We start from the raw sequence: 288,358 nt of genomic DNA on the forward strand, positions 1-288,358 counted from the left end.
GACAGCCTCTGGTGCCAAGCGCATCGTCCGCCTCAGACAGCCTCTGGTGCCAAGCGCATCGTCCGCCTCAGACAGCCTCTGGTGCCAAGCGCATCGTCCGCCTCAGACAGCCTCTGGTGCCAAGCGCATCGTCCGCGTCAGACAGCCTCTGGTGCCAAGCGCATCGTCCGCCTCAGACAGCCTCTGGTGCCAAGCGCATCGTCCGCCTCAGACAGCCTCTGGTGCCAAGCGCATCGTCCGCCTCAGACAGCCTCTGGTGCCAAGCGCATCGTCCGCGTCAGACAGCCTCTGGTGCCAAGCGCATCGTCCGCCTCAGACAGCCTCTGGTGCCAAGCGCATCGTCCGCGTCTCAGGCATGACTAAGGGCCGTGTTCCCACCAGCTGTGCTGGAGCGGCAGCACTCCAGAAGGGCACTCCACCAGCTGGCCGGCCTCCTTTCCGTCCTGCAACATAGACACGGGGGCACACTAGAACAGCAGCAAGTAGGACATTGGTCCCACTCCAGTCACCTTCCTGCCCAGACTGAGTGCTGAGGGTCTAGTGGAACAGGGGCTGGGGCCGGGACTGGGGGCATCTGATGTCTCCAGAGCACTGCTCATATCTTACAGGCCTCCTAGCTCTGACAGTTCCCACAATTTCTTATCTCACCTTCCTAGCAACCACCACCTGCCCAGTGTGTGCTTTATGTGCATCAACTCTTTAATATCATTGCAACCCAGAGGAGAGTGCTATTATTACCCGCATGTTACAGATGGGGAAGCTGAGGCCCAGAGAGGGTAAGTAACTTACTCACAAACACACAGCTTGTAAGTGGCTGTGCTTGGGATTTATATACAGCCAAGCTGATGTCAAAGGCTAGGTTTTTTGTTTTTGTTTTTTTGCTTTGTAAAAAATTTTAAATTTACAGAAGAAAATGAAAGAATATTACAAAGAATATCTAAATACCTATTATTAACATTTTGCTCTATTTTTACTTACCATTCTTTCTCCCTCTCTCAGCTATTTAAATATTTGAGAGTACGTTACTGATGTGTACTTACTCCCCTAAATACCTGAACATGAAAATCCTAAGAACAATAACATCCACTTACTTACCTGAAATATAATTATCAGAATCAGGAAATCTAACATTGCTACCACAGTATCTTCTATGCTTCAGACCTTATTACAATTTCACCAATTTCTTAATAATGTTCTTCTTGGCTACTCTTTTGTTCTGAAGAGGAAATTTCATGTCTTTAATCTCCCTTAATATAAAATGATTCCTTGGCCTTTGTCTATTGTCACATCGGCCCTTTTTAATAGTGCAAAGTCCCCACCCAGAACCTCCTCATTTGGGTTTTCCAGTGTTTTCTCATGACTAACTTCAGATTATACATCTTTGGCAGGAGTTCCTAGAGGTAATGTGTTCTCAGTGATATTGATGTGCCTCCTTTCTGGTGATGTGAACTTTGATCACTGGTGAGGGTGATATCTGCCAGGTTTCTCCACAACCAAGTTGCTGTTTTTTCTTTGTAGTTAGTAAAATATTTGTGGGAGATGTTTTGAAAGTATGTAAATGGCAGTTGTCATCAAACTTTCACCCATCACTTTAGCTTTCACAGTCCACAGGTGCTCCTTACCTGCATCAGATGGTACTCCGCAGTGGGGGGGGGTGGCCTGCCAACTCTATCACCACTCTTTCTCTGATGATCTGCTGATTTTCTCTTCTCCCCCATTTAATAATTTATTATCAGTAAGACTCATGGATTCTTTTCTTTTTCCATGTCTGATAATCCATTACTATCATTGTTTATTTTGGTGCTCAAATTATACATGTGACCAGTGGGCCCTGCTCCAGCTGGCTCTGGTCCCTCAATGTGCCCTGTTGACCTTCACACACTCTCTCCAGCACAAGACACTCAGGCTCATCTTGTTTTCTGTGACATCTGAGGACAAGCGGTGCAGGCCACCAGCCATGAAAACTGAGTACATCCAGTACATGGCTGGAGAAAAAAAAAAGATGAACAACCGTTAGAAATGTAGCAATATTTTCCACAGAACTCTATGTACCCAACGTCAAGGAAGCCCTACCCTAGAGACTTAGCTAAGAACAAGGTCAGCTAATCACACCTCTCCCACCCTTGTAAACGTTGCTTGCTTGCTCAGCCTAGATAGCCACCCTATAAAAAGGAGCCATTTTAGAAGCTCGGGGCTGCAGTGTTCCCTTGCGTGGGTTGCCTGCAGTCCCTGCGCAGGTTTGCAATAAAACTTATAAAATTCACTTTGGGTTTGCTGTGGTCTGTCTCTTGGGATGTAACATTTTCCCTTGTCCAGCCATCCCACACAGCATCCCCAGTTCTACAAGGACTGCTGGCTTCTCTTAGTGGAGAACAGCATACAGAAATCAAGGTCAGAGTACAGATGTGCTCATGGTACTGGTTCAAAGTCCATGTGCCCAATGTTTTAAAAGGCCCGAACTCAAAACATGAGACTTTGGAATAAGGAAAGGTAGATTGATCAAGAAGGTAGCACTTTAGAAGATAGGAGCCCTGGAGGCACCTCAAGTCCATCTTCCTATCACACAGAGTTCAGTCTCCTTTTATGTTAAGCGAAGGGGAAATGGGAGTGTGGACAGAAAAGCGACCACAAACGAAACCTGACAAGCTCAGGGGAGGCCCGCATGGTGCCTTGTAAACTCAGAGACCTAAAGTAACCACATGTGATGGTCTGAAATTAGAACTGTCTAACTAAAAGCAGTTCATGGTGGTTAGTCATGTCCTTGGCTGGTGTTTTTCCCTAACAAAGGTCAATCTTTACCTGAACTGAGCCTATCTGTACTTTGCATCTACGATGAGATACTTGATAACATATCTTTGAAATACCAAAGTAGTTTTCTTTTTCTGGACCCCCTCAAAGTACTACCAGAGCAGAGACCACAAATCCTCTCATTGTTATTGTTATCATGTTAATTGTTAGCTGTAACTACCCTACATCACCTGCTTAAAAGAAGCATGTGTCTATTTTACTCTCTTTATCCAATCCCAGAAATTTCTCCCGCCTCCACCTTCCTAATGTATCACCAATGGCTTGCGTGTAACCCCCTTACATTTTTCCCTTTTGATTCTGATGTTCAAAATAGTAGTAAAACTGCCATTTTTCAGACCATTTTCTCAATTCATTAAGATTTTGCTTCCCAACAATTGTCAGTTTGGCTCAGATAAACTCATAGAAATTCTTGCAGGTTTGGATGCCCTTGCAGGAAGGACAAGAGGTGATTGGCAGCCACACAGCAAGGCTCCAATGGGGGTCTGAGGAAGACTCTGAAGCCTCTTTGTTCCCAGTCTTTGACCCCAAGTGATTTGAGTCCAGTACCAAGCTCCTGTACCTCTTAGATAAACAATTACTATTTTTGAACTTATTTCTCTCATCTCCTCTGGAGAAGCACCTTATACCAAAGGGCTGTGTAAAGCCAGTGGCCACGGTCACCATCACAGTCGTCTGGCCCATGCAGCTTTGCATTTGATTCGGACAGACGGTAATGAAACCATGGAGCCAAGAACTGGTGGGCCATTAGCTTTAATCCTAGCTTGCACCCAGCAGGCAAGTAAAAACATTCACTGGGCTCCAAAACCCATTTATTCAGTGCCCACAAAGCCACTGACTTATCCAAGTTTCCTAGAATCAAAGGTTTCTAGCTCACCAGCCTAATTCACTTATGTTCCCCATCTCCTTCTCTCTGCACAAACTGGTTTCTCCTTCAACACTCTGCCATCTTGGCTGCTTCTCCTGGCCTCCTCCACGTGGCCTCTCTCTGCTCTTCTCTCTGCTCTCTCCTCTAATGCTAATCCAGGATCTGAGAGAGAGCAAGCTCCTGGTCTGCCCCCATTTTATAGTGTAGAAATCAAAACCTTTTGTCCAATATACAAATAAGGAAGTCTCTGATACAAAGTCACTTATCTGAGGCATAATGGGATTGTACCACCCCACATCAAAAAGGGTGGGAAAGGCTTAGTCCTAAAACTAAGCCTTAGGCTATAAGAATTCTGCCTTCTTACAGCCTGTCCCCACACCCAATGCAAACTATAAGCAAGCAAACATATATATCATATTTACAAACTTATTTGACCAACAGGCTGTTTTTGTAAAAACTCAAGCAGAACTCCTCTACTGATTAGCACGTCTGTGTGCAAGAACAAAGCAGGCTTGACAAGGTGAAGTTGGAGGGGCCAAGCATTTCTCTCTGCTACACTCACTGGTACTGTGGGACATCGGTTCCATGCTAGAGACTATGCTTCTAACCACCATCCTATCCTATCCCTGGTGCTTTGCAGCTGCCCAGATTCCCCTCTCACAGGGACACCTAGACTGCAGGTGGTCAAACCTGACAAACAACCACAGTGTGTCCATTGCCGTGGCTTCCATTGCAGGTCCTAGTCATGGCTAGTCTTTCCTGGCCCTTGACTCCCTTCCTTGAGCCTCTTTCAACACAGGCTATTCTGTTAGTTTAGCCAACCTGCCACCCCATCCCAGAGGTAGCCAACGCCATGCTCAAAGCTCCCATTGGCCTTGCTGTGGCCAACCAAGAGATCATCAAGAAAGATCAGGTCATTAGGGAAACAGAATCCCATCCCCCCAGCAGGATCTGCTCTGCAGTGCATGGTGTGAATGAACTGAAGGCTCGAGGCCAGCTCCAGGGAGGGCACAGCTGTAGGCTGAAATCTCTGAAAATTAACGTTTGTTCCAGAGGGCCAAGGGATCCAAAGTTTCGCCACCGTAAAGTTGTCTTTCAGGGTTTTTATTTTTAGCTGGTTATTATAAAACAAAAGACTCAGAAAGAATCTTTGACCTTCCTCCTCTTTCAGAAGGAAAAACCTGCTTCAGGAAGGGAGCCATGTGGTAATCGCCTTAGCATTGAACAGGAGGGCTGCAAGCCTGCTGACTAGGTTTCTCTTGTGCCCCATTGTTTTCTGAGTTGCCTCACAAAACATTTACCTGCCATGTGCAGTCTGCTTTTCTTTGATTACCTGCAAATAGTTCACTTCACTTTTAAAATCTAAGACCCTGTTCCCTCCTTTTCTCCTTTGTCCAAAGTGACATATATACGCAATTTTACTTCACTGTCTTTGAAAGTTCCGTGCTTATGTAAATTCCCTGTGCATACATATTAAACTCTTATCTTCTGCTGTTAATCTCTCTGTTCATTTGAGTATTAACCCAGCTAGAAGAATCTAGAAGCTGAGAGGGAACATTTGTTCTTTAATCCCCACAAGGGAGTGTGTGTGAGAGAGAGAGAGAAAGAGAGAGAGAGAGAGACCCAGGAGTTAGACACTCAGAAGACTGTCTTCTGGTGAGCAGCCCTTCACAGAGCTGAGACATGGAGTTGCAAACCTCACCTGGACAAGCACACCAGAGCTCCACCCCATGCCTCCCGGGGTGTTGCTCCTGACCAGCACGGTCCAATAGAGTAGCCACTAGCCTATTGTGGTTAATTACATTTTAAGTCATTAAACTTAAGTTGGACTAAAAGTTTAGATTCTCAATTATACTAGGCACATTTCCGGCACTGCACAGACATACAACCTACCTTTCATCACAGAATATCCAACTGGACCGTGAGTAGTGTTTAGACTGAATAACTCAGAGGGCTTGGGGAACTGTGTCCAGAGGACCACTTGGTGGGCCCTGAGCAGGATTAAGCTCCATGGGTCAAAAAGGATTTTTCTAATGGTGTGGGGAATGTTGTGAAGATTTGAAGAAGGATGCCTTTCCGTACTGGTCATGAACCTGAGACCAAGAGAAGCCAGAGCTTCAGACAATGACTAAAAGCTAGACAGCCTAGCAAGCTAAAAAACCCCTCACTGCCCTTTCCTCAGTAAGGTTTGTCACAGGCAGGAAAAAGTCTGCAGTGCTACAGTATGGTCTCTTGGAATTGGAGCCAATTTCATTTGCATGTCAAAGGACAAAGGAGGGTGGCACCCACCTGACAGGTCATTTCTTTCAATTCTGGACACCAGTGTCACCAAGGGGGAGGGCAGAGTACCTGACCACCTTGTTCAAAGGAGCGGCCCCAGCCTCCCTCACCTCTTCCACCCTCCTCCCTGCTTTGTTCTGCTTCTTAGCACTTGTCATTTTCTGATGCAGCGCAGAAGTTACTAACTCACATTGTTTGCGTCTGTGCCTATGAAATGTCGGCACACAAGGCAGGGATTTGCATGCGCTCTGTTCTTTTCTGTACATTTACCCCCTCAAGCAATGCCTTGCACATGGTCACCCGATGACAGCTGTGTGCTTAGTGATGAGTGCACTGTGGTTGGTCCACATTTGTAAGCCTCGGGCATTTCTTCCTTCTAGAACCAGGTGGGGATAAGTAAATGGGTACTCTTTGAGAGTAAGATATTTTACACACCATAATCCAACAACATTTAACTGGCCCTACATCTACAGATGGGCCATTTCCTCTCCTCCACCTCCTCTGTGTGGTCATACACACCCGTGCATGCATACACAGGCATACACACACACCTTCTGATCTACCCTGTGCTGTTCCCTCTTTCTAGATGTCCTCCACTAGCAAACTCTTACATCCCCCATCAGCTCCCAACTCAGATGCTGCCATTGCTGGGATATCAGCCCTGACACCCACAGGCTGACTCAGGGTTCTATGATGCTGAGACACAGTGCCTGTCCTTACAGCTGACTGACCATTCAGACCTTCCTGTTAATATCTCTGTCTCCTATCCTGTCTGAGCTCCTGTTGACCAAGGGTTGTTTTTTATTCATGAAGTGTTTGTTAAACCTATTCTAATTCTGTGTAACTTTTGTATTTCTCAGTAGTCTCACCCCTACACACACACACCCAATACCTTACGAATGCTATTTGATATATACAGTGCTAGTTCATATATAGTAGAGGCTTCGTGCCTGAGTGACTATGATACATACAAGAAGCTCTTATCTGTCCATCCACACACCTTTTTTTTGGTGCTGGGATCTTAAAACGTTATATGGCTCACTTTGAGCAAAGCCAAACTGCTTACTTTCCACATCTCAATATAATGCTTTCTTTATACATTCAACTGATAGTGGTTGTGTATTTGTAAAGGACTCTTGCCATATAATAGCAATGTGGTTTATTCCTGACAAAAGCAGTAAATATGCCTATGTCTGCTTGCTTGTTCCTGAGCTAATTGTTAGATTCAACTGAAGTATGTAACAGTTAGAATATTGTACAGAATACTAAGACCTGAGACTTTATTCATTCACTCACTCATGCATTATTGAACATATATAAGCTCTCTATTTATTAGTAGTCATAATCATATGAGTAATACAAAGACAAATGAATCATGAATCCTAGCCAGACAGCTTGCAGTCTGTCTGGAGAAACAGAGCACACAAACAAAATAATGTAAATACAATGCAGAATGAGATCATGGAGTGAGACAGAAGTAAGGTGTTTGAGGAAAGACTGTCTAATTGAGATCTATCTGCTAAGAGGCCCTGGAAGGAAAGCTAGCAGCATGAATAAGAGTTTGAACCTAAAGGGAACAGTAAGATTTTATTTTAATTATGGGGAATTAAAGAGAAAAACAAGATAACCAGAGAGGTTCACTGATCCACCTTCTTTCACTTGAGCTCTCCTCATCTGCTGCCTGGGTCACATCGGCACATCTGCTGAGTCTCCTAGGACAGTGGTCCCCAACCCCTGGGCCGCGGACTACTACCGGTCCGTGAGCCATTTGGTACCGGTCCGCAGAGAAAGAATAAATAACTTACATTATTTCCGTTTTATTTATATTTAAGTCTGAATGATGTTTTATTTTTTAAAAATGACCAGATTCTCTCTGTTACATCTGTCTAAAACTCACTCTTGACGCTTGTCTCGGTCACAAGATACATTTATCTGTCCCACCCTAAAGGCCGGTCCGTGAAAATATTTTCTGACATTAAGCCGGTCCGTGGCCCAAAAAAGGTTGGGGACCACTGTCCTAGGGTGTGTACATGTGAGTGGGAGTGAAGCCAAAGCAAGGAGGTAGCGTTTGAAAACAGACCCTTTCCTCAATATTCTAAAAAGTCTCTTTACTGAAATGATCCCAGAAACAAGTACTCTGCCTTTTTTAAATTCAGAAATAAGAATATTATAATGAACCCTGGCCGGTTGGCTCAATGGTAGAGCATTGGCCTGGCATATGGAAGTCCCAGGTTCAATTCCAGTCAGGGCACACAGGAGAAGCACCCATCTGCTTTTCCACCATTCCTCTTCTCCTTCCTCTCTGTCTCTCTCTTCCCCTTCCGCAGCCAAGGCTCCGTTGGAGCAAAGTTGGCCCAGGAGCTGAGGACGGTGCCATGGCCTCCACCCCAGGCAGTAGAATTACTCCAGCCACAATGGAGCAACACCCCAGATGGGCAGAGCATCGCCCCCGGTGGACATGCTGGGTGGATCTTGGTCAGGCACATGTGGGAGTCTGTCTGACTGCCTCCCCACTTCTAACTTCAGAAAAATACAAAAAAAAAAAAAAAAAGAGAGAGAGAGAGAGAGAATATTATAATGCCCCCAAACTATGGTGCCTGCAACTGTGATATAACTTTTTTAGTTTTTTTTCTTTCTTTTTTGCATTATTGCAAAATAAATTTATTTGAAGATAAACTTTTTTTTAGGTGAGAGGAGAGGAGATAGTGAGGCAGACTCCCACATGTGCCCTGACTGGGATCCACCCTGCAACCCCATCTGGGGCCAATGCTCAAGTACTGAGCTATTTTTAGCACCTGAGGCTGATGTGCTCCAACAGAACTATCCTCAGCACCCAGGACCATGCTCAAACCAATTGAGCCACTGGCTGCAGGAGGGAAAGAGGGAGAGAAGTGAAAGAGAAGCAGATGGTCGCTTCTTCTGTGTGCCCTGACCAGAAATCAAACCTGGGATGTCCATACGCCAGGCTGACACTATCAGCTGAACCACCTGCCAGAGCTGAATATAAACTTTTATAAAAAGTCTGAAGCAATCTGAGATCCCAGACTAAGCTTGTCTCATTGAAAAGTTCAACTTTAAGTAGCACAATTTCATGCCTGATTTTAATCTTGAACATTCTTGGATGATGAAACAGCCAGCTGTGTACACAACACACTATTTTACTCCAGCACCTGTGAATCCATAGCATCAGGCTTGGGGGCCAGGACGCTGTGACCCTCAGGTTCAGGATGTCCCAGATTGGGCCACTGTAGCCACTGGCTCCAACAGCACAAACAAGTCTCAGCATCCTGGCCCTGCCCTCCCCTGGCACCCTCCAAATCATAAGATACAAACCATGACTGGCCTACCACTGAGGCTAGAGTATCTTCCCAGCCCCAGGAGGAAACCAGATGGACTCCTGCCTGACCGTGCACTAAAACGGTGGGGTGGACTGTCCTTGTGACCCCTGGCAGGCCAAGCAACTAACTATGACATAACTTTTGAAATAAATATTAACTTTTAAAATAAATATTAAAAAAACTTCATAAGAAAAATGCATTTTGCCTGACCCGGTGGTGGCACAGTGGATAGAGCGTCAGACTGGGATGCAGAAGGACCCAGGTTCGATACCCCGAGGTCGCCAGCTTGAGTGCGGGTTCATCTGGTTTGAGCGAGGCTCACCAGCTTGGACCCAAGGTCGCTGGCTCCAGCAAGGGGTTGTTTGGTCTGCTGAAGGCCCGTGGTCAAGGCACATATGAGAAAGCAATCAATGGACAACTAAGGTGTTGCAACGCGCAATGAAAAACTAATGATTGATGCTTCTCATCTCTCTCCATTCCTGTCTGTCTGTCCCTGTCTATCCCTCTCTCTGACTCACTCTCTGTCTCTGTAAAAAATAAATAAATAAATAAAAAAGAAAAAGAAAAATGCATTTTATAAGTTTAATTCCTGGGAAAGCACAAAATAAAACTACATTTTTGTGAAATAATGTTCAACATATAACATTAAAAATAACAATAAATCGGCCCTGGCCAGTTGGCTCAGTGGTAGAGCATCAGCCTGGCATGCAGGAGTCCAGGGATCGATTCCCAGCCAGGGCACACAGGAGATGCACCCATCTGCTTCTCCACCCCTCCCCCTCTCCTTCCTCTCTGTCTCTCTCTTCCCCTCCCACAGCCGAGGCTCCATTGGAGCAAAGATGGCCCAGGCGCTGAGGATCGCTCTGTGGCCTCTGCCTCAGGCACTAGGATGGCTCTGGATGCAACAGAGTGACGCCCCAGAGGGGCAGAGCATCGCACCCTGGTGGGCATGCCAGGTGGATCCCGGTCGGGCGCATGCGGGAGTCTGTCTGACTGCCTCCCCATTTCCAGCTTCGGAAAAATGAAAAAAAAATAATAACAATAAGTCTCTAAAAACAAACAAATAAATACATGTGTTACATGACCAACCCCTAATGAGGACAGATAGGTAGATAAATCAGTTAGACTAACAAAAGTAGTAGGAAAAACATGCATTGTTCTTTCATTTCTTGTTAGATATGACTGGTTAAAACTATGTAGCTTGTATTGCAAATGTTCTTGTTTCTGCACTAAGTCTATGCTTCTCGGTACTATGGAGTCTCTTTGCTCCCTTCCACATACTTGGGCTAAGGTGAACTCTTCCACATATTTGTTTACCTGTCTAGACCTGTTGAATAATTCACTGCTCTATGCAGAAATGTCCAGGGGTTTCAGAGCAGAGCTGGGAGCTGGTGGAAGTGGTAAAACTCAGAAGTACCAACTTTGTGCCTTTATGAAAGTTCCTGCCCAGTACTGATCCCACACTCCAGCAGGAGAGCAGCCCCTTCCCAATGTTCCACATGAACATGAACAGCTTGACAAGCCTCTGAGCTGGCCTCCCCTCTCCAACTCCCATGCTCCCGCCAGGCTTAGGCAGTGTGAACCATCTTATATATTAGAATAGTTGCTCAGGAATCATGTTGACAGACAGCAAAGGCTGTCAAAAAACAACAATAACAAAATCACACAGGGGACAATAGCATCACTGACTGGATATGCAGAATAGAGAAAGTTTTAAGTGAAATTTGAGAATGCTCCTTTTATGTCTATTTAAACCCATGAGTGTACACTGGAATGTCCACACCTCTCACCTGGACAGATCAGCCAGAGAGGAGTCACATGGATTTTTCAGACACTTCCAGCACCAGAGTTCAAAGTCACACTTCCATCGTTCTTAGCATGCTGGCTCAGTGCCAAGCCTGCACTATAAGGATGCAGTGATGAGTCACACACAGCCCTCTCCTCAAGAAACTCACACATTACTAGGGAAGAGACAGGAAAACAGGCAAGCACCAAACACTGGGGTGAAGTGTAAGGTCAGCAAAATGTAGGGGAGGTCTGGGAGCTACTGTAGATTTGTAGAGATGGTGACCAGAGGGAACAGCATTAATGAGGGCCCAGAGGTGAGGAATGGCCTCACTGGGGAGGAGGGTAGGGCACATACACTTCGGTGTTGTTGGGGCCCGGAGTTCAAGACCAAGAAAGGGGAGCACTGAAAAGGAAGGGGAGCCAGATTGTGGCAGCCTCTGATACCAGGCTCCATTCCCAGTGAGAGCTGAGAGCCAAAGCAGCAGTCAGAAGAGCCACACTCACAGGACCTTTGATGTTAGCTAGTTGATCATGTTGTCTCTAGAAAAGAACTAGATGGGCTCTGACTTGATCCGTGTAAGTGTAGGAGCTCTAGGTGTCAGGAACAAAGTCTGACAAATTAGCAAAACAGATAGTCTTTGCAATCAACCAATTCTCAGACAAGCCAAGTGACGGAGCCAGAACCCCTTGAATGAAGGGGAGGCTGGGTCCCGTAAAGAATGACTTCACTTTACTGCCAGAATTGTTGCTATTAATTTTTCGCCCACCTTCCTTGAAGAAACCTATGGCCATTTTCTAGGGTGATTGTGATCTGGGAAAGGGAAATAGTCAATACTTTGGGGGGATGACTGGATACTGGCCCTGACATGCCACTAATTCTAGGAGGTCCAAAGTGTCACTGTGACTCAACTTACAGATGTCAGGTGATTCGTGGAGTTTTACCTCAGGTCCATCTCACAGTGGTCATCTCACCAGAATTGTTGCTATTAATTTTTCGCCCACCTTCCTTGAAGAAATCTATGGCCATTTTCTAGGGTGATTGTGATCTGGGAAAGGGAAATAGTCAATACTTTGGGGGGATGACTGGATACTGGCCCTGACATGCCACTAATTCTAGGAGGTCCAAAGTGTCACTGTGACTCAACTTACAGATGTCAGGTGATTCGTGGAGTTTTACCTCAGGTCCATCTCACAGTGGTCATCTCACCAGTTCCAGAATGCATCATTGGGATAGGCATACCCAAGATGTGACAGCATCCCCTCAAGTGGTGATCTGACCTGTGGAATGAGAGCTATTATGGTAGAAAAGGCCAAATGGAAGTCATTAGAACTGTTTATACCTGGGAAAGTACCGCATTCCTGGCAGGATTGCGAAGTTAAGTCACCATTGACTTAAAGGATGCTGGATTCCCACCACATTCCCTTTCAACTCTCCTACGTGGCAGGGGGGTCTTGGAGAATGACAGTGGATTATCACAAGTTAACCAAGTGGTGACTCCAACTGTAGTCTCTGTATCAGACATGGTTTCATTTCTCGAGCAAATTAATACACCTCCAGGTGCCTGGTGCGCAGTTATTGACCTGGCAAATGCCTTTACTCAAACCCTGTTAACAAAGACCACCAGAAGCAGATTGCTGTCAGCTGGTAAGGCCAACAAGGCACTTTCCCTGTTCTGTCTCAGGGGTACATCAACCCTAGCCCTGTGCAATAGTGTAGTCACAAGGATCTTGATCACATTTCTCTTCCTTGGGACATCCTACTGGCCCATTATGTTGATGACATGGTGCTCATTGGACCTGAGGATCAAAAAGTAGCAATGACTCTAGACACATTGGTAAAACATTTATGTGCTAGGGAGTGAGAAATCCCACAAAAATTTAGAGTCCTTCTACTTCAATAAAAGTTGTAGATATCCAGTACTCTAGGGGTGGAGAGCCAGCCATTCTAATGTGAAGGGACACATTGCTACTTCTGGTGCTCCTACTACCAAAGAGGAATTGTCACACCTATTGAAGACACCTTGAATTTTGGAGACAACATACTCTTCATTTGGATGTGTAGTTTATTTACTGAGTGACCTGAAAAGCCTCTAGTTTTCAGTGGACCTCTGAACAAGAAGGCTCTGCTCCAGGTTCAGGTTGATGTACAAGCTGTTCTGCCCCTTGGGCCACATCACCAGCAGCTCACTGGTGCATGGAGTGTCAGTGGCACGAAGAAATGCTGTCTGGAGCCTTTGGCAGGGCCTGATTAGTGAATCACAGCACAGACCCTTAAGTCCTGCCTTCCTCTGTGGATAATTACTTTTGAGAACTGTTTTATGGCTTGCTACTGGGTCTTAATGGAGATTTAATGCTTAACCATTGGCCACCATGCTACCGTGCAGCTTAGCCACACATCATGAACCAGGTGTCTTCTGACCCACCAAACCATTAGGTTAGGGTGAACAGCAGGATTCCTTATCAAATGGAAGTGGTGTGTACAAGTTTAGAACTTCACCAGCCTCAGCCTGACCCAGCCCTGATCAAACCCTTCCCCAGCCTGGGTATATAATAAAGTTGTTTTTTTTTTTAATGCTTCCTGATGTCAATGGCCAAGGCCACAGGCATATGAGTCAAGCTGAACAGTAACATTCCTGCACCAAAGCAACCACCAGGTGATGAACACGGGAGGCTTGGCACCCATCTGGAAGCTTTGTGGAGTAGGTAGCTGAGCAGAAGCCAAGGGTACAGTGGGCTAGATTTATACTCGGCAAAGCACCCTTGCTCATGGTCACACGTATAAACAATGGGATGTGAGGGATCCTTTCATCACAGGTGAATACAGTGAGACTGAAATGCTTGAGCTTCCAGGAGTTTGCCCTGTTCTGTGTGCACTCCCTGCAAAGTGGATTAATGCCATGGGCAGCAGCCCTCAGCGTGATATATTAATGCATTGGCATTTAGATTAATAGGCTTTAAGACATGCTAACTGAATATAGTTAAAATTAGCCAACCTGTCCCTTTCTGTCCTCAAGCCTGTAAAACAGTTGAGAGAATTTATATTTCTCTGCAATCACAGAATGCTTTAGAATCAACCAAGTGTCAGGGCCACCGTTTTGCTTCACTGGGGGAGGGGGAACAGAAGAGCATATATTAGCCACATTTCAAAGCCCTCATTCAAGTTCAGAGGCACTTTCTTGGCTTGCTCCATAGATTTGATAATGTAATAGTCTTTTAAAGACTGCCGAGGAGGTAGTAACAAAAAAAAAAGAAAAAGATTAATCAAAAAGCATTTAGTTGAGTTTCCAGTGATTTGGCTGATAGAAACTGCACCACAGAACCACCCTGCCCAAGATCCAATCACACAAGCAAAAATAATGGAAGTATCCATTAAAGGCCCAGCTCCCCTGAAAAAGAAAAAAAAGTTTTGCCAACAGCAACTCAAGGAGAAGAGGGGCCTAAACCAGAGCACTGTGTGCCCCAAGTGGGGAGCCAAGGCCAGCGGTGGAAACGGGGAGCACCCCCCACCCCCCAAGAACACACTGTGGAGTCTGGAGAGCCCCAGGCGCCTCATCTACCCCTCCACCCAGAGTGAAGCAGAGCAAAAGTGGAAGGGGAGTGGGGGAACATGAGGTGGAGGCCCTGAGGACAACCAAGATGCTTGCCAGGAGGAGGAGCTGAAGGCATCCTCCAAGAATGCAGATTCCACTCCAGCATCAAACAGCTCAGCAACCTGAGCAGAGGCTGGCCATGTCTCTCTAGGAGGCTGCAGAACCCAGTAAAACAAGGAATACAGAGAACCCCAATGATGGAGAAAGGTCAGCACAGCGCTGAGCAGAGCAGGCTGGGGCTCAGGACACACTGCTCGTGCAGGGGGCGAGGTGAAAAGATTCCATCACACAAGCAGATGGGCAGACAGCAAACATGTGCATCCCTCACACAAAGCCATCTGCAGAAAGGGCATGCAACACACTGGAACAGACAATGAGCCCTGCCCCAAAGAAGACATCACTCAAGGAATGCCAGTAATTGTCCCTCAATTGCTCTAAATTAAGGAGCAACTTGGAAGGATCTAAAGGATCTAAGAGAACTCAGACAGAATGATAAAAGAGAAAAAAAATGGGAAAATAGATTAGAGACACATGGGAGCAAGTTAATAACAAAACAATATTATTACAGAACTAATAACACTATAGAAATAGCAAGAAGCAAAAAATAATCCCTTACCTGCAGGAAAGGCTTGAGGGTATTTATTTAACAACAAAGACAGCACTTATGATGTGCCAGCACAGTCTTAAGCAAATTGCTATTACCCAACTATTAGTTCTCATAATAATTTTGAGAGGTCGGAATCATTATTAGCTCCATGATATAAATGAGAAAAGTAAAGCATAGAGAGATTAAGTATCTTTCCCAAGCTCACACAGCTCAATATGTGGTAGTCTGGTTCTAGAATCCTTGAAATTAACCAATTCACTAAAACTAATAATGATGAATATAAAAATATATTACAAAAAGAATAAGCACTACCACCTCTATGTACATGGCTTGCTCTGGTATGAGTATTCTTTGAAGAGTTTTATAGATATTAACTCTGTTAATCTTGGAAACCACTCTGTGAGATAGGAATGTTATTCTGACTTTATAGTGAAAAATAATGAGGTTCAGTGAGGTTCAGTGACTGGATAATGGGAAGAAAAAGAGAAAGATAGAAGGAGAAACAGGAAGGAAAAATAAACAAAGCAATTAAAATGTAGAAAAGATAAAAACTGAAAAAAATAGCTAAAATTAAGGAGAGAAGCAATCCATAGATTTAAAAAAAAAAAAAAACACATTTTAGTTAAGGAAGTTTTTATAAGGCACATATGTTGAAATATTTTATATCCTAGTTAATTATTACAGTTAAAAGATAAAGAATTCATTCCCGGCCAGGGCACACAGGAGAAGCGCCCATTTGCTTCTCCACCCCTCTGCCGCGCCTTCCTCTCTGTCTCTCTCTTCCCCTCCCGCAGCCAAGGCTCCATTGGAGCAAAGATGGCCTGGGCACTGGGGATGGCTCTGTGGCCTCTGCCTCAGGCGCTAGAGTGGCTCTGGTAGCAACATGGCGACGCCCAGAATGGGCAGAGCATTGCCCCCTGGTGGGCAGAGCATCGCCCCATGGTGGGTGTGCCGGGTGGATCCCGGTCAGGCGCATGTGGGAGTCTGTCTGACTGTCTCTCCCTGTTTCCAGCTTCAGAAAAATGCAAAAAAAAATTAAAAAAAAAAAAAGATAAAGAATTCTTCCGACATCCTGACAATCAATAACCTAAAAGGGTAAAAAATATATATATTAATCTGACTTCAAATTTCTCTACAGCACCAATAATGTCAAAGGACAACAGAACAGAGGATTTTGGTCAAAATGGTAGCAAAGGTAAACATGGTACTCAAATCCTTCCACAACTACATCAAAATCACATTTAAACTACAGAACACCATCATTCAGAACTGCCTGCAAACTAGCAGAATGGAAGTCTGACAACTAAGGACATAAAGAAGCAGCCACATGGAGACTGACAGGAGGGGTGGAGATGCAGACAGGCTGGTCCCACACTCACATGTGTCAGTTTAAATTGGGAGGGATATCTCAGCTACAGAGGTCTCCCCTGAGGAGTGAAGGGTCCAGCCCCACACCAGGCCCCCCAGCCTAGGGTTCCAGTGCCAGGAAGAGAACTCTGGCTGTAAAAATCAACAGAGAGTGTGGCTGAGGACTGCTGGAGTCCCAGGCATTCTTCTTAAAAGGCTAGTGCACGGATTAACTGGGACTCACTTTGTCAAGTTCCAGTGCTGAGACAGCAGCTCAAAAGGCACCATATGTGGGAGTAACTGAGTAGTCTAGCATTAGATGAGAGCTGCAGGGGCAGCTTTCTCCCAAACAGAACTGCTGGCAGAGGCACTGTTCCTTTTCTGAGCCCACCCCCAATAGAACCGGCAGGTAGGTGCCATAACTTGAAAGAGGGCAGTAAGAAGCTAGGGAAATTCCCTGGAATAAAGAAAAATGAGACAAAATAATTAAACAAGGCCAAACAGTTTGAACAATTGATAGCCAGCTAATGAATCATAAGGTTTTATCTTCCCCAACCAAAGACACTTAGGAGCAAATGGCTTACACATTATAGACCAGCCTAGATCCTGGTCCCTCTTTGATAACATTCTTTAAAAAGAAAAGTGAAACTAACCAGGAAATAACTCTGACACCTCTTTAAATACACTTTCATATGTCAACATATTGAAAGACACATCTGGAAAGCTAATGAATATTCTGCTAAGACTCTCCCTTGAGACCTCACCTAAGATTCCAGGCAGCTAAAGAAAGATAAAAATCCATAAGATAAAGGATCCAGAGGCATGCTCTCTCTAGAGCACACCCATACCTTTCTATCTTACTCTAGGAGTCCTCATGAGATTTGCTACCAGGGGAGCAGTGAGCAGTAACAGATTGTCCTACCTACACTTATTCCTAAACTCCCCTAAACCTGTTTCCAAGGCTCTCTTTTACTCTGATGTTCCAGTGAGACAAAGCAACCCTACTTAGGCTCTCTACTGTTGCTTTTTCTACCTTAAGCCTGTCCTTCATTGTACTGTCCCCAACTGTAATAAATATACTCTCTAAATCACCTGGACTCATGTTGTGAGATCTTTCCTGCACAAAGTCAAGAACCCACACACTACCAGCTGACCCTAGGCAGACCTGGTAACAATCTGAGCTTCCATCAACCTGGCTGTTAACGTTCACATCACCCTGTGATAACCTGAGACCCTACCCAACCCAACTGTGGGCCCAATCCAAGTGGCTTTTCCATACAAATGGCCTGTCTTGGCTCATGCTTTGGACTTTCTTAAAATCTCTCAAATAAGCAACATCTGGCCTCAGCATGCCAGATACCTCTCACTAAGTGGGCCAAAGTCCGGCACTAGGAGCAGCTGACTTTGGTTCACAGCTGGGCACCTCCAAACCTAGCTCAAGTAGCAGACACCTGCAGATCTCTTTGTAGCCCATGCTGGGTAGCCCGAGGAAGAGGGGAGGTGGCAGTCAACCTTGGCCAGCACCTTTAGGAGGTACCCAGAGCCACCACACCCAGTGAATAGCTTCAGACAATGTCAAAGCACTACCCAACCTTGTCCACAAAGAACACACTAAAGGGGCAGACTCACCAGGCACCAGAATCCTGATAAAGTAAGTCCTGGTCCATAAATTCAGCCCCCACGCAGCTGATCCTCCAGTGGTCACAGCTGGTTCTCCAATAGCAGTCAAGGTCCAACTACAACAGGAGGGTGCACACAGCCCACATGGGGGGCACACATGGAATGTTCAGCTTGGGTGATCAGAGAAGCAGTGTCACTGGGCCTACAGGACACCAACTACATGAGACAACTCTACAAAACCCAAGAGACATAGAAGTTCTACCTAATACATAGAAACAAACACAAGGAGTCAGTCCAAATAAAAAGAAGGATACAAAGAAACATGTCCCAAATAAAAAAAAAAAAAACAAAAAAAAACAAAAAAAAAAAAACAAAACTCCAGGAAAAGAACTAAATAAAATAGAGACAAGCAACCTACTAGGTGCAGAGTTCAAAACACTGGTTATCAGGATGCTCAATGAACTTAGGGAAAGAGTAGAGTAGATGAACAGGGGACTAGATGAAGCAGAGGATCAAATCAGAGGTGTGGAAAATAAGGAAGCAGAAAACACTCAATCAGAACAGCAAAAGAAAAAAAAAAAGAATCCAAAAAAGTGAGGATAGTATAAGGAACTTCTGGGACAACTTCAAGCATAGCAACATTCACATGATGGGGGTCCCAGAAGGAGAGGAGAGAGAGCAAGAAATTGAAAACCTGTGTAAAAAAAAAAAATGATGAGAAACTTCCCTAACCTTGTGAAGGAACTAGACAAAAAAGCCCAGGAAGCATAGAGAGTCCCAAACAAGATGAATCTAAAAAGGCCCACACCACAACACATCATAATCAAAATGCCAAAGGTTAAAGACAAAGAGAGAATCTTAAAAGCAGCAAGAAAAAAGCAGTTAGTTACCTACAAGGAAGCTCCTATAAAAATGTCAGCTCATTTCTCAACAGAAACTGTGCAGGCCAGAAGGAAGTGGCAAGAAATATTCAAAGTAATGACTAGCAAGGACCTACAACCAAGATTACTCTACCTAGCAAAGCTATCATTTACAATGGAAGGACAGATAAAGAGTTTCCCAGACAAGAAAAAGCTAAAGGAGCTCATCACCACCAAACCAATGTCACAAGAAATGTTAAAAGATCTCCTTTTGGGGAAGAAGGAGAAAAAAATCAAAAATATGAATAGTGAAATTACATTAAATACATATCTATCAATAATACTTTAAATGCAAATAGATAAAATACTCCAATCAAAAAACAAATAGAGGCTGAATGGGTGATAAAACAAAATCCTTACATATGCTGTCTACAAGAGACTCACTTCATAGCTAAAGACACACACAAACTGAAAGTAAAGAGATGGAAAAGATATTTCATGAAAACGAAAACAAACAAAAAGCTAGGGTAGTAATACTTGTCCCAGACAAAGTAGACTTTAAAACAAAAACTATATAACTGAGACAAAAAGGACCCAGAAATCCCATTTCTACATATTTATCCAAAGAAACCCAAAACACTAAATCAAAAAGACATACATATTTATATGTTTATTGCAGCATTATTTACTATAGCCAAGAAATGGAAGCAACCTAGGTATCCATCAGTAGATGAATGGTAAATGAGAAGTGGTGTACACATACAATGGACTATGACTCAGCCATAAATAAGAATGAAATCTTGCCATCTGCAACAACATATATGACGTAGAGGGTACTGTGCTTAGTGAAATAAGTCAGATAGAGAAAGACAAATGCCGTGTGATTTCACATATGGGTGTAATCTAAAAAACAAAATAAATGAACAAGCAGGACAGAAGCAGACTAAAAGATACAGAGAATATTTCGACAGTTGCCAGATGCAAGGGGGGTTGGAAGGATGGTTAAAAAATGTGAAGCAATTGAGAAGTACAAATTGGTAGTCCATAGCATTGGTATGCTATGTAAAGCATAGCACAGAGAATATAGTCAGTAATACTGTCATATCTATACATGGTGCCAGGTAGGTTCTAGATTTATCGGAGTGATCGCTTAGTAAGTGATATAATGTCTAATCACTGCGGTGTACACCTGAAACAAATATAATATTATATGTCAACTGTAATTAAAAAATCAAAAAATTGGCCCTGGCCAGTTGGCTCAGTGGTGGAGCATCGGCCTGGCATGCAGGAGTCCCAGGTTCAATTCCCGGCCAGGGCACACAGGAGAAGCACCCATCTGCTTCTCCACCCCTCCCCCTCTCCTTTCTCTCTGTCTCTCTCTTCCCCTCCCGCAGCCAAGGCTCCATTGGAGCAAAGTTGGCCCGGGCGCTGAGGATGGCTCCTCAGCTTCTGCCTCAGGTGCTAGAGTGGCTCTGGTTGCAGCAGTGCAACGCCCCAGATGGGCAGAGCATCGCCCCCTGGTGGGCATGCCGGGTGGATCCCAGTCGGGCGCATGTGGGAGTCTGACTGTCTCCTCATTTCCAACTTCAGAAAAATACAAAAAAAAAAATCAAAAAATTATCTAATGTAAAACAAAAAAGACAAAGGAGAAATATCTGTTAAGTCTGACAGAAAAAATAAAGTAGAGTACCCAGCCAAGATATCTTTTAAGTATAAAAGCCCAGATGTCTTTAAAAAATCACGTAGGCAGTAGGTAAACATGTTCAAATGGAAGAACTCAAAAATTACCCAAGCTATAAGTTTCTCCTTTAAAAATATTTTTTTAATCTAGATAATTAATAGAGGAATTAAAATAAAGAATTTGGAGATAAAGAAAAGATTAAAAACTAGCAGTGAGCACAGAATCTGTTTACATCTGTAACTAATACTAAAGAACTACAGGAATTCTGCTTATAAGCAGAATTTACTAAGTACAGATGTTGTCTATCCAGATAAAATATAAAAAGATAACAATGAGATGATATCAAGAGGGTATACAGCAAAAATGTGAATAGCAATGGCATTGTCATCATTCGTGGCAGGGAGCCCACTAAATTTATTTCAACCTCTTGATGATTTTCATAATTATTTTTCTTTCAAACTTGAAGAAAGGGTGCTTATTTTGTTTTCTCTGACAGCCTACCTTTATTCTCAGGTAATAAATAAAAATAAAACCAGCCACCGTTTGTGGAGCACTTGTTCTGCACCGCATTCACACAGCTAGCCTCTGAGATGGACGGTGGGTTGTAGAGGAGGGGCCAGCGGCTGAGTGTGGTGATGGGACTGGTGCAGGTGCAGACCTGGGATGACTAATTGCTCGGAGATCAGAACTCAGCTTCCAAGCATGGTGCCCTCTAGTGTCCTAACTGAACCAACTCGCTGACAGCAACAAGCAGTGCCACCCAAGAGCCCGCCTCATGGGACAGGGGGTAGTGGCCATGACATGGAAGAAAATGTCAGGCTCGCTAGGTCAGTTTTGTTATTGCACTGGGAAGAACACAATGCATTTTAAATATTAAGTGTCCGTCAGAGGAGGAGTGGATTAAAAAGCTTTGGTACATATATACTATGGAATACTACTCAGCCATAAGAAATGATGACATCGGATCATTTACAACAACATGGATGGACCTTGATAACATTATACTGAGCGAAATAAGTAAATCAGAAAAAACTAAGAACTATATGAATCCATACATAGATGGGACATAAAAATGAAACTCAAAGACATGGACAAGAATGTGATGGTAAGAAGGGGAGGGGGCAAGGAAAGAGAGAGGGTTGGGGGAGGGGAGGGGCACAAAGAAAACCAGATAGAAGGTGACGGAAGACAATTTGACTTTAGGTGAGGGGTATGCAACATAATCAAATGTCAAAATAATCTGGAGATATTTTCTCTGAACATATGTACCCTGATTTATCAATGTCACTGTATTAAAATTAATAAAAATAAGATTTAAAAATAATAATAAAAATTTAAAAAAATATTTCCATATAAAAGCAGAGGTGGATTAAGGTTGGTTGATGCCTCAGGCACAGAAGAAAATATTGGCCCCTTAAAAAAAAAGAGGGAATCCCCAGCCAGTTGGCTCAGTGATAGAGCATCGGCCTGGCATGCAGGAGTCCCAGATTTGATTCCTGGCCAGGGCACACAGGAGAAGCGCGTATCTGCTTCTCCACCCCTCCCCCTCTCCTTCCTCTCTGTCTCTCTCTTCCCCTCCCACAGCCAAGGCTCTTTTGGAGCAAAGTTGGCCCGGGCACTGAGGATGGCTCCATGGTCTCTGCCTCAGGTGCTAGAATGGCCCTGGTTGCAATAGAGCAACATCCCAGATGGGCAGAGCATCACCCCCTGGTGGGCGGGCCGGGTGGATCCCAGTCGGGCGCATGAGAGAGTCTGACTGCCTTCCCGTTTCCAACTTCAGAAAAATACAAAAAAAAAAAAAAAAGAGGGAAAATAAAAATACATGTTAACCATATTTTTAAATAAATAAAAAATATTATGTACTATTAATGTTAAAATTGCACATATGAAACCAAACTTGGTGTCCCTAAAAAAAGTATAAAGTTGGGATTTTGTGGGGACCTTCGGAAGTCGGGGCCCAGGGTGTACACCTCGTGCTCCCACCATTAAATCTGCCTCTGTGTAAAAGTATTACATGATGTGAGACAATAGGTATATAAAACAAGGTAGAACTGTATTCCAAAAATTTCTAATAACAATTATGTTTGTATTTAAAGAAAAACTTCAATATTTCCTTAGGGTGCAGGCTAAAGCTCAAACAGCTGGTGAAGCTCAAACAGTGTTCACTGAGCTGCTAGGCTGTGGAATTCAGGACAGGAGGGGGAAGGTAGGGTTAAAGCCAAGTTTACCTTGATCTCTTGGGGTCACAGAGACCCTACGGATATCTGGAATGCAGCTCCAAAAATGTAGAAGGTACCTTTTTGGGGGGGTGGTTAAATGTGTAAAAATGTCTATGTTTTCGAATCTTTTCTAGAATTGAATGTAATTTCTATCTCAAGTCCCCATTCTGCTGATCCCAGAAAATTAATCCCATGCATGCATTTTACATGCATGAGGCTTTTCCCCCAGCCCATTCAAAACTTCCCTCCTCCATTCTCACCAGGATGGTATCTGAGCTCTGAAGGGCTGTAATGCCATCCAGGCCTGAGTGGCAGGGGTGTCCAGTCCAGGCTTTGGCCCTCAGGAGCCCTTGGGAAGCTGATGTGATGCCCGGTGCTCAGCCATCTCTGCTGTGCACTCTGCGCCAGCTGAGAGGGTGACCTGTCCTGGACTGCTGGCTCACCTGTCCATTGGCCCCGACTACAGGCTCACCGTCCAGCAGTGTCTTCCTTCTCTCCAGTGAGTGGCCCTCTATGACTCCCACAACCTGTGACATCCTTCCACTCCGTTCCAGAACATTTAGGGGTTAGACCCAGGTCTACTGTACTGTATCAGTGGACAGGGGGCTCAAGAAAATTGCTGCCTCCCTCTGACTCCCCCAGCCCAGCCCCTGGACGGAGGATCAGCCCTTCTCCACCCTGGGAGCCAACAGCCCTCTGCAGCGGCGCTGCTCCTCAGTACTCAGGAGCTGGGAGCCAAACCTTGCTTCTGCTGGCCTGCTCCCCAGGGAGTGAGCTGGCATGCTTCAGCTTCAAGGCCTAGTTTCAATGGGATGAGGGTAGTATGCTAAACTTGAAAGCAATACCGTTAGAATGACCAAGAATGAAAACTACACTTTTACTGTGTAAACTATATCATCAGCTCCTTTTATACAATGCAGACAGATAACTGCAGATAGTCACTGGCATGAGCACACACAGAGGTAGAGACATCTCTGTGCTTAGAAGGACACGCTGAGGTTTCTGGGTAATCCCCTCACACTGCCTTCCACATTTCTCCTCACTGTGGGATACACAAGGTTTCAATGTCCTCCTGACACTGACCATCCAACTCTGTGGGCTCAGCTCCCTGCAGCTCCGGGTCCCATGAGGCATCTTCAGAGAAAGTCTAGACACTGAGTGCCCAGCTCCAAGCTAAGCATCAGGGATCCTATCCCTACTCCTGTTCTCGAGGGGAGACAACAGGTCAATGTGTGTCCAGTGAGGACCAGGAGACTGCTGTGTGATAAGCCTTGGAAACGGGATCTTCCGTGTTGGGGACTGAAAGTCAACAGGGTCTTTGCAGTTTAGATTTTGGGGGGACAGAGGTGTGGGAAACTGGCAGTAAGCTGACAATCTGCCCAGCCCCCCAACCCCCTACCTCACTTGTTCTGTGAAGTTGCTAAAGGCCGTTAAGCTGTGGTGCTGGACTGTTTATACTCAGCCTATCCCCCATGTCCTCTGGAAAGACTGGAGGCAAGTTTCTTTTATCCTTTGTCTTGTGAAGTTAAGATGTTATGTATGGTGGGGGTTTTCTGCACTTGGTAGAATTCTTGGGGTGCCTTGGAAATGTGATCAGAGATCTCTTTGATTTGCTAATGGCCTTACTTCACCCTATAAATAAAGCAAGAAGCGGATGTTAAGCATGCTCTGTTCTTGCCATCAGCATTGCAGAGGCCTCCCGAGCCCACCCTTTTTCTCTAAGCCTATTTTCTTAATTCCATGCTGTTCCCCCTCAGGACCTGAAATTACTAGCCGCGCTGGTTCACGGCACTTCCGCACCAGTGGAGTCAGCTGGACCCTGAAGACTAAAATTACATTTGAATCAAATGGTCAGGGTGTAGGACATCTTCAATTAAGAGACAGTGGGCCCTATAATTCCACAACCGTCCGGGACCTTTGTTTGGAGTGATTGCCCACCTTCTATGGTATCATCTCTGCATGGCAAATGACTGTTCTGTAGAAAATTAAATGAAAACATTTCTCTTCCCTCGCATCAGTTGTCCCTCCTGCATTATTCCCTTTCTCAGCTGGCTCTCACCAATCAGTGCCTTCCCCTTGTAAAAAGGAGTAGCAGCAGTCCTGTGGCTGGAGAGCTCCTGCCTAGAAGTGAAGCCCCTCTCCAGGGACAACAGCCAGACAGAGATGCTCAGAGGGTCCTGCTTCTGGAGCACCCCAACCCTGGCACCTTTCCCCCTCCTCCCCGAGAACAGCCGCCCATGGTAGCATTAGGGGAAAGTGCACAGGCTCGGTGTCAGCCACGGCCCTGCTAGCAATTGCCTCTGTCTCCTTAGGGAGCTGCGCTCGATGAAGCCCCAGCCTGCACTGACCGTATCCTCCTTGTGGGGCCACCAGGGTCAGATACAGAACCAGCACAGCCCTGCCTCAGAGCCGCAGCTGACAGATGGGCACCCACCCTGCCTCCCCCTTCTCTTTCACCCAGACCTATGCTCTGGAAGTTTCTTTGAACACCCACCCCAAGCTTAGCTCCCCCAAGACATGGGATGTGGCCACACACACCCTCCGGCATCTTCTTCCAGCCCCTCCATCCCCTCCACGCCTTCTCAGGCAAGGAGAGCCTGGCTCAGCCCTGCCCTCTGCATCTTTATTCCACCATGCCTCCACAGGTGTGGGATTTGAAAAGCATGATTATTTCTGGAACAATCCTTATTCTATGTTGAAAACTCAGATAAATTCAAAAAATGAATTAAATTAATTTCTTTGAAAAATTCCTCCACTGCCATTTCAGAGCTGGGCCATTGGCCTGTCATGAGCAGGTGTCTGTCAGGGGCAGCAGCGTCTGGAGGGGGTGAGGTCAGAGCTGGGCCATTGGCCTGTCATGAGCAGGTGTCTGTCAGGGGAAGCAGTGTCTGCAGGGGGTGAGGTCAGAGCTGGGCCATTGGCCTGTCATGAGCAGGTGTCTGTCAGGGGCAGCAGTGTCTGGAGGGGGTGAGGTCAGAGCTGGGCCATTGGCCTGTCATGAGCAGGTGTCTGTCAGGGGCAGCAGTGTCTGGAGGGGGGAGGGGCCGCTCAGGGCTGAACAGCTGTGCATGGTCTACTTCCTCACACTCACGAACAACAAAGTTCCCGAGTGGGATGCCTAGGGAGTGGCATGACTCATCATACTTTATTTAATCCCTGCACAGATACTTAAGATGTTTACAGATAGAGAACTGAGGTCAGAGGGTACAGAAACATGCCCAAGGTCCCTGGGAAATGAAGTAGAAGAGACAGGACCAGGAGGTGGGGCGGCCTGTCCCAAAGCCCCTGAGCTCTGTGGGTGTCACCATCCTGCAGACCTTTCACTTCCTGAGACACATTCTCTGAGGACCAGGTCAGGGAAGGGGTGATCCCAGGCATGGAGGCAAGTGCTTCTCGCATCATCTTCAGCCGCCCTCCCAGCGCCTTCTGTCAGCGGTGGGAAGCCACACCCCAGCTCCTGTAGGAGGAGGAGGAGACCAGCTTAGTGAGGTGACAAAGCAGGAGGCACTCAGGTAAGATCCTTGAGCCTGTCCCAGACATAAGACGACTGGCTGACAGTGAAATGCGTAATAGGGTTCTGTGCTAAGAGCTTGATGGTCCAGGCAGAACCAAGAGCTCTGGATCCCGGAGACCACAGGGTCCAAACCGTAATAAAGGGGTCAGTCAGCAATCCCCACCTGTTGGTTGTTTCAGGACTAAAGGAGACCCTGTTTGTAAAGACCTAGCATTCTGAGAGCCCGTGGATGGGATGCTGTTCCCCTGACTTCCGGAAGGACAGGAGTGTTCTCCACTGCAGTGCTCAGAGGCAGTGGAATGTGAAGGCCCCTGGCCTCAATGAGGACAAACTACAGATGTACAGTGAAGCAGAAGTAGGGTACAGTGCCACTGGAGAAGGGACTTATCTGGCAGGGGATGGGGCACCAGTCTCAGAAGCTGGAGCCCAGAGAAGGGCAGGCTTGGGAAAGAGAGATGGCAGTGGGATCCAGCTCTCTCTTGGATTCAACAGAACCCCCAGAGGCACACAGAACCTGAATCCAGAGCCACACGGCCCAGCCGCACCCAAGCCTGCTCTGAGCTTCCAGAAGACAGTACAGTGGCGTGTAGACCCCAATCCCCACGTTTGGTCACCCTATTTTCACTAGACTCTGAACATCACCAGCAAGGGTAGAAAGGGCGGCATGTCCATCCTACGTCTTAGTGGAAAAAATGCCACAGACATTCCCCCACAAAGGCAGCCACCTGTAAAGCCAGTATCCACGGCCACTATCACAGCTGCCTGGCCCATGCAGGTTCGCATTGGATTCGGACAGTCGGTAATGAAACAACAGAGCCAAAAACTGGTGGGCTATCATCTTTAATCCTAGCTTGCACCCGGCGGGCAAGTCAAAACACACACTGGGCTCCAAAACCCACTGATTCAGTGCTCACAAAGCCACTGACTTATCCGAGTTTCCTAGAATCAAAGGTTTCTAGCTCACCAGACTTATTCACCTCTGTTCCCCATCTCCTTCCTTCTCCCTGCACAAACTCTGCACTAATTGACTTCTCCTTCAACACTCTGCCATCCTGGCTGCTTCTCTGGCCTCCTCTATGTGGCCTTTCTTTGCTCTCCTTTCTAATGATAATCTCAGAAACCGAGAGAGCAAGCTCCTGGTCTGCCCCACTTTATAGTACAGAAATCAAAACCCTTAATCCAATATACAAAATAGGAAAGTCTCTAATATAAAGTCACTTATCTGAGGCATAATGGGATTGCACCACCCCACATCAAAAAGGGTGGGAAAGGCTTAGTCCTAAAACCAAGCCCCAGGCTACAAGGATCCTGCCTGCCCACAGCCCGCCCCCAACACACATTAATATCACCTGGGCGAGAGGCTTCCACCTGGGCAGCACCATCTTTAACAAAGTGAGCATAATATATTTTATCTACCCAACACCAGCCCTCCTATATCAACCAGCTTAGGGACCTCCAGAAGGGCAATCCTTGGGGAGACTCACAGTCCTCACTGCTCTAGGTCATTGCACCCCGAAAACCTGGCCCTGGCCCAGGGGAGCAGTGACCTGCAGTGGAGACCCTTCAGAGTAGGGCCCATCTCCAGCCGCCCCCAGCCGAGTTCTGCTCACGTGGCACAGTAAGTTAGGCCACTCACTGCCTTCCTGCTATACAGCCTGAGGCGGGCCAGCTTCTTCTGTCCCCAGTCCCTCCACCGCACCGGTCCCTGGCTCTTCAGCAGCACGCTGGCTCTTCACCCTGGGTGGTGGGGGTGGGAGGTGCAGAGTGCATACTGGGTGGACCTGAGCCCCGCATCGCCAGCCCCAGGGTCTGCGTGGAGGGCGGAGCCGTGCCCAGGAGGGCCCGATTCCCGAAGCTTACCAGAAGGTCCAGCCTCTGACGCGTCCACGCAGATGCCTCCGGGCTAGCTTGTTTGTGGGGAGGTCCGGCCGCTCCCACTCTGGTGGCCCACACCCCTCAGCTATGTCTCCCTCCCTACCCGGCTCTTCCTCTCGCTAGGTGACCTTGAACAAGCCAGCCCGTTCTCCGGGCCTCAGTTTCCCCATCCGTGCAGCAGGAGGGGAAGAGCGAAAATCTGGACACGCCAGGTTTTCTCTCCAGCCCGCCGAGTCCGGAGCAACCCCCAATGCGCGTGCGGCGCGCGCCCTCTCGTGTCCAGTCCCGCCGCTGCACTGCTCTCGGTGCGGACTCCTGCCCCTTTTCGGAACTGGTTAAAAGACGCCATGGAGAAGGGAGTGGGATAAATCAACCTCAGTTTGCATATATAGTGGGGGAGTGATTGTGACAGAGAGAAAAATGGAATTGATGGACACCAAAATAAATGCATACACAAAGTGAGCAAGTGAGCAGTGAAACTGAGTCAAGTAATGGCCTTACCTTGTCTGTGACTATTCTCTAACATGTCACTTAGAATACCAGATTGATCATCCTGTCCACAAGGCCTTGCGCATGTGTGAAATTTTGTCACTGTCGCCCTTATGCTACCTGGCTCCATCACCCCAAGTCCTTCCCCTTAAGACTTCTGTCTGCCTTTTCCTCTGAAGGAACTTCATCTGGAGCTCTCTGTGTGACTGCCATTCCTCATCCTTGGGTCCAAATGTTTCAGTCCCTTCCTGCCTTCCCCTACTGGGAAGCTTTCCTCTCAGCGCCGACAGGCACTTCCAGTATCTGTTTCTCTTTGCAGGCCTTACAGACTGTCCCCACTGGACATGCCTACAGGCATGTCCCCAGGGTCTGCTGAATGCCCCATGCACAGTAAGTGCTCAGGACAAATGAAGGAAGGTATGATGGGATTTTATATTAGAGACTTCCCTATTTTGTATATTGCTGGTGACCGGACTCCACACAGAAGCTTCCAGGAGTGAGCACTCTCTGGCCCCATTTACCTGGCCTGGAGCTGATAGGATGAGGAAGGAGGAGTGGGGGAAGCCAGGAGTGGAGGAAGCCAGGAGTGGAGGAAGCCAGGGATCTAGGATCCAAGCCCGAGAGTCCATCCTGAAGCTTGTGTAACCTGCCAGCTTTGCCTACCTACATCTGGGGGGGAGGCATGGAGATGGAGGGGAGCAGGGGGAGGCAGCAGGTTATTAACGTCAGACCATTCCTCCTGTGGGCTCTCCCTGCAGGCTGGACCTCTCCGGAGACGGTGGTTCAAGGAGCTGTGTTAATTAACTTTGACAATAATCACCAAGCAGCAGCACAGGGTGGTTTTGGTCAGGCTCCACCGATAACAGCACAACCTGCTGCCTTCCCAAGTCCCCACGATCAACCTCTGCTTCCTCCCTTGATTCCAGGGAGCCTCCAGATTTCAGTTCAGCTCAATTAAAGGGGTTCCAACAGATGAAAATTGTGTCTGATTCCAGAAGAGCTCCTTCCCCTGAGCCAAGTAGCATCCCCGCTGATCGCAGCAGGCGAAGGGGCCCTGCAGCTCATTTTCTCCTCCCTGTCTGTGCAGTCAGACCTGCTTCATCTCCGCTGGCCAGTGAGCACCGCAGCTCACCCTAATTTTCCGGGTAGTTTGTTCTCTGAATCTGCAAACAACAGAGGAAGGGTATACTGCACCGGCTTGTTCCCCTTTTTTCGCCAAAGGAGGTAGGATCTTGGGGAGGGCCCCCAGGATTCTGGCCTAAGGGGAAGCAGAAGGGCTGGCTGACAGGTGAGAGACCTGGATCCTCCCCCAGGTCCGGTGCTCAGAATAAGACCCACCAATCGCAAGGAGGTCCCAAGAGTGAAGCCCCAGCATCAGGGCGGGACCCAGAGTGCCCACAGAAGAGGACAGTGCAGGACTCAGCACCAGGTCCTCAGTAGAGCTTCCTCACTGCTGCAGCTGCCCCTCCACTCTCGCTCACTGAACACCTTGCAGGTCCCAGGCCCAGGATAGCTGAGTCCTGAGAAGGTTTAGTTCTCCCTTTAAATATCTAAGAGTCTACAGCTGGACTAGGACTTGGACCCAAGACTGCCTGATCCCAGTGCCTTTAGAGCAGGGGTCGGGAAACTTTTTGGCTGAGAGAGCCATGAACGCCACATATTTTAAAATGTAATTCTGTGAGAGCCATACAACAACCCGTGTACGTTACGCATTATCCAATAAAAATTTGGTGCTGTCCCAGAGGACAGCTGTGATTGGCTCCAGCCACCCGGAACCATAAACATGAGTGGTAGGAAATGAATGGATTGTAATACATGAGAATGTTTTATATTTTTAATGGGGTTTTTTTATTAAAGATTTGTCTGTGAGCCAGATGGCAGCCATCAAAAGAGCCACATCTGGCTCGCGAGCCAGAGGTTCCCGACCCCTGCTTTATAGTTAGTGCATGCATTTCCACCTGTTCCTGCCCTATGCTGCTGACAAGAGTCCTGTAAACTGTCATTGAAATCGCTCCAGTGATATGGGTGGGATGGGGAAGCACTGGCTTCCAATGATGGTTGATGGACAAGACTCCTTAGCGAATGCTTCTTTATGTGGAGCTGAGAACTGTGCTGTAGCATCACCTCAGAGAGCTCATATCCCCCTGGAAACCCACGCATGACCGCTCCTAGCGCACAGGTGACACTGAGTAGTAGATGCCCCTCCATCTCCCCTTCCCACTCTCCTGCTCCTCAAGGTGAAGTTCCCCTTCCTCTGCACCCACTTTATCCCACAATATTGATTTTTTTTTTCCAAGCAGGCAGTCAGCGTGGGTGGCCGCACTCTGGGAAAGCCATCTCCCCAAGGAAGGCAGTTACAAATCCCTGTTCTGCCTCTTTAGCTTCACCTGGACTCCGTGCCTGGTCTGGGGACCAGGGGGCGGTATGGGCAGTTCACCCACAACATTTGAACCCTCCCAGCCGCTCTCCTCTCTGAGCTGTCTCCCCTCACTTCCTACAGCTGTAGTTCACTAAATCTGTCTTCTTGTTCTCTGGCCCAGAGGCACTCTGGTTTCCTGTCCCACTTTCACATCCTAGTGGCTTGGGCTGCTGCCCAGCTCCAGCTAATGCAGGGAAAGCCCACTCCTCCCACCCCCTGGCACTCCCGCAGCACCTCCTGCTTCTGCTCACCCTCCCATGCCTTCCCTGGCTATTTCAGGACCGTGTTCAGAGCTTACAGTGCTGCTGGTGGCAGAGTTGATTTCACATAGCTGCTCTGCCCTCGCCATGCAGAGGGCTGCACCCATCTTCTGTTGTCCGTTTTCTTCTATAATCTGTTTTTAGGTTTGAACCATTCAACTGGGTCTGCACACAGGTTACATCAACTCTCTAGGTGTTTGGTTCCAAGGAACAATGACCGCCCTCCCTTCCACTCCCATGTCTAAAATAAGGACCAAGCACTTTTCCCATCATTTTATTTCAAAAGGTAATTAATGAAAACTCCACGGTAGCACCTATCCCAGACAAGTGTCCCAACCTGTGAGGTCCCGAGTGTCTACACAAATCTGTGCCCTCTTCCCCGACCAACAGAGAAGTCGGGAATTCCTGCTCTCCTGTCCAACCCCACCACCTCGCACCCTGTTGCAGGCCGGGGGTCTGGGAAGCAGTCAAGCCTTCTTCCCAATGAGCTCTTGTCCCTCCTGGAGCAGAAACTCTACAGTGGGGTGTAGCCCCTGAGGCCCCCATTCCTCCCTCTGGGCAGCCCAGGGCTTCAAGCCACCATGCTCCTGCTAGCCTCTCCTCCACAAGGAGGTCATCTTCAGAACCTTCTGGGGCCCGGGAAGGGAATATGGGACAGGGGTGCTTCCTCTCTTTGTGGCCAACAAAACTCAGTTCTTTTTGTGGGAGAAAGAGATGCACAACTCATACCCGCTCCAGGAAGACCCCGTGTCAGAGGTGGGGTTCGCTAGCCACCCTTCCACTTCTCCTTTCTGCCTGCTCCACTTCCAAAGCAACCACTCTCTGCTGCTCCCAGCCACTACTGGGTGCGGTGTGGGCCAGGCCACTCCGCCACAGCTTACTGAGGGCAGGTAGGGACCCCAGACAGGCAGCCGCTGCTCTGGAACCGCCCCCTCCCATGGGCTAGCAGAGATTGGGGCAGACCCTACCAGCCCCCTCTGCTCTTTTCCTTTCCGGGTCTACCCCTGATGAATCCTCTCCACACGCTCGGGGACCCCGGCCTGACTGCGGGCTTCTATCTGCTCTGGCCAGTCACCGAATACCTGCAGGAGCGGATGGAGCTTTCGTGGGTCTGCGGGGCGGCGCCGGCTCAGAGCCCCGGGATGCTCTCTGCCCACACTTGTGGGATAAGTGCAGAGCAAGCGGCCAGGAGAGCCCCGCAGAGGGGCAGAGCAGCCCTGCAGTGCGCTCCGTGAGGACAGGAGCCTGAGGGCAGCACCGACACCCCCTCTGAGGCCTCCGGGAACCGCACTGCCTTTAATCTTGATGAGAGAGGGCAGCTGCCACTGAAGGAGTGACAGGCTTTCATTTGTAATGCTTTCTACCCCAATTTCCTGCTTCTGCTCCACCAACAGGCTCCCCACACTTAAACCAGCTTTGTCCTTTCCTCCCAAGGAGACACATGGACACCCAGGAGCCGCTGGGTAATTTGTGTGGAAGGTGTGGAAAGCCAGCACAGGAAATAGTGGAGGTGGGTAATGGACACAGGGCTGGGCTCCTGAGGGCTGAAGTAACCCAGACGCTAGACAGAGGGGCTCCATTCTCAGCGACAATAGCTGCCAAACTGCTGTGAATTAGGGCACTGCACCTCACTCCGCTCAGGACTTCCTTGCACTCCGGGGCCACTCTGTGAGGAAGGTCTGATTGTGTCCATTTTTTAAGGTGGCGAAAATGAGGCATGAGGAAGTTGAATAACTTGCATGAAGCCATACAGCTAGCGGGTGCTGGAGGCAGCACCCACACACCCCAGGCTGGATCCTATTTGCTGAAACCTGATCCCACCCCCCTCACCTGCTGAGAGCCACCTGCAATCCCGCTTCAGCGCTGGGGACTGGCAGGTCACTAACTCAGACAAACTTGTATGAGCACCTACTCTGTGGCCCCTGGTGGACTTGGGAAGTATGCAGCTGCTCCTTCCTGTAGACACCTGGTGGGACATGATGGCCAGGTGGCTCAGACAAGGGACTCATAATATTAACCCTGACACTCCCTACATGCAGGCTTCCCAACTGCACCTATCATGAGAAAGTTCTTAGAAGGTAGAGCACTGCTTGTTTGTCAACCTCTCTGTGGCCTGTTTCTGTCCCTCAGGCTCTGTCCTATGACAGCATGCACTCTTCCTGTCTCACTGATGCTGACCCTTAGGGCCTAAAACAGGGCCCGCACACAGTAGGTACTTGGAAAGTGTTGTTGCGGGAGTCAATGGATGAAGGGGCCAGGGTGCTGGGACCCTGGGTTCTTTTTGAAAATGTTCTACTCAGTATTTTTCTGTGTTTTCTAAAATGTTTTAAATAGGTTGTATCTTACCTATAATTTTTTTAAATGTTAATTAATGATACCATTTTAATTTTCTCAATGCCGATTTGTGAGAACCTCTGAGTTCCTTTCCTGCCAGTGTTTCTCAAGCCTGGGACCAACAAAGGTCATCTTTCTTTGCCAGCTTCCTGGTCATCTTTCCGAGTAGTTAGGGCTCACTGTTAGGGGAAAACGAAGTCTCTTTCCTATGAACCAAACATGGCGGCATCTCTTCTCTCTCTAATCCTCACAACAATGTGTGAGCAACGCAGGTTGGCCACACTTTACACAAGGGGAAACTGAGGCTGGAAGCATTCGCTGTCCTTGCTCAACGCAGTGAGCTGTGATTCCAGAGTGGGCCACAAGAGTGCATCAGACTCAGAGGTGTTGGGGGCGGGGTGGGGTGGGGTGGGGTGGGTATCACTAGTCCTGCTTTCTGCCAAAAGTCCCCTTTAGAACTCTTTCCCTATCGTGCCTGTGTTCCTGAAGAGTGTATGCAAGTGAGCACATTTGTGTGTTAGCTTCTGGTAGATAGCATGCACACTTAGACTTGTCAGTGCATTCAGACATGTATGGCAACTGTGTGGTTGTGTTTACATGTACACTGTCTGTATGTCTAGTGTATATCTGCTGGGTGGCTCTTTGAGTTTTTGTAGTGTGTGTCAGTGTGTCAGTGTTCTGTGTGTCTGTGTGTGTCTGTGTGTGTGCCTGTTTTATACTTGAGAGAGGGCACAAGAGAAAACACGTGGTATCTGCTCCCAAGAAACATCTCTTGTCATTAGGGAGGAAAGCCAAGCATGCCGAAGTGTTCTGGTAAAATGTGGCCTTTCAGAGTAAAGTCATGACTTAGCCGGACCGGGTGCTGACTGGGACCAGACAGGCTATGGGACTCATCAGCTTCATAACGTATAGCTTAGGGGAAGTGCGGCCACACCCAATAGACAGGACCACAGTGACCTTGTCTCTGCTAGGGGACCAGCAGTCAGCTCCCAGGAGGACAACCTGAAAGCAGGGTTAGAGGGTCTGCCCCAGTCCGCTCCTGGGAGATGGGGATGACTGTGAGTGGTGCCCAGGGAAGGCCTCCTGAACAAGCCGGGATGAGCTAAGCCCTGGAGGGTACAGTGAAAGCAGGATCGGCCCCTGGAAAGAAAGAGGCCAACCAGATTTTTTCCCCATCAAACCAAGTCCCATTGCTTCAAACCCAGTGAGGATTCATTCACCCTCTCGGAACTAGCAGGGAGCATCCCACAGAGTCTCCAGGAACCTACAGCCAATGCAGCCCCATCTGCTCCCAGCAAAAGCTCAGCCCACCCTGCCCACCATATGGCTGGGTGCCCCTGGGCTGCCTACTTCATCCTTCTGGTGCTCACACTTTCACCACCCTAATCCTAACCCCCTCTCAGGCTGCAGGGGCAGGACTGAGGGAGCCTAGAACATGTCCTTCTCTCAATGAGAGGGAAAATAAATGTCATAATAAAAAGAAAAAAAGTCATGCTCTCATTTGTCTGTGAAGTCTTGTGTACAGGGAGTTTTATCAGCCATGAAATTAGCCCTGCATGTTCCCCGACGTGGCAGCAGGGTGAGGGCTGGATGCACGCCTCACTGCTTCTGTGAGCCTAGGGGACCCACTCCCAACCCAGCCCTCCCTCTGCCCCTGGATGATTTAAAACGTGGTCTGTTTCACAGCAGGACACATGCAGCCACTAGGGCACATGGTGGAGCAGAGACACAAAGCTCGTCCCTGCAGAGCACACCTCAGCAGATACTGTCCACCGCCACCTCTGAGGGTTCCGATGTTACATGATAAACATTGAGTCCTGAGTTGTTCATCTCAGGATGAGGGGTAGGAAACATGCAGGCTTTACAGAAAAATCTGGGCTCAAACCCTGGCTGCCGACCTAATAAATATAACCCTGGGTAAATTCTTTACTTCTGAGCCTGGGTTTCTTCATCTCACAAGTAGGAATCCCATGCCAGCTCTGCAGGTGAAGGAGAGTGTCAGATGAAGCTGGTGCAGGGACAGGCAGTCCATCTGGGCATAGGGTGCCTGCAGCACTTGTCGTCTGAGCCTTGGTGTAGGGCCAGTAGCCACGGCCACCATCACAGCCGCCTGGCCCATGCAGGTTTGCATTTGATTCGGACAGACAGTAATGAAACAACAGAGCCAAGAACTGGTGGGCCATTAGCTTTAATCCTAGCTTGCACCCAGCAGGCAAGAAATACACACAATGGGAAAATACTTTCCTTTCCATTCAGGGCTCCCAAAACCACTGACTTATCTGAGTTTCCTAGAATCAAAGGTTTCTACCTCACCAGACTTATTCACCTCTGTTCCCCATCTCCTTCTCTCTGCACAAACTCTCCACAAACTGGCTTCTCCTTCAGCATTCCACCATCTTGGCTGCTTCTCTTCTCCTCCATGTGGCCTTTCTCTGCTCTCCCTTTCTCTGCTCTCCTCCAGCATGGGCTCCTCTGCCCCATTTTATAGTGTAGAAATCAAAACCTTTAATCCAATATACAAACAAAGAAGTCTCTGATACAAAGGCACTTATCTAAGGCATAATGGGTTTCCTTATAAGAGTGCATCACCCCCTACCATGCAACAGTCAAGGGTGTGAGGAAAAGCTTAGTCTTAAAACTAAACCACCCTGCCGGCTTACAGCCTGTCCCCCACACCCAATGCAAACTATAAGCGAGCAAACATATATCATATTTACAAACTTATTTGACCCACACTTGGGAAGTCAGGGGACATGCTTGACCCAGGGCTGTGGTGTTGCCCATGGGATTCTCAGGCACACACACATGCACACAAGTGCAGGAGCCCTGATCCGTGGAGTGCACATTTCCTGAAGGCTCTGCTCAGTCTGTGCCTGCCTCTCTTTCAGATGAATTCCAGCAGCATGCACAGAGTCAACCATCTGACCCAGGTCTTTCAGGATGAAGAAGCATCAGAAATGTTTTCCTCCGTTCCTGCCCTCACCTGGTCCAAGTTATTGCCACTTCAAGGGAAGAAAAAGGATTCATTTTCATTCTTCTGCTTTTTCCCACCCTCCGTCCCTCTTCTGAGAGTCACCAGCCCAGGATGGGGATGGTGCCAACCAGAGAGCTCCAACTCACAGGACCTTCTGCAGTGACCAGAGAGACTGCAATTCAGGAGCTGGACAGCCCCCAGCATGGGGCTGGGACCTACAGCCCCGTAGGACCCTAAACCTTCCTAACTCAGTCTGTTATGCAGTTTGACAAGATGTGTCCCCAGCTCAGCTGGCCATGAGCCCCACCCTGCTTGCTTCTACAGAGCCAAAACTTATCTCCATTAAATGACAATGGCTGAAAACAAGGTTTAACCTCATGTTCTGCAGGTACCCTAAGTCCCCTGGTCCGCAGTCCCATCCAGGCATGGTGGCTGGGGTCGCTGGGCTCTCCCCACGCCTCTCAAAGACCAGGGAACATTTCCTGGGCCATCTGCCACTGTCCAGTCCCCACCTTCCCCTTGCTGGCTGTTCCTGAGATGATCTCAGTTCACCAGGACCTTTCTCTAATGCAAGGTCTTCAGAAACCCACCCTCCCCCCAGGGCCTCATCCCCACCTTCTATCAGCAGGTTCCATTGCTCTGGTGGGCAGGGTCTGCCACCTGCCCTTCCAACAGGGTGATCACAGGTTAGCAAAGCTGCCCAGGTTTCTCTCACCTCCTGCTAACCCCCAGCTACACCTGCACCCAATGCCTGCAGCCAGGTGCACCTTCCCTGCTCTGGAATGCCCCAAACTTACCTGGTTTCTACCTACCCTGCTCTCCTGAGTTCTCAGCCTGTCACCTTTCATCTTTGTACCGGGAAAGGAACTTTAATGCCATTCTGTATTATTCCCACCTTATCACCTCCTACACTTTGTATGGTCAGCATGGTGGAGGCTGTTACCCCTTGGCATTCTCTTGAGATAGTCAGAAGCCAGGAGCCACACAAAGCTTTTCTTCCTCAAAATGCCAAGCACTTGTGCAGCCCAAGTGCTTTGTCCAGAAAGAGGATGATTTTTATGAAAGTAAAAGCATCTTATTTTGGATAAGAGAAATAGATGAAGAAAAGTAGACATACTTGACAAATGTTAAGAAAGTTCTAGAAGGGGGGGGGGGTCCTGATCAGCCCTGCATGCTAAAGGAAAAGGTGGGGCCAGGAGCCAGACCCAGGCTCTGGCTTTGTCAGCCTCGTCCCATGCAGCCATGGACTGAGACAGTGCTGGAGAAGGAGCATGTGGGGAAGCTAGTGAGCTGGGTACTGGTGGGTTAAGATCAGAATCCAGATTCATCAGTAGATATTTGCATGGTCAAGTGTGGAATTTAGGAGAAGGCAGTCAGTAATCATAAAAAATAGCACTTCATTTGTGCTTATGTGATGCCAGATAGTATTGTAATAACTTCCATGTACACTATTACTGTCCCCTTTTTACAGATGAAAAAACAGGTATAGTGAGGTTGTGACCCCAAGCTCTTAACCACTATGCTATACCCCTCATGAGGGACAAAGGCTAAGGTGGAGGAATAAGAATGGCTTGTTCAAAACCGGGAGGCCACTGGGCCCATGGCCAGAGAAGTTTCAACAGAGATGCCAGGTGTCACCTTCAATGTATGTAGGAAAAGATGGAAAAAACAGAAATCCCACAGCTGTAAATGGAGACCAGGTACAGGGCATTAGCCGAAGAACACTGAGTCAGAGTGGGGTTTTCTTAATATTAGTGGGCTTGAGTGGGTTTAAATGTTGAGAAGGAACCAACACAAATAGGTCTGAGGGTCCAGGATAGAGAAGGTATGGAGTCAATGGAGTCGAATCCCCAGGGAAGGCGGGAAGGGCTGGAATTTAGAACAAGGCAGAGGAGTTGGCCCTGAGCCACAGGTGGTCCCTACTGAGGAAGAAAAGAGGAAGTGAGCGAGGGAGGAGGGAAGGGTACGGAAGCAGGATATAAGTCACTTTGTTAACTTGCCGTGGAAGCAGAGAACTTCTGTCTGATGAAGTCTGCCAATTACTGCATGAGCTGAGATGAGAGGAGAGGAGTGGTGTATGGCTGGAGAAAATATTAAATGGTCGCCATGGTAATGTAACCACACAGATATCCAGTTTCTTTTTTTTTTTTTTCTTTTTTTTTTCTGAAGCTGGAAACGGGGAGAGACAGTCAGACAGACTCCCGCATGCGCCCGACCGGGATCCACCTGACTGGGATCCACCCGGCACGCCCACCAGGGGTGATGCTCTGCCCACCAGGGGGCAATGCTCTGCCCCTCTGGGGCATCGCTCTGCCGAGACCAGAGCCACTCTAGCGCCTGGGGAGAGGCCAAGGAGCCATCCCCAGCGCCCGGGCCATCTTTGCTCCAATGGAGCCTCGGCTGTGGGAGGGGAAGAGAGAGACAGAGAGGAAGGGGGGGGTGGAGAAGCAAATGGGCGCTTCTCCTATGTGCCCTGGCCGGGAATCGAACCCAGGTCCCCCGCACGCCAGGCCGACGCTCTACCGCTGAGCCAACCCGCCAGGGCCGTTATCCAGTTTCTTGAACATGACACTTCCTCCTCTTTGTCCATCCACTCCCTCGCTTAGTCATTAAGCCCTTAGGACATCAGGTTCTGGGCAGCGTCAACCAGGGCCTTAGACCTGTTGACCACAAAAACAAAGTTTTAGTCAAGCTAAAGATAACACGTTGACTTAAGACAGGATGACCTTACAGATCACACCCTCATGAGACCAGACAGAACAAGACAATGGCTGACATCAGGACCTCACACAGTGACCAACTACTCCCTACCTCCGGCCTCTGCCAATGAGGAGAACTCACGACCCCGACTCCTTTAGCCACCATTTTTATAATTAATGATTTTTCCATTTTATAACCCATCTTCTGGGAGCTATCAGACAGCAAGGTCTTTGAGCATTAGCTTACCTGTGACTCTGACCTTGGTGCCATCTCTTTGACTAAAAATCCTTGACTATCTCGCCTGGCCTGTGGTGGCGCAGTGGATAAAGCGACGACCTGGAGCTCCTCCCTCCCTCCCTTCTCTCTCTCTCTCACCCTCTCTCTCTCTCTCCTCTCTAAAATGAATAAAGTCTTAAAAAATTAAAATTAAAACCTCCAGGTTCAATTACTAGTTAGGACACACAGGATAAGTGACCATCTGTTTCTCCCCCTTCCTCTCCCCCTTCACTCCCTTTTCCCCTCCCACAGCTCGGTGGGTTTGAGCATGACCCTGGGCACTGCGGAGAGCTCCACTGGAGCACATCAGCCTTCTGTGCTAAAAATAGCTGGGTACTAGAGCATCTGCCCCAGATGGGGTTGCCAGGTGGATCCTGGTGAGGGCACATGTGGGAGGCTGCCTCACTATCTCCCCTCTTCTCACCTAAAAAAACATTTTAAATAAAAAAGAAAAATGTTTAATAAATAAATAACCTTGATTTCTTATATATAATGTAAACTCCTGTTTGCACTTGTAAATGAAACTTTTAGTCTGGTAACAGTAACAGAAGGAGAGTTTGTGGTGGGAGACTTGCCCTACCCCTTAGGTGGAAGAATCTGGGGCTTGTGGGTGTGGGAGTATGACCACAGAAAGTCTTTTCTTTCCTGCTGGCAGCAAGGTGGGATCCTGTGGTGGAGGTGGGGGTGGGGCTGTGGTGCAGGCGCAGCCTCCTGACCTGGACTCAAAAGATAAGTTTCTTTTAGAGCTAAAAATTAATAATTAAACTATGTAACAAAATTACAATTAATTGTAATGTGGCAAGAAATGAAACAGTATATTGGCCTCCCTCTGCCTGACCACTACGTCTATCTCTTGGGGAAGGAAGGGGCTAGAATGGTGAGATAAAAGATGAGAACCCCCAAACTGTCACCCTTTCAGGCAGGGGCCTCCTGTGTGGAAGCGGCCCCCTCAGGTCAGTGTCCACCTCTGCAAGGTGCCAATGTAGACGCCTACATTACCCTGCCCAACACCGGAGCCAGCACCCACAGAAATCTCCACACTGCTAATTACAGGCAGAGCAGTGATATTCCGTCATTAAATTAATTCAATACCACCCATAAAACAGAACTAGCATGACCACTCATCAGGATCCCACACAAGGTCGTGGTTGCCTCATTTTGTATTTATTCATTCCGAATCCCTGGCACTTGCCAGCAATAGGGACTGTTAGTTACTATAATTTAGGTCTTTTTTTTTCCTCTTTCCTAGGAAAATACATTACCTCAACAAATTGAATAGAATAAACAGCTTGAATTGCAAATTATAAAGTTGCCTAGTCCAGCAGTACAGGAGGCTGTTATTCACAATACGTCACTCTGAGATAAGTTAATAAAGAAATATAGACGAGAATCCATTTCTGGTCATCATTAGCATATGCAGTACAAAGAGCTACAGGGCATTCAATTAATTCTCAACTGTGCATATAAATCAACTTCCTTTTTTTTTTTTTTTTTTTTTTTTTTTTTTTTTTTGCCTTTCATGTAATGGGAAACGCCATTTCCAACCAGAGTTTAGAAGGAGAGTACCAGGCTGCAGCCCAGCCACAGGGCCCAGAGGCGCCATGAACTTGTGTGGCAGTTTCAACCCTGGAAGTAGTTGATAAACGCCTCACACTCAGAAAATCATAGTTACCATCTCTGCAATCATCTCCCATTTTCTTCCCAGCTGCTATCTGTCGATAGGTACTGTCCACCTAAACCGCCTGTGACTCCTGTGTCACTAATTAATCCCAAAGGATAGCACAAGCTAAGTGGAAGTGCATTCTTTTTAAAAAGGTGGAAGGAAACCAGGCGCCATAAGGAGGGCAACTCCCCGTATCACTGGAAAAGCAAAATGACAGAGGATGTGACTTGCAAAACACAAGCCTGGGCTTGACATGAAGTGCTGGAATTGGCAGTTCAGACTGCGAAGTTTTGACTGCGGTCTGGAGATAGCTAGATTCTAGGAACATCCCTCAGGGTGGCAGGGGGAGTTTGTTACTCAGAGTTTGCTTCTGGGTGTGTTTGGAAAATCTGGCTTTCCTGTTTCTAACTCAGTTTTCTCCTCTTCTATCTCTTAGTATTGTTATATAAGGACACCTCTACTGATCAGATTTCTCTCTGATTTTAAACATGTTTCTCGAGTATTGAACCTATAGAACTGTCCCCAAGTCACAAGGATGGTGGTTGTGAGGTCTCAGTCCCAGAGTGTGGAGCCCACCTGCCATTTCTGTATTGCTGACAGTACCTCCTCTCTTGACCTCTGAGCACTGCTCCTTCCCCACTGCCTTCCCTGCCTGTGCAGCAGACAAGTGACCCCGGCTAGCCAATCAGAGTGACTGCCCCTGGGGTCAATAAGAACATGCTGAGAGGATCTCTATGGATGGCTGTGGGCCCATCTGTGCCACCTGCCTGAGAAAAGTGTATGCAGAGCAAGGCAAAGCCAGCAAGTGCGACATCCTCTGAGTTTCCTGGTGACATTCTCTGAGCCTCTGGACCTGACCATGCCTGATCCACCTTGCCTTAGATTCCAGTTTTAGGATCTGGAATACAAATACATGCATTCTTTGTTGTTGTGAAGACAATTTGAGTGGGTTTCTGTCCATTTCAAATTAAAAGGTCCATTTCAAATTAAAAGGTCCTGTCTGGACAGTTTGCCTGAGCCTTCACTGCCTATCCTCTGGACCTTGGACCCCACTGCCCTCTCTCTGCCCAGAGACCAGCTGGAGCCTGGCAGGAAAGTTGGTCTTTAAGGAAAATCCTGGTCCCTCTCTGCAGAAGGGGCTCTCTTCTCCTGGGAGGGCTTGCAGATGAGCAGGGCCATGGGCAGAGGCAGAGTGGCTTCTGAGAGAGTGGGGTCTCACTCCATGCCCCCACCACAGACAATGGAGGGGGTTTTCTAAAACTAATTCAAGTCTAGAAAAAAACCTGGTCCTCTCATTTATCCAACAGACATGGTTGAGCATGCTGGGTACAGGGGACATGTCCAAAAACAAGACAGCCATGGCCCCTGTCTACCAGTCCTGGCCCCTACCCACTGCTGGAGACTGCACGCTTGCCAATTCTTCCTCCCATTACAAGACCTCACTTTCACACATATATGCACATACACTTATACGCACACATATGCACACACGTGCGCACACAAGCTCACTTCATTCATGCTGCACTCACACTCAGCAGCTCCATGTCCAGAAAAGATTCCATTCCTGTCAGATGGCTCCTTCTCACTTCTCCTGGCCCTCCTTGACCTCCTTGGCTGATCCTCCTGAAACCTTTATGAGGATGCATGCTGAGCCCCTCCACCAGGCAGCATGCGTGCTGAGCCCCTCCACCAGGCAGCATGCGTGCTGAGCCCCTCCACCAGGCAGCATGCGTGCTGAGCCCCTCCACCAGGCAGCATGCGTGCTGAGCCCCTTCTCCAGGCAGCATGCGTGCTGAGCCCCTCCACCAGGCAGCATGCGTGCTGAGCCCCTTCTCCAGGCAGCATGCGTGCTGAGCCCCTTCTCCAGGCAGCATGCATGCTGAGCCTCTCCCCAGGCCCCCGCAGCCACTTAACCTCTGGCAATCCTATATGATCACAAGATGGAGCGACCCCATCTGGCATCTGGGTTACATCAGCCATTACACCATGTTCTGTAGGCGGACATGGGAGGTATAAAAATTGGACCTTGGTTTTCAACAGACATGTATTCACATCCTGAGATGGTCTCTTGTGGGAATGAGAGTAGCCAAACTCACATTAGAATATGATTGCCAAGCAACTAGCCATAGGCTTTCTGTCGTGATGATGTCACCTTTCACCTGAAGGCCCAGACTCTTACACTCAGGAAGAAGGAAAAAGAACCCTGAGACTTTGTGGGGCATGTGAGTGAGACATACACACTTCCTTCATGTTTGTGACAACATGTGAGGTAAGTACTACTATCCCCATTTTATGGTGGATAATCAGAAGTTCAGAGACACTGAGTGATTCACTAAAACCAATGATGGCACACAGGCTATGTAATTCCAGAGTCCAATTTTTTCTACTATATTTTCCTGTTTCAGAAGCCCAACAACTATCACTACAACTTCCACCACCAACGATAACAACAGTAATATCACCACCATCATTACCACCCACATTCTCATGATCACCAACAATACCACCACCTACCACCACCATCATAAATATCTTCACCACAACTGCCAGTATCATGACCGTGATTACCACCATCACCACCAACATCACTATAACCATCATCACAACCACAACGACCAATGGCAGTATCACCATCACCACCACCACCATCATAACCATCTTAACCACCACAATTACCAACAACAATATCACCACCAATAATATCACCATTATCACCACCACTGTAATAACCATCTCCATCATCACAACCACCAACAGCAATATTACCACCCTCATGACCACCAATATCACAACTAGCATGATCTCTGCTAACAAAAATATCATCACTATCACCTCTACCATCACCGGCATTACTAAACCAACACACATACAACAACCCTAAAAACAATGACCTCCTGCACCAACACCAACACCAGAAGCACAGCTACCCTTTTGCCACCTCTACCAATAATAGCACAGCACCAGCATTAAAATCATAATTAGCATCAAAAAAGACCAAGAATTGCATCAAACAGCAGCACCACTTTATTCTTTTACATAATTTTATTTTTTCAATTTACTTTCTATTAAACTTATTGCTTAATAAATTAAGCAATAAATGTGCCATTGGTTAATAAAATTATATAAATTTCAGATATACAATTCCATAATACTTTATCTGTATATGTTATTGTGTGTTCACTACCCAAAGTAAAGTCTTATCCTATCACCATTTATCCCCCCTTACCCTCTCCTACCTCCCTCGACTCCCCCTGGCCCTCTGGCAATCACCACACTGAGACCAGACTGACAGCTGTCAGAGGGGAGGGAGTGGGTGGTGGGTGAGAAGTATAAAAGGATTAAGCAAAGGAAAAGGAGGGAAGGAAAGAAAGAAAGGAGGGAGGGAGGGAGGGAGGGAGGGAGGAAGGAAGGAAGGAAGGAAGGAAGGAAGGAAGGAAGGAAGGAAGGAAGGAAGGAAGGAAGGAAGGAAGAAAGGAAGGAAGGAAGGAAGGAACTAGAACCACTTTAAAGAAAACGGTAATGGAGTCTAAGAGAAGAAAGGGTAATCAAAACAGATAAAGGAGGATGATAATAACACCCCAGGCTTAAACCAGTGGCTGTGTCAGGAGTGATCACAGTCCGTCCAAGCCCAATAGGGGTCAGGCTGAGGAATGTAGTTCCCTCTGACCAGTAGGGGACTCTGAGTAGCTCTAGAACTGCATATAGAGACCCGAGCTTACTTTCTCCTCCACCCAGTAAGATCAACATGGCCCACCTCTTGTTCCCTCAACCCCCTTCTCTTCTGGGCCTGAACCCACCCACCGTGGGCCTAGCTTAGCCCAACCAGTTTGAAACCATGTTGGGTTGGTTGAGCCCCACACCTGTCTTGTGTCACAAACTGAGTCTCATATGAGGACTCAGAGATCCATGTTCTAGCCACAGGATTCTGACATGAACATAGAAGACCCAGCCATGAGTCAGCACTGTGCCAAACCAGGATCACAAAAGCAAGAGAGGTGAAGGGCAGCTCCGCACACAGGGCTGGGAATACCCATGGACACACTAGGAAGTGAGTTCCAAGGGGCAGCAGGTACCTCTTGTACCAGCTAAAGACCGTCCACCGAACCAACGATGGTGTGCCAGAGGAAGGTAGGCCAAGAGGGTAAAGATGACCTTAGAGAGGAATGAACCCAGCTTCTTACTCCTCCACTGGCTCCCCCAGCCATTAGCTACATGAGCTTAGGCATGCCACTGAAGCCTAACAAGCCTCATTCAGCCTCTCCATCTGTGAGATGGAGGGAACACCCACTCATAGGGTATGAAACTATGAATGTCAAAAACTCACCTTGCACACAGTGGATTCAACACCAATAACTGTGGTGCAATGAACGAGTGAATGATTGCATGCACAACTGGGACAGGCTCTCCCCTCACTCCGTGGTCTGCTGCCTCAAACATTCAACCCTGGGAATCCCCAGGATGCCATCCCTCATGGCTGTCACAGTTGGTGTAGTTGGCCCCTGCAGCCTGCCTGAAGACTCAAGGGGACAGTCTGGAGGTTGGAGCTATGCTTCTAGCCACCCGGAGGATTCTCCCATAGACAGAAGCTTCTATTCACTTCAACCAGACTTGTGCTGCCAGACTTCATTAGGGCCCAGGTTTGCCGGGACCATTAAAGGTGGGGAGTAAAGGAGAGGATGCTTTGGAAATGGAGTGTGAAATAAGATAAATAAAAAGTTTAATGGGGCTAGAATCAAGTCAGCAAAATACCTTATTAATAGTTCTTTTATTCATTGTCATGCTGCTTTTAAATGCCTCCTAACTCTGATGCATCCGAGCCCCTGCCTGCAGCCTGGTGCTCCTGCCCTGCAGTGAGGACCCTGTTGACAGGTGCATGCTCATTCTGAGGCTGCTAATGGAACTTCTCCTTTGATCTGGGAGCTCTGGTTCCCCAAGAAAGGTGAGGATGGTGAGCTCCTAACCCAGTCATCACCACAATGAGTGACACAGGACTCCACCGAGCATGCAAGACATAGTTCTGTGGGGAAAAAAGAAATTCAAAAAGCAAAATTTGTTCCCAAACTGCCACCCTGGAGGTGAGGTTAAGAATGGTAAAGTGAACTGTCAGTCAGGTGTTCACAGAGGCACCAGTATCCTGATGGAGCCGGTGAAATGGGGGTGTAGGGAAATGCCTGGTTTCCCTCCAGGAGAGTCCTGGGGTCCCAGGCACACAACATTTGTCTTCTCGTAGGTTAGGTTTGCCAGGTCTGTCCTGGTGTGTGTGTGTGTGTGTGTGTGTGTGTGTGTGTGTGCGTGTGTGTGTGTGCGCGCGTGTGTGTGTGTCTGCAGACGAGCAGGACCATGGCCACCACAGCCAGATGCAGTGCTAGCAACCACACCACCACATCCCCACACTCAGCAGATGTTTATTGAACCCCAATGTTCTGGTCTCCACTGGATTCAGACACTCCCTTGCCCAAAAGGGGATGTTCACAAAGATCCATCCCAGCCCTCCAGCCACCCCCATTTACAAGGCCCACGTGAGAGTTCTGTTCTGTGGTGGGGAGTTGGCAACCCAGCTGATGTCTATAACCTGGAGGTTTGGTTAGTGGGGGCCAGCCCCCTCAAGTGTGGCCCCATAGCCATTCTCACTGAATAGAGCTAAACAAAAGCATGCAAGTTGAAGACCAGATGGAGCTCTACTTCAGTCCAGGCTCTCTGTCCACGGAAAAAACCGACTAAGGTGGCAGCTGCCCTTCTGGCTCTGGGCTGCTCAAAGAGATGTCATGAGTCAATTGAATTTCCAACTGAGTTGACAAGTACCATGAGATACAGGAGGAAAGAACATGGGGGCTGGAAAGCAGGTATCCTAGCAGGGGTGACAGACGGACAAGAAAATCCCAAAGACCCTAGGATTATAGGCAGCATAGAGGTACAGAGCCCTCTTCCACCAGAGCTCCCAGTGGCCCGGCTTAGCCACTGAGCTGCCTGAGCCAGTCAGTGCCTCCCCACCCTGCCCTGTGCCGAGCTTGTGAGCCCACTCGGGATGGGGCAGCAGGAGCACCAGGAACCTGGCAGTGTCGGTAACCCTCAGGCCAGCCTGGAGGGATGAGAGCGGTTGCAGATCTGTGGGCCAGCACTGGTTTATCACTTATCAGCCAGTCCCCTCAGGCACTGAGTGCTTTGTGAGCACCGCCCACAACTGGTGAGCAAGTGAAGAGATGTCAGGCCCTATTGCAGAATGATGGGTCTGAAAGTCTTAAAGAGCCCGGGGCCAGGAGTGCTGTTCTCCTAACCACCCCTGCCCTGGCACTAATAATTATACTGAGCACTTACCATGTTTCCCTTTATATATAAGACAATGACAATCCCATGTATAAGATGCACCTTAATTTGGGAGCCTGAAATTTGAACAAAAAGTATTACATAAAGTTATTGAACTCAAGTTTTATTCATCATCAAATTCATATAACTCCTCATCACTGTCAAAACTCCCATCCATTAGCTTGTCCTCATCTGTGTTTGATGACAAATCACTGTCTTCAACAATGAGCACAAAAACAAGTGCAAAAAGGCAGGAAATACAAGTAAAAAAATCTACAACCACTGTGTAAGTCGCACCCAGTTTTTAGACCCCAGATTTTTCGGAAAAAGGTGCGTCTTCTACCTGGAGAAACACGGTACATTGTTGTGTCCCATGTTTTACATGCCTCACTTACTCCACCGAGGAGGTTGTATTGTTGAGCCCACATTACAGATGAAGAAATCCAGTACAAAGACGTAGAGTAACTCACCCAGTGTCGCAGAGCTATGAAATGGCAGAGCTGAGATTTGAACTCAGGTGGAATGGCTGAGTCCACTCTCAAGCCCAGGCCACCCCACTCTTTCTATTTTGGCTGACAGCTGGCTACCCATAGCGCTTCAGGACTCCCAGGGAGCAGAGTGGAGCTGGGCCAGCTGCTGTGGAGGGTGGAGTACAGGAACACCCAAGATAAATGTCTTTGAGGACCCTGTCTGCCTGGTGGCTGTGGGCGGCAATCTCAGTTCACAGACTTTATGTGGACACCCCTCTGCTGGAGACACAATGGCTATTGCTGCACTACAGCCCACAGTCCCGCTGGTGACCACCCAGCTAAAGGACTCTCAGTTCTCCAGGCGGAAGACGCACATTCTTTCTAAAACCTAGGAAAAACTTAACATTGCTGCCAGCAGACGTACATTCTTATCTTAATATGACCCGTTGCTAGCTATTTCATGTCATAAAATGGCAATTGTTGTGTATAGGACCCCTGCAAGGGACAGCTGTGCTTTACACACCACCGTTCACTTGGACACCGTTCACAGAAACCTGTGACTCAGCCTCACCTCACACTGGGGCTGGAAACAAATGACAAGCCTGCACTTTGGCACCTGACACAGGAAAAGCTAAGGCTGGAAACGAGGCCAGCATGACTGCACAGCCTGTCTCCTTTCAGTCCCACAAGGTTGTGTTCATGCTGTGTCAGAGTCACTATCGTATTTTGCTTAACAAATGTAACTTTCCAGAATAGTCTCACATTCATACACCTGTTGGCTCTGCTACTTGCCCTGAGTTACGCACCCTCTCAAATCATAGTCTTATTAAGACTAAGACAATGAGATCCAATATCAGCATCCCTTGGTCCAGGGGTCCCCAAACTACGGCCCGCGGGCCACATGCGGCCCCCTGAGGCCATTTATCCGGCCCCCGCTGCACTTCCGGAAGGGGCACCTCTTTCATTGGTGGTAAATGAAAGGAGCACATTGACCATCTCATTAGCCAAAAGCAGGCCCATAGTTCCCATTGAAATACTGGTCAGTTTCTTGATTTAAATTTACTTGTTTTTTATTTTAAATATTGTATTTGTTCCCATTTTGGTTTTTTACTTTAAAATAAGATATGTGCAGTGTGCATAGGGATTTGTTCATAGTTTTTTTTATAGTCCGGCCCTCCAACGGTCTGAGGGACAGTGAACTGGCCCTCTGTGTAAAAAGTTTGGGGACCCCTGCCTTGGTCTGTCATTTTCCAATCATTGTAACAACCAGAGAGGGAGGCGAGCCAGCCATTGAGTCTCCACTGTACAAAGAAAGAAGGTGAAGACTGGAGAGTTCATTCTTTCCATCAGCCAACATCTTGTGGTGACCAACAAGGAATAGACAATACCAGTAAAAAATAATAACAGCAGCAGCAATAACAGCAAGAGTTTGAATCATTGAAGCATTATCGCATGCCAGGTACTATGTCCTATATTATCTCATTTAACCCTCATAGCATTCCTGTAAAGTAACAATTACTGCTACCCTCCGTTCATGGAAAAGGAAACTCAGGCCAAGACTTAAATCAGACTCCTAATCACTATATGAAGGTATCAGTTCAGTTACTTTTGCTCCATCCTGTGTTAATTCATTTATTTGTTCATCCCACACCTCTGAGAGCCTACTGGATGCTGGAAGCAGCCCTCAGACCTGCAACACAGTGGGAAGAGAGAGAAGGACCTGCCCCAAAAGCAGTTTATAGACCAGTTGTCATGCACTAGGGTCATCCCTAAAAATCTACAATCCTGAGATCAGGGCTAGCCTGAGAATGGGTGGAATCCAAGTGCACCAGCACCTGGCTTTGTCCGGGTCCCCTGCAGGACGTGTTCCATAGCAAGGCTCACTGAAAGATCCACCCGACTGCATAACAGGAACTTCTTGTTTCCTTGACTATCTTTTTCTTTTTTTTTTTCATTCACAACCAGCCTTATTTTAATCTATACCCAAAGACAGAGGAAAAATGGCACACTTCTAATGAAGAAGAAAAAGATGAGGACAAAAACAGGCAAAGTAGCTTACTAAATTTCAGGCTGGTATTTAAACCTATTCATGTGATTCAAGCTCATTTACTTCTCTTGAAGTTTGGGTGACAAGAAACATATATTTCCTTGGAAATGTAGCACACTAAAGCTATTACAAGCAAGGGCCTGAAAAACTGCACTCTTATCAGTGTGATGATTTATGAGATGCCTCATTTTCTCCAGTTGACTGAACCCAAGATTCTAGACAGGGTTGGTCATGTTGACGTTCCAAACTCTAATTGTGTGATGTAAATTCTAAAATTCATGTCTCTGAAATCCAGCGCCAGGAATCCATCTGCCCTCTGGACCTCCAAGACTAGTTGGGCTTCTGCATCCAGTTCAATATCATTTCTTAGTCCTGTTGGACCTGCATTTTTGGTGCTAACAACCTCTGAGGCCCCACACAGAGGCCCAGGTCTCATCCAAGACATTTTGTTATCACGCACCCTTATCCTCACATATCAGGCATCTGATCCTTAAATCACACTTCTCAGATTCCCTCAAGTGCATTCTTTCCCTCCAGCCCAGGACCAGAGTCCCTCCAACATACCTCCTCACCAACCTCCCTGTTTCCAGCTGGCCCATACCAATTCTTTCTATTGTGTCCACCATGATTTTTTTAAAGTCACAATCTGATTATAAAGGTCAAGTTCCTCAGCCCACTTCTTCAGTCTCAAATATTCTCCCACATTCTCCACTCACATTTGTGCATGGCCCCCAAACTCCTTTTATTTCTTGCTTCTGTGTAATGTACGTACCACTCTGTCTTTGCAGAACACATGTCCCCATCTTTTTTTTTACCTACTAATACCTTGTTATGGACTCAATGTTTGTGTCCCTCAAAATTTATATGTTGAAACACTAACTTTTGGTGGAATGGTATTAGGTATTAGATGAGGTCTCGGCATGTGGGGAGACAGAACAGTAAGATGGCTGTTGGCAAAACAGAGCCCTCACCAGACACTGAATATGCTGACATCCTGATCTCAGACTTCCCAACCTCCAAACTGTGAGGAACACACTTCTGTTGTTTAAGCCATTCAGTCTACCATATCTTTCTATAGCAGCCCAAACTGACTCAGACACACCTACTCAACTTTCAAGACTTAGTGTAGGGATCACCTCTTTCTAGAAGTCTTCCAAGATGCCCATCCAGGATTAGCTAGGAACTTTTGAATTGTGACTACAACACAACTACCATAGAATTCATCACACTGTAATGCCAAAAATCTGTCTATGTGGGTCTCTGCATCTGAACTGAATTTCCTGAGAAAAGGACTCATTTTTTTCGTTCCTTTTTTTGTACTTTTAAATGCTAACAATGTGATTGATCAATGATAGAACTCAATACTTGCTTATCAAATAGGTCAATAGATGGATGAATGAGGAAATGCATACATAGATTGCTCATGCCCATCCTCCCTCTCCACACTCCTCCCATCTGTTCCAGAGATCACCACCATATTACAATATCAACAGACTTCAGTCTCCAATCATCTTGGTTTGCTCCTAATCATTCCATGATCTGGAAAGCCCCGTAGTTCTACAACATAGTATAGTGTTTTTCAGACTTTAATCAATCAACCCAAGAAATACTTTTTTAAGTCATAGTCCAAAACATACACACACACACACACACACACACACACACACACACATACACATATACCCTAAAACAAATAAAAGGACCACAACACAATATTTACCTTTGTGCATGCAAAGCATCTAGTATTTTCTATTGTTTTCTGTTGTATACGATTCTATAGCACCTTTTTATCTGCTGGTCACAGTCCACTAAATTGATTTTATCACTCACTGTTTATGAACCACACTTTGTAAAACGTTGCTGGAGTTGAGTTTTAAAAATGTTGATCTCAGACTTCTTTGAAGTAAAGGTTAAAATTATCCATTCAAGCTTTGGTAACATTTCAAATAAACTTACAATATGTGTGAATTTGGGAAGCACCACTTTTTAGTGAATTTCAAGAAACAAATTACTTGCAGAATGTACCATAAATAATTAAATGAGTTTTTTTCACTCAATAAAGTAGTTAAATATAAGCTAATTACAATTCCGAGGGCAGCTACCAAAAATTATTATTGTGAGCATCAATCTCTTACACTTTTACTTCACAAAGATTTTATTTTCTATTATTTGCATGCTATTTCTTTAGATCTTAGGTTAAATATCAATGCAAAAAAAACCCTGTTGTTGTGAGTCGGGGGCACAGAGAGAGAGAGATCAGCAGACGAAATCATCAAGGACTAGCAAAGGACCACTGCTTGCTCAGGCAAATGGCCCCGAGTTTGCGCTGTGTCCTAATTTTATTCACAAGACTTCAAAAAGCTTGTTTACTGAGAAATTGGCATAACATCAAGTGTAACTTTTACTTAAAGATACATGGAGTGCACCTGCAAGATAGCTTAGTAACAACATAATATCAGAAGGCATTAATTGCTATTGCTTCTATGGATCCCATAACATTCCTCTCCTTATCTTAAGGGATAACCTTGGAAAGTACAGAAATCTTATGAGAATGTTTTACTGAGAAAAGCCCAGCAACTGCCTTCATTCACATAGATCTGTTTCAGTGACTCACCTTCAAGTCACAAAACAATTCTCTAGGCAAAACATTCTTTTCTTGTTGACTGTGTTCCCATCCAAGGCCATGCAGTGGGTTATTCCACTACAAAACCCAAAACCTTGTCTAATCATATTATTTCTACTCCAAAATTCTTATTCCTAGCTACCTCTAGAATAATGCAGTGGAAACTAATAATTGAAATCACTGTACACTCTTTGACTAGGGAAGAAAACATACTTCAGATACCCTCTAGTGTGTCATCACAATGTCCAGTATGCAGTCAAATTACTAAACACATGAGAAAACAGGTCAAAAAATCCATAATCGAGAAAAATAAGTCTATAGAAAAAAAAAATCCCAAGATGACCCAGATGATAGACTTTGCAGACAGACTTTAAAACAGCTAATATAGTTTACTTCAGAGCACAAAAGAAATGCTCACAATGATCCCTGGTGGTTGAGAAGCAGGAAATCACATGCCTGGCAGGTTTGCAAAAGCCAAATCCTCCACCCTTAAGCTAATGTCAGAAAAGCCAAAGGCAGGAGATAGAAAAGATCTGGTGACAAGACTGGCCCAGAAACAGCACAAGAACTGCGATGGGCTGATTTTCGGGTCCTTGCACCCACTTGCAGCCTACTACCCCAACCCAGCCCAGCTCCTACTGACCCTACGGTGGAGAGCCAGCCAGGGGAGTGAGCCCTGCGATTCAGAAACAAGTCCACCTGGCCCAACATTTTGAAAGAAAAGCCAACAAGAAGCAATAATTTGGGGACCAAGGGGCTGGACACAGTATCACAGTGTAACCTTAAGAGATAACAGCACTAAGTCTGAGTCCACGTCCAAGGACCATGGCAAACAAGACTCTCTGTGTTGGTTACCAGGCCCTGAGTTCGCAGAAGTGTCCAGTGTGCACTGCTAAGATACATGGTCTGCACATTGCACTGCGTACCCACCACTCCAGTCAAACTACCTTCTGTCACCATATATTGATCCCTGTTCCCCATCCACTACCCCACCACCCGCTTTCCCCTCCACCACTCCACGACCCTCTTCCCTCTGGCTCCCTTCTGTTGTCACCCAAAGTTTTTAAATCAGAGCCACAGGCACTCAAGGCCAGTGATTAAGCACAGAATCTTCAATAAATCACTTATTAAAATAATTTTTAAGTGCAGAGAACATTCCAAAAGCACATCACCTGACCTTTGCAGACCCAGCCCTAATCTCACTGTGAGTGCTCTTCCGATAGCACCTGAGTTCAAGTGTCCCCCGCAGACACAGTAAAAGCTCTGAGAAAACGCTGGGAGCACAGGGACTCAGTGCCCGCCCTGCCACCCCTCACTGTGCAGCTGCTGGCAGCACCCTTGCCCTCTCTGGGCCTCGGGCCTGCCAGGTACCCTCCACATGCTGACTGGGCTACATTCCGCAGTGGTGTCTCTGGTGATCTCTTCACGTCTATAGAATTCATCTCTGCATCGTTCAAGGTGGGGATGAGGGGAATCTAATGACACATACAAATAAAAGAGCTTGGGCAAGCAGATGAGCTCTGATCAGAAGCCATTGCTTTGTTAAAGAAAGGAGACAGGAGGGGACAGTTTGGAGTCACCCCTTCTCGATGACTAGCAGTGGTGAGCAAGGACAAGTAAAAAAGCATCTTCGCTTTGGTTGGTCCAGATGGAAGCACTAGAGACTACAGCATGCCAGCAGGCAAGTACCCTTACTAAGGAAGCAAGAATGGGTGTGGCTGTGTCATGGGCACCAGCTGGGACAGGCTCTGCCCACGCATCAGAGTCACTTGAAGGGCTTTTAACACTACAGACTGCTGAGTCCCATCCCTAGAGTTTCTGAATCATCCCAGTAGGTCTGAGATGCACTTTTAACAGGTTCCAGGGGCATGACAAGACTTTTGTCCACACTTCAAGAACCACTGCCCTGGATACTCCCGGCCATCTAGCCAGCAGCTCGTAGGCACCTGTGAAGTGTCAGTTCTATGAAAGCAGGGTCAAAGCACCAATTCATTGTGTGGCTCTGGGGTTCCAATTCCCTCATCTGTAAAATGGGTACATAAGAGGCTTGTATGAAAAAAAATCTCAAAGCATCATGCAGGGGTCGTGCTCAACTTTATGTGAGCTTTGTATTGCTTTCCCTGCAATGGGGCCTTCAGAATCGACACTAACTTAAACTGTGACAACAAAAGAAAAAAAAGGGGAGAAAGGATGAAGATTAACAGTAGCAAAGGACGATGAAGCGCAGAAATACTCATAAGAAAGGGTACTACAATGAATATGGTAGGTACCCTTTTCATTACTTAATGGTAACCACCCTTGAAAAAACCAGCACAAAAACACTTGACTTAAAAAAGGTAGCAAGAGAGGAAAGAAGTATGGAATACAAACAAACAAAAACAAATGTTAGAAAAACAAAAGAGAAGAATCAAACAAGATACAAAACTAACAGAAAGCAATTTATAAAATGGCAATAGGGAACCCACAAGTGTCAATAATTACACTAAATGTAAATGGATTAAACTTACCAATAAAAAGACACAGAGTAGCAGAATGGATTAAAAAAGAAAATCCAACTGTATGCTGCCTACAAGAAACTCATCTAAGCAACAAGGATAAAAACAAATTCAAAGTGAAAGGCTGGAAAACAATACTCCAAGCAAACAACACCCAAAAAAAAGCAGGTGTAGCAATACTCATATCTGATAATGCTGACTACAAGACAGAAAAAGTACTCAGAGACAAAAATGGTCATTTCATAATGATTAAGGGGACACTGAATCAAGAAGACATAACAATCCTTAATATATATGCACCAAACCAAGGAGCACCAAAATATATAAGACAGCTACTTATTGACCTTAAAACAAAAACTGACAAAAATACAATCATACTTGGAGACCTCAATACACCGCTGACGGCTCTAGATCGGTCATCCAAACAGAGAATCAATAAAGATATTGTGGCCTTAAACGAAATATTACAACACCTGGATATGATAGACATCTACAGGACACTTCATCCCAAAGCGACAGAGTATACATTTTTCTCTAGTGTACATGGAACATTCTCAAGAATTGACCATATGTTGGGCCACAAAGACAATATCAGCAAATTTAGAAAAATTGAAATTGTACCAAGCATATTCTCTGATCATAAAGCCTTGAAACTAGAATTCAACTGTAAAAAAGAGGGGGAAAACCCCACAAAATTATGGAAACTAAACAACATACTTCTAAAAAATGAATGGGTCAAAGAAGAAATAAGCGCAGAGATCAAAAGATATATACAGACAAATGAAAATGAAAATACGACATATCAGAATCTCTGGGATGCAGCAAAAGCAGTAATAAGAGGAAAGTTCATATCACTTCAGGTCTATATGAACAAACAAGAGAGAGCCGAAGTAAACCACTTAACTTCACACCTTAAGGAGCTAGAAAAAGAAGAACAAAGACAACCCAAAACCAGCCGAAGAAAGGAGATAATAAAAATCAGAGCAGAAATAAATGAAATAGAGAACAGAAAAACTATAGAAAAAATCAATAAAACAAGGAGCTGGTTCTTTGAAAAGATCAACAAAATTGACAAACCCTTGGCAAGACTCACTAAGGAAAAAAGACACAGGACTCAAATAAATAAAATCCAAAATGAAAGAGGAGAAATCACCACAGACATCATAGATATACAAAGAATTATTGTAGAATACTATGAAAAACTATATGCCTCCAAATACAACAATCTAGAAGAAATGGATAAATTCCTAGAACAATACAACCTTCCTAAACTGAGTCATGAAGAAGCAGAAAACCTAAACAGACCAATCAGCAGGGAGGAAATAGAAAAAACTATTAAAAACCTCCCCAAAAATAAAAGTCCAGGCCCAGACGGTTATACTAGTGAATTCTATCAAACATTCAAAGAAGACTTGGTTCCTATTCTACTCAAAGTCTTCCAAAAAATTGAAGAAGATCAATACTTCCAAACACATTTTATGAGGCCAACATAACCCTCATACCAAAACCAGGCAAGGATGGCACAAAGAAAGAAAACTACAGACCAATATCTCTAATGAATACAGATGCTAAAATACTAAACAAAATACTGGCAAATCGAATACAACAACATATTAAAAAAATAATACATCATGATCAAGTGGGATTCATCCCAGAATCTCAAGGATGGTTCAACATACGTAAAACGGTTAACGTAATACACCATATCAACAAAACAAAGAACAAAAACCACATGATCTTATCAATAGACGCAGAAAAGGCTTTCGATAAAATACAACACAATTTTATGTTTAAGACTCTCAACAAAATGGCTATAGAAGGAAAATATCTCAACATGATAAAGGCCATATATGATAAACCATCAGCCAACATCATATTAAATGGCGTAAAACTGAGGACTTTCCACCTTAAATCAGGAACAAGACAGGGTTGTCCACTCTCTCCACTCTTATTTAACGTGGTGCTAGAAGTTCTGGCCAGAGCAATCAGACAAGACAAAGAAATAAAAGGCATCCACGTCGGAAAAGAAGAAGTAAAGGTATCACTTTTTGCTGATGATATGATCCTATACATCGAAAACCCAAAGGACTCCACAAAAAGATTACTCGAAACAATAAACCAATACAGTAAGGTCGCAGGATACAAAATCAACATACAAAAGTCCATAGCCTTTCTATATGCCAACAATGAAATATTAGAAAACGAACTCAAAAAAATAATCCCCTTCACGATTGCAACAAAAAAAATAAAATACCTAGGAATAAACATAACAAAGAATGTAAAGGACCTATATAATGAAAACTACAAGGCATTGCTAAGAGAAATAGAAAAAGACACAATGAGATGGAAAAATATTCCTTGTTCTTGGATAGGAAGAATAAATATAATTAAAATGGCCATATTACCCAAAGCAATATATAAATTTAATGCAATTCCCATCAAAATTCCTATGACATTTTTTAAAGAAATGGAACAAAAAATCATAAGATTTATATGGAACTATAAAAAACCCCGAATAGCTAAAGCAATCCTAAGGAAAAAGAATGAAGCTGGGGGCATTACAATACCTGACTTTAAACTATATTATAGAGCCACAATAATCAAAACTGTATGGTATTGGCAGAAAAATAGACACTCAGACCAATGGAACAGAATAGAAAGCCCAGAAATAAAACCACATATATATGGTCAAATAATCTTTGATAAGGGGGCCAACAACACAAAATGGAGAAAAGAAAGCCTCTTCAACAAATGGTGTTGGGAAAACTGGAAAGCCACATGCAAAAGAATGAAACTCGACTACAGCCTGTCCCCGTGTACTAAAATTAATTCAAAATGGATCAAAGACCTAAATATAAGATCTGAAACAATAAAGTACATAGAAGAAGACATAGGTACTCAACTCATGGACCTGGGTTTTAAAGAACATTTTATGAACTTGACTCCAATGGCAAGAGAAGTGAAGGCAAAGATAAATGAATGGGACTACATCAGAATAAAAAGTTTTTGCTCATCAAGAGAAACTGATATCAAAATAAACAGACAGCCAACTAAATGGGAAATGATATTTTCAAACAATAGCTCAGATAAGGGCCTAATATCCAAAATTTACAAAGAACTCATAAAACTCAACAACAAACAAACAAACAATCCAATAAAAAAATGGGAAGAAGACATGAACAGACACTTCTCCCAGGAAGAAATACAAATGGCCAACAGATATATGAAAAGATGCTCAGCTTCATTAGTTATTAGAGAAATGCAAATCAAAACTACAATGAGATACCACCTCACCCCTGTTAGATTAGCTATTATCAACAAGACGGGCAATAGCAAATGTTGGAGAGGCTGTGGAGAAAAAGGAACCCTCATACACTGTTGGTGGGACTGTAAAGTAGTACAACCATTATGGAGGAAAGTATGGTGGTTCCTCAAAAAACTGCAAATAGAACTACCTTATGACCCAGCAATCCCTCTACTGGGTATATACCCCAAAACCTCAGAATCATTGATACGTAAAGACACATGTAGCCCCATGTTCATTGCAGCACTGTTCACAGTGACCAAGACATGGAAACAACCAAAAAGCCCTTCAATAGAAGACTGGATAAAGAAGATGTGGCACATATACACTATGGAATACTACTCAGCCATAAGAAATGATGACATCAGATCATTTACAGCAAAATGGTGGGATCTTGATAACATTATACGGAGTGAAATAAGTAAATCAGAAAAAAACAAGAACTACATGATTCCATACATTGGTGGAACATAAAAACGAGACTAAGAGACATGGACAAGAGAGTGGTGGTTACCAGGGGTGGGGGGAGGGAGGATGCAGGAGGGAGGGAGGGAGAGTTAGGGGGAGGGGGAGGGGCACAGAGAAAACTAGACAGAGGATGACGGAGGACAATCTGACTCTGGGTGAGGGGTATGCAACATAATTTAATGACAAAATAACCTAGACATGTTTTCTTTGAATATATGTACCCTAAATTATTAATGTCATCCCATTAACATCAATAAAAATTTATTTAAAAAAAAAAAAGAATCGACACTAAGAGAATGAGTGGGGAAGATCAAGAGAGCAGAGCAGCTCTGTGCCCTGCTCTACGGGTTTCCTGTCCAGGTCTCACCACACCAGGCACTTCATTTTACCCACTGCATCCTCCAGCAACTCTGTGAGACCTGGCTATGACACTCTTTAACAGACAGGAAAATTGTGGCTCGGAGAGGTTGCTTTTCTTGCTTCTTAGCTAGAAAATGACAAGACTGGAGTTCCACCAGGCCTATCAGGCTCCAAACACCAAGTCCTTTCTGTTTCTCCATGCTCTACATCACCTGTAAAATGTGGACAGGGTTGTCATCCAGGTTAAATGAGTGTAAATCCCTGGGACTTTGCAGGGTTTCCTGCTAGGACTCCTGACCCCCCTCCTGCTCTTCAGCACTCTCTGGGCACTGCAGATGACCCCCACAAATGCTGATGCCACCTATTAGCCCAGAGCACAGGTTGCCAGAGATCCCTCTGCTCAACATGACTCTGGAGCCTTGGAGTCCAAGCACAGGGAGCATTACGGTGCAGCAAACACCCAGGGCTGGCAGCCAGGCATTCGCAGGGCACTGATTCCTGGACGGATGTCTGAGCCTAGGCCCCGTCACAGAGGTAGCAATTGAGCAGTGCAGGAGACAGGGTAGGATGGCTCGTGCAGAGGACTGCAGAAAACAAAACGCAGGCAGGAGCCAGTAAGTGCCAATGATGGAGCCAGGAGCACGGAGGAGCCGTGCACTCACCAGCAGCAAGTGGAACCCAGGATGGACCAGCAGCGGGATGTGAGCATTTATTCCATGTATAGTGAGGCTGACTGCAGCTAACATCTCAACCCCCAAGCTTAGACTTCATCACTGTAGCTTCCTGGTTCCCTTGGGTGCTGTTTGTGTTTTATCATCAGGGTAACAGGTAGCATAGCACAGACCTCTCTAGTGGAGAGAGCCCTCAGGGTCAGACCAAGAGCAGCCTACCCTGAGGCTAAGACAGTGTGACTGGTACTAGGGGGTCAGAGTCCTCTTTCTGTAGCACTCTGGGCTTCTAAAGGTGCTCCAAATGTGAGCAAGTCCGTGTAATGTAAATGGACTTTAAGAAGAAGGCGCAAAGGGAGATAGCGAGACCTAGGTAGTCGCTTCAGTGAGATGACCGGCTGCACTCCGAGACCAGCTGTACTCCGACTCTGTTGCCCTGTGGTCCTTGAAACCTCAGCTGCCAGGAGATGATACAAAGGTGACCAGAGGAGGACGAGGGATGCCTGTGAGTAAAGGCCTTCCTGCAGCCCGGCTCCGGCCTAGCCGGTCTCCCCCTTGCCTGGGAGCCTGAAACATGCACCTGCGGCTGATCCACCTCTGAGTCCCTCAGCACCCCTAAGTGTGGCTGCAGTTTCTGTCCCATTGTGGGGGACAAAGAGAAGGAGGAGAGGAGGAGAAGTAGGAGGAGGTGTTCTTTGTCAGCGACATGAAAACACCTTCCCAGTTCTTGACCTCTGGCCATGCCTCAGTCAACTCAGACTGTTAGTGTGGTAAGGTACCAAAGAATTGCAAAATTAATATTTTAAGAGGAAGAGTCAGGTTTCTTGTCCTCTTCTTTCTGTAGAGAGTGAGGGGAGAGAAATGTAAAAATTTCCTGGCTTGCAGAGACATACTGTGTAGAAAACCCCCTTTTACTAGGAAGCTTAAAGGGCATTTTATAATTTGGGCTAAGCATACAGAGAGATTTTGTAAATATGATTTCTGTACTTGTGTGTGATTTAAACCAGCTCAGGATGGACGACAGCACTGTGTTGTAAATAGAGAGATTTTGTGCTGGGTTTTGAGTGGAAGTGGAGAGGAAACTTGGATTCCTTCCCTCCCCCCACCTGTGAGGAAGAGGATAAACACCTGGCCAGGTGCGGGGGAAGGGAGGAAAGATCAAGCGAGCCCTTTTCCTCTCCTCTCTTTCCTTCTTTCATGGGCTGTCCACAAACTCTCACCCCCTGGCGCCATGCAGGCTCCCCTCCCACCCTGAAGGCGTATTGTTGATGTATGTACCTCTAGACAAAGGGATGGCAGATAAACACTAAACGATTTGGGAATGTCTTTTAATATATATATAAAACAACATTTTTCGTTATTGTGTTACCTTATAAGTTTTAATATGTAGAAATATTTTTTTATAAATCCTATAGACGAATGTTATAAGCTTGCTAATAATTGTGTCATCTTCCCCTCCTCCTCCTTTTCCCGCCAACCTGTGTGTTATCAAAGGTATATAGCCTGCCTTAGGGCTACATTCTGGACGGCACGATTTGGGTCAGCTATGCCCTGTGTTAATCATATGCGGCCAGCATATTAATAAATCTTTTAATAAAACTCCTTAAAAATTTATTTAGACTTGGTGTCTCTACGTAAACCCAGCGGAACGGTTGCTTTACAACATTAGAACAAAAATACCACAGCCTGGGTGGCTTACACCACATACTGTTGTTTCCCACAGTTCTCAAAGCTGGAGGTCCAAGATCTGGGCGCCAGCAGATGCAGTGTCTAGTGAGAGCCCTCTTCCTGGTTTACAGATGGCTACCTTCTCACCGTGTCCTCACCTGCTGGAGCTAGCTCTCCTCTCTTCTTACTAGGACACTAATCCTATTATGACCTTATCTAAACCAGTGACCTCCCAAATGACCCTCCTCCAAATAACCATCCCATTGGGGTCAGGGCTCCACATATGGACTGGGGGGGGGGGGACCACTCATTCTGTCCATAACACCATCTCCAACTGTCTCTGTTTCAAAAGCAAGTGAGCCTGACTTCTGGGGACACCTGCAGCTCTTAGAAGCTGCCAAATGAGTCATGCAAAGACAACGTCTAGCTCAAAGGGGTGCGGGAAACAGACCAGTCAGGGGTGGCAGGGACAGGAATTTAAAGGTGGTATACAGCCTGTTGTAGATGCTACCTATAATGCTGGTGGCCGAGGCCAGGCAGGCTCACACTGGATTTGGGCAGACGGTAGAGGAACTGTGGAGCTGGAAAGTGTCAGCCATACTGTTTATTGGAGGCTCACAAAGAGAGGCGAGCAAATGAACAACAAAAGGGAAAGAGCTAATGAACAAAAGAAAATCTGCTATTCGCAGAAAGGGCAAGGGAGCAGGACAGCCGCACCTCACGGAGGCGGGAGAGTGATCTGGAAGAATCGCTCCCAGGGAAGCTCCGCGTCCTTGCATAGACCACACACACAGGGCACTGCCACCGGCCCACGCCACGCACCAATCAGGCAAAGTGCTCGCAGCCAGTAAACCACGAGCAAGCCTAACAGAGCCGTTTTCCCCACACTACCCCTCTTAAAAACCTGGACTGCCCCCGGGATAAACAAGATGAAATGTGGTTTCTGCCCTCAAAGCAACCTGCAGTCTTGTTGGAAAGATGGAAGTCCAGGGGTCTCAAGGCTGGGGGAACCAGACAGATGGCAACTCTTGGGGATTCAGAGGCCCAGGTGGCCCGACTCAAGAATCAGAGCTCCCAAATCACAAAAACTGAAAGGAAATTTAGTATAATCGCCTCCCTTGAGGAATATCAGGCTCTGAGGCAGCACATGTCACCCTCACACCCTCTCCTCCAGGTCCCCCCATTGCCTCCACCCCCTCCCTGCCTCAACTCCCACACCTCCTCTCTGACTGGCACTTTATTGTCACGTAAATTAGACCCGATCTTGTTCTTTAGCCCATAGTTTAGTTATCTTCTCCCCATTTTCGTGATTCTGCACCACTGAACACTGAAGCTTGGAAAGGACACCCCTCCCCACTGAGTAGGGGAGGGAGAGACTGAGCACATGTGGCCAAAGATCAGATTCTAAACTGTCCTTGACGATTAGGCTGTGACCCTGGGACCACTCGCCACTTGCCAGTGAACCTATTTTGCGCCAGGACAGTTGGAGCCGTGGTTGTGCAGCTGGATCTCCAGAGCTGCGGACTTGAGGAACAAGGAAGCAGGCCGAGGAGGGCCCTGGCAGACAGGGTGGGGCTCCCGGGAGACAGAGGTGGGAATCGCTCCAGGACGAGGGGTGGTAAATGAAGCCCACAGCTGTACCTAGGGCAGATGAAGTGTGAGGCCCATGAATACACTCAGTGACAGGTGGGCCCCAGGAAAGGGCTGTGCTCCGTGCAGTGATTGCTGCTTTGCTGAGGCAGCAGAGAGCATGCCTGGCTCCCTGGGCAGCTGCTGCTGGGGTGTCCGTGAATGCAAAGCCAACAGGATTACTGGGTAGAGCAGGGACGGCCTCAGTCCCTCCTGGGAGAGTCAGCAGGTGGCTCAGAGACATCTGGAGGCCTCCTGCCCTGGGGCTTCTACTGGGACAGGTGAGAGTGGGTAGAATTGCTCAGTGCCTGATTCTTCAGGTGGAGACCCTGCTGTGTGTGTGGGCCCAGGCCTTGAAGGTGTGTCCCTGTGCACGGAGCCAAAGCTCCACAAAGGCTAAGGTCCAGGTCCCTGTCTGCACCTGGGCTGCTGAAGAAGGACCCCACTGAGTCCTCCAGCACTTCCTCCACATTTATCATAGATGCTGATGAGAATGTCGCCTCTCCACCCACGGTGTTCGTCCCACATCTGCTCCGTGTGGGAACCTCAGCCCTGTTCTTTGGAGACAAACCCTGAGGCTCTTGTTTCTAGGTCCTGATGTTTTGCTGGATAAGAACTATGACCCTTTTCAAATGTACATCACAGCACCTTGTTCTAACTACTTCTTTGAAGTTTGCTAGCCTATGACCACAGGACTATAATTATTATGTGTTAAAGATGGGGTAGTGGTGTTCCCAGGGGCTACGTGCTGAGCATGACCTCCCCTTTCCTGCAATACAGTTCTCAAGCACCAGTCTTGATTGTAAATAGGTCTTTTTCCCCACTACTCCCCAGCTAGACTCAGAGCTCTCCTGGGCATTGTGTCCACTCTTTAAAAGAGGGTCCTTCTAGCTGACTGCTTATTGCTTTACTGCAGGACCCCCTCACCCTTCCCAGGGACTTTATTCCTTCATCAACCTGCTCTGCTCACCCCATCAGGTTCCTGGGCCTTAAATCAACCAGCCCATCCAGAGTGGAGCCCTTAAATGCGCAGGTGAGCTCCACGCTCTGAGCAGCACTCAGGAAGAAGAGCCCGCTGCCCGCTGTGAGCCCCACGCTCTGAGCAGCACTCAGGAAGAGGAGCCCGCTGCCCGCTGTGAGCTCCAGGCTCTGAGCAGCACTCAGGAAGAGGAGCCCGCTGCCCGCTGTGAGCTCCAGGCTCTGAGCAGCACTCAGGAAGAGAGCCCGCTGCCCGCTGTGAGCTCCAGGCCCTGAGCAGCACTCAGGAAGAGGAGCCCGCTGCCCGCTGCCACTCAGCCTCTGTTCGCACACGCCCAGAGCCTGTGCCTGCCCTCCATATTTGTTTTCCTTTCAATGGTCTATTCTCTCAAGCTCTGGTACCTGGGTTCAACTCAGAGCCACGGCCTGGCACTTGAGGCTTATCACCTACCTGGCCCGGCTTCTCAGACATGGACATCACTCAGCTCGTTGTCAGTGTTTATCCCTCTGGCCACATCTGCTACAGCCACCCCAGGAACCCAGCCCAGATGTCTCCTCCACATAACTGGTGTCCCCATCATGTTAGACCCCAGGAGACACTGGGCCTTTGCTTGCAACAGTCCCCATCCTCCACTCACCCCCTTCTCAAGCGGCCATCAGCCCTCCCCTTCCTCACTAATCATCTCATAAATGACTGGGAACAGATGGCAGGAGACAGATAAGTGTCATGGCAGCATCCTTACATTGACTTCCTCAAACACACTAAATGAGTTCACCTGGTAAGGAGAACTGAATGAGGCAAACCCGGCCACGCCTGGGGCGGCGTGGTCACAGCACCACGTGTTCCCATACTCTGTGATAACAGCAGCAGCTAGCATTTACTGAGCATGAACCCTATACCAGAACAGAGAAATATGCTTCATACATAACATTTCACTCCATCATTGCCGCCATCCTCTGACGTTAATTTCCTATAACGCTCACGGAAAGTGGATGCTTGCAGCAAGTGAGGGCCCCATTGGTACCACAGAGCTCGAGCTTGTTTCCAGCCCAGCTCTGCCCAAGCGAAGGCCTGGGCTCTTAACCGTAAGATACGGTATCATTTGATTCTCATAACATCACCCTTTAGGGTAGATATATTCTTTCTTTTCTTCAATAAACACTAGTTTAGCACCTTCTGTGTACAGGTTGCTGTGCTAGGCGTTAGACATCAGGTACGGAACAAGTGAGTCCCCTCACCTCCCATGCACTCAGAAGCACTTCATCCAGAGAAACTTGTATGTCCAAGAACAGGTCATGAACAGGTCAGTAAAGAGATGATACAGGCCCTGGCCGGTTTGCTCAGCGGTAGAGCGTCGGCCTGGCGTGCGGGGGACCCGGGTTCGGTTCCCGGCCAGGGCACACAGGAGAAGCGCCCATTTGCTTCTCCACCCCCCCCCCTCCTTCCTCTCTGTCTCTCTCTTCCCCTCCGGCAGCGAGGCTCCATTGGAGCAAAGATGGCCCGGGTGCTGGGGATGGCTCCTTGGCCTCGGCCCCAGGCGCTAGAGTGGCTCTGGTCACAGCAGAGCTACGCCCCAGAGGGGCAGAGCATCGCCCCCTGGTGAGCAGAGCATCGCCCCTGGTGGGCGTGCCGGGTGGATCCTGGTCAGGCGAATGCGGGAGTCTGTCTGACTGTATCTCCCCATTTCCAGCTTCAGAAAAATACAAAAAAAAAAAAAAAAGAGAGAGAGATGATACAAATTCCAGGGTCATGAGGACTTGAAGAAAATAAAGTCTGATGGAGATAGAATGGATAACAGGGAAGGGGAAGGGGAACTCTAAGATAGGTGGTGAGTGAAATCTATGCAAAATCTACTTCAGCTGGACATACAAATATTCCTGGGAGAAAATATTGCCATAGGAGCCCTACAGCAAAACCCGCAAAGCAGGGAGGCTCAGCACGTTGGGAAGCAGAAAGGAAGCCAACAGGTTGATAGGTGGGAATAAAGGCAGAGTTAGACAAGCTGATGGCAGAGAAGTAGCAGGTCCAAAGAAGGTCTGGTGGTCACAGCTTTGCAGTGTAGTAATCAGGACACTCATACCAAATGCTTTACATTTTAGAAGACCCATCTGACAATTCCACAATGTACAGATGAAGCTGGGCAGGGAGATTAAGTTAGAAGGACCCTGAAAGAGCGGTCACACAAGATCTGGGCTCTGATTTGTTGGGTTAGACATGGGAAGTGAGGAGAGAGAAATGGAGATAAACAAAGGGTAGCCCTTAGACCAGGGGTTTCAAACTCGCGGCCCGCGGGCCTCATGCGGCCCGCTGAACAATTTTGTGCGGCCCACAGACTAATCCACGAAGTTCAAAATATTTTGGATAAAATTAAGTAAGCCTAGGGGCCTACTTGTATTTTGCATTTCTCTAGCATCCTAGCTAGATATTAGCTTAGTTAACAGCAGTTGTGATGCGAACTACAGTTTCTGGTCGTTTTGTGACACTGAGTAAACTGCATGTACGATTGTGCTTGTTGTACTGATTTTTTTTTGTTTGTTTTCAACTGCAGTGAGAAAAGTGTTGTATAACAGTTGCCTTTTGTAGACCTAGTGCAGCCCACCGAATGGCTGTGATCTTGCTCTGCGGCCCACATGCTGAGTTGAGTTTGAGACCCCTGCCTTAGACTGAACAATAGCGTGCACAGTGATAGAGCCAACAAGATGGGGAGAATAAAAAGGCATCAAGTGGGGGGAGGGGGGGGTGTTCACATCACAAGTGACATATTGCACTTATGTAGAGTGACTATCCAAGTATGAATGGGGAGACAACACAGGTCCATGCATCATTTTTGTGATTTTGAAATCCACCATGCTGAAATCAAAAGGTGCTTTATAACTCACTTTCCAGTGAATTCTGACAGTATGTGAGATGAGAAAATTTACAAATTTTTTCTCACACTTAGAATATTCACACGTGAATATTCACGTGTTTTTCTTTTAAAATATTGATGTTTGATTGCAGGATATGGCAATTGATCCTGGTGGAGGTCTTACCTGTCTACAACTTAAAGTTCTAATAGATTTCAAATCACACTTGGTACCAAGGTTAACTAAGGTAAGGAATTGTAAGCCTGAATATAGGTGGAACTATAAGTCTAGAGCTCAGGGGAGCAAGGGGGTTCAGGGATGAAGATACAAACTTGGGGACCATCAGCACACAGGTGTCAGCCTGGGGGAGACCAAAGCAGAGAAAGGCAGAGGATGCCCCTGGGATGCACATGCATTTAGAGGTCAGCGACAGAGGGACAGACCTGCAGCCTAACCCGCCAGCAGTGAGCACTGAGGCTCAGAGATGAGAGCTGTTTACAGGAGGCTGCAGGGCTGGGAAGCAGCTCCCGCTCCTGAGCAAGCTCCAGATTTGGGGCCCTGCCCCTGGATTGTGAGATGCTGAAGAATCAGCACTGAGATACAGACCGTGCACTGAAACCCAGCCGAGGTAGCTGACCCTCCGCCCTCCCCCAGGCTGGTCCCACTGTGTCTGAGCACATTGGCTCTAACTTCTAAATTCTGAAATGACCCAGCCCCTGCCTGCACAGTCCTGGGTGTCGGGGCCCTTGCTGCCTAAACAGGGCTCATTTCCCCCTCCTTTTAGCTGTCATGTAACATCACAGGGAGTTGTAATTAGCTATTTATGGCTAGTTACTCCCACTGGTTGTGATTGTGAGCTACTTGAGTGCTGACATTGTATTTTTTTTTATTTATTGGGGTGACATTGGTTAATAAAATTATACAGGTTTCGAGTGTACAATTCTACAACACATCATCTGTACATTGCATAGTGTGTTCGCCACCCCAAGTCTCCTTCTCTCACCATCTATCCCTCCTCTACCCTCCTCCAACTCCCTCCACCTCCTTTTTCGTCCTGCAATCCCCACACTTGTCTGTGTCTACAAGCTTTTTTTCCTTTGCTTAATCCCTTCACTTTTTTCACCCAGCCCCCAACCCCATCCCCTCTGACAGCTGTCAGTCTGTCCTCCATATCTATGAGTCTGTTTCCATTTGTTGGACAAATAAGTTGTAAGATTTGTGTTATTTGGTTTTACTCACTTTGATTGTTAAAGATGGCCATGTGAGCCTGACTAGGCAGTGGCGCAGTGGATAGAGCGTTGGACTGGGATGCGGAAGGACCCAGATTCGAGACCCCAAGGTCGCCAGCTTGAGCGCGGGCTCATCTGGTTTGAGCAAAGCTCACCAACTTGAGCCCAAGGTCGCTGGCTTGAGCAAGGGGTTACTTGGTCTGCTGAAGGCCCACGGTCAAGGCACATATGAAAAAGCAATCAATGAACAACTAAGGTGTCGCAATAAAAAAATGATGATTGATGCTTCTCATCTCTCTTCGTCCCTGTCTATCCCTCTCTCTGACTCTATCTGTTCCTATAAAAAAATAAAATAGGCCCTGGCTCAGCAGTAGAGCGTCGGCCTGGCGTGCGGGGGACCCGGGTTCGATTCCCAGCCAGGGCACATAGGAGAGGCGCCCATTTGCTTCTCCACCCCCCTCCTTCCTCTCTGTCTCTCTCTTCCCCTCCCATAGCCAGGGCTCCATTGGAGTGAAGATGGCCTGGGCGCTGGGGATGGCTCCTTGGCCTCTGCCCCAGGCGCTAGAGTGGCTCTGGTCGTGGCAGAGCAACGCCCCGGAGGGGCAGAGCATTGCCCCCTGGTGGGCGGAGCTTCGCCCCTGGTGGGCGTGCTGGGTGGATCCCAGTCGGGCGCATGCGGGAGTCTGTCTGACTGTCTCTCCCCGTTTCCAGCTTCAGAAAAATACAAAAAAATAAAAAATAAAATAAAAAATAAAAAGATGGCCATGTGAATGGCCATTGCCTAAGTGATAATATTAATTACCTTCCTGCTTGGGAAAGGGCTAATGTGTACTGGAGGAGGGACTTTTGCACTGAAAAGTTTTAAAAGAAGAAAATAGGAGGCCATTTTAGAGGAGGAGACCACATTGTTCCAGAGGAGAGAGACCACATGGTGGCAGAGGAGTCAGGCAGCCAAGATGGAGGCCTGCAGAGAGAAGGAGATGGGGAACAAAGGTGAGTAAGGCTGGTGGGGCCTTTGATTCTAGAAAAACCAGAAAGATTCTCCTGGTTGTGGAACTGGAGGAACGTGTGAGTGGGTTTTGGTGCCCTATGTGTTTGTTTTTTACTCATTGGCCGGTACGAGTCTAGAATAAAAGGTAATGGTCCACCAGTTCTTGGCTCCGTTGTTTCATTACCATCTGTCTGAATCAAATGCGAACCTGCAAAAGCCAGGCAGCTGTGATGGTGGCTGCGGCTACTGGCTTTACACTATTGTATTTGTTAGTTTATTTTGTTCATTAGATTTCACATATAAGTGAGATCATATGGTACTGGTCTTTCTCTGACTGACTTAATCATTTTTGCATTTCTTTGGGCCACGCACATAAGTAAGGACTCAATAAATGTGTTGAAGTGTCCTGAAATCCAACAGGCATTAAAATGAGGGTAGGGGTTCCCTGGAGCATATCAGAGAAGTCTGAAGCATACACAGGGACAGGCACACATGATGCCGACCCCGCTGAGCCTTTCCTTCCTGAACGCTACGCAAACGAGCCTTCAGTGGCTTTCATATCTTGGCCCCTATGTTGTTTACTTTTTCACAGCAAGCTGAGACTCATTTTGCTCAAAAGCCCACCAGAGCCAAATTCAAATTTTGACACATCCAATTGTTTTAAACATAGCCCAAGAAAGTAGGTTTTTAGCCATTTACAGCCTGCCCACTTTGCACACTGCAATACTGCACTAACTGCTAGTCGCAGATGAGATAAACCCCAGAGCTGTGAGAACACAAGGTGCTGCTGCCCCTTAGTGCTCTCTGATCTACCACACTGAGAAGCAACGTCACCTACACATGCAGCCTTCTTTCCCATCTCTTTGCTCCCAGGAGCTCCCCGCCCATTTCCTCTCCTGGGAGGTGGCCATCTCCAGAGGGCCTCTGGGTGGTCTCATGCTGTGAGTCTTCCTGTAATGCAAATATGTCAAAATTTAGCCCAAATCAAGCTTGCATGTGCTACTGCCACCTAGAGGTCATTTCTTTTTCCTTGATCAACTCTGAAATTCCACAAACCTCCTACAATACGACTACCAGATCCCCCGTTCTCCCTCCCGTTCACAGAAGCTGTCAACCAGGAACTCTGCAGGAACCAGAGACTAAGTCTGTAGCAAAGAGAAGCTCTCCCATTTTAAGAGAAGTAAATATTTTCCAAAAGCTTCTCATGACTTTCCAATACCCTAGAAATGATTATATTCACTGTGCAGTTGAGCATGATATGCTTCTGGCCAACTCACATATTCTCAGTACCTACTATGTGCCAAGGTCTGCCCTAAGGACTTGAGAATTCTCAGCCCAAATGTTTAACTGACATTTAAACAGATTCTTTCCATATGTGATGCTCAGATCCTAGTGGATAAAATATTCAGGGAATAAGATGACTGAATGGAATGAGGGAGTAGAAATAAGCATGTGACAGGCAGGAAGAGGACAGGACAGTCTTGTGTGTACCCAGGGACAGCCTGGGAGTTTGGGAAGCTCTGGACACAGCATAGGAGCATGTGGAGGTGAGAATGCCACACAAGGAAGTCACAGAGAGTGTTATCAGCCAGGTCAGGAACTGGAGATTCTAAGGGTTTGGAGCAAGAAAATGATGTCGATGTCTGGGGAATGGTGCAGTTGGTCAGTGCTTCCGAAGGCTCACTCTGGGGCTCCGTTTACACATGAATGTCGTGCCCACCATCTCCCCAAGGCTTAGGGCCTCTGTGACTTGCTCAGGCCCTGAAGGATCAAGTCAGATCGCTGCAGCTTTAGGATGTTCTGCATTGCTTAACTCCTGACTCCTGCTCAACATGTGACCAGCTTACAGGGTGGCTAAAATTAGTCCAGCCTTGGACATTCTTATTGCTTCTGAGGGGGGGCAGGCCAGTGCAGATGAGCTTGGGAATCCCCAGGTCCCAGCTATGCAAGCATGACCCACTTTTCAAGGCAGGTAATTTCATGAAAGGTGGCTCCTGGTGTTCAGGGAACCCATGCTTGACCTACTTCTTCCCAACCCTCCCACAAAGTGGGGATGTGTCAATAGGGAGAGTCTCCCTCCTTGCATGATTTTATTAGAACAATTAGTTGCACACCAGCCACAGTCTACCTCCTCAGGTTCCTGGCCTTTGGAGACCTCTTGTCCCTTTTCCCTTGCCCCCTGTCCCCTGTCCCCTGTCCTGGTTGAATATAAAGCTAAGTCACTCAGCCAGCCATGGGTCACATTTGTGGACTCGCCTTTCAACAGTTAACAGATACTCCACCCCAGTTCATGTAAGGAAGTGACAGGAGGGAACAAAGAAGAAAGTAATCAAGATGAAGAGATACCACAGATGGACATAAAGCTCACGGGTACTGCCCACCTCCCTGACCGAGTTTCAAGGGAGCCCCTCACAGACCAGGGGCACTCCTAGACAGAGATCCTGGGGCTCCTGCCTAGCTGGAAACTCAATAAGCTAGAAGCTTTGGGGCCCCCTCAAGTTCACACTGAAAGAAATGGTTCTGGGAAAGTTTAATGAGTGCCCCAGGGTTGAGGGAGGGTGAATGTGGGCAAAGAAACCAGTGCTGGCTTCTCACTTAAGGATTTCTGAAGGCAAAATACTTATGGAAGCTGATAATGGTGGTGAGATGAAAGGGTTCTGAAAAGGGTGTATTGAGAGCACACACTACTTCAGGTTTCTGTGACCTCGGAAGGCAGAGAAGAGGACATGGCAGCTCCCAGACTTATGTGGGAACTCTAGGAGGTAGGTAAGGAGGGAGTAAGAGCCGTGGAGAATTCCACATGGCTGCTTGTCCAGGCAGATGAAGCCTCACCCAGAGAGAGGTTTGAAGTGTGAACCCTGGCAGAGGGAAGCACTGCTTTCCTCTTGTATGGAGAGGGATAAGGCAAAGCAGATGCCCTCATTAGGAAATCCCACAGACTGTCGACACCAGGCTCTGCTTGGCTCACAGCTCTGAGGCGAGGAGACCAGAGCCAGACTGGGAGTGGTTTCAACCAACATGGGGCCCCATCCTGGTAGAGGACTCTGGTCATCTCTTCTGTTGTAATGCAGGAGATCTATGGATCACTTGTGTTTCAGCATAGCTAGCAAGTGAGACACTCTCTGGCCCCTTGCTCTGGACTATCTTTTCAAGGATGCTTAGATAGGGCATGGGCATGACCTGGAAAGATAAAGATTCCAAACGCGAGAGAGATGACGTCAGAGTAATGGCGGGGTAGGAAGCAATACCGATAAATCTCCCCCAAAACTCAACAAGATCTTCAACCAGAAACAGAAAAACCTATCCTTGCAGCCTCCAGATGTACCACAATACAACCAAAGGTATGGTCGAGCGAAAAATTGGCTAAATATATAACCAAACCCCGAAGGAAATAGGGAGTAAGAAATGCTCCGCCTTCCTCACTAACCTAAACAGGGCGGCTTTCTCTGGGATCCGTGAATATAGAAACTGAGGCGGGCAAAGGGGGTGAATAGATCCAAGCCGCGGCACAAACGGCCGAACCAGGCTGTGGCACGGAGATCCAAGCCGAGGAAAAACTGATCCTGTGGCAACCCGGGCAATACAAGCTAACACTCGCGCCAAACCCAAACAAATAAAGACAAGCGGGGCAGCCATTTTACTCGATCTCCTGGTCGGTGCGAGAGAGATTTCTTCCTAAGCCCCAGGAGTGGGTGTCTGTGTTACCCCACAGAGAGGCAGAGTCAGAGGCCTTTCTGTGGGCTGAAAGCAGAATCTCTGGGCAGCCCCAGTGCCCTGGGAAAGCCGCGCACAGGAGAAAGCGAGAACTAATTCCAACGGTGGAACTTTTCCATGCTGGTAGGGGATTCACTCAGAGGGAAACGCGGCCGGCCTTATATCCTGGTCTGCGCACGCAGATAGTGAGCGAGAGATTCCTCTGAGTGCCTCGGCAGTGCACGCCCGTGTTATTGCACAGAGGGGCAGAGTCAGGGGCCTTTGTGTGGGCCAAAGCGGAATCTCAGGCCGCCCCAGGGCCTTGAAAAAGCCGCACACGGGGACGGAGCGAGAGCGAATTCCAACGCTGGAATTTTTCAGTGCGGGCAGGGGGTTTCACTCAGAGGGCGAGACTTCCGGCCTGACATCCTGGTCTGTGCGCGCAGATAGTGAGCGAGAGTTTCCTCCACGCGCCCCGGGAGTGGGTGCCTGCCCGTGTTACCAGACAGAGTGGCAGAGCCAGAGGTCTTTGAGTGGGTGGAAGCCCCGCCTGATTATGCTAGCAGCTCTGACTGACTGAGCCTTACCCAGAGCCCTGTGCTGAGTGGGAATAGAGTGGGGAGTGGCCAGCTCTTTGAGCCTCTTACTATCCAGGCAGAGGCAGCAGCAACCCCATAGCTGGATTATCAGGCTACTAATTGAGGAAGGAAAGACTAGGAGAAAGGCTCCAGGAACACAGACTCTCTCACTATCGGAGCCTATAAATGCTAATGAGCCTCGACTGCCAACGAGACTAAAGCACAATACATGACATCGCCAAAGAGACTTATCAACTGCAAACCTCTACCTGAGCATGCCAAAGGGGCAGAACCCGGGGTACAGAGTCACCGACCAGGAAGAGGGAGAGAAAAGAAAAAGCAAGAAGATAACCTCTCAAAATCAAAAATAATCTGCAGACTTTATAACCTATCCCATTTTATTATATTTGTTCGTTTGTTTCTCTTACCTTCATTCTTGATATTCTTTTTCCTCCTCCAATTTGGCCGATTAACTCTCTGCCGGTCTTACTCTCTCCTCTCCTTGAACTACACTACCCATAAATGTTACATCTCCCATTATCTTTTCTCTCCTATTCCTTTCTCTCTATGAGGGTTGCACTCCAAAACCCTTAACTCTCTCTCTCTCTCTCTCTCTCTCTCTCTCTCCTCCTTTTTCTTTTTTCTTCTTTTAGTGGTTCCCTCTTTTTTCTCTCTCTCTCTTTCTTTTCTCTCTCTATATTAGTTTCTTCTTTTCTCCTTTACATCTCCTCTCATTCAAACCTCAATAACAAACAAATTATCTTATCTGGGACTCAAACTTATGTTTGTGGCATTTTGGGGGGTTTTTACTTCACCTTTTTAACTCACTAGCAGTGCTCCCATCCCTGGCTCTCCATTTTATCTAGTTCTTGTTCCACTAAATACAATAGTAATTTTTTAATTTGTCCCCCTATTTTTCTGTTTTCCTCTTATTCTTCTCATCATAACTCTTAATCAACCAACACCTAAAAGCAAATCATTTTATTCTTGACCCAAATTTTTTCCTTATTTGCTTTTTGTGGGTCCATACCCCCTTCTTTTTTCTTTTTTTTTTCTTTTTTTTTTGCCCCTTTATTACTTTTCCCCAATTCAGGCCCTCCATTATAGGCATTGTTTGTTATAATTCACATTTCACCACAAGATTTTCTCAAGAAAGAGGGGAGAGGAGAGGAGAGGAAAAAAGTAAGGAGGGGAATAATTTTCTTTTTTTTAATTTTTTATTTTATTTTATTTTTCTTTATTTCATTATTAAATTTTTTTAAAAAAAAATACAACTCTTTTCGATTTTTTATTTTTTTAACTTTTTATTCTTTATTAAATCTCATTAATACTATCAACAAAACCACCCTCAGATGCCATTAAGGAAGAGAAAATCAAATATCATGGATACAAAAGAGAGGTAACACAGCTAGATGAGGAAAAATCTATGGAGAAAAAATTTAATATATTGGAAACCTTGGAGCTAAATGACAGAGAATTCAAGATAGAAATCCTAAAAATCCTCCGAGATATACACGAAAACACAGAAAGGCAATTTAGGGAGCTCAGAAAACAACTCAATGAACACAAAGAATATATGTCCAGCCCTGGCCGGTTGGCTCAGCAGTAGAGCGTCGGCCTAGCGTGCGGAGGACCCAGGTTCGATTCCCGGCCAGGGCACACAGGAGAAGCGCCCATTTGCTTCTCCACCCCTCCGCCGCGCCTTCCTCTCTGTCTCTCTCTTCCCCTCCCGCAGCCAAGGCTCCATTGGAGCAAAGATGGCCCGGGCGCTGGGGATGGCTCTGTGGCCTCTGCCCCAGGCGCTAGAGTGGCTCTGGTCGCAACATGGCGACGCCCAGGATGGGCAGAGCATCGCCCCCTGGTGGGCAGAGCGTCACCCCTGGTGGGTGTGCCAGGTGGATCCCGGTCGGGCGCATGCGGGAGTCTGTCTGACTGTCTCTCCCTCTTTCCAGCTTCAGAAAAATGCAAAAAGAAAAAAAAAAAATTTTTTTTGTCCAAGGAAATTGAAACTATAAAAACAAATCAAACAGAGATGAAAAACTCAATTCACAAGCTGAAAAACGAAGTAACAAGCTTAGCTAATAGAACAGGTCAGATAGAAGAGAGGATTAGTGAAATAGAAGACAAGCAACTTGAGGCACAACAGAGAGAAGAAGAAAGAGACTCAAAAATTTAAAAAAATGAGATAGCCCTACAAGAATTATCTGACTCCATCAAAAAGAATAACATAAGAATAATAGGTATATCAGAGGGAGAAGAGAGAGAAAATGGAATGGAGAACATACTCAAACAAATAATAGATGAGAACTTCCCAAGCCTTTGGAAAGAACTAAAGCCTCAAGTTCAAGAAGCAAACAGAACTCCGAGTTTTCTTAACCCCGACAAACCTACTTCAAGGCATATCATAATGAAATTGACACAAACCAACAGCAAAGAAAAAATTCTCAAGGCAGCTAGGGAAAAGAAGAATACAACATATAAAGGAAGACCCATTAGATTATCATCAGATTTCTCAGCAGAAACTCTACAAGCTAGAAGAGAGTGGACCCCAATATTTAAAGTCCTGAAAGAGAGGAACTTTCAGCCACGAATATTATACCCATCAAATCTATCCTTCAAATATGAAGGAGAAATAAAAACATTCACAGATACAGAAAAGATGAGGGAATTTATCAACAGAAATCCCCCACTCCAGGAATTACTAAAGGGGGTTCTCCAATCAGATACAAAGAACAAAAAAAAAACAGAGCCACAAGTAAAAGCTCCAAGAAGAACACAATAAAACCAAATTTAAACTGTGACAACAACAAAAAGAAAGGGGAGGAGAAGATGGAGATTAACAGTAGCAAAGGATGATGGAGTGCAAAAGTACTCACAAAATAGTTCGCTACAATGAACAGAGTAGGGACCCTTTTCATTACTCAAAGGTAACCACCATTGAAAAAGCCACCACAGAAGCACATGAGATAAAAAAGATAGCAACAGAGGAAAGATGTATGGAATACAACCAAATAAAAACAAAAGATAGAAAAACGAAAGAGAAGGATCAAACAAGACACAAAACTAACAGAAAGCAAGATATAAAATGGCAATAGGGAACTCACAAGTGTCAATAATTACACTAAATGTAAACGGATTAAACTCACCAATAAAAAGACACAGAGTAGCAGAATGGATTAAAAAAGAAAATCCAACTGTATGCTGCCTACAGGAAACTCATCTAAGTAACAAGGATAAAAACAAATTCAAAGTGAAAGGCTGGAAAACAATACTCCAAGCAAATAACATCCACAAAAAAGCAGGTGTAGCAATACTCATATCGGGTAATGCTGACTACAAGACAGGAAAAGTACTCAGAGACAAAAATGGCCATTTCATAATGGCTAAGGGGACACTAAATCAAGAGGACAACAATTCTTAATATATATGCACCAAACCAAGGAGCAGCAAAATATATAAGACAGCTACTTATTGATCTTAAAACAAAAACTGACAAGAATACAATCATACTAGGAGACCTCAATACACCGCTGACAGCTCTAGATCGGTCATCCAAACAGAAAATCAACAAAGACATAGTGGCCTTAAACAAAACACTAGAGCACCTGGATATGATAGACATCTACAGGACATTTCATCCCAAAGTGACTGAGTATACATTTTTCTCCAGTGTACATGGATCATTCTCAAGAATTGACCATATGTTGGGCCACAAAAACAACATCAGCAAATTCAGAAAAATCGAAGTTGTACCAAGCATACTTTCTGATCATAAAGCCTTGAAACTAGAATTCAACTGCAAAAAAGAGGAAAAAATCCCACAAAAATGTGGAAACTAAACAACATACTTTTAAAAAATGAATGGGTCAAAGAAAAAATAAGTGCAGAGATCAAAAGATATATACAGACTAATGAAAATGACAATATGACTTATCAGAATCTATGGGATGCAGCAAAAGCAGTGATAAGAGGGAAGTTCATATCACTTCAGGCATATATGAACAAACAAGAGAGAGCCCAAGTGAACCACTTAACTTCACACCTTAAGGAACTAGAAAAGAACAAAGAAAACCCAAAACAAGCCAAAGAAAGGAGATAATAAAAATCAGAGCAGAAATAAATGAATTAGAGAACAGAAAAACTATAGAAAAAATTAATAGAACAAGGAGCTGGTTCTTTGAAAAGATCAACAAAATTGACAAACCCTTGGCAAGACTTACCAAGGAAAAAAAAGAAAGAACTCATATAAACAAAATCCAAAATGAAAGAGGAGAAATCACCACGGACACCGTAGATATACAAAGAATTATTGTAGAATACTATGAAAAACTTTATGCCACTAAATTCAACAACCTAGAAGAAATGGATAAATTCCTAGAACAATACAACCTTCCTAGACTGAGTCAAGAAGAAGCAGAAAGCCTAAGCAGACCTATTAGTAGAGAAGAAATAGAAAAAAACATTAAAAACCTCCCCAAAAATAAAATTTCTGGCCCTGACAGCTATACCAGCGAATTTTATCAAACATTCAAAGAAGACTTGGTTCCTATTCTACTCAAAGTCTTCCAAAAAATTGAAGAAGAAGCAATACTTCCAAACACATTTTATGAGGCCAACATAACCCTCATACCAAAACCAGCCAAGGATGGCACAAAAAAAGAAAACTACAGACCAATATCTCTAATGAATACAGATGCTAAAATACTAAACAAAACACTGGCAAATTGAATACAACAACATATTAAAAACATAATACATCATGATCAAGTGGGATTCATCCCAGAATCTCAAGGATGGTTCAACATACGTAAAACGGTTAACGTAATACACCATATCAACAAAACAAAGAACAAAAACCACATGATCTTATCAATAGACGCAGAAAAGGCTTTTGATAAAATACAACACAATTTTATGTTTAAGACTCTCAACAAAATGGCTATAGAAGGAAAATATCTCAACATGATAAAGGCCATATAGGATAAACCATCAGCTAACATCATATTAAATGGCACTAAACTGAAGGCTTTCCCCCTTAAATCAGGAACAAGACAGGGTTGTCCACTCTCTCCACTCTTATTTAATGTGGTACTAGAGGTTCTAGCCAGAGCAATCAGACAAGACAAAGAAATAAAAGGCATCCATATCAGAAAAGAAGAAGTAAAGGTATCACTTTTTGCAGATGATATGATCCTATACATCGAAAACCCCAAAGAATCCACAAAAAGACTACTAGAAACAATAAGCCAATACAGTAAGGTCGCAGGATACAAAATTAACATACAGAAGTCAATAGCCTTTCTATATGCCAACAATGAAACAATTGAGAACGAACTCAAAAGAATAATCCCCTTCACGATTGCAACAAAAAAAAATAAAATACTTAGGAATAAACATAACAAAGAATGTAAAGGACCTATATAATGAAAACTATAAGGGAAATTGAAAAAGATATAATGAGATGGAAGAATGTACCTTGTTCTTGGCTAGGAAGAATAAATATAATCAAGATGGCTATATTACCCAAAGCAATATACAAATTTAATGCAATTCCCATCAAAAGTTCTATGACATTTTTTAAAGAAATGGAGCAAAAAATCATCAGATTTATATGGAACTATAAAAAAACCCGAATAGCCAAAGCAATCCTAAAGAAAAAGAATGAAGCTGGAGGCATTACAATGCTTGACTTCAAACTCTATTATAGGGCCACGACAATCAAAACAGCATGGTATTGGCAGAAAAATAGACACTCAGACCAATGGAACAGAATAGAAAGTCCAGAAATAAAACCACATATATATAGTCAAATAATTTTTGATAAAGGGGCCAATAACACACAATGGAGAAAAGAAAGCCTCTTCAATAAATGGTGCTGGGAAAACTGGAAAGCCACATGCAAAAGAATGAAACTGGACTACAGTTTGTCCCCCTGTACAAAAATTAACTCAAAATGGATCAAAGATCTGAACATAAGACCTGAAACAATTAAGTACATAGAAGAAGACATAGGTACTAAACTCATGGACCTGGGTTTTAAAGAGCATTTTATGAATTTGACTCCACAGGCAAGAGAAGTGAAGGCAAAAATTAATGAATGGGACTACATCAGACTAAGAAGTTTTTGCTCAGCAAGAGAAACTGATAACAAAATAAACAGAAAGCCAACTAAATGGGAAATGATATTTTCAAACAACAGCTCAGATAAGGGCCTAATATCCAAAATATACAAAGAACTCATAAAACTCAACAACAAACAAACAAACAATCCAATAAAAAAATGGGAAGAGGATATGAACAGACACTTCTCCCAGGAAGAAATACAAATGGCCAACAGATATATGAAAAGATGCTCATCTTCTTTAGCTATTAGAGAAATGCAAATCAAAACTGCAATGAGATACCACCTCACACCTGTTCGATTAGCTATTATTAGCAAGACAGGTAATAGCAAATGTTGGAGAGGCTGTGGAGAAAAAGGAACCCTCATCCACTGTTGGTGGGAATGTAAAGTAGTACAACCATTATGGAAGAAAGTATGGTGGTTCCTCAAAAAACTGAAAATAGAACTACCTTATGACCCAGCAATCTCTCTACTGGGTAAATACCCCCAAAACTCAGAAACATTGATACGTAAAGACACATGCAGCCCCATGTTTATTGCAGCATTGTTCACAGTGGCCAGGACATGGAAACAACCAAAACCCCGTCAATAGATGACTGGATAAAGAAGATGTGGCACATATACACTATGGAATACTACTCAGCCATAAGAAATGATGACATCGGAACATTTACAGCAAAATGGTGGGATCTTGATAACATGATATGAAGCGAAATAAGTAAATCAGAAAAAACCAGGAACTGCATTATTCCATACGTAGGTGGGACATAAAAGTGAAACTAAGAGACCTTGATAAGAGTGTGGTGGTTACGAAGGGGGGGGAGGGGGGAATGGGAGAGGGAAAGTGGGAGGGGGAGGGACACAAAGAAAACAAGATAGAAGGTGACAGAGGACAATCTGACTTTGGGTGATGGGTATGCAACATAATTGAACGACAAGATAACCTGGACTTGTTATCTTTGAATATATGTATCCTGATTTATTGATGTCACCCCATTAAAAAAGTAAAATTATTATAAAAAGAAAAAAAAACAGAAAAGAAAAAAAAAGATTCCAAACACCCAAAGCAAAAAGCAGGCATGCTCACTGTTCAGTAAAATAAAGAGAATGTCTCACTGTGGAGCAGAAGGCAGGCACACTTACTGCCTATTAAAGATATTTGGGTTTTCTAAGCTTAGGGTTTTCATTCTATAATACAGCCCACTATATGCCCACTATATATACAGGTGTCATCTGGTCCACTTCATGTTGTTTTATGAGAACGTGGCTCAGGGAACATGCAAATTCTCTGGCTATTAACATTGTTGTCTTTTATCTCTGACCTGGGAGTCTCATGTCTTCTACTGGCACCCACAATACTGGCAAACTTTCATGTTAGCTTGTGATTAAGACAAAACCTCAAACCTTTCGTCATTCTTGACATTATCTCCCTCCCAACTGCAAAGGTACTGATGAGGGTAGGAACCACCCCGGAATCAGATAGCCCCTGTGCAGAGGTGGAAAAAGGAGAAAAGCAAATGAGCAGAGCTCCCCCCACACCTGCCTCAGCCCCTGGCACTCAGACTTGGTGACACTGAGAAGATGGGGAGAAAGGGCCAAAATCAGACTCAGACTGGAGCTCCCAATAGTTCTCACTAATTGTAAATCATTGAAATGGCCAGAAAAGAGCTAGAAAATAGGGAGATCTGAGAGGGCATGGATAAAAGCAGTGATGGAAAGGGAACGAGTCTTACCATATTAACACCCTGCTGAGCTGAAATCCTGCACTCAGGTCGCTGAGCAAATCTTTCACTTCTAAAGAAGTTTTGGAGGTCCTCTAGGCCAGTGCTCTCAATCACCAGTCCACCAGAAATTCCGTGCTTGTCTGCGAAAGAGTCACCATCCTGATGTTGTATGAAGATTATATAGAACGAATGATCTTAATCGAATTCGCTTGTGCTTGGGATGATTGCCACTTATCACCCTGTACCGTCAATAAAAGTACTATCGAGGCTATCTTAGATATCTTTGGAACTAGTAGGCTTGTTAGAACAACCTTTGGCACCATGCAGAGCATTTACAAATCGTTAGCAATAGACAAACAGTGTTCAAACAAATTTATGTAGTCTTCAATGCATCACACATGTGGAGTTCAGAAATCAAGCACCAGCTTGTACCATGTTGCATTGTTTTGCATGATAAGATAAAACTTTACTCATTGCGTGTTTCTGTTTTCAGTCAGCCTGGTCATGATCCCCAAGTGTAAAAAATGTTGAAAACCACTGTTCTAGGCCTCAGTGAGCCCTCCTTACTGCCATGTTCTCAAAAAGCCCCTGATATTCGGCCTCAGCTATTGTCCTTTCCCCTCTCCCTCCACCACTGAAACCTCTCCTCCCTGTCCCGTTACTTCACAAGGTTCCCTGTCAATGACGGGGTACTATGACCTTCTTCAGAGAGCAGGGTCCACCTCCTTTCCCCTGAGTGAGGCAGCAACCTCATCACTCAGAGGAGAGCAGGGGAACAACCAGCTCAGGACCCCCCCCCCAAGTGCATGAGCAGTCTCCCCACCTCATTATGTACACCAGCCATCCTTGCAGCTTGCACTGCTCCCCTTCACCTCCCCCACACAGCCCACACCCAACCAGCCCCAACCCCAAGTGAACCTCCAGGAAGCTGACTGCTATCCCCCCACCCTCCCCTCTGCTCCTTCCTGGTCCCAGGCAAAACCCCAGGATAAAGTCACTGGATTCTACTCTCCTAAATGCACCACTATGCTCTTGAATGAGGAATTCTAACCATCACCAAACATTCTTCTAAAGGTTTTATATTCACACAAAAACTGAGAGGGACAGACTGTCCTTAGCCCCGTTATGCAGGTTAGGAAACTGAGGCACCAATAAGTGAAGTGATGCAACCCAGGTACACAGCTTGGAAGTGCCAGAGCAGATGTAGGTGTCTGAGCCCTGTGCTCTTAACCGCAGCACCATATTGGCGCCCTCTGGTGACCGGAATGCTCACCTGTGGCTGGACAGGTGGATATGCTCCTGCTCTTGACAACTTTAAGAGGCTAATTTTTTCATGAAGTTGACACACAAGTTACTCTCTGCAAATGTACACCCTCATTTCTTGCTAGTTGTAGAGGATAGTAGAGTCCCCATTATGTGTCACCTGACCAAGTAGCTGCTCTAACCAGAGACGGATTAAGGTCAGTTGAGGCTCCAGGCACAAAAGAAAATATTGGGCCCCTTACATTAGAAAACAGTGTAAAGTTGGGGTTTTGAGGGGCCCTTCAGAAGCCAGGGCCCAGGGCATGTGCCCGGTGCACCTGCCGTTAAATCCGCCTCTGGCTCTAACCTTCCAGGACAAATCTCCAGGCACCTGTCCTTGACCCAACTCTGTGTCACAGACAATATCAGTGCCCTGCTCACATCTCTACATTCTTGCCAGTTCTGCACCCCTTGCCTGGGGACTTTCTCTGGCTACCATAGCATAGTGAATGCTGGGGAATTAGTGCCCCAAAAGGGAAGCCCTAAGCCAAAGACAGGAGCTGGTGTCTACAAACCCCAGTTCCCTTGGCTCAGGGGCTGGGCAATTCTGAGATGTGCATTCTGCACTGGCTCCCAAAGTGACCTAGTGGGAACAAGTTCATGTGCCCATGGTGCTAACTGGCTTGATAACCAAGATTTTCTTCCCTTCCCGGTCTTACCCTCCCACTTCCTACAGCATTGCTTGGGTTCAACTCCTAAAGGAACAAATCTTCTATCTGCTTCCATAGAACCAAAGAAAGGCAATCCACCCCTCCTGCCCCAGCCCAGACAGAAGCGAAGGGGTGATGTCTTGCCTACCTTCTTTAAAGGCTCTTCCTCCAATCTCCTTTGGCTCTGCAAAGAGCTTCCTCCAGCAGGGACACTTACCTGCCCTCCTGCCTTATGGTCTTAGTAGGACCAATGAGGAAACTGAAGCACAGAACAATTTAATGACCAAATGAGTCAGAACCAAGCACTGTGTCCCCAACATGGTCCCCACTGTACCACAGCACATGAAAAGAAAGGTTATTGGGGATTTGAATATTTTTTTTCCCTTAGACAAGCACTTCTCCAAAAGCATCTTTTAGTTCCTAAATAAAACATGAACTATTTCTTCCTCCTGCTCTCCCTGCCAGTTTCTTCTTTTCAGGCTCAGGATGGTGCACGGGGACCTCCAGGTGGCCATCCCTGGCAGAGCATCTTCCACTAAACACACTTGGTGCCAAAGTGATGTCTGCTCTTCCCGCCCACAATGTCAACCCATAGTCACACCTGACTGGCATTTATGGGCACAAATCAAGACATACATAGGAATTCTTTCCTTCTGTCACCCTTGGCACCTTATAAATCTCGCCTTTAATTTGTTTTCAAGCTTGAATTTTGCTTTATAGCTTCCAGCCTATTTTCATAACCTCTGAAATTTTGCTGCATTCCTTGCCCTATCCTCGCTGGTGTGTGTACTCCCTCCCAATGTAATATTCTCTCCAAATTTAATCAGCATGCTATTTTCAAATCATTAGAAAGGCTGAAAAGTGGCAAGATGGTGATGGAGTAGGTGGATGTACCAACTTCCACCTCCCAGAACCAAAGTGGATTACAACTTAATTTTAAGAACTATCATCTGGAAAAACCAACTTTGGAATAAACTAAGAGGACACTTCAACCAAGGAACACCAAAGAAGCCACATTGAGACTGGTAGAAAAAGCTGAAATACGGAGAGGGCTGCCCAGATCCACGGAGCAAATGGCAGTCGGTAGAGACTCGCGTGGCAGGAAGTGAGTTCAACAGAGAAGGGAGGGTCCTGAGTCCCAGGAATAAAGCCTCAGCCTGCAGCCCTACAGCCTAGAAGAGGCGTACGGACAGTAGTTAGCTGCGAAACAAGTAAAGATACTGTTTCTGAGAAAGAGACTGATTTCTCAGACCCAGGATTCTTCTTAAAGGGACCGCGTAGAACACCTCTCTCACAACCACCCACCTGGGGCTCCAGGGGATGGGAAGAGAGGAGAGGACTGGAGTAGCAGGAAGAGAGTGTAATCTAGGAGGCACAGGGAGAAACACTTTGAGAGACAGCCACCCTAACCCCTGGGCTGAGTCACTCCCCAAATCTGAAGCAAGTATTTCCCCTGGAACCAGCAATAACAGCAAAGGGAAGCAGGACATCAGCCAAACAAGCAGTACATTCAGAGCAGAGTCGCTTAGAAGAAGAGAGTTTTCGGGACTACAGTATGGAGTGTTAGGGTCTGAGCTGCAGTGCCCCCACCCACATGGATGAGGGCTCGCCAGAGGGCAGGTGGTGGTGGGATGCGGAAGCATGGATCCTTCAGCAAGGGCAGAAGCCGGCAGGCCAGGACTGAGGCCCAGGTGTGAGTTCAGTCTTGCCCAGCAGGGGTGGAGGGGATGCACAAAAGTGGTCAGACCCAGCTGCAAGCCCACCTGCGGGGGAAGGTGGGAGCCCCAGAAGGGTCAGAGACTCGCCACTGAGCAAGGGTGCATGTGGGTGTGCAGCCTCACCTGGCTCACGGAGCCGAGGCTTGCAGCCCGGGCGCAGTGCATAACCCCACCCACGGGGGCAGTGCAAAGTCCAAGGCCACTGAGGCTTGTAGACCCGGCACATGACCACAGCCCCTCCCATCGAGGAGAGGTGGAAACCATAGCAACAGCCACAGTGGGCTGGCCCCAACAATGCCCATACCCAAACGCCCTAGGCAGCAGCAGCAGAGGGGGTCGAGGGCCTGAAGACATACCACACCTAGGGGACAAAGAGGCCACACCCATTGGACTCCAGTGGCCAAAACCTTCTTATACACAGACAAAATGGGAAGGCAGAGAAATGCAACACAAATGAATCAAGAGAAATCCCCAGAAAAGGACCTGAATGACTCAGATATAACCAAATAACTGGATGCAGAGTTTAATATAATGATTGTTAGGATGCTCAAAAATATAAGAACAACAATAGATGGTCATTATGAACACCTAAATAAAGACATAGTAAATATAAAAAAGGACCTTGAAATAATAAAAAAGAATCAGTCAGAAATGACAAATACAATATCAGAAATGAAGACCACAATGGAAGGAATTAAAAGCAAGATGGATGAAGCTGAGAATCAAATCAGTGAGTTAGAGGACAAGATAATGAAGGTATGGAAGCAGAGCAGAAAAAAGAAAAGAGGCTGAAAAAGTCTGAGGAAACTCTAAGAGAGCTCTGTGACAACATGAAGAGAAATAACATCCGCATCAGGTTGTACTGAAGTAGAAGAGAAAGAACAAGGGATAGAGACTTTGTTCAATCACATCATAGCTGAAAACTTCCCTCAATTAATGCAGGAAAAAGTCTTACAAATTCAAGAAGCACAGAGAACTACATGAAAGAGAACCCCAAAGAAATCTACACCAAGACACATCATAATTAATATACCAAAGCTAAGTGATAAAGAGAAAATATTAAAAGCTGCTAGAGAAAAAAAGGCTATTACCTACAAAGGAGCCTCCATAAAGATGACATTCAACTTCTCAACAGAAACACTTGAGGCCAGAAGGGAATGGCAAGAAATATTCAAAGTTATGCAGAACAAGAGCCTATAACCAAGACGACTTTATCCAGCAAAGCTATCATTTAAAATTGAAGGAAAAATAAAAAGCTTCCTAGACAAAAAAAAAAAAACTCAAGGAATTCACTACAACCAAACCAATGCTGCAAGAAATGCTAAGGGGCCTGTTGTAAATAAATCAAAGAGGAAAAAGAATATAGCAAAAGAAAAATACAGCTTTAAAGAATAAAATGGCAATAAATAACTACATATCAATAATAACCTTAAATGTAAAAGGATTCAATGATCCAATCAAAAGACATAGGGTAGCTGCATGGATAAGAAAACAGGACCTGTACGTATGCTGTCTACAAGAGACACATCTTAAAACAAAAGATGCACATAGTCTGAAGATAAAATGATAAAAAAAAATATTTGATGCAAATGGAAATGAAAAAAAGCTGGGGTAGCAATACTTATATCAGAAAAAAATGGACTTTAAAACAAAGGCTATAGTAAGAGATAAAGAAGGTCACTACATAATGATAAAGGGAGCAATCCAACAGGAAGATATAACCATTATATCTACACCTAATGTAGGAGCACCTAAATATATAAAGCAGACTTTGATGGATATAAAGGGCGAGATCAATAGCAACACTATAATCGTAGGGGATTTCAATACCCCACTAACATCTCTAGACAGATCCACAAGAAAGAAAATTAACAAAGAAACAGCAGACTTAAAGGACATACTAGATCAACTGGATTTAATAGATATCTTCAGAACCTTTCACCCTAAAGCAGCAGAATATACATTCTTTTCAAGTGCTCATGGTACATTCTCTAAGATAGACCACATGTCAGGGTACAAAAGCGGTTTCAACTAATTTAAGAAGATTGAAATCATATCAAGCATTTTCTCTGATCACAATGGCATGAAACTAGAAATCAACCACAACAGAAAAACTCAAAAATACTCAAACACTTGGTAACTAAATAGCATGTTATTAAATAACAAATGTATTAACAATGAGATAAAAGAAGAAATAAAAAAATTTCTAGAAATGAATGATAATGCACATACATCAACTCAAAATTTATGGGACACAGCAAAAGCAGTCCTGAGAGGGAAGTTCATAGCATTACAAGCATACCTTAAGAACCTAGAAAAAGCTCAAATAAACAACTTGACCCAGCATCTAAAAAAACTAGAAAAAACACAGAAAGTAATGCCCAGAGGTAGTAGAAGGAAGGAAATAATAAAGATCAGAGCAGAAATAAATGACATAGAGGCTAAAGAAACAATACAGAGGATCAATGAAACCAGGAGCTGATTCTTTGAAAAGGTAAACAAGATCAATGAACCTTTAACCAAACTCACCAAGAAAAAAAGAGAGAGGACCCAAATAAAAAAAATTAGAAATGAGAGTGGAGAAATAACAACTGACACAACAGAAATACAAAATATTATAAGAAAATACTATGAAGAACTGTATGCCAAAAAATTAGACAACCTAGATGAAATGGACAAATTCTTTGAAACATATAATCTTCCAAATATCAATCTGGAAGAATCAGAAAACCTAAGAAGACTGATTACAACAAATGAGATCGAAGCAGTTATCAAAGAACTCCCAACAAAGAAAAGTCCTGGGCCTGATGGCTTCACAAGTGAATTCTACCAATATTTAAAGAAGAACTAACTCCTATCCTTCTCAAGTTATTTCAAAAAATTCAAGAGGTAGGAAGACTTCCAAGCTCCTTTTATGAAGCAAGCATAATTCTGATTCCAAAACTAGGCAAAGACAACCCAAAGAAAGAAAATTATAGGCCAATATCCCTGATGAATATAGATGCTAAAATCCTCAACAAAATATTAGCAAACCGGATCCAGCAATATATGAAAAAAATCATATATCATGATCAAGTGAGATTTATTCTGGGGAGGCAAGGCTGGTACAATATTTGCAATCAATCAATGTGATTCATCACATAAACAAAAGGAAGGAGAAAAACCACAGGATAATTTCAATAGATGCAGAAAAAGCATATGATAAAATCCAGCACCCATTCATGATCAAAACTCTCAGCAAAGTGGGAATACAGGGAACATACCTCAACATGATAAAGGCCATCTATGACAAACCCACAGCCAACATCATACTCAATGGGCAAAAATTAAAAGCAATCCCCTTAAGATCAGGAACAAGGCAGGGGTGCCCCCTTTCACCCCTCTTATTCAACATAGTTCTGGAAGTCCTAGCCACAGCAATCAGACAAAAGAAGAAATAAAAGGCATCGAAATTGGAAAAGAAGGGGTAGAACTATCAATATTTGCAGATGATATGATCTTGTATATAGAAAACCCTAAAGTCTCAGTCAAAAAACTACTGGACCTGATAAATGAATTCAGCAAGGTGGCAGGATATAAAATTAATACTCAGAAATCAGAGGCATTTTTATACAACAACAATGAACAGTCAGAAAGAGAAATTAAGGAAACAATCCCCTTCATTATTGCAACCAAAAAAATAAAGTACCTCGGAGTAAATTTAACCAAGGAGATTAAAGATGTGTACTGGGAAAATTATAAAACACTGATAAAAGAAATCAAGGAAGATACAAACAAGTGGAAGCATATACCGTGCTCATGGTTAGGAAAAATAAACATCATTAAAGTGTCTACATTACTCAAAGCAATTTATAATTTTAATGCAATACCAAGTAAAACACCAATTACATACTTCAAAGATATAGAACACACATTCTAAAAATTTATATGGAACCAAAAAAGAACATGAAAAGCCTCAGTACTCTTGAAAAGGAAGAATAAAGTGGGAAGTATCACAGTTCCTGATATCAAGTTACACTACAAGGCCATTGTACTCAAAACAGCCTGGTACTGGCATAAGAACAGGCATATAGATCAATGGAACAGAACTGAGAACCCAGAAATAAACCCACACCTTTTTGGACAACTAATATTTGACAAAGGAGGTAAGAGCATACAATGGAGTAAAGACAGCCTCTTTAACAAATGGTGTTGGGAAAATTGTACATCTACCTATAAAAAAATGAAATTAGACCACCAACTTACACCATTCACAAAAAATAAACTCAAAATGGAGAAAAGACTTAAATGTAAGCCGGGAAACCATAAGCATCTTAGAAGAAAACATAGGCAGTAAGCTCTCTGACATCTCTCACAGCAATATATTTGCCAATTTATCTCTACGGACAAGTGAAATAAAAGACAGGATAAACAAATAGGACTATATCAAACTAAAAAGCTTTTGCACAGCTAAAGACAATAAAAACAGAATAAAAAGACAAACTACACAATGGGAGAACATATTGGACAATATGTCTGATAAGGGGTTAATAACCAAAATTTATAAAGAACTTGTAAAACTCAACATCAGGAAGCCAAATAATCCAATCAAAAATGGGCAAAAGAAATGAATAGACACTTCTCCAAAGAGGACATACAGATGGCCAATAGGCATATGAAAAAATGCTCAACATCACTAATCATTAGAGAAATGCAAATTAAAACCTCAATGAGATATCACCTCACACCAGTCAGAATGGTGCTCATCAACAAAACAACACAGAATAAGTGCTGGCGAGGATGTGGAGAAAAGGGAACCCTCCTACACTGCTGGTGGGAATGCAGACTGGTGCAGCCACTATGGAAAACAGTATGGAGATTCCTCAAAAAATTAAAAATCAAACTGCCTTTTGACCCAGCTATCCCACTTTTAAGAATATACCCCAAGAATACCATAGCACTGTTCCAAAAGGAGAAATGTACCCCCATGTTTATGGCAACCTTGTTCACAATAGTGAAGATCTGGAAACAGCCCAAGTGTCCATCAGTGGACGAATAGATTGAAAAGCTTTGGTGCATGTATACTATGGAATACTACTCAGCCATAAGAAATAATGACATCAAATCATTTACAACATGGATGGAGCTTGATAACATTATACTGAGTGAAATAAGTAAATCAAAAAAAAATAAGAACTGTATGATTCCATACATAGGTGGGACATAAAAATGAGACTCAGAGACATGGACAAGAGTGTGGTGGTTATGGGGTGGGGGGGAGGGGAGGGAGGGGGTTGAGAGGGGAAGGGCACAAGAAAACCAGTTAGAAGGTGACGGAAGACCATTTGACTTTAGGGTGATGGGTATGCAACATAATCAAATGTCAAAATAACCTGGAGATGTTTTCTCTGAACATATGTACCCTGATTTATCAATGTTACCCCATTAAAATTAATAATAAAAAAATAATAATAAAGGAAAAATATTGCTTAACAAAAATAGAAAGAAAGAAAGGCTGAGGGCGAGCATGCATATGAAGGCGGACGGCCCCCACCTGTCCCCACCCCCAGCACGTGAGCATGTGCACAGCATGCTCACCCCTCACTGTCTCACTCACCTTCATCCAGGCTGCTTCAGGCGGTGTGGAACGGCAGGACATTGCCACAGCCCAGGTCATCACTGTCTGCATTGCATTCCTGCTCCCCCTCTGCACACGTGTTTTAGCCTCTCTGAATTTTGAGCTTTTCACTGTACAGATGCAGTAAGAACAAGCGTGTGTAGGGAGAAGGGTCAGGGAAAGGGTCAAGAAGTCAGTAGGCTGGAGCCTGGCACAGAGTGAATACTCAACAAAACTTGACTTTTCCTCCCATGTCTCTGCCTCAAAAACAATGGGGCACTGTGGGTTTCAGCATGTCTTGTCACACTTGCTCTGGCAAATGAGATGGTGAAGGGAGTTGTTAGGACATGGTTTTTGTCACATCACTTTCAAAAACGGTAGCCTTGTGAATGTCCACTCCTGGGTACCAGGTAGGAGGCAGACTACAACCAGGCTTACATATGGGGACATGTAAATGGAAAGTTCTAACAGGTTCTTTTCTCTGGTGTTGCTCAGTCTAGCTAGCGTCCCCAGCAGCTGCACAGTGCCTGACACACAGTGGGTGTGGCACTGACTGCCAGTGAATCAATCCACACAGCTCCCTTCTTCTGGAGCAGGGGTCCCTAAACTACAGCCGCGGGCCGAATGCAACCCCCTGAGGCCATTTATCCGGCCCCCGCCACACTTCCAGAAAGAGCACCTCTTTCATTGGTGGTTAGTGAGAGGAGCATAGTTCCCATTGAGATACTGGTCAGTTTGTTGATTTAAATTTACTTGTTCTTTATTTTAAATATTGTATTCGTTCCCGTTTTCTTTTTTTACTTTAAAATATGTGCAATGTGCATAGGGATTTGTTCAGTTTTTTTTATAGTCCGGCCCTCCAACGGTCTGAGGGACAGTGAACTGGCCCCTGTGTAAAAAGTTTGGGGACCCCTGTTCTGGAGTAATAGGATTCCAGAATTTCACCAGGACTCACCAGGACTCCAGGTCCCCTAGCATTTATGCATGGCCATGTAACCAAGTTCTGGTCATTGTAACAATGCAACTTCAGATTATGTCTTAAAAAGAAGGACATACCCTCCCCTTTCCCTTTCTACCTGTCCCACTTGCTAGAATGTGGATTTGGGAAAATTGCTGAACTGGTCATCTTGGGCTGTGTGACTCTATGCTAAAGATATTACAGCAGAAAGAGAGGAGTCAGATCCCAACATTATCAGGCTGCATACCAGCCCTGGGTCATGAACACAAGATGATAGAAAATAAAAGGTAAAATTTGGGCATAAATTCAACCAGTTCAATAATAACTTCCATGCGTAATAATTAAATAATCTAACTAAAAGGCAGTGCGCTCGTTTGCTAGAGCTACCACAACAGAACACCACGGACTGTGTGGCTTAAACAACAGACATGTATTAATATTTTCTCATGAATGTTCTGGAGTTTGAAAGTCTATGATCAAGGTACTGACAAATTCAGTTTCTGGTGAGGAGTCTCTTTCTGGCTTGCAGATAGCTGCCTTCTTGCTGTGTCCTCACATGGCCTCTTCTCCATGTGCAGCGAGTGAGAGAGAGAGAGATCTGGCATCTCTTTCTCTTTTCATAAGGATAACATTGCTATTAGATTAAGACCCCACCCTTAATAGATTATTAACCTTAATAAGCTCCCTAAAGGCCCATCTCCAAATAGAGTCCTATTGGAGGTTAGGTCTTCAAAATATGACTTTGTTTATAACAAGCAGACATTATCATATTGGATAAAACAAGTAGCCTGACTACGTGGTGGCACAGTGAATAGAGTGTCAGACTGGGAAGCAGAGGACCCAGATTTGAAACCCCAAGGTCGCCAGCTTAGGCGAGGGCTCAAGCACAGGCTCATCCAGCTTGAGCATGGGCTCACCAGCTTGAGTGTGGGGTCACTGGCTTGAACATGGGATCATAGACATGACCCCATGGTTGCTCGTTTGAACCCAAAGGTCATTGGCTTGATCCCAAGGTCACTGTCTTAAGCAAGGGGTCACTCACTCTGCTGTAGCCTCCCCCATCAAGGCTTATATGAGAAAGCAGTCAACGAACAATGAACAACTAAAGAGCTGCAACAAATTGATGTTTCTCATTTCTCTCTTGCTGTCTGCCTGTCCCTATCTGTCCCTCTCTCTGTCTTTCTGTCTCTACCAAAAAAAAAATTTTTTTTTAAATAAAAAAGACCCTGCCTCGACCAGTTAGCTCAGTTTGTTAGAGCTTTGTCCCAAAGCGCAGAGATTGCCACTTCAATCCCTGGTCAGGGGATATACAGGAACAGATGATGTTCCTCTCTCTCTCTCTCTCTCTCTCTCTCTCTCTCCCTCTCCCCCTCTATCACTTCCTCTCTCTCTAAAATTAATAAATAAATAAAAATTTTAAAACCAAGATTTAACTATACACTTTCTACAAAAGACACACTGTAGATTCAAAAACACAAATAAGTTGAAAGTTAAAAGATGAAAAGAAATAGAACATGCAAACAGTAACTATTAGAGAGTTGTACTGATAATATCAATATCAAAGAGAAGAGACTTTAGAATAAAAATATGCTACTAGAAATAAAGAGGTATATTTCATAATCAGAAAAATGTCAAAACATGAGGAAGAAATAACAATTATATACATATATGCACCTAACAACAGAACCCCAAAACAAGAGAAAAACTGACAGAATAAAGGTAGAAAAAGACAGTTTAACAATAATAGCTGAAGATTTCAATACTCCCTCTCAATAATACGTAGAACTAAGCATAAGATCAACAAAGAAATAGAATACTTAAAAACACTATAAGCCATCTAGACCTAACAAACATCTATAAAATATGCCACCAACAACATCAGAATATTTTAAAGCTATAAATAGCTGTATTTGAAAAATCAGATCAATAATCTCATCTACTTAAGACATCAAGTAAACTAAATCTCAAGCAAGCAGATAATAACAAGTAGAAATCAATGAAATAGAATATAAAAACAAAATAGAGAAAATTTACAAAACCAAAAGTTGGTTCTTTAAAAGAACCAAAAAAAATTAACAAACCTTTATCTACACTGACAAAGGGGGAAAAAAAGAAATGACTTGAATAACTAAAATCAAAAATGAAAATAAAGATATTACTGTACTTTACAGAAATAAAAAGGTTATAAGAGAATATTATGTCCAATATTTCCAACAAATTAGACAATCTAGATGAAATGGAGAAATGCCTAAAAACATACAAATTACCAAAACTGACTCAGGAAGAAATGAAAAATCTTAATAGTTCTTTAATAATGTAAAGAGATTAAGTGAGCAATCAAAAACCTCTCCCTAAATCAAAAAACATAGAGCCAGGTGGCTTCAGTGGTGAATTCTACTAAACATTAAAAATATTAATCCAAATTCTTCTCTAACTCTTCCAAAATATAAAAGAGAGAACACCTCCTAACTCATCCCATAAGACCAATATTACTAAAACAAGCAAATATATCACAAGAAAAGAAAACTAAAGCATAATATACCTTATTGATATAGATACAAAAATCCTCAAGAAGATATTAGCAAGCTAAATAAAGCCACATATTAAAAGGATCAAAAATAATAATCAAATGGATTTTACCCCAGAGGTACAAGATTGGCTTAACACATAAAAATCTATCAATACACTGCATTATATTAACAAAATAAGGGACAAAAACACATGATAGTTTCAATAGACATACACTGCTCACAAAAATTAGGGGATATATTTTGCTTCATATTCATTTTGAAATATCCCCTAAATTTTTGTGAGCAGTATAAGAAATACATATGACAAAACCCAACATTCTCATCATTAGAAACATGGTTGAGGCCCTGGCCCAATAGCTCAGTTGGTTAGAGCATAGTCCCAATATGCCCAGGTTGTGGATTCAATCCCCAGTCAGGGTACATACAAGAATCAACCAATGAATGAAAAACTAAATAGGACAACAAATTGATGTTTCTCTGCCTCTCTCTCTCTCTCTCTCTCTCTCTCTCTCTCTCTGCCTGTCTCTCTAAGAAAAATATGGTTGAAGATTATTCAGTGTGTATATAAGACAAAAAAAAATTGGTAATGTAAAAATTAAACACAGTTAATGTAAAATATTCACCAGTAAGTCAGTTTATTTAGGTTTTCAATGATACGTTATATCCACCACAGTACACAGTAGAAACAAAACAATTCCCAGCTATGTACATTCTTAAAATAAAATGTTGGGGGAAAAAACCTTGAAATTTAGAAGTAGAAAGAACTTCCTCATTCTGATCAGGTGCATCTTTGAAAAACTCACAACTAATATCAGTGGTGAAAGATAGAAGCATCACCTCTAAAAAGAGAAATAAGACAAGCATATCTGTTTTTAAGACTTCTGTTCAATACTGCATTGGAGGTTCTGCACAGGATATTAGGCAAGAAAATGGAATTAAAAACATCCAGATTGAAAAGGAAAAATTAAATCTACCTCTGCACATTATAGTCTCATACAAAAAAAATCCCAATTTCCACTCAAAAACTATTAGAACGAAGAAAAGAGTTGAGCAAGGTTTCAGGATATGAGATCAATATACAAAAAACAAATGTATGTCTATACACACTTGTAATGAGCAATCCAAAAATGAATCTTCTTAAAAATTCCGCTTATAATTAGCATCAAAATGCATAATATACTTAGAAATAAATTTAATAAAAAAGTACAAAACATATACTCTGAAAACTACAAAAAAATGTTGTAAGAAATTAAAGATCTAAATAAATAGAAAGAAGTTCCATGTTTCTGGATTGAAAGATTGAATTTGCAAAGAGAGCAATACTTTTCAAATTTACCTATAGATGCAATGTGATCTCCATCAAATATCAGCTCATTTTTTGCAGAAATTTACAAGTTGATTATAATATTTGTATTGGTTAGCTAATGCTGCCATAACAAAGTGCCACAGAATAGGTGGCTTAAACAATCAAAATATTATTTTCTCACAGTTCTGGAGTCTAGAAGTCCAAGAGAAAGGTGTAGGCAGATTTGATTTCTCTTGAGGCCTCTCTCTTTGGCTTGTGGACAGTGCCTTTTTCATAGTGTCCTCACATATTTTTTGTTCTTTGTACATGCACCCTGGAGTCTCCCCTCTCATAAGGACCAATCAAATTGTATTAGGTCCCCACCTTTATTATTTCATTTAATCTTTATCATCTCCTTAAAGGCTTTATCTCCAAATATAGTTAATTGGGGGGTTAGGGCTTCAACACATAAACTTGGGTCGTGGGGCACAATTCAGTTCATAACAATATCCATATGAAAATGCAAATTACCCAGACTCACCAAAACCATCTTTTAAAAAAAGAACAAAATTGAAGGACTCACACTTTCTGATTTCAAAACTTACTATAAAGGTACAATAATAAAAACAGGGTGTTGGTTGAGCATAATAACAAGTTACGGCTTATAGATCAATGCAATAGAATGAAGAAACCATAAAAAAAAAATGTCTCACATCTGTGCTGAATTGATTTGCAGCAAGGATATCAAGACAGTTCAGTTAGATAACTGATTTAATAGTTTAATAACTACTGCTAGAAGAACAGGATTTCCACATGCAAAGGAATAAGGCCCTGGCCAGTTGACTCAGTGGTAGAGCATCAGTATGATGTATGTGTGGAAGTCCTGGGTTCGATTCCCAGTCAGGGCACACAGGAGAAGCATCCATCTGCTTTTCTACCCCTCTCTCTCTCCTTCTCTCCCCCCTCCCATCTCTCTCTACCCCTCCTGCAGCCATGGCTCAGTTAGAGTAAGTTGGCCCAGGTACTGAGGATGGCCCCATGGCCTTGCCTCAGGTGCTAAAATAACTCAGTTGCTGAACAACAGAGCAACGTTCCAGATGGGCAGGGCATTTGCCGATAGGGGGCTTGCCAAGTGGATCCCAGTTGGGGCGCGTGAGGGAGTCTGTCTGCCTCCTTGTCTCTCATTCAATTTTTTTAAATAAATAAATAAATTTGGACCCCTTATTTTATCATTCACCAGAATTAAATCAAAATCTATCATAAATCTAAGTGTAAAAGTTAAAATTATAAAATTCTTAAAGAAAATATAGATGTAAGTCTTCATAACCTTGGGTTAGGCAATGGTTTTTTTAGATATGGGACAGAAAACATAAGCAACATAAGAAAAAAAACTAATAGATTGGAAGATGTCAAAATTAAAAGTTTTGAGCTATAAATGATACCAAGAAAAAAAAACAACAGAATGGGAGAAAATATTTGCAAATCAAATATATTTGATAAGAGAACAGTATTTAGGATATATATATGAAGAACTCTTACAACTGAATAATAAAAAGGCAAATAATCCAATTTTAAAATAGACAAAAACCTGAATAGACATTTCTCAAAGGAGAATATGCAAATGGTCAATAAACACATCAAAAGATACTCATCATTAGTCATTAGGAAAATGCAAATCAAAACCATAGTGAGCTATTGCTTCAAGCCCATTAACACAGTTATGCTCAAAAGATAAAAGCAAGTGCTCTCCACATACTGATCGGAAGAAATTGTAATCCTTGTGCACTGCTGGTGGGAATGTAAAATGGTGCGGTTGCTTTGGAACATGGTTTGGTAGGTTTTCAAAAGTTAAATAAAGAGTTACGATATGACCCAGAAAGTCTACTCTTTGTCAAGAAGAATGAAAACATACACCACACAGAAACTTTTATATAAATGTTCATAATTGCCAAAATGGAAGCAATCCAAATGTTCCATCAACTGCTGAGTGGATTCTAAAAATGTGATATATCTATACAATGGAATATTACTTGGCAGTCATAAAGGAATTATACGTGCTACAACAAGTATGAACCTTAAAGACATTATTTTAAATCAGCAATTCTCAACCTTTTTCATCAGATGGCACACATAAACTAATTACTAAAATTCTCAACACATCAAAAATCATATTTTTTGCTGACCTTACCAAAAAGAAATAAGTATAATTTTGATTCATTTACACCAAACGACCATTGTTGTGTTGGCTATTGCCTTTTTATTATTATTATTAATTATTATCATTATTATTTGATAATCTAAGAGAAAGGTAAGTGCCTCTGACTAAATGATTAGTACTGCATGTTTTAAAGATTCTTGCGGCACACCAATTGAAAACTGTTGTGCGAAATGAAAGAGGCCAACCCCATAAAAAACACATCTGGGCCCTGCCCGGTTGGCTCAGTGATAGAGCGTCGGCCTGGCATGTAGAAGTCCCGGGTTCGATTCCCAGCCAGGGCACACAGGAGAAGCGCCCATTTGCTTCTCCACCCCTCCCCCTCTCCTTCCTCTCTGTCTCTCTCTTCCCCTCCTGCAGCCGAGGCTCCATTGGAGCAAAGATGGCCCGGGCGCTGGGGATGGCTCCTTGGCCTCTGCCTCAGGCGCTAGAGTGGCTCTGGTCGCAACAGAGCGACACCCCGGAGGGGCAGAGCATCGCCCCCTGGTGGGCAGAGCGTCGCCCCCTGGTGGGCGTGCCGGGTGGATCCTGGTCAGGCGCATGCGGGAGTCTGTCTGTCTCTCCTGGTTTCTAGCTTCAGAAAAATACAAAAAACAAACAAACAAACAAAAAAACATCTGTGTAATGCTGTTTATATGACAAGTCTAGAATAGGAACACAGGAACACCAACAGAGACAAGAAGTTGAGCAGTGGTTGTCTAAGGCTGGGCAGCGCAGGGGAGGAGGAGGACTTTTTCCTACAGAGGAACCTTCAAAAGACTGTCCCATGACCTCCATTTGTTGAATATATATTATATGCCAGCTGTTTCCCATAACACTCTCATTTACATCTTCCAAATTTCTGCCAAGAAAGTTTTATTATTATCCCCTTTTTTTCATGGGAGAGCACTGCTTGAATAAATTAAGGAGTCTATCCATGTCACACATCCTGTAAGGGATGGAGCTTCTTCAGACCCACTTCTAATCCACATTCTCCAAACGATGCTCACCACAGAACAACACAGCCCTGCCTCTGGTCCTCCCAGAAGCTTTTGCTTCTCCAGCCTCAGAGTAAGGAGCAATATGCCCAAGGTCCAGTGCAGGTTTCACTAGGGCAGCCTTTGGGAATCATCTTTAATTCTCAAGTATGTAAGGTATGCTTGACATTTCAAAAAGCAACAATCATGGTTGGAGGGGTCCTTCTGGCTGGGGTGTCTGTGCTCGGAAAGCTTCCCCACTAGCTCCTAAAGGTGGGTGAGGTAGCAGTTGTGCACACTGAAACTCCATGGACATCAGCCATGGGGAACTTTGAAAGAGCAAGTTGGGCTTGGTGGGACGGCGTGGACAGATATGAAACAGGGAAGCTCTGTGGTGGACAACATTCAGCCACCATCCTAATCTCACATTGGCCCGGGTATTGGTCGGGACCCTCGATACAGGAAACCTGCCCATTGAACAGAAGAGGGTCTAATACCACATCCCCAACCTCCTTTTAGAAGGTGGCAGAAAACAAGGCTTTAGTAGGGTGAGAGGCATTTGCTGACTGCCCACTCTGGGCTTGGTCCGGTACTAGGCTCTAAGGCCTCAGAAATAAAGAAAAATTTATCTTATCCCCAAACAGTCCCCAATCTAGAGGGGGAGAGAAATAATAAACCTACAGTGAGAGTTTATAGTGCTGAGTCTCGTAACAGAGGAAAGAGTATAGAGGGTGAGAGCCCAGGAAACAGCACTTTCTTCAGCAGATGAATGGGGAAGAGAACACCAGGAGGACTTCCTGGAAGAGGTGGTACCAGAACAGCAACAGCAACTAAGACTGCCCACCCTCATGGATTAACCAGGCGGGGGTGGAGGGAGGAAAGAGAGGTAAGGCTGTTTCAGAGAGAGGGACCAGCAGGAATAAGGGCATGGAGTTCATCACAGGAATAGCTGTGCGGAGAGGTATAACTGGCTCAATATTGCCAGAACACTCGGCATCCAGCATAAGCATCAAAGATGAGGCTGGAGAGGAAGGCAAGAACTGGGCCACTGAGCAGGGACTTCACCTTGTGTTCAAGCCCAGCACCTGCATCCAAGCAGTGGCAAGGTCAGGCATTTGTTTTAGAAAGAGGAGGAGCTGAGAGCGTGAAGCCTGGCCAGGAGGATAGTGCCACAGGTGGACCAGGAGGCACAGAACCCTCAGCTGGACAAGCGGGGCCTGAGCAAAAAGGAGGATGGCTGGAAGGTGGTTCAGAGGTGGTCTAGGTCGAGTGGGCGGGGGATGGAAGCACAGGGAGTGAGGTGTGAGTCAAACCTCCACTTGGGGTCCTGGCACCAGATTCTGGGCCAGCTGGTAGCAATCATTCCAGATGGTCACTCTGGTGCGACTGAAGCTGGTTCTTCCTCCCCAGGGGGGGAGCTCTTCACAGGGTTGGTACAGGAGGCTGAGCTCCATAGCAGGAGTCTACGCACCTGCTAGCCTCCCTCTCGCACAGAGCAGAGCAAAGAGCTGGTTGGCCATGCCACCATGGTAGGCTTTCCTCCACTATTACTGATGTCTCCGTATACATATTCGTTTATTGTGCTTAACAAGACGCCTCCAACTTCTTAAATCAGCAAGATATCAATTGATCATATTAAACACACAGATTTTTTGGCTACGTGACCCCTGGAGCCAACCCAATACAAGAATCCTGCCCCCTCACACACACACACATGATGAGATGGGAGGAAGCTATAAAAAGCCCTGAGAATAGTGAGCCCTCAGTCCCCCTTGCACTAGCCTGGGGAAGGGTGGCATGCCCGGCAGCTCTTTTCCCTGGAATTTGATACCAGAAGATGCCCATCCCCTGCTGAGAGCGTGCACGTAGGGCCAGAGTTGTGGAAATGCATAAACAGGACCCTGTGGCATTCAGCTGGTACTCTGTCTGCATGGGGGTAAGGGGGAGATTCCTTAAACTGGGAGGGGGGCAGGGATTTGCTCTGATTCCAGCAATGCAGCCTTGCTTCCTCAAGGCTCTGGGCTATAGATCCCCTGGTGACCGGGACGTCAGGGACACAGAGCCAGGCACACTCCAGTGGCCACTTTGGTTTCCAGACCACAAAGCAACCTAAGGACTTCAGACTCTGAAGACATGAGCCCGCAGTTCCTGTGAGATGACATTGGACTGTCCAGGTTGAGCACTGTCCTCCAACAAGCAGGGCTGCTCTCCAACAGTGTCCTGGGGAGGTTCTGTCCCGGCCGTGCCAGCCTCACGCTCTCCCAGGCTCTCCCTCACACACAGAGCTCTGTACACATGAGCTTCAATTCCACTAAGACTGGAACTAGGGTGGCAGGGGGAGGGTTCTGAGACGGGGAAGATGTGGTTGAAGACAGCGGTGGGGACAGGGATGGAGCCAGGAGGAGCGGAAAGGTGGGAATGAGAGACAGTGAGTGGGGATCTGCCCACTGGAACCACTGGCCAGAATTGGAGCTGGGACTATGGTGAGGCAAATGGGGCCTTTGCTTTCAGGTCCCAAATGAAGGACACCAAAACAACTCAAAAATCAAGATAAGTAATATTCTAATGCAATATTTTTAAAAACCTAAATGAATGCAAAAATAAAAGAGTCTGTGATAAACAGGTAGCAACATTTTGAACTAAGATGGGCTCCATATTCCTAGTTCTCCCTTTTACCTCAGGCTCAAACACGGCCCTGTACCATGGCCAGGCAGAGTGTGCCCAAGCTGAAGGAAAGTGTGGAGGGAGCTTGGGCTACTGGTGTGCAGTCTAACAGTAACAGAAGAAGGTGAGAGGACACCCTCAGTGAGTACATCCTTATAACAACCCCGGCCCTTGGGTGCCTCCAATACCCCACATCACCCGTGAGAAGACCGAAGCCCTGAGAGTACAGTAGCATTCCCAGGACCACACAGGCAGGGAGGAAGGGGCCAGGACTAGATACAAACTCCTGCTTTCAGCCTCCACACCGCGCTGCTCCCTCACCCCAGGCCACAGTCCAGCCCTCCAAGGGGGTCTGGCCAGCTTCCCTGCCTGCATACTGCCTGGCGCCACCTGTAGCTGGGTCCCTGGATACTGGATTCCTTGTCATCTGCATCCAGATTTGGGATTGATGGGTGACTGGCGTCGCTGAGGGAAGAGAGCAGCCAGGGACGGGGTCTATAAAGCGTCCAGCCATTTACCCAGGAGCCAGTGTTGGAATGAGAATGGCTGGGTCTGAATAGCCAAAGGGGCACTGAGGATGAGGGGCTCCCCAAATTCCCAGCTGGACACGGCTGTCCTCAGGGCTGGAGAGTTTCTGTCCTGTCGCTGGGACTCAATAAATGTTTGTTGAACTTGCATTGAATTAATGCAGGGATTTCTCAGCCTCGATGCTGCTGACAATCTGGGACAAATAATTTTTTGTTGCAGAGGCTGTCCTGTGCATCGGAGGGTGTTGGCCTCTATTCATTAGATGCTATAGCACCTTCCAGTTGTGACAACCAAGCTGACTGCAGGCACCGCCCACTGTTTCTTGAACAGCAAGTTTCCCCAGCCAGCGGGGCACCACTGTGCTCATGAATCCGGAAATGGGGAAAAGAACAGAGAATAAACTGGACAGCCCCTGGCCATCTGGAAGGAGAAGTGGGCCCAGCATGACGCCAAGAAGAGGCAGATGAGCCTCAGCCGGCAGGCAGGAGCCCTAGAACATCTTTGTTAGGAGACTGAGATGAAGGCACTGTGACTGCTTTTTCCCACTCTTCAAATGGACTCTCTGTAGCCAATTTGCAAAGCGTGACACTTTCAGCAGCAACAAATGACAGATGAGGGATCCAGCCTAGGGCTGTGAGCTGTCACTGTTCCCAGCGCCTGCCTCACTTACGCCCAGCCAGAAACAATTCACTCCTCTTTCTTGAAAGAGCAATTTCCCCTCCGAATGATGGATGGCCTGCCACTCACTGGCCACAAACCAACTCTATTTCTCACCCTTCACGCAGCCACAGCACTGCAGGGGTTCACGGTAAGTCAATCAGCAATCCAGGGCAAGCTGCAGAAGGGGAAACCGCATCCCAGTCCCTGGGGCAAAGACACAGGACTGTGATACCCCTCCCCAGCCAGCGCAGGGACACCCTCAGGAAGCCCAAACAGATCTGAGTCTAGAGGAAGTACGGAGGGGCTCGCCGTGGGTCCTCTGCTGACTCCAACCTCCTTCACCCTTCACAGAGAACTGATATCCTAAAAATAAAAGGCCAAGTGACAGGCAACAAGCATTTATTTCAGATCAAAAAAAAAAGAAAAGAAAAGAAAAGAAAGAAAGACTAGCTTTTCAGGAAGCAACTGATCCAGGCAGAGAAGCCCAAATAGTGTTCTGACTAGGAGACAAAGGCAAGAGGTGTTTCTGAGAAAGAGAAGGGGATGAATATTAGTAAAAGGAAGAAATTTCTTTATGCAGATAAGCTAACATAGTGGCACTAGTTCTAAAGAACATTTTTTAATTTTTATTCCAGTGGCCATTAGTCTATTATTAATCTTAATATCTGCTTTGCAAACCATCGTTTGTGACACAGTGTTACTTCAGCCCCAGTCTAAGGGTTATATTGCTCTGTTTTAGAATTCCAAAAGTTTGAGGCATAAAACGTGCACAGCTGTTCCCCTGGCATGGCAGCTCCGGCTTCGTTCAGATTATATTTTTAAAGCAGGTAGGGCTTGATAGCCCAGATGAGCTTGAACTATGTGTTAAGCCAGTGGTTCTCAAAGACTGCGCCAGGGCGCACTAGTGCACTCTAGAAGATTTCCAGGTGCACCCTATGGTATTCCAGAGAAATATGTGCCTGTTGGGGACCAAAAAACCAACAGGGTTTTTGCAGTTTAGATTTTTGGGTCACAGAGGTATGGGGAATTGGCTGTAAGCTGACAGTCTGCCCAACTCCCCACCTCACTTGCCTGACTAAGTTGCAAAAGGCTGTTAAGCTGTGGTGCTGGATTGTTTACACTACCCCCCATGTTCCCCAGAAAGACTGGAGGCAAGTTTCTTCTATCCTTTGTTTGGTGTAAAGTTAACATGATATGTATGGTGGGGGTTTAGGACTGATGATTAAACATAAGGAATTATCTCTTGAAGCCTTTTGGATTTCTATAAAAGAAGAATATGTGGCAATATCTAAAAAAATTTTTGAACATTTTACTACAATTTTCAACATCCTATTTATGTGAATTAGGATTTTCTACCCTCAACACAATTAAGAGTAAAAAGAGAGGAATTCTTCAATGTATTGACGAGGAAATGAGAGTTTTCCTTTCAAATATATGCCCAAATATTGAAGAAATTACTAGGACATATCAGGCTCATGTTTCTCATAAACACAAGAATGAAAAAAACTTAACACTTTAGTGCCAGGACCTGCCGAATTTACTAAATCTTACTAAGAATGTGTGTATGTATGTGTGTGTGTGTGTGTGTGTGTGTGTGTGTGTGTGTGTGTGTATATATATATATATATATGTATAAAGTTAAATTTTTGTCATTTTTTTATTTTTTAACCCCTCTTTTATTACAAATTCTAAAAAGTATAACTCAAAAATGTAACATAAAATAAATATGACAAATTAAATTTATTCTGACATTAAAAAACATTTTTGTTTAATTACCGTAAAAGCACATTTGGACTTTTTTTTTCTTAATATTTGACTTAATTATTATAACATATTTCTCATAAATTTGTATACAGTGCACCTACAATTATTTGTAGGATTTTAAATGCATCCCGACTTCAAAAAGTTTGAGAACCACTGTGTTAGGCAGTTATGAGTCACTCATTCTTCACAACAACCCTGCAAAGGAAACTTGATTATTTTAACTTTACAAATGAGAAAACAGAGGCTCAAAAGTTCACATTACTTGCTTATGATTACACAGCTCCTAAAAAAGTGTTGACAAGGTTCAAACTCAAGTCTGAAACTTGATCTCTTTTTTCTCAATATGTCGGACTGCCTTGGCCTGCCATCATTTACCAACCCCGTTCCCATCCGACACAGACATCCTTTTGGAGAAACAAAACAAAAACACGCCTTCCTCGCAGCCTGTCTCACATAATTTAAAAGGAGTAGTTTTAATGCACCCAGATTAGCTGCCAGATCAACAGCACAAACAGGCAAAAACCACCCCTGTAATTAGCAAGATGTGACAACACAGGAAGAATGAACAGGAGCCGTACCCTGGTCCTTTTGGCTGAGAGCAGGGCAGGCAGAGAGACAAACTCCTGCATGTTCCTAGACCAGGATCTACCTGGCAAGCCCACTAGGGCATTGTTCTGTTACTTCGCAACTGAGCTATTTTTAGCACCTGAGGCAACCACAGAGCCATCCTCAGTGCTCAAGATTAGTGTACTCAAATCAATCAAGCCATAGCTGAGGAAGGGGGGGGGGGAAGAGATGGGGAAGTGGGAGGGGTGGAGAAGCAGATGGTCACTTCTCCTGTGTGGTATGACCAGGAATCAAACCTGGGACATCCACTTACTGGGCCAATGCTCTACCACTGAGCCAACTGGCCAGGGCCATTTTTTTATTTTCAAAGAAGAGGTTTGAGAGGAGCCAAGACTTCAAAGAGCTACAGTAGCTGCCCTGGGGGTGTCTCCGGGGGGAAGATGCTTCTTGTGGGGCAGATTGTAATCTAAGCCACAATATCCCAGGAACATGGTGAGCTGAGAGCACCCCGGGGCGCTGCTCTGGCTGGCCTCCTTGAGGGTGCTCCCCTCTGTTCCACAGCTGCACTCCCAGACACGGAGGCGCTGCTCTGGCTGGCCCCCTTGAGGGTGCTCCCCTCTGTTCCACAGCTGCACTCCCAGACACGGCCACTCCTGCACTGGCTGGCCTCCTTGAGGGTGCTCCCCACTGTTCCACAGCTGCACTCCCAGACACGGAGGCGCTGCTCTGGCTGGCCCCCTTGAGGGTGCTCCCAACTGTCCCACAGCTGCACTCCCAGACACGGAGGCGCTGCTCTGGCTGGCCTCCTTGAGGGTGCTCCCCACTGTCCCACAGCTGCACTCCCAGACACGGAGGCGCTGCTCTGGCTGGCCCCCTTGAGGGTGCTCCCCACTGTCCCACAGCTGCACTCCCAGACACGGAGGCGCTGCTCTGGCTGGCCCCCTTGAGGGTGCTCCCCACTGTCCCACAGCTGCACTCCCAGACACGGAGGCGCTGCTCTGGCTGGCCTCCTTGAGGGTGCTCCCCACTGTCCCACAGCTGCATTCCCAGACACGGCCACTCCTGCACTGGTCTCGCCACGCTGGAAGCAAGATCATGTCTTCTCTAGCTCCTCGTGTTTTCATGCGGGATTTCTACTATGGCAAATAAGGTCCTCAACAATCTCTCTCATCTCAGTCCCTGCCATGTAGATGCCCAGGGAAAACGGTACTGGGCAGAGAGAACAATAACCACACCCCAGCATTTTGAGAAACAGAAAGGGGTCACTGCGCTGGAGAAAGTGGCAAGGAGCAGAGTGGTGGAAGATGAAGTCAGAAAAGTTACCACAGGGCCAGACTTGGGGTTTTGCTATTACAAGCCAGCCTGGCTCACAACTGTGTAGGTCTCGAGTGGGAGCGGTGGAGGCTTAGGTAACAAACATAGAGAGGAAAGGGTGGGTCGGGAGGTCTCATTGCCAAGACTGATGGTCTGCAAGAGCGGATTTGCACCCCTAAAACATTTTATTTATAGAGCAGAGAGCAAAGCTATTTGCAAAACAAAGAGAGCTCAGATACAAAGTCACATTTCTGAGGCAAACCAAGAATTCTCCCAAGTGCAGAAAACCCCCCACCATGCATAACATCTTAACTTCACAAAATAAAGGGGAAAAAGAAAACTGCCTCCAGTCTCTTTGAGGGACATGGGGGATGGGACGAGTAGAAATCATCAACATCACAGCTAACAGGAGGTATGGGGAAGGCCATGTAAATTGCCTTTACCAACTTAATCAGACAATCAGAGGTAGGGGGCCAGTTCACTGTCCCTCAGACCGTTGGAGGGCCGCCACATACAGTGACCTCCTCTCACTGACCACCAATGAAAGAGGTGCCCCTTCCGGAAGTGTGGCGGGGGGGGGGGGCAGATAAATGGCCTCAGGGGGCCGCATGCGGCCCGCGGGCCATAGTATGGGGACCCCTGGCTTAGCCCTTTGGCTTAAGCCTTTAACTGCGAGAACTTTTGTCAGTTTGCAGTCTCCCACATTTCGCTTTACACTTTATATTTTCTTTCTTTTTAAAAAGATTTTAGTTATTCATTTTAGAGAGGAAAGACAGAAAGAGAGATAAGGTGGGAGGAGCAGGAAGCATCAACTCCCATATGTGCCTTGACCAGGCAAGCTCAGGGTTTCAAACCAGCAACCTCAGCGTTCCAGGTTGACGCTTTATCCACTGCGTCACCACAGGTCAGGCCTTTCAGGCATCCCCAAACTACGGCCCGCGGGCCGCATGAGGCCCCCTGAGGCCATTTATCTGGCCCCCGCCACACTTCTGGAAGGGGCACCTCTTTCATTGGTGGTCAGTGAGAGGAGCACTGTATGTGGCGGCCCTCCAACGGTCTGAGGGACAGTGAACTGGCCCTCTGTGTAAAAAGTTTGGGGACCCCTGCATGAAATGGAGTCATTGCATAGTTTGAGCAGAAGAGTCACCTGGTCTGGTTCATGTTTTAAAAGATCACTCCAGCTGCTACATGGAGCATGGACTACAGAGGGACAGAAGCAGAAGCAGAGACGAGTTGGAGGCTGCATGGTAAATGAGGGGAAAGCTGCTGGCAGATTTGACATGGCGATAGATGTGGGTCCTGGGTTTGTTTTAGGGAAAGAGAGAAGCAAGGAAATGTGCCTGGGAGGAAGGAGAGGATAAGGAGGAGGGTGAAGGTGGCGAGGGCATGCTCCCAGGAAGGGGAGCAAGCTGGGTCCTTGGTCCTAAGTTTTTAAGGGTGAAGATTTTAGGGGAGGTCCCAGGGAAGGATGTCAACAGAACATGCATCAGCTCTCCAGGTGTGTCCTGGTCTCTACTGATTGGTCTGCATCAGGGCAGGGGGTCATTAGTTGATGCAGCTGGTCCTGAGGTCAGCCGTGGCTTTCCTTTGTCTGGTTTTGCTGCTTCCTCGGGCCTGGAACTAAAATACTGAGGCCTAGACCGAACCCCTAAGGGTTAATGCTTAAGAGTTATTCTCTGGCCCCCTTGTTCACTCCCCATCCAAGGGGTCTAAGCCGCATGACTAGCAACATGCCAGGGGAGACAAAGTCAAAGAAGGGTCCAAAATTCAGAACCAGCAAAATGAAAGGTAAGTGGGCCTAATCTCCATGACCAGTAACATGAAATCAGGGGGTCTGAACCGCATGAGCAGCAAAGTGCTCGTGGAGGAAAGGTCACCCTGGAAATGAGGTCCTTGATTTCCCAGTTTTGCCCGTTGCCAGGCACCTGGGACTTTCCTTCCTCGTGACCTTCTGTGCCTGGCCTCTGGTCCTTGCTCTGCTCTTGTTTACCTGCCTACCACACAACCAGGCACATTTATAAAGAAGACTCTTAAGAACAGGCAAAACTAACTGACAGTGAGAGAAATCAAAACTGGTTATCCCGACTGAAGAAGGTTCAAGGGAACTTTCAGAGATGATGGAAATTGTCTATATCCTGATTTGGGTAGTTTTTAGCAGGAGTGCACATTTGTCCAAATGGACACTGAAGGTTTATTTTGCTCTGTGTGAAATCTGCTTCAATTTTAAAAGTAAATATTAAAAACCATTTTAAAACGAGAGAATGACAGAATTATTGGAGGTTGGGTATACAGAAATTTTCAGAGAGTTTTGCTACATATGAGAGCAGAGAAAGAAGACAATAACTGGTGCAGCCCATGCTGGGAAGCTCATTTGGTTGGTATGTTTTTAAGGTAAGAGACATGGCAGCACAGATGAGTGCTTCTAAGGATGATCCAGGCAAGTTGTGGGAGTGATTTCCTTGAATTGACAGAAGAAGCAAAATCTAGAACATGGTGGTGGAGTTGACAGTAAGTAAGCAAGAGGGCAGAGAATGAGGGGGCTGGTGATGGTAGAGGAGAGGGAGGTACACTTGACCTCCTTTTTCAGCTGAGATAACCGCGGACTGGAAAAGCGCTTAGCAACCTGTGCAGACTCACACAGGTCCAGTTATGCCATTACAAGGTCGACTGCGATGGTGGTGAGCAGCCAGTGCCACGTCGGGCATGGGCATCAGCTCTGGCCCAGGCCGCATGCTAAGTGTCATCCAGCACAGACTCACTCAGTCTTCACAGCTGCTTGGATAGTGGGGAAGGTTGTCAGCGACAGTCTACAGATGAGGTGGACAGGGGAAGTGGTTCCCCAAGGCCCCAGAGCTGAACAGTGGCTGACCTATCTGACCCAAGGACTGTAGGCTCCTTGCCCCCAAAGACCCCCCATGCCTGCCCCCAGAGATGTCCCCAAGACAAATGTGGATAATAAAACCTCTCCTCTTGGAATATACAAAAGAGGTTGATATTTTTCAGATTGACATTTAATCCAGGTACCTAGGATCATATCCAAACTTTACACTTCTACAAAACAAGAGAAGTTGACAGCTTGTCCAAGACCTGTGGGGTGAAGTGTTCAGCCTTACCAAACTGTGCTTCTAGTCTAATCTCTGGGTTGTGGATTCTGCCCCAGTGCCGAGATGTTGAGAGAGGAAAGAAGGTCCTTCTAACAGGTCTCCATGATTCAAGTCCCCAGTGGGCGTTCATAGGCTGTTTATAGTATTCCACTCCCCACGCCTTCTGGAAGGTTTGTGCTAGCCTCCCCACTTTGAATTAGGTGAGGCTGCATGTCTTGCCCTAAAAAGTTAAAAAAAAATTAGATAAAATAATATATGTCACGTCTGGACAGAAGTGTTAAGAAGCAATGCACATTGACCACGCCTTTCCCTCTGGCTCAGTGACAAAGGAACTCATGTTGGGACTCCATTAGTCTGAGTCCAAGTGGGTCCCTGAGTGGAGACTGCTGCCGAGCTTCATTATAAGGAGCACTAAACCCCTGCTGCGAAAGTAAAACCACTGAGAGATGGGATACAGCGTAGCCTAGCCATACACACAACACATTCTCCTATATCCACACGCACACACACACACAACACACTCCTCAAAGCCCTGCACACACTCCTATAGCCTCACTCTAGGATCTGCTTCTCCACTCACAACACTTATAACAACAAATGTATAGTTTCCATACCAATCGGTTCACCAGTTATCTGTAGACACCAATGGGATGTCTCACAATTTGTTTCAATTCTGACAGCTAACTACTTGGATTTAGCACAGACTCTGCAGGTTTAAGGGCTCAGTCTCACAAGACTGCCCCCACTTCAGATGCCTGTTACAAGTAGTGGATCCCCAGGGTTACCCACACTTCTGTCTGACTTGGCTACAATCGGAATTCTCACTTCCCCTTCTCAGGTTTGATAACTTGCTTTAACAGCTCATAATACTTAGGAAAACACTTGACGGACTATAATTGATTTATTATCATGAATACAGATGACCAGTCAGGTTAAGAGGTCCAGCGACCCAAGCGCAGGAGCCTCTGCTCCCGCAAAGTCTAGTGTGTGCCATCTCAGCATGTAGGTGTGTTTGCCAAACAGGAAGCTCTCCAAACCCCAGTGTTTAGGATTTTTATGGAGGTTCCTTTCTGTAAACAGGATTAATCAAATTATTGACCATAGTGATAAACTCCACCTCCAGTCCTCTCTCCCCATCCTGGAAGTCAGGGCGTGGGGTTGAAAGTTCCAACCTTCTAATCCTTTGATTGATTCCTCTGGCCAACTGTCCCCATTCTCCCGAGAGGAACATGGGCATCTGATTTTGCATTTCACGGTCCCAGAGTCCATCATTAGGTAAATGCAAACCAAAGTCACAATGTGATACCACCTCACACTCATTAGGCTAGTGAGATGGATACTATGTTACATAGACACACACACACACACACACACACACACACACACACACATACCCAGAGAATAACAAATATTAGTGAGGATATGGAGAAATTGGAACCCTTGTGAACTGTTAGTGTATTTCTATGCTGGGAGATCCCTTCATTTGTATAAACTCTGGACTGATTGAAAAGTGCTTGCTATGAATAACAAAAGTTGACTAAATCAGCCCTATCACTCAGGGAATTATGAGAATTTGTTAGCAGCTCTGGTGCCCAGAATGGAAGAAAGATCAAATATAGATTTCTTATTATATCACGATTTCATAGCCATCCCATTCACACAGATGACTACTTCCCTTCCCCACCCGAGGATGTAGAGGATGAACTCTCGTTAAGCATCAGCAGATTCCTGCTTCTGTGCTAGCTCAGCTGCAGGCAGCGAAGCCGAGTAAGGAACCAGCTTTGCGATAACAAAGCAATACGAAATCACACAAATGTACTTCAACTCCTTTCTCTCGGCAGAAACTACCAGGCATATTTTGCTTTTTGTTTTTTCAGAATCTTTTTTATTGAGGTGTGTAAAACTACCTCATTCATATATTGATAGATGTATTCCACAATTCTACTACCTATACACTCAATCATCTGTGTGTGTGTGTGTGTGTGTGTGTGTGTGTGTGTGTGGTCCTTTTCTCTCCTATCCCATCAAGATTTTAAAGACATGCTATGTCCTGAGACCTTGAGTGCACAGACCCCACCCCTCAAGGGCTCTCTGTCTGGGGGGAGATGCAGTGCAGTATGGTGGATAGCCACCAGTGGAAAATGGGGCTGGCACAGTCCAAGCACTGGAACAGCAAAATAAAAGAAGGTTAGAGGCAGTCTCCTCCACATATTGATTGTACTGGCCAGGCTCAAAGTGAGCAGTAGAGAGTGTGACTCCCGGGGAGGCAGGCAGGTGAGCAAGACCAGATAGGGACCACCATGCTCACAAGTATCACTCACTAGAATTGTGCACCTTGGGGTTTTTTCAAAAAGATTTCCCTTGAGGCACGGGGAGCTAGTCAGGGTCTTGAGCTGGACAGTTATGTGATCAGCTGTGCCCTGGGATTGACAACAGGCTGCTGTCCAAAGGGTGGCTAGAGCCAAGGCACTTGGGAGGTGGGCAGTGCTGAGGTCCTGCAATAGGCAGACCACACCCAGGCTCAGCGGGCTGAAAGCTAAGACCTGCTTAACTGCCCCAGTGCCTTCCTTCTCCCTGGGCCAAACAGCCAATCAGCAACTGGACTGAAGGATGCTGCTGTTTACAAGCTTTATACTTCAGCAGGCTTAGAGTCTTTTCTTTTGCTCTTGCATGCATGCTAGCAAGTAAGACGGTCTTTTTGGTGACCTTCCCTTATTTAAATGCTAAAAAGCACACCAGTGCATGAATTTAACATGCTAATGAGACATGAGACACCTGAAGAAGTATGTAGTCACACTGCGCAAGCTTCAGGAACCTCCACCTCTACATATTTAGCCATCACTTTTCCCACCTAAGCCTCTCTAAAAACCTCCCAGCCTTTGTTCCGGGAGCAGCCCACATCTTTCCCCTTGAGGTGCTTGCTGGCTTCCTTGTGCGCAAGCTAAATCAACCTTCTTCACCCGTATCAGTTTCTGGTGATCTCTTTTGATTTTTTATGCTGGGAAATCACAAGAACCCAGGGCAAGGTAACAGTCCCAGCCACGGCAGGGGCAGAGGCCAGTGCAGGAGACGAGGAGGCAGGCAGGGCATAACTGACGCTGCAGAGCAGAGACACAGGAGAGTTGCTTCTGCACTACTCTGCTTTCAGAGTACTTCTACTCTGACCTTCCCCAATCCCTGAAACAAGACCAACATTTTTTTTCTTACCCCAGTTTGTGACTCATTCACCTGGGCCTAAAGTGGTCTCAGGACACAGGCCAGAGGACAGCAGAGTAGAAAGAGTCCCCCAGCCCCACAGTGGCTGCCCAGCAAGCTGTGTAGGGAGCAGGGTGCTAACATTACTTTTCTGTACAGTGCACATTATGAAGGAGGTGATTGAGCACCCAGAAGCACAAACAAATAGGTTAACAAAAAGGTCCATTTCGTCAGCTGCTGCATCTCAGCATACCAGGCTACACGCCATGCCACCTACACCTCACCCACTGCTTCAAGCATGTACCATTCACACACAACCTGGAAGCTCCAAGAAGAACATGGACATCTGATTTGCATTTCACGATCCCAGGGTGCATCATTAGGGAAAAGCAAATCAAAGCCACAATGTGATAACACCTCACACCCATTAGGCTAGTGAGATGGCTACTATGTTACATACACACACACACACACACACACACACACACACACACACACAAACCCAGACCCGAGAGAATAACAAGTGTTAGTGAGGATGTGGAGAAATTTGAACCCTTGTGCACTGTTAGAGGAACTGTAAAATGGTGCAGCCACTGAGAAACACAGTATGGGAATGACCATATTATCCAACAATTCCACTTGCTAGGTCTTTATTCAAAATAATTGAAAACAGAATCTTGAAGAGACACTCACTCATACACTCATGTTCACAGCAACATTATTTACAATAGCCAAAGAAAAGCACCCTAAGTGTCTGTTGACAAATGAGTGCATATGATGGGATATTATTCAGCCATAAAAACGGAAGTTCTGACACATGATCAACATGGGTGAACTTTGAGAACATTACGCGAGGTAAAAATACGTCCACTACAAAAGAACAAACACTGGGTGCTTTCACTTCTGTGAAGCACCTAAAGTAGTTGCATTCTTAACATCAGAAAGCAGAGCTATGCTGCCAGGACCTGGAGGAGGAAAGGATACAGGGTAATCCTTTGATAGGAGTATCAGTTTGTGAAGATAAAATAGTTCTGGGAATGGATGATGGTGGTGGTTTCATGACAACAATGTAAATGTATTTAATGCTTCTAAATAGTACATATAAAAATGATGAAAATGATAAATCTCATGTTAAGTGTATTTTACCAGAATTATTTAAATCTAAGTTTTTAAAAAAAATCTAGACCTGCTACTTCCTAGCTATGTGAATTTGGGGCAATGAATTTCATCTCTCCAGTTGCTCATTTTAACTGCAGGAGTACTCTCCTTTGAGAATCCTGATGGTAATATGCATAGAATGCCCTACACATTGCCTGGCACAGAGCAAGTATTTATGAATGACTAATACAATGATGAGAGGGAAGAAACTAGAAAAATGCAGGCGAAGAGGCCTGCAGGAATGACTGTCTCAGCCAGATCTCTAACTGATCTCCTGGAGATGCTTACAATTCTTACAAGAAACACAGGATCTGTAAACAGCTAGAACCAGAGGTCAGGAAACCCCTTACCCCTTGCTGCCCTGCCAAAACTCCCTCACACCAGCTTGAGCCACAAGGGGCATGCAAGAGCTCAGACAAAGGAATCATGTGCCCCTTGCATGGACCCTGTAAAAGATATATAAGATGCAAGAAATCTAACTTCGAGAGCTTATGCTTTGGTGCTACTAGTCTCACATGCTCTGCCAGCTGCTAATAAATTCTTCTTCCTCTATTAACTTGTCTGGGAGTCTATTATCCTCCATTTGGGTGTAGTTTTCCTGCAACATGAACTGCCTCCTTCATGCCCCTGACGTGTGCACAGTAGCCACAGCAGGAATGAGGGACTCCAGCCTCGACCTCAGGAGTCTCTAGAATACAGTTGCCCCACAGGGGGCCCAAGTCTGCCAGAAACAGCTCCCAGTGGACTTTTCTTTCTTTCCTTCTTTCTTTCTTTCTTTCTTTCTTTCTTTCTTTCTTTCTTTCTTTCTCTCTATCTAGGTTCAGTGATGTGCCTGAAGTCACACTCAAGGTATCAGTAGAGGTGGGTATCTTTCCCACGTGCCTAAGTCTCCACACCTGGCTGTCTTCCTTGTGCATCTGTTCTCAGAGTCTACCTGATGCAGCCTTGTCCCCTTCTTATCACCAAACTACATGACCCTAGATGACTGAGTCACTTGGCATTTGACAGTGGAGAGAAAGGAAGGAGGACCAAGCACACTGTGTAATTTTTCTTTACTTTCTTCTTTAATTCATTCCTTTTTTTTCTATCTTCTTTTCTCCTTTCTTTCTCTCTTTTTTCTCTTTCTTTCTTCCTTTCTTTCTTTCTTTATTTCTCTCTTTCTCTTTCATTCTGTAGTAGCTCAGTACTTAAACACAGAGAGCTCCCACTTGAGTCCAGAAAGATTGAATAACTTCCTCTTCTACTCAGTCCTGACCTCCTGGACCCAAGGATCTCTCTCTGGTGCTCACCTATGCTGGGAATACATCAACAGTTCAAACGCCAGAATGACCTGCATGCCACAAGCCAGCTGGGGAAGGGTGAGGGCAGGCACACTGAGTAAAAACACAAGCCACCATAGAGAGAGCCCTGACCAGTGAACAAAAACACTTAGGAGAATGGAGGGGTGTGTAGGTGCATATCTAAGAAACAGAGCTCCTCATTAAGGTAGGATCACCTGCATCACCTCAAAATCCTCCAAACATGATGGCCCAGAGTCTCTCCACTCCCAGCAGAGATCTCACTTGACAAAGAAGTTTGAAAGCCTGAAAAGCTTCAGCTGGAGAAAGGGCAGGTGCAGGGAGCTCCACACCTTAGCAGGCTTCTGTCTTGGTCTCCTGTAGAATAAGACATGTCTAGGAAGCCCTCCCCAACCTGCAAGACAGAGTCCTAATGCATCTCCTCCTTGAGTTTATTCTGCTGGATTATCTCCAGCTTCCTCCACTGACCCTGAAGACCTTCCCCCTGGTACAACACCACACTCACTAGAAACCTGGGATCCCACCCTCTGGGTGCTCTGGCCCCACCACAGCACCAAGGGCCAGGGAGTGGATCTCATCTTTTACTTGTAGGTAAATGGAACACCACAATATGGAAGGTATTTTGCCCAAATTCGTCAGCATCCTCCACTTCCCACACAGCCAGGGATCTGCTGACCTTGCTCTTTCGGAGACATTGAACAAAGGAATCCCGGTGCCAGGCAAGCTCTAAGGGAGAGAAAGCTTCTGCAGAGCTCCTTCCACTCCCGTTGATGTGGTTCCCTTCCACCCACCCACCCATCCATCCATCTATTATCCACCCATCCACCCACCCATCCATCCATCTATTATCCACCCACCCACCCATTTATTCTCTCACCCATACATCCATTCACTCACCTGTCTATATATCCATCCATCCATCCACCCATCCATCCATCCATCCATTCATCTAGCCACTCAAAAAATGTTCTTTCCGGAGGATAACATCAGAGTAATGGCGTGGTAGGAAGCGATACCAATAAATCTCCCCAAAACTCAACAAGATCTTCAACCAGAAACAGAAAAACCTATCCTTAGAGCCTCCAGATGTTTCGCAATACACCCGAAGGTATGGTAGAGTGAAAAATTGGCTAAATATATAATCAAACCCCGAAGGAAATAGGGAGTAAGAAATGCTCCGCCTTCCTCACTAACCTAAACAGGGCGGCTTTCACTGGGAACTGAGAATATAGAAACTGAGGCGGGCAAAGGGGGTGAATAGATCCAGGCCGTGATACAAATGGCCGAACCAGGCTGTGGCACAGAGACCCAAGCCGAGGAAAAACTGTTCCTGTGGCAACCTGGGCAATACAAGCTAACACTCGCGCCAAACCCAGACAAAGAAAGACAAGCGGGGCAGCCACGTTCCCCGATCTTCGAGTCGGCACGCGCAGATAGTGGGCGAGAGATTCCTTCCAAAGCCCCGGGAGTGGGCACCCGTGTTGTCCCACAGAAGGGCAGAGTCAGAGGCCTTTGTGTGGGCCAAAAGCGGGATCTCCGGACCGCCCCAGCACCCTGAGGGGGCCGCGCATGGGAAGGGAGTGAGAGCTAGTCCAACGCTGCAACTTTTCCGTGCCGGAGGGGGATTTACTCAGAGGGTGAGGTGGCCGGCCTGATATCCTGGTCTGCGCGCACAGATAGTGGGCGAGAGATTCCCCCAAGTGCCTCGGCAGTGCGTGCCTGTGTTATCCCACAGAGTGGCAGAGCCAGAGGTCTTTGAGTGGGTGGAAGCCCCGCCTGATTATGCTAGCAGCTCTAACTGACTGAGCCTTACCCAGAGCCCTGTGCTGAATGGGAATAGAGTGGGGAGTTGCCAGCTCTTTGAGCCTCTTACTATCCAGGCAGAGGCAGCAGCAACCCCATAGCTGGATTATCAGGCTACTAATTGAGGAAGGAAAGACTAGGAGAGAGGCTCCAGGAACACAGACTCTCTCACTGGCGGAGCCTATAAATGCTAATGAGCCTCGACTGCCAACGAGACTGAAGCACAATACACGACATCACCATAGAGACTTATCAACTACAAACCTCTACCTGAGCGTGCCAAAGGGGCAGAACCCAGGGTACAGAGTCACCGACCAGGAAGAGGGAGAGAAAAGAAAAAGCAAGAAGATAACCTCTCAAAAACAAGAATAATCTGCAGACTTTATAACCTATCCCATTTCATTATATTTGTTTGTTTGTTTCTCTTATCTTCATTCTTGATATTTTTTTTTCCTCCTCCAATTTGGTCGTTTAACTCTCTGCCGGTCTTACTCTCTCCTCTCCTTGAACTACACTAAGTGTTACATCTCCCATTATCTTTTCTCTCCTCTTCCTTTCTCTCTATGAGGGTTGCACTCAAAAACCCTTAACTCTCTCTCTCTCTCTCTCTCTCCTCTTTTTTCTTCTTTTAGTGGTTCCCTCTTTTTTTCTCTCTCTCTCTCTTTCTTTTCTCCCTCTATATTAGTTTCTTCCTTTCTCCTTTATGTCTCCTCTCATTCAAACCTCAATAACGAACAATATCTTATCTGGGACTCAAACTTATGTTTGTGGCATTTTGGGGGGTTTTTACTTCACCTTTTTAACACACTAGCAGTGCTCCCATCCCTGGCTCTCCATTTTATCTAGTTCTTGTTCCACTAAATACAATAGTAATTTTTTAATTTGTCCCCCCATTTTCCTGTTTCCCTCTTATTCCTCTCATCATAACTCTTAGTCAACCAACACCTAAAAGCAAATCATTTTATTCTTGACCCAATTTTTTTTCTTATTTGCTTTTTGTGGGTCCATACGCCCTTTTTTTTTCTTTTTTCTTTTTTCTTTTTTTTTTTGTTTTTTGCCCCTTTATTACTTCTCCCCAATTCAGGCCCGCCATTACAGGCATTGTTTGTTCTATTTAGTACAATATAATTCACAGTTCACCACAAGATTTTCTCAAGAAAGAGGGGAGAGCAGAGGAGAGGAAAAAAGGAAGGGGGGGAATAATTTCCTTTGTTAAAAAAATTTTTTATTTTATTTTATTTTTCTTTATTTCATTATTAATTTTTTTATAAAAACAACTCTTCCTGATTTTTCATTTTTTTAACTTTTTATTCTTTATTAAATCTCATTAATACTATCAACAAAACCACCCTCAGATGCCATTAAGGAAGATAAAATCGAATATCATGGATACAAAAGAAAGAGAGGTAACACAGCTAGATGAGGAAAAATCTATGGAGAAAAAATTTAATATATTGGAAACCTTGGAGCTAAATGACAGAGAATTTAAGATAGAAATCCTAAAAATCCTTCGAGATATACAAGAAAACACAGAAAGGCAATTGAGGGAGCTCAGAAAAGAACTCAACGAACACAAAGAATATATTTCCAAGGAAATTGAAACTATATAAACAAATCAAACAGAGATGAAAAACTCAATTCACGAGCTGAAAAACGAGGTAACAAGCTAAGCTAGTAGAACAGGCCAGATAGAAGAGAGGATTAGTGAAATAGAAGACAAGCAACTTGAGGCACAACAGAGAGAAGAAGAAAGAGACTCAAAAATTTAAAAAAATGAGATAGCCCTACAAGAATTATCTGACTCCATCAAAAAGAATAACATAAGAATAATAGGTATATCAGAGGGAGAAGAGAGAGAAAATGGAATGGAGAACATACTCAAACAAATAATAGATGAGACCTTCCCAGGCCTGTGGGAAGAACTAAAGCCTCAAATTCAAGAAGCAAACAGAACTCCGAGTTTTCTTAACCCCGACAAACCTACTCCAAGGCATATCATAATGAAATTGACACAAACCAAAGGCAAAGAAAAAATTCTCAAGGCAGCCAGGGAAAAGAAGAATACAACATATAAAGGAAGGCCCATTAGATTATCATCAGATTTCTCAACAGAAACTCTACAAGCTAGAAGAGAGTGGACCCCAATATTTAAAGTCCTGAAAGAGAGGAACTTTCAGCCACGAATACTATACCCATCAAAGCTATCCTTTAAATATGAAGGAGAAATAAAAACATTCACAGATACAGAAAAGATGAGGGAATTTATCATCAGAAAACCCCCACTCCAGGAATTACTAAAGGGGGTTCTCCAATCAGATACAAAGAACAAAAAAAAAAAAACAAAGCCACAAGTAAAAGCTCCAAGAAGAACACAATAAAACCAAATTTAAACTGTGACAACAACAAAAAGAAAGAGGGGGAGAGGATGGAGATTAACAGTAGCAAAGGACGATGGAGTGCAAAAGTACTCACAAAATAGTGCACTACAATGAACAGGGTAGGAACACTTTTCATTACTTAAAGGTAACCACCATTGAAAAAACCACCACAGAAGCACATGAGATAAAAAAGATAGCAACAGAGGAAAGATGTATGGAATACAACCAAATAAAAACAAAAGACAGAAAAATGAAAGAGAAGGATCAAACAAGACACAAAACTAACAGAAAGCAATCTATAAAATGACAATAGGGAACTCACAAGTGTCAATAATTACACTAAATGTAAATTGATTAAACTCACCAATAAAAGGCACAGAGTAGCAGAATGGATTAAAAAAGAAAATCCAACTGTATGCTGCCTACAGGAAACTCATCTAAGTAACAAGGATAAAAACAAATTCAAAGTGAAAGGCTGGAAAACAATACTCCAAGCAAATAACATCCAAAATAAGCAGGCATAGCAGTACTCATATCTGATAATGCTGACTACAAGACAGCAAAAGTACTCAGAGACAAAAATGGCCATTTCATAATGGCTAAGGGGACACTAAATCAAGAGGACAACAATTCTTAATATATATGCACCAAACCAAGGAGCACCAAAATATATAAGACAGCTACTTATTGACCTTAAAACAAAAACTGACAAAAATACAATCATACTTGGAGACCTCAATACACCGCTGACGGCTCTAGATTGGTCATCCAAACAGAGAATCAACAAAGATATAGTGGCCTTAAACAAAACACTACAGCACCTGGATATGATAGACATCTACAGGACATTTCATCCCAAAGTGACTGAGTATACATTTTTCTCCAGTGTACATGGATCATTCTCAAGAATTGACTATATGTTGGGCCACAAAAATAACATCAGCAAATTCAGAAAAATCAAAGTTGTACCAAGCATATTTTCTGATCATAAAGCTTTGAAACTAGAATTCAACTGCAAAAAAAGAGGGAAAAAATCCCACAAAAATGTGAAAACTAAACAACATACTTTTAAAAAATGAATGGGTCAAAGAAGAAATAAGTGCAGAGATCAAAAGATATATATAGACTAATGAAAATGACAATACGACATATCAGAATCTATGGGATGCAACAAAAGCAGTGATAAGAGGGGAAGTTCATATCACTTCAGGCCTATATGAACAAACAAGAGAGAGCCCAAGTGAACCACTTAACTTCACACCTTAAGGAACTAGAAAAAGAAGAACAAAGACAACCCAAAATCAGCCAAGAAAGGAAATAATAAAAATCAGAGCAGAAAAAAATGAAATAGAGAACAGAAAAACTATAGAAAAAATTAATAGAACAAGGAGCTGGTTCTTGGAAAAGATCAACAAAATTGACAAACCCTTGGCAAGACTTACCAAGGAAAAAAGAGAAAGAACTCATATAAACAAAATCCAAAGTGAAAGAGGAGAAATCACCACAGACATTGTAGATATACAAAGAATTATTGTAGAATACTATGAAAAACTTTATGCCACTAAATTCAACAACCTAGAAGAAATGGATAAATTCCTAGAACAATACAACCTTCCTAGACTGAGTCAAGAAGAAGCAGAAAGCCTATACAGGCCTATTAGTAGAGAAGAAATAGAAAAAAAAAACATTAAAAACCTCCCCAAAAATAAAAGTCCAGGCCCTGTCGGCTATACCAGCAAATTTTATCAAACATTCAAAGAAGACTTGGTTCCTATTCTACTCAAAGTCTTCCAAAAAATTGAAGAAGAAGCAATACTTCCAAACACATTTTATGAGGCCAACATAACCCTACCAAAACCAAGCAAGGATGGCACAAAAAAAGAAAACTACAGACCAATATCTCTAATGAATACAGATGCTAAAATACTAAACTAAATACTAGCAAATCGAATACAACAACATATTAAAAACATAATACATCATGATCAAGTGGGATTCATCCCAGAATCTCAAGGATGGTTCAACATACGTAAAACGGTTAACGTAATACACCACATATCAACAAAACAAAGAACAAAAACCACATGATCTTATCAATAGACGCAGAAAAGGCTTTTGATAAAATACAACACAAATTTATGTTTAAGACTCTCAACAAAATGGGTATAGAAGGAAAATATCTCAACATGATAAAGGCCATATATGATAAACCATCAGCTAACATCATATTAAATGGCACTAAACTGAAGGCTTTCCCCCTTAAATCAGGAACAAGACAGGGTTGTCCACTCTCTCCACTCTTATTTAATGTGGTACTAGAGGTTCTAGCCAGAGCAATCAGACAAGACAAAGAAATAAAAGGCATCCATATCAGAAAAGAAGAAGTAAAGGTATCACTTTTTGCAAATGATATGATCCTATACATCGAAAACCCCAAAGAATCCACAAAAAGACTACTAGAAACAATAAGCCAATACAGTAAGGTCGCAGGATACAAAATTAACATACAGAAGTCAATAGCCTTTCTATATGCCAACAATGAAACATTTGAGAACGAACTCAAAAGAATAATCCCCTTCACGATTGCAACAAAAAAAATAAAATACTTAGGAATAAACATAACAAAGAATTTAAAGGACCTATATAATGAAAACTATAAACCATTGTTAAGGGAAATCGAAAAAGATATAATGAGATGGAAGAATATACCTTGTCCTTGGTTAGGAAGAATAAATATAATCAAGATGGCCATATTACCCAAAGCAATATACAAATTTAATGCAATTCCCATCAAAAGTTCTATGACATTTTTTAAAGAAATGGAGCAAAAAATCATCAGATTTATATGGAACTATAAAAAACCCCGAATTTTTTCAAATTTTTTCAAAGCAATCCTAAAGAAAAAGAATGAAGCTGGGGGCATTACAATGCTTGACTTCAAACTATATTATAGGGCCACAACAATCAAAACAGCATGGTATTGGCAGAAAAATAGACACTCAGACCAATGGAACAGAATAGAAAGTCCAGAAATAAAACCACATATATATAGTCAAATAATTTTTGATAAAGGGGCCAACAACACACAATGGAGAAAAGAAAGCCTCTTCAATAAATGGTGCTGGGAAAACTGGAAAGCCACATGCAAAAGAATGAAACTGGACTACAGTTTGTCCCCCTGTACAAAAATTAACTCAAAATGGATCAAAGATCTGAACATAAGACCTGAAACAATTAAGTACATAGAAGAACACATAGGTACTAAACTCATGGACCTGGGTTTTAAAGAGCATTTTATGAATTTGACTCCAATGGCAAGAGAAGTGAAGGCAAAAATTAATGAATGGAACTACATCAGACTAAGAAGTTTTTGCTCAGCAAGAGAAACTGATAACAAAATAAACAGACAGCCACCTAAATGGGAAATGATATTTTCAAACAACAGCTCAGATAAGGGCTTAATATCCAAAATATACAAAGAACTCATAAAACTCAACAACAAACAAACAAACAATCCAATAAAAAAATGGGAAGAGGACATGAAGAGACACTTCTCCCAGGAAGAAATACAAATGGCCAACAGATATATGAAAAGATGCTCATCTTCGTTAGTTATTAGAGAAATGCAAATCAAAACTGCAATGAGGAGATGACGTCACAGTGATGGCGCGGTAGGAAGCGATACCGAAAATCTCCCCATAAACTCAACAAGTTCTTCAACCAGAAACAGAAAAACCTATCCTTGGAGTCTTCAGATGCTTCACAACACACCCGAAGGTAGGATCGGGCGAAAGATTGGCTAAATATATGGTCAAACCCCGGGGGAAATAAGGAGTAAGAAATGCTCTGCCTTCCTCTCTAATCCAAACAGGATGGCTTTCACTGAGAACTGAGAATATAGAAACTAAGGCGGGCATAGGGAGTAAATAGGTCCAGACTGCAGTACAAACAGCCAAACCAGGCTGTGGCACGGAGATCCAAGCCGTGGAAAAACCAGGGCAATTCAAGCTAACACGCGCGCCAAACCCAGACAAAGAAAAACAAGCGGGACAGCCATTTTCCACATCTCCTGGCTGGCGCGCACGGGGTTAGTGGGCAAGAGATTCCCACGAACACTTCAGGGGTGGGCGCAGCCCGTCCTAACCCACAGAGAAGCAGAGTCAGAGGCCTCTGTGAGGGCCAAAAGCAGCATCTCCTAGGAGCCCCAGCGCCCTGAGGGGACCGGGCAAGGGGAGGGAGCTGGAGCCAACTCCAAAGGCGAAACTTTTCTGTGAGGGAGGAGGGATTTCTCCGTCCTGCCTGAGACTCAGAATCGGGTCAGCGCCCACGCACGGAGAGTGTGCAGGAGATTCCTCCGAACTCCTCAGGGGTGGGCGCCCGTGTTTTCCCTCAGAGGAGCAGAGTCAGAGGCCAGTAAGCGGGCCAGGAGCGGAAGCCCCTGCGCCTTGGGAAAGCCGCACGGGGTCAGAGCGAAAGCCAATTCCAACCCAGTAACTTTTCTGTGTGGGAGGAGGGCTTTCTCGGAGTGAAAGACGTCCCGGCTGAGACTCAGAATCGGGTCAACGCCCACGCACGGAGAGTGTGCAGGAGATTACTCCAAACTCCTCAGGGGTGGGCGTCCGTGTTTTCCCTCAGAGGAGCAGAATCAGAGGTCTGCGAGCGGGCCAGGAGCGGAAGCCCCAGCGCCTTGGGAAAGCCGCACAGGGCCAGAGCGAAAGCCAATTCCAAACCAGTAACTTTTCTGTGTGGGAGGAGGGCTTTCTCAGAGTGAAAGACGTCCCGTCTGAGACTCAGAATCAGGGTCAGCGCCCACACACGGAGAGTGTGCAGGAGATTCCTCCGAACTCCTCAGGGGTGGGCGCCCGTGTTTTCCCTCAGAGGAGCAGAGTCAGAGGTCTGTGAGCGGGCCAGGAACGGAATCTCAGGCAGCCCTAGCCCCCTGGGAAAGCCGCACGGGGATAGAGCGAAAGCCAATTCCAAAGCTCGATCTTTTCTGTGTGGGTAGGGATTTCACTCGAAGTATGACCTGTCTGGTCTGACATCCTGGTGGGTGCACACGGAGAGTGGGCAAGAGATTCCACCGAACGCCTCAGGAGTGGGCACTCGAGTTATCCCACAGAGGGGCAGAACCAGAGGTCTTTGAGTGGAAGGAAGCCACGCCTGATTATGCTAGCAGCTCTGACTGACTGAGCCTTACTCAGAGCCCTGTGCTGAGTGGGAATAGAGTGGGGAGTTGCCCGCTCTTTGAGACTCTTACTATCCAGGCAGAGGCAGCAGCAACCCCATAGCTGGATTACCAGGCTTCTAATTGTGGAAGGAAAAGACTAGAAGAGAGGCTCCAGGAACACTCTCACAGTGAGAGATCCTCTCACTGTTGGAGCCTATAAACACTAATAAGCCTCGACTGCCAACGAGACTGAAGCCCAATACATGACATCACCATAGAGAATTACCAACTGCAAACCTCTTCCAGAGCGTGCCACAGGGGCAGAACCCGGGGTACAAAGTCACCGACCAGAAAGACAGAAAAGAAAAAGCAAGACGACAACCTCTCAAAATCAAGAATAATCTGCAGACTTTATAACCTATCCCATTTTATTATATTTGTTCGTCTGTGTCTCTTTTCTTTATACTTGATTTCTTTTTTTTATTCCAATTTGGTCATTTAATTCTCTTTCAGTCTTACTCTCGCCTCTCTTTGAACTACACTACCCGTAAGTGTTACATCTCCCATTATCTTTTCTTTCCTTCTCCTTCCTCTCTATGAGGGTTGCAATCCAAAACCCCTAACTCTCTTTCTCTCTCCTCCTTTTTCTTTTTTCTTCTTTAAGTGGTTCCATCTTTTCTCTCTCTCTCTCTCTCTCTCTCTCTCTCTCTCTTTTCTCCCTCTATATTAGCCTCTTCCTCTCTCCTTTACATCTTCTCTCATTCAAACCTCAATAACGAACAAATTATCTTATCTGGGACTCAAACTTAAGTTTGTGACATTTTGGATGGTTTTTACTTCACCTTTTTAACACATTAGAAGTGCTCCCATCCCTGGCTCTCCATTTTATCTAGTTCTTGTTCCACTAAATACAATAGTAATTTTTTAATTTTCCACCCCTTTTTCCTGTTTCCCTCTTATTCCTCTCATCATAACTCTGAGTCAGCCAACACCTAAAATCAAAGCATTTTATTCTTGACCCAAATTTTTTCCTAATTTGCTTTTTGTGGGTCTATACTGCTCCCCCCCTTTTTTATATATAAATATTTTTTTCTTTTATTTTATTTTTTTTCTTTTTTGTCTTTTTCCTTTATCCCTATATTACTTCTCCCCAATTCAGGCCCTCCGCCACAGGTATTGTTTGTTCTATCTAGTACAATATAACTCACAGTTCATCACAAGATTTTCTCAAAAAAGAGGGGAGAGGAGAGGAGAGGAAAAAAAGGAGGGGAAGGAATTATTCTTTTTTTTTTCCTCAAATTTTTATCTTATTTTATTTTTCTTTATTTAATGATTAATTTAAAAAAAAAAACACGCAATTTTTTATTTTTATTTTTTTATCCTTTTATTCCTTTTAAAATCTCATTAATACTATCAAGAAAACCACCCTCAGATGCCATTAAAGAAGAGAAAATCGATTATCATGGATACAAAAGAAAGAGAGGTAACACAGAGAGATCAGGAAAAATCTATGGAGAAAAAATTTAAGATATTGGAAACCTTGGAGTTAAACGACAGAGAATTTAAAATAGAAATCCTAAAAATACTCAGAGATATACAAGAAAACACAGAAAGGCAATTTAGGGAGCTCAGAAAACAACTCGATGAACACAAAGAGTATATCTCCAAGGAAATTGAAACTATAAAAACAAATCAATCAGAGATGAAAAACTCAATTCATGAGCTGAAAAATGAGGTAACAAGCTTAGCTAATAGAACAGGCCAGATAGAAGAGAGGATTTGCGAAATAGAAGACAAGCAACTTGAGGCTCAACAAAGAGAAGAAGAAAGAGATTTAAAAATTAAAAAAAATGAGATAGCCCTACAGGAATTATCTGACTCCATCAAAAAGAATAACATAAGAATAATAGGTATATCAGAGGGAGAAGAGAGAGAAAATGGAATGGAGAACATACTCAAACAAATAATAGATGAGAACTTCCCAAGCCTGTGGAAAGAACTAAAACCTCAAATTCTAGAAGCGAACAGAACTCCAAGTTTTCTTAACCCCAACAAACCTACTTCAAGGCACATCATAATAAAATTGGCACAAACCAACTGCAAAGAAAAAATTCTCAAGGCAGCCAGGGAAAAGAAGAATACAACATATAAAGGAAGGCCCATTAGATTATCATCAGATTTCTCAACAGAAACTCTACAAGCTAGAAGAGAGTGGACCCCAATATTTAAAGTCTTGAAAGAGAGGAACTTTCAGCCACGAATACTATACCCATCAAAGTTATCCTTCAAATATGAAGGAGAAATAAAAACATTCACAGATATAGAAAAGATGAGAGAATTTATCACCAGAAAACCCCCACTCCAGGAAATACTAAAGGGGGTTCTCCAATCAGATACAAAGAATAAAAAAACAACAACAACAAAGCCACAAGTAAAAGCTCCAAGAAGAACATAACAAAACCAACTTTAAACTGTGACAACAATAAGAAAGGGGGGAGAGGATGAAGATTAACAGTAGCAAAGGGCGATGGAGCGCAAAAGTACTCACAAAATAGTGCACTACAATGAACAGGGTAGGAACCCTTTTCAGTACTTAATGGTAACCATCATTGAAAAAACCACCACAGAAGCACATGATTTAAAAAAGATAGCAACAGAGGAAAGATGTATGGAACACAACCAAATAAAAACAAAAGATAAAAAAACGAAAGAGAAGAATCAAACAAGGCACAAAACTAACAGAAAGCAATCTATAAAATGGCAATGAGGAACTCACAAGTGTCAATAATTACACTAAATGTAAACGGATTAAACTCACCAATAAAAAGGCACAGAGTAGCCGAATGGATCAAAAAAGAAAATCCAACTGTATGCTGCCTACAAGAAACTCATCTAAGTAACAAGGATAAAAACAAATTCAAAGTGAAAGGTTGTAAAACAATACTCCAAGCAAATAACATCCACAAAAAAGCAGGCGTAGCAATACTCATATCTGATAAAGCTGACTACAAGACAGCAAAAGTACTCAGAGACAAAAATGGCCATTTCATAATGGCTAAGGGGACACTGAATCAAGAAGACATAACAATTCTTAATATATATGCACCAAACCAAGGAGCACCAAAATATATAAGACAGCTACTTATTGACCTTAAAACAAAAACTGACAAAAATACAATCATACTTGGAGACCTCAATACACCACTGACGGCTCTAGATCGGTCATCCAAACAGAGAATCAACAAAGACATAGTGGCCTTAAACAAAACACTAGAGCACCTGGATATGATAGACATCTACAGGACATTTCATCCCAAAGTGACTGAGTATTCATTTTTCTCCAGTGTACATGGATCATTCTCAAGAATTGACCATATGTTGGGCCACAAAAACAACATCAGCAAATTCAGAAAAATTGAAGTTGTACCAAGCATATTTTCTGATCATAAAGCCTTGAAACTAGAATTCAACAGCAAAAAAGAGGGAAAAAATCCCACAAAAATGTGGAAACTAAACAACATACTTTTAAAGAATGAATGGGTCAAAGAAGAAATTAGTACAGAGATCAAAAGATATATACAGACAAATGAAAATGATAATACGACATATCAGAATCTATGGGACGCAGCAAAAGCTGTGATAAGAGGGAAGTTCATATCACTTCAGGCATATATGAACAAACAAGAGAGAGCCGAAGTAAACCACTTAACTTCACACCTTAAGGAACTAGAAAATGAAGAACAAAGACAACCCAAAACCAGCCGAAGAAAAGAGATAATAAAAATCAGAGCAGAAATAAATGAAATAGAGAACAGGAAAACCATTGAAAAAATTAATAGAACAAGGAGCTGGTTCTTTGAAAAAATCAACAAAATTGACAAACCCTTGGCAAGACTTACCAAGGAAAAAAGAGAAAGAACTCATATAAACAAAATCCAAAATGAAAGAGGAGAAATCACCACAGACATTGTAGATATACAAAGAATTATTGTAGAATACTATGAAAAACTTTATGCCACCAAATTCAACAACCTAGAAGAAATGGATAAATTCCTAGAACAATACAACCTTCCTAGACTGAGTCATGAAGAAGCAGAAAGCCTAAACAGACCTATTAGTAGAGAAGAAATAGAAAAAACCATTAAAAACCTCCCCAAAAATAAAAGTCCAGGCCCAGACGGCTATACCAGCGAATTTTATCAAACCTTCAAAGAAGACTTGGTTCCTATTCTACAGAAAGTCTTCCAAAAAATTGAAGAAGAAGCAATACTTCCAAACACATTTTATGAGGCAAACATAACCCTTATACCAAAACCAGGCAAGGATGGCACAAAAAAAGAAAACTACAGACCAATATCTCTAATGAATACAGATGCTAAAATACTAAACAAAATACTAGCAAATCGAATACAACAACATATTAAAAAAATAATACATCATGATCAAGTGGGATTCATCCCAGAATCTCAAGGATGGTTCAACATACGTAAAACGGTCAACATAATACACCATATCAACAAAACAAAGAACAAGAATCACATGATATTATCAATAGATGCAGAAAAGGCTTTTGATAAAATACAACACAATTTTATGTTTAAGACTCTCAACAAAATGGGTATAGAAGGAAAATATCTCAACATGATAAAGGCCATATATGATAAACCATCAGCTAACATCATACTAAATGGCACAAAACTGAAGGCTTTCCCCCTTAAATCAGGAACAAGACAGGGTTGTCCACTCTCTCCACTCTTATTTAATGTGGTACTAGAGGTTCTTGCCACAGCAATCAGACAAGACTAAGAAATAAAAGGCATCCATATCGGAAAAGAAGAAGTAAAGTTATCACTTTTTGCAGATGATATGATCCTATACATCGAAAACCCCAAAGAATCCACAAAAATACTTCTAGAAAAAATAAGCCAATACAGTAAGGTCGCAGGATACAAAATCAACATACAGAAGTCAACAGCCTTTCTATATGCCAACAATGAAACATTTGAGAATGAACTCAAAAGAATAATCCCCTTCACGATTGCAACAAAAAAAATAAAATACCTAGGAATAAACATAACAAAGAATGTAAAAGACTTATACAATGAAAACTATAAACCATTGTTAAGGGAAATCGAAAAAGACATTATGAGATGGAAGAATATTCCTTGTTCTTGGTTAGGTAGAATAAATATAATTAAGATGGCCATATTACCCAAAGCTATATACAAATTTAATGCAATTCCCATCAAAATTCCAATGACATTTTTTAAAGAAATGGAGCAAAAAATTATCAGATTTATATGGAACTATAAAAAGCCCCGAATAGCCAAAGCAATCCTAAAGAAAAAGAACGAAGCTGGGGGCATTACAATACCTGACTTCAAACTCTATTATAGGGCCACGACAATCAAAACAGCATGGTATTGGCATAAAAATAGACACTCGGACCAATGGAACAGAATAGAAAGCCCAGAAATAAAATCACATATATATAGTCAAATAATTTTTGACAAAGGGGCCAACAACACACAATGGAGAAAAGAAAGCCTCTTCAACAAATGGTGCTGGGAAAACTGGAAAGCCACATGCAAAAGAATGAAGCTGGACTACAGTTTGTCCCCCTGTACTAAAATTAACTCAAAATGGATCAAAGATCTAAACATAAGACCTGAAACAATAAAGTACATAGAAGAAGACATAGGTACCAAACTCATGGACCTGGGCTTTAAAGAGCATTTTATGAATTTGACTCCACAGGCAAGAGAAGTGAAAGCAAAAATTAATGAATGGGACTACATCAGACTAAGAAGTTTTTGTTCAGCAAGAGAAATTGATAACAAGATAAACAGACAGCCAACTAATTGGGAAATGATATTTTTAAGCACCTGCTCAGATAAGGGCCTAATATCCAAAATATACAAAGAACTCATAAAACTCAACGACAAACAAACAAACAATCCAATAAAAAAATGGGAAGAGGATATGAACAGACACTTCTCCCAGGAAGAAATACAGATGGCCAACAGATATATGAAAAGATGCTCATCTTCTTTAGTTATTAGAGAAATGCAAATCAAAACTGCAATGAGATACCACCTCACACCTGTTAGATTAGCTATTATTAACAAGACAGGTAATAGCAAATGTTGGAGAGGTTGTGGAGAAAAAGGAACCCTAATCCACTGTTGGTGGGAATGTAAAGTAGTACAACCATTATGGAAGAAAGTATGGTGGTTCCTCAAAAAACTGAAAATAGAACTACCTTATGACCCAGCAATCCCTCTACTGGGTATATACCCCAAAAACTCAGAAACATTGACTTGTAAAGACACATGCAGCCCCATGTTCATTGCAGCATTGTTCACAGTGGCCAGGACATGGAAACAACCAAAAAGCCCATCAATTGATGACTGGATAAAGAAGATGTGGCACATATACACCATGGAATACTACTCAGCCATAAGAAATGATGACATCGGATCATTTATAGCAAAATGGTGGGACCTTGACAACATTATACGGAGTGAAATAAGTAAATCAGAAAAAACCAGGAACTGCATTTTTCCATACATAGATGGGACATAAAAGTGAAACCAAGAGACATTGATAAGAGTGTGGTGGTTACGGGGGGGGAGGGAGGAGAGGGAGAGGGAAGGTGAGGGGGAGGGGCACAGAGAGAACTAGATAGAGGGTGACAGGTCAATCTGACTTTGGGTGATGGGTATGCAACATAATTGAACTTTAAGATAACCTGGTCATGTTGTCTTTGAATATATGTATCTTGATTTACTGATGTCACCCCATTAAAAATAAATAAATAAATTAAAAAAAAAAAAAAAACTGCAATGAGATACCACCTCACACCTGTTAGATTAGCTATTATTAACAAGACAGGTAATAGCAAATGTTGAAGAGGCTGTGGAGAAAAAGGAACCCTCATCCACTGTTGGTGGGAATGTAAAGTAGTACAACCATTATGGAAGAATGTATGGTGGTTCCTCAAAAAACTGAAAATAGAATTACCTTATGACCCAGCAATCCCTTTACTGGGTATATACCCCCAAAACTCAGAAACATTGATACGTAAAGACACATGCAGCCCCATGTTCATTGCAGCATTGTTCACAGTGGCCAGGACATGGAAACAACCAAAAAGCCCGTCAATAGATGACTGAATAAAGAAGATGTGGCACATATACACTATGGAATACTACTCAGCCATAAGAAATGATGACATCGGATCATTTACAGCAAAATGGTGGTAACATTATACGAAGTGAAATAAGTAAATCAGAAAAAAACAGGAACTGCATTATTCCATACGTAGGTGGGACATAAAAGTGAAACTAAGAGACATTGATAAGAGTGTGGTGGTTACGGGGGGGAGGCGGGAGAGGGAGAAGGAAAGGGGGAGGGGGAAGGGCACAAAGAAAACTAGATAGAAGGTGACAGAGGACAATCTGACTTTGGGTGATGGGTATGCAACATAAGTGAACGACAAGATAACCTGGACTTGTTATCTTTGAATATATGTATCCTGATTTATTGATGTCGCCCCATTAAAAATAAAATTATTAAAAAAAATAAAATAAAATAAATAAAAAAATTGAAGAAGATGTAAATAAATGATAAGATATACAAGTTCATTTATCCAAAAAGAGAATATTATTATAATATCAATACTATCCAAAGCCATCCTAAGACTTAGTGCAATATCAATCAAAATTCCAATATCATTTTTCACCAAAATAGAAAAAAATTCTAAAATTTTAAAGAAACTACAAAAGTCCCTAAACAGGACCAAGAAGATAAAAGCTGGAGGCTTCCAACTTTCTAATTTCAAACTACATATCACTGCTCACAACAATTAGGGGATCAAAGAATGTGCAGATACTCCAGTATTTTCAGATTTCTGTATAATGCATTTTCACCAACAAAACGAAAGTTGGTTTTGCATCCCATTTGCGTAATCAAACAACTTTCTTTGACTTGTCGTTTGCTTTTCTGATGTTCTTGTCTAATAAAAAAAAAATCAAATGCTAAAAAAAAAAATGTTCTTTCTCATCTAACCTGTGCCAGGCCCAGTGCTGGGTACTGGAGGCCCAGAGAGAAAACAAGGTCAGCAGGTAGGAAGGGGACTATGTTAGTGGTAGGTAAATATAGCACAGGATAACCCTGGCTGGCTTCAGAGCCACCCAGGAAGTTGACCTCTGGCTCCCTGTGGTTAGACTTCTTCTCTGTGCACATGGCCTTGTCTAGAATCACTTCCTTTGCCTGTCTGAGCTTCCCAACAGGACCCCTGGAAAAGGAATGTGGCTATTTTATACATTGTGTCCCAACTGATGGGGAAACTGCAGCCTGAATATGGCCCTATGGACCAGGGCCTCCTAGAACTCCTCTCATTCCCACCTTGATGGCACAGATGAGTCTGAGCAAAGGATACAATGAAATCTGCTCCCAATTCATTGTTTCTTTTGCCAGTTTGACATCTACTCCCCTCTGACAGTTTCATGTGTTTGCTTGTTAAATTGCTTTAAATCTTGCCACATCGTTAGGAAGGGGCACTGTGTTCTCTCACTTGATTTGGTTTTAGGAGCACAGCAGGACAGTGTCCCGTGATAATCACCTCCCCTGCCAGCTCAGTGTACCTTCTTCTGTCCTGCAGGCACCAGCTACAGAGAGTGAGGGCAGTAATCCTGACCAGGAAAAGGTAAGTGCTGCAAAACGTGAAGACCACTGCCTGTGTTGGTCCCTTCTGGGAGTGGTGGCTGAGACTGACCAGTGTGTGTCTGACAGAGAGACATTGTGGGCTAAGCACGTCACAGGGTCACAGGCACTGTGGATCTGTTAGCTTCTCTCACGCTCACCACATGCCCTTCACTTCACACACAGGACCCACAGTGGCCATATCGCCTCTGCTCACACACACCTTATCCATGATGGTTAATTGTAAGTGTCAGCTTGGCTGGGCCTGCGGCGCCCAGACATTTAGCAATATACTGTTCCTGTGTTTCTGTGAGGGAGTTTCTGGATGAGATTACCACTTAATCTATCAACAGAGTAAAGCAGCTTGCCCTTTCTAACTGGGCCCCATCCAGTCAGTTACAAGCCAGAGCAGGAGAAAGGGCTGAGCTCTCCCGTGGAGAAGAGAAGTCTTCCTGCCGAAGCCCCGCGCCGGCTCCTAGTGCTTCTATGGCAGTGGAGGTTTTCCGGCTGGAGCTAGGACATCTGCCCTACTGATTTTGGACTGCGTAATTGTGTGAGCCAATTTCTTACAGTAAATGTATATCCTATCGGTCTGTTTCTCTAGAGAACCCCAGATACACCATCTCTCTAGGGAGCTGTCTGACATGCTCATTTTGGGGAGAGGCAAGGAAGAGGTGGTGGGAACGTGCTGAGAAGGCAGCGTGTGCTGGCAAGACACCCGGCCCAGTGGGTCCACCCCATCTCCCCTGATGGGTGTCATGGCTTTCTGTGGGTTCTCAGACTCCACACGTGGGAACCGGGAATGACACATCTCAGAGTTGACATGGACCAAGTGCAAGAGCCTGGAGGTCCCTCAGCAAACAATGGCTCCATCCTCACAAGCACAGCTCCTCCTGCAGCCGAGTTCTGGGCAGTGGCTGCTCTGTGCTCCCTAGGAGAGGGAACAGTGCCTTTCAGGGGTCCTGGGCTGGGACCTGGCTGGGACCTGAGCTCCAAGCCCCTCCTGGGTTCTCAGCCTGGAATGTCTGCCCCAACCCCTTAGGCTGAGGTCGAGTGGGGATCAGGGCTCCTTCTAAACTTGCTTCCTTCTTCATATTCCACACTATCAGATTGGGCCGAGAGACCCACAGATTATTTTTATCCTCTTAGAAACATGTCTGCCGGGGCAGCTTTCCCATACTGAGTCAGCAGGGAAGGCGCTGTCTTGGCTCAGGTGGAAGCCCATTCGTCAGCCCACTGTTCCTGGTGCTCTTCCAAGGATGGCGTCATGGGGCGGGGGCACTCTGCAGGGCCCAGACGCTGCTTCTCCTGGTCCAGCCTGTCTGGGCTGCAAACTACACCCATGGTCTTGCAGTCCTTTGCACTGACTGAGGAACAAGGCCAGAGAGGCTGAGTGACTTCTGGCTATCTCAGCATAGCCTGTCCTGGCCTCGGTTAAGAGCCTAAACTGCCCTGCCCTCAGCCAAGCTGCCCGTGAGTGAGCACCAGCAAAGGGCCCTCGCCCAGGTAGGGCCTGGCATAGCCAGGTCCCACAGGGCTGATCACGCCACAAGTCACTGGCCCTTCCAGACCCGAATTCACTACCTTAGGCCTGCCAGGCCCATCACCCAGAACTCCTTCTGCCCCCTCCCAATTCCTCAACCGAGCGCGGTAACCTGGCAGATGGTGCAGTCTGTCCCCACAGCCTGCCTGTTCCCCTTTCTGGCTGGGCTGTAGTTCAGCTCATCTGCCTTTGCCTAGACCACAGAGTGCAGGAGTGTCCTGTCATAGCTGGGATGTGGCCCCGCTCGTGTCTCTTCCCTGAGCTTCCCTTTTGGGGACCCTCCCTTCACCAGCAGCAGATATGTGACCCGCCATCATCCCCTTCCTCACTTCCTCCACTCCCCTCCTTACCCTGAAGAAGCCCAACACCCTGCAGAGCCTTTCTCCTGACCTCCCTCCTCAGTCCACACCCTCATTTTTCCTCGTCCTTTCTTGCCGAAGTCCTCCCTGTCAGAGCCGGGGCTCCCCTACCCTTGGGAAAAATGCACCAGGCTTTGACTAGGGTTGGCAGACTTGATATCTATATTGTTTTGTGACTCCCAGCATTTGGCCTTTGGCTTCTACTTTAAGTTCCCAGTCATCTCAAAATCCCTGGGAGGAGCCCCTCAGGCCCGAACCCCCAGAGGACACCACTATGCTCCAGACCCACAGGCCCACACGTGTGCTGCCCCCAGCCCCCCAGGCCTCCTCCAATTCCTATCTCACAGTGAGGTCAGATGCTGAGACTGACTCCAGAGCACATTTTCTTCCAAGCAACTCACAGTCCAGCTGCTACCTTCAGGGGCATCCTGTGTGCATGGGGCATAGGGAACCCAGGCCTCCCCTGTGTAATGACACTCTAACAAAAACACCAGGTCTGTGCCAGACTGGGAGGGGCTCATGAGTGAGAGACGTATAAGTGTGCCTATGTGTATGTGTATGCACTGTGTGTATGCATGTGCTTGTGCATGTGTGTGCATAGGGTGTGGTGTGTGCACATGCGTACATGCATGTGGTATATGTGGTGTGTGATGTATGTGCATGTACCTGTGTGGTGTGTGTACATGTGTGAGTGTGTGTGTGTGTGTGTGTGTATGCGCGCGCACACATGCTTTCCGGAGCAGCATTGGGAGGGTTGCCCTAAGTGTGGACATAATTTCCTCTCATCAATGCTTACCAGCAACCACAGCACTGAAGTTGGGGCTATAAGGTCAAGGGCAGAAGGTGGCATCTGCAGACACACCGGTGGAAAGCAGAGAAGGGCCACCACTTACCAGCTGTGATGCCGATCCTCTCTGAGTCTCTTTTCTCATCTGTAACTGGTGATGAGCACACAGACTTCACAGGGTCATGCGAGGGGTTACATAAGATGCTGGTGTGAAGAATCTAGGCAGTGCCAGCATCCAGGTGGCTCAGGCCTCACAAAGCCCAGCCCAAGCCCACGGCCCCATATGATGGGGCAGTTATATAAACTCGCAGCCTTCATCCCACCCAGGGAAGGAGCGCCAGGAGATGTGGTGTGCAAGTGGGAGAGCATGTCGGCTTGCTCAATGCTGGGAAATGGTAAACGCAGCTTTATTGTATAAAATGCATAAGTGGTTTCCAGTATAATGAAGATGGATGGCTCTAATAATCCTGCAGGGTCCTTCCAAGCCACACAGCCAGGCCTTTACAGGGAGTTTTCTGCACTTGGCTTCAGCAAGACCAGAGCCCATTAGAGGAATGCATGGAAGACAGTCTTCAGCTACTCCCTGGACCAAAGGCAGCAGAAGGGCCTCGGAAGAAGCCCCAAGGAACCTCTGCAGAATGGCCATGTCCCGGAGACGGTCCTGGCCCCAAAGCCATTTTTTATCCTCCCTTTCAGACTCTGTGCGCTTCAGCACCCACACAACACTTTTTTGGATTAAATTGTCATCCCACAGCCATGGTCAGAGAGCAGAGCATACCTGAAAAATAACCGAGGTCCCAAGAGGTCATGCATCCTGTCCAAGATCACTCAGCTCATCAAAGACAGAATCCAAGTCAGAGGAAAAGGACTGGCTGACATGATGAGGGTCTATCTTCCTCCAGAGCAGAGGCCTCTTAGGGGCGCCGACCAGACTCCATCCATCACAGTTCAATGCATGACAGGGCCAAGCAGTTCACTGGGCCCCATTTCACTGGAATGATACTAATAATACTAGCAGCTGACATGATCATTATTATTATTATTATTATTACTACTACTATTATATTTGCAAAGTTCACTATATGCTAGTCTCTTTACATTGACACTTTAAATAATTCCCACTACAACTCTATGAGATAGGCAGCACTACTGTTATTATTATTATTACTGTTATTATTATTCCTAGAGGTTAAATGACTTGGGTCACACAACTGGTTATGAACCGTGCTCTGTCTCTGCCTGAATTTCTCTGACCCTGGCGTACGTAGAGAGCAGGGGCACCAGGTGTCAGAAAGTTGTCGCCTTGTAAAGATATGAGTGATCCAAAATATTTCAGAGAGCCATATTCCCTCAAGCCTGGGGAGTCCCCCTGTCCTCCACTATAGTAATTCTCCCCACACTGTGCACTTTGGGGACCTCCCACTCTAACCCAGGGCCTAGCCCCACTTCCCCCAAAAGGCAGGCTCACGGGTCCTCCCTCTGCCTGTGAAGGCCTCGGTCACTCTCCTCACGGCTGCACCAGCAGGACGGTCCTCCGGGAACGGGCAGGACGTGCCCTGTGCCGCACACAGCCCTCACTGCTCGAGGGCTTCCCTCTTCAGGGTGGGTGCCAGCAGCACTGGCCTCGAGGTCAGAGACTGGGGTCGATGCCTCTGCCCGTTACTACCAGGGCAACCTTGGGCAAGCTACTCTAATCTCCCTAATCCTTGGTTTCTCCATCTTTCAAATGGACGTGGAAGTTATAGAAGGGCTGCCACAAATGGCGACCAGAAAGACCAAGAGTAGTTATGAGTACAAAGCATGATCCTTGTCTATTGCCCACCTCCCCCCCCCATGCCAGTGTCTGTGAGGGGCTGAGGTAGGGTATGGGGGTAGGGAGTGGGGCTTCACTCCAGGGAGTTTACTCTTTGTTCCTACAAACATACCTGGGGCTGAAAACTAGGCAAAATGCCAGGGGAGGAAGGAAACAAAGAGGAAGAACATTTTAAGCCGCAGATGTTTTGTTCTTTGGAGCCTGAAAGATCATTGGGGTCTTTTTGCTGCAGGAGGAAACTTCCATAATGGCTACCCTGGCCCCAAGTGGGGTCTACAGTTCTGAGTGCCCAGCTCCCAGTTCTCTGTACTACCCATGGCTAGGGACTTAAAGGAGCCAGGCTTCTATGACACCCTGCACTTCCTCCCTCTGGGTTGAGACCCCCAGTGCCTTGGGGAACCTAGAGTCTTCCCCTTGGCTCTAGACTCTGCCTCCCTGGGACCAAAGGGGCAATCACACCGCAGAGCACTTAGAGCAGAAAGTGCCAGACCCAGCCAGCTGTCCTCACTGGGCACTGAGCTCCTCTGAGGGCCTTCCTGACCTAGACTCTCTCCAGCCAGGGTCACCTGCTCGGCTGCACATTGCTGAGCACGTTGGGTATCTCAAAGGGCTGTGTGGGGCGGTGCTCAGAGCAGGGCTCCAGGAAAAGCTCTGATGGCCCCTCCTGAGGCTCTTACTGTGTGGTCCCGGCAGACTCTAACCCTCTCTGAGCCCTGCTGTCCGCATGTATAAAAGCAGAACAGTAGCCCCCTCACATGAACTCACCCTGCAGTGATTTCCATTTGTAGACTACACACCCAGACCCCTCTCTTCGGTCCCGGTAGTTGTCAACTGGGCTGCAGAGCTAGTGGGAAGGACACGAGGCTACGACGTGACCAACGTCACTGACTGTGCCCAAATGTTTCTCTTTGGGTTTCCTGAGGACATTTTCTAGGCTGGAGCTTTGTGTGAGTTAAAAAGCCTTTTAAAATTCTATAAATGACTTTTGTTATAAAAAAAAAAAAAAAAAAAAAAAAGAGTAACAACTTGGAAAGAAAAAACTGTTCACCGAGGGTGTGGATCTTAGAGTCAGGGTCTGGGTTTTTATCTGCTGTTTCACCACTTGCCGTAGAAGGGACTCACCGCCAGCGCCCTCACGTGAGGTGCTCGCACCTGCCTCAGAGGCCGCTGTGGTGGTCGTCCTCGCTGGTCAACAAGCACTGCCTGCTCTCCTCGGGGTGAGGCGGGAGAAAAGAGGTGCTCTTTCCAGACCTTTTATAAGGTGAACACATCTGTGTAAGGTAATCACAACTTTGTAAGGGACTATAACTTTGTACAGTGACCACATCATTGATGGTAGAGGACATATGGCTAGGTCTGCCCATGACTTACGAGAGGAAGTGTTGTCTACTGCTGCTGACTAGAGCCTTTAAGTGCCCACATAAGACACTGCCAAGTTCTGTCCTCCCTTTGGCCCGGTGACCCACAAGGTTCAAAAGAAGGTTTGTTCTGTCTGCCTCGATCTCTGAGTGGCTCCAATTAGCAGACTCTCAATCAACTCTGACGCATCAGTAACATATAGGGCAAATGAGTTTTTGTTTTCTTAGGCTACTTGAAAAGTAGAGGTGTGTGGCCAGGGCCCAACCTTGCTCACCTGGACTGATGCAATGACTATAAAGATAAAATGTGATCGTGTGCATAAGTCATCTAGCTCACAGCAGGTTTCGAAATGATAGTCGTGTCTTTTTGAAGCTTAAAATTCAGGACATAAGCCCTTCTTTCCACAGCGAAGACATCAAACACCCTGAGCAGAAAGGACACCCCCTGGTGCACATGAGATGTGAGAGGAGCAGAGTTCTGTCACTGTACCCTCCATGGAGACACCCAGGGCCTGTGGGGGGTCTAGAAACTAGAAGACAGATCCCCAGGCTGTGGGATCTGTAGTTGTGGCTATGGACAGGGAGGATGAAGAACAGGAGGAAGGAGCTGACCAGGAAGCAGGAGAGTGAAGAGCAGCACCCGACAGGTGGCTGGCCACATGGCCTAGCACTGGGCAACAAGAGCAGACCCCCAGCATGGCCCTTGGCAAGCACAGGCAGGCAAGGAATGATGTCTGATAGCCAGTAGGACAGACCCCACTCTGCTCATGACACAAGAGGAGACTGGAAAAGCTGACCCAGCAAACATGAGTTTGGGCTTCTCCCCCACTGAGAGGCATCTGCGTAGTCACTAGAGACGTCTCCACCAGCACTCCACCCTCAGCAGCACCGCCATTCACAGCCTTTGGTGCTAAATAAATCACTATTCCCTCTGGCCCAAGATTTCCAGTATCCTGCTCACATCTGTGCTTATATGACTATTTCCCAGATGCAAATGCCAATGGCAGTCTGCTATTGACCGGTGCTAGCTAGCCCTCAGGTAAGAGGCACACCCTAGCTCCTAGTGTGTTCATGCATATGTGTATTTATGTACGTGTGTTCCCAGGGTGCTGGCACATGGCTGTGTGGCTCCCAACAGGAGGAAGCCCAAAATCACTGTGCTTGGTACCTCATTTTCTGATGTTGTTGAAAGGCTCCTCTGAGGAGCCATAGCCTGGTCCCCCGGCAGGAGGACCCCCAGTGATGCCTGTCTGAAGGCATCTGGGGTGTGAGCACCATGCCTGGTGCTCCATACGCACTTTATAACTGTTTAGCAGTCGTTCTTTAGCAACTGGGTTCAAGGCATCCAGGTCCTTCCAAACAGAAGGGAAAGGAACTTGAGTTGAGTGTCTGTCTTACGCTAAGAATTTGACACACATTTTCACAAAACCCCCAGGAGATGGCACTCTATTCCTGTTTTTAAAGATGAGGACCCTGAGGCTCAGAGATGTAAAGAAACTGGCCTGAGATCACACAGTGAAGAAATCTATGGGCAAGATTTTGAGCCCAGACCCAGCCCAGCAGACTGCATACCCATGTATACTCCCACAGGGAAGAGGTGTCCAAGTGAGTCCAGTCTGCCTAACTGCCCGTGTCTGTTGCTTCTTGTATGGGGGAGGACAGACAGAGTGGGGCTTTGAGGGGCAGTGACTGCAATACCCATTCACCAGGGGGCTAGTACTGTGACCCTCTGTGTGGTTTCTGATGTTTTAGCAATCAGAATCCACTCAGAGACCCACAACTTCTCCACTCTCACATCCTCAGGAGTGAGGACACACCAGGAGGGGGCTGCCATCACTCTGTCTTCCTGCTCTAAGTCCCCAGCTTCACTGTGCAAAGCCCTCACATACATGCATCGGTGCGCCACAGGGCTGAGCCACTGTCCTTTGTACGAACAGACCTGCGAGGCAATCTCACATACACTTGTGCTCCCGGCATTTCGTGTTGCATAAAAGGGCACCGCATTTCTCAGCTCTGGGAGCCTCACATCCGAGACTTCCTCACTCCAACGTTGGTATCTGGGCTGAGATGACCCTAAGTGTGAATTCACCCTGGCATTTCCATTACTGCACACAGGGCCTCTTCACACAGCAGGGCGTCTCCCAGCACAGAGGCTGGCTCTCAAAGAGAGATGTCTCAAAAGAGAAACTAAGCTTCCCAACAGAAGCAGGAAGGCTGCACGCCATTTCTGAAACTAGACCAGGAAGTCACAAAAGTTCAGTGATCATGGCCAGCGATCACTAAGGCCATCCCCCATCAAAGGGAGAGAAATTAGGCCCACTTCTCATGAAGCAGTGACCAGTTCCCATTGCCCAAGACTATGTGGGTGGGAGAAAAGGCCCTGCCTTCTTTGGGAAAATTACCTGTAGGGGAAGGAGTATGACTAATTAAGATTTAGGGACTGCAGCCACACTGGCTCTTCACAGTAACATTGCCCTCAGCCCCCCAGACTACACAGACTCTGCTGACCAAACAGAGGAACAGACACCAGCTGGAGCAGGAGGCCCCAGACCCACCCCAGTGTCGTCAGAAATGTGCGTCGGAGGGCTGGAGCCTCATTATTCACAGACAAGGGGAACACATTCTGGCAGAGACAGATGTCAGCAAGTCTGAGCAGAAATCTATCCCCTCTGTCCTTCAAAGGTATCCAGAGTTCTGGGCAACGGCACATGCTCCTGACTTCAGGTGCAAACTCGGCTTCAGTGGCCAGCTGATCAGATGGAAGAGGCTCTAGTCCTCGGTATAGCCATGGCCTGACCACAGCCAAGGGCCTCGATCCGCCCCAAGCAAACACCAACCACTGGAGCCATCCATGGAAGGGTGCAAGCACCCATGGCTGGGGTCCTTTATCTGTTCTCCTGCTTCTCCCAGGACAACAAGTGCCCATTTGGAAACTTTCTCCTTGTCCCATCAAGACTGTTTTGACCAGTGTAAATGAGACCATTGTCTCCACCTGTCACATTTATTTTAGGGTTTAGATCTGTCTTCAGGATTTCTGGGAAGGCCCCATCCCTTTATTCAAGGAGCCCTGGGAAAGAAAACATCCTGTAAGAAAAAAAGAAGGGAGAAGAGTAACTTTGCTTCCAGGGCTACTGCATGTCTCCTTCAGAAGAGAGCAATGACATCAGAGTCTCCCAGAGCCTCAGAGCACAGACATTCCGCTTGGGCCTTTTGGCTGAAGGAGAGGAGTCATTCTCCCTTCTTTTCAGGATAGTGGTTGGGGTGAGAACCCCTGCATACAAAGGCCAGAAGAAGCTGAGAACATGGTATGTGGGGAGTGGCCATGCAGAGCTCACCCCCAGAGAAGAGCAGACAGCCCATGTCAGCCACATAAGCTGTGCTCAGGCAACAAGAGGGGAAAGGCCCTGAGCACTGTCCAAACTGACAGCAGGAGAGGAAAGAGCCGAGACTACAAACAGGAGGTGACCTGAAATGTCTTTGTGATTATGATCCTATAGTCGAAAGCAGACTGGTAAGTCTGTGGGAAACACAGCTTACACTGGGTATTAATGACATTTTAAACCAACAGCAGAGCCTGACCACATGATGGTACAGTGGCTAGAGCATCGATCTGAGATGCAGAGGACCCAGATTCGAAACCCTGAGGTCTCCAGCTTGAACGAGGGATCATAGACATGACCTCATGGTCACTGGCTTGAGCCTAGAGGTTATGGGCTTGAAACCCAAGGTTGCTGGTTTGACCAAGGGTTCACTGGCTCAGCTGGAGCCCTGCAGCCCCCCAGTCAGGGCACATATGAGAAAGCAATCAATGAACAACTAAAGTGCCACAACAAAGAATTGATACTTCTCATCTCTTTTCTTTCCTGTCTGTCTGTCCCTGTCTGTTTCCTGTCTGTCTGTCCCTGTCTGTTACTCCCACTTTTCCCTCTCTCTCTCTAAAAACTAAATAAGTAAATAAAATAAACCATAAGAAAATGTGTCCTAAATCAGCATGCAACTAATTATCTAATGAAAAACACAAACACGGCCATCATAGAAACCAGAGGACGTGAAAAAAATCACTGAGAGACAGAGAGACCTGCCATAGGCTTTAGAGAGGCAGAAGCTGAGCTCCAAAACCATAAAATAAAAATAAATAAATAAATGTATAGGGATTGAGAGATGTGGGGTGGTGAGCACTGGTCTGGAAGGCGCAGGTCTGAACTTGAACCCTCACTGGGTCCCTCTCAGGGCCCCACTCACTTCTCCTGGGAGGAACACACGGGCGGCCTGAGTCCTGTTATGGCCGTGCTCACTTGCTGACCCACACGATTCTCTAGGAACAACAACGGCTCCTTGTTTGCAGACTCTCTGACTATGGTCCCTGAATGTGGAGAGAATATCTCCAGCCAGCAATAAGGGCAAATAGAAGTGTACTCTATAGGTGTTTGTCCTAGCTAGCCTCCTTGAATACCAGAAGATCATGGCTTCAACCTTTCCCAGAAGAAGCACCTCACTTTAAATTCCTTCTAATTCCAGTCAGTATTATTTTGAATGTTATTAAAATTACATAAGTGGCTTCATGCAATTTTAATGTTCTCTACCAATAAATTCTGCAGGAGAAATACCCCCAGGCAGCCCCATGGATCATTCTATGTAGACAGAACAAAGCATTTCAAGACATGAGTTTTAAACAGAAAGAAAATGAAATTAATATTTCATTTATGATGGGTCATCGGATGAAAAATTTGTAATTTTTTTTATTAAGAATATCAAACAAGGCCCTGGCCAGTTGGCTCAGTGGTAGAGCGTCGGCTTGGCGTGCAGAAGTCCCAGGTTCGATTCCCGGCCAGGGCACACAGGAGAGGCACCCATCTGCTTCTCCACCCCTCCCCCTCTCCTTCCTCTCTGTCTCTCACTTCCCCTCCCGCAGCCGAGGCTCCATTGGGGCAAAGATGGCCCGGGCGCTGGGGATGGCTCTGTGGCCTCTGCCCCAGGCGCTAGAGTGGCTCTGGTCGCGACAGAGCAACGCCCCGGAGGGGCAGAGCGTCGCCCCCTGGTGGGCGTGCCAGGTGGATCCCGGTCGGGCGCATGCGGGAGTCTGTCTGACTGTCTATCCCCGTTTCCAGCTTCAGAAAAATACAAAAAAAAAAAAAAAAAAGAATATCAAACAACTAAATCTAACTTCTTATAAGTAGATAAGTAATAACCTCATTAAATTGATACCATCCTATTGGATTTATCAAACACTCTGTCCACCAAGGTTTCTGGTAACAGCAGAACAGAATTTACAGGTCAATAACCTCTAAGACAGTTTGGCCATTCACATGAGTTAGTTTGGTCCTACATGTGGTGAAGATAGATGCCTTTGTAATGTCTTACTTGTCCTAATCTCCCACGGCTACTATCCTAATGCCACTACAACTCAGTACCTCTAAATCAAAAGTTGTGCCTACAACTTGAAAACCTCTTAGAAGATTCCAAGGAACCCCAGGAACAGTACAGAGCTTGGATCCTTATGCATTCAAGCCAAAATGTTAATGAGTAGTGAAGACTTTATGTTCTGTTATTGTATTTTTTTAAATGTGGCTAGCCTTCTTCTCTGATTCCACTCTTAATTACTACATCTTTGGAATTTCTGAGTGACAGAAGTGTCTTGGCTACTTATGGTGGACTTCTTGCTGACTTTATTCTAAGGAGATCACTCAGAATGGGTCTGGACAGGCTAGAAAGACCAACCAGGTGATTAGAGGGTTGGGACTTTGAGCCAAGTGATGTCAGCCCAACCGACAGGGAAGGGGGAAGATAGAGGTTGAGTTCGATCACACAGCCAATGTTTCAAACAATCGCACCTTTGTAGTGAGACCCAGTAAGAATTCTGAACACTGAGGCATGAGTGAGCTTTCTGGTTGGTGATACACATCACTGTACCAAGAGGATGACACATCTTGAAGGCAGAGAAGGTTCATGTTTGGGACCATCCCATGACTTCTCTATGTGTGGCTGTTTGTAACTTGTATCCTTTATAGTTAAAGCTTTAATAAAAGTTCCTGAGTTTTGTGAGTCTTTCCAGTGGATTACTAAAGCTGAGAGCCTAGTGACAGCCCATGTTTGTAACCAATAAGTCAGAAGTGACAGTGGCCTAAGACCCCAGATCTTGTGGCTGGTGGGAGAAGTGAGGGCTGTCTTATGAAGGGTTTGCCATTAGCCTGCGGCATATGCACCAACCCCTGGGTGCTGGTGCCAGCATGGCATTGCAGCTATGCCTCCAACTAACTTATCTTCATACTAAGGAGCTGTGGGAAGGCACACTTTTCAAACCCAAACTGGTGACTAGATGTGTGGGGAGAGGAGCTGGTGACACCATTAAAGACCCAAAGGGTAGATATTTGGGGCTTGGGGTGTGGTAGAAAGAATTTTGAGATAGTCTCCAATATTCCTGTCCTCTGGTGTACACACCCAGTATAATTATTTCCCCTTGAGTGTGAGGCTGCACTGTGGGTATGAAGAATTTCAATCCTGTGATCGGGTTATGATATATAACATCACAATTTCAGCCCTACGTAGAGCCCAAGCTTCTAACATGTAGGCACCATGAGATGGTATAGATGAGTATTGCTTCAGGGCACTAAGCTTGTGATAATGTGTTATGCAGCAACAAAAAACTATATGTGGGGAAATCTGTCTTGTTTGAGAAAGGCAGAGGGCACAAAGACTGTGCTAATGTCAAAGGCAATCCAGATACCATTCCCATCCTGCCAACAGCAGATGGGGTAGTATGAAAAGAGAGCAATCAGAATATTTCATGACATGAAACAAGAGTCTAAGATGAGAACCTAAAGCAGCGGTTCTCAACCTGTGGGTTGTGACCCCGGCGGGGTTGCCTAAAGCCATTGGAAAATACATAATGCATATCAGGTATTTACAATCTGAATCATAACTGTAGCAAAATTACAGTTATGAAGTAGCCACCAAAATTATTTTTTGGTTTGGGGTCACCGCAACATGAGGAACTGTATTGCGGGGTCACGGCATTAGAAAGGTTGAGAACCACTGACCTAAATGATCTCTTTGGCTGGAAATAAGATGTTTGGCCTCAGAAAAAGTGGCTTCATTTCTGTCTTCAAATGCTGGATGAGCTGTCCTACGTCAGAGATATTGATCATGCCCAACTGACTAGAAACACAAGATGAATATGATCTCAACATAAGGATGACAATTCTGACACTCCAAAATCCCTTGAAAATGGAAAAGTCTTCCTTTATTATTAGGACTCTTAATTCATTCCAAATTCCTAATTAATTCCAAGCATACAATATGCAAGTGAATTAAATTAGAAATGAGAAAATAATCAGGACAACCAGATGGAGGTGAGAAAATAAGTAGATGAAGAGCCATCAACCATAGGCATTATAGTCGTAATTCTACTTTTAAGTGTCATCTCAAAGAGTCATGTAGTATTGCGTTAGCAAACTAATGCTGAAGATGTGGGGGTGAATTGAGATCGGTCAGGGTCACAAACAATGAGACACCTGACTGCTGTCCTCCTCTCAAGTTTCTCAAAGGAAAACGATAAACTGATGAAACAAAATATTCTAACATTATCTAAGCCTTTACCCCACATCTCAAGATAAAATTCTACTAAGTATGACTTTGCTTTTGTAGAATGACCTCTTTACTTAAGCAGGGGTTTCCTATTGGCCTCACGCCAAAGCACTCAAAAGACCTACTCTGACCATTTCATGCCCAAAATGAAAACACAAGTAAGGAACCCAAGGTCTTGAGGGAGCCAACTTAGTCCACTCACTCCAGACCTTTCTCCATGCAGGGTGGGTCACATACAGTTTGGACTTTTTGTCCTCCTGAGGTGTCCCTTGACTGTCACCATAGAAGTTCTCTTGGCCCCTCTGCAGGATTAGATTCTCCATTTCCTGACTCTCTTGCTTGATTTTCTTCTTTCATTGGAGCACATCCTTTATAAGGTGACCAATCATCCTCCTTTAGGGAGGACAGTCCTTCTTTTGTAAGTTCCATCCTCCCTCAAAAAGTGTCCTTCTACATGTCCTCCTTTTTGATATTGGAAGAGTAATCTGTAAATGTCCGTATTCAATCAGTGCAGAGTCAATCTATTGCGTGTGATGTGACATATTTGTATTTGACATAACGATTCATCAAGGATCAGTACAGTGCGGGGAGATGCAATTATGAGACGCTTACGCTCCGCTCAGACCTTGAGAGAGCGCGCAATATACCGAGCAAGCAAATGGCTTTGTGTACTTCTTACTGAAACACGACTCGGCACATACGACATTGTAGACTCACGATTATTTCTTTCTCAGTGAATATTCAATCATAGGCAGGTAAACACAATTCACATTTTATTAATTCATTATCTATATAATAATTTCCAAATACATATGATTTTATTTACAAGTATTTTCCAGAAATTTGAGTTTTAAAGTGGAAATCTAACTTCAAACCATATCTATTAGTAACGCATTTTGATTAAATAATTACATAAAACAGACTTTTTTAATTAGAAAATGATAAATACACCCAAATAGCGCTTCAAATTAGTGGTTTTGTTTGATATTTAGTTTTACTAAATGAGTACTTTTTTCTTACAATTATTATTAAAAATTAATAAGCATGTAAGAATAATTACAATATAAAATATTACAAATGTTTTATTATGCATTTATCATATTATAGTATATTATTGTTACAATGAATAAAATGTTCCTTTTATTTACGATATTGTTTTCTTCAATTTATTTTTGTCCTCCTTTTCATTGTAAAAAAGTTGTTCACCTTATTTAATAGCTTTCTGAGAAAAGGTAACAGAGTTCCATTTTAAAGCTTGTGTGGCTAGAATAGCATTAGCCTTTCTTCTTCCTCAACTGATACTTTATTAAGTAAAGAATTCTAAGATGGAGACAATTTTTCTCAGAAGGTGAAAGCATTGCTCCACTGCTTGGTATTTTCCTATATTGCCTTGAGAAGCCTGAAGACATTCTGCTAACAGGTCCATTGCACAAAATGTTTTCCCTCTGTGCTTCTGTGCAGGTATTTCTTACTCCTAGCACACTGGACCTTTTCAATCTGGAAATTTGTGTCTTTCAGTTCTAAAATCTCTGACTTATACCGTTTCTGTTGGTGCCCTGTTTTACCCACTCCCACGTGTAGGCTGGGTGGGCCACCTCAGGGCAACAGCAGACACAGTGAGCAGCCTGCCTGCATATGAACCCGCCCCAGGGTATCATGGGAGGGAGCCACCGTTTACCAGCCTTGATTCCAGGGAATCAGAACCTCATTCCCAGCATTGCCTGAGTACAAAAAATAAAAAGCAGATTAATTCCCAAACCCCAAAACTGTCCAGAGCCCATGGGAAAGCAACAGCTCGGCGACGCTCACAATCACCCTTTCACCTCCCTCTGAGCTCGTCTGACTTGGAGCAGCCTCAGTTTACCAGTTGAGCTGCTGCCTTCCTCTGGCAGCACCCCTCCCTGTACAAAATAGAATTCGTCCCTGTGTCTACTTCTCACCCCAAGTCTTTATAAATAACTTCCTCCCCTTTATTTTCTCTTCATTCTTCCTAAACCTTGTAGTAACTGGACATTGGATCTCATGGATTGATTATCTAATTTTATCTCTTTTTTTTTTCTTTCCTTTTTCTCATCTCTGTATTGTTTTGTTTTTATACTTCTGTCTGGAAGATGTCTTCAGCACTTCTATGGAACTTGTGAGTTTCTGCTATTATATTATTAATCTCCAATAAATCTTTCTTATTCTGTGGCTTTTTCTTTTACACAGAAGCCTCTTCTCATCTGGGAAAAGCGGTACTCTGTTTCTCTAATTGCCATGACATTCCTAAGTAGTCTTCTGCTTTGTACCCTTCACTTTTCCTGTGGTTTCTCTTTGCCTTTGTTTAGAATTTTTGCTACAGTTTTGTTTCTTGTTTTCATTAACAGTATTCCTCAAATGCCTGGTGGCTTTCAGTTGCCCATAATCCAGCCTGAGGCACTCAGAAGTGGTTGGAAGCATGGCATGGATGGGCAAAGCTTACCAGCTGGGGGTGACAAGGAGCCCACGGACTTTTCTTTGCTGAAGAGTAAAGCATTGGCTTTTCTTCAATGCGTGTTGCACATAAGAACTGCTGCCACCCAAACAGCTTCTCATTCTGTGTTTTTACGCCCTGGCCGAGACTGTCTGCACTCTGTGTCCACTGTGGTAGGACAGCCGTCAGTTTATATGCATCATGGAAGAGATGCATGCTCATGAGCTTCCTCATGGCTAACCTCTCTCTCCCACATGGAGAAGTGACCCAGGTTCTTTACATGCTCAACCCTTTCTCTGTGCTGCTCTCCTCTGACTGTGCCCAGTTCAGCCTGTGGAGCTATTCCGTGCACGGTTAATGCCCTCAGGAAAGCTGAGCAGCAACCACAGAGCAGCACAGCCATCTTTCTGGTCCTTGCAAGAACCTTCCTGGAGAAGGATGGTATCCTTCAGAGGAGGACAACATCTGACATTCTAACCTGGGTGCTCACCCTGCCAGCCCCCACCTCACCCTTCAGAAGTTCCTTTTGTTCTGCAAAGAGAATGTGGTTTCCAGGGAGACGGAGGACCAGTGTTCTGTGTGGAGCTGCCAAGCAGGGTGGTGAGAACACAGGGAGAGACCCCAGAAGATGCTGCTGCTCCTGCTCACCTGTCTTCTGCCTGCCACCGATGCTGATGAGAAGAGCTGCCTGCACTGCTGGCCAGAACTGCCCACCTTGATGGGCTATGACCTGCAGGTCCTCCAGGGTGGCTCAAAGCCACCCAAAGACCTCTCCCAAAGCCTCTAATCCCTGCTCCAGGATGGTCATACCTGGGTACGTTGGTGAGGCGCAGCCTGGGGCCAGGGTTTGAGGCTGGCGCCTTTGCCTGGTCTGCAGACTTTCCCCCCAACTTTCTTCTTCTTTTATCCCATTCCCAGGTCAGGACCACCTGCACAAAGAAGCAGCCAAATTATTCAATCACACAGATGACGCTATTAAGAAATTTCTAGATGCTGAGGCAGCTGAGCGTCCCAAGTTTGGGTCGGCAAAGCCTGGCCCTCCGAGGCACTCCCAGAAGACCCACTTGGACTGGGGTGGGGAGGTGTCCTGAAGGGTGGGGCAGTCACAGCAGCTGTCTACATGGAGTTTGCGTGTTTGAGAAAAAACAAAACAAAGAAACTGGTTTGAATTCCCAATCTTGAGGAAGCTATGGAATTGATTTGACTATGGGATGTTGGTAACCAAAGTGCCCTCTTCCTCCTACCCTACCCAGATAAACCATCACTTCTGGAAATAGGGTATGACCTGAAGAAGCAGTTCGTTGGGAAGGTGAGCGAGATCTCTGAGGGCCTGAAGGATAGGGGTGAGAGGCAGGACTGCCCCTGCCCACACCCAACCCTCCATCTCACCAAGGCCTGACACCACAGCAGAATGCCCTTAGCACCCCTGCCCCTCCCCCCAGAGCCCCATTCCTGCCCACACCTCCCAGCGTCATCCCCTGCCCCTCCCCCCAGAGCCCCGTTCCTGCCCACACCTCCCAGCGTCATCCCCTGCCCCTCCCCCAGAGCCCCATTCCTGCCCACACCTCCCAGCGTCATCCCCTGCCCCTCTCCCCAGAGCCCCGTTCCTGCCCACACCTCCCAGCGTCATCCCCTGCCCCTCCCCCCAGAGCCCCGTTCCTGCCCACACCTCCCAGCGTCATCCCCTGCCCCTCCCCCCAGAGCCCCATTCCTGCCCACACCTCCCAGCGTCATCCCCTGCCGTACCCCCAGAGCCCCGTTCCTGCCCACACCTCCCAGCGTCATCCCCTGCCCCTCCCCCCAGAGCCCCGTTCCTGCCCACACCTCCCAGCGTCATCCCCTGCCCGTACCCCCAGAGCCCCGTTCCTGCCCACACCTCCCAGCGTCATCCCCTGCCCCTCCCCCCAGAGCCCCGTTCCTGCCCACACCTCCCAGCGTCATCCCCTGCCCCTCCCCCCAGAGCCCCATTCCTGCCCACACCTCCCAGCGTCATCCCCTGCCCGTACCCCCAGAGCCCCGTTCCTGCCCACACCTCCCAGCGTCATCCCCTGCCCCTCCCCCCAGAGCCCCGTTCCTGCCCACACCTCCCAGCGTCATCCCCTGCCCCTCCCCCCAGAGCCCCGTTCCTGCCCACACCTCCCAGCGTCATCCCCTGCCCCTCCCCCCAGAGCCCCGTTCCTGCCCACACCTCCCAGCGTCATCCCCTGCCCCTCCCCCCAGAGCCCCGTTCCTGCCCACACCTCCCAGCGTCATCCCCTGCCCCTCTCCCCAGAGCCCCGTTCCTGCCCACACCTCCCAGCGTCATCCCCTGCCCCTCCCCCCAGAGCCCCGTTCCTGCCCACACCTCCCAGCGTCATCCCCTGCCCCTCCCCCCAGAGCCCCATTCCTGCCCACACCTCCCAGCGTCATCCCCTGCCCGTACCCCAGAGCCCCGTTCCTGCCCACACCTCCCAGCGTCATCCCCTGCCCCTCCCCCCAGAGCCCCATTCCTGCCCACACCTCCCAGCGTCATCCCCTGCCCGTACCCCCAGAGCCCCGTTCCTGCCCACACCTCCCAGCGTCATCCCCTGCCCCTCCCCCCAGAGCCCCATTCCTGCCCACACCTCCCAGTGTCATCCCCTGCCCGTACCCCCAGAGCCCCGTTCCTGCCCACACCTCCCAGCGTCATCCCCTGCCCCTCCCCCCAGAGCCCCATTCCTGCCCACACCTCCCAGCGTCATCCCCTGCCCGTACCCCCAGAGCCCCGTTCCTGCCCACACCTCCCAGCGTCATCCCCTGCCCCTCCCCCCAGAGCCCCGTTCCTGCCCACACCTCCCAGCGTCATCCCCTGCCCGTACCCCAACCTCCCTGGTCTGTCTGCCTCCCAAGCACCTCCGCTGCTCTGCTGTCTCACTGCCCGGGCAGCCTGCAACAGCTCCTGCGGTGAGTGTCTTTGGGGATCAGGCCTGGGAGAGGGGTGAAGGGTGAGGGGCACCGGCCCTCTCTGAGTCTCCTGCTCAATCCCCTCTCACAGACCTACACCCCAAGCTAGAGGTCAACTGTGTTAACTGCAAAACACACCTCCTTATCTGCAAAGACCCCACTCTCTGCCCAGGTCAGTGGCCAGTGGCCCACCTGGCCTCTGTCTCTGCTTCTACTGGTCCATCACTGGCTTTTCCTGGATTGTCTTCCTCTCTTGTCCAGCCCTGAGCACTTCTCACTCTCCGTTGTCTGGTGAAGGCAGCGCCTCCCGAGACCTCTCAGTCCCACAAGTCCAGCCTCAGAACCACCAAGCCACCTGCCTCCAGGACATCTCCCAGTAAGTGTTGGCAAACAATGAATGAGTGGGTGAATAAAGAAAGGAAAAAAGGTGGCTTTCTCTCAAAGCCAAGATGACCCTGACTGTTCCACAAACACACAGCTCCTCCTTCACACCCCCAGGTGGGACCCAGTGAGCCGCCTTGTTTGCTGTCAGCCTCAGCATCATTCTGCCCTGGGCAGTCACCGCTGGAGGAGAGTGAGTGACCTTTTCAAGCCCAAACATCCCCAATGAAAACACACCTACTCCTTGACTGACTCATTTCCACCCTGCTTCCTGACCCAGAAGTTAAATTTTCTGGCTCAAGAAGAAGAAGGGGCCTGACCTGTGGTGGCGCAGTGGATAAAGCGTCAACCTGGAAATGCTGAGGTTGCCGGTTCGAAACCCTGGGCTTGCCTGGTCAAGGCACATATGGGAGTTGATGCTTCCAGCTCCTCCCCCCTTCTCTCTCTCTGTCTCTCTCTCCTCTCTCTCCCTCTCTGTCTCTCCTCTCTCTCTCCTCTCTAAAATGAATAAATAAAATTTAAAAAAATTAAAAAAAAAAAAAAAGAAGAAGGCAGAAGAGGTACTGGGGAGGGAACTTCTGCTTGCCTTGAGGGCTCCCAAGGAGGGAATGTTGGGTCTGCTCTGGGGGGTAGCAAGGCTGGAGGCTTCAACTCTGCCTCCCAGGGTCTTGCATCCAGAACTCAGGGGGATCAGGACTGAGACCCATTAGCCCACACACACACCCCTACCCGGTGTGAGCAGACACACTGGGAGCCGGGGCCCAAGACACAGAGACAGCAAAGTTCCAGGTCTCCCACCTGATCCACAAAGTGCCTTCCACTCATAGCTGTTACAGACCCATTGGTCCTACAGATCCATTCTCCACTCTTTACCACCTGCTCCTTGACCAGCACAGGCTATCAGGATGGCCCCCTTGCCCTCGGTGAGAGGATCAGAAGTGGGGTGTCTGTGGGAGGTCAGACGGAGACCCCTATTTCTTTATTCTCCATAGGGACCCAGCAGGCTGCTTGCCTCCCATGATCAAACAGAGGTCCCAGCATTGTTAGAGAGTTCTCAGTCTCTGGGTTCCAATAACTCTTCTAGCCCTAAACTCCAGTCTTAGGTAGGGTAGTAACAGATCTGGAGTCCTGGGGCTAGAAAGACAACACTCTGATTTCCCTATGGCATAGGGCCTATGCCCATGCCTTGTGAATTCCTTCATTAAAACACCCTCCAGGATTCTGACTGGCTGCACCATCTGCTTTCTGCTGGGGCCTGAGTAAATGCAGCTGGCAGCCCGATCCTCCCCACGTGGTCCCACAAGTACTGTGCTGTCTCCTCACCCTCTCCCTGCCTGCCCACCAGCCTCCCACTCCATGATCACCTATCCCCTGCTCTCCTCATCCCAGCAGTGGAAGCCCCACAGGCTCACAGCAGCCTCACCCAACCCCAACACCAGGGATGAGGACAGAGGTGGCATCTCTCAAGGGGCCAGTGTCTCAGTGTGGAATGGGGCAGAGAAAGGCCAGTAAGAGAAGGGACTAGCATAAAAACGTCAGACAACAGGCTCCAAATTACATTAACAGCAGTCCTTGCTCATGTCCTGGCCAAGATGTCCACCCTGGAGACAGTCAGGTGCCCAGCAGGTCACTGGCGCTACTCACAGTGAAGTGTCCTTGGGTGGACCAGCACGGAGACTGTCTCCTCCTGCCCCATCTCCTTCCATGTTCTTTTTCTTGTCAACCTCCATGGTTGAGTGGAACCCCTTTGTCCCCAAGGCCCAATTCCGCCCCTTCCCCTCAGCCCTGGGCCCTCCTCACTGAGTCTCTGGGCCTCTCAACCTCGGCCCAGGCTCTGCCCTGAGACAAAATGAACCACAGTGAAGCCTGAGACTCCCACCAACCCCAGGGCCCTACTCAGCAGGTCTGCTCCCTGGGGCAGAAAGCACATCTGAACCCAGAGCTGCAGACTCAGATGCTAAAGTTCTGAGTTCCCCTCTGCACCTCAGTTTTCCCATTTGAAGACAGAGGAAGGGAGGGGATGCTTTCACCAGGGTATGCCCAGACCTGCTAGATGCATATTTGCCATCAAATATTTGCTTAAGCTATGGGTCCAAATGCAATGCCCTCATTCCCTTCCCCTCCTGCGGCTCACTGGAATCCTGCTGGGACCCATACCCCAGCTCCTAAAACCAGGTCACTTGCCCCCTCAGGCCTGCTGGTGCTCCCTACTTGTAGCAGGACGCGGGGTGACTGGAGCAGCAGCATCCCACAGTGAGGGCCGCTCCTGGGCAGAGGCAGAAGGACTGCGGGAGATTGAAGTGAGGTGTAAACAAACCATGGATGGTATCCTGGACGGGGAACACCGTAGCCAAGGGCAACCATGGGCCCCTTCCATAGGTGTCTCCAGCTCACCCAGCCAAGGATCCAAGAAGGCCTCCCTGAAGTGGTCTCTTCAACAATGAGAGGCCAGAAAAACAGAAGGGAGGGAGGAGTACCTTACTGAGGGTTCAGGGTTGCAGAGGAGTGGAGGTATGAGAGACACTAATAGAACTGTGCAACTCCAAAAAATGTGGTATGGCTCAGGGACAGGCGCAGGTGACAAGGTGGTGACAAGTAAGGCCCCAGGAGGCTCCCATCCTGTGCAGGCCCAAAAGGAGCCAGACAGAAGGACCCAGGCACAACAGGTGGGCAGGGGCCTGGGGGGAAGGCATGTGAAGGTTTTGCCAGTGACAGGCCTGAAAGAAGACCGAGGTATGGCGTGGAGAAGGATGGGTGTGCTGGAGGCAGACATGGCTCCATATGCTGGGATACAAGGTACCCCTTCCACCCAGTTCCACAGACCCTCCCTGCATCACAATACTTGGGAGGGGTCTATGCATGTGGGTGGTTCTGGATAACATAAAACACTCCATGACATAGTTATTGCCATACGGTGAGGACACGCTCATGACTATTTCGGGGGCCTGGGCCAGAGCTCTCAGGAGGGTGGGGGTCATGGGCCTTGGGAGACTATGGTTCTATCTGCATGTCCATGAAAACTCATTGCGATCCAGGACATAAATAATGTCAGGCTTTCGTGAAAATCTGTTCTCCTATTTTTATTTAAATTTAGACTTAGACCATTATCTCAAAAATGTCCAGAGCAACTTTTTTTCTGATGCATGCTGTAAAAATAGGAATCCGTCAGTATAATTTATATAAAGTATGTATTTGAGTGTGTGCTTGTATGTATGCATCTCTTATCAGCATATTTTTTAATTAGTTTTGGACATATTTTTATGAAAACTAGATATTGAGTTCTGCTAGAATCGAAAGATTAAAATATTTTTGTGTCAAAATGGAGGACTTCTGCTTTCGGCTACAACAGGGAGGCTCACAGCAGACCAAGACTCTCACCAAGGACAAAAAAATGCATCAAAAGAGCAAAACAAAATAAAAGGTTTGTTTCAGGCACCAGAAGAAGAAGGTCTTACGTGTCCATGGCCTCAGGGAAAGGCGAGCTCTCTGTGGTGAGTCATACACCGCAGTCAGCCGGGAGAGCTTTGGTCACACAGGTTGACAGGCTTGCAAGCGGGGTTGAGGATGGCCTCCAAGTCTGGAGAAGCCAATAGAGCTTTCTGCAAGATCACGACCCCGAGGAGTCAGTACGTGGAGTGCTAGCTTGCCAGGACAGAATAAGAGGCATCCAAGTCCCTGAAAGTAGGCAGGTGCAGAAGAGTCAGACCAACCCACGGTATCTGTTTCCACCCGCACCCTCAAGATGCCAGCCTATTGTTGATGGCAGAGAGCTTCAGGCGAAGAAATAAAGCAAAGAGTCTGAAATGCAATTTATCAGAGACTTGTATGCTTGGGAAATAAAAACTGGAGCTCTTGACCCTTATAGGAAGACACACTTTGATAAATACTACAGGTTGTTGGCTGGAAAGGGAATAGCCCAAAGACAAGGGTGCACCAGAGGCAAACCAAGTATGGAGCTCAGCCTAAAGGCACCGCAGCATCTGACGAAATTAAAAATGCCTATTCTTACTCCATATCACTGCTGGACGATAGAATAAATATCTCCCAGAGGCCACTACTGTGTTTCATTTACAATGCCCAGTATTAAAACAAATAGTAACAGGCATACCAAACACAAGGTAAAGAGGAAAATCAAATAACAGAAACAAACCTATATGTGACCCAGACATCAGAATTATCCTATACAAATTTTTAAAAAACTATAATTAAAGCACAATGATCTTATATATTTATATATTGCAAAATAATTACCACCACAATGTTTTCTATTATCTCTATCACATGACCTACATTTTTTTGTGCTGACACCATTAAGATCTACCTTTTCACGAATTTTCAAGAATGTAATATACTATTAACTATGCTTACACCATGCTGTACATTAGATCTCCAGAACTCATTCATCTTATCACTAGAAGTTTATATCCTTTGAATGATACCTCTCCATTTCCTCCACCCCGTAGCCAACATTCTCCTGTTTCTGTGAGTTAAGCTTCTTTAGATTTCACATATAAGTGACCTCATGAAATATTTGTCTTTCTCTGTCTGATTTATTTCATTTAACATAAAGCCCACAAAGTCAATTCCTGTTGTCACAGATGGCAAGATTTTATTCTTTTTATGATGAATAATAATATTCCATTGTATATATGTACTGAATTCTTTTTATTCATTCATTCATCAACAGACACCTATGTGTTCATATCTTAGTTATTGTAGATAATGTTGTGGTGATTATGATAATACATGTATCTTTCTGTGTTAATGTCTTTATATTTTTTGGATAAATTCCCAGAACTGGAATTGCTGGATCATCAGGTATTTCTAGTTTCAATTTTTTGAGGAAACTCTATACTGTTTCCCTTCATGGTTGCATTAATTTACATTCCAACTAACAGTGCATGTGTTCCCTTCTCTCCACATCCTCACCAGAATGTGTTATTTCTTGTCTTTTTTATAATACCTATCTTAACAGGTGTGATGTAATTTCTCATTCAGCATCCATTGCAAGGCAGGTCTAGTAGTGATTATCTCCCTCAGATTTCATCTTTAAGGGAACATCTTTATCTTGCCTTCATTTATGAAGCACAACTTTGCTGGGTAAAGTATTCTTGGTTGGCAGTTTTTTTCTTTCAGTGCTTTGAATATATCATCTCATTCTGACCTGTCCCTCAAAGTATTTTCTAAGAAATATGCTGACAGTCTTTGGAGATTCCCTTGTAGGGAATCCAGGCACATTGGATTATGGCCCACCCTAGTGATCTCATTTTACTTAACTGCCTTTTTGAAAACCTCTACCTTGAAAGCAGAAGAAGCTGCAGCCATGCCACTCCCTCCTCCCATGTCCCCTTCTTCCCTCACCCCGGCGCCCGCAGCAAGTGAGGAGGGTCCGCTGCCTTTGTTCAAGGCCGGGGCTCCTGGCTGCTTGGGTTCCTGGTCCCCTGAGTTGGAGCCAGAGCGCAGCCTGGGCCGCTTGAGGAGCCACTTCGAGGATGAGGAGTTGGAAGAGGATGAGGAGCTGAAGGAAGAAGAGGAGAAGGAGGAGGAAGAGATGAGCCACTTCTCACTGAGACTGGAGAGGTGCTGGCTGGAATTGGAGGACTAGGAAGATCACCTGACTAATCTCTGTGAGCTGACCCCATACATCTTGTGTTCCATTTGCAAAGATTACTTAATAGAAGCAACTACCATTACAGAATGTCTTCATACATTTTGTGAAAGCTGCATTGTAAGACATTTTTACTATAGCAACAGATGTCCAAAATGCAACATGGTAGTACATCAGACACAACCTCTTTATAACATAAGGTTGGACTGACAATTACAAGACATAGTGTACAAATTAGTGATCAATCTAGAGGAAAGAGAAAAAAAGCAAATGCATGATTTCTATAAAGAAAGAGGTCTAGAAGTACCTAAACCTGCTGTTCCACAGCCAGTCCCTTCAAGCAAAGGAAGATCTAAGAAGTCTTAAAATCAGTGTTTCAGATTCCACCTGAACTTGGTATGTCTTTATTACTAGAAGTCATTGGTGCTAACAAAGGCACAGGACATTTTAAGCCAATGGAAAAGAAGTTTGTCCGAGTCTCAGGAGAAGCAACTATTGGGCATGTAGAAAATTTCTCAGAAGAAAAGTGGATCTTGATCCAGCTTGTCAGGAAGATAAGATATCATCTGTGGCAACCACTTGTTGGAGCAGTACCAACTCTGAAGGAAATCCGACCTGTAATAGGTGATGCAGCAATGCAGGATGGCCTTCTGGTCCTTCATTTTGGTCTCATGGTTTCTCCTCTGAAAATCACTTGAAGATTCTAGGAGTGCAGGAGAGAGGAGGAAAACAAAATCAGGTGGCTTCTGCAAGATTGCATCTCACCAAAGATTTTCACACGTAATTGCTACCATTTTGTGCTAAGACAGACATCTGTTTTCAGCACCAAGCATTATAACATGTATAAGTATAACTTGGAATGATGAAATGCATGTTTTACTAGTGACTATATATAAAAAGCATCCATAGCTCAGGGGGAAAATTCTTAAGTATTGCATTTTTAAATTCCTTGCGATTTCAAATCCTATAATATTGATTTTGCTTCCAAATCTTTATGTAAATCCGCTAGGTTTTTTTCATTGACCCATATCCCCTTTAAGTTGGTCATTTGGATTCTGCTCCCTGCAATGGTATCAACTGGGCAGGAAATAAATATGCTCTTGAAATGAAGATTCAAAGCCAGTCTTTGTTGAACTATGTATACAGGCTGTACCCCTCAAAGACCGAAATTGTTGGCCACTTATGTGTGTTACCATCATATTTTGAACTTGACCTTTTTATTTTAACCAACATCACTAATAAAAAGGTGTTATTCACTTCTAAAAGGGATAAGTTACCATTATCCTGTATGAAGAGACTGTCTCCTTTACGGTTTATGGCCCGTACCATAAGCCTTCAGTGTCATAAAGACTTCTTTAACATATCTTACAAAAAGGGGTGCCTCTTTGCAACAATATTCCTATTCCTAGAATGTTAATTTGAACAACTTTCATCTTATTTGAGTACATAATATGGTTATTAATACCTTGTAATTACACTGCTTCTGAAAGTAATAAAAAATTTGAGAAGTTTACACAATACATAGTCATTGTTTCCTCAGTTAAGTCAGTTTAATGTTTGTTTTTCCATTACTTTGCCACTGGGAGAAAGGTACGGGTGTATGAAACCTCACTCACTTGCATACAGAGATTTCAATTTTAATATTATTTTGTCTAAGATTAGCATTTTGATAACTTTCTAAAAGAAATATTTTGTAGACTCTGTTTCATTACAAAATTTCCAAGTTGCATAAAAACAATTACAACTGAGTAAAGATTGGCAATTATTTTATAAAAGATTTGTTAATCTCTTCTAACATTTAATAAATTTTTTAAACAAAAATTTAATTTAACCTAAAAAATATAAATGAAAATAAAAACCTCTATCTCCAAATATAGCTGCATTCTGAGATACTGGGGGATAGGGTTTCAACATATGGGTTTTTTTGGAGGGTGGGCACGATTAACGGATGCTCACTTGTTGAGGGGGGTGGTAATATTTATTTTATTGATTTTAGAGAAAGAAGAAGGAGAGAGAGATAGAAATATCTATCTATTCTTGTATACGCCCTGGGTGGGGATCAAACCAGCGACCTCTGCACTTTGGGATGATGTTCTAACTAGCTGAGCTATCTGGCCAGAGCTCACTTGTTTTTCAAGTCAATGAATAAATAAATAAATTTTACTGATTGTTTTGCACTGATAAGTTATTTGAATTCATTGGTCAATTTATATAAATAGATGTCACCATTAATGAGAAAGGGTCAGAAAAGGAAACAGCAAGGAGGATACCTGACAGCAGAAACTTGAACCCTAGTTGTGGGTGGGACCAAAACTCCTACACCTCAATTCTTTCTTGGGATGGGTAGGATGTCCAGTTATGAGCAAAGGGCAGAACTTTAGGCCACCAGGCTGAACCTGCTGTTCATGGTCAAGTGATGGTTGAAACTATAAAAAGACATCCCGCCAACTACGTAAACAAGCCCTCAGCCTCAGAGGTTGTTGAAGTGTGGCTTTGTTCTTTATTGTGTCACAAGCATTTTGTCTGTTGCGAGCTCTTTAACTCACTTTCAGGATGGCAGCAGCATTACCCTGAATCTCCTCACCCATTTTCTGCTGCTCTGCTGACCCTGTCCCCCATCTCTAAGGAAGCAGACCCCAAACTCAAGCAGGAAGGACACCAGTGCTCAGCATAGCTGCTGCTCAGAGAGGCCAGGTCTTCCCTCCAGTTCTCAGGCTGCACATTAATTAACCTGGGTCTGCTGGACTCCACTGGGCTTCTTAACTGCCATGCAGGTTGCTTCCTGGAGAGAGCCAGTCCCTCATGCCCACCCTCATCTCACACCTGTCCCAGCACATGTCCTTCCTCCTGCCCAGAACCTATAGTATGCACCAACATCTTTGAATTGTTTTCTGGACAGCCTCACTCAGGATGGGCCTTCCTGCTCTGGTGTGTGTGTGTGTGTGTGTGTGTGTGTGTGTGTGTGTGTGTGTGTGTGTGTGTGTGTGAAGCCTGCCCCCTTTCCTGTTTCTGTCAGCTCAGATGCTAGGACAGCCTACCGACCATATACTGGGTGCCTTTCACAACATCTATTTCTCACAGGGCTGGACGCTGGGAGTCCACAATGAAGATCCTGCAGACTTGGTGTCTGGATGTCTGGTGCGAGCTCACTTCATGAGTTGCAGACAGCTGTTTTCCTGCGTACTCACATGGCAGAGAGAGGAGTTCTCTCATGTCTCTTCTTACAAGAGCAATAATCCCATCCATGGTCTAATCACCTCCCAAAGCCCCACCTCCCCATAGGATCATATTGAGAACTAATATTTTCAACAGAACAATTTGGGGGGGGACACAAACATTCAGGCTATCACATTCCTCCTTCTGAAAATCAGAGTGGCATTGGCCCACCCCATCACCATGGATCTCCTGGTTGCTGATGGTGGCTGCAGGCTCTCATTGGCCAGGCAAGCACCAGGCGCTAGGTACTGACCAGCGGAGCACTCACTGAGGGGCAGCCCAGGCACCGCAGGACTTCCTGCCTGCACAGGTACAGAGAGGCTGCCCCTCAGGCGTATCAGTATGCACCTTAATGACAAAGGTAGGGGATGGGTGAGGGCGGATTAAAACTTTCACGCTTCTAATCATGGCTGTTCTTTCTGGTGACCAGCCCCATCCAGGAGCCACCAGGATTCTCCTCAGTAGAACAAAAGGTATTTCTGGTGCTCTTATCACTTAGGAATTCACAAGGGATTTAGAAGCTCTGTGCCACAAACAGGGATGAAACCCAAATATGTATTTCTTATTAAATATCACAATGACTGAGAGTTGGTCTGCTGTTACTACCATCCCACACGGACAATTTTAAGCAAGATTGCTGATAATAAGACACTCCCTCCTCCAGGCTGGCGGCTCTCCCCACCTCACTCATCACTGTGCAGACTCCCAAAGCACCAGCAGCCCTGGAGCCCGCCGCTCTTTGCGTGGGGCTGAGGCTAAGTGAAAGGCCGATGACAGCATTCAGAAGCCCCCTGCCCACTCCATTCACTGGGGGCTGCCCCTCCTCCACCTCAGCAGAAGCCTAGAATTGGGGTGCCAGGCTTAGGGGAGAGTATGACTACTGGACCACAGAGGTGGTTAGGTGGAACCCCCTGCCCTCTGTATCCAGAACACTGGCAGTCAGACTCTGACCCTCACAAGACTCACGTCTTTTATTTTCTATATTTTTAATGTTTTGACATTCCTGCTGATTCAAGAGGGACTGCCCCTCCCTGGGTCAGCTACATAGTTCCTAGATAACAACTTACTTGCAAATACACCTTTCAAATGCAAACCAAGAAATCCAGAGCCCACACTTTTTTGGTTTACTCCCAAAGACCCAAAGGACCCAAAAGATGAGGTAGGCGATAGGCTAGCAGCTCACAGAGAGTACTCCATTTCCTAGTGGGATTTTGTACAGCCTTGCCTTGCACTTCGGTCTGAGTGTGCACAGAAACACCAGTCTGCGAGCCATACCATGAGGCCACATGACACACCTCAGGCCCCAAGGGTCTTCCAGAGCTAGCATTGGGTAACCCTAGCTTATCTAGGCTGTCCCCAGGCCTAGAGATCCTCCGTCCATTCTACTTAGGGCCTTTCCATAATGCCCAGCTTCCAGGAGACCCAGGTCGGTGGCAGAGCTAGGCAGCTGTCCAACCCCAAGGCCCATGCTGACTCCACTTCCCCAGACAACTGGCTGAAGGTGTAGGAAAAATTCAGAAACATTTGCTACAATCTTATTTTGTCAGAAGAAGGTATGTGGATGTTAACCAAGCATGAAATGACTCTAAATGTGTATGTAATCAATATAATTTGAATTCCATAAGGATTCAGAGAAGGCCTAGATCAGAGGTAAAGGTGATCATGAGCCACTTTAGGGCACCACTGGGACTTGAGTTGGGTGGGAAAGGGTGGACAAGTGACCAGGCCAGTAGATGGTAGGAGGGTGTTCAGGACACAGGAAAAGCACATTTTTATTGTCTATTCCAGCCCTAATGTTGTAGCCCTGACCCGTGGTCTCTGTCCCTGGCCCATGTCTTTACCAGGCACATCCAGTAATAGCCATAGCAGCGGAAAACATCCAGTTCATGAGTTTGGGTTCTGTTTGCAGGTCCATTGCCAAGACTTACTGCGTGTATGTTTTACCTCTGCACTCACTTGGTTACTACAAATAGAAATCAGTGAAAATTCCCCCTGAATTTGCACGTGAAATTAAATCATTCATCAAGGGCTTCCTTTCAACAAAGGGCCTTCAAGATTGAGCACTATGATTCAATTCTACTCAGCAACCATGAACACCTGTCTGTGCCAAGCGGCATCTGGGACACTAAGGACAGACACATACAACGTCATTCGCACCATGGGAGAGTTCACAGTCTCTGGGGACACAGATGAGAACAAGTGGCAGTGCAATGTGATCAATGACAATGTAAAAACTCCCACTTAAAAAAACTAAGCTTTATCTGAGCCAACTCATTACTAGTCCCGTAAGGCCCAAGTCAGGGAAGCCACCCAGAGACAGAAGGTCAGGAAAAAAGACAAAGAATGGCTATGTTTCAAGGTCACTGCTAATTCCATTTTAGAGATTGGCTTTCCTCTGATTAATTAGCTAAGAAAAGAGAGGACAATAAGCCCATATCTTGAATTGTGTTTAAATGCATTGTCTGGCATAAAATTTAATGAGATCACTTTTTGAAGAGCATTTAAAATGATCATTTCTGTTAAAAGAACATTTGTTGAGGTCCAGTAAATTTGTTGCATGGGCATGTAATTTAATAAATAAATAAATAAATTGAATCTCCCTTCAGTTGTTCAAAATTAACTCTGGCAATAACTGATTGCGGCTTTAATGGTGCCATAAAGGGAACAACACACACATCTCGTGTTAGGCATGTCATGGTTAACAACAATTATCTGTAGTTAGGAAAGCTGATCAAAAGAGAATGTTTATTATTCTTGTAATTGAAAAAATCAAGTCATATTCTGTTTCACTTAAGGAAAATTATTCTGTTAAGACAGTTCTGTGAACCCATGGCCTCAGCATCATTCTCCAGAACAGCTTCTAGAGTCTCGGAAGAGAAAGATCAAGGGCCACTGTGGTGAGACCACATGATTATTTTTTCCACCCAATCCAGAAAACAGGACTGTTCTCTGGCTATTACTTCTTTGTTTACCAACCACTGTCACTTAAAGAAAGACATATCAGTCAGCAAACCCTACATAACAAGCTACCCTAAAATCCAGTTACTTAAAACCAAGATCATGTATGTTGCTCACTTACCTTCTGGCTAGCTGAGAAAGGCACCAATCTATTGATAGGATGGACTTGACTTGGCTGTGACTCTGGCTGTGTCTGACTTCTCCCTGTGGTCTCAGGGCTGATCCGGGAAGGGTCAGCAGCTATCAAATGGAAGCTCCTGACATGAAGATGATGAAAACACAAACCCAACATCACAAACACGTTTAAAGCCTTTGCTTATCTTTGATCTGCTGACATTGTATTGAACAATGCTAGTCACATGGCCAAGCTCAACGTCCTTCCATGGAGCATTCTGTCTTTAATCTGAGAGGGAGAGGGCAAATATTTAATTGAAACTGATATCATTGGCCCTATCGCTTCTTATGCTCATGCTAAATGCACCCAAGCCTTTGCCAAGGCACCCAACAACCTCACCCAATTATAGTGTCCAGCTAGCTTGCGATCCAGGGTCTCATGGCTACTACACCAGGTCTGTATGTCTCCTCTTTATCCAGAGACCATGGACTGCAACTGATTCAGAGAAATATGAAATGTTCCTGGGAAAATAAAGCCAGGCCCCCACCCTGAGGGTATGAACTGCCGTATGATTGGGCTCTGGGTCTGCTCCCTGGGAATAGTTCCCCACCTATCATTTTCCATGATGCTTGGATCCACTCCAGGGAAGGTCTTTGTTTTCCCATCACCCTTCATAGCTTCATGCACACAGGGCCCTGGAAAAATCTACCTTTGTGTTCCTGAACAGCCTTGGTTAGGAAAGAACAGTCCCAGTCACTTCTTGGTTAGGAAGAGCTGGGGCCCCAAAGGTCTTTGCACATCCTAACCGATCTCCATCTCTTTCAGGCCAGGCTGCCAGCACTTGTGCCATTTGAGCTCTTCCAGACATATGGGTTTTCCATGTCTTTGATCCCGGGTACCTCCATGTTCTAGCAAACACATCCACGATTTCCTTCCAATGCATGCCTTGCTCTCTAAACTTTGATATAGGCACTGTGGAAGCATAAAGCTCTTGTGAGCCCACCCTCTTAAACTTTTGAGGCCCTTTGTCCAGCTGAGGGGCTCTATGAAGTGCCACCTTAATGATTTTAGAAATCTTAACAAGGCCATGTCTTACTTTGAGAAACATTTCCTGACTGGAGAGGCTAAAAGTGAGCAATAGTCTTATTTTCAAACCAAGAAAGCCCAAGAATTTCTGGCCTCTCTGTGTTCCCCTTGACATCTGTCTATAAACTGAGTTTGTCCCTTCCCTGCATCAGTCTGGATATCCACAGATGAGCAAGGCACACTGCCCTGCAGAAGCTTCCAGGGCAGGACAAGCAGTCACGGTGCACAGTGCTGCAGACAGGTGAACTGGCTCGCCGTGGAGGCACTAGCAGAGTAGCACACCGGACCGCACAGAGGAGCTTCTCTGAGCAGGGGACACCAAAGATGGCTCTTCACAGATGAGCAAGTCAGTCTGCTGAATGGGAGGGAAGGCCAGCTGGCAGAAGGCACAGTGCGTGCCAAGGTGTGGCCCTTGGAGAGGCTGGGACATTCTGAGGGTCAGTCAGTAAGGCTAAGCCACTGCAGTGAACACCCACACAGGGCCAAGCCAGGCCTGACTAGACAATGAGGGAGAACTCAGCCTGGGCCTCAAGGAGCTTGATGGCCAACAGGGGAGATGTAACAGCAGTGGCCGAGGCCAGGCAGGTCACATTGGATTCGGGCAGACGGTAGAGGAACTGTGGAGATCAAGAACATTGGGCCATTCCCGTTTAATAGGTTCTCGAAATGGTGGATGAGCAAACAGGCAGGGGAAACCTCTTCTCACAGCAGCAGGTAAACAAACAGAAAAATGGCCCCTCACAGTGGCAGGCAAGCGATCTGCCAAAAAAGTGCACCAAGGGCAAGCACCCATAACCTTACATAAACTACACACATGTGGCCCTGCCATGTGCTCACACACTAATCATGCAAAGTACAAGCAAGCAAGCCTAACACAGCTGTTTTCTCAACAGGGGAGTAGCCAAGGGATCATTGCCGCCCAGAAAGCAGTGCCGCAGTGAGAGCCAGGCAGGAGCACAGCAGGAGTCAGAAGGGGCGGCCCTCCCAGGGGGCTTCTCACGGAAGGTCACAGTGTAGGTAAGAGTGGTGGGGGAGCAGAAGTTAACCAGGCAGAGCGAGGACAGCAAAGGTGTTCCAGGCACAAGAACAACATGAGCAAATGCCTGCAGAGGCTCAGTGTGTGTGTGTGTGTGTGTGTGTGTGTGTGTGTGTGTGTGTGTGTGTATGCACAGTTCACATGTATATTTGTGTGAGTATGTACATGTGTTTGTGTGTCTGTGTATGTGCTTCTGTGAGTGTGTGTATGTTTGTGAATGCATGTGTGAATGTGCATCTGTATGAATTTATATCCCTGTGAATGATAGATGTGTGCGTATGTGATTGTGTGTGTGAATGTGTAGGACTGTGTGAGTGCATATGTGAGTGTACATGGTCAGAGGTGGGTGGACAAGGTCACGTCCTGGAGACTGGACCCTGTGTATGAGATGCTGGGGACTCAGCCGGGGTCTGTTTAGAAAGGACATGTCCACCTTGGACTCGGGGTTTCCACAAGACTGCTCCACCCTCTCACGCCTCACAAGCCTACTTCCTGGCCAGCCTCAAGGGCTACACTGGACTGTCAGTTTCTCCTATGAATTAATGCAGTCATTTCCTGAGTGCCATGCACCAGCCCAGGGCTGGGTTCTTTACATGCATGATCCCATTTCAGTTCACACAGGAAGTCTGTGAAGTAAATAGGTCATTTACTTGGGGAAATATGTGTTCCACGTCAACCCAAGCCCAACTTTCTAAACCAGTAATTCAACTAAAATAACGTTACAATGTAAAAATGCTCAAAATTCTGCTTGCCAACCACTAAACAATCAATATGATTATTAACAAATGATTGTCTTCGTCAATAAGACATTTCAGCACCAACAAAACCTAAGATATCCACATTCATTTTTTTTTAATTTAGAGATCTTCAGAAGTCTGCAAGACATGTTGATAATCAATTATATTCAGAGTGCAACACGAGATTTTTTTTTCTCTCATGGTTTTGTTTTAATTAAGGTGTGATAGGCAATGGAGAGCACAAATCTTTGTTTTATGTAGTATACACCCATTAAAAAACACCCCCAGAGCAAGAGATGGAACATTGCAGCACCCCACTAAGCTCCCTTGTACAGTTCTCAGTCAAATACCCCCACCCCAGAGGGAACCTGCTACGACTGAACTGCGCCCCCTAATTCACATGTGGAAACCTAGGCCCAATGGGACTGTACTCGGAGATGGAGCCTTTGCAGAGATACTTAGGGTTAGCGGAGGTCATGAGGGTGGGGACCTCACAATGGGCTTAGTGTCCTGAGAAGCTTGCTCACTCTCTCTCTGTTGGCCAGTAAGGACGCAGCAGGAAGACAACTGCAAACCAGGAAGAGAACCCTCACCAGAAACCAGCCCTACTGGCACCCTGATCTTGACCTTCAAGCCTCTGAAACTGGAAGAAGTCAATTTCTGTTGTGTAAACTACCCAGACTGTGGTATTTCATCATGGCAGCCCGAGCCGACTAAGAACCTCCACCTTGACATTAGTTGCTGTGGCCATTTTGGACCCTCACCACCCATGTGGAGCTTGACCTCAGCTGATGAGATGGAGGAGACAGCCAAGATGTGACATCTTATCAGATGGTCTCTTCCGTTGAAGATGGGGGTTTGGAGCCCAGTGGAGAAGCTAGGTGGCCTGGGGGAACAACAGGTAAAGGAGCTCTGCTTCTGCTCACAGCTCTTGGAAGCTTCTGTCTCCACAGTCCATCTGTTCCAACTGAAGTCCGAAGGGAAGCCTGCAGTGCTCTCTAGATGGGACTGTGGGTTTTCTTTATTCTTGGGTAATTTCTCACTCTCTTTCTCCCGTGGCCAGTCCCATCAGTACGAGAGAGGTGTGTGGGCAGAGGGCAACGATATCAAATTCTTAATTAGTTGTGAAATCAGTCCCAGAAATATGACAGGGTTTTATTTGGCCAAGAAACAGAATTCTAGGTCTCCACACTAAACATTTGTTGTTTTTTAATGAGAAGTTGAGAGAGAATACTCTTCAAGGTAAGGATCTCGGTAAAGTCAAACTCACGTTCTTTCTCAATTAGATAGCAGGAGTTCTTGGAAACTCAGGAGGAGCCTCTTAAAAGGGGAGAAATAGACCACAAAATACCTGATAAAGTACTTCTACTGGGTATTTTCACTCCCTTGAACAAACAGAGCAAAGCCCTTCCCACAATGTAGAGAGAGAGCCTGAGGCCAGTCTGGCTCCTCACCACTGCTGTGTGGTCTCTTCACACAGGGCCCCTTTCCACAGGGCTTGCTCTCTCCTCCACAGCCTGAGGAGAAAGGGTTTGTGGCTTCATTCACGTAACATCCATTGAGACCACTCTGGTGCAGGACACAGTGTTGGACTATGAGGATGCATACATGAACTGATTATGAGTCCTGTCCTCCAGGGGTTTCCGAGAACTGGGAGAGACTGACAATGACCCAGAGTGCTCAGTGCTGTGCAGAGGTATGTGGCAAGGGACTTGTAGGGCACGTGGAAGAGGCACTAACCCCAGAATGAAAATCAGTAAGGACCCACAGAGGTGTGGCTCCTGAGCTGAGCACTTAAAGGCACATAAGCGTCAAAATTGGGGTGGTCGGGGACTCAAGTACAGGAAGGGCAGGCATCAGAGAAGGGGAGTAAATCCTAATGTGCTTGGAATTTGTCCCACAGGCAAGTCAGCTCCAAGATAGCTCCAAACAGAGGTGTGACACGTCTGATTTGCAGTAAAAAAAATGAAGGAGAGGTGATAGAAGAGGAGGTGTCAATGACACTTTGGTTTCTGGTCATTCCCAAGAAAGAGATCACGAGTTGAGGACCAGATAGGTGGGGGTAGTGGGGGAAGACGGTGAGTTTAAGGTACAGTGACATTATGCCTTCTGTGAGACTTCCACACAAGGCGTCCCAGGTACAATTCAATAGGTAATTATAAAGCTCGGGAGAGGGAGCTATGGGTTGCAAATATAGCACGGGAAGCCATCAGCATGAAGTGTGGACAGATTGTTCCACACACCAATGACCAGGTCATCAAGCTGTCCAGCATCACACCCTTGGACCCTCTTCTCCCCACTTCTTTATCATTTAAGACACACAGTGGTTTATTCAGCCCAAAAGGGTGACAATTCACTTCCTGGGCAGCACAGCAAGAGCCTGAGGGGCAGGGGGGCTGAGTCTGGGGCAGAGAGGATGCTGTCCCCGTGGTGCCCTGGAAGGCACACAGCAGCTGCAGAACAACAGAGCTGTGTGTCTGGGGTAAACACACCCTCTGAGGGACGAGAATGCAACTAACCTGCTCCTGCTTCCACGCCACACCCTGTCCTAGCAGTCCTCAGCTAAGCCCCTCACTGGCTCTCCAGCCAATCCCTCCAAAGCTCCACAATGTCAGCACTGGCCCAGACATCTGCCATCTGCGACACACACAACAGCATTCCTCCCAGCCACCCTAAACACTAAAAGTATGCGTTCCATTTTGTGCTCATGTGTAATTGCCTCTAGGGTTTAAATGAGTGGGTCAGATTTATTTCTTAAATGAGCTAATAAGCCACATAGTACAACATCTATATAGTTATAAAGTCTACAAGTACAAAAGGGAAACCATGGGGGAAAAAGTTGTTTCCCACACTGTCTTCCAGGCCTTCCAATTCTCTGCCTCACAAGCAGTCAATTACTGGTTTCCCATGACAAGTTCTAGATGCATTTTCTGGCTATATAATCACCTTCTCACTCATAGTCTCACATGAAGGGCATGGACTGCACACCTGGTCTGCACCTTGATATTTTATTTCATTTAACAATATACAGTGTGTCTGTAAAGTCATGGTGCACTTTTGACCGGTCACAGGAAAGCAACAAAAGATGATAGAAATGTGAAATCTGCACCAAATAAAAGGAAAACCCTCCCAGTTTCTGTAGGATGATGTGGCAGCATGTGTGCATGCACAGATGATGACGTAACACCATGTATACAGTGGAGCAGCCCACGGCCATGCCAGTTGAGATGTGGACAGTACAGAGGAAAGTTCAGTGTGTTCTGTGGCTCACTAAATTCAAATCCGTGACCAAAGTGCAATGTGAATATCAGCGTGTTTATAACGAAGCGCCACCACATAGGAATAACATTACTCGGTGGGATAAGCAGTTGAGGGAAACTGGCAGTTTGGTGGAGAAACCCCGTTCTGGTAGGCCATCAGTCAGTGACGAGTCTGTAGAGGCTATACGGGATAGCTACCTAAGGAGCCCTAAAAAAATCTGTGTGTGAGCCCACATCAAACTGCACTGAATAGGTATGAAACTGGGAGAGTTTTCCTTTTATTTGGTGCCGATTTCACATTTCTATCATCTTTTGTTGCTTTCCTGTGACTGGTCAAAAGTGCACCATGACTTTACGGACACACTGTATTTTGGAGATCATTTCAAATTAGCACTTAGAGAGCATACTCATTCTTTTTAGAGGGGTGTTCTGGACATGCATTCATATCACAATTTGTGTGGCCCCTCCCTATGGGTGGCCATGTGGTGTGTATCCCTGGTTTTGCTCTTACTAACACTGTTGTGTGATGAATAAGTGTGTTCAGATGATATCTCACGCATGTGTGGAAACATCTGTAAGGTAATAATACCCTTGACGTGAAAAGGGTGGATCAGAGTTACCATCACAGAGAAAACACTCAGGAAATTTTAAGTATTTGTTCCTAGACTCAGAAAAAAATAAAATATAAGGTAAGTACCATCAGCAAAGAAAAGACAAAGCAGAAAACAAGATGGCACGTGTACCCAGATTTTCTAGAGTAAGTAGGAGTTAGATGAATGAGTGGCGGAGTTCCCAAAAATGGATAGATGGGCAAGTTAGGCTCTCCAAAAAGTAGACCCCAGGAAAGATGGAGTCCGAGGCACGGGATGCAGTCCAGACCTATGGAAGGGAGGAGATGAAAGCAGGAGGGGGCAGAGGATAAGTGAGGCGGCTGTGCAGTCCAACACTGTGGGTCCTCAACCCTTAAGTGACTGGTCAAAGGTGCTCCAAGATGGGTAAGGTGACTCTACCACCCAGAGAATCCCCAAAGACAGCTGAAGGCATTATGCCAACAGCATGTACAGCCACTTGGGCCACATGTCCTTCCTGGCAAGGAGAACAAGCCAGTGCATCCCCATGTCCATATCATGAGAGGACAGGACCTCAGGGAATAACAACAGTTTGTAGAAAGGGAGATTAAGAAAGAGTTCCAAAAATATCCTCCCATATGTAAAAATGTAAGACTTTAAGGGAGCCCACAGCTCCATGGAAATGGAGGGTGGGGATTCTCTGCTGAAACAGTGGTGCTGCCCCATAACAACACTGAGTCAGTGAGGTGGGACAGAGAGCACCGCTGCACGCCTGAGGTGTGGACTCCAGGCTTCTAATCCCGACACTGATTAGACAGGATGTGGATGGGTATCTTGGCTACTCTGACAGCACTTCTGGGCGGCCACCTATCACCCCATCTTACCCCTGAGAGCTGCTGTTTCTGGTGCTGCTCAAAGTCCTCGCCCAAGCTGTGGCTGACAGGGGTTGAGAGAAAGCACAGGTTAATTCAGGATCAAACTCTCTGAGCTTCAATTTCACCAGCTATATAAAGCTCACAATAAAACCCGCTCTATGGAATACTACTCAGCCATAAGAAATGATGACATCGGATCATTTACAATAACATGGATGGACCTTGATAACATTATACGGAGTGAAATAAGTAAATCAGAAAAAAACTAAGAACTATAAGAATCCATACATAGAAGGGACATAAAAATGAGACTCAGAGACATGAACAAGAATGTGATGGCAACAGGGGTGGGGGGTGGGGGGAGAGGCGAAGAAGGAGAGAGGGGTTGGGGGAGGGGAGGGGCACAAGAAAACTAGATAGAAGGTGACAGAAGACAATTTAACTTTGGGGGAGGGGTACACAGCACAATCAAATGTCAAAATAATCTAGAGATGTTTTCTTTTAACATATGTACCCTGATTTATCAATGTCATTGCATTAAATTTAATAAATAAATTTTAAAAAAAAAAGCAATAAAAAAAAAAAAACCCCGCCTCGCAGGGTTGTATGAGACTTGATGAAGAAGATATGTAAGATCGTTGGCCCACAGCAGGAAACAGTAGCTACCCTTATTTTAATTTTCTTGTGGTTATAGAGAGAGGTGACTCTAAACTTGAAAATTCAACCTTTGTGAAAACAGGGCTACAGCTGCAAGATCCCAGCTTTCTCTCCCCCACATTCTCCCTTCTACCCGTATCCTTGTACTCTCTCCCTCCTCACGCACCCCTTCTCGAACTCCTCTTTTTGCCAAACCCTAGACCTCCTTTTCCTCCTTCCTCTCTACTCCTCCTCTTCTCTTTTCTCCTCACTCCTCCATCATTCCACAGAGCTCAAATCTTGGGAACTCATAACAAGACAGTAAAAGTAATCCTTAAAACCATCATTTTTCCTGGTTAACACCCGCCCTCTCCAGGAAGCCACCATCTGCCCAGCACCTGCCCACAGCCCCCTCTCAAAGGCTCTGCTATTTCCTGGCTCTCACCCAATCCAGTGACAGCCGGTCATATTTCTATAGGGACTCCAAATTGAAAAGCCAGGGAGACCCAGAGCAATGAAACGCCACTGAGGCACTTTTCTCTCTGGGCAAGCCATTATGACCTGTGGGCACACCTGAGTATACATGTGTATTCATCGAACTGCATGCGACACCATATTTCTGCAAGACTCGGGGAAGGTTGTTTCCCAGTGGTTCTCAAAATGCATTCTTCAAAACAACATCAGCAACACCTGGGAAAATGCTATAATACAAAATCTAAGCCCCCAGCACAAATCTTCTAGATCAGAAACTCCAGTCTTATGGGGTGGAGCTCTAGAGAATGGTCTGGTCCTGTGTCTGGCATTCAGCTCCTCAACCTCAGTCCACTCTATAATTGGTTATACTATACCAACTAGTCTAACCTCCCACTGTCTTGCTGGACCACTGCCACATTCTCATCCCTGGATTGCCAAATTTGAGTTCCTCAACTGCTAAATTATCCTTCTCGGGGTGTAGCTCTGATATTCATTCTATTTAGACGTGGATTAAGGTTGGTTGAGGTCCCGGGTGCAGAAGAAAATATTGGGCCCCTTAAAAAAAAGAGAAAGACAGGGAAAATAAAAATGCATGTTAACCATATTTTTAAATAAATAAAAAATATTATGTACTATTAATGTTAAAATTGCACATATGACTTGGAGTCATTAGAAAAAAATGTAAAGTTGGGGTTTTGCAGGACCCTTCAGAAGTCAGGGACCAGGGCATGTGCACAGTGTCCCCGCCATTAAATCCACCTCTGCCCTGGCTGGTTGGCTCAGTGGTAGAGCATCGGCCTGGCGTGCAGGAGTCCCAGGTTCGATTCCCGGCCAGGCGCCCCCTGGTGGGCGTGCTGGGTGGATCCCGGTCGGGCACATGCAGGAGTCTGCCTGACTGCCTCCCTGTTTCCAACTTCAGAAAAATACAAAAAATACAAAAAAAAAAAATCCATCCCTGATTCTACTGCTCAAGTACCTTCTAAGCCTCACACTGCCCGTACAGCCAAGTCCAAACTGCTTGACAAGGCCATCAGAGGGTCACTGTGACCAAGAGGCAGTGTACCCTCTCTATTCATCTCCTATGATGCCCAACTCAGGCCCTGTTTTTTATACACTGTACCCACGCAGGACAGTCCCTCCAGATGGAACAATCTGTCATTCTCATTTTCAGTAGGACCTCCTCCATGAAACTGAGATAAGGATGCAGCAAAATAGTTGTAACTAGTAAGGGTGACAGGTACAGTGAGGGGCATAGCAAGACTAAACCCTAAAGATTTATGGTTTAGAACTGGCAGAGGACCAGCTCAACCCAATGTGATGACTAATTTAACCTGCAGTAACCACTAGCTTTATTATATGATTATTGTAATACATTAGCATTCTAAATGACACATACCACACAATCATGATCAGAAATGGAAAGCCTGGAGTGACGTCACGGAAATGGCGTCGTGAGCAGCGCGTCCAACAGATCTCCCCAAAATCTCAACAAATTTATCAACTAGAAACAGGAAAATTTATCCTCGGAGCATTCCGGAGTTCCACACACACACTGAAAGCAAAAGGACTGTTGCCGAGGAGGGAGTACACCTGTGGTGAGTCAACCCACACGTGCAGCTGCCCGCCCACACTTGGGGAACAGCAGCCTGGGCACTGGCGGCCGCCGCTGCATGCCCTGAGAAACCGTGCACATGCCCCCCGTGCTGTGGTCCGGAGAGCCCCCCGGCCACTGGCGTGACGAGAAACCGCACACACCCCGTGCCGCGGTCCCCGGCCACTGGCATGCTGAGAAACCACGCGCGCGCACCCCGTGCCACGGTCCAGAGAGTCCCCGTCCAATGGCGTGCCGAGAAACCGTCCGCGCGCCCCGAGCCGCGGTCTGGGAGGGGCGCCGAGGCTGTCTTTCCTAGTCGGGAGATTCTCTCCGTGGAAGGGGCACCTCACCCAGCCATTCAAGCTAACAATCAAGCATTGGGGGGAGGGGCACGCAGGCAGCCTGAAATGCTTTCTGGAGCACAGCTGCGGATCCAATCACTGAAATTAGCTTAACCCACGAAATCTATGCACCCACGGGGCTCTAATTGATAAGATCTCTCCCAGTTCAGCGATCCAAGACAAGAGGCATGATATTTTTCAGTGCCTTTCGCTAAAGGGGCGGGGGCAACTTCTGATTGACAGTCTCCATATTCAGGGATATACCTAACAAGAGGGACTTGGCAGATATTAAAATCCATAAAGCAAGCAGCGACTAGTGCTTCTTCTTCCCAGCCAAAACAGGTTACCAAGTGTGGAAAGCCTGGGTTGAGTGGTCCAACTGAATGATAGGCGCTGAACAGTCACCTTGACAACAATTGACTCCCAACCCCACCTGATTACGCTGGAGGCTCTGACTGCCAGAGCCTTACCCAGAGCCTTGCGCTGAGTGAGGATAGAGTGGGGATTTCCCAGCTCTTTGAGCCTCTTACTCCCCAGACAGAAGCAGTGGCAGCCTCATAGCTGGATCACCAGGCTGCTAATTCAGGAAGGGGAGACTAGGAAAGAGACTCTAGGAAAGCAAACTCTCTCATTGTTGGACTCTGCAAACGCCAACAAGCCTTGACTACCAGCGAGACTAAAGCCAATTATATGACATTGCCATAGAATCCCATCAACTGCAAATTCCTACCTAAGAGTGACACAGGGGCAGAACCTGGGGTACAGAGTAACCGACCAGGAAGAGGGAGAGAAAAGAAAAAAGGAAGAAGTTAACCTCTCAAAATCAAGAAAAATCCACAGACTTTATAACTTGTTCCACTAATTCTTTGTTGTTGTTGTTTCTTTCTTCTATCTTACTGCCTTTATTATTATTTCTATTTCTTCCACCTCGGTCCTTTTACTCTCTGCCCATCTTATGCTACCCTTTTCTTGAACTACACTATCCATGAGTGTTACATTTTATTTCTTTTCTTCATCCTAACTCTCCTTTAGGGTTACACTCCAAAACCCTTAACTCTCACTCTCTCCCCTTTTGTTTTTTGGGTTTTTTTCCTTTCCTTTTTTTCTTCCTTCGTTTCTCTCTTATTCTTATTTTTTTCATTTCTATTCATTTCTTCTTTTCTCCTTTTACTTTTCCTCCCATTTAAGCCTCAATCACGAACAAATTATTTAATTTGGGACTCGAGTTTTTTTGGGTTTTTTTTTTTTTGTTCTTTTTTTTCTTCTTCTGCTTTTGTTCTTGGTTTTCCTTTATTTGTTTGTTTTTGTGGCACTTTGGGCACTTTTTACATTGCTTTTTAACTCACTAGCATTCCTCCCAACCCAAAGTCTCCATTGTATTTAGTCTTCGCTCCACTTAATACAACAGATTTTACTTATTATTTTTATTTTTATTTTTTTCTTCTGTAATTATTGTTTTTTCTCTCCTTTTTGCTGCTTCCCTCTTATCCCGCTCATTATACCTCTTAGTTGACCATCACTTACAAGCAAATCATTTTATGCTTGTCTAAGATTTTCTTTTTTTTTTTTTTGTATTTAGTAGGTCCCTACTCCCTTTTTTGCCCCTTGAACTCTTCACCCCAAATCAGGCCCTCCATTATAGGCAGTTTTTGTTCCATTTAGCATAATATAATTCACAGGTCATCACGATATTTCCCTAAGGAGGTGAGAGGAGGGGAAGAGAAGAAAGAAAAAAGGGGGAAATAATAAATTATTACTTTTTTTGTGGAGTGTTTTCCTTTTTTTTTCTTTCTTCTTTTTTTCTTTTTTTTTCTTTTTTCCTTTTTATTTTTTATTAATTCTAATTAACACTATCAACAAGACCACCTTCAGATGCCAATAAGAAAAAGGAAATGGAACATTATGGATACAAAAGAAAGAGAGGTAACACAAATAGATGTGCAAAAATCTATGGAGAAAAGATTTAACATATTGGAAGCCTTGGAGCCAAATGACAGAGAATTTAAAATAGAAATCTTAAAAATACTCAGAGATATACAAGAAAACACAGAAAGGCAATTTAGAGAAATCAGAAAACAACTCAACGATCACAAAGAATATATTACCAAGGAAATTGAAACTATAAAAACAAATCAAACAGAAATGAAAAACTCAATTCAAGAGCTGAAAAACGAGGTAACAAGCTTAGCTAATAGAACAGCCCAGATAGAAGATAGGATCAGTGAAATAGAAGACAAGCAACTTGAGGCAACACAGAGAGAAGAAGAAAGAGACTCAAAAACAATAAAAAACGAGAAAGCCCTACAGGAATTGTCTGACTCCATCAGAAAGAATAACATAAGAATAATAGGTATATCAGAGGGAGAAGAGAAAGAAAATGGAATGGAGAATATACTCAAACAAATAATAGATGAGAACTTCCCAAGCCTGTAGAAAGAACTAAAGCCTCAAATTCAAGAAGCAAACAGAACACCGAGTTTTCTTAACCACAACAAACCCACTCCAAGGCACATCATAATGAAGATGACACAAACCAATGACAAAGAAAAAATTCTCAAGGCAGCCAGGGAAAAGAAGAATACAACATATAAAGGAAGGCCTATTAGATTATCATCAGATTTCTCAGCAGAAACTCTACAAGCTAGAAGAGAGTGGACCCCAATATTTAAAGCCCTGAAAGAGAGGAACTTTCAGCCAAGAATACTATACCCATCAAAGCTATCCTTCAAGTACGAAGGAGATATAAAAATATTCACAAATACAGAAAAGATGAGAGAATTTATCATCAGAAAGACCCCACTCCAGGAAATACTAAAGGGGGTTTTCCAACCAGATTCAAAGAACAAAAGAAAACATAACCACAAGTAACAGCTCCATCAAGAACACAATAAAACCAAACTTAAACTGTGACAACAAAAGAAAAAAAAAAGGGGAGAAAGGATGAAGATTAACAGTAGCAAAGGACGATGAAGCGCAGAAATACTCATAAGATAGGGTACTACAATGAATATGGTAGGTACCATTTTCATTACTTAATGGTAAGCACCTTTGAAAAAACCACCACAAAAACACTTGACTTAAAAAAGGTAGCAACAGAGGAAAGAAGTATGGAATACAAACAAACAAGAACAAACGATAGAAAAACAAAAGAGAAAAATCAAACAAGATACAAAACTAACAGAAAGCAATTTATAAAATGGCAATAGGGAACCCACAAGTGTCAATAATTACACTAAATGTAAATGAATTAAACTTACCAATAAAAAGACACAGAGTAGCAGAATGGATTAAAAAAGAAAATCCAACTATATGCTGCCTACAAGAAACTCATCTAAGCAACAAGGATAAAAACAAATTCAAAGTGAAAGGCTGGAAAACAATACTCCAAGCAAACAACACCCAAAAAAAAGCAGGTGTAGCAATACTCATATCTAATAATGCTGACTACAAGACAGAAAAAGTACTCAGAGACAAAAATGGTCATTTCATAATGATTAAGGGGACACTGAATCAAGAAGACATAATAATCCTTAATATATATGCACCAAACCAAGGAGCACCAAAATATATAAGACAGCTACTTATTGACCTTAAAACAAAAACTGACAAAAATACAATCATACTTGGAGACCTCAATACACCGCTGACGGCTCTAGATCGGTCATCCAAACAGAGAATCAATAAAGATATAGTGGCCTTAAATGAAATACTAGAACACCTGGATATGATAGACATCTACAGGACACTTCATCCCAAAGCGACAGAGTATACATTTTTCTCTAGTGTACATGGAACATTCTCAAGAATTGACCATATATTGGGCCACAAAGACAATATCAGCAAATTTAGAAAAATTGAAATTTTGCCAAGCATATTCTCTGATCATAAAGCCTTGAAACTAGAATTCAACTGTAAAAAAGAGGGGGGAAAACCCACAAAATTGTGGAAACTAAACAACATACTTCTAAAAAATGAATGGGTCAAACAAGAAATAAGCGCAGAGATCAAAAGATATATACAGACTAATGAAAATGAAAATACGACATATCAGAATCTCTGGGATGCAGCAAAAGCAGTAATAAGAGGAAAGTACATATCACTTCAGGCCTATATGAACAAACAAGAGAGAGCCGAAGTAAACCACTTAACTTCACACCTTAAGGAACTAGAAAAAGAAGAACAAAGACAACCCAAAACCAGCCGAAGAAAGGAGATAATAAAAATCAGAGCAGAAATAAACGAAATAGAGAACAGAAAAACTATAGAAAAAATCAATAAAACAAGGAGCTGGTTCTTTGAAAAGATCAACAAAATCAACAAACCCTTGGCAAGACTCACCAAGGAAAAAAGACACAGAACTCAAATAATTAAAATCCAAAATGAAAGAGGAGAGATCACCACAGACATCATAGATATACAAAGAATTATTGTAGAATACTATGAAAAACTATATGCCTCCAAATACAACAATCTAGAAGAAATGGATAAATTCCTAGAACAATACAACCTTCCTAAACTGAGTCATGAAGAAGCAGAAAGCCTAAACAGACGAATCAGCAGGGAGGAAATAGAAAAAACTATTAAAAACCTACCCAAAAATAAAAGTCCAGGCCCAGATGGTTATACTAGTGAATTCTATCAAACATTCAAAAAAGACTTGGTTCCTATTCTACTCAAAGTCTTCCAAAAAATTGAAGAAGAAGCAATACTTCCAAACACATTTTATGAGGCCAACATAACCCTCATACCAAAACCTGGCAAGGATGGCACAAAAAAAGAAAACTACAGACCAATATCTCTAATGAATACAGATGCTAAAATACTAAACAAAACACTGGCAAATCGAATACAACAACATATTAAAAAAATAATACATCATGATCAAGTGGGATTCATCCCAGAATCTCAAGGATGGTTCAACATATGTAAAACAGTTAACGTAATACACCATATCAACAAAACAAAGAACAAAAACCACATGATCTTATCAATAGATGCAGAAAAGGCTTTCGAAAAAATACAACACAATTTTATGTTTAAGACTCTCAACAAAATGGGTATAGAAGGAAAATATCTCAACATGATAAAGGCCATATATGATAAACCATCAGCCAACATCATATTAAATGGCGTAAAACTGAGGACTTTCCACCTTAAATCAGGAACACGACGAGGGTGTCCACTCTCTCCACTCTTATTTAACGTGGTACTAGAAGTTCTGGCCAGAGCAATCAGACAAGACAAAGAAATAAAAGGCATCCATACCAGAAAAGAAGTAAAGGTATCACTTTTTGCTGATGATATGATCCTATACATAGAAAACCCAAAGGACTCCACAAAAAGATTACTAGAAACAATAAACCAATACAGTAAGGTCGCAGGATACAAAATTAACATACAAAAGTCCATAGCCTTTCTATATGCCAACAATGAAATATTAGAAAATGAACTCAAAAAAATAATCCCCTTCACGATTGCAACAAAAAAAAATAAAATACCTAGGAATAAACATAACAAAGAATGTAAAGGACCTATATAATGAAAACTACAAGGAATTGCTAAGAGAAATAGAAAAAGACACAATGAGATGGAAAAATATTCCTTGTCCTTGGATAGGAAGAATAAATATAATTAAAATGGCCATATTACCCAAAGTAATATATAAATTTAATGCAATTCCCATCAAAATTCCTATGATATTTTTTAAAGAAATGGAACAAAAAATCATAAGATTTATATGGAACTATAAAAAACCCCGAATAGCCAAAGCAATCCCAAGGAAAAAGAATGAAGCTGGGGGCATTACAATACCTGACTTTAAACTATATTATAGGGCCACAATAATCAAAACTGCATGGTATTGGCAGAAAAATAGACACTCAGACCAATGGAACAGAATAGAAAGCCCAGAAATAAAACCACATATATATGGTCAAATAATCTTTGATAAAGGGGCCAACAACACAAAATGGAGAAAAGAAAGCCTCTTCAACAAATGGTGTTGGGAAAACTGGAAAGCCACTTGCAAAAGAATGAAACTCGACTACAGCCTGTCCCTGTGTACTAAAATTAATTCAAAATGGATCAAAGACCTAAATATAAGATCTGAAACAATAAAGTACATAGAAGAAGACATAGGTACTAAACTCATGGATCTGGGTTTTAAAGAACATTTTATGAACTTGACTCCAATGGCAAGAGAAGTGAAGGCAAAGATAAATGAATGGGACTACATCAGAATAAAAAGTTTTTGCTCATCAAGAGAAACTGATATCAAAATAAACAGACAGCCAACTAATTGGGAACTGATATTTTCAAACTACAGCTCAGATTAGGGCCTAATATCCAAAATATACAAAGAACTCATAAAACTCAACAACAAACAAACAAACAATCCAATAAAAAAATGGGAAGAGGACATGAACAGACACTTCTCTCAGGAAGAAATACAAATGGCCAACAGATATATGAAAAGATGCTCAGCTTCATTAGTTATTAGAGAAATGCAAATCAAAACTACAATGAGATACCACCTCACCCCTGTTAGATTAGCTATTATCAACAAGACGGGTAATAACAAATGTTGGAGAGGCTGTGGAGAAAAAGGAACCCTCATACACTGTTGGTGGGATTGTAAAGTAGTACAACCACTATGGAGGAAAGTATGGTGGTTCCTCAAAAAACTGCAAATAGAACTACCTTATGACCCAGCAATCCCTCTACTGGGTATACACCCCAAAACCTCAGAATCATTGATACGTAAAGACACATGTAGCCCCATGTTCATAGCAGCACTGTTCACAGTGACCAAGACATGGAAACAACCAAAAAGCCCTTCAATAGAAGATTGGATAAAGAAGATGTGGCACATATACACTATGGAAAACTACTCAGCCATAAGAAATGATGACATTAGATCATTTACAGCAAAATGGTGGGATCTTGATAATATTATACGGAGTGAAATAAGTAAATCAGAAAAAAACAAGAACTACATGATTCCATACATTGGTGGAACATAAAAACGAGACTAAGAGACATAGACAAGAGTGTGGTGGTTACCAGGGGTGGAGGGAGGGAGGACGCAGGAGGGAAGGAGGGAGAGAGTTAGGGGGAGGGGGAGGGGCACAGAGAAAACTAGATAGAGGGTGACGGAGGACAATCTGACTCTGGGCGAGGGGTATGCAACATAATTTAATGACAAGATAACCTAGACATGTTTTCTTTGAATATATGTACCCTGAAATATTAATGTCATCCCATTAACATTAATAAAAATTTATAAAAAAATAAAAAAGAAATGGAAAGCCTGCATAAGGACACAAAACAGTCAAAAGTGCTCTTCCAAGAAGTCTCCATCCTTTTCCAGAAAAAAATTCTGAATATTTCTCCCCCTTATTGAATGCCCTATGCTCTACTAAATGAGCCTCAATTGAAGAAGTAGATCCCATGAGGGAGGATCTGCTCTGCCTGTGGAGTAGTCTCCTCTCTTTCCCAGTGTTTCACTAAGAAACTCTCTTTCACATTAAACTCCATGCTGGCTTGTCTTTTAATTCTTTTCTGTGGGAAGCCCAAGAACCTAAAGTAGGTCTTTACACAAACCCCCACAATGCCTGCATCAAAACCTCATTCTCGGAACCTGAAGATGGCAGCGGAGTAGGCAGATGCACAGACTCCCAGCTCACACCACCGAACTGAATTATAAACTAATTTATGAACAATCAGCGTGAAAAACCAAATCTGGACTACAAGAACAGCTTTCAAAAATCAAGGAGCAAAGAAGAAGCTACAACAAACCTGGTAGAGAGCGCCTGAATTTCCCCTGCTTACAGTAACGGGGGGGGGGGGGGGGGGGGGTGAGGCTGGGCTCTCAATTCCAAGGAAAAGAGCATTAAATACTGCTCACAGCCACTTACCTGGCAACCAGGGAACGAAGTGTGTTGAAAGAGCCCGCTTGTCTTCCAAAAAGAGGAGAAAGAGAGAGACAGATGGTGAGGGGGAGAGGAATATAGGTGATGACATAAAAAGCTGACTCATTCAGTGCTGGAGGTGGCCATAACTGGGGGAGGGGCTGATCCTTCCACAAAGCAAAATACAAAAGTGCTTCCAGGTCACAGAGATACAGACATCTCTCCAGCTCCAATCAGCGCAACAAGACACAGCTGAAAACAAGAAGTGGGGAGGAGGGGCAGTAACTCAGGTATCCTTGGAGATCTGAGATACACCTCCCCCTACTGAAGCTGAGAAAGCAACCCGCCCCCAGAGAGATTAACTAGCAGAAGAAGACTTCAGAGCCTCAGGTCACACCCACAGCATTCCTTGATACAGTTTCAAATAAGCCCCCTGCTGAGATCAGCAAAAAAGACAATCACCTGTTAAGAAAACAAACAAATCAAGACTTCAAAGTGGCCCAAATCCTAAAGTGGATTACAAAGAATAGCTGATGCCAACCCAAGAAGACTTAGAAACAACACAAGTAAAAACTAGAGGCAGACAACACCAAGCCTAGACTCAACCAGCTCTACAAAGAAAACATCCAGACACCCAGGCACAATGAGAAAACAAAGAAGTGCAATCCTAATGAAACCACAAGAGAGACCTTCAGGAGATGAACTGAGTGATATGGAAATAATCAAACTTCTGGATGCAGAGTTTAAAATAATGATTGTAAGGATGCTTAGGGATCTTAGAACAACAATGGATGGTCATCATGAACACGTAAATAAAGAAATAGCAAGTATAAAAAAGGATATTGAAATATTAAAAAAGAATCAGTCGGAGATGACAAATACAATATCAGAAATGAAGACCACAATGGAAGGAATTAAAAACAGAATGGATACAGCTGAGGATCAAATCAGCAAGTTGGAGGACAACTGGAATGAAGGCATGAAAGCAGAGAAGAAAAAAAAAAAGAGACTCAAAAAGTCTGAGGAAACTCTTAGAGAGCTCTGTGACAGCATAAAGAGAAATAACATCCACATCATAGGGGTTCCTGAAGAAGAAGAGAAAGAACAAGGGATAGAGGCTTTGTTCAATCATAGCATAGCTGAACACTTCCCTAAATTAATGCAGGAGAAACTCTCACAAATTCAAGAAGCACAGAGAACTCCACTAAAAAGAAACCCAAAGAAACCTACACCAAGACACATCATAATTAAAATACCAAAGCTAAGTGATAAAGAGAAAATATTAAAAGCTGTAAGAGAAAAAAAGGCTATCACCTACAAAGAAGCCCCCATAAGGATGACATCAGACTTCTCAACAGAAACACTTGAGGCCAGAAGGGAATGGCAAGAAATATTCAAAGTAATGCAGAACAAGAACCTACAACCAAGACTACTTTATCCAGCAAGGCTATCATTTAAAATTGAAGGAGAAATAAAAAGTTTCCCAGACAAAAAAAAAAAAAAAAACTCAAGGAATTCATTACAACCAAACCAATGCTGCAGGAAATGTTAAGGGGCATGGTATAAACAGATCAAAGTGGGAAAAGAATATAGCAAAAGAGGAATACAGCTTTAAAGAATAAAATGGCAATAAACAACTACATGTCAATAATAACCTTAAATGTAAATGGATTAAATGATCCAATCAAAAGACATAAGGTAGCTGCATGGATAAGAAAACAGGACCCGTACATATGCTGTCTACAAGAGACACACCTTAAAACAAAAGATGCACATAGGTTGAAGGTAAAGGGATGGAAAAAAACATTTCATGCAAATGGAAATGAAAAAAAAAAGCTGGGTAGCAATACTTGTATGAGACAAAATGGACTTTAAAACAAAGAATATAGTAAGAGATAAAGAAGGCCACTACATAATGATAAAGGGAGCAATCCAACAGGAAGATATAACTATTATAAATATCTATGCATCTAATATAGGAGCACCTAAATATATAAAGCAGACTTTGATGGATTTAAAGGGCGAGATCAACAGCAACACTATAATAGTAGGGGATGTTTCCCTGGTCTAAGGCTTAGTTTTTTGTTTTGTTTTGTTTTTTGTTTTTAGAATAAATCTTTTTTTTAATTTTTTTATTTATTCATTTTAGAGAGGAGAGAGACAGACAGAGAGGGAGAGAGAGAGGAGAGAGAGACAGAGAGAGAAGGTGGGGAGGAGGTGGAAGCATCAACTCCCATATGTGCCTTGACCAGGCAAGCCCAGGGTTTCGAACCGGCAACCTCAGCATTTCCAGGTCAACACATTATCCACTGCACCACCACATGTCAGGCTATAATAGTAGGGGATTTTAATACCCCACTAACATCACTAGATAGATCCTCAAGAAAAAAAATTAACAAAGAAACAGCAGACTTATTGGACACACTAGATCAACTCGATTTAATAGATATCTACAGAACCTTTCACCCTAAAGCAGCAGAATATACATTCTTTTCAAGTGCTCATGGTACATTCTCTAGGATAGACCACATGTTAGGGCACAAAAGCGGTCTCAACAAATTTAAGAAGATTGAAATCATATCAAACACTTTCTCTGATCACAATGGCATGAAACTAGAAATCAACCACAATAGAAAAGCTCAAAAATACTCAAACACATGGAAACTAAATAGCAGGTTGTTAAATAACGAATGGATTAAGAATGAGATAAAAAAAAAAGGAAGTAAAAAAATTCCTAGAAACGAATGATAATGAGCATACAACAACTCAAAATTTATGGGACATAGCAAAAGCAGTACTGAGAGGGAAGTTCATAGCACTACAGGCGCACTTTAAGAAGCTAGAAAAAGCTCAAATAAACAACTTAACCCTGCATCTAAAAGAACTAGAGCCCTGGCCGGTTGGCTCAGCGGTAGAGCGTCGGCCTAGCGTGCGGAGGACCCGGGTTCGATTCCCGGCCAGGGCACATAGGAGAAGCGCCCATTTGCTTCTCCACCCCTCTGCCGCGCTTTCCTCTCTGTCTCTCTCTTCCCCTCCCGCAGCCAAGGCTCCATTGGAGCAAAGATGGCCCGGGCGCTGGGCATGGCTCTGTGGCCTCTGCCTCAGGCGCTAGAGTGGCTCTGGTCGCAATATGGCGACGCCCAGGATGGGCAGAGCATCGCCCCCTGGTGGGCAGAGCACCGCCCCTGGTGGGCGTGCCGGGTGGATCCCGGTCGGGCGCATGCGGGAGTCTGTCTGACTGTCTATCCCCGTTTCCAGCTTCAGAAAAATAAAAAAATAAAAATAAAAAAAAAAAAATAAAAATAAAAATAAAAGAACTAGAAAAAGAACAGCAAGTAAAGCCTAAATGTAGTAGAAGGAAGGAAATAATAAAGATCAGAGCAGAAATACATGACAGAGGCTAAAGAAACAATACAGAGGATCAATGAAACTAGGAGCTGGTTTTTTGAAAAGGTAAACAGGATTGATGAACCTTTAACTAGACTCACCAAGAAAAAGAGAGAGAGGACTCAAATAAATAAAATTAGAAATGAGAGGGGAGAAATAACAACTGATACAACAGAAATACAAAGGATTGTAAGAAAATACTATGAAGAACTGTATGCCAAAAAACTAGACAACCTAGATGAAATGGACCAATTCCTTGAAACATACAATCTTCCAAAAATCAGTCTGGAAGAATCAGAAAACCTAAACAGACCAATTACACCAAATGAGATCAAAACAGTTATCAAAAAACTCCCAACAAAGAAAAGCCCAGGGCCAGATGGCTTCACAAGTGAATTCTACCAAATATTCAAAGAAGAACTAACTCCTATCCTTCTCAAGATATTTCAAAAAATTCAAGAGGAAGGAAGACTTCCAAGCTCCTTGTATGAGGCGAGCATAATTCTGATTCCAAAACCAGGCAAAGACAACACAAAGAAAGAAAATTATAGGCCAATATCCCTGATGAATACAAATGCTAAAATCCTCAACAAAATATTAGCAAACCGGATCCAGCAATATATGGAAAAAATCATACACCATGATCAAGTGGGATTTATTCTGGGGAGGCAAGGCTGGTACAATATTCACAAATCTATCAATGTTATTCATCACATAAATGAAAGGAAGGAGAAAAACCACATGATAATTTCAATAGATGCAGAAAAAGCATTTGATAAAATCCAGCACCCATTCATGATCAAAACTCTCAGCAAAGTGGGAATACAGGGAACATACTTCAACATGATAAAAGCCATCTATGACAAACCCACAGCCAACATCATACTCAATGGGCAAAAATTAAAAGCAATCCCTTTAAGATCAGGAACAAGGCAGGGGTGCCCCCTTTCACCACTCTTATTCAACATAGTCCTGGAAGTCCTAGCCACAGCAATCAGACAAGAAGAAGAAATAAAAGGCATTCAAGTTGGAAAAGAAGAAGTAAAGCTATCATTATTTGCAGATGATACGATATTGTATTTAGAAAATCCTAAAGTCTCAGTCAAAAACCTACTGGACCTGATAAATGAATTCAGCAAAGTGGCAGGATATAAAATTAATACTCAGAAATCAGAGGCATTTTTATACACCAACAATGAATAGTCAGAAAGAGAAATTAAGGAAAAAATCCCCTTCACTATTACAACCAAAAAAATAAAGTACCTAGGAGTACATTTAACCAAGGAATCTAAAGACTTGCACTCAGAAAATTATAAAACATTGATAAAAGAAATCAAGGAAGATACAAACAAGTGGAAGCATATACCATGCTCATGGTTAGGAAGAATAAACATCATTAAAATGTCTATATTACCCAAATTAATTTATAAATTCAATGCAATACCAATTAAAATACCAGTAACATACTTTAAAGATAATGATTACATATTCCAAAAATTTATATGGAACCAAAAGAGAACATGAATAGCCTCAGCAATCTTAAAAAAGAAGAATAAAGGGGGAGGTATCACACTTCCTGATATCAAGCTATACTACAAGGCCATTGTACTCAGAACAGCCTGGTACTGGCATAAGAACAGGCACATAGATTAATGGAACAGAACAGAGAACCCAGAAATAAACCCACAGCTCTATGGACAACTGATATTTGACAAAGGAGGTAAGAGCATACAATGGAGTAAAGACAGCCTCTTTAACAAATGGTGTTGGGAAAATTGTACATCTACCTATAAAAAAATGAAATTAGACCACCAACTTACACCATTCACAAAAATAAACTCAAAATGGATAAAAGACTTAAATGTAATGCGTGAAACCATAAGCATCTTAGAAGAAAACATAGGCAGTAAGCTCTCCGACATCTCTCGCAGCAATATATTTGTTGATTTATCTCCACGGGCAAGGGAAATAAAAGACAGGATAAACAAATGGGACTATATCAAACTAAAAAGCTTTTGCATGGCCAAAGACAATAAGAACAGAATAAAAAAACAAACTACACAATGGGAGAATATATTTGACAGTACATCTGATAAAGGGTTAATAACCAAAATTTATAAAGAACTTGTAAATCTCAACACCAGGAAGACAAAAAATCCAATCAAAAAATGGGCAAAAGAAATGAATAGACACTTCTCCAAAGAGGATATACAGATGGCCAATAGGTGTATGAAAAAATGCTCAACATCATTAATCATTAGAGAAATGCAAATTAAAATCACAATGAGATATCACCTCACACAGGTTAGAATGGTGCTCATCAACAAAACAACACAGAATAAGTGCTGGCGAGGATGTAGAGAAAAGGGAACCCTCCTGCATTGCTGGTGGGAATGCAGACTGGTGCAGCCTCTGTGGAAAACAGTATGGAGATTCCTCAAAAAATTGAAAATCGAACTGGCTTTTGACCCAGCCATCCCACTTTTAGGAATATACCCCAAGGACACCATAGAATGGTTCCAGAAGGAGAAATGCACCCCCATGTTTATAGCAGCATTGTTCACAATAGCGAAGATCTAGAAACAGCCCAAGTGTCCGTCAGAGGGCGAGTGGATTAAAAAGCTTTGGTACATATATACTATGGAATACTACTCAGACAAAAGAAATGATGACATCGGATCATTTACAATAACATGGATGGACCTTGATAACATTATACGGAGTGAAATAAGTAAATCAGAAAAAAACTAAGAACTATATGAACCAATGCATAGATGGGACATAAAAATGAGACTCAGAGACATGGACAAGAATGTGATGGTAACAGGGAGTGGGGCGGAGGGGTGGGGAAGGGGCGAGGAAGGAGAGGGATGGAGTGGGGGGAGGGTAGGAGCACAAATAAAACCAGATAGAAGGTGACGGAGGACGATTTGACTATGAGTGAGGGGTACGCAGCATAATCAAAAGTTAAAATAATCTGGAGATATTTTCTTGGAACATATGTACCCTGATTTATCAATATCACTGCATTAAAATTAATAAAAATAAGATTTAAAAAAACCTCATTCTCTCAGCCTCTTTCTCTATTTCTGCATCTCACACTACCTTTTTCATATTTATGATACAAATCTTCATGGGAAGGCTGATTAATCTTCTTAAAAGTTTCATCTCTTTTCCCTAAGACCCCCTAAAATCATGCCCGTTTGTCTTGGACAGATAACTTCAAGTTTACAGAGAGAAGGATAATCTGCTTAATAGATGGACTTGTAAGTAAGATATCCCACATTGAAGACACAGCCTAGTAAGAAATGTTTTAGGAGAGAAAACTGCATCTGTCACACAAGATTGTGTAAGGAAAAAAAATGTAGCACTTATTAAGTTGTTCCATTGTTGACAAAATTTATTATTAATTTTGATGACCCCAAACAAGTGACATTAATAATCTTGTCAATGAATCTGAACTTCTGCTCTCGCATATTTGCTAAGTGCTAATTAAAAAGCTAGAATCTCTTTCTACATGACTATGATCATAAGAACACCATGACAGAGTCTCCCAAATGTTTCAGGAAGCACCTTCTTTCCACTGAGAAACATCAATTTTTACTAAAAACTCCAGAATTTGATTAAGGAGGGGCAATAAGAACCGAGCAGAGTCAGCGGAGATTGAAAGCTGCTGGGAGAAAGCCATCAGGGGCTAACACGCATGACTTACTGCACGCCAGTGACTGTTCCCAGCCCTTTCCACGTGTTCAGTCCTCAGCTAGCCTCTATTGAGGGAGTTGTTATTAGCATTACTATTGATAATACTTGGTATTTACTAATATGTTATTATTATTCACTTTCCACTCTGATTTAAGTAAACTGACATTGACCTTAATGACTCCTATAAATCTAGCTTTAATTTTCTGGTTTGTTTACAACTAGATTGTTGTTACCATGAGGTTACATTCATTTATGCATTCACATGTAGAGTCTGCAAATACTTATGAAATGCAAAACAGTGTCTTATTCAGCACCTAAAATGAAAAAAAATGTATGATGTATGTGTTCTCAACATTCTTTTATTTTTCTCTCTGGGAACACAAGTTAACACCGTTTCTGAACCCCTGAGAATTATTCTGGGATTATGTGACTGAACTAAAATGAAAGGAATGACCATAAAAATATTATATCCCACCTTGAGGTCTGGCCCATAAACACCTTCACTCTATTCTTTTCATTTCTGTAGTACCACATGTTGAACATGGCAGCAAACATGGTCCTGAAAGACTGCGTAAAGCAGATCATTCCTCAACCACCCACCAATCTCATCAGAGTTGAGCTACTAATCCATTCTGCATCTTAAGCTATTGAGAATGAAAGACTTTTTGTTACAGTAGCTATCATTATTTTCCTAATACATATATAATGCATGTATATATAACAGGATTCTGCGATGTGGGGCTGTCACCAGAAAGGGACTGGAACTGAGGAGGGTCTGCTCCAGCACAGTTAGGAAGATGTAGATTCCTGGCTTCTTGCAGGAAAGATTTCACCACACAAGTCCAAATGACTTTGAGAATATGATTATTAAAGCTGGGGACAGTGCCACAAAGGAAGGGCTCAAGATAGAAGGGGCAAGATTGTTGCAACAGAAGTAAGCCCAGGAGGAGCTGCCTTGCCCCTCTGGAAACATGAGCAAGAGCTGAGCCTGGGTGAGGCTCCTTGGCCCTTTAGAAAGAAAGTCACAGAGGTAGAAGTTAGCCAGCTGGGCTGCATAGACTCAGGAAATAAGTTCCAGAAACAAAAAGGAAGCCCTTGGAGAGATTTAGGAGGTTAGCCCAGGATGAGGTGCTGCTATCCACTGCTCCTCTGGTTGCAAGTATCATGGAAACCTTTAGATCTTAGGAGAAAGAAAGCAAGGATACACACCTGAGAAAAGAAAGGGGAAACGGCCTGGGCATGCTCAAAAGAGAGAGAATGTGAGCCCTGGGTTCTCTGTCTTAAGGGTTTTTATCTGTTTTCTAAAGGCAGGAATTTTTTATGGGAAGTCTCAAGAAAGAATCTCAATAGAATATTCATCAGCTTTCTAGGTGTGTCCTTTAATATGCTGATTCATCAAAATGAGATAATAGAGGGGCCAGGGTCATTCTCATGTCAGTTTCACCTTCAAAGAATGTCACCAAAGAGAGAAGGGACCAAGGCAGGTCTGCCCCAGCCAGTCTGAAATGGGTAAAGCATTTGCTCCATGTCCTTGGTAAGGAAGATAAGACCTTGCGATTGATTAGCTGGCTATAAATTGCTCAGCCTTGTTCAGCTATCTGCCAGTTCCCACATGCCACTTGCTGAGAAATTTATCCTAGCTTCTTACCATCCTGCCTCAAGAAAATCAGCGTTCAATTTTTTATGTCACAATTCCTGCTGCACTAATTAAAAGCTGCATGCTTCTGAAGCAAATTATTTAATCTGAGTTAACTGCAGTTTACATATTGTACACTGCATCTAATAAAACATAAACTTCAGGGTTGTGAGGATATTTAACTATAAATCCCTCAACATTGCCACTGGCTTGTAGTGTTAAAAAATGAAATTCAACCCAGTTAATTTGAAGATCCAATTGGCTTTATTAAATAATTCATTAATCAGAAAACATTCCATCTAGCAAGTAGATGGGCTTTCTGAAGGGGTATACAAAATGGAGAATTTGTGGGAAAAAAAGTGGGACAAGGGAGCTATTAACAAAAGAAAAAATGATGACTTTTGGGCCAGGATATTCTTTCTTTGAAATATTAGAAGAGAAAGGGTTATTGTTATGCAGGTTGCCTCTTCTTTCTATGAGAAATGAAGAGGACCCATGTGACAGGTCACCTTACTGGTATTTGACCAGAAAATTCCATACCAGTTGATTAAGATTATGTCTGGGAGAAGCTTGTTGACTGAGGACGCACCAACAGAATTCTAGACTCAGAGTAAAACAAAGAAAAGTTTATTACACTCGCGAGCGGGCCCAAGGCAAGGAAATGGCCAAGAGCCCCGAGCCACTTCAGCAGGCAAGTTTTATACCTATTTTCAGGGAGAGGAATTGTAACAGTTCTCAGGGTGATTGATGTGATATAATCTATTCCCGGTCCTCGAGGTAAGGAAGGTGTTAATTATTACTTTTGTTTCACTATGTTTTCATGTTTCGGGATAACAATTAATTTACATCTATGAGTCACAAGTCAGGTAGCAAATTATTCAAAATACAAAATAACTTGAATAGTGATAACATCAGTAAAAGCTTTTAGAGTATTAGTTCTAAAAGGCTTGTCTCTATAGAAATTAACATAACATTAAGAATAGCTTTCACCCAAAGATATGCAGAGTGCACTTGCAAGATAGCCCAGCAGCAACACAAGACATTCCATGGATTTCCCTACATTTTTAAATCTCATGAGAACATCTCATTGAGAAAGCCTAGCAATTGCCTTTAGTCAAAATACAATTCTCTTAGTAAAACATTCTTTTCTTGCTGACTACGCTATAAAAACCCCTAAATTGTAGGTGCTCGGTGTGACTGGTGACCGTCACCTGAGCTCACTTTTCTATAAAACTTTGTTTAAACTCTCTAAACGTCTCCAGTGTCTATTTTACCCGGCGAATGCAACAATTGATTGCCTCAGATGCTTGCGGCCTTGCCTTTCCGATAAGCCCTTAATCAAACACCGGATGCCTGCGGCTTCTTCAAGGAGCCTGGGCAAACATCTAGGGGCCGGGTGGGCCAGTTATTGTTTTACAAGCCAAGATGAGTTAAGCAAAAATCAGACGAAAAAGATCAGACGGAATCCACTGTTACATTCCCCCCTTTCTTTGTTGCATATCTCTAATCCTAGAGATCTGAGTTCTGTTCTAATTTCTCATAATGTTGTCTCATAATCATGAGTTTTACTGCTCCTATTTGCCCCTGCAGGAAGGTGGTGAGTCTATTCAGGACACACGGTCCAATGGTGATAACTAGCAATAGCACTATAAGGGGTCCTGCTAAGGTGGAGATGAGGGTAGTCAACCAGGGTGCTTTGGCATACCACCCTTCAAACCATCCCTGCTGATCTTGTAGTCTCTTTTCCCTAGCCTTTAGTCTTTCTTTCAGCTTATTCATGGAGTCCCTAACTATTCCAGTGTGGTCGGCATAGAAACAGCATTCTTCTTTTAAAGCAGCACATAAACCACCTTCTTTTAAAAATAACAAGTCTAAGCCTCGTCGGTTTTGCAACACGACCTCAGAGAGGGAGGTCAGTGACTTTTCTAAAGCTTCTATTGACTGCTCTACAGCCCTTAAATCCTGGGTAATAGCAGACTCTAGCGAGGCCATTTGTTTGGGCCCTTCAACTAGGGCAGCAGCTCCTGTTCCCACTCCTGCCAATACCCCGGCTCCCAGCAGTACTGCTAGGGTGAGTGTGACAGGCTCTCTTCTATACCTGGTCCGCCCTTCAACCGCCTCTTCAAAGTCCTCATTTCCATGATATATAAGGCGGGGGAAAACCCTAACCATTACACAAAAATCTTGAGAGTTGTTAAAGGCCTGAGTGGACACACAGGGAGTCAGGCCCGTTCTGCATGCCCACCGAGTTCCTTTCTCAGGGATCAAATAGGAACTGTTAGGAGAAATTGAAATAGTCTGCAGGCATCGGGCCTTGTCTGAAGCAGACGGGGTCCCCAGGCATATCCCCTGTCCATTCACTTCTGGGAGGGTAAGCATGTGACGCCTGCCCCAATTACACTGGGAAGGGCTTTTGTTCTCATAGTAGCTCCCATTGACTGCGACCCCTTCATAATAGGGAGGCCCTGCCTGCAAGCATATCCAGCAGGAGTCAGTAAGGTTGGGGTGGGTGCTATTTAAAGCTTCAAAACCACCTCTTATTAGATCTAATAATCGCTGCCCCGTGGTTGAACCTGACGTGGTTTGTGACAGGGGTGTACTACTGACACTGGCTGGGCTGCTGACTGTATCTCTCGGGGATGGAGTAGCTTGCACCGGGACTGAAAGGGGCTTGCTAGGCCTTGGGGCCCTTTGGTCAGCCAGTACTTTGTTAGGTCCTAATGGGCTGCCTCCAGCGGTGCCTATCTGGAGTTTAATTTTAAACGTTAATCCAGCATCAAATCCTGACACATACATTCTTAAGCCCCACTGCCTGCCTTTTAGCCATGCATTATCCTGCCTTCTTCCATGGTGGGTAAAGGTAATATTCAGTGGGTTACAGGTGAAATTGGTGCATGGTCCCTCTCCAGACCACATGACTGTCCGAGTGGCCTTGGCATGGTTATATCCCCAATTTGTAGGATTCCCATCCCCCTGGCAAGAGGAGGACTTACTCAACCCTGGGGTATTTCCCCAGGTGGCTCGAGTTACAGTAATAACATCCCTGGAGGAGGTAGGTCTCCAATAAGTTGTTCCAGTAGTTTCACATCCCCATGCCTTACAATAGAAGTCCCCTAAACCCCCACAGTCCCAAGCAACCTTCCGATCCCGACCATCGCGAGGACAAACATAGAAATCAGTCCTTCTAGTGGCTGCCCTTAGCTTCGGATCTGCACACCCAAACCCCCGTCCTGTAGGTCCATTTCCCCCACACGGGCATTGGCCAGATTTGCAGGGAGGTGGGTCACTTGGGTCAACAGTAGGAATATCCCAAGTTTTTAACCCCGCTGCGAGTTGACAAAGGTCTGGATACAGGGATGGCCACCAAGTCCAGGGGGGATAGTCATTGGAAGTCACTTCCCATACTATGTCACTGGTCCCCGATATCACCTGCCATGTCTGCCGGGTCGGTTGGTGGGGATTTGTTGGGGCGGCGGACACGCAGCTTGAGGGGATTATCTGTTTTCTCCACTGTCCACTGGTCATCAGGAGCAGGAGCAGGCTTGAGGTGTGAAGTATGGATCCAAGCAGCGATGCCATCGACCTTTACAGCAGTGGGTGTGATGAGGAGGACTTGGTAGGGTCCTTTCCAGCGGGGTTCGAGGGTCCGGTGTTGGTGTCTCCGGACGTAGACGAAGTCCCCGACTTGGTAGTGATGTGGGGCCCCGTCTCCTGCCGGCTGGTAAAGGTCAGACAACTGCTTCCATAGGCAATGTTGTACTCTGGTCAGGGCCTGTAACCTAATGGACAAAGGGGTATTTGGGATATTTAAGTCAGAGGGGGATAAATCTCGAATAGGCGGAGGGGTTCCAAAAAGTATTTCAAAGGGGGTTAGGTTAGTTTTAGCAGAAGGGGTATTCCGAGCCCGGAAAAGAGCATATGGTAGGAGCATTACCCAATCTCTATGGCCAGTCTCTATGACTAATTTAGTTAAGGTCTCTTTAATTGTTCTATTCATTCTCTCTACCTGTCCTGAACTTTGGGGTCTATAAGCACAATGTAGTTTCCAATCAATCCCCAATATTTTGGCTACCCCCTGGCTTACCTGGGCCACAAACGCCGGTCCGTTATCAGACCCTATTACCTTTGGAAGGCCAAATTTAGGAAAGATTTCTTCCATAATCTTCTTAATTACCACCGCCGCCGTCTCATGCTTGGTAGGGAAGGCTTCTACCCATCCTGAAAAGGTGTCTACAAAAACTAAGAGATACCTTAGTCCATACTTGGCAGGTTTTACCTCAGTGAAGTCTACTTCCCAATATTGGCCTGGTCTGGTGCCTCGGAGACGGGTTCCACTGGTTCCTTTTGTTGGGTAGGCATTCACCATTTGGCAGGCCTTACAAGCTTTGACTATTTCCTTTGCTATTTGCCTCTTCTCGGGGGTAGTCAATGTTTTATCATCTTGAAGCAGTTGTACCAGTTTGTCAGTCCCAAGGTGGGTAAGATGGTGGGCCATCTGGAGGAACTTCCGAACATCCTCAGGTTCCTCTAAGTGGGTCAGGGTGGGGGATGGCTCTGCTTCTATGGTGAGGATGTTGGAGGCAGCCCTCATGGCTACCGCTCGAGCCTCTTCATCCGCCCTCCTGTTGCCTTTTTCCTCGCCTCAGTTAGCCATCTCTTACCGTCTCGGAGAGAGTAGCCCAGGAAGGTGACTTCGGGTTGGCAGATCTGGGCCTTTTTGGCGGATGCCCGGTATCCCAGTTTGGCCAGTTCGGCAAGCAGTTTTTCAGTTCCTTGTTTGCACTGCTCTCTGGTGGCGGCTGCAAGTAATAGATCATCAACATACTGCAACAGAGTTACCTCAGGGGTGGAGGCTCGGTAAGCACTCAAATCCTGGTGCAGCGCTTCGTCAAAGATGGTGGGAGAGTTCTTGAAGCCCTGGGGTAGCCGAGTCCAGGTGAGCTGTCCACTGAGTCCATTCTCAGGGTCCGTCCATTCGAAAGCAAACAGGGGTTGGCAGTCCTCATGCAGGCGCAAGCAGAAGAAGGCATCTTTCAGGTCCAGTACTGTATACCACTTCCTGTCAGGACTGAGGGTACTGAGGAGGTTGTAAGGGTTTGGGACCGTTGGATGTATGTCCATTACTCGACTGTTAACCTCTCTCAAATCCTGGACTGGTCTATAGTCCCCTGTCCCTGGTTTCTTTACTGGTAGCAGGGGGGTGTTCCATTCTGATTGACAAGGCCTCAGGATCCCCTGTCCTAGTAGCCTCTTGAGGTGAGGCCTAATGCCTTCTCGGGCCTCTTTACTCATGTAGTATTGTTTGACCCTTACGGGGGTAGCGGAGGGCTTTAGGTATACTAACACCGGAGGCCTTTGTACTGCTAATCCTGGCCCTGCCGTTTCTGCCCAGGCCTCTGGGAAGCTCTGAAGCCACCTGTCCTCTGTTGAATGGGGTCCGGGGGCAGGGGTCTCATACAGTTTATACTCATCTTCAGCAGACAAGGTCAGCATGGTCACAACAGGCTGACTGACAAGAGGGTTACTGAATCTTACTTCTGGTCCCTGGGGCTTGAAGTCAATACTTGCCCCTAATCTCCTAGGGCAAGGATTTCCTCAGTCTTCTTTTTGTTCTTCTTAGGGCAATCCCTGACCCAGTGTCCTTCTTCTATACAGTAGGCACACTGGTTAGGTCCTAATTTTGGTTTTTGGTTTGGGCCCGAGGTACTATGCTTTCCTTTTCTATCTTGTTTCCCTACTACGGTAGCCAAAATCTTTGTTAACTCTTTATTTCTCCGTTTATCTCGCTTATTTTCCTGCTCCTCACGTTCTTTTTCTAATCTTTGCTCCTTTTCCTCTGCTGTCTCTCTTTAATAGAACACTTTCTCAGCTTCCTTGACTAAATCTCTCAGAGCCATGTCCTGTAACCCATCCATCCTCTGGAGTTTCCTCCGAATATCAGTAGCTGACTGTCCTATAAAAGCCATAGCCAGTGCCCCTTTCTGATCTTCAGACTCAGGGTCGGAAGGGGTGTACCTCCTATAGGCTTCCATTAGTCTCTCTAGGAATCTGGATGGGGATTCCTCTGACCCTTGAATTATTTCTCTTACCTTAGCCAAATTAGTGGGGCGTCTCGCCGCCGCTCGGAGACCCATCATCAGAGTCTGGCGATAGAGTAAGAGTTGCCGCCTACCTTCAGGCATATTAGGGTCCCAGTTAGGCCGCCTTAGGGGAAAATTCTCATTTATAAGGTTGGGGAGTTGAGTAGGATGACCATCAGGTCCAGGAACCAATTTCCTGGCCTCGAGGAGAATTCGTTCTCTTTCTTCGGAGGTGAAGAGGATACCTAAGAGCAGCTGGCAGTCATCCCAAGTGGGCTGATGGGAAAACATAAGAGACTCGAGAAGGTCAGTAAGTTTGACAGGGTCCTCTGAAAAAGGTGGATTATTGTTTTTCCAATTATATAGGTCTGAGGAGGAGAAGGGCCAATACTGAAGTACCAGCATGTCTCCCCCTTGACCGCCAGGGACAGGAGGTCCGAAAGGCCGAAGGGGCAGGGTGACGGCCACGTCATCCGAGGTTTGTGCTCTCCGGCTCCGGGTACCTTGGGCTGGACCCTCTCCTGATGGTCCCCGTTCGTTCTGATGTGGGGCCTCAGGCTGGGAACCAGCAGCACCGGCAGGGACATCCCTGGGATAGGGAGGCGGGAGTCCCGAATCAAGAAGAATAAGGTCAGTTTGAGATTCAGGGAGAACAGAGGAGGGAAGGGGAGGATACAGGGATGAAGTAGGCGCCGTTGGCTCCGAAGGTTTGAGTGGAAGCATAGAGGAGAGGTCTGGATGAGTTGGAGCAGGTCTGGGAGTGCCCGGAGTGGTGGAGAGGGTTGTTGGGAGGGAGGGTGCAGGGGGAGGAAGGAAAGGCTGGATCCAAGGAGGAGGGTTGTCGGTCAGGTCTTCCCAAATCCAAATATAAGGCTGCTGATCCGGACGGCCATGAGGTCCTGGACTGAAGACGACTGCTTTAACCGCCTTTATGGTGTCTTTGTGGAAGGTTCCAGTGGTCGGCCAACCTACTCCTAAGGTGGGCCACTCGGAGGTACAGAAAGTTTGCCACTTGCGCTTCTTAACAAGAAGAGACAGATTATGAGCTCGGGCATTAACCTCAGACCAATGAGACAGAGTCAGGGACAGTGGGGTGGAAGCTCCTTGTCCCATTTTAATTTCAAAGAGATAAAAAAACAGAAAGAAGGCAACAAATAAGACACTGACAAAAACAAACAGAAACAAACAGACAAAGCCGGCTGCGCCGCGAACGGCAAAATAAAACTAAAAATAAATCTAACGGTCCGGACCTACGAGCTCGGTTGGAAACTGGCAACAAATCTACAGATTCTGTCTGAGACAGCAGATGGACTTCCAAGCGTCCTTGGTCGTCCTCACACTCCAGGGCGTCCCCCGGAGTCGTGGCCTGTGACCCCCTGACACGTCTGTCGGTCGCAGCCAGGAGGGACTCACGTCCCTGCCTGACAGCCACCGCCAGTTTCACTTACCAAGCATCAGGCGTGCGTCTCGTGCGGGATCTCGGTGGAACCTCCAAATGTTGACTGAGGACGCACCAACAGAATTCTAGACTCAGAGTAAAACAAAGAAAAGTTTATTACACTCGCGAGCGGGCCCAAGGCAAGGAAATGGCCAAGAGCCCCGAGCCACTTCAGCAGGCAAGTTTTATACCTATTTTCAGGGAGAGGAATTGTAACAGTTCTCAGGGTGATTGATGTGATATAATCTATTCCCGGTCCTCGAGGTAAGGAAGGTGTTAATTATTACTTTTGTTTCACTATGTTTTCATGTTTCGGGATAACAATTAATTTACATCTATGAGTCACAAGTCAGGTAGCAAATTATTCAAAATACAAAATAACTTGAATAGTGATAACATCAGTAAAAGCTTTTAGAGTATTAGTTCTAAAAGGCTTGTCTCTATAGAAATTAACATAACATTAAGAATAGCTTTCACCCAAAGATATGCAGAGTACACTTGCAAGATAGCCCAGCAGCAACACAAGACATTCCATGGATTTCCCTACATTTTTAAATCTCATGAGAACATCTCATTGAGAAAGCCTAGCAATTGCCTTTAGTCAAAATACAATTCTCTTAGTAAAACATTCTTTTCTTGCTGACTACGCTATAAAAACCCCTAAATTGTAGGTGCTCGGTGTGACTGGTGACCGTCACCTGAGCTCACTTTTCTATAAAACTTTGTTTAAACTCTCTAAACGTCTCCAGTGTCTATTTTACCCGGCGAATGCAACAATTGATTGCCTCAGATGCTTGCGGCCTTGCCTTTCCGATAAGCCCTTAATCAAACACCGGATGCCTGCGGCTTCTTCAAGGAGCCTGGGCAAACATCTAGGGGCCGGGTGGGCCAGTTATTGTTTTACAAGCCAAGATGAGTTAAGCAAAAATCAGACGAAAAAGATCAGACGGAATCCACTGTTACAAGCTGACATTGCAATTAGATCAAGTATTAAAATCTATGTTTGGTATTGTTGCAGTAATATAAGGTTATGGTAATTAAATATATAGAAATACAGAAAAATATGGAAGAAATATAAAAATAATTAGGATATAATATTAAAAGCAATTGAAATTAAATAAAGTTAGGATGTCTGGATAGGAATTAATATAGTGTGTACAGATATGATAAACAGACTCTGCCTTTCATGCAGGGCCCAGTTAGTGTGTGTAGAAAGTTATATATAGATAAGAAGTGGCTTGATGTCATAACTTTGTGGGTTGATGTAGACAGGAGGCTTCCCTAGGAACATCTTAAAATTGATGTAACATTTCAGTAGATTAACATATGAAGAGCTCCCTTGGAGAAACTCCCAAAAAGTGGTTTGAGATGATAATCTTGTAGATTAACACCTGTTAGAAGGTGTTGGCCAGGAAAGGTACTAAAGCTAAGGGCCCCCTGCTGCAGTAGTCGCCCAGACTCCAACATGAACATGGACTGTCTCCACGCCACTCTGACCAAGGACAGCCTAGAGGACCATAACAACGGGTCCCTCTTAAGCTGTACCCAGGCACGCCAAAAGGATTTGTGAGTAATAAATTGCCTGTGTAATTCTTGCAACTAATTTGTGTGTCAGTCGTGTCCTTCCTCCAGTGGCATTTAACAGTAGCATCCTCATAGCCACCTCAAGAGTAATCTCAAAGAGGCTGCCAGCCCTGCTGATAAGCAAGTGTTCCACTGCAGGGGGAAGTCAAATCAGGGATGCCTAATAGACGTAGAGCTAGGGCTTTATTGGGACAGGTATCATGGGCTTTTAGCATGAGTGATACCATTTTGGGCTTGTGGGTTTATTTGTTTGTTTGTTTGTTTATTTTTAGCATAGCAAGTGCTCAACCAGTGGTACTTAGTTATCTCCCTGAAAACCCTTCAAGTTCAAATTTTTCACAGAAATAAATGAAGCTAGGTGTTGGTAAAATAAGTTTGTAAATATGATATATAGGTTTGCTCGCTTATAGTTTGCCTTGGGTGTAGGGGACAGCCTGTAAGCAGGCAGCATCCTTATGTTAAGCCTAATCTGGAGGGACTCAAAACATTGGAGACATGAACAAAATCCATCGATTACACACCAAAGTTTTATTGTCTAGCTTGGCCAAGCGCGGCAACTCTGAGAGAAATCTGAAGGAGAGCACGCTGGCCCTTTGTTCTACCTAGTTTTTATAGTTTTGCAAGTGGGAAGTACAGAAGCAAAAATTGTAATTAGGAACCCTTTACCACTATTGGTTATAGTCATATGTCCTTTAACATGATAGGACCACGTTCAATTTGCAAGCCATACATCATTTTGGAGAAAACAAAATTTATAAGTCAACACAAAGATAGAAAGATATCTCTTTACATATTAAGAGACATTCTTATATTTTCTAATATTTATCCACCATCGCTTTGTCCAGAGTCACACACATTAACTCCATGCATTCACATGGGAGAGGTAGTTTCCATGGGGACAAATGCCCACAAATGGCTTATTATTATAAGAAAAAGTTTATTTTGGCTTTTCTCTTCCTGCACCTGGTTAGCCTTCACCCCTTTCCCCACAGGTGTGGTGGAATGTCAGGAAATCCATGTTTTCCTTTTCTTTGCATTTACAATACAATGCCAAGGGCCATCCTGGTTTTAGGCCAATCACACAGTACAGAGATCATTCACAAAATTTCTCTGCACACCTTAACTCAAATTAATAAAATGTTCTTTAAGCCTCTTAAAATATTAATATTGATTCTGCAGCTTTTGGTACCTTACACCACCTGCAGGTGAGGTGGCGCAGTGGCTCCTCAGGGCTCCTCACTTATAGCCTAAATGACTTTGTATCAGAGACTTCCTTGTTTGTATATTGGATTAAAGGTTTTGATTTCTACACTATAAAATGAGGCAGAGAAGCCCATGCTGGAGGAGAGCAGAGAAAGAAAGAGCAGAGAAAGGTCACATGGAGGAGAGGAGAGGCAACCAAGATGGCAGAGTGCTGAAGGAGAAGCCAGTTTGTACAGAGAGAAGGAAACAGGGAATAAGGCTGAACAGGGAAAAGAGGTGAATAAGGCTGGTGAGGTTAGAAACCTTTGATTCTAGGAAACTCGGATAAGTCAGTGGCTTTGGAAACCCTCAATAGAAAGGGAAGTGTTTTCCCGCTGTGTGTATTTCTTGCCCACCGGGTGCAAGCTAGGATAAAGATGATGGCCCACCACTTCTTGGCTCCATTGTTTCATTACTGTTAGATTCAGGGAGTACTGACATGCTGGGGCTGCCAAGAGTGTACAAGGTCCCTGTGACACTGAGAACAAAGAGTTCAGCAACATCCTGCATTGAGTCAGAGACCCTTATCAGAAGTTTATGTTTGAAATTCTCCACTGAGCAATACCCCCCCTGTAACTGCGCACGACCTCCCTAGCCAATGACTAACAGCCACATCAGCTTCTGTTTGATGCTTGCTCATCCTAGACAGCCACCCTATAAAAAGGAGCCATTTTAGAAGCTCGGAGCTGCAGTCCCTGTGCAGGTTTGGGGGGCTGCAGTCCCTGCGCAGTTTGTTGGCTGCGCAGGTTTGGTTGGCTGCAGTGCTCCAGTCTCTTTGGAGGCGTGGGTTGCCTGCAGTCCCTGTGCAGGTTTGGGGGGCTGCAGTGTTCCCCTGTGTGGGTTACCTGCATCCCCTGCGCAGGTTTGGGGGGCTGCAGTGCTCCCTTGCATGGGTTGCCTGCAGTCCCTGTGCAGGTCTGCAATAAAACCTATAAAATTCACTTTGTGTCTGCTGTGGCCTATCTCGCCAGGATGTAACAATTACCATCTGTCTGAATTCAATGAGAACCTGCATGGGCCAGGTGGCTGTGATGGTGGCTGCAGCTACTGGCTTTACACTAGATAAAAAAGGAACATCATTGTATTTTTCCTTCTTCCCCTGAGATGGATGAGTCCAGGATTTTCACAGTTTGCCTCAGTTTGGCTTCACACTTCTGTGTTCATCAGGGAATTCTTTATTTACCTGCATATAGAGTTGAATAGGTGTGAATTCCAAGGTAACAGCTCTGTAGGCTCACATTAGCATTTCAAAACAGCCATCAAATGGCTGATGGGAAAAAAGTGTTTTCACACACTGCCTAAAATCTTTCCACATATCCATGCTCCAGGCTGGATGCTTTTATCACCTGTAGGAGGACTTGAATAGCTGTGAATTGCAAAGCCATGAGGCTTACATCATACTTTAGCATTTCAAAGATAAATCAAAGGAAACTTTGAAAAAAACCACTTTTATATTTCTAAAAGTTATACCTAAGTTTTTTAGGCTTTTAAGAAGTAAGTTCTTAAGTACAGAAAGAACTTAACTAAAAAATTTTGAGCCTGACCAGGTGGTGGCACAGTGGATAGAGCATCAGATTGGGATGCAGAGGACCCAGGCAAAACCCCGAGGTCGCGGGTTTGAGCGTGGGCTCACTGGCTTGAGTGTGGGATCATAGATATAACCCCATGGTTGCTGGCTTGAGCCCAAAGGTCACTGGCTTGAGCCCAAGGTCATTGGCTTGAGCAAGGGGTCACTCACTCTGCTGTAGCCCCCCACACCACCCCTGCCAATCAAAGCACACATGAGAAAGCAATTGATGAACAACTAAGGTGCTGCAATGAAGAACTGATCTCATCTCTCTCCCTTCCTGTCTGTCTGTCCTTATCTGTCCCTCTCTCAGTCTCTGTCTCACTCTCTGTCACAAAAATAAAAATAAATATTGACAAACCACAGTTTCACAGTTGTTAAGAACCTCAGGGTCCAGCAGGGGCCCCTCTTCTGCTACCTGCTAATGAAGTGGTCCTTCAGCCTCTGCTACATCTCATGGGTGATGGGAAACTAATCAGTTGGACCCTGTAAAGCCAGCAGCCACGGTCACCATCACAGCTGCCTGGCCCATGCAGGTTCACATTGGATTCGGACAGTCGGTAAAGAAACAACGGAGCCAAAAACTGGTGGGCCATCATCTTTAATCCTAGCTTGCACCCAGCAGGTAAGTAAAAACACAGACTGGGCTCCAAGACCCACTCACATTCAGTGCTCACAAAGCTACTGACTTATCCGAGTTTCCTAGAATCAAAGGTTTCTAGTTCACCAGACTTATTCACCTCTGTTCCCCACCTCCTTCCTTCTCCCTGCACAAACTGCACAAACTGGCTTCTCACTCAACACTCCGCCATCTTGGCTGCTTCTCTTGGCCTCCTCCACGTGGCCTTTCTCTCCTCTCTCTGCTCTCTGCTCTAATGATAATCTCAGGAACCACGAGAGCAAGCTCCCATTCTGCCCCCATTTTATAGTGTAGAAATCCAAACCTTTAATCCAATATACAAAATAGGGAAGTCTCTAATACAAAGTCACTTATCTAGGCATGATGGGATTGCACCACCCCACATCAAAAAGAGTAGGAAAGGCTTAGTCCTAAAACCAAGCCCCAGGCTATAAGGATCCTGCCTGCCCCACAGCCCACCCCCAACACACATTAATATCACCTGGGCGACAGGCTTTCACATGGGCAGCACCATCTTTAACAAAGTGAGCATAATATATTTTATCTGCTCAACAGACCCCATTGTTGGACCATTTTCACAGTGAGGATTTTCCATCCCCTTAACAAAGATCTGCTCCCCTAAATATCTGTTCATCCAGGTATTGTAAGGTACCAAAAAGCTGAAAATTGATATTGATATTCTGGGAGGAAAGGTCAGGCCTTACTATCAGGCTTTCCTGTCCTGACCCTCCTTTAGGGAGGGGAGGAAGAAGAATGTAGAAGTTTCTGGCTTTCAAGAACAATGGGTCATTCAGTTTTATATCTAAAATAAAGGTTAACCGAGAAACTTCTTCTCTTTCAATAGGAGGCAGAATTTACACACCACCTTGCATTGATTGTAGTTCCTCCCCCTTCCTGGAATCTTGAGAGTAAAATACTTCTAGGCTAGTGAGGGAAGATGAACCCTGAAAGATCTGTAAACATCCTTGATTGTGTTACCTTGAAAGTCTTAATGTTTCTGTGTATCTCCTTGTAAAGTCAGCAGCCAAGGCTACCATCAGAGCAGCCCGGCTCCTGCAGGTTCACATTGGATTCGGACAGTCGGTAAAGAAACAGCAGAGGCCCTGGCCGGTTGGCTCAGTGGTAGAGCGTCGGCCTGGCGTGCGGGGGACCCGGGTTCGATTCCCAGCCAGGGCACATAGGAGAAGCGCCCATTTGCTTCTCCACTGTTGGGCAGATAAAATGTATTATGCTCACTTTGTTAAAGAGGCCATCGCCTAGGTGATATTAATGTGTGTTGGAGATCGTTGCAACCTGGGGCTTGGTTTTGGGATTAAGCCTTTCCCACCCTTTTTGCTGTAGGGCGGTACAATCCAATTATGCCTCAGAGAAGAGACTTTGTATTAGAGACTACCCTATTTTGTATATTGGATTAAAGGTTGTGAAGCTACACTATAAAATGGGGGCAGAACGGGACTTGGCTCTTGGTTCCTGAGGTTAGCATGAGAGAGAGGAGAGAGTAGAGCCAGCAGCGGAAGGAGGCCACGTGGAGGAGGCCAGGAGAAGCAGCCAAGATGGCGGAGTGCTGAGTGAGATGCCAGTTTGTGTAGAGTTTGTATCTGGGATAAGGAAGAAGATGGGGAACTGAGGAGAAGAAGGCTGGTGAGCTAGAAACCTTTGATTCTAGGAAACTCGGATAAGTCAGTGGCTTTGTGAGCACTGAGTGTGACTGGGTTTTGGAGCCCAGTGTGTATTTTTACTTGCCCGCCGGGTGCAAGGTAGGATTAAAGGCTATGGCCCATCAGTTTTTGGCTCCGCTGTTTCTTTACCGACTGTCCGAATCCAATGCGAACCTGCATGGGCCAGGCGGCTGTGATAGTGGCCCTGGCCTTGCCTGCTGGCTTTACATCCACCCCCCACCCCCCTCCTTCCTCTCTGTCTCTCTCTTCCCCTCCCGCAGCCAAGGCTCCATTGGAGCAAAGATCGCCCGGGCACTGGGGATGGCTCCTTGGCCTCTGCCCCAGGCGCTTGAGTGGCTCTGGTCCGGGCAGAGCGACGCCCCGGAGGGGCAGAGCATCGCCCCCTGGTGGGCAGAGCATCGCCCCTGGCGGGCGTGCCGGGTGGATCCCAGTCGGGCACATGCAGGAGTCTGTCTGACTGTCTCTCCCCGTTTCCAGCTTCAGAAAAATACCAAAAAAAAAAGAAACAGCAGAGCCACAAACTGGTGGGCCATAGTCTTTAATTCTAGCTTGCACCCGGCGGGCAAGTAAAAATACACACTGGGCTCCAAAACCCACTCACATTCAGTGCTCACAAAGCTACTGACTTATCCAAGTTTCCTAGAATCAAAGATTTCTAGCTTACCAGCCTTATTCTCCTCAGTTCCCCATCTCCTTCCTTATCCCAGATACAAACACTACACAAACTGGCATCTCACTCAGCACTCCGCCATCTTGGCTGCTTCTCCTGGCCACATGGCCTCTTTCTGCTCTCTGCTCTGCTCCCTCTGCTCTCTCATGCTAATTATCCCAGGAACCAAGAGAGCAAGCTCCCGTTCTGCCCCCATTTTATAGTGTAGATTCAAAACCTTTAATCCAATATGCAAAATAGGGAAGTCTCTAATATAAAGTCACTTCTCTGAGGCATGATTGGATTGTGCCACCCCACATCAAAAAGGGTGGGAAAGGCTTAATCCCAAAACCAAGCCCCAGGCTACAACAATACTGCCTGCCCCCAACACACATTAATATCACCTGGGCAACAGCCTCCACGTGGGCAGCGTTATCTTTTACAAAGTGAGCATAATGCATTTTATCTGCCCAACACTCCTAAACAAACATTGCCAGCTTGTACCATGATGCCATGCCCCCCTACCCCCATGTGTGAGCGGGGATATATAAACAGCCCCTGAACTATTTATGGGACTGCACATTTGGGTCTGATGCCCCGTGTCAGCCATATGCAGCTGGTATATTTAATAAATCTCCTCCTTTAATAAAACTCTTCAAAATTCATCTGGACTGGGTGTCTCTACATGAACTCAAAATGAGGTACAGTACCTTTCAGAATCTGGGGTGCGGTACTTTATAACACAGGTTATATGCTTCATTCTAAAATGAAATGAGCTAGGCGCCTGTTATGAAACTGTGGTAGGCAGCTACACAGACAACAGAAGAGCAAGGATGACGCACCAAAGAGAGAAGGTCACCAGGCCAGAAAGCACTGGGCAAAACTAGAACATAGACACCACCCGCAGGGTGACCTTTCCTCCCTAGCATATCTCCGTTCATGTGGCTTAGACGTCCTAACCTTCCTGCTATTTGTGACAAGATGGATGGCTCTTGAGGTATTTATATGAAGTGAAATTCATCAGAGATAGCGAGAGAGAGGGAGAAAGAGCAATATCGCATGCTACCACTTATACGTAGTATCTAAAGAAGCAGAACTCAAAGGAACGGAGAACAGAATGGTGGTTACTAGAGACCAAGAGTTGTGGTGGTGGGAGAATGTTAGGCAAACAAATTTGTAACAAATGTGTTTTAGGTTTGCTTGCTTGTATTGGGGCAGCACTATGTATGTGAAGACTATGGAGGGCTGCAGTGCTTGCCCTCAGAGCAGCAGACTGCACATTGCGGATTGCCTGCCTCCATGGGGAGGGGCCATTGTTTGCTATTGTTTGTCAGAAAAGAAGTATTGCCTCTCGGCCTATTTGGCTGGAGAGGGCTGAGGTTGGAGGGGGCCTGGGAGTCCAGAGAATGAGTCTGGGACATGGAACCGAAGAGGGGGTCGGGACTTGGGCACCCTGAGAGAAAGGGAAGCGGCTTTCCCTGCCTGTTTGCTCATCCGCATTACAAGACTTAAATAAATGAAATGGTCCACTAATTTCTGGCTGCACAGTTCTTTTACCATCTGCCCAAATCCAATAAGAACCTGCATGGCCATGTCAGTGACCACGGGCCTTACCGGGTGTTGTTCAAATAAGTTTGTAAATATGATATATATGTTTGCTCGCTTGTGATTTATATTGGGTGTGGGGGACAGGCTATAAGCAGGCCAGGTCGTTGTAGCCTAAGGTTTAGTTTTAAGACTAAGCTTTTCCCCACACCCTTGACTGATTGTATGATCTGGGTGGTGCACTCTCATGAGGAATCGAATTATGCCTCAGATAAATGCCTTTGTATCAGAGACTTCCTTGTTTGTATATTGGATTAAGGGTTTTTGGTTTTCTACTCTATAAAGTGGGGCAGTCCTGGAGCTTGCACACACACAGTTCCTGCTATCACGATTGCAGGGGCTACCCTGATCCCTTGCCCTTCATGGGAAAAGCTGATTTTCTGCTTTTCCCTTGTCCTCTTTTGTGGTTTGCCTGTCTTGGTGAGACACCAATAAACAGGATGGCCCACCATCCTCCGACTCCGCCATTTCTTTACCATCTGCCCGAATCCAATGGGAACCTGCATGTGAATGGCCACGATGGCGGCTCTTGGCTTTACACAGGGGGTGAGAAGATATTGGCCAAAGGGTGAAAACTTTTTGTTTTAAGATGAATAACTTTTGAAAATATAATTACAGCATGATAACTACAATCAAAAATATTGTGTTGTATACTTGACAGTTGCTAAGAGAGTAAATCTCAAAAGTTCTCACTACACCCACAGTAAATTATAACTGTGTAAGGTGATGGATGTCTTCACTAACTTTATTGTGGTAATGATGTTAATATTTATTATCATGTTGTATACCTTCAACTTAAAATTATGTCAATTACATATCCGTAAAGCTGGAATTAAACTTAATTAGCAATTCTGGGAAAGAGGCAAGATCTGCTATCTCCATGTCACAGAACACAGAGGTTTAGACAGTGCTGTGACAAACTAGTGGGTGTCTTTTAACCAAGGATCTACAAAGAGCCACACAGAGATGGGTTGGAAGGGCAGACATGGGGAAAGGGCTGGCCCTGTATTCACAAGCTGCAGTTGAGAGTCTGGAGGGATATTTCAACTGCAAAGGTTTTTTTCTGAAGACAGAGAAGTCTCAACCACCAGGATTTCTAGTCCAGAGCACCAGAGCTGAGAAGAGGAGCCCACATAACATTTGACTATAAAAATCAGCAGGGATTCTATCTGCTAGGAAGGAAGAAGAGTCTGCCACAATTTCAGGAGCTCTCTCTAAAAAGCCATGCACCAAATCTCATTCTCAGTCAGTCACCAGGGGCTTGAGCACAAGGAAGGCAACTTGGGGAGAACTGGAGTCAGGTGAAGAGGACTGGATTGTGCAGTCCCAAGGAGGGAACAGAAGGGTCAGCTGCCATGTTCCCTGTGCTGAGTCTCTCCCACACTGCCCCCAGATGCCATCTGCCATGATTTGAGCACCACTTACATATGGCAATATTTTGGGAGGTTGCAGTAGCCCACTCCCCCTAATTTCTGGTGACCCAATCCTGTCGAGCTCATGCCCTACAGAAAAGTCTGCTCACTGCAACCAGCCCAGACCTGCGACGTGCTCTTTCTTGGAAAGTTCTTGAGAAAATATAGGCTGATGCAGGGATTGTCAGAGACTTGGGCAGGGGTTGGCTTGTGTGGCTCTGGAATGGGTCAATTCTTCCTCCCAAAGTCCCTGACGGGCACCAGCTTTCAATAGAAGATCCACTGGCCCAGTTTTTCTGCTTCCTAGTGGCCCACAATGCACTCTTTCTTGGATATCACTTGAGAATTTTCCCATGGTTCAGAGACTGTCAAAACTGCTCCAGAACAGACTGAATTGTATGGCTCTGAAGAGGGGACCACTTTCTCTTCTGCATTCCTGACCAGTTCTGCCCCACCAGAGGAGATCCACTAGCCCTATCTTCTTGACTACCAGTGGTCCTGCCCTGCCAAGCTCACACCCTATGGTTTTCCCACTTTGTGTGTCAGTAGTAGACACCTTCTGTCCACCCTCAGCAGAATCAAATGTGCCTTCCAATCAGGGTGCCCTATGGAAAAGTCTGCTGACTGCACTCAATCTAGACCCACTTTACAGAGTGTTTTCAGAAGACTCTTGTGTAAGACCAGGCAGCCTGAGGGGGTGGCAGAGCAGACCTTAGGGTGTTTGGGGCTTTTTGTTGACCTGCCCCAGGACTTGGAGCAGTGGAAGCTGGACTTGGTTTACAACTTGACCCCTTGTATGCACATCCAGCAGAATCAGCCACAAACTATAAATGGAGTGGTAGTTCCAGAAAGGTAGCCCAAGGCCAGTTGTATGCAGCATCTGACATTGACCTGCCCTGAGGTTCCTTCCAAAGAGGCCTTAGAACCAACATAACTGGTGTAAGACTTAGACCACACCAGAGCACAACCCTGATAGCTCCACAAGTAACACGCATAAAGGGAGATCTTAGCAGATGTCAGACCCTGCTGGGGCTAATTTTGGTTTTTGGGGACAACACCCTCCAAGCAGCTTGTACACTGTGGGTCAATCCTCTTACTCAGCCACCTGAGGGTCAATGCCATGCATGGACAGTACAACAGCAATCAAGATTCAACCACAGAGAAGATACCTGTTGAGTATAAGCACACCTTTCTCTATTTCTTAGTGAAAGAATAAAATTTCTGTTCTCACTCAACCAGTATGGTGCACTGGATAGAGCATTGATCTGGAACACTGAGGTGCCAGGTTCAAAACCCCAAGGTCACCAGTTTGAGCTCAGGCTCATCTGGCTTGAGTGCGGGGTCACCAGCTTGAGTGTAGGATCATTGCATAGTCACTGGTTTGAAGCCCAAGGCTTGAACAAGGGGTCACTGACTCAGCTGGAGCTCCCCAGTCAAGGCACATATGAGAAGCAATCAATGATCAACTAAATTGCCACAACTATGAGTTGAAGCTTCTCATCTCTCAACCTTCCTGTTTGTCTCTATCTCTGCCTCTGTCTGTCTGTCTGTCTCTCTCTCTCTCCCCACCCCCAAATAAGAAAAAGAAACAAGAAAAACCTCAAGTAAACAACCTAAAATTACATCTTAAAAAACTAGAAAAAGAACAACAAAAGCAGCAAAAGTCAGCAGAAGAAAAAAAGAAAGACTAAAAATTAGAGCAGAATTAAGTGAAATAGAGAACAAAAAACTATACAAAACATTAATGAAACAAAAAGCTGGTTCTTTGAAAAGGCTAATAAAATTGACCAACTTCTGGCTTAGACTAAGAAAAAAATCAAAAATAAAAGAGAGACCACAGACACCACAAAAATACAAAATATCATATAAGAGTACTATAAAAGACTATATGCCACCAAATTCAATAACTTAAGAAAAATGGATGTTTCCAGTAATATGTATATAACCTTTCTAGACTGAATCACAAAGAACTGGACAATCTGAACAGGCTAATCAACAGTGAGGAAATTGAAACAACCATCCAAAACATCTCAAAAAGTAAAGGTTGGGACCAAATGGCTTCACTACTGAATTCTACACATTCAAGGAAGATTTAATAGCTATTGTTCACAAACTATTTTTAAAAATGAAGAGGCAACATTTCTCAACACATGTTATGGGTCCAATATAACACTGATACTGAAACCTGGGAAAGATAACACAAAAGAAAAAAATTACATACCAGTATCTCTGATCAACACATATGCAACAGTTTTAAACAAAATACTAGCAAACTGAATATAACAATATGTTTAAAAATAATACATCACAATCAAGTGGGGTTCTTCCAGGGGCACAAAGATGGTTCACATATTTAAATCAAATACTGTGATATACCACATTAACAAAATTAAGGATAAAAATAATATGATCATATCAATAGATGCAATAAAGCATTTGGCAAGATACATTCATTTAGTATTAAAATACTCAGCAAAATGTGTATTAAAAAAGTATCTTGGCCCTGGCTGGTTGGCTCAGTGGTAGAGCATCAGCCCAGAGTGTGGAAGTCCCAGATCCGATTCCTGGCCAGGACACACAACAGAAGCGCCCATCTGCTTCTCCACCTCTCCCCCTCTCCTTTTCTCTCTGTCTCTCTCTTCCCCTCCAGCAGCCAAGGCTCCATTGGAGGAAAGTTGGCCTGGGCACTTGAGGATGGCTCTATGGCCTTCGCCTCAGGCGCTAGAATGGCTCCAGTTGCAATGAAGCAATGCCCCAGATGGACAGAGCATCACCCCCTGCTGGGCATGCCAGGTGGATCCCGGTCGGGTGCATGCAGGAGCCTGTCTCTCTGCTGCCCTGCTTCTCACTTCAGAAAAATACAAAAAAAAAGTATCTGAATATATATGACAAACCCTCAGGTAATATCATACTTAGTGGTGAAAAACTGAAAGCATTTTCTGTGATATCAGGAGCAAAACAACAATGTCCACTCTCACTATTGCTATGTAACATAGTACTGGAAGTCCTAGTCAAAGCAATCACCCAACCAAAATTAATTTTAAAAATAGCATTCAAATTGGAAATGAAAATATACAATTGTCACTTTTTGCAGATGACATGATTATTTATAAAGAAAAACCTAAAGATTCCACCATGAAGCTATTAGAAACAATGAATAAATACAGTAAAGTTGCAGAATACAAAATCAGTGTACAAAAATTCTTTGCAGTCTGACTGATTTGGGATGCTGAAGACCCAGATTCAAAACCTTGAAGTCACTGGCTTGAATGTGGGCTTATCCCATTTGAGCACAGGCTCACCATTTTGAGCACAGGGTCACCAATTTGAGTATGAAATTATCAACATAATTCCTTGGTCACTAGTCTGAACCAAAGGTTGCTGGCTTGAGCAAGAGATCACCAGCTCAGCTGGACCCTCCCGGTCAAGACACATGAGAAGCAATCAATAAATAATGAAAGTGATGCAACTACAAGTTGATGCTTCTCATCTCTCTTTCCTCCCTCCTCTCTCTCTCTCTAAGAAAATAAAATTCATTGCATTATTTACTGACAATAAAATTTCAGAAAAACAATTATTGTGTAGTTGCAAAAAAAGAATAAAATACCTAGCAATAAACTTAACAAAGAATATGAAGGGCCTATACACTAAAAACTGCAAGGTATTATTAAAAAATTGAAAAAGACACAAAAATAAAAAATTATTTTGTTTATGGATTAAAAGAATCAACATAATTAAAATGGCCATATTACACAAAGTAATATACAGATTTAATGCAATCCCCACAAAATCCCAATGGAATTTTTTAGACATAGATAAAAAAATTATCAGATTTGTATGGAACCACAATAGATCCTGAATAGCCAAAGCAATCCTCAGATAAAAGAACGAAAATATACATATTACATTCCTTGATTTCAATTTATACTAAAAAATGAGAATAATCAAAACAGCATGGCATTGAAAAAGAAACAAACACACAGGCCAGTGGTCCAGAGATTGAGAATTGAGAGCCCAGAAATTAGTCCATATGTGTATGGGCAAATAATTTTTGACAAAGCCAAAAACACACAATGGAGAAAAGAAAACCTCTTTAATAAAAGTTGCTGGTAAAAAGTTAGAAAGACATATGCAAAAAATAAAACTAGACATTAGTCTCCAGGTACAAAATTTAACTCAAAATAAAGACCTAAATATAAATTACACAGAAAAAAAAACATAGATACTAAACTTATAAACCTTGGTCCTAAAGAGGATTTCATAAATGTGACCTTTAAGGCAAGGAAAGTAAAAACAAAAATAAATGAATGGGACGTAAGAGTAATGGCGGGGTAGGAAGCGATACCGATAAATCTCCCCCAAAACTCAACAAGATCTTCAACCAGAAACAGAAAAACCTATCCTTGGAGCCTCCAGATGTTTCGCAATACACCCGAAGGTATGGTCGAGCGAAAAATTGGCTAAATATATAATCAAACCCCAAAGGAAATAGGGAGTAAGAAATGCTCCGCCTTCCTCATTAACCTAAACAGGGCGGCTTTCACTTGGGAACTGAGAATATAGAAACTAAGGCGGGCAAAGGGGGTGAATAGATCCAGGCCGCAGCACAAACAGCTGAACCAGGCTGTGGCACGGAGATCCAAGCCGAGGAAAAACTGTTCCTGTGACAACCCGGGCAATACAGCTAACATTCGCGCCAAACCCAGACAAAGAATGACAAGCGGGTCAGCCATTTTACCCAATCTTCTGGTCGGCGCACGCAGATAGTGGGCGAGAGATTCCTTCCAAAGCCCCGGGAGTGGGCGCCCGTGTTGTCCCACAGAGGGGCAGAGTCAGAGGCCTTTGTGTGGGGGAAAGTGGAATCTCCGAACTGCCCCAGCGCCCTGGGAAAGCTGCACACGGGGAGGGAGTGAGAACTAATTCCAACGCTGGAACTTGTCAGTGCGGGAGGGGTTTCACTCAGAGGGTGAGGCCGCTGGTCTGATATCCTGGTCTGCACGCACGGAGAGTGAGCGAGAGATTCCTCCGAGTGCCTCGGCAGTGCGCACCTGTGTTATCCCACAGAAGGGCAGAGTCAGGGGCCTTTGTGTGGGCCAAAAGCAGAACCTTGGGCCGCGCCAGCACCCTGAGGGAGCCACGCACGGGAAGGGAGTGAGAATTAATTTCAACGCTGGAACTTGTCAGTGCGGGAGGGGTTTCACTCAGAGGGTGAGGCGGCTAGCCTGATATCCTGGTCGGCACACACAAAGAGTGGGCAAGAGACTCCTCCCAGCACCTCAGGAGTGGGAGCCCGTGTTATCCCACAGACGGGCAGAGTCAGGGGCCTTTGAGTGGGCCAAAGCGGAATCTCAGGCCACCCCAGCACCTTGAAAAAGCTGCACATGGGGACGGAGCGAGAGCCAATTCCAACGCTGGAATTTTTCAGTGCGGGCGGGGGGTTTCACTCAGAGGGCGAGACTTCCGGCCTGACATCCTGGTCTGCGCACGCAGATAGTGAGCGAGAGTTTCCTCCACGCGCCCCGGGAGTGGGTGCCTGCCCGTGTTACCAGACAGAGTGGCAGAGCCAGAGGTCTTTGAGTGGGCTGAAGCCCCGACTGATTATGCTAGCAGCTCTGACTGACTGAGCCTTACCCAGAGCCCTGTGCTGAGTGGGAATAGAGTGGGGAGTGGCCAGCTCTTTGAGCCTCTTACTATCCAGGCAGAGGCAGCAGCAACCCCATAGCTGGATTATCAGGCTACTAATTGAGGAAGGAAAGACTAGGAGAGAGGCTCCAGGAACACAGACTCTCTCACTGGCGGAGCCTATAAATGCTAATGAGCCTCGACTGCCAACGAGACTGAAGCACAATACACGACATCACCATAGAGACTTATCAACTACAAACCTCTACCTGAGCGTGCCAAAGGGGCAGAACCCAGGGTACAGAGTCACCGACCAGGAAGAGGGAGAGAAAAGAAAAAGCAAGAAGATAACCTCTCAAAAACAAGAATAATCTGCAGACTTTATAACCTATCCCATTTCATTATATTTGTTTGTTTGTTTCTCTTATCTTCATTCTTGATATTTTTTTTTCCTCCTCCAATTTGGTCGTTTAACTCTCTGCCGGTCTTACTCTCTCCTCTCCTTGAACTACACTAAGTGTTACATCTCCCATTATCTTTTCTCTCCTCTTCCTTTCTCTCTATGAGGGTTGCACTCAAAAACCCTTAACTCTCTCTCTCTCTCTCTCTCTCCTCTTTTTTCTTCTTTTAGTGGTTTCCTCTTTTTTTCTCTCTCTCTCTCTTTCTTTTCTCCCTCTATATTAGTTTCTTTCTTTCTCCTGTACATCTCCTCTCATTCAAACCTCAATAACGAACAAATTATCTTATCTGGGACTCAAACTTATGTTTGTGACATTTTGGGGGGGTTTTACTTCACCTTTTTAACTCACTAGCAGTGCTCCCATCCCTGGCTCTCCATTTTTATCTAGCTCTTGTTCCACTAAATACAATAATTTTTTAATTTGTCCCCCCATTTTCCTGTTTCCCTCTTATTCCTCTCATCATAACTCTTAGTCAATCAACACCTAAACGCAAATCATTTTATTCTTGATCCAAATTTTTTCCTTATTTCCTTTTTGTGGGTCAATACCCTACCCCTTTTATTATTTTTTTTTCCCCTTTATTACCTTTCCCCAATTCAGGCCCTCCATTACAGGCATTGTTTGTTCTATTTAATACAATATAATTCACAGTTCACCACAAGATTTTCTTAAGAAAGAGGGGAGAGGAGAGGAGAGGAAAAAAGAAGGGGGGCAATAATTTCCTTTTTTTAAAATTTTTATTTTATTTTATTTTTCTTTATTTCATTATTAATTTTTTTAAAAAAAACAACTCTTTTCGATTTTTTATTTTTTTATTTTTTTTAACTTTTTATTCTTTATTAAATCTCATTAATACTATCAACAAAACCACCCTCAGATGCCATTAAGGAAGAGAAAATCGAATATCATGGATACAAAAGAAAGAGAGGTAACAGCTAGATGAGGAAAAATCTATGGAGAAAAAATTTAATATATTGGAAACCTTGGAGCTAAATGACAGAGAATTCAAGATAGAAATCCTAAAAATCCTCCGAGATATACAAGAAAACACAGAAAGGCAATTTAGGGAGCTCAGAAAACAACTCAATGAACACAAAGAATATATGTCCAAGGAAATTGAAACTATAAAAACAAATCAAACAGAGATGAAAAACTCAATCCACGAGCTGAAAAACAAAGTAACAAACTTAGCTAATAGAACAGGTCAGATAGAAGAGGATTAGTGAAATAGAAGACAAGCAACTTGAGGCACAACAGAGAGAAGAAGAAAGAGACTCAAAAATTTAAAAAAATGAGATAGCCCTACAAGAATTATCTGACTCCATCAAAAAGAATAACATAAGAATAATAGGTATATCAGAGGGAGAAGAGAGAGAAAATGGAATGGAGAACATACTCAAACAAATAATAGATGAGAACTTCCCAAGCCTGTGGAAAGAACTAAAGCCTCAAGTTCAAGAAGCGACAGAACTCCGAGTTTTCTTAACCCCTACTCCAAGGCATATCATAATGAAATTGACACAAACCAACAGCAAAGAAAAAATTCTCAAAGCAGCCAGGGAAAAGAAGAATACAACATATAAAGGAAGGCCCATTAGATTATCATCAGATTTCTCAGCAGAAACTCTACAAACTAGAAGAGAGTGGACCCCAATATTTAAAGTCCTGAAAGAGAGGAACTTTCAGCCACAAATACTATACCCATCAAAGCTATCCTTCAAATATGAAGGAGAAATAAATACATTCACAGATACAGAAAAGATGAGGGAATTTATCATCAGAAAACCCCCACTCCAGGAATTACTAAAGGGGGTTCTCCAATCAGATACAAAGAACAAAAAAAAACAAAGCCACAAGTAAAAGCTCCAAGAAGAACACAATAAAACCAAATTTAAATTGTGACAACAACAAAAAGAAAGGGGGGGAGAGGATGGAGATTAACAGTAGCAAAGGACGATGGAGTACAAAAGTACTCACAAAATAGTGTGATACAATGAACAGGGTAGGAACCCTTTTCATTACTTAAAGGTAACCACCATTGAAAAAACCACCACAGAAGCACATGAGATAAAAAAGATAGCAAAAGAGGAAAGATGTATGGAATACAACCAAATAAAAACAAAAGATAGAAAAACAAAAGAGGCCCTGGCCGGTTGGCTCAGCGGTAGAGCATCGGCCTAGCGTGCGGAGGACCCGGGTTCGATTCCTGGCCAGGGCATACAGGAGAAGCGCCCATTTGCTTCTCCACCCCTCCGCCGCGCTTTCCTCTCTGTCTCTCTCTTCCCCTCCCGCAGCCAAGGCTCCATTGGAGCAAAGATGGCCCGGGCGCTGGGGATGGCTCTGTGGCCTCTGCCTCAGGCGCTAGAGTGGCTCTGGTCACAACATGGCGATGCCCAGGATGGGCAGAGCATCACCCCCTGGTGGGCAGAGCGTCGCCCCTGGTGGGCGTGCTGGGTGGATCCCGGTCGGGCGCATGCGGGAGTCTGTCTGACTGTCTCTCCCTGTTTCCAGCTTCAGAAAAATGAAAAAAAAAAAAAAAAGAAAAACAAAAGAGGCCCTGGCCGGTTGGCTCAGCGGTAGAGCGTCGGCCTGGCATGCGGGGGACTCGGGTTCAATTCCCGGCCAGGGCACATAGGAGAAGCGCCCATTTGTTTCTCCACCCCCCCTTCCTTCCTCTCTGTCTCTCTCTTCCCCTCCTGCAGCCGAGGCTCCATTAGAGCAAAGATGGCCCGGGCGCTGTGGATGGCTCCTTGGCATCTGCCCCAGGCGCTAGAGTGGCTCTGGTCGCGGCAGAGCGATGTCCCAGAGGGGCAGAGCATCGCCATCTGGTTGGCAGAGCGTCGCCCCTGGTGGGCGTGCCGTGTGGATCCTGGTCGGGCGCATGCTGGAGTCTGACTGTCTCTCCCCGTTTCCAGCTTCATAAAAAAAAAAAGAAAAGAAAAAAAAAAGAGAAGGATCAAACAAGACACAAAACTAACAGAAAGCAATCTATAAAATGGCAATAGGGAACTTATAAGTGTCAATAATTACACTAAATGTAAACGAATTAAACTCACCAATAAAAAGACACAGAGTAGCAGAATGGATTAAAAAAGAAAATCCAACTGTATGCTGCCTACAGGAAACTCATCTAAGTAACAAGGATAAAAACAAATTCAAAGTGAAAGGCTGGAAAACAATACTCCAAGCAAATAACATCCAAAAAAAAGCAGGCGTAGCAATACTCATATCTAATAATGCTGACTACAAGACAACAAAAGTACTCAGAGACAAAAATGGCCATTTCATAATGGCTAAGGGGACACTGAATCAAGAAGACATAACAATTCTTAATATATATGCACCAAACCAAGGAGCACCAAAATATATAAGACAGCTACTTATTGATCTTAAAATAAAAACTGACAAAAATACAATCATACTTGGAGACCTCAATACACCGCTGACGGCTCTAGATCGGTCATCCAAACAGAGAATCAACAAAGATATAGTGGCCTAAAACAAAACACTAGAGCACCTGGATATGATAGACAACTACAGGACATTTCATCCAAAAGTGACTGAGTATACATTTTTCTCCAGTGTACATGGATCATTCTCAAGAATTGACCATATGTTGGGCCACAAAAACAACATCAGCAAATTCAGAAAAATCGAAGTTGTACCAAGCATATTTTCTGATCATAAAGCCTTGAAACTAGAATTCAACTGCAAAAAAGAGGAAAAAATTCCACAAAAATGTGGAAACTAAACAACATACTTTTAACAAATAAATGGTTCAAAGAAGAAATAAGCGCAGAGATCAAAAGATATATACAGACTAATGAAAATGACAATACGACATACCAGAATCTATGGGATGCAGCAAAAGCAGTGATAAGAGGGGAAGTTCATATCACTTCGGGCATATATGAACAAACAAGAGAGAGCCCAAGTGAACCACTTAACTTCACACCTTAAGGAACTAGAAAAAGAAGAACAAAGACAACCCAAAACCAGCCAAAGAAAGGAGATAATGAAAATCAGACCAGAAATAAATGAAATAGAGAACAGTAAAACTATAGAAAAAATTAATAGAACAAAGAGCTGGTTCTTGGAAAAGATCAACAAAATTGACAAACCCATGGCAAGACTTACCAAGGAAAAAAGAGAAAGAACTCATATAAACAAAATCCAAAATGAAAGAGGAGAAATCACCACGGACACCGTAGATATACAAAGAATTATTGTAGAATACTATGAAAAACTTTATGCCACTAAATTCAACAACCTAGAAGAAATGGATAAATTCCTAGAACAATACAACCTTCCTAGACTGAGTCAAGAAAAAGCAGAAAGCTAAATATACCTATTAGTAGAGAGGAAATAGAAAAAACCATTAAAAACCTCCCCAAAAATAAAAGTCCAGGCCCTGACAGCTATACCAGTGAATTTTATCAAACATTCAAAGAAGACTTGGTTCCTATTCTACTCAAAGTCTTCCAAAAAATTGAAGAAGAAGCAATACTTCCAAACACATTTTATGAGGCCAACATAACCTTCATACCAAAACCAGGCAAGGATGGCACAAAAAAAGAAAACTACAGACCAATATCTCTAATGAATACAGATGCTAAAATACTTAACAAAATACTAGCAAATCTAATACAACAACATATTAAAAAGATAATACATCATGATCAAGTGGGATTCATCCCAGAATCTCAAGGATGGTTCAACATACATAAAACGGTTAACGTAATACACTATATCAACAAAACAAAGTACAAAAACCACATAATCTTATCAATAGATGCAGAAAAGGCTTTCGATAAAATACAACACAATTTTATGTTTAAGACTCTCAACAAAATGGGTATAGAAGGAAAATATCTCAACATGATAAAGGCCATATATGATAAACCATCAGCTAACATCATATTAAATGGCACTAAACTGAAGGCTTTCCCCCTTAAATCAGGAACAAGACAGGTTGTCCACTCTCTCCACTCTTATTTAATGTGGTACTAGAGGTTCTAGCCAGAGCAATCAGACAAGACAAAGAAATAAAAGGCATCCATATCGGAAAAGAAGAAGTAAAGGTATCACTTTTTGCAGATGATATGATCCTATACATCGAAAACCCCAAAGAATCCACAAAAAGACTACTAGAAACAATAAGCCAATACAGTAAGGTCGCAGGATACAAAATTAACATACAGAAGTCAATAGCCTTTGTATATGCCAACAATGAAACAACTGAGAATGAACTCAAAAGAATAATCCCCTTCACAATTGCAACAAAAAAAAATAAAATACTTAGGAATAAACATAACAAAGAATGTAAAGGACCTATATAATGAAAACTATAAACCATTGTTAAGGGAAATCGAAAAAGATATAATGAGATGGAAGAATATACCTTGTCCTTGGTTAGGAAGAATAAATATAATCAAGATGGCCATATTACCCAAAGCAATATACAAATTTAATGCAATTCCCATCAAAAGTTCTATGACATTTTTTAAAGAAATGGAGCAAAAAATCATCAGATTTATATGGAACTATAAAAAACCCCGAATTTTTTCAAATTTTTTCAAAGCAATCCTAAAGAAAAAGAATGAAGCTGGGGGCATTACAATACCTGACTTCAAACTATATTATAGGGCCACGACAATCAAAACAGCATGGTATTGGCAGAAAAGTAGACACTCAGACCAATGGAACAGAATAGAAAGTCCAGAAATAAAACCACATATATATAGTCAAATAATTTTTGATAAAGGGGCCAACAACACACAATGGGGAAAAGAAAGCCTCTTCAATAAATGGTGCTGGGAAAACTGGAAAGCCACATGCAAAAGAATGAAACTGGACTACAGTTTGTCCCCCTGTACTAAAATTAAATCAAAATGGATAAAAGATCTAAACATAAGACCTAAAACAATAAAGTACATAGAAGAAGACATAGGTACTAAACTCATGGACCTGGGTTTTAAAGAGCATTTTATGAATTTGACTCCAATGGCAAGAGAAGTGAAGGCAAAAATTAATGAATGGGTCTACATCAGACTAAGAAGTTTTTGCTCAGCAAGAGAAGCTGATAACAAAATAAACAGACAGCCACCTAAATGGGACATGATATTTTCAAACAACACCTCAGATAAGGGCCTAATATCTAAAATATACAAAGAACTCATAAAACTCAACAAGAAACAAATAATCCAATAAAAAAATGGGAAGAGAACATGAACAGACACTTCTCCCAGGAAGAAGTACAAATGGCCAACAGATATATGAAAAGATGTTCATCTTCTTTAGTTATTAGAGAAATGCAAATCAAAACTGCAATGAGATACTACCTCACACCTGTTAGATTAGCTATTATTAACAAGACAGGTAATAGCAAATGTTGGAGAGGCTGTGGAGAAAAAGGAACCCTCATCCACTGTTGGTGGGAATGTAAAGTAGTACAACCATTATGGAAGAAAGTATGGTGGTTCCTCAAAAAACTGAAAATAGAACTACCTTATGACCCAGCAATCCCTCTACTGGGTATATACCCCCAAAACTCAGAAACATTGATACGTAAAGACACATGCAGCCCCATGTTCATTGCAGCATTGTTCACAGTGGCCAGGACATGGAAACAACCAAAAAGCCCATCAATAGAAGACTGGATAAAAAAGATGTGGCACATATACACTATGGAATACTACTCAGCCATAAGAAATGATGACATCGGATCATTTACAGCAAAATGGTGGGATCTTGATAACATTATATGAAGTGAAATAAGTAAATCAGAAAAAACCAGGAACTGCATTATTCCATACATAGGTGGGACATAAAAGTGAAACTAAGAGACATTGATAAGAGTGTGGTGGTTATGGGGGGAGGGGGGAAAGGGAGAGGGAAAGGGGGAGGGGGAGGGGCACAAAGAAAACTAGATAGAAGGTGACAGAGGATAATCTGACTTTGGGTGATGGGTATGCAACATAATTGAAAGACAAGATAACCTGGACTTTTTATCTTTGAATATATGTATCCTGATTTATTGATGTCGCCCCATTAAAAAAATAAAATTATTAAAAAAATAAATAAATAAATAAAAAATAAATGAATGGGACTATATCAAATTAAAAAGCTTCTGCACAGCAAAAGAAACCAACAACAAAACAAAAAAGCTACCAACTAAATGGGAAAAGATATTTACCAACAACAGCTCTAACAAAGAGTTAATGTTCAAAATATATAAAGAACTCATACAACTCAACATCAGGAAAACAATTCAATTTTAAAAAGGGCAGAAGACCTGAACAGACACTTCTCCCAAGAAGACCTATAAATGACCAACAGATACAGTATATAAAAAGATGCTCATCTTCACTAGCTATTTGAGTAATGCAAATCAAAACTACAATGAGATACTACCTCACACCTGTTAGAATAGCTATTATCAACAAGACAAGTAATAACAAGTGTTGGAGAGGCTGTGGAGAAAAAGGAACCCTCATTCACTGCTGGTAAGAATGTAAACTGGTACAGCCACTATGAAAAACAATATGAAGGTTCCTCAAAAAATTAATTATAGATTTACTGTAACTCAGCAAACCTTCTTCTGGGTATCTACCCAAATAATTTGAAAATATTTTTTTGCAAAGGTATATGCACTCTATGTTTATTGTAACATTATTCATGGTACCTAAGACATGGAAATAACCAAAGTGTCCTTTGGCAGATGATTGGGTCAAGAAATTGTAGTATATATGCAGAGGCGGATTAAAAGGTGGGTGCACCGGGCATGTGCCCTGGGCCCTGACATCTTAAGGGCCCTATAAAACTCTAACTTTACACTTTTTTCTAATGACACCAAGTTTTGTTTCATATGTGCAGTTTTAACATTAGTACATAATATTTTTTTATTTATTTAAAAATACAGTTAACATGTGTTTTTATTTTCCCTGTCTCTCTTTTTTTTTAAGGGGCCCAATATTTTCTTCTGCGCCTGGGGCCTCAACTGACCTTAAAAAAGATGAAATATTGCCATTTGTGATAACATGGTTGTAGCATGAGAATATCATGCTAAGTGAAATAATTCAGAAAGAAAAGTCATAAACCATATTATTTCATTTGTATGTGGAATATTAAACTGAAAGTAACAAACAAGGCAAATGAACAAAAACTCATAGACATTCATAGAAGTTCTAATACCTATCCTTCTAAAAATATTCTGAAAAATACAAGAGGATGGAAGACTAGACTACCAACCTCATTTTACAAGGCTAGCATTATTTTAATTTCAAAGCCAGATAAAGACACTACAAAGAGGCCCTGGCCGTTTGGCTCAGCGGTAGAGCGTCGGCCTGGCGTGCGGGGGACCCGGGTTCGATTCCTGGCCAGGGCACATAGGAGAAGCGCCCATTTGCTTCTCCACCCCCCCTCCTCTCTGTCTCTCTCTTCCCCTCCCGCAGCCAAGGCTCCATTGGAGCAAAGATGGCCCAGGCGCTGGGGATGGCTCCTTGGCCTCTGCCCCAGGCGTTAGAGTGGCTCTGGTCGCGGCAGAGCGACCCCCCGGCGTTGCCCCTGGTGGGCGTGCCGGGTGGATCCCCATCGGGCGCATGCAGGAGTCTGTCTGACTGTCTCTCCCCATTTCCAGCTTCGGAAAAATACAAAAAAAAAAAAAAAAGACACTACAAAGAGAAAAAATAACAGGCCAATATTCCTGATGTACATAGATGGAAAAATCTTCAAAAAATATTAGCAAACCAGATCCAGCAATACATTAAAAGATCATACACCATGATCAAGTGGGATTTATTCCTGAAATGCAAGAATGGTTCAACATTCATAAATCAATTAATATATCAGATTAACAAAATGAAAAATAAAAATCATAAGATCATATCTATAGATGCAGAAAAGCATTTGACAAAAATCCAGCACCCATTATGATAAAAACTCTCAGCAAAGTAGAAATAGAGGGAACATACTTCAACATAATAAAAATCATATATGACAAACCTGCAGCCAATATCACATTTAGAGAAGAAAAACTAAAAGCATTTCCCTTAAGATCAGGAACAAGACAGGAATGTCTGCTCTCACACTCTAATTTAACATGGCACTGAAAATCTTAACCACAAAATTCGACAGAAATAAAAAATAAAGTTATCTAAATTGAAAAGAGGTAAAACTGCCATTATTTTCAAATGACATGATACTGTATATAGAGAACCCTAAGATTTCATCAAAAAACAACTAGAACTGATAAATGAGTTAATTAAAGTAGGAGAATAAAAAAAATATTCAGAAATTGGTTGCATTTTCTATACCAGTAATGATCTATTAGAAGGTAAAACTAATAAAGCAATCCCATTTACAATTGCATCAAGAAATAAAACACCTAAGAATAAATTTAACCAAGGAGGTAAAATACTTGTATTCAGAAAATTATAAGATATCAAATAAAAAATCAGAAAAGATACTAATAAATGAAAGCATATACCATGCATATGGATAAGAAGGATTAACATCATCAAAATGTCCATACTGCAGAAAGCAGTCTATAGATTCAACACAATTCTTATCAAAATACCAGTGATGTGAGAGGGGAGAAACCAGAAGAATACAGAAGGGGCCTACAGAAATGACTGGCTCAGCTAGTTCAAGATTATCCACATCCTATAGATCCATCCCTAACTGATCTCCCAGAGACTTTTACAGCACTCACAAAAAAAACCAGGATCTGTAAATAGATAGAGCCAGGGATCCAGAAACGCCTTCCCACTTGCTGCCCCACTGAAACTCCCCCGCCCCACCTTGAGCCACCAGGTGTGTGTTAGGAGTTCAAACAAAGGAATCACATGCCCCTTGCATGGACCCTGTCAAAGGTATATAAGACATGAGAAATCTAACTTCAGGGAGCTTGTGCTTTGGTGCTACTAGTCTCATGTGCTCCACCAGCTACTAATAAATTCTTTCTCCTCTATTAATTAAGTTGTCTGAGTGTCTTATCCTCTATTGGTGTCATTTCCTGCAACAGATTTCTGATGGGTTGGCTGGGAAGCAAAGAGGAATGATGCCTGCATTTGACAGACTTCGGGTACCCCACTGGGGAGCCTCCAAACTGCCCTGTAGATGCACCCACTGAGCATACACTGAGGATTTCTCTGTATGGACACCTCACAGAAGGGGTAACACCATCTGCCAGTCCCAGCAAGGATCAGACAACAGAGGAACAAGAAAACAACGGTGCATCAGAGCCACAGTAAGGAAACCAGACAAGGGTAGCTATCTGAGGTCCTGCCCTACTGGGCAGAAGGGAGCCCTGAGGAATACCAGAACTCCCAGGAATATGTGAGGGTCCAGATGCCAGGAGAGGATCCTAAGTGGGACCTGAATGTAGGGGAAGGTCTGAGACAGCTCAGGAAATACATAGAGGCTCTTCTCCAAGGCCTCTGGAAGGGAAACGAGAAGGCCACTTATATCAACAAAGTGGCAGAGGCTTTGCAAAGGAAGGACGAAAGTCTGGGTGACTTTTATGAGAGGTTATGAGAGGCCTACCAGATCTAAACTCCTTTTGATCCAGAAAGTCAAGAAAGCCAGAGAATGGTTAATGTGGCATTTGTCATCCAGAGTGCAGGAGATATAAAAGGGAAGCTCCAGAAATTAGAAGGCTTCACAGGGAAAACATTTCCCAGCTCCTGGAAGTAGTGAACAGGGTCTATGTCAACAGAGAGGTTGCAAGCAGGCAGGAGGAGGAGCTTCGAATGAAGAAGAAGGCTGAGCTCATAGCTGCTGCCCTTCAGCACAAGGGCTAAGGAAAGCCTCCTCCATTTGTAAATGGAAAGAAGACAGGCAAGGGAAAGAAAGGACAGTCAGGCAGGACCCCCCTTGCAGTGTGATCAGTGTGCCATCTACCGAGGAACAGGTCACTGGAAAAATGTCCCCATTGGGACAAGGGGAAGACGTGCTTGTCAGCCACTTCCAGAGGGGAAGGCACCCTGTTCAACATAGCTACATAGCTGGGGATCCCTCTTGGACTGAGAGTGGCCGGACTCAGGGGCCCCTGATGAGTCTATGGTATATGTCTGACTGTCCAGTGCCCTTCGTAGGGCACAATCTGCTAAGCAAACTAAGGGCTACTATATCTTTTGCTGACAATGGCCAGCTAGACTTGCAGGTGTCAAAGCCTAGGCTTGTTCTAACTATAACCGTCCCCAGAGGAGTGGAGGATTTTTGCTACCGAGCCTGGGAAGCCACCCAGTCAGAGGCTAACCCAGAAATGGCCCAGAGTATGGGCTGAGGACAATCTTCCTGGGCTGGCAATAAATTAGATGCCAATATGGATAGAGTTAAAGCCTGGGGCACTGCCTATTAGCCAAGGAAAATACCGATTCCTAGAGAAGCCTTGGAAGTAATCCAGGTGCATTTACAGAGGCTCAAGGAACATGGCATTATTATCCCGTGCCACTCACCCTGGAATACTCCTTTGCTCCTCATCAGAAAACTGGGAACCAATGATTATTGGCCAGTACAGGACTTGAGAGTCATAAATGAGGCAGCAGTGACTCTGCACCCAAAAGTACCAGACTCCTACACTCTCCTAAGCCTCCTCCCTGCCCAAGTCTCCTGGTTCACTTGCTTGGACTTGAAAGATGCCTTCTTTAGTATAAGACTGGCTCCTAGATGCTGGGACTGCTTGCCTTCCAATGGGAGGACCCAGCTACAGAGGCAAAGGTGCACCACACCTGGACTAGGCTCCCATGAGGGTTCGAGAACTCCCCTACCATCTTTGGGGAGGCCCTTGCTCATGGCCTCCAGAGGTTTCCTGCACAGGACATAGGATGTGTCCTCCTCCAGTACGTAGATGACCTGTTGCTGGGTCAAGAGACTCTCCAAGGATGTGCTCGAGGAACAGATGAACTTCTATGCCAGGGGTCCCCAAAATTTTTACACAGGGGGCCAGTTCACTGTCCCTTAGACTGCTGGAGTGCCAGACTATAAAAAAACTATGAACAAATCCCTATGCACACTGCACATATCTTATTTTAAAGTAAAAAAACAAAATGGGAACAAATACAATATTTAAAATAAAGAACAAGTAAATTTAAATCAACAAACTGACCAGTATTTCAATGGGAACTATGGGCCTGCTTTTGGCTAATGAGATGGTCAATGTCCGGTTTCATATTTGTCACTGCATGCCGTAACAATTGATATGATGCGCTTCGGGAGACGTGACATGTGTGTCCCGCGTCACCGGAAGTAGTACTGTACGTGAGTGATGCCACGCTTTGCAGCGCCGCCACATACAGTACTCCAGGACTCACTGACCACCAATGAAAGAGGTGCCCCTTCCAGAAGTGTGGCGGGGGCCAGATAAATGGCCTCAGGGGGCCACATGCAGCCTGCGAGCCGAGCCATAGTTTAGGGAACCCTGTTCTTCACCATCTAGGGAAGAATGGATATAAGGTCTCAAGGAAGAAGGCCCAGATCTACCAAAGGCAAGTAAAATACTTGGGACTCATTCTCCAGCAGGGGGAGGGGAGGCCAGGAGTAGAATGGAAAGAGGTTATTCAGAACATCCTGGTCCCCACCATGAGGAGAGAAGTTAGAGAGTTCCTGGGTGCAGTAGGATTCTGCCGTTTGTGGATCCCCAACTTTGCAGTACTGGCCAAACCCCTCTATGAAGTCACACAGGGGGCAGAAAAAGAGCCCATGGACTGGGGGCCAGAACAGGACTATGCCTTTCAGACTCTTAAAAAGGAATTACAAGCTGCCCCAGCACTAGGTCTTCATAACCTAGCAAAACCTTTTGTGCTTGTGTCTCAGAGAGGAGCAAGACCGCAGCGGGTGTACTAACCCGGGACTTGGGGTCATGACCTAGACTGGTAGCCTACCTCTCCAAACAATTGGACAGAGTCGCTAAGGGCTGGCCACTGTGCCTGAGAGCCTTAGCAGCCACAGCAATGTTGGTACAAGAGGCAGACAAATTGACTTTGAGACAAAACTTGAAGGTGTGAGTACCTCATGCAGTAGTAACTCTGATGAATGCAAAAGGGCATCATGGCTCACTAATGCCCACCTCACCAAATACAGTTTACTCTGTGAAAACCCAAGCTGGCAAGAGGTGTGTGCTACTTTAAACCCAGAGACACTGCTCCCAGTGAAGGAGGGACAGCAGCAGCACAACTGCTTAGAAGTGCTTGACTCGTGTACACCAGCCAGCCAGACCTGTTAGACCAGCCCACAAGAGACCAGATTGGGAGCCGTCTGTCGATGGAAGCAGCTCTGTCAAGTCAGGAAGAGAAAGGCAAGCAGGGTATGCAGGGGTGACTCTAAAAGGGACTGTGGAGGCGTGGCCTCTGCCCCAAGGCACTTCTGCTCAGTGGACAGAATGGATTGCTCTGACTCGGGCTCTAGAGCTCAGTGAAGGAAAAGAGCCAACATTTTTACCGGTTCCTGCTGTGCCTTTCTTACTCTGCAAGTCCATATACAAGGAAAAAGGGCTCCTGACAGCCAGAGGCAAGGGCCTCAAAATATCCAGGAGAAATTCTCCAGCTGCTGGAGCAGTCTGGAAGCCAAAACAAATAGCAGTGAGCCACTGCTGAGGACACCAGAAGGGAGGAACAGTAGAAGCCCAGGGGAATGCCAGAGCAGATGCAGAGGCAAAGAGGGCTTCGACCCTGCCCTACCACATGGCTACTATAATCCGTCTCATCCAGTGGTCACCGGATCTTGCACCCAAATATTCTGCGGGAGAGAAAATGTGGATAGAAAAAGAAAGGGCAAAAGAATTAAAGGATGGCTCGATGCAACTGCCGGATGGTAGAGTTGTCATCTCTCACCTGTTGAGACCAGCAGTAGTCCGAGCTTTACACACTGCCACCCATGTGGGACAAGAAAAGACAGAAAAACTTCTAGGAAGGTATTTTTACATTCCTCTCCTAGCAACTTTAGCCAAAGAAGTGAGCTTGTGCTGCCGAACCTGCTGCCAGAACAATGCCAAACAAGGATCCTCGGTGCCTCCACGTATCCAGTCTTATGGGGCAGCCCCCTTTGAGGATGTACAAGTAGACTTCACCAAGATACTCCGAAGCCAAGCCTGCTGCTACTTGTTAGTGCTAGTGTGCCCCTACTCAGGATGGGTAGAAGCCTATCCCACCCAGACTAAAAAGGCCAAAGAAGTAACAAGGCACTGCTCAGAGAAGTCATTCCAAGGTTTGGACTGCCACTTCCAATAGCCCTGCTTTTGTGGCTAAGGTAGTACAAGAGACAGCACAAGCCTTAGGCATCACCTGGAAGCTTCATGCAGCATACAGACCCCAGAGGTCAGGGAAGGTGGAACACATGAATAGGACTCTAGAGTTGGGGCTTAGCAAGTTATGTGAGGAGACCAGTCTTAAATGGGTGCAAGCTTTACCTTTGATTCTGTTTAAAATTTGGTGTAGCCCATCCAAGAACACTGAATACTCACCTTATGAGATATTATACAATAGGCCTCCTCCAATATTACACAGTTTTCCAGAGACCCCTCCCCCCCAGAACTAGGAGAAACAGAACTCCACAGGCAACTAGAGGCTTTAGGCACGGTATCCTGTACCATATCGAAGCAGGTGTTGAATAGGGCAGCTCCGATCAGTCTGTTTGCTCCTGTTCATTCTTTTCCCCCAGGTAACCAGGTGTGGGTCAAAGATTGGAATTCAGCACCCCTCCATTCCAAGTGGAGAGGACCCTACACTGTGATCCTAACCACTCCAACAGCTGCCAAAGTAGGGGGAATACCTGCCTGGGTTCACCACAGTTGACTAATGGCAGTGGCTTCCACAGAAACCCCCTCATGGACAGTGCAGACAGATCCCACCAACTCCTGTAAGTTGACCGTGAAAAAGACAACATGGCTCCAGCCACAAACCAGAAGCTGGCCAGTCCACGCATGGCAGAGCCTGAGGAACCTTGCCATGGGGCTTCTTATAATTGAACTCTGGGGAGAAAGGGGAACTAGAGCAAAGGATGGATCTTGGGGACACCATACACCCATTTACGTGTTAAACCAGATCATCCGACTACAGGCAGTCTTAGAAATAATTACCAATGAGACTGGGAGAGCCCTAACCCTCCTTGCACATCAGCAAACTCAGATGAAAAAGGCCATCTACCGGCCCTGGCCAGTTGGCTCAGTGGTAGAGCATCGGCCTGGCGTGCGGGGGACCTGGGTTCGATTCCCGACCAGGGCACATAGGAGAAGCGCCCATTTGCTTCTCCACCCCCCACCCCCCTCCTTCCTCTCTGTCTCTCTCTTCCCCTCCCGCAGCCAAGGCTCCATTGGAGCAAAGATGGCCCGGGCGCTGGGGATGGTTCCTTGGCCTCTGCCCCAGGCGCTGGAGTGGTCTGGTCGTGGCAGAGCGACGCCCCGGAGGGGCAGAGCATCGCCCCCTGGTGGGCAGAGCGTCGCCCCTGGTGGGTGTGCCGGGTGGATCCCAGTCGGGCACATGCAGGAGTCTGTCTGACCGTCTCTCCCCATTTCCAGCTTCAGAAAAATACAAAAAAAAAAAAAAAGGCCATCTACCATAACTGGCTGGCGCTAGACTATCTGTTAGCAGTAGAAGGACTATGTGGGAAATTCAATCTCACCAATTATTGTCTGCAAATAGATGACCAGGGCCAGGCAGTTGAGGACCTTGTCAAAAAGATGACAGGACAGGCACATGTGCCTGTGCAAGTCTGGCATGGACGGAACTCCAATAACCTTTTGGGGAGATGGTTCTCAGCCTTTGGTGGGTTTTAAATTTTAATAGGAATAGTTTCATTACTCCTACAAATCTGCTTGTTAGGTCCGTGGTGTTGCCACTGTTAATAAACAGCTTAAAGAGCATGATTGAAGCCACAATACAGCAACAAACTATGACCTGTGTATACTTTACCCACTACTATCAGGAAATCCCACAGGAGTTAGATGACGTTTGTGAGACTCCAGCATAAAAAAGGAATTTCTAGAGTCTCAAAGGGGGTAATGAGAGAGGAGAAACCAGAAGAATGCAGAAGGGGCCTGCAGGAATGACTGGTTCAGCCACTGAAAGATTATCCACATCCTATAGATCCCTAACTGATCTCCTGGAGACTTTCACAGCACTCACAAGAAAAACAGGATCTGTAAATAGATAGAACCAGGTGTCTGGAACCTCCTTCCCCCTTGCTGCCTGTTGGGCAGATAAAATGTATTATGCTCACTTTGTTAAAGATAACACGAGGAAGCCGTCGCCCAGGTGATATTAATGTGTGTTGGGGTGGGCTAAAGGCAGGCGGAATTCTTGTAGCCTGGGGCTTGGTTTTGGGATTAAGCCTTTCCTACCCTTTTTGATGTGGGGTAGTGCAATCCAATCATGCCTCAGAAGGTGACTTTGGGTTGGAGACTTCCCTACTTTGTATATTGGATTAAAGGTTGTGAAGCTACACTATAAAATGGGGGCAAAACGGGACTTGGCTTTTGGTTCCTGAGATTATCATTAGAAGAGAGAGCAGAGGAGAGCAGAGAAAGGCCACGTGGAGGAGGCCAGGAGAAGCAGCCAAGATGGCGGAGTGCTGAGTGAGATGCCAGTTTGTACAGAGTTTGTATCTGGGATAAGGAAGAAGATGGGGAACTGAGGGAAATAAGGCTGGTGAGCTAGAAACCTTTGATTCTAGGAAACTCGGATAAATCAGTAGCTTTGTGAGCACTGAGTGTGACTGGGTTTTGGAGCCCAGTGTATGTTTTTACTTGCCCGCCGGGTGCAAGGTAGGATTAAAGGCTATGGCCCACCAGTTTTTGGCTCCATGGTTTCTTTACCGACTGTCCGAATCCAATGCGAACCTGCATGGGCCGGGCTGTTTTGATAGTGGCCCTGGCCTTGATTACTGGCTTTACACTGCCCCACCAAAACTCCCCTGCCCCACCTCGAGTAACGAGGTGCACAAAGGACCTCAGACAAAGGAATCACATGCCCCTTGCATAGACCCTGAAAAAGTTATATAAGATGTAAGACATCTAACTTCAGGGAGCTCATGCTTTTGTGCTACTAGCCCCACGTGCTCCACCGACTACTAATAAATTCTTTTTCCTCTATTAATTATTAATTAAGTTGTCTAAGTGTCTTATCTTCCATTGGTGTTGTTTCCTGCAACAAGTGAATTTCACAGATTTAGAACAAATTATCCCCAAATTTGTATAAAAATACAAAAGACCCTAATAGCAACAACAATCTTGAAAAAGAACCTGATATCAAACTATACTACAAGGCTATGGTAATTAAAATGTCAAGCTACTGGCATAACAACAGACACATAGATTAATAGAACCAAATAGGTATCCCAGAAATAAACCCATGCCTATATTGTCTTTTTTTTTTTTTTTTTTTTACAGAGACAGAGAGAGAGTCAGAGAGAGGGATAGATAGGGACAGGCAGGATCGGAGAGAGATGAGAAGCATCAATCATCAGTTTTTCGTTGCAACACCTTAGTTGTTCATTGATTGCTTTCTCATATGTGACATGACCGTGGGCCTTCAGCAGACTGAGTAACCCCTTGCTCAAGCCAGCGACCTTGAGTCTAAGCTGGTGAGCCTTGCTCAAACCAGATGAGTCCACACTCAAGCTAGTGACCTCGGGGTCTCAAACCTGAGTCTTCTGCACCCCAGTCTGATGCTCTATCCACTGTGCCACCACCTGGTCAGGCCTATATCGTCAATTAATCAACAGAAAAAAAAGCAAGAAAATACAATGAGGTAAAGACAGTCTATTCAATAAATGGTGTTGGGATAGTTGGACATACACATGCAAAAAATGAAACTAGATTACCTTTTATATTATGTACAATAACAAACTCAAAGTGGATTGAAGACTTAAATGTAAAACCTGAAGACAGAATTCCTAAAGAAAAACATACACTTTTAATAAAATCTCAAATATTTTTCTTAGCAATACTTTTCCTGACACATCTCCTTGAGCAAGGAAAACAAAAGAAAAAATTTAAAAATGGGACTAGATTAAACTAAAAGTTTTGGCTCATCAAGGGAAATCATCAGCAAAATGAAAAGACAATGCACTGAATGAGAATATATTTACCAATAATACATCCTGTAAAGGGTTAATATCCAAAGTTTATTTTTTTTTAAAGACAGTGCAACACTAGAAAAACAATTCAATTAAAAAGTGGGCAGAATACCTGAATAGACACTTCTCCAAAGAGGATATACAGATGGCCAATAGGCATATGAAAAGCGGCTCAACATCACTAATCATCAGAAAAATGCAAATTAAAACCACAGTGAGATACCACCTCACACCTGCCAGAATGGCTTTCATTAACAAATCAACACAATATGTCCTGGCAAGGGTGTGGAGAAAAGAAAATTCTCCTGCAGTGCTGGTGGAAATGCAAACTCAAAAAATTAAAAGTGAAACTGCCTTATGACCCAACTATCCCACTCTAAAAATATATCTTAAGAATCCTAAAATAGGAGAGACAAGATGGCGCTGGAGTAGGCGGACGTACCAGCATCTACCTCCCAGAACCAATGTGGATTACAAACTAATTTTATGAACTATCAGCTGGAAAAACCAACTTTGGACTAAACTAAAAGGACTCTTCAACCAAGGAACGCTGAAGAAGCCACACAGAGACTGGTAGGAAAAGCGGAAACGCGGAGAGGGCCGCCCAGCTCCTCGGAGCGAACGGCAGCAGGGAGAGACTCGCGTGGTGGGAAGTGAGTTTAGCAGAGGGGAAAGGGTCCTGAGCCCCAGGAACAAAGCCCCAGCCTGCAGCCCCAGAGCCCAGAAGAAGCGTAAGGACAGTATTTAGCTGGAAACAAGTCAGGATACTGTTTGTGAGAAAGAGTCTGATTTCTCAGACCCAGGATCCTTCTTAAAGGGACCACGCAGAACATCTCTCTCACAAACACTCACCCGGGGATCCTGGGGACGGAGGGAGAGGGGAGAGAACCACAGTAACAGGAAGAGAGTGCAATCTAGGAGGCATAGGGAAAAACATTTGGGGAGATAGCCACCCTAACCCCTGGGACGAGTCACTCCCCAAAGCTGAAGTGAATATTTCCCCCGGAAACAGCAATACCAGCAAAGGGAAGCAGGAGAGCAGCCAAACAAGCTCCCCCACAGCATTCAGAGCAGAGTAGCTTAGAAGGAGGGAGCTTTCGGGTCTACAGTAGTGAGTCTTAGGGTCCGAGCTGCAACGCCCCCACCCACACGGCTGAGGGCGCACCGGAGAGCGGGCGGCAGTGGGAGACAAAAGCGCGGTTCTGCTGGCAGGGGCGGAAGCCGGCTGGCCACCACTGGGCTCAGGTGTGAGCTCAATCTTGCCCGGCTAGGGAGAAGGGGGCGAGCAAAAGTGGCCAAGCTCAGCTGCCGGCAGCCTGTAATCCAGCCTCCGGGAGAAGGGCGGGAAACCCAGAAAGGGTAGAAACCAGCCCCGGAGCAAGGGCAGAGGAGCACATCCCTGCCCCGCCCGTGCAACCCAGGCTTGCGGTCTGACTTGGTAGCCGGCTCCTCCCGTGGGGGTGGAACCAAAAGCCCAGAAGAGGCGGAGTTCCGCTACGAAGCTAAGCTTGGGCACGCAGCCCTGCCTGGCGGTAGAGCCAAGGCTAGCAGCTGTTCCTTGAGTGGGATCATCCTGCAAAGGCAGGACGAAAGCTTGGAAACAGGCAGAGACCCGCAGCTGAGCAAAGGTGCTCGCCAGTGCCCTCAGGACCGAGCATAACGTCACACACGGGGGTGGGGCAAAGGCCAAGGCCACCAACCCTTGTGCACCCGAGCACGGGATCACAGCCACTCTCGTGAAGAGAAAATGCGGAGGCAGAGAAATACAACACAAATAAACCAAGAGAAATCCCCAGAAAAGGACCTAAGTGAATTAGATATAACCAAATTACCAGATGCAGAGTTTAAAATAACGATTGTTAGGATGCTCAAAGATATTAGAACCACCATAGATGGCCACTACGAAAACCTAAATAAAGAGATAACAAATATAAAAAAGGACATTGAAATAATAAAAAAGAATCAGACAGAAATGACAAATACAATATCTGAAATAAAGAATACAATGGAAGGAATTAAAAGCAGGATGGATGAAGCAGAGAATCGAATCAGTGAGTTAGAGGACACAATAAATAAAGGCACAGAAGCAGAGCAGAAAAAAGAAAAGAGACTCAAGAAGTCTGAGGAAACTCTAAGAGAGCTCTGTGACAACATGAAGAGAAATAACATCCGCATCATAGGGGTTCCTGAAGAAGTAGAGAAAGAACAAGGGATAGAGACTTTGTTCAAACATATTATAGCAGAAAACTTCCCCCAATTAAGGCAGGAAAACATTTCACATGTTCAGGAAGCACAGAGAACTCCATTAAGGAGAAACCCAAAGAAACCAACACCAAGACACATCATAATTAAATTACCAAAGCTAAATGATAAAGAGAAAATATTAAAAGCTGCTAGAGAAAAAAAGACTATCACCTACAAAGGAGCCCCCATAAGGATGACTTCTGACTTCTCAACAGAAACACTTGAGGCCAGAAGGGAATGGCAAGAAATATTCAAAGTAATGCAGAACAAGAACCTACAACCAAGACTACTTTATCCAGCAAGGCTATCATTTAAAATTGAAGGAGAAATAAAAAGCTTTACAGACAAAAAAAAAACTCAAGGATTTCACTGCAACCAAACCAAGGCTGCAAGAAATGCTAAGGGACCTGTTGTAAACAGATCAAAGGAAAAAAAAGAATATAGCAAAAGAGAAAAACAGTTTTAAAGAAAAAAAATGGCAATAAACAATTACATATCAGTAATAACCTTAAATGTTAATGGATTAAATGATCCGATCAAGAGACATAGGGTAGCTGCATGGATAAGAAAACAGGACCCATACATATGCTGTCTACAAGATACACACCTTAAATCAAAAGATGCACACAGACTGAAGATAAAAGGATGGAAAAAAATATTTCACGCAAATGGAAATGAAAAAAAAGCTGGGGTAGCAATACTTATATCAGACAAAATGGACTTTAGAACAAAGACCATAGTTAGAGATAAAGAAGGTCACTACATAATGATAAAGGGAGCAATCCAAAAGGAAGATATAACCATTATAAATATCTATGCACCTAATATAGGAGCACCTAAATATATAAAGCAGACTTTGATAGACTTAAAGGGCGAGATCAACAGCAATACTATAATAGTAGGAGATTTCAATACCCCATTAACATCATTAGATAGATCCTCAAGAAAGAAAATTAACAAAGAAACAGCAGACTTAAAGGACATATTAGATCAACTCGATTTAATAGATATCTTCAGAACCTTTCACCCTAAAACAGCAGAATATACATTCTTTTCAAGTGCTCATGGTACATTCTCTAGAATAGACCACATGTTAGGGCACAAAAGCGGGCTCAACAAATTTAAGAAGATTGAAATCATATCAAGCACTTTCTCTGATCACAATGGCATTAAACTAGAAATCAACCACAATAGAAAAATTGAAAAACATTCAAACACTTGGAAACTAAATAGCACGTTATTAAACAATGAATGGGTTAACATTGAGATCAAAGAAGAAATTAAAAAATTCCTAGAAACAAACGATAATGAGCATACATCAACTCAAAATTTATGGGACACAGCAAAAGCAGTCCTGAGAGGGAAGTTTATAGCATTACAGGCATACCTCAAGAAGCTAGAAAAAGCTCAAATAAACAACTTAACACTGCATCTAAAAGAACTAGAAAAAGAACAGCAAGTAAAGCCCAGAGCTAGTAGAAGGAAGGAAATAATAAAGATCAGAGCAGAAATAAATGACATAGAGGCTAAAGAAACAATACAGAGGATCAATGAAACCAGGAGCTGGTTCTTTGAAAAGGTAAACAAGATTGATGAACCTTTAACGAGACTCACCAAGAAAAAAAGAGAGAGGACTCAAATAAATAAAATTAGAAACAAGAGTGGAGAAATAACAACTGACACAACAGAAATACAAAATATTGTAAGAAAATACTATGAAGAACTGTACGCCAAAAAACTAGACAACCTAGATGAAATGGACAAATTCCTTGAATCATATATTTTCCAAAAATCAATCTAAAAGAATCAGAAAACCTAAACAGACCAATTACAACAAATGAGATTGAAACAGCTATCAAAAAACTCCCAAAAAAGAAAAGTCCTGGGCCTGATGGCTTCACAAGTGAATTCTACCAAATATTCAAAGAAGAACTAACTCCTATCCTTCTCAAGATATTTCAAAAAATTCAAGAGGAAGGAAGACTTCCAAACTCCTTTTATGAGGCGAGCATAATTCTGATTCCAAAACCAGGCAAAGACAACACAAAAAAAGAAAATTATAGGCCAATATCCCTGATGAACTTAGATGCAAAAATCCTCAATAAAATATTATCAAACCGGATCCAGCAATATACGGAAAAAATCATACACCATGATCAAGTAGGATTTATTCTTGGGAGGCAAGGCTGGTACAATATTCGCAAATCAATCAATGTGATTCATCACATAAACAAAAGAAAGGAGAAAAACCACATGATAATTTCAATAGATGCAGAAAAAGCATTTGATAAAGTCCAGCACCCATTCATGAGCAAAACTCTCAGCAAAGTGGGAATACAGGGAACATACCTCAACATGATAAAGGCCATCTATGACAAACCCACAGCCAACATCATACTCAATGGGCAAAAATTAAAAGCAATCCCCTTAAGATCAGGAACAAGGCAGGGGTGTCCCCTTTCACCACTCTTATTCAACATAGTCCTGGAAGTCCTAGCCACAGCAATCAGACAAGAAAAAGAAATAAAAGGCATCCAAATTGGAAAAGAAGAAGTAAAACTATCATTATTTGCAGATGACATGATAGTGTATATAGAAAACCCTAAAGTCTCAGTCAAAAAACTACTAGACCTGAAAAAAGAATTTGGCTAGGTGGCAGGATATAAAATCAATACTCAGAAATCAGAGGCATTTTTATACACTAATAATGAACTGTCAGAAAGAGAAATCAGGGAATCAATCCCCTTTACCATTGCAACCAAAAAAATAAAGTACCTAGGAATAAATCTAACCAAGGAGATTAAAGACTTGTACTCAGAAAATTATAAAACATTGATAAAAGAAAACAGGGAAGATACGAATAAGTGGAGGCATATACCGTGCTCATGGTTAGGAAGAATAAACATCATTAAAATGTCTATATTACCCAAAACAATTTATAAATTCAATGCAATACCAATGAAAATACCAATGACTTACTTCAAAGACATAGAACATATATTCCAAAAATTTATATGGAACCAAAAAAGAACACGAATAGCCTCAGCAATCCTGAAAAGGAAGAAAAAAGCGGGAGGTATCACACTTCCAGATATCAAGTTATATTATAAGGCCATTGTACTCAAAACAGCATGGTACTGGCATAAGAACAGGCACATAGATCAATGGAACAGAACAGAGAACTCAGAAATAAACCCACAGTTCTATGGACAACTGATATTTGACAAAGGAGGTAAGACAATACAATGGAGTAAAGACAGCCTCTTCAACAAATGGTGTTGGGAAAACTGGACAGCTACCTGCAAAAAAATGAAACTAGACCACCAACTTACACCACTCAAAAAAATAAACTCAAAATGGATAAAAGACTTGAATGTAAGCCGTGAAACCATAAGCATCTTAGAAGAAAACATAGGCAGTAAGCTCTCTGACATCTCTCGCAGCAATATATTTGCTGATTTGTCTCCACAGGCAAGTGAAATAAAAGACAGGATAAACAAATGGGACTTTATCAAACTAAAAAGCTTCTGCACAGCTAAAGACAATAAGAACAGAATAAAAAGACAAACTACACAATGGGAGAATATATTTGACATAGCGTCTGATAAGGGGTTAATAACCAAAATTTATAAAGAACTTGTAAAACTTAATACCAGGAAGACAAACAATCCAATCCAAAAATGGGCAAAAGAAATGAATAGACACTTCTCCAAAGAGGACACACAGATGGCCAATAGGCATATGAAAAAATGTTCAACATCACTAATGATTAGAGAAATGCAAATTAAAACCACAATGAGATATCACCTCACACCAGTCAGATAGGCGCTCATCAATAAAACAACACAGAATAAGTGCTGGCGAGGATGTGGAGAAAAGGGAACCCTCCTGCACTGCTGGTGGGAATGCAGACTGGTGCAGCCACTGTGGAAAACAGTATGGAGATTCCTCAAGAAATTAAAAATCGAACTGCCTTTTGACCCAGCTATACCACTGTTAGGAATATACCCCAAGAACACCATAGCACTGTTTGAAAAGAAGAAATGCACCCCCATGTTTATGGCAGCATTGTTCACAATAGCAAAGATTTGGAAACAGCCCAAGTGTCCATCAGAGGACGAGTGGATTAAAAAGCTTTGGTATATATATACTATGGAATACTACTCAGCCATAAGAAATGATGACATAGGATCTTTTACAACAACATGGATGGGCCTTGAAAACATTATACTGAGTGAAAGAAGTAAATCAGAAAAAACTAAGAACTATATGTTTCCATACATAGGTGGGACATAAAGATGAGAGTCAGAGACATGAACAACAGTGTTGGGGTTACAGGGTGGGGGGAGGAGAAGGAGGGGGTTGGGGGAGGGGAGGGGCACAAAGAGCATGGCTTTTCAGCATTTGCCATATTCCCCCCTTAATCTATAGACAGACAGCAAATATTTACGTATGGTGTTCCCACTATAAAGACTGCTGTCTTAGGGACAAATGCTGATAAAATATTTCAGCAGTTCCTCCTTCTTCAAAGACTTATATGTAAACATAGAGCTCCATGTTTCATAGGACATACTCAAGCTCACTCCATGCTCCCTGGTGCTTTAGCACAGGGAATGCCTCCCGCCTTTTTTTTTTTTTTTTTTTTTTAGTATTTTTTCTTTTATTTATTTTTTTTTGTATATTTCTGAGGATGGGGATGGGGAGGCAGTCAGACAGACTCCTGCATGCGCCTGACTGGGATCCACCTGGCATGCCTACCGGGGGGAATGCTCTGCCCATCTGGGATGTTGCTCTGTTACAACCGGAGCCATTCTAGCGACTGGGGTGGAGGCCATGGGGCCATCCTTAGTGTCCAGGGTGAATTTGCTCCGGTGGAGCCTTGGCTGCGGGCGGGAGGAGAGAGACCAAGAGGAAGGAGAGGGGGAGGAGTGGAGAGGTAGATGGGCGCTTCTCCTGTGTGCTCTGGCTGGGAATCGAACCCGGGAATCCTGCACACCAGGCCAATGACTCCGACGGGTCTACCATATCATGCTTTTTACTTAAAAAAAAAATTTACATTTCTTTTGAATGCTGATGAACAGGAGACACCAAATCTTTTTCGCCTGCAAACTACTACAGTCTTTATTAGATCTAGCTAATAACACTGTTCTGTCTTTTTTCCAAATAGCTCCAGATATATGGAAAAGATTTATATAGGTGGAAGGGGATCCTCAAACCCCTCAGCGAGATCTTCTGAGAATGGCTTTTAAGATACCTAGAGGCAGAAAAAGCCCAATAGAGATCAGGGGAACTACCAGCTTTTAGGATACACCCTTAAAGGCTCCAACACCCCAAAGGGGTCTCATAGGATGCCATCTGGGTCCTGCTTCAATAGTGGAAAGGAAGGTCATTGAGCTAAAGCCTGCCAGGCTTACACGCCTCTGCTGTGAAGAAACAGGGACACTGGAAGGTGGGCTTCCCCCTCGCTCCTCTAAGGGAGGGTCCAGTCTCTTCCAGCCCTGCTCCAGCCACCTATGACCTAACCTTGCCCAGAAAGCTGGGGTTTGCCACTGAAGGCTGAAGGTGCCCAGGGCCATCGGCCCCATCTACGACACTGTGGACGAGCCTAGGGTATTTCTTCCAAGAAGCAGCTAAACTGATCTCATTCGCACAAGGGCCACTTAACTATGTTTTGCCTGAATAGTCAGGTTTTTTATTCTTCCCTCAAAGATCTCTGTTGTGGGTGTTGATAGTCCTATTTTCTGCTGCTTTGCTTAATATATAGTGTTTCCTTTATCCCTCCTACCTCAATGCCCCACTCATATTTCAGGCTGGGACCTACTCTTAATTTAGAGCTCTCTTTCCTCCTTTTGCCAACTTGTATTATGAATTTACCTTTGCCACCCAGCTTAGTGTATCCCAAGGTTCTCTTTACCAGGCCACAGTCACAGAGCTCCAGGGAAAAGCAACCTGGTCTCACCTCTCCAGGCAGAGGAGAACAGAAGCTCCATATCCACGCATGCTGCAAATGGCTTTTTCCAGTCTACCTAATCATTACCAGCTAGAAGTAGCAGTCATTGGGACTTGGACATGAGCTGCAAAGTATAGAATGGTGACAACAATTCCAGTGCCATGCGGACTTTTCCTGTGGGGAACTTTCCTGGACTCCTGCTCCCTGTGACAGCTCCTAACAGACTGAACTGTGGTTGGGTTGCATTTTTCAGGGATTTGGCATGGTGATGGGGCCAACTTGGACTTGGGGAACATGTTAAGGACACTACTCATTCATGGATTCTTGCTGTATTGGCCAAGAGTTTGCTTAAAGGCTTTTAATCACTGTAAAAAAAATAGAGGACTGGATGAAGAAGATGGGGCACATATACACCATAGTATATTATTCAGCTAGGAGAAATGGTGACATCGGATCACTTATAGCGGAATGGTGGAGTCTTGGTAGCATTGTGCGGGGGTGAAATAAGCGAATCAGAAAAAAACAGGAACTGCAGGATTCCATACATTGGTGGGACACAAAAGCGAGACTAAGAGGCATGAACAGGAGTGTGGTGGTTACGGGGGGTGGGGGGTGGGAAAGAGGGAGAGGGGGAGGGGGAGGGGTACAGAGAGAACTGGATGGAGGGTGGCGGAGGACGATCTCTCTTCGGGTGATGGGTATGCAACAGAACTAAATGACAAGATAACCTGGAAATGTTTTCTTTGAATGTATGTACCCTGATTTATTGATGTCACCCCATTAAAATAAAAATTTATTTATAAAAAAAAAAAAAAAAAGAATCCTAAAATACTAATTCAAAAGAAGAAATGCATCCCCATGTTCATTGCAGCATTATTTGCAATAGCCAAGATCTGGAAATAGCCCAAGTGTCCAAGAGTGGACTGTGGGGTGATCTGCAATGGAGGACGGTCACGTGGGGAACTCAGGCCTGGGAACTTTGGCTAGGACCTCCCACAACCAAGCGCACCAAAAGAAACTTCTCAGAGGTCCTTGGGAAAAGAACAATCATCCATCAGCCAGTGAAATTTCACCACGTCATATTAGCTTGACCACCCTAGAGACCCTTTAAATATCTCTCACGTGAGTCTCTCCATGCAACTCCTCTGGCCTCTGTCCCCCAGGATAGAGGACCTCATTGGGTGGGATGCGCTGTACTAAATAAAGCCTTGCTATTCCACACTTCATGGCTACGGTCCCTTCCTTCCTTCTTGGCAGGGAAGAATATCTTACATTTTGGTGCCAAAAACCTGGGAGGAGTTAGAAGCCCGCTGAAGCCGCTCCTCTCCCATCCCCTCTGAGAAAGAACCAGGATCTTCGACCTTCCGTACTCTTCAGCACATGGTGCAGTAAGTCCCCTGCCTCTATCCTCCCCTCAGTTCTTTCTGCCGAGACTCCCTGTCCAAAACCGTAGCTACGTCAGGGACCTCTTTCCGGTCCGAGTGCATGTTTTCCCATGGAGACGTCCCAAGCACATCCACTTTCCCTATCTGTCCATGGCCAGAGCTTGAGTTTTGGGATGCCAGTTCTAAATTTTGACCACTCCGAGGACTGAGGGCGGCTGTGGGGGCACAGGAATCCAAACCTGATCCAAAAACACTCCAGGAGTTGCCTAATCTGAAATCTCTCTCTCCCTAAAGAAAAGGAAACTGTTCTTCTTCTCCGCTGTGGTCAGGCCACAGAACCCACTGGATAATTGGACCAGGCAGCCTCCTGAAGGGACTTTCAGTTTTAACACCCTCACCAATTTAACTATCTCCAAGGAAGCTGGGAACTGATTGGAGATCCCTTACAAACAGAGCTTCTAGTTATTCACATGCCCATCCTTAATCTCTGTGCCGCCTGTTCTATGCTCAGGCCTTTTTTTTGGCCAGAGAAACCTTACCTAAAACTTCCGCTCCTAATCTTTCCTTCTCTGCCGACCCCCAACACTCTCCCCCTCCTGCCTGATCCCCAGGGGCACCCCTCTCTCTGGACCCCTCTCTGATCCCTCTGCAAACCTCTTCCATTCAAGTCTCTTCCTTCCAAGAGCCCCCTCCCTTCACAAAATCCTGTTTCTGATTCACCCGCAAATACCATTCTCTCTTTCTCCTCCCCTGCTGTCCAGGGGCTCCTCCCTTCTCCACTGTGTTCTTAAGCCCCTCCTCTGTCAGGCCATTCTCCGTCTACTATTGGCTCTTACACCAATTTGCAGGACCCCAAGGCCCAACCCCAATTTTCTTACAGGAAGTTCTGGCCCTGTCCTGCCTTTGGCTCTGGCGTTTCTGGCAGGATCTGGGTGCCGGGCTCCCCACGAGCCCCCCTCCTCTTATTCTCAACCCCCAAACCCCTATCCAGAACCTGTGAACATGGCATTTAAAGTTTTCAATGGTCCCAACTAGTAAAAACAGGCCAAGGCTGTTCGCCAGGCCTGCATACAGCAAAAGGTAACACTCCAAACCCAGGCTCTTGTGGCAACCCTGAGGCTGGCAAAGCAACAAGGGCAAGGCACAGGAAGTGCCCAACCCAAGTCCAAGCCACAAAGAGGAATCCCACCAGCAGCTTGCTTTAAGTGTGGCAAGCAGGGTCTCTGGTCCCGGCAGGGCCCCTGCCCGCAGCTGCCCACTGACTGCAAGCAGCCTGGTCACTGGCAGAGCAATTGCCCCTTTGGGCAACAGGCCTTTCCTCAGCACCTCTATGTGGAGGACAAATCGCCCAAATGGGAAGGCCAAGCTAGCCAGACAGGCCCATTGCTCGAACTCCTGGGACTGATGCCCTGAACTCGGAGACCCACATCATCCTCACCAAACCCCAGGGTAATGCTGCAAAAATGGGTAAGTCCATCTCATTTCTTGTGGACACGGGAGCTGCCATTTCTGTTTTGCCACCACACTCTGGACCTCTAGTTCCCTCACAGGTTTCGGTTATGGGAGTGAATGGGACCCCTTCTTTTCCCTTTTGCATGCCACTCCTGACATGCAGCTTTGCCTCAAGTTTACCCTCATGCAGGATCACTGGCAGTTTGGAACCATTAGACCCTACCCAGCTCACCAAAAGGCTGGACCCTGCAGATCCCCCTATTACTCTCTTTTTTTTTTTTTAAATCCTTACAGGACCTCATCCACGAAGTTTCTCCAGTCACGGCCAAACAGATGTTCCTCCTGACACCCCTCAAAGCCACCACTTGCAGATCTCCTCCTCCCCATGACACCCCTAATCAGCAGAAAGTAGCCAGACAAATAAGCGGTGCCCCTAATTAACACAAAAGACCGGAATGTGGGGTGGTCAGCAATGGGGGATGGTCACGTGGGGAACTCAGGCCCAGGAACTTTGGCTAGGACCTCCCACAACCAAGCACACCAAAGGAAACTTCCCAGAGGTCCTTGGGAAAAGAACAAACGTCCATCAGCCAGTGAAATTTCACCACATCATATTAGCTCAACCACCCTAGAGACCCTTTAAATATCTCTCACGTGAGTCACTCCATGCATCTCCTCTGGCCTCTGTCCCCCGGCATCAGAGGACCCCGTCAGGTGGGCTGTGCTGTACTAAATAAAGCCTGCTATTCCACATTTTGTGGCTACAGCCCCTTCCTTCCTTCTCGGCAGGATAAATACCTTACATGGACAAGTGGATGAAAAAAAAGCTGTGGTACAGATACACTGTGGAATACCACACAGCTGTGAAAAAAAGAAGGAATTCTTACCTTTAACGATGGCATGGACGACCTGGAGATTATTATGCTAAATGAAATAAACCAGACAGAGAAAGACAAATACCATATGATCTCACTTATATGAGGAATCTAATGAACACAATAAACTAAGGTACAAAATTGAAACAGAGGCAGAGTCACAGGGAAAAGATGGACAACTGTTGGCGGGAAGGGATACAACAGGGTAGAAATAACCAGAGAGAAAGTGGGGAGGGTAGAGGGGGAACAAAGGGAGGGAAATGAGAATGGAAAGAGACTTAGCATGGGGCATGGAGGCACTATAAGGTGTGTAAAGGGTGTTATATTGAGTGGGTCACTTGAAACCATGTCAACACAATGAACTTAAAAATTAAAAAAAGAAAGGTCTACTAAAGTCTTGTGAAGCAAGCGGTAGCTCTTACTATAGTATGTCTCCATTTGACAAGGGACATTAAACTCTAAGGTGGATCATTACAGAGGCCCATAAATGGCACATCGCTCTCTTCATGTTCCAGCCCCCATTGAATCCGGCTGACCAAGGGGTGCAGAATAAGGAGCCAACCGGCCTGCCAAGTGGAAACCTCTGCATCTTTCTTTTGGGACATGGGCTCTTGGGACACTTTTCCTGGGAACACAGCCGCCTGGGGGTCACATGACCACTTCACCTAGACAGCTTGGCCAGTGAGGTCTGGGGAGCAGGTGGCCACAGCCAATGCCACATGAGTCACAGAAGTCACAAAGTCACAGGAGGTGATAACACAGCTGTGTTTAAGCCACGAGTGTTGTCCTGGTTTACACAGCAAACAGTCACCCCAGAACAAGTGACGTGACGAGCAGGGTCCCGCACAGCTCAGGTCTGGACCTCGGAGCAGCATCAGGGTGGTGGCCAAGGCCCAGGGCAATGCATGGTCCTGTGCGCGCGGGGGGGGGGGGGGGGGGTGTTCGCTGCCCACTGGCGGAGCTGGCCTGCACTGCGAAGGGCCCCACGGGGTGCGCCCGGCAGTCTGCCCTGCCCCCTTGCCAGCTCCCGCCGCTCTGCGTTGCCCCCCTGCCAGCCCTCTCCGCCACCGCGCCCTTCTGCCAGGCCCAGACGCCTCCCGCTGCCCTCCCCGCGGCCGTGCCAGCCGGGCTGCCGGGACTGATGCCGGATCAGCCAGCCCCTGTGCTCATTAGGGCTGATAGCAGGGTGGGAGAGAACAGCAGGAGGCATTCTCCTCATAAATTAGGTGTTTCTAGCGCGGAGATGGAAGTGAGGCTGATGGCGTGGAGCACCAGCCGGGCCTCAGTGAGCCTTCCCCGGGGGCCTGGCGGACAGAGCCGGCTGCCCCGTCTGCCCTGCTGAGGATGCGGCCTGGTGGGGCCCAATGGAGGCCAGCGGAGAGGGGTGCAGGGCTCAGAAGGATCAGTCAGCCCATTCCCCTGTCCATAGGGAATGCCAACCCAAGAAAATGCTGGATTTTTTTATTGTTGTCAAATATACATAGCATAAAAGTTACCCTTTTTCCATTTTACAGCAGTACATTTCAGTGGCCTTCAGTACAGACAGGCCTAGTGTGTGACCATCACGAACAACCCTCTCCAGAACGCTTTTGCATCGTCCCAAACCGAAGCTCTGTGCTCATTAAACAGCAGCGCCCCTTCCACCTCCCCAGGCCCTAGGGCCGCCATCCCGCTTCTGCCTCTAAGAAGGTGACTACTCTAGGAGCCTCGCCTAAGTGGCTTCACATAGGGGTTGTCCTTTTGTGACTGGACATAGTATCTTCAAAGTGTATGCACGTTGTATGTGTGTCAACATTCCGCTCCTTGTTAGACAGCCTGCAGACCACACTTTGTTTACCTATTCATCCATCAGTGGGCACTTGGGTTGCTTAGCTTTTGGCTGTTGTAAGTGACGCTGTGAACATAAATGTGCAAATATCTCTCAGAGTCCCTACTTTCACTTATTTCTGGATTTTTTTTTTAAAAAGTACTCCTTTTCTCTCTTTTGACTACAAAATTTAGAAATGTAATAGTTCCTATCTGCCTACCCAGCTTATCCTGGACCAAAGGCTACCTGAGGTTGAGGCCTCACTCTTAAGTCTTATGCCCAAATCCATCAGGTTAATAAAATTGAGCATTTATACAGTAGTTATCACATGTCATTGCTTTACAAATACTTGAATTCTTACAACTCTATGAGGTAGGTATTATCTTCATACTTCTTAACTAAGAAAATAAGGCTCAAAATGGACCTGAATCTTTTCTTTTTTCTTTTTTATTCAGTGAGAGGAAGGAAGGCAGAGACAGATCCCTGCATGCACCCCAACCAAGATCCATGTGGCAAACCTATTAGGGGGCAATGCTCTGTCCATCTGGGGCACTGCTCCATTGCTTAGCAACCAAGCTCTTCTTAATGCCTGAGGTGGAGGCCATGGAGCCATCCTCAGCAACCGGAGCCAACTTACTCCAATCGAGCATGGCTACAGGAGGAAAAGAGAGAGAAAGAGAAAGGGGAGGTGGAGAAGCAGATGGGTGCTGCTTCTGTGTGCCCTGATCAGGAATAGAACCCAGGATAGCCACATGCCGGGCAATGCTCTTACCACTGAGTCAACCAGCCAGGGCATGGACCTGAATCTTGTGAAAGTCCCCAGCTAGTCAGTTTTCTAACAGCTCTTCACTTAGACTGAACGGCTGGTGGAGAGAATGCCCCAATCAGTGGAGGGCCCTGACATTAGTATCTATTTTCATTTAACTCTGATGAAAAGCTCCTGTGAGTGAGTGTCCTTGAGTTTTAGCAGCCCCCTCATGACCTTGGGAGGCCCACTAGGGCACCTGAGTAGGGACATTGGGCTCCAGACATTTCTAAAAGAGACCAAAGAGGGGGAAGAGAAGACTGAGACCTGTCAGGGGGAGTGGAAGGGAGGCCTCATATCTAGATGTCAGGGAGCCACCACCCAGCCTCCTCCTCCATGTGCCACGTTTTATGGAGATGGAATTAGACTGTAATGTAAGAAAGAGCAAGCATAGGCTCTTACTTGAAAATTGCATTTCCAGCTCCATCAAGGCTCACAGCCTGGAAGCTGTCAGAATTCCTATAAACATGGCCAGCTGTTGCAGTCCAGCCACAACAAGTATATACTGGGGTCCCAAACGGGAAAAGGTATGGAATTGAAATAAATGATAGGAGTGACGTCACGGAAATGGCGCCGTGAGCAGCGCGTCCAACAGATCTCCCCAAAATCACAACAAATTTATCAACTAGAAACAGGAAAATTTATCTTCGGAGCATTACGGAGTTCCACACAAACTGAAAGCGAAAGGACTGTTATCACTTGAATCTGAGAGACGAGGGTGTGGAGGAAGCTACCGCAGGGACGTTCATTCAAGCCGCGAGGAAGTGCGCCTGTGGTAAGTCATCCCGCACTCGGGAGCCGCGAGCAGCAGCCGCGAGCAGCCGCCGCCAGCTGCCGCCGCCAGCCGCCACCGCGAGCCGCCGCCACGAGCCGCTGCGAGCAGCGCCCGGGTCGGTTGCAGAGCGAGCACCGCCCACACTCCAGAGCGGCGAGCAGCCGCTGGCGCACGCCCGGTCTGGTTGCAGACCGAGCATTGCAGACCGAGCACCGCTAACGTTCCCAGCGGCCCGCGCACGGGGAGCGGGAGAGGCCCCAGGGCGGTATTCCCTACTTGGGAGATTCTCTCCGTGGGCGGGGCACCTCACCCAGCCATTCAAGCTAACAATCAAGCGTTAGGGGAGGGGTGCGTGCAGGCAGCCTGAAATACCTTCGGGAGCACAGCTGCGACCCAATTACTAAAATTAACTTAACCCGTGAAATCTGCGCACCCTCGGTTCTAATTGATAAGATCTCTCTCAGTTCACCGACCCAAGACAAGAGGCGTGATATTTTTTAGTGCCTCTCTCTAAAGGGGCGGGGGCAACTTCTGATTGATAGAGCCTCCATATTCAGGGATAAACACTAACAAGAAGGACTTGGCAGATAATAAGATCTATACCACACTAGTCGCAAGCAGAGACTAGTGCCACTTCTTACCAGCCAAAACAGGCTACAAAGTGTGGAAAGCCTGGGTTGAGAGGTCCAACTGAATTCTAGGTGCTGAACAGTCACCTTGACAACAATTGACTCCCACCCCCGCCTGATTACACTGGAGGCCCTGACTGTCAGAGCCCTTCCCAAAGCCTTGCACTGAGTGGGGATAGAGTGGGGATTTCCCAGCTCTTTGAGCCTCTTACTCCCCAGGCAGAAGCAATAGCAGCCTTATAGCTGGATCAGCAGGCTGCTAATTCAGGAAGGGGGGACTAGGAGAGAGAATCCACGAAAGCAAACTCTCTCATCGTTGGACCCTGCAAACGCCAACAAGCCTTGACTACCAGCAAGACTAAAGCCAATTATATGACATTGCCATAGAATCCCATCAACTGCAAATCCCTACCTAAATGTGACACAGGGGCAGAGCCTGGGGTACAGAGTCACCGACCAGGAAGAGGGAGAGAAAAGAAAAAGGAAGAAGTTAACATCTCAAAATCAAGAAAAATCCACAGACTTTATAACTTGTTCCACTAAATTTTTTTTGTTGTTGTTGTTGTTGTTGTTGTTTGTTTCTTCTATCTTATTGCCTTTATTTCCTCCACCTCAGTCCTTCTATTCTCTGCCCATCTTATGCTTCCCTTTTCTTGAACTACACTACCCATAAGTGTTACATTTTATTTCTCTTCTTCATCCTCACCCTCCTTTGGGGTTATACTCCAGGACACTTAACTCTCACTCTCTCCTCTTTTGTTTTTTTTTTTTGTTTTTTTTTGTTTGTTTGTTTTGCTTTATTTTGTTTTTTTCTCTTCCTTTTTTATTTCTTCCTTCGTTTTTCTCTTTTTCTTATTTTTTCCTTTCTATTCGTTTTTTCTTTTCTCGTTTTACTTTCCTCCCATTTAATCCTCAATCACGAACAAATTAGTTAATTTGGGACTCAAGGTTTTTTTTGGCTTTATTTTTCTTTTTCGCTTTTGTTTTTGTTTTTTTCTTGTTAGTTTATTTTTGTGGCATTTTGGGTCCTCCCAACCCAAGGTCTCCATTGTATTTGGTCTTTGCTCCACTTAATACAACATATTTTTACTTATTATTTTTATTTTTTTCTTCTTTATTATTCCTTTTTTTGTCCTTTTTTCTGATTCCCTCTTATCCCTCTCATTATATCTCTTAGTTGACCATCACCCGCAGGCAGATCAACTTATGCTTGTCTAAGATTTTCTTCCTTTTTTTTTTTTTTTTTTTTTTTTGCATTTAGTAGGTCCCTACTCCACTTTTTTTTTTTTTGCCCCTTGAACTCTTCACCGCAAACCAGGCCCTCCATTATAGGCACGATATTTCCCTGAGGAGGGGAGAGGAGGAAAGGAGAAGAAAGAAAAAAAAAGGGGGGAAATAATAAATTATTACTGCTTTTTTTTGTGGGGTGTTTTACCCTTTGTTTTTTTTGTTTTTTTTTTACTTTTTACTCTTTATTAATTCTAATTAGTGCTATCAACAAGACCACCCTCAGATGCCAATAAGAAAGAGGAAATTGAATATTATGGATACAAAAGAAAGAGAGGTAACACAAATAGATGTGGAAAAATCTATGGAGAAAAGACTTAACATATTGGAAGCCTTGGAGCTAAATGACAGAGAATTTAAAATAGAAATCTTAAAAATACTCAGAGATATACAAGAAAACACAGAAAGGCAATATAGGGAGATCAGAAAACAACTCAATGAACACAAAGAATATATTACCAAGGAAATTGAAACTATAAAAACAAATCAAACAGAAATGAAAAACTCAATTCACGAGCTGAAAAACGAGGTAACAAGCTTAGCTAGCAGAACAACCCAGATTGAAGATAGGATTAGTGAAATAGAAGACAAACAACTTGAGGCACAACAGAGAGAAGAAGAAAGAGACTCAAAAATAATAAAAAACGAGAAAGCCCTACAGGAATTATCTGACTCCATCAGAAAGAATAACATAAGAATAATAGGTATATCAGAGGGAGAAGAGAAAGAAAATGGAATGGAGAATATACTCAAACAAATAATAGACGAGAACTTCCAAAGCCTGTGGAAAGAACTAAAGCCTCAAATTCAAGAAGCAAACAGAACACCGAGTTTTCTTAACCCCAACAAACCCACTCCAAGGCACATCATAATAAAGATGACACAAACCAATGACAAAGAAAAAATTCTCAAGGCAGCCAGGGAAAAGAAGAGTACAACATATAAAGGAAGGCCTATTAGATTATCATCAGATTTCTCAGCAGAAACTCTACAAGCTAGAAGAGAGTGGACCCCAATATTTAAAGCCCTGAAAGAGAGGAACTTTCAGCCAAGAATACTATACCCATCAAAGCTATCCTTCAAGTATGAAGGAGATATAAAAACATTCACAAATACAGAAAAGATGAGAGAATTTATCACGAGAAAGCCCCCACTCCAGGAAATACTAAAGGGGGTTTTCCAACCAGATTCAAAGAACAAAAGAAAACAACACCACAAGTAACAGCTCCACCAAGAACACAATAAAACCAAACTTAAACTGTGACAACAAAGGAAAAAAAAAGGGGAAAGAGAATGGAGATTAACAGTAGCAAAGGACGATGAAGTGCAGAAATACTTATAAGATAGGGTACTACAATGAATATGGTAGGTACCCTTTTCATTACTTAATGGTAACCACCCTAGAAAAAACCACCACAAAAACACATGACTTGAAAAAGGTAGCAACAGAGGAAAGAAGTATGGAACACAAACAAACAGAAACAAATGATAGAAAAACAAAAGAGAAGAATCAAACTAGATACAAAACTAACAGAAAGCAATTTATAAAATGGCAATAGGGAACCCACAAGTGTCAATAATTACACTAAATGTAAATGGATTAAACTTACCAATAAAAAGACACAGAGTAGCAGAATGGATTAAAAAAGAAAATCCAACTGTACGCTACCTACAAGAAACACATCTAAGCAACAAGGATAAAAACAAATTCAAAGTGAAAGGCTGGAAAACAATACTCCAAGCAAACAACGCCCAAAAAAAAGCAGGTGTAGCAATACTCATATCTGATAATGCTGACTACAAGACAGAAAAAGTACTCAGAGACAAAAATGGTCACTTCATAATGATTAAGGGGACACTGAATCAAGAAGACATAACAATCCTTAATACATATGCACCAAACCAAGGAGCACCAAAATATATAAGACAGCTACTTATTTACCTTAAAACAAAAACTAACAAAATACAATCATACTTGGAGACCTCAATACTCCGCTGACGGCTCTAGATCGGTCATCCAAACAGAGAATCAATAAAGATATAGTGGCCTTGAACGAAATACTAGAACACCTGGATATGATAGACATCTACAGGACACTTCATCCCAAAGCGACAGAGTATACATTTTTCTCTAGTGTACATGGAACATTCTCAAGAATTGACCATATGTTGGGCCACAAAGACAATATCAGCAAATTTAGAAAAATTGAAATTGTACCAAGCATATTTTCTGATCATAAAGCCTTGAAACTAGAATTCAACTGCAAAAAAGAGGGGGAAAAACCCACAAAAATGTGGAAACTAAACAACATACTTCTAAAAAATGAATGGGTAAAAGAAGAAATAAGCGCAGAGATCAAAAGATACATACAGACAAATGAAAATGAAAATACGACATCAGAATCTCTGGGATGCAGCAAAAGCAGTAATAAGAGGAAAGTTCATATCACTTCAGGCCTATATGAACAAACAAGAGAGAGCCCACGTAAACCACTTAACTTCACACCTTAAGGAACTAGAAAAAGAAGAACAAAGACAACCCAAAACCAACCGAAGAAAGGAGATAATAAAAATCAGAGCAGAAATAAATGAAATAGAGAACAGAAAAACTATAGAAAAAATCAATAAAACAAGGAGCTGGTTCTTTGAAAAGATCAACAAAATTGACAAACCCTTGGCAAGACTCACCAAGGAAAAAAGGCACAGGACTCAAATAAATAAAATCCAAAATGAAAGAGGAGAGATCACCACAGACATCATAGATATACAAAGAATTATTGTAGAATACTATGAAAAATTATATGCCACCAAATACAACAATCTAGAAGAAATGGATAAATTCCTAGAACAATACAACCTTCCTAGACTGAGTCATGAAGAAGCAGAAAGCCTAAACAGACCAATCAGCAGGGAGGAAATAGAAAAAACTATTAAAAACCTCCCCAAAAATAAAAGTCCAGGCCCAGACGGTTATACTAGTGAATTCTATCAAACATTCAAAGAAGACTTGGTTCCTATTCTACTCAAAGTCTTCCAAAAAATTGAAGAAGAAGCAATACTTCCAAACACATTTTATGAGGCCAACATAACCCTCATACCAAAACCAGGCAAGGATGGCACAAAGAAAGAAAACTACAGACCAATATCTCTAATGAATACAGATGCTAAAATTCTAAACAAAATACTGGCAAACCGAATACAACAACATATTAAAAAAATAATACATCATGATCAAGTGGGATTCATCCCAGAATCTCAAGGATGGTTCAACATACGCAAAACGGTTAACGTAATACACCATATCAACAAAACAAAGAACAAAAACCACATGATCTTATCAATAGATGCAGAAAAGGCTTTTGATAAAATACAACACAATTTTATGTTTAAGACACTCAACAAAATGGGTATAGAAGGAAAATATCTCAACATGATAAAGGCCATATATGATAAACCATCAGCCAACATCATTTTAAACGGCATAAAACTGAGGACTTTCTACCTTAAATCAGGAACAAGACAGGGTTGTCCACTCTCTCCACTCTTATTTAACGTGGTGCTAGAAGTTCTGGCCAGAGCAATCAGACAAGACAAAGAAATAAAAGGCATCCATATTGGAAAAGAAGAAGTAAAGGTATCACTTTTTGCTGATGATATGATCCTATACATCGAAAACCCGAAGGACTCCACAAAAAGATTACTAGAAACAATAAACCAATACAGTAAGGTCGCAGGATACAAAATTAACATACAGAAGTCAATAGCCTTTCTATATGCCAACAATGAAATATTAGAAAACGAACTCAAAAGAATAATCCCCTTCATGATTGCAACAAAAAAAATAAAATACCTAGGAATAAACATAACAAAGAATGTAAAGGACCTATATAATGAAAATTACAAAGCATTGTTAAGGGAAATCGAAAAAGATACAATGAGATGGAAAAATATTCCTTGTTCTTGGATAGGAAGAATAAATATAATCAAAATGGCCATATTACCCAAAGCAATATACAAATTTAATGCAATTCCCATCAAAATCCCTATGAGATTTTTTAAAGAAATGGAACAAAAAATCATCAGATTTATATGGAACTATAAAAAACCCCGAATAGCCAAAACAATCCTAAGGAAAAAGAATGAAGCTGGGGGCATTACAATACCTGACTTTAAACTATATTATAGGGCCACAATAATCAAAACAGCATGGTATTGGCAGAAAAATAGACACTCAGACCAATGGAACAGAATAGAAAGCCCAGAAATAAAACCACATATATATGGTCAAATAATCTTTGATAAAGGGGCCAACAACACACAATGGAGAAAAGAAAGCCTCTTCAACAAATGGTGTTGGGAAAACTGGAAAGCCACATGCAAAAGAATGAAACTCGACTACAGCCTGTCCCCGTGTACTAAAATTAATTCAAAATGGATCAAAGACCTAAATATAAGACCTGAAACAATAAAGTACATAGAAGAAGACATAGGTACTAAACTCATGGACCTGGGTTTTAAAGAACATTTTATGAACTTGACTCCAATGGCAAGAGAAGTGAAGGCAAAGATAAATGAATGGGACTACATCAGAGTAAAAAGTTTTTGCTCAGCAAGAGAAACTGATATAAAAATAAACAGACAGCCAACTAAATGGGAAATGATATTTTCAAACAACAGCTCAGATAAGGGCCTAATATCCAAAATTTACAAAGAACTCATAAAACTCAACAACAAACAAACAAACAATCCAATAAAAAAATGGGAAGAGGACATGAATAGACACTTCTCCCAGGAAGAGATACAAATGGCCAACAGATATATGAAAAGATGCTCAGCTTCATTAGTTATTAGGGAAATGCAAATCAAAACTACAATGAGATACCACCTCACCCCTTAGATTAGCTATTATCAACAAGACGGGTAATAGCAAATGTTGGAGAGGCTGTGGAGAAAAAGGAACCCTCATTCACTGTTGGTGGGACTGTAAAGTAGTACAACCATTATGGAGGAAAGTATGGTGGTTCCTCAAAAAACTGAAAATAGAACTACCTTATGACCCAGCAATCCCTCTACTGGGTATATACCCCAAAACCTCAGAAACATTGATACGTGAAGACACATGTAGCCCCATGTTCATTGCAGCACTGTTCACAGTGGCCAAGACATGGAAACAACCAAAAAGCCCTTCAATAGAAGACTGGATAAAGAAGATGTGGCACATATACACTATGGAATACTACTCAGCCATAAGAAATGATGACATCAGATCATTTACAGCATAATGGTGGGATCTTGATAACATTATAAGGAGTGAAATAAGTAAATCAGAAAAAAACAAGAACTACATGATTCCATACATTGGTGGAACATAAAAATGAGACTAAGAGACATGGACAAGTGTGTGGTGGTTACCAGGGGTGGGGGGAGGGAGGACAGGGGGAGAGTTAGGGGGAGGGGGAGGGGCACAGAGAACTAGATAGAGGGTGGCGAAGGACAATCTGACTTTGGGCGAGGGATATGCAACATAATTTAATGACAAGGTAACCTAGACATGTTTTCTTTGAATATATGTATCCTGATTTATTAATGTCATCCCATTACCATTAATAAAAATTTATTTAAAAAAAAAAAAAGAAATAAATGATAGACAGAAACTTAAAGATATATATATATATATATAGATACACACACACACACACACACACACACACACACACATGGGTTCAGGAGAATGCCACAGCAAACAGTCTCTACTGTTCCTTAGCCATAACCCCGCGTTCCCAGAAGCACATCCACTTTTATTCATAGAAAAAAATGTGGTCCAACAGCAATTCAATTAAGTTTCCAAGACAACTCACACCATACCATCCAAATCTACTTTACATTAATAAGAAACTAGCTTTCAGCCTCCTCCGGAGAACATGGGTGAGACAAATGAGAATCAGGTGTAGCTCTTTGTTAACTAGGCAAATGAGGTGGGGTTTGGGCCCAGCACCTCTGTCCAGATTGCAAAAATACCCTGTTTATTTATTTGGTCCCCAACATATCCCCCTTTTCACTTTTTTTTTAAATTTCAATTTGTGTGCTGTGATTCATACTCATCTGAATTCCCATGTTCCAATTTGGAGGCAGACTAGAAAACTATTCAAAAAAAACAACAAAATTGAAATAGCCAATGCTGACAGATACTATAACAAGCGTCCTAATACAATTAAATAATTAAATTATCAAGCAAAGTCTTAACTAATACAACTGGATCTATAATAAAATTCTTACAGTCTTAAATGTTCTTAACATGTTAATGTAATTTCACCAAGTCCATGTTGACACCATCATCGCTTTTATATTATTTATAAATGCAACCCAACCCCACCTCAGTCTCAGAACTGTCCCAAGGAGCAGGAGTCACACATATTCAGGAAAAGTCCAAAAGCCACTGGAGTTGTGATCACATTTCCACACTTTGCAGCTAGAGTCCAAGTCCCAGTGACCACTGCTTCTAACTGATAATGATTGAGATAGGCTGGTAAAGCCATCTGTAGCAAGTATGAAGATAGAGCTTCCATTTTCTTTAAACTGGAGAGATGTACCCAGGGTGACTTTCCCTGGAGCTCTGAAGTTGTGATGTGTTGAAGAGAACCTTGGGATACACTATGCTGGGTGGCAGAGGTAAATTCATCTAAATTAGGAGCAGTTCCAAGCCTAAAATAGGCATGGGGCATTAAGGCAGAGGAATAAAGGAAAAACTATATAATAAACAAAGCAGCAGAAAATAAGACAATCAACACCCACAACAGACATCTTTGAGGGATGAATAAAAACCCAAATATTCAAGCAAGGCAAAGTAAGTGGCCCTCATGTCCACAAGAAACGAGATCAGTTTACCTGCTACTTGGAAGAAATACTCTAGGTTCGTCCACAGTGATGTGAGATGGGGCATGGGCACCTTTAGCCTTCAGTGGCAAGTCCCAGCAGGCTGGGCAAGGTCAAGTCACAGGTGGCTGGAGCAGGGCTAGAAGAGACTGAACCCTCCCTTAGAGGAGCGAGGGGGCAGCTTAACTTCCAGTGTCCCTTCTTCCCACAGCAAAGGTATGGCCCTAGTGGGGACAGAGAAGCCTGGTGGGCTTTAGCTCAATGACCTTCCTTTTCCTCAAGCAGGGCCCTGATGAGTCCTATGAGGCCCCTTTGGGGCGTTGGAGCCTTTAAGGGTGTATACCAAGCGCTGGTATTTTTCCTGATCTCTTTTGGGCTTTGTCTGCCTTTTCTTTTCCTCTTGGTCATTACAGACCTTAAAAGCCATGCTCAGAAGATCTCGCTGAGGGTTTTGAGGGTCTACATCTGCCTATATAAACTTTTTCTGTATATCTGTAACTGTTTAGAAAAAGACAAAACAGCATTACTAACTGGATCAAATAAAAGAGGGTAGAAGTTTGCAAAAGAAAGAGGCCTGGCGTCTCCTGTACATCAGCATTCAAAAGAAATTCTTTAAAGTAAATAGATTTTCAGGAGACCCAGGACATGACCCCCCTTTTTTTAATTATTCAGAATTGACCCTTAAGCACTTGTTGAGTACATTCCACAACATCTTGACTTTTAAAACTGCAAAAAACACCCATCTCAATGCCAACTTCCAACAAAATACAGCAAATGCATTTCCAAGCAACATTCCCACATCCATCAAAACACTTCTACCCAATCAATCAACAGGCAATTCAAGGAGTTAAAAAAAAAATTTACACCTTTGTTAAGCAAATCCACCCTGCTTCAAGCTTTGCAGCTGCAGCAACTTTAACTTGGAACAGTTTGGCCAAATTAGGAAGTCTTTAGGATCTCATTTCATTTTATCCAAATTTCAATGAGCATGCTTTACTTGTTCTAATTAAATTTTTAAATTTGTAGGTATGCTATTTTATTTTTACAATATTAGAGCCGGCATTTTCAATTTTTGCATGCATAAACTTAATTCAGGCCTTGAGGAAAGACACATTTAGACATCAAACAAAGACTTCACATACAATTACACAAATCAAGAGTGAAACCCGATGCCTGACCAGGCAGTGGCGCAGTGGATAGAGTGTCAGACTGGGATGCAGAGGACCCAGGTTCAAGACCCCGAGGTCACCAACTTGAGTGGGCTCATCTGGTTTGAGCAAAAAGCTCACCAGCTTGGACCCAAGGTTGCTGGCTTGTGTAAGAGGTTACTCGGTCTGCTCTAGTCCCCCAGTCAAGGCACATATGAGAAAGCAGTCAATGAACAACTGAAGAGTGAAACCAGGGATTTTAGAGATTAGAATGTGGCCTGCTAGATCTTATGTGTAGGGCTATTGTAATAGAAACGTGACAAGGATAAATACCAAACAGAAATCTCTCTTAAAAAATCTTAAGTCAGCCATGTGAGATTTTTGTTTAGGCACATCCAAATAGGCTCCCCCTTTGCCTTCTTTCCAGGCATGAAACAGAAAAGAAATAAAATGATCTAGAATATTAAAGAAAATTAGATAATAATACAACTTTAAGAAGCATCCAGTCTTCTAATTATTCTCAACAGAAAAAGGAATGAAAACAGTAAAATAAGTCTTACAATTGTTCTTGTAAAGTGAGTCTCTCATTCAGAATCATGACGTCTTACCAATAGTTCAGGAATCCACCAAGGAGCTTCAGCAGATCTAGGAAAAACACACACATATCCTTGGCCCTGTATGAGAACAGGGTCTGGCCCTTTCCAGATTCCTGTGAGTGGGTCCCTCCATTGCACTTCAGGGAAGGCTTTCCTTGTAGGATTCCAGAGTCTTTCAGCTGCTGAATGACCCTGTACATCAGTATTCAAAAAATTTAAAATGTGCATGACAAAGAAGATTTGAAGGAATTCAAGGATATAATTCCTCTTTTTTAATTTTTTCTAATTGATTTTAAGTGTTTGATGTGCATGCTCTACAATGCCTTGACACTGGGGATTGTAAGGAATTCCCATCTTTAGGTCAATTCTAAAAGTCTGACAAAATGTAGTAAATGCTTTTCCTACATATGCAGGAGCATTGTCAGTTTTAATAATTTTAGAAAGTCCAATCGAAAATGCATACAAACAATGAGCTATAACATGCTTAGCAGCCTCTCCTGTTCTGGCAGAGCCTACTATAAATCCAGAATAAGTATCCACTGTAACGTGGACAAAGGACTGTTTGCCAAATGAAGGTATATGAGTAACATCCATTTGCCAAAGTTGTCGTAGTAGGAGTCCTCGAAAGTTAACTCCAAACAAAGGGACAGGTTGTAGTATAGGACACCTTGGACAAGATTTAACAATCTGTCATGCTGCTTCCTGAGAAAGTTGAAACTGTTTACACAGGGCTGCAGCGTTCTGGTATATGCAGTATAAAACTGAATTGCTTAATCTGTCATGATTGTTCCAATTATTTTCTTTTGAGTAGCTTGATCAACAAGGGCATTCCCTTGTGCTAAAGCTCCAGGGAGCATGGAGTGAGCTCAAATATGTCCAATAAAACATGGAGCTCTATGTTGACGTACAAGTCTTTGAAGAAGGAGAAATTGTTGAAATAGTTCCTCATCAGCAGTTGTTCCTAAGACAGCAGTCTCTATAGTGGAAACAACCATAAGTAAATATTTGCTGTCTGTATACAGATTAAAGGGGGAATATAGCAAATGCTGAAAAGCCATGATAATGGCATGTAATTCCACTCTTTGAGCTGATTTTAAGGTGACTATTTCAGTATAAACTTGTCCATCGATTATTAAGCCTGCTATTCCTGAGCTGGTGCTTCAGGAATGGGCTCATTAATAAGAAAAAATGTAGTAATTAATGAAAATTGAACTATTTTATCAGCTGGGTAGTGAGAATCAATTTGGCCTGAAAATTTGCAAAAGCAATTTGCCATTTTGTGAGAGTTGCCCAGAGCCATTGTTGTTGATCCTTTGAAAAAGGAACAACAATAATTTGAGGCTCATAACCTATAAGCTATAATAGTCACCTAGGCCCCTTGATAATCAAGGAGGCAACAAGATATGAAGATAAAACTTTCTTAGGAGTAGCTAAATGAATCCATTCAATAGGACCTGAAGCTTGCAGCAATAGTCCGGTTGGAGTGTAATTTGAGGGACAAATTAGCAAGGCAATTGATTCTTCAGGATCTATGCATTTTAGTTGTGCTTGTTGCAAGGCTTTTTCTACAAGCTTTAAAGCTTGCTGTCCTGCAGGTGTAAGTAGTTGAGGAAACGCCAGTTCAGTTGAACCTTTAAGAATATCAAAAAGTGGCTTCAGTTCCCTGGTAGTTAATTTCAAGGAAAGTCTAAGCCAATTAATATCTCCTAATAATTTCTGGAAATCATTTAAAGTTTTCAAATGATCTGTTCTGATTTCTAATTTTTGTGGACGAATTTGTTGTCCCTCAATAATTTTCCCTAAATAAGAGAAAGGCAAAGATTATTGTATCTTTTCAGTCCTGATTCTTTCAAAGAATGTTCTAGTTGTTGCAAAATGGTCAGCACAATGTCGTTATCTGGATGAGCAATAAGAATATCATCCATAAAATGAATTATGCCTGCCTTAGGGTGCTGCCTTCATACTGGAGAGATAGCTTGAGCAACATATTTTTGGCACAGGTAGGACTGTTAGCCATACCTTGAGGCAAAACTCTCCACTGGTATTGCTCCATGGAAGCCTGGAAATTAAGTGAAGGAACACTGAATGCAAAACACTTGCAATCCTGAGGGCTTAAAGGGATAGTAAAAAAGCAATCCTTCAAGTCAATAACTACAAGGTGATAATTCCATGGAATGGCAGTAGGAGAAGAGAGTCCTAGCTGGAGAGGACCCATAATTTCCAGTCTTATTTTTTGTTCTCAGATCTTGTAATAGCCTCCAGTTTCCTGATTTTTTTTTAATGACAAATATAGGCATATTCCATGGGCTATTAGAAGGTTCAATGTGCCCAAGCTGTAACTGCTCTTGTAGCAATCGAGCAGCTGCCTTAAGTTTCTCCTGAGAAAGGGGTCATTGGTCTACCCATACAGGATCATCTGATTTCAAAGTAATTGGGTCTGCATAATGCATTATTGGGGTAGCAGGAGCTACCAAGGCCCCTATGCTAAATTTTGATACCCTAATCCACTCCTTCTGATATTAGGTGCCACTTCTATGGGGGTGAGAATTCCCCGCTGTTCTTTCCCTAATCCCTTAGTGGGCAAAAATCCCTGATCAAGCATTTGAGTACTGACTAAGCTATTAGGACTGATAAGCATATTTTTCAAAACATCTCTACACCACAAATTAACTGGTAATCCAGAGAGCACATAAGGCTGAAAAAATCCAGAATGACCTTCTTTATCATCCCATTTTTAAAAACTAGAGCTTTGTTGAGGGGATTTACTCTGCCCTATATCTTGCAATTCTGTGACTGCTGCCTGAGTGGGTCAGGAAGGAGGCCAATGTAGCTTAGCAATAACAGATACATCAGCTCCAGTATCTAAAAGTCCTTTAAATTTACGCCCTTGTATTGTTAGTTCCATTTCAAGGTGTTCATGACCTATTTTTTATACGCAATAGGCAGCATCAGTGGAGCCAAATCCTTGATTCTCTTGGGGTCCTTTTTGCAGGGTTTGGCCTTGTCTTAAAGGAGGTAAAAGGATTAATTGAGCAATTTTCATGTCAGGGGAGACAGTGACTATATTCCTTAGAGTGTGAATCATTACTTTAATTTCCCCTATATGATCCAAATCTATTACTCCAGGGAGAACAAAAAATCCTCTCATAGTTAAACCACTTCTGCCTAATAAGAGTCCTACTGTGTTACTGGGAAGTAGTCCAAAAATTCCAGTGATTATAGCTTGAGGTCCCATCTCTAGAGTTAATGTGAATGGGGAGGTGGGATTGAGGTCCAGTCCTGCACTACCTATTGTTGCCCAGGATAGTTGAGCAATGTTTGGCCTGCTGGAATCATAATTTGCTGAGGAAACACCTACATTGCCCCTATTGTTTGATGGGGCCAAGGAGGGCCCCATTGTCCATTTCCTTGGACCTTGGTAGTATATTTAGATTTACACTCATTTGCCCAGTGTTTCCCTCTTCTACAATGTGGGCAGAGGTCCTGGATTTTAAGGGCTGGCTGTCCTTGAGAGAGAGGCCAAGACTGATATCCAGGGGGAGCAGGGCAGTTTCTAGCAAAATGTCCTAAACCCCTTCATTGGAAACAATATCCACGGGCAAAAGTACTTCCCCGACTTTCCTTTCTTTGCTTGTTCTGCCTTTTATCAAAGTATCGTCCTGGAAATCTCGCCTTAAGGGCTGTGACAAAAGCAAGACCTTGCATGTATGAAGGCCCAACATCAGCCAGGCAGAAAAAAAAGAAGTAAAAAACATAAATACCAAAAAAGAAAAAAAACTCCCTTTGTTCACAGACAGCAAAAGTATATGTGTTAATAATACAAAAGAAAAAAGCTAATAGTTGAATTTTGCAGGAACACAAGATACAGAGTCAAAATTTTAAAAAAATCAATTTTATTTCTCTACACTAGCAACAGATACTAAGAAATTAAATTTAAGAGCTAATACCATTTATCAAAACTACAGAAGATGTTGAGTATTTAGGAAGTAACCCAGAGCAACACTGGAGCCAGCTTGCCCCTGCTCAAGAGGACCAGTAGAACGCACCTGTATTAGCCTCCCATTGCAGTAGAACAGGCATATATACACAGCAGCTAGCTATTCCACAGCACAGTGGGTCAGAACCCTGCACAGCATGACTGCTTCTCTGCTCAGTGCCTCACAAGGCTCACATCACATTGTTGGCTAAGTCCTTATGTGAAGGGTCTGGAGGAAAATCCACTTCAGTCCTACTTTCTGTCCTTATAATTCAGGTCCTTGTGATTGTTGGAATTGCTTGCTGGCCACCAGTCAGGAGTCACTGTAAGCTCCTCAAGCTTACCCACATCCCTTGTCCTATGGCCCCCTCCAACAAAAGAAAATTTCTTACACATCAAATTTCTCAACTTCAAATCTCTGACTTCCTTTTCTGTGACCAGCCAGAGAAAACTCTCTTCTTTTAAAGGGCTCAGGTGGCTATGTCAGGCCCACTGAGATAATTTTCCAATCTAAAGTCAAACATGTCATGCAAAATAACCTTATCATAGGAGTAAAATCCATCATCCTTTTAGATCTAGGAATTATTTAGGGTATATAAACCAGGGAGAGGGTAATCTTGGAGAACATTTCATAATCCTGCCTAACACAGTCTCCCCTCTGGCCCTGACATATTCACACTCTTCCCACATGTGAAAATATGCTTACCCTCTCCCAAGATTGGCAGTGTTCTCACACCATTAAAGCATCAACTCAAAGTCCAAAATTTTATTTAATCTCATCAGCTCAAAATTCCAAAACCTGCCCTGGTCACAAGGTAGTTCAGTCATCCAGATGCACCAAGATTGTGGGTTGGATCCCCAGCCAAGGCACATAGAAGAATCAATCACTAAATGCATAAATAAGTGGAACAACAAATCGGTTCTCTCACCACCCCACATATACACACTTCTTCTCTTTCTAAAATCAATAAAATTTAAAATTTTTGAATAATAACCAAAAAAATCCAAAAATCTGTCATAAAAAACATCTAATCAGGTGTGGATGAGGCTCCTGATGTGATTGTGGGCACATCTCTTCTCTATCTGTGAGCCTATAAAACTAGAGACAGTCACGTGGTCCAACACTTCCATTATACAGTTGTAGGACAAATATGGGGTAATAGTTATAGGCATTCTGGTTCAATAAAGAAGGAAAGGGAAAGTAGAAAGTAGTCAACAGTCCAGACCAGTTTTGAAATCCAGCAAGAAATGTTTGATTAGGCTTCATGGTCTGGAACTTATCCTCTGTAGCTCTTGGCCTCATCTCTGAGTCACCCTTTCCCCTACCTTTGTAAAAGGTAGCATGTGGTTGCAGCATGTGTGGTATCAGACAAAGCCACATTCACAGATCACCTCAAGATAATCTCTTCCATATCTTGGACTTCTGAGATGGCTGAGGATCAAATCTAAGCTTCCTAGAAAGCCTCTGGTTTGATTGAGAAGATCTTTGAAGGCTTCCTTAACTCTTGGGTTCTATATGGCTGAATACTCTGAGTCAGTGGTCCCCAACTCCCAGGCCTTGGACTGGTACCGGTCCGTAAGCCATTTGGTACTGGTCCACAGAGAAAGAATAAATAACTTACATTATTTCCATTTTATTTATATTTAAGTCTGAACGATGTTTTATTTTTTTTTAATGACCAGACTTCCTCTGTTACATTCATCTAAGACTCATTCTTAATGCTTGTCTTGGTCACGTGATACATTTATCCGTCCCACCCTAAAGGCCAGTCTGTGAAAATATTTTCTGACATTAAACTGGTCCGTGGCCCAAAAAAGGTTGGGGACAACTTCTCTGATTGTCTTTATCTTTCCGAGGCTTCAGCAAAGGGTTGCCCAATCACACACGCTGCTGTTTTTCTAAGCCATATTCTCAGCAGTCATCTACGACTATTAATATCTTTTACTATCTGGAAAAGGTAAGAATTTTCAAAATCATCCAATCCTGCCTAACCAGGCAGTGGCTCAGTGGATAGAGCATTGAACTGGGATGCAGAAGACCCAGGTTCAAGACCCTGAGGTCACCAGCTTGAGTGCGGGTTCATCTGGTTTGAGCAAAGCTCACCAGCTTGGACCCAAGGTCGCTGGCTCAAGCAAGGGGTTACTAGGTCTGCTGAAGGCCCGCGGTCAAGGCACATATGAGAGAGCAGTCAATGAACAACTAAGGTGTCACAATGCGCAATGAAAAACTAATGATTGATGCTTCTCATCTCTCCATTTCTGTCTGTCTGTCCCTGTCTATCCCTCTCTCTGACTCTCTCTGTCTCTGTAAAAAAAAAAAAAATCATCCAATCCTGTTCCTTCTGTTTAACAATAACAAGTCTTTCCTCAATTTACCCTTCTCCGCTCTCATTTTACTATAAGCAAAAAGAAGATACCAAAAAGTACCTTCAGCACTTTGCTTTGAAATCTCTTTAACCAAATATGCAGGTTCATCCCTTACATATTCTGCTTTCCGCATAACCATAGGGCACAGTTTTGTTCAGATTTCTTCCTCCATGTCCCAGTCTGATGCTCTATCCACTGCACCACCACCTGGTCAGGCTGTTACTATTTTTTATTTTAGCCATCTGATAGGTGGACAATGATATCTGATTATATTATAACATGCACTGACTAATCTTCACATATCTTTGTTTGTCATCTGTATATCTGATTGCTGAAAAGTCTGTTCATAATGTTTGCTCATTTTCCAGTAAGATTTTTTACTGTTGAGTTTTGAAAATCAATTATATATTCTGGATACAAGTCCTTTGTCAGGCATGCAATTTGCAAATATTTGTTTTGTGTATTTTTACCATAACAGGGTCTTTCACAGAAAAAAAAATTTTAAAGATTTTATATATTCATTTTAGAAAAGAGAGAAAGAGAAAGAAAGGGAAAGAGGAGGAAGAGGAGCAGGAATCATCAAGTCACATATGTACCTTGACTGGACAAGCCTAAGGTTTTGAACCAGTGACCTCAGTGTTTTAGGTTGATGTTTTATCCACTGTGCCACCACAGGTCAGCCCAGAATGTAGTACTCCAGCCCACTGGAAACCACCAGTGTCACGTGGAAGAAACCTGTTAAAGACACAAACTTATGTCAAGAGGAGAGGGGAGGCCTGCCAATGGAGGCAAAGAAGACTCCCTGAATTTTCTTCTTCCTTAGCTTTTATTGATCAGAAGCAGAACAGAAGTAACAGGAATACAAGGGAGGGAATCCAGGTGGTTAGGGGAAAAATGACTAATGGCCATTTTGCTGACATGGAGAAAGAGCTAATTTGGGTCAGTACTTCTTTTTCTTTTGCTAATTAACAAGCACAAAGGAAGGGGCAATCTAGAACCTTTAGGCTAATTTTCTAAAGACCGTTCACATGCATTCCTTTGTGTCTGCACAAAGGTCACTTACTCTCACTCACACAGCTTCTTGGTGTTTGCATCCAAGACATGTTCACTTAGGGCTTTTAACTAAGTTCCCCAATATAAAGCATAGAGCAGGGGTCGGGAACCTTTTTGGCTGAGAGAGCCATGAACACCACATATTTTTAAATGTAATTCCGTGAGAGCCATACAATGACCCGTATACATTACACATTATCCAATAAAACTTTGGTGTTGTCCCGGAGGACAGCTGTGATTGGCTCCAGCCACCCACAACCATGAACATGAACAGTAGGAAATGAATGGATTGTAATACATGAGAATCTTTTATATTTTTAATGTTATTATTTTTTTTATTAAAGATTTGTCTGCAGGCCAGATGCAGCCATCAAAAGAGCCACATCTGGATCATGAGCAATAGGTACCTGACCCCTAGCATAGAGGGTTCAAGGTTAGATGGGTGATTCCCTTCACCAGAATACATTTTAAAAATCTAAATGGAGTCCAATGTACCAATTTTTCCTTTTTTTCTTTTTTTAGTGTTTTTGATATCAGGTTGAAAAACTCTGTCTAGCTTTAGCTAAAAAAATTTTTTTTTCTCTTATGCTATCTTTTAAAAGTTTATTATTTTTTGGATGTCAAAGAAATGGTGCCATGAGGAGTGCGACAGACAAATCTTCCCAGAATTTCAACAAGTTCATCAACCAGAGGCAGAAAAATCTATCCTTGGAGAGTCCGGGAGTTCAACACACTGAAGGCGAAGTTCTACCAAAAAGACCACCCTCAGATGCCATTAAGAAAAAGAAAATTGAATATCATGGATACAAAAGATAGAGAAGTAGCACAGATAAATGTGGAAAAATCTATGGAGAAAAAATTCAATATATTGGAAACCTTGGAGCTAAATGACAGAGAATTTAAAATAGAAATCCTAAAAATACTCAGAGATACACAAGAAAACACAGAAAGGTAATTTAGGGAGCTCAGAAAACAACTCAACAAACACAAAGAATATATTACCAAGGAAATTGAAACTATAAAAACAAATCAAACAGAGATGAAAAACTCAATTCATGAACTGAAAAACAAGGTAACAAGCTTAGCTAATAGAACAGGCCAGATAGACGGTAGGATTAGTGACATAGAAGACAAGCAACTTGAGGCACAACAGAGAGAAGAAGAGAGAGACTCAAAAATTTTAAAAAATGAGAAAGCCCTACAGGAATTGTCTGACTCCATCAAAAAGAAACATAAGAATAATAGGTATATCAGAGGAAGAAGAGAGAGAAAATGGGATGAATAATATATTCAAACAAATAATAGACAAGAACTTCCCAAGCCTCAAATTCAAGAAGCAAACAGAACACTGAGTTTCCTTAACCCCAACAAACCTACTCCAAGGCACATCATAATGAAAATGGCACAAACCAATGACAAAGAAAAAATTCTCAAGGCAGCCAAGTAAAAGAACAATACAACATATAAAGGAAGGCCTATTAGACTATCATCAGATTTCTCAGCAAAACCTCTACAAGCTAGAAGAGAGTGGACCCCAATATTTAAAGCCCTGAAAGAGAGGAACTTTCAGCCAAGAATACTATACCCATCAAAGCTATCCTTCAAGTACGAAGGAGATATAAAAACACTCACAAATACAGAAAAGATGAGGGAATTTATCATCAGAAAACCCTCACTCCAGGAAATACTAAAGGGGGTTTTCCAACCAGATTCAAAGAACAAAACAAAACAAAACCACAAGTAAAAGGTCCACCAAGAACACCATAAAACCAAATTTAAACTGTGACAACAAAAGCAAAAAAAAGGGGTGAGGACAGAGATTAACAGTAGCAAAGGACGATGGAGTGCAGAAACACTCATAAGATAGGGTACTACAATGAATATAGTAGATGATACCCTTTTCATTACTTAACGGAAACCACCCTTGAAAAACCACCACAGAAGCAGATGACTTAAAAAAGGTAGCAATAGAGGAAAGAAGTATAGAATACAATAAAAAAAAAAACAAATGACAGAAAAACAAAAGAGAAGAATCAAACAAGATACAAAACTAACAGAAAGCAATTTATAAAATGGCAATAGGGAACTCACAAGTGTCAATAATTACACTAAATGTAAATGGATTAAACTCACCAATAAAAAGACACAGATTAGCAGAATGGATTAAAAAAGAAAATCCAACTGTACGCTACCTACAAGAAACACATCTAAGCAACAAGGATAAAAACAAATTCAAAGTGAAAGGCTGGAAAACAATACTCCAAGCAAATAGCAACCAAAAAAAGCAGGTGAAGCAATACTTATATCTAATAATGCTGACTACAAGACAGAAAAAGTACTCAGAGACAAAAATGGCCATTTCATAATGATTAAGGGGACACTGAATCAAGAAGACATAAAAATCCTTAATATATATGCACCAAACCAAGGAGCACCAAAATATATGACAGCTACTTATTGACCTAAAAACAAAAACTGACAAAAATACAATCATAATTGGAGAACTCAGTACACCACTGATGGCTCTAGATCGGTCATCCAAACATAGAATAAATAAAGATATATTGGCCTTAAACAAAACACTAGAGCACCTGGATATGATAGACATCTACAGGACCCTTCATCCCAAAGCAATAGAGTATACATTTTTCTCTAGTGTACATGGAACATTCTCAAGAATTGACCATATGTTGGGCTACAAAAATACCATCAGCAAATCGAGAAAAATTGAAATTGTACCAAGCATATTTTCTGATCATAAAGCCTTGAAACTAGAATTCAACTGCAAAAAAGAGGGGAAAAAAACTCATAAAAATGTGGAAACTAAACAACATACTTCTAAAATGAATGAGTCAAACAAGAAATAAGTGCAGAGATCAAAAGATATATCAAAACCTTGGGCTTGCCCGGTCAAGGCACATATGGGAGTTGATGCTTCCTGCTCCTCCCCTTTCTCTCTCTCTCTCTCTCTCTCTCTCTCCCCACCCTCTAAAAATAAATAAATAAATAAATAAATAAATAAAAGCTAGTCCCAGCTGCTGGTGTCAGTTTGAGAAGCCATTTAAAAAAAAAAAAAAGATATATATGGACAAATAAAATGACAGTACGACATATCAGAATCTCTGAAATGCAGCAAAAGCAGTAATAAGAAGGAAGTTCATATCACTTCAGGCCTATATGAACAAACAAGAGAGAGCCCAAGTGAACCATTTAACTTCACACTTTAAGGAACTAAAAAAAGAAGAACAAAGACAACCCAAAATCAGCCAAGAAAGGAAATAATAAAAATCAGAGCAGAAATAAATGAAATAGAGAACAGAAAAATTATAGAAAAAATTAATAAAACAAGGAGCTGGTTCTTTGAAAAGATCAACAAAATTGACAAACCCTTGGCGAGACTTACCAAGGAAAAAAGGGAAAGAACTCATATAAACAAAATCCAAAATGAAAGAGGAGAAATCACCACAGACGTCATAGATATACAAAGAATTATTGTAGAATACTATGAAAAACTATATGCCACCAAATTCAACAATCTAGAAGAACAGGATAAATTCCTAGAACAATACAACCTTCCTAGACTGAGTCATGAAGAAGCAGAAAGCCTAAACAGACCAATTAGCAGGGAGGAAATAGAAAACTATTAAAAACCTATTAAAACTAATAAAAACTATTAAAAACCTCCCCAAAAATAAAAGTCCAGGCCCAGACGATTATACTAGTGAATTCTATCAAACATTCAAAGAAGACTTGGTTCCTATTCTACTCAAAGTCTTCCAAAAAATTGAAGAAGAAGCAATACTTCCAAACACATTTTATGAGGTCAACATAACCCTCATACCCAAACCGGGCAAGGACGGCACAAAAAAAGAAAACTACAGACCAATATCTCTAATGAATACAGATGCTAAAATACTAAACAAAATACTGGCAAATCGAATACAACAACATATTAAAAAAATAATACATCATAATCAAGTGGGATTCATCCCAGAATCTCAAGGATGGTTCAACATACATAAAACGATTAACGTAATACACCATATCAACAAAACAAAGAAAAAAAACCACATGATCTTATCAATAGATGCAGAAAAGGCATTTGATAAAATACAACACAACTTTATGTTTAAGACACTCAACAAAATGGGTATAGAAGAAAAATATCTCAACATGATAAAGGCCATATATGATAAACCATCAGCCAACATCATATTAAATGGCATAAAACTGAGGACTTTCTACCTTAAATCAGGAACAAGACAGGGTTGTCCACTCTCTCCACTCTTATTTAACATGGTGCTAGAAGTTCTGGCCAGAGCAATCAGACAAGAGAAAGAAATAAAAGGCATCCATATCGGAAAAGAAAAAGTAAAGGTATCACTTTTTGCAGATGATATGATTTTATACATCGATAACCCCAAAGACTCCACAGAAAGATTAGTTGAAACAATAAACCAATACAGTAAGGTCGCAGGATACAAAATTAGCATACAAAAGTCCATAGCCTTTCTATATGCCAACAATGAAACATTAGAAAATGAACTCAAAAAAATAATCCCCTTCACAATTGCAACAAAAAATAAATAAAATACCTAGGAATAAACATAACAAAGAATGTAAAGGACCTATATAATGAAAACTACAAAGCACTGTTAAAGGAAATCAAAAAAGATACAATGAGATGGAAAAATATTCCTTGTTCTTGGATAGGAAGAATAAATATAATCAAAATGGCCATATTACCCAAAGCAATTTATAAATTTAATGCAATTCCCATCAAAATTCCTATGATATTTTTTAAAGAAATGGAACAAAAAATCATCAGATTTATATGGAACTATAAAAACCCCAAATAGCCAAAGCAATCCTAAGGAAAAAGAACGAAGCTGGGGGCATTACAATACCTGACTTCAAACTATATTATAGGGCCACGACAATCAAAACAGCATGATATTATCCCTGGCCGGTTGGCTCAGCAGTAGAGCATCGGCCTAGCGTGCGGAGGACCCGGGTTCGATTCCCGGCCAGGGCACACAGGAGAAGCGCCCATTTGCTTCTCCACCCCTCCGCCGCGCTTTCCTCTCTGTCTCTCTCTTCCCCTCCCGCAGCCAGGGCTCCATTGGAGCAAAGATGGCCCGGGCGCTGGGGATGGCTCTGTGGCCCCTGCCTCAGGTGCTAGAGTGGCTCTGGTCACAACATGGCGACGCCCAGGATGGGCAGAGCATTGCCCCCTGGTGGGCAGAACATCGCCCCTGGTGGGCGTGCCGGGTGGATCCCGGTTGGGTGCATGCGGGAGTATGTCTGACTGTCTTCCCTGTTTCCAGCTTCAGAAAAATGAAAAAAAAAAAAAGCATGATATTGGTAGAAAAATAGACATTCAGACCAATAGAACAGAATAGAAAGTCCAGAAATAAAACCACATATATATGGTCAAATAATTTTTGATAAAGGGGCCAACAACACACAATGGAGAAAAGAAAGCCTCTTCAATAAATGGTGCTGGGAAAACTAGAAAGCCACATGCAAAAGAATGAAACTCGACTACAGCTTGTCCCCTTGTACGAAAATTAATTCAAAATGGATCAAAGACCTAAATATAAGACCTGAAACAATAAAGTACATAGAAGAAGACATCGGTACTAAACTCATGGACCTGGGTTTTAAAGAGCATTTTATGAATTTGACTCCAAAGGCAAGAGAAGTGAAGGCAAAGATAAATGAATGGGACTACATGAGACTAAAAAGGTTTTGCTCAGCAAGAGAAACTGACAACAAAATAAACAGACAGCCAACTAAATGGGAAATGATATTTTCAAACAACAGCTCAGATAAGGGCCTAATATCAAAATTTACAAAGAACTCATAGAACTCAACAACAAACAAACAAACAATCCAATAAAAAAATGGGAAGAGGACATGAGCAGACACTTCTCCCAGGAAGAAATACAAATGGCCAACAGATATATGAAAAGATGCTCATCTTCATTAGATATTAGAGAAATGCAAATCAAAACTACAATGAGATACCACCTCACACCTGTTAGATTAGCTATTATCAACAAGACAGGTAATAGCAAATGTTGGAGAGGCTGTGGAGAAAAAGAAACTCTCATTCACTGTTGGTGGGAATGTAAAGTAGTACAACCATTCATTATTGAAGAAAGTATGGTGGTTCCTCAAAAAACTGAAAATAGAACTACCTTATCACCCAGCAATCCCTCTACTGGGTATATACCCCAGAAACTCAGAAACATTGATACTTAAAGACACATGTAGCCCTGGCCGGTTGGCTCAGCGGTAGAGCGTCGGCCTGGCATGCGGGGGACCCGGGTTCGATTCCCGGCCAGGGCACATAGGAGAAGCGCCCATTTGCTTCTCCACCCCCCCCTCCTTCCTCTCTGTCTCTCTCTTCCCCTCCCGCAGCCAAGGCTCCATTGGAGCAAAGATGGCCCGGGCGCTGGGGATGGCTCCTTGGCCTCTGCCCCAGGCGCTAGAGTGGCTCTGGTCGCGGCAGAGCGACGCCCCGGAGGGGCAGAGCATTGCCCCCTGGTGGGCAGAGCGTCGCCCCTGGTGGGCGTGCCGGGTGGATCCCGGTTGGGCGCATGTGGGAGTCTGACTGTCTCTCCCCATTTCCAGCTTCAGAAAAATACAAAAAAAAAAAAAGACACATGTAGCCCCATGTTCATTGCAGCATTGTTCACAGTGGCCAAGACATGGAAACAACCAAAAAGCCCTTCAATAGAAGACTTGATAAAGAAGATGTGGCACATATACACTATGGAATACTACTCAGCCATAAGAAATGATGACATCGAATCATTTACAACAAAATGGTGGGATCTTGATAACATTACACAGAGTGAAATAAGTAAATCAGAAAAAAACAAGAACTACATGATTCCATACATTGGTGGGACATAAAAACGAGACTAAGAGACATGGACAAGATTGTGGTGGTTACTGGGGGTGGGGGGAGGGGGGTGCGGGAGGGGAGGAGGGAAAGGGGAAGGGGGAGGGGGAGGGGCACAAAGAAAACTAGATAGAGGGTGATGGAGGACAATCTGACTTTGGGTGATGGGTATGCAACATAATTGAATGACAAAACCTGGACATGTTTTCTTTGAATATATGTACCCTGATTTATTGATGTCACCCCATTAACATTAATAAAAATTTATTTATTAAAATAAAAGTTTTAAGCCAGCACACGCTCCTTTCAGAAAAATTAAAGAACGATAAAATTCTAGCCTTTTGTGGTTAGATGAAGCAATTTGACCAAAGCAGGGGAATGCTGTCTGTACTGCTGGTGCAATAGAGTAGAAGCAACCACATGGGCAATGAGGTGACTTTGGGCCTGTTGTTAAACACAGAGAACAATAGGAATGATAACTGCTGGTGCTCTCAGAGCTTTAAGGCTGAACGGTGATTTTGCTCACAGATGCTCAAACCCTCCCCTTGACACAAGTAAGATTTTGTTTTAAACAATCCTTGTTCTGGGTTTTACTTTTAGGCCAGCTGACTTCAGCCTAACAGATTCAATGCAGAAGCTTCAACTTCCCTGTCTTTTTAGATTATACCTGAATCCTTAGCAATATTTAACAAATACTCTAATTTTGCTTTTAAAAAATCTACATTCCAAATATGTATTACAAATTTCAGAGCAATACAAATAATGTATTTGGTACATCAAAAGCTGTCTCATTAATTGAATGTATTTTTATATTTGAATGTTATTCATTAAATGAAGTCTGAAAATTAGCTTGCGGGTCATATAGCCAGATGGAAATAGCAATTGAGTAAAAGGAAAATTAACTATCAAAGGTATGAATTTCTTTCATGAATTACATTAGCTCTTTTTCATTACCATACATTAGTTGTTTCAAATCTGCAAATGTTGAGTGCCTATTTAATTTGTCTTAGGTAGGTAGTTAATAAAAGCTATAGTTACAGATGCTTTTATACTTAGGTTTTTAAAAATGATATAACGCTATATATAAACACATAAATACAGAAGTAAATAACTGTTTATGTAAACTTTAAATACTGATAGAATCATTATACTTACCAAATAAATGTTATTTATAGCACTAAAAAAATAAAAGTTTATTATTTTTACATTTTACATTTAAATGTATGATCCGTTTTGAGTTATTTTTTATATAAGGTGTGAAGTTTAGGTCAAGGTTGTTGGTTCTGTTTGAGGTTTATTTTGTTGCCAATTATGTCAATTTTCTGCAGCACTATTTGTTGAAAGGCTATCATTTTTCTGTTGTATTGCTTTTGTACCTTTGTCCAAAATGTGTTTAAGATATTAGTGCATATCTACACCTGAGTCATCTAATATGCTCCACTGATCTATGTATCTATCCCTCCATCAGTAACACAAAGTTTTGATTAGTATATAGTAAGCTTTATTTTTGGCTCAAGTGATCCCTCCCATTTTATACTTCTTTAAGATTGTTTTAGCTATTCTAGTTCTTTTAACTTTCCATATAAATTTTAAAATAAGTTTGTCCATGTCTACAAACTAACTTTGCTGAAATTTCATTAAATCTGTATAACAAATTGGGGAGAGTTGACATCTTTGCTAAGTTGAATCTTCCAATCTGTAAACGTGGCATGCCTGCCTATTTATTTATTTAGACTTTTTTTATTGCTTTTATCAGGATTTTATCATTTTCAGCAAACAAAAATATGTATAAGTATATAAGTTTAAAGTTTACACCTAAATTTTTATTTTCTTTAAATTGTTTATAAGTGGCATTATGTTTTAAATTTCAAATTCCATATTATTAGGATATAAAAATGCAATTGATATTTGTGGGTTGTATATCCTATGACTGTGCTGAACTCACGTGTCATTTCTAGATTGTCATTTTAATATATTCCTGGTGATTTGCAATATAAATAATCATATCATCTGCAACTCTAGACAGTTTTATTTCTTCCTTTGCAATCTGTAGCCTTTTCTTTCTTTCCCTTGATCTCAGTGGCTGGAACTTCCAGTACTATACTGAATAAGAGTGGTGAGAACTAGCATCCTTGACTTGGTCTCATTCATACAGGGGAAGCATTCATTTTGGCATGAAGTCTGATGTTAGCTGTAGAGTTTTGTTGTTTTTTTGTTTTTGTATTTATTTTTAGATGCTCTTCATCAAGTTGATAGTTTCCTTTTATCCCTAACTTGTTGAGAATTTTTATTATGAATGGGTGTTGAATTTCATTAAATGCTTTTTTTGTAGCTTAGTCTATTAATATGGTGATTACATTGATTTTAGATTACTGAAGGCAAATAAAAATTACCCTACTTGAAATTAATCTCACTTGATCATGGTGTATGATAATTTTAATACATTGTTGGATTAGGTTTGCTAACATTTTTAGCATGTTTTGCAACTAACTTCATGGGAGATGTTGGTGTGTAGCTTTGTGGGTGTATTGTTGTTATTGTTGCAGTGTTCTTGTCTGATTTTAGTATTGGGTTAACACTGGATTCATAAAATGAACTGTGAACTGTTTCTACCTCTCTATATATTAGAAGTTAAGTGAAATTTGTGTTATCTTTCTTTAAATATTTGGTAGAATGCTCCAGTGAAACAATTTAGGCCTGATGGTTTATTTCTTTGGGGGATAGCTTTTTTTTTTATCTTGTTTTTATTAATTTTAATGCAGTGACATTAATAAATCAGGGTACATATGTTCTGAGAAAACACCTCCAGATTATTTTGACCTTTGATTATGCTGCATACCCCTCACTCAAAGTCAAATCGTCCTCTGTCACCTTCTATCTGGTTTTCTTTGTGCCCCTACCCTCCCCCCACTCCCTCCCTCTCCTTCCTCGCTCCCTCCTCACCCCTCCACCCCACTCCCTGTTACCATCACATTCTTCTCCATGTCTCTGAGTCTCAATTTTATGTCCCATCTATGCATGGGTTTGTATAGTTCTTAGTTTTTTTCTGATTTACTTATTTCACTCCATATAATGTTATCAAGGTCCATACATGTTATTGTAAATGATCCGATGTCATCATTTCTTAGGGCTGAGTAGTATTCCATAGTATATATGTACCAACGCTTTTTAATCCACTCGTCCTCTAACGGACACTTGGGCTGTCTCCAGATCTTCGCTATTGTGAACAATGCTGCTATAAACATGGGGGTGCATTTCTCCTTTTGGAGCCGTTCTATGGTGTTCTTGGGGTATATTCCTAAAAGTGGGATAGCTGGGTCAAAAGGCAGTTCGGTTTTCAATTTCTTGAAGAATCTCCATACTGTTTTTCCACAGAGGCTGCACCAGTCTGCATTCCCACCAGCAGTGCAGGAGGGTTCCCTTTTCTCCACATCCTCGCCAGCACTTATTCTGTGTTGTTTTGTTGATGAGCGCCATTCTAACCTGTGTGAGGTGATATCTCATTGTGGTTTTAATTTGCATTTCTCTAATGATTAATGATGTTGAGCATTTTTTCATATGCCTATTGGCCATCTGTATATCCTCTTTGGAGAAGTGTCTATTCATTTGCCCATTTTTGATTGGATTGTTTGTCTTTCTGGTGTTGAGATTTACAAGTTCTTTATAAATTTTGGTTATTAACCCCTTATCAGACATACTGTCAAATATGTTCTCCCACTGTGTAGTTTGTCTTTTTATTCTGTTCTTATTGTCTTTGGCTGTGCAAAAGCTTTTTAGTTTGATATAGTCCCATTTGTTTATCCTGTCTTTTATTTCCCTTGCCCGTGGAGATAAATCAGCAAATATATCGCTGTGAGAGATGTTGGAGAGCTTACTGCCTATGTTTTCTTCTACGATGCTTATGGTTTCATGCCTTACATTTAATTCTTTTATCCATTTTGAGTTTATTTTTGTGAATGGTGTAAGTTGGTGGTCTAGTTTCATTTTTTTGCAGGTTGCTGTCCAATTTTCCCAACACCACTTGTTGAAGAGGCTGTCTTTACTCCATTATATTTCCTTACCTCCTTTGTCAAATATCAGTGTCCATAGAACTGTGGGTTTATTTCTGGGTTCTCCGTTTGTTCCATTGATCTATGTGCCTGTTCTTATGCCAGTACCAGGCTGTTTTAAGTACAATGGCCTTGTAGTATAGCTTGATATCAGGAAGTGTGATACCTCCCCCTTTATTCTATTTTTTAAGATTGCTGAGGCTATTCGTGTTCTCTTTTGGTTCCATATAAATTTTTGGAATATGTGATCTATTATCTTTAAAGTATGTCATTGGTATTTTAATTGGTATTGCATTGAATTTATAAATTACTTTGAGTAATATAGACATTTTAATGATGTTTATTCTTCCTAACCATGAGCATGCTATATGCTTCCACTTGTTTGTATCTTTCTTGATTTCTTTTATCAATGTTTTATAATTTTCCGAGTACAAGTCTTTAGTCTCCTTGGTTAAATGTACTCCTAGGTACTTTATTTTTTTTATTGTAATAGTAAAGGGGATTTTTTCCTTAATTTCTCTTTCTGACTGGTCATTGTTGGTGTATAAAAATGCCTCTGATTTCTGAGTATTAATTTTATATCCTGCCACCTTGCTGAATTCATTTATCAGGTCCAGTAGTTTTTTGACTGAGACTTTAGGATTTTCTATATACAATATCATATCATCTGCAAATAATGATAGCTTTACTTCTTCTTTTCCAACTTGAATGCCTTTTATTTCTTCTTCTTGTCTGATTGCTGTGGCTAGGACTTCCAGGACTATGTTGAATAAGAATGGTGAAAGGGGGCACCCCTGCCTTGTTCCTGATCTTAAAGGGATTGCTTTTAATTTTTGCCCATTGAGTACGATGTTGGCTGTGGGTTTGTCATAGATGGCTTTTATCATGTTGAGGTATGTTCCCTGTATTCCCACTTTGCTGAGAGTTTTGATCATAAATGGGTGCTGGATTTTATCAAATGCTTTTTCTGCATCTATTGAAATTATCATGTGGTTTTTCTCCTTCCTTTCATTTATGTGATGAATAACATTGATAGATTTGAGAATATTGTACCAGCCTTGCCTCCCCAGAATAAATCCCACTTGATCATGGTGTATGATTTTTTTCCATATATTGTTGTATCCGGTTTGCTAATATTTTGTTGAGGATTTTAGCATCTATATTCATCAGGGATATTGGCCTATAATTTTCTTTCTTTGTGTTGTCTTTGCCTGGTTTTGGAATCAGAATTATGCTCACCTCATAAAAGGAGCTTAAAAGTCTTCCCTCCTCTTGAATTTTTTGAAATATCTTGAGAAGGATAGGAGTTAGTTCTTCTTTGAATAGTTAGTAGAATTCACTTGTGAAGCCATCTGGCCCTGGACTTTTCTTTGTTGGGAGATTTTTTATAACTGTTTTGATCTCATTTGGTGTAATCGGTCTGTTTAGGTTTTCTGATTCTTCCAGACTGATTTTTGGAAGATTGTATGTTTCAAGGAATTGGTCCATTTCATCTAGGTTGTCTAGTTTGTTGGCATACAGTTCTTCATAGTATTTTCTTACAATCCGTTACATTTCTGTTGTGTCAGTTGTTATTTCTCCTCTCTCATTTCTAATTTTATTTATTTGAGTCCTCTCTCTCTTTTTCTTGGTGAGTCTAGTTAAAGGTTCATCAATCCTGTTTACCTTTTCAAAAAACCAGCTCCTAGTTTCATTGATCCTCTGTATTGTTTCTTTAGCCTCTATGTCATTTATTTCTGCTCTGATCTTTATTATTTCCTTTCTTCTACTACATTTAGGCTTTACTTGCTGTTCTTTTTCTAGTTCTTTTAGATGCAGTGTTGTTTATTTGAGCTTTTTCTAGCTTCTTAAAGTGTGCCTGTAGTGCTATGAACTTCCCTCTCAGTACTGCTTTTGCTGTGTTCCATAAATTTTGAGTTGTATGCTCGTTATCATTCATTTCTAGGAATTCTTTTATTTCTTCTTTGATCTCATTCTTGATCCATTCATTATTTAACAACCTGCTATTTAGTTTCCATGTGTTTGAGAATTTTTTAGCTTTTCTGTTGTGGTTGATTTCTAGTTTCATGGCATTGTGATCAGAGAAAGTGTTTGATATGATTTCAATCTTCTTAAATTTGTTGAGACCGCTTTTGTGCCCTAACATGTGGTCTATCCTAGAGAATGTACCATGAGCACTTGAGAAGAATGTATATTCTGCTGCTTTAGGGTGAAAGGTTCTGTAGATATCTATTAAATCGAGTTGATCTAATGTGTCCTTTAAGTCTGCTGTTTCTTTGTTAATTTTCTTTCTTGAGGATCTATCTAGTGATGTTAGTGGGGTATTAAAATCCCCTACTATTATAATGTTGCTGTTGATCTTGCTCTTATATCCATCAAAGTCTGCTTTATATATTTAGGTGGTCCTATATTTGGTGCGTAGGTATTTATAATAGTTATATCTTCCTGTTGGATTGCTCCCTTTATCATTATGTAGTGGCCTTCTTTATCTCTTACTATATTCTTTGTTTTAAAGTCCATTTTGTCTAAGTATTGCAACCCCAGCTTTTTTTTCATTTCCATTTGCATGAAATGTTTTTTTCCATCCCTTTACCTTCAACCTATGTGCATCTTTTGTTTTAAGGTGTGTCTCTTGTAGACAACATATGTACGGGTCCTGTTTTCTTATCCATGCAGCTACCCTATGTCTTTTTTTTTTTTAATTTATTCATTTTAGAGAGGAGAGGGAGAGAGAGAGAGGAGAGACAGAGAGAGAGAAGGGAGGGGAGGAGCTGGAAGCATCAACTCCCATATGTGCCTTGACCAGGCAAGCCCAGGGTTTCGAACCAGCGACCTCAGCATTTCCAGGTCGATGCTTTATCCACTGCGCCACCACAGGTCAGGCTACCCTATGTCTTTTGATTGGATCATTTAATCCATTTACATTTAAGGTTATTATTGACATGTAGTTGTTTATTGCCATTTTATTCTTTAAAGCTGTATTCCTCTTTTGCTATATTCTTTTCCCACTTTGATCTGTTTACACCATGCCCCTTAACATTTCCTGCAGCATTGGTTTGGTTGTAAAAAACCTTGAGGTTTTTTTGTCTGGGAAACTTTTTATTTCTCCTTCAATTTTAAAAGATGGCCTTGCTGGATAAAGTAGTCTTAGTTGTAGGTTCTTGTTCTGCATTACTTTGAATATTTCTTGCCATTCCCTTCTGGCTTCAAGTGTTTCTGTTGAGAAGTCTGATGTCATCCTTATGGGGGCTCCTTTGTAGGTGATAGCCTTTTTTTCTCTTACAGCTTTTAATATTTTCTCTTTATCACTTAGCTTTGGTATTTTAATTATGATGTGTCTTGGTGTAGGTTTCTTTGGGTTTCTTTTTAGTGGAGTTCTCTGTGCTTCTTGAATTTGTGAGAGTTTCTCCTGCATTAATTTAGGGAAGTGTTCAGCTATGCTATGATTGAACAAAGCCTCTATCCCTTGTTCTTTCTCTTCTTCTTCAGGAACCCCTATGATGCGGATGTTATTTCTCTTTATGTTGTCACAGAGCTCTCTAAGAGTTTCCTCAGACTTTTTGAGTCTTTTTTCTTTTTTATTCTCTGCTTTCATGCCTTCATTCCAGTTGTCCTCCAACTCGCTCATTCGATCCTCAGCTGTATCCATCCTGGGTTTTTTTTGTTTTTTTTTTGTATTTTTCTGAAGCTGGAAACGGGGAGAGACAGTCAGACAGACTACCGCATGCGTCCGACCGGGATCCACCCGGCACGCCCACCAGGGGCGACGCTCTGCCCACCAGGGGGCAATGCTCTGCCCCTCCGGGGCGTCACTCTGCCGCGACCTGAGCCACTCCAGCGCCTGGGGCAGAGGCCAAGGAGCCATCCTCAGCGCCCGGGCCATCTTTGCTCCAATGGAGCCCTGGCTGCAGGAGGGGAAGAGAGAGACAGAGAGGAAAGAGGGGGTGGGGGTGGAGAAGCAAATGGGCGCCTCTCCTATGTGCCCTGGCCGGGAATCAAACCCGGGTCCCCCGCACACCAGGCCGACGCTCTACCGCTGAGCCAACCAGACAGGGCCTCCATCCTGTTTTTAATTACTTCCATTGTGGTCTTCATTTCTGATATTGTATTTGTCATTTCCGACTGATTCTTTTTTAATATTTCAATATCCTTTTTATACTTGCTATTTCTTTATTTAGGTGTTCATGATTACCATCCATTGTTGTTCTAAGATCCCTAAGCATCCTCACAATCATTATTTTAAACTCCACATCCAGAAGTTTGATTATTTCCATATCACTCAGTTCATCTCCTGAAGGTCTCTCTTGTGGTTTCATTTGGATTGCACTTCTTTGTCTTCTCATTGTGCCTGGGTGTCTGGGTGTTTTCTTTGTAGAGCTGGTTGAGTCTAGGCTTGGTGTTGTCTGCCTCTAGTTTTTACTTGTGTTGTTTCTAAGTCTTCTTGGGTTGGCATCAGCTATTATTTGTAATCCACTTTAGGATTCGGGCCACTTTGAAGTCTTGATTTGTTTGTTTTCTTAACAGGTGATTGTCTTGTTTGATCTCAGCAGGGGGCTTATTTGAAACTGTATCCAGGAATGTTGTGGGTGTGACCTGAGGCTCTGATGTCCTCTTCTGCCAGTTAATCAATCTGGAGGCGGGTTGCTTTCTCAGCTTCAGTAGGGGGAGCTGTATCTCAGATCTCCATGGAGACCTGAGTTACTGCCCCTCCTCCCCACTTCTTGTTTTCAGCTGTGTCTTGTTGTGCTGATTGGAGCTGGAGAGATGTCTGTATCTCTGTGACCTGGAAGCACTTTTGTATTTTGCTTTGTGGAAGGATCAGCCCCTCCCCCAGTTATGGCCGCCTCCAGCACTGAATGAGTCAGCTTTTTATGTCATCACCTATATTCCTCTCCTCCTCACCATCCGTCTCTCTCTTTCTGCTCTTTTTGAAAGACAAGCAGGCCCTTTCAACACACCTCGTTCCTTGGTCGCCAGACAAGTGGCTGTGAGCCGTATTTACTGCTCTTTTCCTTGGAGTGAGAGCCCAGCCTCACCCCTGGCCCCCGTTCCTGTAAGCAGGGGAAATTCAGGCTCTCTCTACTAGGTTTGTTGTGGCTTCTTCTTTGCTCCTTGATTTTTGAAAGCTGTTCTTATAGTCCAGATTTGGGTTTTCACACTGATTGTTCATAAATAAGTTTATAATCCAGTTCGATGGTGTGAGCTGGGAGTCTGTGCGTCTGCCTACTCTGCTGCCATCTTCAGGTCCTCAGGGATAGCTTTTTAATTAGAATTCAATTTCATTAAATTGTTTAATCTTGATTGAGTTTTGGTAGTTTGCCGTTTTAGAGAGAGTAGTACATTTGTTCTAAATTGTTGAATTTATGAGTGTGAAGATATTCATAGTCATTCCCTTATTATCCTTTTATAGACTTCATTTCTTTAATTTGTCATTTTTGCTAGCTGTTTATTAGCTTTATTAATATTTTTCAAAAAAATGAAAACCCAGCTTTTTGTTTTGATTTTCTATACTTGTTTCCTGATCTTCTTCTGCCTTTATCTTTATTGTTTCCTTCTTTCTGTTTACCTAAAATTTATCTTGCTCTTTTTTATTGTATTCTTGATGTAGGTACTTAAATTTTTTATTTGAAACTGCTCTTCTTTTCTTATGTAAGTGCTGTAGTGAGCTATAAATTTTTGTCTCTGAATTGCCTTAGCTGTGCTTCATATGTTTTGATATATTGTCATTTAAATTTAGCTTTTTGTATTTTTAATTTTCTTTGAGACTATTCTTTGACTTATGTACTTACTGCTTACAAGAGTGATTTTTATATTCAAGTATTTAGAGAATTTTCTATTGTCTTTCTATTGTTACTTTTTGGTTTGATTCCAGTATGGTTTCAAATCTTTTAAATTTGTTGGGATTGTTTTATGCCCCAGAGTATGATGTATTTTGAGGAATACTTCATTGGTGCTTAAGAAAATGTTTATTCTTCTGTTGGGTGGAGAGTTCTGTGTATCTCTATGAGGTTTAGTTGATGTGTAGTGATATTCGGCTACTTCCTGAAGTTTTCTGGTTCTATCCCATCATTTCCACTCTACTGTTGAATACGTACAGAGGTGCTTTCTTTTTAATTTTAGTTATTGTATTTTTCAATCCTATAATTCCCATTTGATTCCTTTTTATAACTTCCCTCTCTGCTGACATTTGCTATTTTTTCAATTGTTTTCAGAGAATTCATGGGAGAGAACTCATGTTTTCAGAGAATGATAGTTTGTTGAAGCATTTATATGGTGGCTACTCTAACATCCATGTCAGATAATTCAGCACCTGATTCATTTCAGTGTCACTATCTATTGATTGCTTTTTATCATTTCTGTTGTGGTTTTTTGTTTGTTTCTTGGAATCATGAGCAATTTTCTATTGTAATCTGGACATTTTTCCTAGCTGCCATATAGTATGGAAGTCTGGGTCCCATTTAATCTTCCATTTTATAAGCAGGCAGTCTCCCTGTTGAGATGTAGTGCATGGGGCAGGGTATGTATGTGTTCAGCTTCCTGCTAACTTCACTGACAGCACTCCTACAAAGCAGGGCAGCCACTCACTGCCTCCTTGTAAGTGCATGGGGTGAGAAGTTAGCCCCTCCCTCAACCTCCACTGGTACGTTCCTGAGGGAAATAATGGAGCACAGACTCATACAGACGTAGCTTCCAAGTAGGGGTGTAAGATCCATTCCCTGCTATGCCCCGCCACCCCGGGAAGAGATAGGGGGAGCACTGATCAACTCACACTGCATTCCTGCTGCAAGACAAATGAAGAAGCTCAAGTGAGCCTGAGAGACCTGAGAAGGGAGGGGAAGCTGAGTACCAATAAGCCCCAACTGCTACCATTTGTTCCTTGTTGATGCCAGGCGAGAGTGCTGGCCAGTCCTGTGCCCACTGCTCATCAGATTTGTAGGTGAGGGGAAAGTTCTTCCTCTATGATCATGGGTTTAGGCTAAGGCACATGAATCAAACTAATAAAATACAAATTAACAGGAGAGAAATACAGAGTTTATTTATGCGTGTAAAGTACGTACACGCAAAGAATTCAGTGATGAGTAACTGAATTAGGTGGCTGTAACTATGGGCTTATGTACCCTTTTAACAAAGGGTGATACATTTGTGAAGTGACAACACCAAGGAAAGGGGGTTGGGCTTCTAGAAGCAGCATGGAGAGGTGACTATGTGTGGGAAACTAACAGAAGATAAGGGCTCTTTTAGTCGGGTTTGTTTCTGCAGACCCAACTCAATGCTGACTTTTGGTCTCCAGTGACAATGGTTGTTCCCCTCATCCTAGTATGAGAGAAGAAGGAACACTGTCACGAAGAGGGATATATACGGTCTTGGGGCCAACCAATGATGGGTAGAGAGCTTTGCTTTTGTCTGCTATTTCTCAAGGTCTTCAGCTCAAAATAACCCTTATGCCTGAGGAGCCTGTTTGAAGGTGGCACATTCTGATCCCCTTCAGTTTCTTTTCTTTCTTTTTTATTTTTTAAAGAGAGAGAGAGAGAGGAGAGAAACATTGACTCTTTTGTTCACTTATTCATTCTTCATTGGTTGATTCTTGTATGTGCCGTGACGGGATTAAACCCGCAACCCCGGAATGTAGGGACTACCCTCTAATCAACTGAGCTACCTGATCAGGGCCTTGATCTCCTTGAGTTTCATTGCTGCTGAGTAAGAGGGGAGGCACACTCACAACTGGACCTTCTTGCCACTCCCTGGCAAGAGCTCCTCCCACTGGAGCGCCTCCCACTTCCGCACTTCACTGGGAGACCTCTACCCAGCCCCTGAGAATGTGGGTGTGGATGTCATTGTTGTTGGGCTGTCCTAAGAAGGATATTGCCAAAGAGGTTTTCTGTTGTTGAGCTACCTTTTTCCTGGCCCTTTAGCTAGAAAGAAATAAGTATTTCTTGAAGCTCTTTCTGTCTCTGTCTGCTAGTAAGTAGGTCAGTGTTGGGGGGTCTAAAGTGCACTGAGGAGGAGATATGGGGAGCAACATGAAAACTGGAGAGCTCACTGCCATGTCCTTACTCATGTCCTGACGCCCCAAAGCAGTGTCTCCTTCACTCCAGCTGACAGAGGCTTCCTGTGGTTGTTTGTTGTATAATGTCAAAGGTCTATTAGGTACATAAGAAAGGACAAGGAAGGAACAGCCTTGCTCCAAATCACCAGAACAGGAAGCCACATTCCACACACACACTCTAACCAGATGTTACAGCAGCAGCCCATGCTCAGTACCAAAATCTGTATTATTATGTTATACTACATATCAATTACCACAAATGTAAAGGCTTAACACTAACTTATTGCCTCACAGTTTTTGTACATCAGAATCCAAAATCAGCATAAGATTCTCCTGCTCAGGGTCTCACTGGGAACACAGGTCTTATCTGGGACTCTGGGTCCTCTTTCAAGTTCACTAGTTGTCAATACAATTTCTTTCCTTGTTGCTGTAAGACCAAAGTTCCCATTCTCTTGCAAGCTATGGGCCAGGTGCCACGACGCTCCCAGAGGTTGCTCTCGGGTCCTTGCCACATGCCTCGTTCTGTATCATCAACAGAGAACCTCCCCCAGGTTGAATATTTCTCAGGCTTTGAGTTTCTCTAATGTGTCCTTCTTCAATCAGCCAAAGAAGACTTCTGGCTTTTAAAGAGCTCATGTGATGAGGTTACAACCTTTGGATTGTCTTCTTATTTCAAAGTCAGCTGTGCCATATAAAAACGATACCACAGGAGTAAAATCCATCTTCTTCACAATAGCCTAAGGCAATGGTTCTTAAAGTGTGCACCAGGGCACATTGGTGCACCCTAGAAGATTTCCAGGTGCGCCCTATGGTATTCCAGAGAAATATGTGCCTGTTTAGATTTTGGGGGTACAGAGGTGTGGGGAATTGGCTGTAAGCTGACAGTCTGCTCAACCTCCCACCTCACTTGCCTGATTAGGTTGCAAAAGGTTGTTAAGCTGTGATGCTGGATTGTTTACACTACCACCATGTTCCCCAGAAAGACTGGAGGCAAGTTTCTTCTATCCTTTGTTTGGTGTAGTTAAGATGATATGTATGGTGGGGGTTTTCTGCACTTGGTAAAATTCTGGGATTGCCTTGGAAACATGATCAAAGATCTCATTGATTTGCTAATGGCCCTCTTTGCCCTATAAATAAAGCAAGATGTGGATTTTCAGTGTGCTTTGTTCTTACCAGCAGCAATTACAGGGCCCTCCTGACCTCGTATTTTCTTAATTCCACGTATTTTCTTAATTCTGCACTGTTCCCACTCGGGACCTGGAATTACTACTAGCTTCGCTGGTTCACAGCATGTGCCCAGATATAAAAATAAATATAGTTACTCTATTATACCATTTTATTATGGAAATACCGCTCTTTTTGTTAACACATCATTATTATATTTATTATTAACACATAATTATATTATTTTTAGATAAACACACCCAAATAAAATGGACAGATTTCTCAAAAAGAAGTGTGATATTGAAGAATCCAATTCTGGAAGTGAGCAAAATTTAAGTGTAAATAAAATAGGATTTGAAGGCTGATGGGCAGAATTTAATTTATAGCATTTTCCATCACTTAACACTAAACAATACGATTGGATTAGAAACCCATTCATGGAAGCTTCAAGTGATTTTGGTTTAACATTAACAGAAGAACTGGCAACTATATCCACTGATTGTGGATTGATGATTAAACATAAGGAATTGTCTCTTAAAGCCTTTTGGATTTTTATAAAAGAAGAATATGTGGCAATATCGAAAAAAGCTTTAAACATTTTACTACAATTTTTAACATCCTATTTATGTGAATAAGGATTTTCTATCCTCAACATAATTAAGAGTAGAAAGAGAGGAATTCTTCAATGTATTGACGAGGAAATGAGAGTTTGCCTTTCAAATATATGCCCAAACATTGAAGAAATCGCTAGGACACATCAGGCTCCTGTTTCTCATAAACACAAGAATGAAAAAAACTTAACACATTCATGCTGGGACCTGCCAAATTTACTAAATCTTACTAAGAATATATCTATATATATATAAAAAAATAACTTTTTTGTCATTTTTAACCCCTCTTTTTTACAAATTCTAAAAAGCATAACAAAAAATGTAACAAAAATGTTTTTTAATGTCAGAATAAATTTAATTTTGTCATATTTATTTTGTTTAATTACCATAAAAGCATAATTGGACTTTATATTTTTTCTTTTAATATTTGACTTAATTATTATAACATATTTCTAAGAAATCTGTATATAGTGTGACTACAATTATTTGTAGGATTTTAAATGCACCTCAACTTAAAAAGTTTAAGAACCATTGGCCTAAGGAGCTATCTAGTGAGCACACCGATGGGGCAGAATATCCCCAGGGATCCTGCCTACCATAGCATTTCCTCCAAACTCCACTTGTTATCTTGAAATCAACCATGGTAGAAATCGTCACACCACAGAAATTCACAAATGCTGTAAGTCAGGGCTTTCTTGTCCACCTCGATCCTGAAGAGCAGTTTCATCAACAAACTGTT

The 288,358-nt window shown here is 43.9% G+C and overlaps 1 protein-coding gene and 1 pseudogene across 1 annotated transcript; one reads left to right on the forward strand and one right to left on the reverse strand.

The window, feature by feature from the left end:
• Positions 1-154,971: 154,971 nt before the first annotated feature.
• Positions 154,972-158,728, forward strand: LOC136378732 (polycomb group RING finger protein 6-like; annotated as a pseudogene).
• A 36,214-nt stretch (positions 158,729-194,942) lies between these two features.
• Positions 194,943-198,365, reverse strand: LOC136378734 (uncharacterized). The gene is made up of 3 exons (XM_066345901.1): positions 197,652-198,365; positions 196,224-197,067; positions 194,943-195,341 (listed from the first exon to the last, which is right to left on the reverse strand). The coding sequence occupies exons 1-3, from the start codon at positions 198,363-198,365 to the stop codon at positions 195,328-195,330; spliced, it is 1,572 nt and encodes a 523-aa protein (XP_066201998.1). The 3' UTR covers positions 194,943-195,327.
• Positions 198,366-288,358: the final 89,993 nt, after the last annotated feature.

This window comes from Saccopteryx leptura, chromosome 7 (genome assembly GCF_036850995.1).
Source record: "Saccopteryx leptura isolate mSacLep1 chromosome 7, mSacLep1_pri_phased_curated, whole genome shotgun sequence".
Classification (NCBI taxonomy): domain Eukaryota; kingdom Metazoa; phylum Chordata; class Mammalia; order Chiroptera; family Emballonuridae; genus Saccopteryx; species Saccopteryx leptura.

Excerpts from the sequence above, each read along its gene's own strand:
- LOC136378734 (XM_066345901.1), bottom strand. The coding sequence starts at position 198,365 with ATGCTTCCACTCAAACCTTCGGAGCCAACGGCGCCTACTTCATCCCTG. Across the intron at positions 197,068-197,651 it reads GCCCCACTAATTTGGCTAAG|CCTGTTGTGACCATGCTGAC; the intron begins GTAAGAGAAATA and ends CTTGTCAGTCAG.